The sequence below is a fragment of the Sinohyriopsis cumingii genome, chromosome 6, assembly GCF_028554795.1.
Source record: "Sinohyriopsis cumingii isolate HCF-2022 chromosome 6, ASM2855479v2, whole genome shotgun sequence".
Classification (NCBI taxonomy): Eukaryota; Metazoa; Mollusca; class Bivalvia; order Unionida; family Unionidae; genus Sinohyriopsis; species Sinohyriopsis cumingii.
This window is the reverse complement of record NC_142966.1, coordinates 115,941,469-116,229,826: the sequence shown is the minus strand read 5'-3', so window position 1 is coordinate 116,229,826 and position 288,358 is coordinate 115,941,469. Positions and strand designations below refer to the sequence as shown.

At 35.8% G+C, this 288,358-nt stretch overlaps 7 protein-coding genes across 8 annotated transcripts in view; 1 reads left to right on the top strand and 6 right to left on the bottom strand.

Moving 5' to 3' along the window:
* LOC149797796 (uncharacterized) overlaps positions 1 to 4,442 on the bottom strand; it is a 19,908-nt gene extending 15,466 nt beyond the window's left edge. The window contains exons 1-2 of the mRNA XM_089962771.1: positions 4,354 to 4,442; positions 1,814 to 2,120 (exon numbers count right to left, since the gene is read on the bottom strand). Coding sequence (XP_089818897.1) covers positions 1,814 to 2,033 — 220 coding nt within the window. The 5' untranslated portion in view covers positions 2,034 to 2,120; positions 4,354 to 4,442. The remainder of the gene's footprint in view (positions 1 to 1,813; positions 2,121 to 4,353) is intronic.
* A 29,255-nt stretch (positions 4,443 to 33,697) lies between these two features.
* LOC149797795 (uncharacterized) lies at positions 33,698 to 46,505 on the bottom strand. The gene is made up of 3 exons (XM_089962766.1): positions 46,223 to 46,505; positions 44,091 to 44,264; positions 33,698 to 34,433 (listed from the first exon to the last, which is right to left on the bottom strand). Exons 1-3 carry the CDS (start codon positions 46,446 to 46,448, stop codon positions 34,207 to 34,209), a joined length of 627 nt encoding a protein of 208 aa, XP_089818892.1. The 5' UTR covers positions 46,449 to 46,505; the 3' UTR covers positions 33,698 to 34,206.
* Positions 46,506 to 68,358: 21,853 nt separating this feature from the next.
* On the bottom strand, positions 68,359 to 74,373 carry LOC149797794 (uncharacterized). The gene is made up of 3 exons (XM_089962765.1): positions 74,108 to 74,373; positions 72,213 to 72,386; positions 68,359 to 68,787 (listed from the first exon to the last, which is right to left on the bottom strand). The coding sequence occupies exons 1-3, from the start codon at positions 74,328 to 74,330 to the stop codon at positions 68,561 to 68,563; spliced, it is 624 nt and encodes a 207-aa protein (XP_089818891.1). The 5' UTR covers positions 74,331 to 74,373; the 3' UTR covers positions 68,359 to 68,560.
* A 12,573-nt stretch (positions 74,374 to 86,946) lies between these two features.
* Positions 86,947 to 181,710, bottom strand: LOC149797793 (proton-coupled zinc antiporter SLC30A9, mitochondrial-like). Of its 2 annotated transcripts, none has more exons than XM_089962764.1 (17): positions 181,523 to 181,710; positions 174,687 to 174,844; positions 173,692 to 173,973; positions 167,197 to 167,287; positions 165,510 to 165,608; positions 156,975 to 157,057; positions 151,823 to 151,887; positions 143,599 to 143,672; positions 139,291 to 139,393; positions 137,206 to 137,261; positions 131,526 to 131,661; positions 130,181 to 130,220; positions 124,541 to 124,612; positions 117,490 to 117,700; positions 109,647 to 109,836; positions 97,773 to 97,886; positions 86,947 to 94,705 (listed from the first exon to the last, which is right to left on the bottom strand). In XM_089962764.1, the coding sequence occupies exons 2-17, from the start codon at positions 174,805 to 174,807 to the stop codon at positions 94,661 to 94,663; spliced, it is 1,782 nt and encodes a 593-aa protein (XP_089818890.1). In that variant the 5' UTR covers positions 174,808 to 174,844; positions 181,523 to 181,710; the 3' UTR covers positions 86,947 to 94,660. The 2 variants fall into 2 exon arrangements, with proteins under 2 accessions (XP_089818890.1, XP_089818889.1); XM_089962763.1 differs by having other exon boundaries at positions 181,604 to 181,710.
* Positions 181,711 to 188,732: 7,022 nt separating this feature from the next.
* On the top strand, positions 188,733 to 218,541 carry LOC149797792 (uncharacterized). Its single transcript, XM_089960805.1, has 8 exons — positions 188,733 to 188,836; positions 191,004 to 191,155; positions 192,460 to 192,766; positions 195,046 to 195,239; positions 203,280 to 203,408; positions 209,373 to 209,511; positions 215,694 to 215,878; positions 218,164 to 218,541. The coding sequence occupies exons 2-8, from the start codon at positions 191,012 to 191,014 to the stop codon at positions 218,539 to 218,541; spliced, it is 1,476 nt and encodes a 491-aa protein (XP_089816931.1). The 5' UTR covers positions 188,733 to 188,836; positions 191,004 to 191,011.
* Positions 218,542 to 229,730: 11,189 nt separating this feature from the next.
* On the bottom strand, positions 229,731 to 235,859 carry LOC149797791 (calcium-binding protein 2-like). Its single transcript, XM_089962762.1, has 4 exons — positions 235,758 to 235,859; positions 234,887 to 235,159; positions 230,535 to 230,620; positions 229,731 to 229,980 (listed from the first exon to the last, which is right to left on the bottom strand). The coding sequence occupies exons 1-4, from the start codon at positions 235,836 to 235,838 to the stop codon at positions 229,737 to 229,739; spliced, it is 684 nt and encodes a 227-aa protein (XP_089818888.1). The 5' UTR covers positions 235,839 to 235,859; the 3' UTR covers positions 229,731 to 229,736.
* A 38,793-nt stretch (positions 235,860 to 274,652) lies between these two features.
* On the bottom strand, positions 274,653 to 277,575 carry LOC149797790 (heat shock protein 70 B2-like). The gene has a single exon (XM_089962761.1). The coding sequence runs from the start codon at positions 277,231 to 277,233 to the stop codon at positions 275,353 to 275,355; it is 1,881 nt and encodes a 626-aa protein (XP_089818887.1). The 5' UTR covers positions 277,234 to 277,575; the 3' UTR covers positions 274,653 to 275,352.
* Between the last annotated feature and the right edge of the window lie 10,783 nt (positions 277,576 to 288,358).

Genomic DNA, 288,358 nt, shown 5'->3' with positions numbered 1-288,358 from the left:
TAATACAGAAAGTCTGAGAGAAGCAATTACAGGTGAATTTTCCGGAAAAGGATGTATCTGTGCAAACACGGATAGGCAGTGAAAAATCGTTTATTTGCAAGTCCATTCCAGTTGTGTGCACCCCTTGTCTCGATCATGGAGGAGCAACGTTCAAATTCGAACAACTTGATTTTGATTGGATGTGGTACACCGCATTCAATGAAATTCACTGTCCCGAATGACACAAATATCCGATCGACCCGCCAAGGTTTAGATAGGCTACCATATCGTAACCCTGGCTTGCGATGATGAGGTCGACAAGAATGGCGTTTCTTAACAGACGTAACTTGTGGAGCACTATTTTGTAATATGTTTGTAACATGATGCATATAGTAAACGATTGCAAGAAAATGGGTATAATCATATACATTATTCAAGAAATAATGTACATAGTTATAAACACCAAATCATGTATTGCAGAGATTAAAACCCCATATATATATATATATATATATATATATATATATATATATATATATATATATATATATATATATATATATATATATAAGCCCCAGTGCCGCTGTTACGTGCAAAAGGTCGTATAAGCCAAATCACCTGGATAATATTTACCCATGAAAAACACTGGCTCTAAACATCGGTGGGTGCCATTAAAATTAGATACTATCGAGGATTCAACACATTATGAGCCATGTAATTTCTCCCACAAACTGGGAAATGCGGTCAATTTCATATGTATATGAATTAATCGGATGTTGATCGGCGAAATTCGTGGGTCAACCGATTTCACTCGAAATCTGGAAAACAATATTTGATAATGTCATTGTCGTAAAACAGAAAAAGCCAACATCACGCTATGTCTGATACGGTAGGTGATCCTTATGTGATATTATTCTAGATCACTTTATTCCAAACACAAATAAATTGCATACGGAATGAAGGAAAAAGGTCAGGCATATAGTTTATGATACGTGTACAAACTGATTTAATTGCAAACTTTTCAGATCCGCTTAAAAAAGCGGGCCTACGTCTCTTCCTTCTCTCTCTAATCAATTTATTCGCCATGCGCGCGTGTTATTGTTATTAGATTTGTCACTAGCAAAATTGTGGGAATGCATGACATCACTACTTATGGAGCATTCCTTAAAACGAACGGAATTACGAGCGACTGTGGTGACTAAACTGAGAAGTGGCACCTATTAATTCTAATCTGAATATTCGAACTTCGTTTAAACCTAACATATTGACTATTTCAAAGACCGTTTAATGTCAAATAGTTTTTTTTTTAAAATAAATAAATAATTTCTTTACTCCCAGGGTTCGAACCCCGGCTGATTCATAACAAAGACGTATAAAATGACACTAGTAGCTGCCTCGCTAGGCGCTCAGCGTTAAGAGGTTAGGGTTAGGACTGGTCGGGCTGGTGTCAGGATAATGTAACTGCGGCATGATGCCTCAATGCTAGAAATCACTATAAACTGCCACACTACAGATATCGTAGCGATATGACTGAAACATGTTTAAAGCTACTTTAAAAATCCAAATCACACACACACACACACACGCACACACTTTTCTTCCAAGCTTCAGTTAGATTGGTAGAAAGGTGAAATTTATGAAAAACGGCAGCATTGGGGCTTCAAGGTGTATTTACAATGTACCTGGGTCAATCACGAATTAAAGCTTGGCACCATTTTACTCTCTCTCTCTCTCTCTCTCTCTCTCTCTCTCTCTCTCTCTCTCTCGATCGACAGACAGTCAAGTAAAATTATCGTGGTTTACAACATACTATTGTAGTTGACCGTATTCTTACCTGCTGTTATTTCCTGCCCAGACTCAGCAAATACTTGCTCCATGGTAATTGAAGTGCACACCTCTTTGACACAAGATTCCACGCTCCATAAACCAATACCTGTAAAGACTTCGCCACTGTTGATCACAAACCATCCTGGTAGTACAAATCCAACCAACTGAAATACTAAGGCTATTCCAGCGATCCCAACAGCTGCCGACACGAGTGTTTTGCTGTGCATGTCTAGAGTAGGGTCTGTCGAATGACAGGTTCTGAATTGTCTTTTCTAGATGATCTGCGCACTTAATGCTTGAATGATCCCGCCTGGCTTTTTGCACACGATACCGACAGTTTTCAATGCAAGCAGAATGTTAATTTATATGAGAAAGTACATACTGACATATATCATCCATGAACCTTATATGTCAAAATATAATTTGTATATACCATGTCTCACTTAACAATACTACATCTTTTCTTGATGCGAGAGAAAAATGAACGTTTACATGTCTCTTTCTATATACATTTTATTTCTTTAGCAGGTGAGTTATACTGATACAAATAACAGTTGGTTTGAAATGTTCTGCAATGTAGATGAATGTACGGCCTTGGTTCGTTTCTTTCTTTCTTCTTCAAGCTACTTGCATAAGATGTACGCAAACCCAGTACGATTAGTTTGAGTCCCTTAAAAAGGAATTATGGTTACGGTGTCAGCTTGTTTGTTACGTGTTTGTACCGTTCTCACGCAAATGATCCTAGCTGGCTCACCAAGCGAGTGCACTGCTGACCAATGTTAGTCGACCCTGATATGCACAATAAGGGTGAGGGGATATGATGTTCACAAAGTATCCTATACCAAAAATGCATATCAGGGTCGGCGTCTTACATTTTGTAGGACCAACGTACATGTACCGTACTGTATGTATTAGGCCTATTTCAATAACTATATAATGACTAAATTATCAATATGCAATGGCGTAGGTTAGCATAACATGTAGGGGACCATTATGTATACCGGTTCCCATTATAATCATCTACTTGAGAATAAGATGCTCTATCTCTCTCCAACCCCACACCAGCATGATATACACTATAAAATATTAAACACACACAAAAATCGTAGACAGGCCTTTGAATTTATTAAAATTGCACCTTTTCCCATGAAAATAGTCTATAAAATATAAAATATTTAAACCTCAAAGAAATCACAAAACATCTTTAGAAGTTATAAACATAGGATATTGCCATTAGTACTGACAAAAATTACACAACTAGTTTAAATGTGTCATTGATCTAAACCAGGACCGACGGTGGGGGGGGGGGGGGGCGATATATCAGGGAACAGAAACAGTATTCATTATTTTAACTTATTATATAAAAGCGAAGATTTCCTTTTTGAAACGTTTTTAACTTTATTTTTGAAAAAAAACAATGTTTAATTTCTAGTTAACGTGGTATGAAAGTAAGTGAAATCCTTACAAATGGAATTGTACATGTTCCTTATGAAAATATATGCCATGAATATATATCTGCTAAGAATATATGCAAGACTCTAGAATAAAAAGTTACATTAAATGTGGAAAGGAAACGACCAGAATGAATCTTAATCACTAAGATGATATTTATGCCACTGAGAATACTTCAAACATCTTATTGATTTAGACTAATCAAATGGACATTAGAATATGTAGTTGTATTGGAATTTGCGTTCTCACAGTAATCAGGTCCATTTACTACAGTAGTAAACGTGTACGGAACAAAACCTGTTTTGAAAGCACAATATGAATTGACCGAATCATAAAACATTGGCTGTGCTTTCGGTAAGAAAAAATATTTCGCAAAACGTAAAATTGCCCATGTTCAATGAGTGCACGTCCATTGTCAAATCTTCAGTTTCGGAGGTGCGTAGTCTTGTATCGTGTCGAGTTCTTCGATTTAGGAAGTAAGTTTTTTTTGCATGTAATCTGTTGATTGATCTCATGTTTTATGCTCAGATTGTTAGATAATATGGAGATGTATCTACTGAAACTACCAAACTAAATGAATAAACTTTTTATTACTTTAATTAACTTTCTTGACACGTGGATTTACACGCTCCTATATAGGCCGATATACAAGTGTTGTTCCAGTTGTTGCTTTCACTACATGAATCACGACGGTTTAGGCAGTCAGGAGGCTGACCGAAACCACGGTAACAACAAATCGGTCTTTATCCTCAAATTTATATTTCGAGAAGAAAAAACCTTTTGAGGTAATATGCATAAATTTCAATACTTCTACTACTACTAATAATAATAATAATAACAATAATAAACGTGAGGCTGAAGCTCTAATAAGAATTCAAACAAAAAAAAAAAAATAAAGCATAAGGATTTTGTTGAATTTATATAATTTGAAAGGAAGATTTACAATAAAACGCGAAATAACTGTTAAGAAGTTTAAAGTAAAAGATTTTCATTATACACATACATTAGAGATATATTCAATTCTGTTCTGCACGTAAAAGTGACATTTTCTCCAAAATGTAAAATGTTTAAAACATATAATACTGTTAAACTCACCATTCCGTCAGTAGTTTTCTGAATAGCTGAGTGAATGACAATTGGTATCGAAAACGAATATAGTAGTCGGATCTCTCTCTCTCTTTGCACCAATCCCTATAAACCTTTGTTTTCCTTTCGGAGCAATACATCAAGAATGTTATTTATCTATTTTGCTTGCTGTTATCTGAACAAAATTAAAGTATGGAAGATGGCAGGGACACGTACATTCTGAAGCAAACAAAGTTCTGAGTAAAAGAAGGTAATGCAGTGTGTGCAGTCCCATCACACACACCGATAGGCCATCCTAAACTCGGATAAAACAGATACGAAGAAACTTTAAATGACATTTTATTGTGATACCGTATTCTGAAGATGTGGAGTTGTGGCTACGAATCAAGGCAATATTACCTATATTTGCAGGCCAATAACTCTTAATGTCTCGGAATGGTTTTGAAAGTACTAGCTTTGACTAATGTTCAGCGAGTGGGAAATGTTTTCTTTCATACCGAAGGTACCCCTCCCCCACCCAGTAAATCATGTTCGTTTCCTTTTTAAACTACCAATGCAACAATATCTTTCAGCATCCTCTGGTCATCGCTTGAAACGGTGTGAGATCCCCATATATAACCTTATATTTATTGGCATGAAAAAGGGAAAGTCATTTATGTAACAGATTTGAGAACATCGGTTTTTCACTATCCCCTGGAGATTGCTCCCAGTGTAATAAGGTAGAAGGTAGACGCGATAAACATTACTTTGCATGACAAAAGGAACTAACTTACTCTGTAAGCGTTGATAACTAAATCTGTCCTTACCCCTATTGGGATCCGTCTCTTTGTTATTACTTGTAAACAATTCTGACATGGTATATGCGCTTTCTTGGAACGAAAAGGTATAGTCATTTATGCAGTCAGTAGGCGCCCATTGGACTCTCCCTATTTCCTCGAACTAGGTCGTGTATCATAATTTGAAAACTTTAGAACCACACTTTATTACTGCATGTACGCTTAGTTGGAATAAATAATGGAATGTACTTTTGAAGCCAGGATTAGTTTCTGGGCCTATCCTTAGTCCATGGGGCCCATCTATATAAAAAAAAAACAATATAAAGATGGTAGGCTTAGGAAGAAAAGTGCGGCACAGTGTTCCTTAGAACCTTTATTATCGACAAATATCATATTGCAATGTAATATCATTTAATACCATAATTTCGTCAGAACAAATCTATATGCAACGTTTCTCGAATTCTCCAACATGGAATCGTGTATGCAGGCATGAAGCAGGAAATACTTTACTATTTTTATAAATAAACCAAAGTGAGAATAATGAGTTACTAAAGTTAATGAATAGTTTGGCTAGTTGTGTACGTTATGAAGGGATGCATGAAACTTCCGAATGACAATGTACAACGATGTGTTCATCTTTGTTGTTGTACATTCTGCTTTCTTCATTAAAACCGTGCAATTGTCACACTATTAAAGGCACACGGGTTGATTTGATTCTCTCTTAAAAAGGTCTCTGAAAGTAAAATGTCAGATTGTTTACCCAAGGAAGTTATTACTTCTCTCCAAATATATTCGCTAAATATGAATCAGTTGCCAAATTAATTCTAATTTTCTAACGTTCATAAAGCAGTTATAAGCGTACAGTTGAAAAGTGTCGAAACCTTCTGTATATTAAGTAAATTACATGACATGTACTCTTGATTGCACCTTAAAGCGAAGTTCCTGTTTTGTAAAACCACATCCTGTAAGTATATTACGATATTTTATTTACGCCTTATTTAACCTAGTGCTTCTATTTAGGTCTACCTTATCACTCTCGTATCGTCCTGGTCATGATTAATTATAATGTAGGCCCGCGAAACGTCATCCAGCCAGCGATGCGGAGAGCGACTTTTAAGCCACGCTGTATGATGTAAAACAAAGGGATAAAACCAGGTCACGGGCCATAGGTTGCACATGCCTTGCATAATGCATATGTACATTTAAGGTCTTCAGTGTGAATGTACTAAACATTAATCGATGAAGAATCACCTTTGCGATAGATGATGCAATAGACAGATAATTCAGATGGGGACTGGATCTGTTTATTTTATGGGTTTTAGAATTTCACGAAACTGAAACCCAACCAAAATGTATTTTTACTGTTTTGAGACCAGTGATCATGTAATCTTCGAATTTTTCCCCAACGAAACAATCATTCGTGAATATCAAAGAAATGTTGGCCCCAAGAAAAGTTCCGATTCTTAAGTAGATTATCTGTCAACTATCAGTTTACCAGGGTGTACGCAATAGTAGGGCCATCTTGAACACCGTGCAACCCTCGCCGAAGCTAAGGGCATATGAGGTTCAAGACGGAGATAAAGGTCTGTACAAAAAGACCAGGATGTATGCCATTCAAGACGGTGATAAAAGTTCGTACAAAAAGTCAAGATGTATGCCATTCAAGACGGTGATAAAGGTCCGTACAAAAGGCCAGGATGTATGCCATTCAAGACGGTGACAAAGGTCCGTACAAAAGGTCAGGATGTATGCCATTCAAGACGGTCATAAAGGTTCTTACAAAAGGCCAGGATGTATGCCATTCAAGACGGCCATAAAGGTCCGTACAAAAAGTCTAGATGTATGCCATTCAAAACGGTCATAAAGGTTCGTAAAAAAGGCCAGGATGTATGCCATTCAAGAAGGTCATATAGGTTCTTACAAAGGCCAGGATGTATGCCATTCAAGACGGTCATAAAGGTCTGTACAAAAATCCAGGATGTATGCCATTCAATACGGTCATAAAGGTCCATACAAAAGGCCAAGATGTATGCTATCCAAGACGGTCATAAAGGTTCGTACAAAAGGCCAGGATGTATGCCATTCAAGACGGTCATAAAGGTTCGTACAAAAGGCCAGGATGTATGCCATTCAAGACGGTCATAAAGGTTCGTACAAAAAGGACTGGATGTATGCCATTTAAGACGGTCATAAAGGTCCGTTCAAAAAGTCAAGATGTATGCCATTCAAGACGGTGATAAGGGTCCGTACAAGAGGCCAGGATGGATGCCATTCAAGACGGCCATAAAGATCCGTATAAAAGGCCAGGATGTATGCCATTCAAGACGGTCATAAAGGTCCGTACAAAAGGCCAGGATGTATGCCATTCAAGACGGTGATAAAGATCCGTACAAAAGGTCAGGATGTATGCCATTCAAGACCGTCATAAAGGTTCGTACAAAAGGCCAGGATGTATGCCATTCAAGACGGTCATAAAGGTCCGTACAAAAGGCCAAGATGCATGCCATTCAAGACGGTCATAAAGGTCCGTACAAAAGGCCAAGATGTATGCCGTTCAAGACGGTCATAAAGGTCCGTACAAAAGGCCAAGATGCATGCCATTCAAGACGGTTATAAAGGTTCGTACAAAAAGGACTGGATGTATGCCATTTAAGACGGTCATAAAGGTCCGTACAAAAGGCCAAGATGCATACCATTCAAGACGGTCATAAAGGTTCGTACAAAAAGTCAAGATGTATGCCATTCAAGACGGTCATAAAGGTTCGTACAAAAGGTCAGGATGTATGCCATTCAAGACGGTGATAAAGGTCCGTACAAAAGGCCAAGATGTATGCCATTCAAGACGGTGATAAAGGTCCGTACAAAAGGTCAGGATGTATGCCATTCAAGACGGTCATAAAGGTTCGTACAAAAGGCCAGGATGTATGCCATTCAAGACGGCCATAAAGGTCCGTAGAAAAAGTCAAGAGGTGTGACATTCAAGACGGTCATAAAGGTTCGTACAAAAATTCAAGATGTATGCCATTCAAGACGGTGATAAAAGTTCGTACAAAAGGCCAGGATGTTTGCCATTCAAGACGGTCATAAAGGTCCGTATAAAAATCCAGGATGTATGCCATTCAAGACGGTCATAAAGGTTCGTACAAAAGGCCAGGATGTATGCCATTTAAGACGGCCATAAAGGTCCGTAGAAAAAGTCAAGAGGTGTGACATTCAAGACGGTCATAAAGGTTCGTACAAAAATTCAAGATGTATGCCATTCAAGACGGTGATAAAAGTTCGTACAAAAGGCCAAGATGTATGCCATTCAAGACGGTCATAATGGTCAGTACAAAAGGCCAGGATGTATGCTATCCAAGACGGTGATAAAGGTCCGTACAAAAGGTCAGGATGTATGCCATTCAAGACGGTCATAAAAGTTCGTACAAAAGGTCTGGATGTATGCCATTCAAGACGGTCATAAAGGTCCGTACAAAAAGTCAAGATGTATGCCATTCAAGACGGTGATAAAGGTCCGTACAAGAGGCCAGGATGGATGCCATTCAAGACGGTTATAAAGGTTCGTACAAGAGGCCAGGATGTATGCCATTCAAGACGGTCATAAAGGTTCGTACAAAATGTCTGGATGTATGCCATTCAAGACGGTCATAAAGGTCCGTACAAAAAGTCAAGATGTATGCCATTCAAGACGGTGATAAAGGTCCGTACAAGAGGCCAGGATGGATGCCATTCAAGACGGTTATAAAGGTTCGTACAAAAGGCCAGGATGTATGCCATTCAAGACGGTCATAAAGGTCCGTAAAAAAGGCCAAGATGTATGCCATTCAAGACGGTCATAATGGTCAGTACAAAAGGCCAGGATGTATGCTATCCAAGACGGTGATAAAGGTCCGTACAAAAGGCCAGGATGTATGCCATTCAAGACGGTGATAAAAGTTCGTACAAAAGGCCAAGATGTATGCCATTCAAGACGGTCATAATGGTCAGTACAAAAGGCCAGGATGTATGCTATCCAAGACGGTGATAAAGGTCCGTACAAAAGGTCAGGATGTATGCCATTCAAGACGGTCATAAAAGTTCGTACAAAAGGTCTGGATGTATGCCATTCAAGACGGTCATAAAGGTCCGTACAAAAAGTCAAGATGTATGCCATTCAAGACGGTGATAAAGGTCCGTACAAGAGGCCAGGATGGATGCCATTCAAGACGGTTATAAAGGTTCGTACAAGAGGCCAGGATGTATGCCATTCAAGACGGTCATAAAGGTTCGTACAAAATGTCTGGATGTATGCCATTCAAGACGGTCATAAAGGTCCGTACAAAAAGTCAAGATGTATGCCATTCAAGACGGTGATAAAGGTCCGTACAAGAGGCCAGGATGGATGCCATTCAAGACGGTTATAAAGGTTCGTACAAAAGGCCAGGATGTATGCCATTCAAGACGGTCATAAAGGTCCGTAAAAAAGGCCAAGATGTATGCCATTCAAGACGGTCATAATGGTCAGTACAAAAGGCCAGGATGTATGCTATCCAAGACGGTGATAAAGGTCCGTACAAAAGGCCAGGATGTATGCCATTCAAGACGGTCATAAAGGTCCGTAAAAAAGGCCAAGATGTATGCCATTCAAGACGGTCATAATGGTCAGTACAAAAGGCCAGGATGTATGCTATCCAAGACGGTGATAAAGGTCCGTACAAAAGGCCATGATGTATGCCATTCAAGACGGTCATAAAGGTCCGTACAAAAGGTCTGGATGTATGCCATTCAAGACGGTGATAAAGGTCCGTACAAGAGGCCAGGATGTATGCTATCCAAGACGGTTATAAATGTTCGTACAAAAGGTCTGGATGTATGCCATTCAAGACGGTGATAAAGGTCCGTACAAGAGGCCAGGATGGATGCCATTCAAGACGGTCATAATGGTCAGTACAAAAGGCCAGGATGTATGCTATCCAAGACGGTGATAAAGGTCCGTACAAAAGGCCAGGATGTATGCCATTCAAGACGGTCATAAAGGTCCGTACAAAAGGTCTGGATGTATGCCATTCAAGACGGTGATAAAGGTCCGTACAAGAGGCCAGGATGTATGCTATCCAAGACGGTTATAAATGTTCGTACAAAAGGTCTGGATGTATGCCATTCAAGACGGTGATAAAGGTCCGTACAAGAGGCCAGGATGTATGCCATTCAAGACGGTCATAAAGGTCCGAACAAAAAGTCAAGATGTATGCCATTCAAGACGGTGATAAAGGTCCGTACAAGAGGCCAGGATGGATGCCATTCAAGACGGTGATAAAGGTTCGTACAAAAAGTCAAGATGTATGCCATTCAAGACGGCCATAAAGGTCCGTACAAAAAGTCTAGATGTGTGCCGTTGAAGACGGTCATAAAGGTTCGTACAAAAAGTGAAGATGTATGCCATTGAAGACGGTGATACAGTTCCTACAAAAGGCCAGGATGTATGCCATTCAAGACGGTCATAAAGGTCCGTACAAAAATCCAGGATGTATGCTATTCAATACGGTCATAAATGTCTGTACAAAAGGCCAAGATGTATGCTATCCAAGACGGTGATAAAGGTCCGTACAAAAGGCCAGGATGTATGCCATTCAAGACGGTGATATAGGTCCGTAGAAGAGGCCAGGATGGATGCCATTCAAGACGGTCATAAAGGTTCGTACAAAAAAGTCAAGATGTATGCCATTCAAGACGGCCATAAAGGTCCGTACAAAAAGTCTAGATGTGTGCCATTGAAGACGGCCATAAAGGTCCATACAAAAAGTCTAGATGTGTGCCATTGAAGACGGTCAGAACATTCTGTACAGCCAGGTAAACTAACATGTAATAAACGTATTACATCATAAGCCAAACATAGACGTATTTGTTGAACACAATAATGTCTTGGTTGGAGTTTGTTTAATTTAATACTACCCTTCTTTTTTGGGGTGGGGGTGGGGGGGTGGCAATATACAATGCAGTAACACACTTCAGTATATAATTAAATCATTTGAAATATTTCGATACTAAATTATATATTTGTGTGTTAATTTGAACCAGACTTTGCAAGGGAATGTTATTTTAAATTGTTGTGTTTTGTCAGTTATGTGGTTTCCTTACACCCAGCTTGTTAGTTCCATGTTCCCATGTTCTACTTATGACCATCCTGGGCTTCTTACCCCCACCCAAATACATTATAATCAATGTGTTAGTTGTTACATCTTAATAATTCCAAGAAGTTTATTTCGGAGGTAATAAAATTATCATAATATTTTACAAGATTCTTCGACAAGATTTTGATAAATTAAAGCTATTTTGCATAAATATAAGGCCTTACATTGTTTGGACTTGGGTTAGGTTAAATTTTCAACAAACTGTTGACAAAATCTGAATAATTTATGAACTCCATTTAACCTATAATTTTTTTCCTGTATATTGATGGAACCTTTCTTCACCTGTAGACGTTGGAGATGGCATCCAAATGATGTATGGACATATTCTATATTATTATTACTATTATTATTTAGTTGTTATTATCATTATTATTGTTGTTATTATCATTATTGTAGTTATTATTATTGTATATATTATTATAATTATTGTTATTTCTATTATTATTATTATTATTTAGTTGTTATTATCATTATTGTAGTTATTATTATTATTGTATATATTATTATTTCTATTATTAGTATTATTATTAGTAGCAATAATAATAATAGCAGTAGTAGCATCATTGCGCTTTGATTGTATATGAAAGGTTGTTTATATGTGGGAACTTGTAACATATCCTAATTGATCTAATTGATTATAGTTATTACTATTAATCAGAGTAATGATAATCGGTTTTATTCAGCACAGAGTAGTTAACTGTTATACGTTATTTGGACCATTTATTATATCACACGTAGAACATTGTGTATATTGCTGAATTCTTTGCACGAGGGAGGTATACCCAGTGTATAATGTACAGTCTAAGCCTTTTTGGGTGTGGCCCTGTTTAAGGTCAGATTCCAGTTATACATATATTTGTGCCAAGAGCCGGGTAGCTAACGAGCTGAAATGTTAACACGTGGACATAAGTATAGGACTGACAGTTCTAACAATATGGAAGAATGGGAAGCAGTCTAGAAATGGTGAAGATAAAATATACTCTATATTGGTTTGGATCGCCATGATTGGTTGATAATGAAAAAGAACATCTTAGTTAAAATAATCTTCACAGAGTTTTTTCTGCTTGTAATTGAAAAAATAAAGACAATATTTTATTGATGGAATTTCAGTCCTTTTACAGAATCTACTTTGGAAGACTCATTACTGAAATTAACACCTGATTCTGTAGGTGCGGGATTGAAAATACGTGTTAAGCAAACTCAAAGTAAAATGCCGCGGGACATATTACTTTCACCACACAGAGGCTTGCATCAAGGATAGGTCGATACTGGGAAAAAAGGTTGAGCATGCGCGTTGAGAAATTTAAAACCCCAGTGCTGCCGTTACATGCAAAACGTCGTTTATGCCAAATCATCTGAATAATACTGAATCTTGAAAGATACTGGTCCAAAACATGGTCGGGTTCCATTAAAACAAGATAGCATCGACGGTTCATCACGTTATGAGCCATGTAATTCTCCCTCTAACTGAGAAACCCGGCCTTTTTCACATGTGTACAAATTAATCCGATGTTGATCGGCGACATCCGTGGGTGAACCAATTTCAGTTGAAGGCGAGAACACAAGATTTGATGACGTCAAGATTGTAAACTTAAGAAGTTAACACCGCGCAAAGTCGGATTGTCTTCAGCTTACGTTAGTCTTTCTAAAGCAATCCAGCGCCCCAGCTGATCACCATTATTCGCCCGAGACTTATTCCTATATAATGCACGCTTTTGCTTATCATATCCGCTCTTAATTCCCTCTTTAATCAATTTCTGCGCCACGTGCGAATTTTGTAGTTATTAGATTAGTCATTAACAGAATTGTTAAATGTAGAACGAACGATTTATCTGCCGATGATTGGATCATAATAAAAAGTAATATTTGGGTAAGAGGAATCATCAGAAAGCTTGTCTTGCTTTTAACAAAAAGAGGACAATGTTTTGTTAATGGAATTTTAGTTCTTTTGCAATCATGACTTTGGAACAATCATTACTGAAGAGTATCACCTGGTTCCTTAGGTGCGGAAATGAAACAACAACATGTTTCAAATGTATGCAAATAAAACATGGACATGACCTTCTCGACACAGAAGCTTCCGTGAAGGACGAGTCAATGCTGAGAAATATAGGTTTCATTACAAACATTCAGAAATGTAAAGTCACTGAATTTTTGATACCTTGGTGTTTCCATAGCTGATCATAGGACAGTGAGTCATATAAAGCGGTACAGTCAACGCTGGTCATGAAGGTTTAAAATTCTTCTTCTTCTTATCATTATTATTATTATTATAACAAATGATGAAAAAAACATTTTGTTAAACAGTTAACATGCTGAAATAAAATATACGCAGAACCGAGGAGTGTTGCTGGAAGTTTGAAACAGAATGTCCAGTGCATGAAATACAATTGTCTCATTTCTCACAGTTTTAGAACATCACTGGGGCTGATCCAGAAAAAATGTATGGGGGGGGGGGCAAGCAGTCATGGGTTCATTGGTATGAAATCCATATTGGGGGCACATTGCACCCATAATAACAATTTTAATGAGAGATTGTGGAGGCGACTTTGTGATGAGACATTGCAAAAGTGTGATATCATAAATACATGTAGAATCTTCCATACTGTTTACGGATAGATTATACTTGTGCCTTTTTCTGGGGTGGGGGTGGGGTGGAGTGTGGGTGGGTTGTGTGACAGGTATGTAGATAGAGGGATCTAAAATGTGCCTATTTTGACCTTAAATTGCACAGCAAAGCGTCTCTGTTTGTTTCACGGTTCAAAGCTTAAATCTGTCTATATATTTTCTTTTAGGGTTTGCAAACATTTGGTTTTACAATATATTACTTGACATTATACTGTAGTACTCATTTACGACAGTACACGCTAGGATGTATTACTCATTTACGACAGTACATGCTAGGATGTATTACTCATTTACGACAGTACATGCTAGGATGTATTACTCATTTACGACAGTACATGCTAGGATGTATTACTTATTTTCTACAGTACATGCTAGGATGTATTACTCATTTACGACAGTACATGCTAGGATGTATTACTCATTTACGACAGTACATGCTAGGATGTATTACTTATTTTCTACAGTACATACTAGGATGTAGTTCTAATTTTCAACAGTACACGCAAGGAAGTGTTAATTATTACCAACTGTTTTTCGGGGGATTTAACGTATACCGTCAGGTTAATATGTAAGATTAATGATTCAATTCCACCAGTACCAGTGAAAAAGACTGAAAATTGCGGTTGTCATTCAGAGTGAAATTTTCACCTGATACATATCTGCTGATTAGATTAGGCCTACAAACTGTCCCTACTCTCAAAACACTGGGGACTATTGCCATGTGCGAGTGCATGTGTTTTTATCAGTGTAAAACAGCAAAGGGTGTAAAAATATGGATCCTCATAGATAGGAATTGTTACTTTTTAATGATTGGTTTATCTTGAGCTTGTAACTGTTTAGAAAGAGTTATTCATATCCATTTCTTTTAATTTGGTAATATACGTTTCAACCGACTCGTACGCTAGCTGTATTGATAGTTTCAAATCAGCGGAAGTCCATTTTGTTGCAGCCGCAATTCCTACATTCAATAACCAGAGTGTAGGGACAGTATCAGGGTCAAAAATTCAATTAGCTAAAGTATTATTGCTAATAATTAAAGATATGGAAATATTTGTGAACTAGGTTTATCGGGCTTGTGTTGTTCTTGAAATTGATGCCATGCATGTACACCTTCCATAGTCTGTAATGGTGTGGTCAGTCTCAGAATTAACATCATTTGACGGACCCCCTAGTTCCGAATAATTAAAGGATTTTATGTATGTTTGTTTTCCCCACAATATGTATGATTATGTTGAATTGCAATTATGAAGAATTTCATTTTTAATAATTTTGATTTTAGGGTTTGTACACTTTCTTATTCTAGTGTATAGATTCTCCTCAATCCTGTCTGGTCTTGGAGTTTATTAAATACAGTGATCCTTGCCAGGGATCAGTAGTGTCCTGTGTGTGCAATGTGTATGTGCTATTTGTTTGTATGTTATCCTGTTTAGTGGTAAGGACTGGCTATATATGGATCAGATTCTAAGAGTTGTCAATTATTTATTGGTTAATTTGTAACTCGAGAAGTTCGGTTGTGACGTAGCTGTCATCTGTACCGTGCTTCCCGGTTTATAGAACCTTTTTTACTTTAATGTGTGTGCTTTGTAAGATAAAGATAGATAGAGGAAAGATTGGTAGAATTAATATGTTGTACATATGTATTTGCAATTGTATTTTTGCGTGTATGTATGTCTGCATGATGTACAATGTTTTTGATTTCGTTATGTTCTTAATTGTTCAGTGTTTGTATGTCTATTCATTGATACACAAGGATCTCAGGTATAACATTACCTAGAAATTTGCAATTAATGAATAAAATAGTTGAAGGAATTGTAAATTAAAATTCCGTATTTGCTCTTAATGTTTTCATGATTGTATTAATATATAAAGTTAATTCTTTATATTTATCTTTATCAAGAATTTTATTTGTGTAGAGTAGTTGTTTGTTATCTATTATTCCATATTTATTCTTAATTTTATCTTTTAGAGCCTGTCTTTCTGTTGAGCTTTTAGGGCATACAGTAATTAGGTGAGTTTTTGAATCTATAGATTTTCCACATAATCTACATTTTGGTAGGGTATTTATTAAGTGTCTAATAAAGGCAACTTCGCCCGTTACCAATTTGTCATGCAGGTATAGGAACAGTCTCCCTTGTACGGAGGCTGACGCTATACCTGCCCAGTTTTCCAGATGGCATTCCAGTTCAAGTCAGGTAGCGATATTCAATTTCTTGTTTATCTTGAAAGACTATTTCGTTCAGGATTTAATAAATATTGTTCTTCCTGCCCCATACTTTGGCATTGTTTCTGTAGTTGTATAACAGTTCACTAACTCTTCTACGTGATCATAGGGTCTTTAGTATTTTAATTAATTTGTTATTTTTATAGATATCATTATTAAAACGGCATAAGTAACCGTATATATAAATATGTATTGTTTCCCAAGGTAACTTGGGAGAACTACTTAATTTGCTAAACCTATTTAAAATAATTGTTTTTTGCTTAATACTTAGGTTGGGCAATGCTAGCCCTCATTTTTCTTTGGATCTGCATATGTATTTTGTCTTCAAGTAGTGGATTTTATTATTCCAAATGAAGCTCATTATTTTCAATGTTGTCGATCATGGCTTCTGTTAGTTGCACCGAATTCATTACATAATCTAACTGACTATACATGTATGTTTTAGCAACCTGTTTACGGTCCATTAAGTTGATCTTTGTGTGCGACTAGGCTTCAGTCTGCTTTTCTATTTTGATTAATACCTCACGGTAGTTCTTGTGAGGAGTTCATTCCGTATAATATCCCTAATGCTTTTACATGATCTTAATCAGGTTTGGGGGTGGACCAGGGTGGTTGCCCCTTCAGTTTCCTATTAATAAAATGTCTGTTCTGTCATGGTTAATTGCCGAACCAGAGGCTTTTCCAAATTGTTGAAATTCATGCTGTAAATGTTTGAAGGAATGTTCATCTCTGGTAAAGTTTGTAGAGTCATCTGCATGTAATATGGTTTTAAATCGTGTTTCAAATTTGGTATTTTGATTCCTTGAATGTTAGTGTGTATTGGTTGATATTTATGTTCAAGGATTCTATTGCTATCACATATAGCAGCATAGATAATGGACAGCCTTGCCCTACCGATCTTTCTATTTTTATATCATCTGTGAACGCTCCCTTGATAATTATTTTGGACATAATATTAGCATAGATGGCGTTAATCCAATTTATAATGTTTCTACCAAAACCACACCTCTCTAAGGTTTTAAAGATGAAGTCATGCCCTATTCGATAAAAAGCCGTCTCCAGATCGAATTGAAACATGACTCCCTTTTCATTTTTAATTTTTAAATATTCTATTATAGCTGATATTGATAGTGTGTTATCTAAAATGTTCCTTCCTACCCCTCCACAGCTTCGATTTATATCTATTATTAAATTTAAACAGTTCCTTTTCCTATTAGTTATTATCTTAGTCAGTATCTTTTAATCATTGTTTAATAAAGTTATCGGTCTCCAATTTTTGATTTCCTCCCTGTCCCCTTTCCCTTTATATAATAATGTATATATAATAATGTAATTATTCCTTCCCTCGTGCTTTTAGGCACTTCCCCAGTTAGTAAAATGTTGTTATAGAGTAATTCTAAAACAATCTACTAGTTCGTTCTGAAATTTAATATAGACGTCCGATGTGATTCCATCGGATACAGGAGACTTCCCTTTTTCAGACATTTTTATATATAGCTTTTATTATTTCCTCAGCGGTGATAAACATATCACATTTTTGACATTCACTTATAGGTATTTGTTTGTACGTGGTTTGCTGTAAAAAGTTGTTTATAATGCTAACATCAATATTTTGGGATTTATATATATTTGTGTAGTAGTTTTAAATGCATTCTAGTGTATCTTTTTATCCTTATGTTATTAAAACGAATTGATTCAATCATTTTAGAATTCCCTCTTTTTATTTATAGTCTTTTATACAGTTCTCTTCCCTTTTAATATAAATTCGAATGTTTTTCTGCTATAATTTTGATACCTTGGGTTAATTCGTTTTCTAATTCCTCCCACTGTGTAACAACTTTTTTTTTATCTTCATGTGTTAAAAGTTCATTCTTTGTTTTAATTTCAGAGTACTTCTTTTTAATCTATTGTTTTTGTATTGTTTTAGCTTTGCTATAATATTTTGTTATTCTCCTAATCTCATTCTTTATTATTTCCCAGTCTGTTATTATATTTCCCACATATTTTGTTTTAAAATTATTCATATGGGTGCGTATGGTATGTGCATAGTCATAATAAAAAAGGTGAGTATTATTCAACTTCCATACGCCTGAGCGACATTTTATCGTGTTTGCAATCAGTATCTCAAGTGTAACCAATATGTGGTTTGAAATCTGATCATCCAAAATTGCACACGTTTTAAGTACATCAATATAGCTATCTGAGATATAGAAAATGTCGAGCCTACTTCTATTGTTGTTTCCATACATGTACGTATATTGCCTGACATTTGTTTTACAGTATCGGTATGCATCCGTTATGTTATTGGTCTTTGTAAATAATTTAATCCATTTATGAAGCCTATTATCTGACTAAGTAAGTTCACTTTTGTCCAATTTTGTTTGTAGCCAGTTGAAATCTCCTCCTAATATAAAAGGGTATGTAACATATTGTTGGATATAATGATTTACATTCATAAAAAAATTTACTTTTGTAGGGCTTACGCTTCCAGATGGTACATATATATTAAATACATTCCACTTATTCGATTTAATATGAATTACACGACCTTGTAATTCATTTGGTGTTTTTCAGTGTTCAAAATTTAATCCCTTGGCAGAACACCGAACAATTGTAGCCACCCCGGAAAAGATTTCGGACGGGTGGTTATTGATAGTAACTAAGGCGTGTAATTCCTCCTCTAGTTTCTTCACCACATCCTCAGGCATTTTGTGCGTTTCTCGTATTAAAATTATGTCATAACTTTTTGATTGTTTTATAATTTTATCTATTTTATTTGTAATTCCATTTATGTTCATAGTTAATATATGTAGGTGTAAGCCCTCCATATTGCCTATGGACAGGTGTTTTACTTTCTTTATATATTAATTTTTAAATTTATGAAGGTCTTGTGACATATAAAAGCAATTATATTTAAAGTAATTTTGTTTGTTTAGTGGGCAGTCCTCTTGCTCTGTACTGTTCTATATTAATTTTTCTCCTGTCTCTGTTTTCGGCCAATGTGGATATGTGAGAAAGCTTGCCAGTAGCTTCTCGAGGGTCAGTGGTTCTTTCCGGGGATTTCCCGGGTTCTTCCTCCACCATTAATACTGGCCGCCATGTATAGCCTATCGTGTGCTGAAAAATGGCGTTAAACCCTACAACAACAACAACAACCTGTCTCTGTTCAGAGAAACTGCTCTTCTCTCTTGCACGTGATATTTTTGTCATTTCTCGATTCTCTGATGAATTCCGTTATGTCTGATTCTGAGGGAGTCAAAGGGTGGGGTGAGGGTTGGGGGTAATTTGGAATCCTTTACTTTACTAGAGACAGAATCGTGTTCTCTTTTTCTGGCTGTTGCTAACTCTACCTTACGTTCGTGTTCTTGTTGCTTTAATCTTTCTTCTACCTCCAAAGCTTCCAACCTTGCTTGTTTTTCTAACTCTATCGTCTCCCTCTCATCTCCCCATTTCTTTTCTATCCTTTCCTTTTCGGTCTGTTTTTCTAGTTCTATCTTTTCCTTTTCTAATTCTGTGATTTCTAATCTTGCCTGCTTTCTAACTCTACCCATCTTTCCTCCGTTTCCCTTTTTTCCCTTTCAAGTTGTTTGGTCATTTCCATCTCCTTTACCCTTTACTCTTTCATCCCTCTCCCGGGCTTGTTCTTCCCTTCCTAATTCCTTCGCTTGTTCTTCCTGAATAAATTTCCTTAAAAACTTTCTCCGTCATACCCAAGTTCTTTGCCTATGGCGACCAAGTCCTTAAGGGATGACATGATTAATAGTAATATAACAAATTTAATTTTACAAAAGAAACTAACCTTATATTCCTGATGAAGGCAACCAAGACAAAATCAATATGTATTTATACTAGACCCACAGACCTAGAACAACTAAACACCTACTTGAAGATTATCTTGTCAAGAAGGTCACACTCGAATACAAACAATAAGTGTAGACTTTCACAAAAAGATTAAAACGATTCACTTAATCCAAAGATCCCACTTCTGACACCATTGTCGCAGAATAGAAACCGAGTGGGTTTTTGGACTAAATGAATAAGACAAACACAGTGTGTGAAAGATGGAAATTTATGAAATGAATTGATAAAGAAAAATATATGGTGTAAAAATGCAATGATTCTCACACGCTCTCAGCATACGACTGACCCAATCACTTTCAGAAGGTCAAATACATGTTACTATGCAGTAGAACTAAAAATAACTAAGCTCTATTTTAAACCGGAAGGGACTTACTGTTTATGTCTTGACTTACACAATGACAGTTAAGTACTAAATTATGACAAAATAAATAATCATCTGGTCACATATTACGCAGTAACAAGCGGCGTAACCACTTAATTACTCTGCCGGAGAGACCTTAGCCTGAGATAGTCATCTCCCTTCATTTGTTTCTAACATAATGGCATATACTATAATGTTTTTTTTAAACATAATTCTTCGAAAATGCCGATCTGGTAATATTATCTGCGACATATTGTACAAATATTAAAATACTTTCCAGCTACATTCATTGATTGCAATCTTATTTCTTCACCAGTCTCTGCATTCACAGATTTCATCGCCGTCTTTGCAAATGTACAGTGTTTACCAGTACCAACAAATGTGCATGATCCTCGGTCACGATATCGTGAAGGTCCTGATAAAATGTTTGGTTATAAAAGCAGCAGCAGAGAGGTTGCGACCAAATATGAGTGTCCGACGAGTAAACGAACACACATACAAATTTGAAATCACGAACGACAAAAAAAAAGTAAACAAATGAGCTAAGGCAACTAGAGGAAATCTCAGTCGGTTAGAGCCTTTGGTTTGACGTTATTGACCATGTATTTTCATTTTTGTCGAATGAAGTTTTATTTTCAAAGAAGACTTGCTCCAAAAGTGGTCTTTTCACCATCCCTGCTGCTCAGGTACAAAAGAATAATTCGTAAGTTTTCAATTAATTCTTAAGGGATTGTTTAGTGTCACGCACTCATTTGGTGGTTTTATTAGGACAATACAGCCTTATCTTATCCGTAAAGGTCTTGGTATTTGAAATAGCGTGCCCGTATGCAATAATGATTAAATGCATGTGCATTTTCAGATTTTATGCAAATGAAGCAGAATGAATTTTGCACGCTGGTTCATATGACAAGGACGTTGTTATTCTAACTATTTTAGCTAAGCATATACTATTAGTCAGTTCAAAACTAACTGAGAGAGAGAGAGAGAGAGAAACAGACAGACAGGCAGAGACAGACAGTTAGAGACAGAGACACAGAGAGAGGCGGCACATTAATGTTAATCTTATGTGTCAGCATGGAGTTCATATTGCTTTCAGAGTGCCATGTTTCAAAATGGTGACTGTAATGTAAATTACTATTGTACCCAGAGTGTCATTTTATCCTCATGGCGCCACACTGTAATGCATATTGAATTGGAAGTTTAAATAATCAAAATTCCTTCGTTACAAGCAATACAGTTTTTGTAGCACACGTCTTTTTTCTTTCCTTTGATACATATTATGTTCTGCTATGTTGTTTGTAATTTTAATTTATTCACAGTTTAGCTAGAAACAATCACGAACATATCATTCGTATATACGAATTTTATCTGATCGTCCATCTAACCTCGATTTCAGCTATGGTTTTTACAACATAAACTGCGCACTGCTTTGATGCTTGAGTGGTTTTGGAGAGGGAAGATCTAATTACATCCAAGGAAATCATTGCATTTGGATAGATGACCATACACTTCTTACGCGAATGAACCACGAATGGAACTCTGAATCGTATGGAGACAAAACAAACGGATTCATGCTTTGTTACGCATGTCAGACCTACCTGTAAATCAGGTACATTTTTTGATTCTTTATATCAGTCATTTAATTAAGTAATAAATAGCGTGAAGATATTAAAGCTATGTCAATATCTGAAGTGCTGAATATAAATATTTTAAGATCTCCATTAGATATCAAAATATACAAGTTGATACATACACATATGCCGCAGAATGGTTAACCATTAGATTATCTAAACTGCTTCATGCCATTTCAAACGACGAATACTTTCCGGTGATGTCACAGTCAACCAAATGGCCTGTTGATTATTATAACGATTCATTCAGAAGATTCGGAGTACAAGAAACAAATTTACTAAACAGCTCAAAATGATGATTGGTAAAAACTTTCTAGATTTTCTTTTTGAACATTTGTCTTCCAGAATTTTGAGAAACGTTAATCATTCTGCCGTGTTCTACGAACGTTTTAAGCACAGAATTCAAGCACAAGTTTCAAGTGGATTCTGTAAGTCTGCGTTTCTATTGTATGGGGAATTTACTATATAATTTCGAATAGTATCAATACTCTGACCAGGTCAATGAACACGTATGCATGTTAACAAAAAATAAGTAGTTTTAAACACATGGTCCTTTTTCTTTGCTTATTTTCAAGATTTGATCAGATCAAAACAGTGTTATGAATGTGCTTTTAAACTACGTAAGTTGAAATGGGTTGAAATATATAACTCGTGAAATTGCCTATGCTAAATTTTACAAGTGCATTTGGTGTTTATATCGTGTTATTAAAGGTGTCGATATCCGGGTTGTATATGTTTGTAACGTCTACTGTTTCCCCTAATTTTCTAAACAGGCTCCCGGTGGCTTGTTCATTCTTCCATCTTGGTGGAAGTGACGTATCAGTTTGTGGTGCTTTCAGTTGGATTTCTATATGTATGGATCACTCTCTAGCGTGTCATTTTCGTCGACTGGCCATTCGGTTATTCCTGCCATTTTTGGTGTGCAGAAAGACAAGTTGATAGCCGATGTCTGTTCCATTATGCCCTCTAATTTAGTTCGGGATCCATTACTTAGTAATATCAAATTGCATTTCTTGCATTTTATTATTGTTATCTAATGGGAAGTTGCGTTGATCGAACGTTTCGTACAAGTTAACAATTATAATGTTGTTCTTGTGTGCGTACGATTTTATTGCTTGGCTTTCCAAGTCACAGAGGTGGTCTTAATTATGGTAGGTCTTGGTTCTATATTATGATTCTATTATTAACAAAAATTGCTACCCCACCACTGCCTTTGCAAATTGCTACCTCTCCCCCACGATTGCGGTGGATGAGCGATGACTCAGATGTTTGTTATTATATCCTATGCTATTAGGTATGTTGGTGACGTCGTTCAGGTGTGTTTTATGAATACTTATCATATCCGGCATGGTGTGTCTTGTGTAGTGGGTGCGTGTGTTGATTTCTGTCATTCCTTTTGTTTTATGTTTCCTTCGATTTATTTTGTGGTGGTTATAGCTGTCGTTTTCATTTTCTGTGGTTGGGTTTTGTGATTGTTGCGAGTAAGAGATCCTGCCTTGGTCGCATTTGTTGTGATGGATCCTCACTGGGATTTAGTTTCGTTTTTTAATTTTGTGGTCATTTTCCCTCTTTTCCTGAGCTATTGTTTTGCTTTGGATTCTGTTTTATTCATCTGTGTTTCTTAGCTAAATCTGTTTATTGTGGCTTGCTAATATGATTACCCATGCCATTGGTCTCATATTTTTGTGGTTGGTGTTTGTAACTAAGAGTTCATAAATTTAGATCCCTTGGAAGAGTGAGTTTGTAGCGGGCTTGGTTTAGTTCTTTTAGAGTCGGCGGTTGGTTCGTCCGTTTCTGTGCTCATGTCCACAGGTTTTTTGTTGTTGTTGCTCAGTGTTAGTAAGGATTCTGTCGTATCGAGGCTGCTGGGTGACAATATGAGTTTGCTTAAGTCAGACTCATTAAGGGTGGAGTTCATAATTTGGGCAAAAAAAGTCAATTTTCCAGTTAGCTCATTAAAGCAGGTGACTGCTTCCGAATATGATCGTCTTCGTTCTTCCGAATATGATCGTCTTAGTTCTTCCGAATATGATCGTCTTAGTTCTTCCGAATATGATCGTCTTAGTTCTTACGAATATGATTGTCTTAGTTCTTCCGAATATGATCGTCTTAGTTCTTCCGAATATGATCGTCTTAGTTATTACGAATATGATTGTCTTCGTTCTTACGAATATGATTGTCTTAGTTCTTCCGAATATGATTGTCTTCGTTCTTACGAATATGATTGTCTTAGTTCTTCCGAATATGATTGTCTTCGTTCTTCCGAATATGATCGTCTTAGTTCTTCCGAATATGATCGTCTTAGTTATTACGAATATGATTGTCTTCGTTCTTACGAATATGATCGTCTTCGTTCTTACGAATATGATTGTCTTAGTTCTTCCGAATATGATTGTCTTCGTTCTTACAAATAAGATGTCCACTTTAATTCCGTCTGGTCTTAGCTGTTGAAGCGGTTTTTTTTTCTTCTTCTGTTTTGTTTTGCTTTGCTTTTTCCCTTATCGTTTGGTTTGTTAGAGTTCATTTGTAGGTTTTGATTATGCTAATAGGATATTGGTATTTTAAGGAAAAACCAAGTGTATCTTATTTATGACCAGCATTTAGAAAAAAGACAATGTAAGCCAAACTAAGTTCATTTTAAAGCTGTGACTTCCAGTTTAGGAATCCCTAAACATTTAAGTTATGCTTATACTGAGTGGTAATTAATACCATGAGGCAAAACAGTTCATCTAAATTAATTAGGGCTAAGGCTTGGGGAAACAAGAAAAAGAAACACCTAGAAAATGTTTAATTGTAAAGTTTTAACTTTCACTTAAAATTCCCTAATCAAATGATCAATTCAGGTAACTTACCCTGTTCCAGTGGTTTCTCTCCTATCTTTTCCCACACTTTATCGTGCCTGATCCTTTACTTCTCTCCTCTGTGTGTGCATCGTTCCGTTCGACGTCCTCTCTTTGTCGGTCCGATCCCCAGCTATATTCTCTTTGATTACCCGTAATATGTCCGTCTGTACGTCTCTATACGGAAGAGGCACCTGAAGGAATGAGAGCTAGAGCAGCAACAAAAACAAGAAGCGCCCTTTACGAGATTTTTTAAAACCAAAACTGTCTGAAAAAACAAACGATGGTTAAAAATAAAAATCCTCGTTAATTTTCATCACTTAGAACATTTTAAGTTGCATTAATTATCCATATTCTATCGCACAACAATGAATATATATATATATATATATATATATATATATATATATATATATATATATATATATATATATATATATATATATATATATAATGATTTCAAGTCAGATATACCGATGGAGAATACAGAGGGGTCCATCACCGATTTGTGGGATTCTTTGTTAACCACACTGGAACGGCAATGTTGAGCCAACAAAGACAGTCGCTTGACACTTACCATTTATCACGACAGTCTCAATCCACCGTTTGGATTGAGTTTAGCAGGCCATCATAATTGACACCTTCCAAAGTCATCGACAAATTCAACACGTTCAGCAGTCCAACGACAAGTTTCACATCACTGATGGAAAAGCGACACTGTACATGGCCAAGGTTTTTCTTCCCAAAGGGACGTGACAGCGCAGAAAAGTGTTATTGGTGGACGACCTTCGCAGAACCAAACAGTCTCATCCGAATTAACAACCCTCAAGATAAGATATGTTTAGCCCGTGCCATCGTGGTGGGAAGAACGTATGCTTACAAAAACGAAACGGCAGAATGGAAAAGAGCGAAAAAAAGAAGACAATCAGAACTCGTATTACAGAAAGCTGGCCCGTCCAAAGACATACCTGTGGCATTCCTGAGATGCAAAAATTGCAAACGTCTTGATTCCACGATACACCTTGAATGTGCACCCGCAAGAAGTGCGCGGACCTCTGTTGTTTCGAGGCGATGATTTCAAAGACGGAAATACATTCACGTCTATCATCACGATGAACATTTCGATGCCATTACCAGTATCACAGGATTCCTGTGATATTTTTACTATTGTGAGAAATGTGACTATGGCTATAATAATCGAGAGCAGCACAAGCATTGTGGATCGAAATATGAGGGATGTTGTTACCTCTAAACCTTGTCTTGCTGAAGGACAAAAATGAGTGCATTGCCCAGCTTGTCAGTCCAACCTGTTACCAAGAACATCTGAAGACGCAAGCTTTACAGCGGAAAAGAGCTTGTTAACTCCTGATATTTTGTCCGACGCGTGGACAAGGCATACGTACCAGTCTTACCAAGGCGCACGTTTGTTCAGAAAAGAAACAATGTCACATTTGTCACCAAATAGTGGACTTGGAACACGAATGCTTATTTAAAAATACCAACCCTAACAGGAGCAAGAAGATGACCACAAGAATAAAAGCAATATCTTTTTCGATTTCGAATGCTTGCATGCATGCATTCACATTCCTAATTTCTGCGTAGCTCATCGAGCGTGCGAGAAGTGCATCCAAGACCTCTCTTTAGTCATTGCCCTCAGTGTAGCACGATTCCTGGAGGACGTGAAAAAATATGTTTGCTATTGCTATTATCATCCATTGAATCTGTTCATGTTAGACCTCTACGATGACCTGCATGCGTGTTCTACCTTCCCCCACCCACCCTCTCTCTCTCTCTCTCTCTCTCTCACACACACACACACACACCCACACCTGAACAAGCCGTTATAATAAGTTGTATTTACGATCAATGGGTTTTGTTTCCATTAATTTGTAATTGTCACAAATAATAAATAATTGCACACTACTTCAGCTAATCGTGGGAGAAATTTCAATGATGTGAAGAAGGCGTGTATATTGAGTAACATTTTGTTGTTTGCCTGTATTTTGCCGGTTTATCACGGAAAGAATGCTGTAACTAACATAAATATGAAAAAATATTGTTGTTTACAGATAATGAAAATATTTAACATTTTATAGTAAATTCTGATATAAGGCTTAATCTTAATACATCAATATGGACGAAATTAACGCTATGTGGTAGACCCGGATCTACTTTTGTGCACACATAGACGTCCATTCTGTGTAACTGTTTGCTTAGGTTTGGTTTTTGGTGCTTTACGGCAAAGCAACACAAATAGGGTATTTAGTTCCGACGCAGTTGGGGTAGATTGTGTTAGGTAAAAGGTAAGTTATGTTTATCGACATTTTATTCCGTTGATGTTTCTTCAAATTGTAACAATATTAACTTTTAAAAAAACATGGTGCTTCTGATGTATTGTAATGCAGTGGTGTTCACAAGAAAACGAATGTTTGCAAAAGTACGAAACAATGTACATTGTTTCTGCTGAATAAGAAATGCGTGTATTTCATTTTCTAAAGAAAACCATGAAAAATTTAGAAAAAGAGACAAAAATGTTCACGATGGTCAATAAGGAAACGAATTCTTGAACAGTAGTGATAGCGTGTGAAATACATGCTAGGCAGTGTATGCCAATATGTCTGTGCAACCTGTCCCTCTTTGTATCATTAAAATGGCAGAGCTAATGAATGCCACGCCCAGAAACATGGTTTGACTCCTAGCAGAAGACTTTTGTCTGTCTTTAACGAACCGTTTTCAATGAGACAAAAAACTTCAGTCTCCATCAGTATCCACTAACAGGTTTGAAACTGAGCCCAACTGATCGAGGCATGTTTACAAACAAGTAAAATGAATATATATATATATATATATATATATATATATAGAGAGAGAGAGAGAGAGAGAGAGAGAGAGAGAGAGAGAGAGAGAGTAAAGCAAAAAACTTTACCATTCCTTTGCATTGTTTCCCTATTCCAAACTAAGCAAATAAACTGTGTCAGCGACAGCATTTCACGTCGTGCACGCTAGTGCTTCAAGATGTAGAGAGTTCTCTCCATTTAATGGTGTGTGTCAATGTTGCTTAAAATATTTTTCAACTGTTCAGCTCTACATTGCTGCCTGATTGACGTGTGAAAGTCTAACCAGTTTTAGTTTCTTCAATAATAGTGACTGCTAACTCCCCGCTATTACAAAATACAACGTTTGAAACTTTCCGAAATCATTAGGACAGTTTTTTTTCCCCCATTTACACAGGTGATTCTCAGTCCAGTTCTAGATGCCGTCCATATTCTAGATGATTAAGTATGACCGATTCTCCAGACGTTTTTACCTGTGTTACGATGTCATTTTTAGGAATTTTTTGAATGTATGATTTTTGGAGTTGTAATTTTAATTCATATATTTTTAATAAACGTATGATTTTAAGAATTGTAATTTAAATTCATATAAGAAAGAAAAGGATTGTTAGAATTTTTGTATTAACTGATTTTACAATAAAGCCATCTGTATTACAGCTATATATTGTAAAACAAGTAGATGCTATTATTCACTGTATATTGTGGCTCGACACCAGCTTTATTATAAGATTTCATATATGTCTAATAAAACTATATCATTGCAAGCTATGATTTACGAATTTCTTGACAATGGTGTCTACAAAAGCTAGTCAGGGTCTGAGTGTACATAGAGCAAGTTTTTGACGAAACCAGGTATCACTGAAACATGAGGGTCATGCGTGATCCAAGGGTAAAGTGAAACTGGAGATTGTAAGGCATGCCCTAATATGGTAATGCCGATGTCTCGCAGAATAGAAATCACTATATATTCCATAGTCCCCCACGGCTTCGTCTAGAATTGCAACCGTACACTTAGACCTCGACTTCCTGTTTTCCAGTTCGATCCCAGTACCTCTTCGCACATATTAGCTATATAACACCTATATCGCCAGAATGACACCGCAACTTAACGAATTCTGAGTGACATATCTCTCTCTCTCTCTCTCTCTCTCTCTCTCTCTGAGTCGTTCCATCTAATTATTTGGGAATTATGACAATATCCTTATCGTTAAACATGAAACTATGATACAGTGTATTTTTTCAGCAAGATTATTTAAATACATAGCACGTGCTCCTTGCCGAACGTGCCATTCACTATATCATGAACCAGTCTTATGTTTCTAAAATCATCCATTTCATCCCTCACTTCTGCAATTTTAAATTATAAAACTTTTGGAAGTTGGAGGTAAATGGAAAATATTCGTGAAAACATCATGGTCACAATGATATAATCAAGACTGCAACGCCATTCCTCCAGAATTTTCTGTCGCGACGTTTTTAAGTACTGGGAGGGGGTAAATGCAGTGAAATCTACTGTAGAAAACACCTCTATAAATGGATATCTGGTGATGTATGACGACATTTTAATAACTTTTCCTTAAGTTCCCCCAAATATTTCGCCTTTATATTCGTGCACAATTGGTGTCCCTTATATACTGGTTTCACTGTACACTAATTATTGAGAAATGAGGTCTTTTTGATTTTTTGATACAAAAGGTTGGGTTACTACCCTAATGCATTGTCATTTGAATATTGACTTGTGTTAGTCGTCATTTTCATTCTATAATAGCTTGTATTGTTTTCACTGAATTCTGATTTTTTATTTAAATGAATTAAAGATAACAAGTTTAATAAATAAATGGTTATCACAACCTGAGCTTGAACAACTATAACACGAATAACGCCATATTAAACTTCACTGAATGTAATAATGAATAACAACAAATAGACGTGTCACGTACTATTATACAATTATATGAGGATCGCTCCGCTGTTGTGTACTCAGCTGCTTCGAGAACTCTTACAAAATCAAAGTGTATATATATATATATATATATATATATATATATATATATATATATATATATATATATATATATATATATATAATGTATTTTGCAACTTCATAATCTTTAAACATGTGTGTGTTCTGAGTTTTGTTAAAGAACACATGATATATGCTCTAACTTTCGTTTTCGGTGTAAATGGCAGAAAAGCTCGTGCAATGCAAGTTGCTCTTTTAGGGGTTTCATGCAATTTTCAAGGACAATATAGGCTGTATTTGGCGGTCAGTATAAGTGGTGGAGGATGAACCCTGGAAAAGCCTCAGTAAAAACCATCGAACCACGGGAAACTACTGGCAACTTTTTCATATATCCACATTGGCCACACCCAAGCTGGGTTTTTAGTATCATTGCAATTAATTTCTCCATAAAGTATCCAACTGATCCAAATCTTTTGCCAACTGCTCTTGCAGTTTGCCTATTAGGTGTTTGAAGATGTGGATATGTGAGAAAGCTTGCCGGTAGCTTCTCGTGGGTCGGTGGTTCTATCCGGGGTTTTCCCGGTTCTTCCTCCACCATTAATACTGGCCGCCATGTATAGCCTATCTTGTGCTGAAAAATGGCGTTAAACCCTATAACAACATAACAATAACAACAATTATTTCATACGCGCTTCATTCTATATTAGTTAACACACACAAACAAACATGCGTGTATGTGTGTGTGCTTGCAAGAAAGATATACATTCTTCTCATGTTCTTCACCATTTTTGTAGATTTTTCTTATTCCATGTATTAATGGAAAAATAAGATTGAGATTTCGTTTCGATATGACTAGAATGCAACGTGTCTTAATGATGAATCATTATATGTAAATTTACCTATAAATCAAATAACTGCAGAGAGAATCCTATATCGAAGGGCAGAGTTAACAAGCTACAGTGTAACTGGATATTAATTGTATAATACATGTATAATAGAGCCGCACACCTATTTCCCACAGGTATGTACCTCGGTTGTCATGTCGATTGACATGTATGAGTGACTAACTGGGCAATAAATGACGTTTCGCTTGATCCATTGACGTTACAGGCATTCTTCGACTTGAATCCTCGTGTAAATTTACCCAGTGCAACTTCATCATTGGCTCATTATAAACGTTCCTGATCACATGATAGTAAACAAATCATATCCAAAATAATGTATTCATATCTGTTTAATTAAATTATAATTTCATCAACGCGTATAGTCTAGTCTCGGTACTAGAATGTGGAACAATGCATATACAGCGTCGGATATACCTGACTGTACAGGTTGGTACCATAGGTAACGCAAACTTATCAACTTTGATATGAGCAAAGTTGTAATGTGCGTACAAATACCAAATACTTCTTAAGCAATAACATTCGATAAACTGACTTTCTGGCATTTCAAACATGGCACAATCACAAGGTTCCTAATAAAGCTTAAGCTTGTACAGCAGAATTACTGCTATAGTTAAAACCTTGAAATGGATTGAAAACTCTCAAAATAAGTTTCGTCATCTTTTCGAATTTCTTTTCCACACTGAATGCCTTGCAATCCCCTAAATCTGACAACCCATTAACACCCTAGATATTATATAAACATCATTTGTTCATGCAATCTGACATAGTATTCTGTACTTGTTGACTTATACTGGTAACAAGTGTAATACTACGTCAGATAAAGAAACACTTTGGTCACCAATTTCTGAATGCAAGATTCCATATACTTGCTTCGATTTTATGTAAAACATCATGTTCTTCATACTGGGCAAGGTATGTGGAAGGGAAACTCCACAATAAAACTTCAGAACAACGAATAAACTATTGAAGTGGCATCCCTCGTACAGAGCAAATGGCAGATATTAGGTGGCACTATACCAATTGATTATAGGAAATATTTACCTGACGGCTGAACACCCTCTCAGCCAGAAACCATTAACTGACTGGTGCACATATTCTCAAGGGTGAACATCGACTATATTGCGTACCGTTACAGTGTCCACTGATAGTAGAACACATTCTTGTCCAGTTTGTCAACTTCCAACTTCTGAGACAAAGGTATTGTTTAATGTGAATTCAGTGATAATGAACCGTTAATTGGGCAACGAAGGTTTCATTTCATGCATGCTGAAATACGTAACATAGGCGGGAAAAATGTTAATTTGGCCACCGTTACTAAAAATAGAGAAACCCTAACCTTTACACTATTTCGTCTGAAGTTGCTAATGAACAGAATCTGATCGACGTTGACAAAAAATGTCGTTTAAGAAAAACCAACATGTTTTTTTTTATAATATCGCTTAACACATACCAGTGTATGGTGAGTTACTCCGATGTTCGTCTTTTCTTGAAGCAAGAAAAGATAACACATTTACGTAAAAGACAGATTATAATACATTCACGTAAAGTACATTTATTGGAAATTAATAAAATAAGATGTAATTACACGTAACGGTGAAAATTAGTAGCGGAACTTCTTTCTTGGAAACGTAATAAACACGAACATTATACATATCCGAGAAAGCGTGAATATGGAAATGTTCCCAGTGTTCCCCCACCACAATCCGTCCTTTTTTGTGGTTTAGATATAGCTAGTTATGTCATGTTTCTTATTGTCCCAGTTATTCAAAAACGACTGGCAAAATGTTTGAGCATTTTTAACAGTGTAGACTGTAGAGCATTATCGCATCTGGGATCTGTGCTCAATATGGTCCTGAATTAGATCCTTCATTCTGTACGAAGTTGATATCCGAGGGTCAGGGTTTTGAATGGGTAGCAGGTCTTGCGTAGTCAGGGATATTGTTATTACATTTGGAAAAGACTATGCAAGTGCCTGTATCAACGCACCTTGTAATGGGTACGTTATTCACCCGTAAATTGGAAAGAAAAATACAAATACATACGGAGGTAGACAGAACTTATATCGTTTGTTATATTACATGATAAAATACAACGGTAGTTCTCAAAGTTGCCTACGAAGCCAACACACATAATTGCACATGAATGTATTTGTTGCGTTTGTTTATGTTTAATCCTATGGAGGCAGCAAAGGACGACTGCTTGATTGCGCATAAACAGGGGAGCGGAAGTACTATTTCGTCAAATTCAGGAATGAGTGCAGCTTGAATTCTCAACATCTTTAGCCAAGTAGAAAGATTTTCAAAATATTTAGACATAACGAGCAATGAAAAAAGAAGACCTGAAAAATATCCTTCCCGTTTAGTAGGGCCTTTCTCTGTTAATGTGTAAACATACTATATCCTTTGGGATCCTTTTCTTTTTAAATACTATATCGCACATACACATATTCTACTAAAATTATACAATAACTATTCATAATATGAATCTTTTTTTGGGGGGGGGGGGTTGATTTAAATCATTGTTGGCTATTTAATGCCAAGGATACGGGGGCTAAATACCTTTCCTAACGACATACCCAACAGTTGACCTGGGCTAATCTGGGGGATATCGAACCTGAAACCCTAGGATTACGAGTCCGACACTCTACCAACTATTTGCGGCAAACCAAAGACGATTCAGATTAGACAAAATTATATATGTATATTTATTTATATATGATTTGATAGGTATCGGATATGGTATTCAAAGATGTTTCGAAGAAACAAAATTGGATGTACGGCGCGCTGGAAAGGTAAGAAAGTAACCTACTTCTTGACCTAAAAGATGGATTTCCACGGGAATAAAAGCGAAAATACACACACACACACACACACACACACACACACACACACACAAAGGGTGACACACGTAGAACAATAAAAATGTACGTATGCACACACACACACACACACACACACACACATATATATATATATATATATATATATATATATATATATATATATATATATATATATATATATACATCCAGATACAATCAGCAGTTTTATCTATTGTTGTGAAGGAAATCACATGCCAAGGAAAAGCAATATTTCTAAGTCGCAGAAACCTAGTTTTTGGGCTAAAATGAATTCTTGTCGTGATTGAAAACAAGAAGTTGAAATCAAACGAAAGTTAGAATTTATGTTGATCCTGCTTGCAAAAGGAAAGGACAATAATTCCATTCCATTTGAACGGAATTTTACTAAGTTTAATGTAGTGATTAAAAACAAAGTATCCACCCATGATTGTCATTCATGCAATATATTTGCAGAAATCATTTCTATATGCAGAGTCGATTTTACGATATCACCTACTGTTCTCATGTTTGAATTCACTTATTGCGGAATTTTTTAATTCACATCGTTTGCTACTGTCCACGTATATAAAGGAATATAAACGAAGTAACAACTCTAAAAAAACTATATTTAAAAATAACTGTATTCTCAAAAACAAACAATATCACATTTCTTCGATACTTTTTGCTGCTAATATAATTTGTTTCACTGACATAATCGTGTTCTCTTACTATCAGCTCTTCTGTTACACGATATAAAAGAAATAGAATAGCGTCTCTTTGTCCATTATGAAAAAAAATTTGACATCGAAGATAAAAATTTCAGAATCCACTCTCTAAATTGCTGCGTTGTGGAAATGAGTGAATTGCGGCTGAGCGTCTCTTCGAAGTATAGACGGAAGTGCAAGCTCCATCCCACAGACACCGAGGGAGACAAGACAACCTACACCGAAGATGATCATCGAATAAGGTGCACCAATCATGTCTCTGACAACTGGGGATTCAGCCACTAAATCGAGGATAACAGTCGCCATACGACCAATGACAATAAATCCAAGTAGAGCTGAAAGAAATAATTGAAATTTTAGGCGATATTTGAATATAGGTCAAAAATAAATTGAAATAAAGATGGGAGAGTTATACATATTTGGTCAGAAACCATTCAAAGAGCAGATACTGCTCAGCTAACAACAATAAAGATTTTGGTTGCATCAGTTTTACTTGTTTGTTTTGATACGATTTCTGTTCTTGTTATGTTGTGTTTAAATAGAATTTATTCAGTGTTTAGATACAGAAGAATCACTAACATTTCATAAGTATATACTAAGCTAAGAGACTGATCGTGTATTTGCAACTTAAACTGAATTGTCATGTGTTTGTTTTTGCAAATTATCTATCAAGATTTTTTGAGCTACTGCGTTTTCAAACTCAAAATCCAAATATGAGCCATGGAGCTGTAATTGCACATTTTATTTTACAATCAAACCAAAAAGTTTTACAAGCACATATCATCATTAAAGTCAATTAATTGGGAAATCATAATCAGATTTGCAATATGCATGCCAGCTTCAACGTAAAACAGAATATATGCGCAGCTCTAAGCTCCAGGCTATAGGACACACGGTACTAATTATATGGAAGAACTGTGAACCAGTCTAGAAATAATAGAGTATTTACGGGTTTTGTGGTCCATAATTGGTTAATAATGAAAATTAAAATTTTAGTAAAAATATCTTTTGAGAGCTTATCCTATATGTAATGTAAACTAACATTGTTTAATTTAGTGACGTCATTCCCATAACGTCAAGTTTGAAAACTATCTCTCAATTTGCTTGATTTGTTTACTGTGTAAAACCGTCTTGGTGTATAATTTTAAAAGTTCTACTGAGTGCGGCCACCACCATCACCAATTAAAATAGAATAAAGGAACAGGAAAACAAGAGCAAAGAAATAATACCAAGAAGAGGACAATAACAAGATGGCGGACTGTTCAGATGGACGTTGCAGTGCTTATGTGCAAATCATGGATAATTCTGTTTATGAGACTCGCTCCAGGAAGAAATATACTGAACTGGAAACAGAAAATGAAAGTGATTGTACTGTACATGGGAATTGTGGTTTAAATGCTTTTTATGATGCAGATTTGGCGAGTGATGAGCCTGACAATGCAAACAAGGCAGATCTATGCTCGCAACCTCAGTACACGAGTATACAGAATGTTGACAATACATGTTTTGACAGAGATGCCCAAGATTCGAGTCACCGTTGTAACAGCCCAACATATCAAGATGTCATATCTCAGGTTCCCAATCAGGACTATATTAGAAGACTTGATCAGGAACTAGATAATCTACCCAGAGACATGTATATTGAGAAACTGCTAGAGGTTTCACACGACAGTGAAGATATTGTAACCTGGTATAGGTCAGTGTTATTTAGTAGAGCACGAGGTTTTCCTGGCTGTCCGTCTGGATATTTGGTAGTTAGAAAGAACAGAAATGGTGTAAGTAGTTTAATAAAATATGCAAGGGATTGTTATTCTTTAGCTATATTTATAAAAGGGGATCCTTGCGAGATCGATTCTATTTTTAGCAAAAAGAAATCAAACCCTAATGTACAAGCTGAACATTGTGAACATGACGATGAACATAGCTCAGGGCAAGCAGAACAAGTGATTAATTCAGCAAGACTCTCGCTAGCGGAAATCAAGAGTGATTGCTGTCATCTACAACAAACTGTTGTTTCGTTCAGAGAAGAGATTATATCTCTGAAAGCAACCCAAATCACATTGGTGACTATGAATGACCTTAATGCATTCCGTGCTGATGTAAACAATAAGGTACAGGCACAATCTCAAACAATAGAACTGCTCCGTAATGAGATTAAGTCACTGAAAACTACTCAAAGCGTGTTGATGAAAGAAAATGAAACTCTCCACACCATCACCGAGCAACTTAGAGTTAAGCTGATGAAATCTTTGAGTAAACCCATGTCTTATGTGGATGTCGTTCGCACGAATAGTCCAGCTGTAAGTAACCTATCATGTAATCCCAATGGATGTGGTGATCAACGCTCTCCATCAGTTGCTGCTCAGAACAAGATTCATGTGTCTAACTGTTCATCTCCCATCTTGATCGACTCTAACACAACTGGTTGCGATACACACTGCTGCCTATCAAGTGAATCTCAGAACAGAACTGCAGTGTCCAACTGTTTGTCTCCCGTGTCGGTTGAGGCTGACGACTCTACACCAGGTACAATGGCAGTGGAGTCACGAACCGGCGTAACGGCCCAACCAACTTTGGAAAAGAGTGGGGTCAGTGCTCTGCAAAACTCTGGTTTCAAAATGTTCGGATATAATTTCACAGACTTTCGATAGAAGACATATCGCCCCCTTCGATGGAAATATCCCACAGATTTATAAAGCCAAAGTTCATCCTGATGTGACAAATGTTGTACGCACACCCATTCGGAATCAAAATAAACTGTTAACCCACACCGAACGGCTTTCTGAACAGGGGACTTCGACTTTGACCAGGATAGAGAACGTTAGGCATCCGATTACTAGCAACAGTAATGTGAAAGGTATTGACTTGAAAACCCCTGCTAGCAAGATACCTACCGTTATTGGGGGTCAGGTAGAAAGACCTAGATTATTTGGTAAATCAGGTTTAGAAATAGGTTCAGAGAGTATTGTTGGACATGAGGATGTTGATGACAATAATGAGAATGTTGTATTTGAAGGTGTAGTTAGACGTAGAACAAAGCGCTTTTATGTGGGTGGCATTGGCGTCAAATCTACTGCTGAAGGCCTCGGTAAATTCTTGAAAGAATACGATATAGATCCGTTATCCATAACGTTTATCCACAGTAGACGTAAATGTCTATCGGCCAAGCTGACTGTATATAATTCAGACTGCAACACTGTTGAAAATGATGTAACATGGCCAAAAAATGTTTATGTAAGAAGGTGGTATGGGAATCAATCTTGGCAAGACAGGTTTAGCAATCGCGATCAGGAGGCAAATGAAGGTGCAGGATGCAATATTCCGTGACTAGGGTGACAGTTCATTGTTCATAAATTTGCCCTTATGTTCTGTCGTAAGTTAATGTGTTTTGTCATCTTTGTCATTTTAGTCCTGCTTTCACGATGCATAACTATTAATATGCCTATATTGCAAGTTAATATGAATCTTAATATACTGACCTGGAATGTTAGAGGAATTATGTCCTCTGCTCTTAGGTTTATTGCAACGCTGGATAAATATAATGTTGACGTAGCTTGCGTAACTGAACATAAACTATTACAGCACATACTTCCATTTTGCGATACTATTCGTTCTGATTATAAATGCACTGCTAAGGCAGAGGATATTTCCTCTAATAGCACGTTAATAAAATGTGGTAAAGGAGGAGTTGCAATCTTCTGCAAAGCTTCTCTCATGAGATATGCTAACTTTATAGATGAAGTTAATAGTGACAGAGTTGTTGGCATAGAATTCAAATTTCCCGATATGCAAAATGTATATATTTTTTGTGTATATATGCCGACCCTATTATATGGCATTGATTGTTACAAAGCGCAAATTGAGTTGATTCAAAATCTCTATGATCAGTACTCACAGCTGGGGTACGTGTATTTTACTGGTGATTTCAATGCAGTAGCTGAACCAGACACTTTCAGAGATTACAAAGATAGAGTATTTCATGAGTTTTTGCGATATAATAATCTAGTGAGTGCTGGACATTTAATAATATGCACTGGTTCACCCCAGCAAGAACGATGATTGATCATTTTGTGCTGTCGGATCAATGCAGAGGTAAATTACGAAGTGTGCACATTGTTTCAGATCACGAAGAGCACGTGATATCTGACCACCTCCCTATCCTTACTTCCCTTCGTACAGTGACCTGTGGGAGAGACTTCAGACAGTCTATGAAGAGAAACAACATAGCCTGGAATAAATTAAACGCTGATATCTTGAAAAACTATCAATCTGAGCTGGATCTTCGCCTGAAAACTTTAGATATAGATACTACTTCGGACAATGTTGATAGCTTTTACCGGCACATTGTTAATGCAATACAGCAGTCAAGCGACATCGCGCTTCCAAAGTCTAAATTCAATTATCATGCCAAACCATACTGGTCAAATGAACTCAAAGAAGCGCATAAACTTCAAAGACAAGCTAGGTATACTTGGATAAATGAGGGAAGACCGAGGGGTAGTCAATTTAATTCTTACAGAGAATATAAAGATAAGAAGAGAGACTTTAGAAACGTTCAAAAACTGGCTGTGGAAAAATATATGGGGGAGGTGTATGAAGAAATTGAAAAAGCACATGAATGCGATGTAAGACACTTTTGGAAAATGATCAACATTAAGAGAGGGAACAATACAAATTTTTGTCAGGAACTATCAACTGATTGAGTTTGTGTCCGTGATGATGATTCCATCGCAAATGGCTTTGCCAGATACTATGAGGACATTCACACGCCGAATTTAAACCATAGTTTTGACGGAAACTTTTATGAATTTATAGAGAGAGAATTAAATCGGGGTCTACAGGACGAAGTAAGCCATATCGAGGCCTTACAGACCAGTATCAGTTTAAACGAAGTAAGAGAAATCATTAAAGGTCTAAAGAAATCAAAAGCATCGGGCCATGATCAAATTTGCAATGAACATTTGATCTATGACAGCGACTACATCATCCAGTGTATGACAATTTTATTTACTCGGATGATTGATCAATCTTACATACCTGTAGATTGCAAAAAAGGGTTAGTAATACCACTGTACAAAGGTAACAGAAAATCAAAGAACTCCCTCGAAAGTTACAGGCCTGTTACTTTACTGCCTGTTATCTACAAAACTTTTGAGAAAATTATTCATGAACGTTTGGTAACTTGGCTCAAAGATACTAATTCTAGTATACCCAGTTCACAACAACATGGTTACCAAAAATGTTTAGGCTGCACAACAGCGAGTTTTGTGCTGTTGCAATCAGTACAATATAATGTAAACATGGGTTCACGGGTTTTTGCTGCTTTTCTTGATACAAAAAAAGGCATTTGATACCGTGTGGCACGAAGGACTGCTTTTTAAATTATTCACGTTGGGAATTACGGGTAAATCCCTTTTGATATTTTTTAACATGTATACAAATTTACAGAGTAAAGTTCTTGTAAATGGTCAATTTTCAGATTGGTTCTCAATTGGCCAAGGAGTGAGACAAGGGGGTGTTTTGTCAACCTTGATGTACACAATATTTATAAATGACTTGCTGCTACAGTTAGAAAATAGTGGATTTGGAGCAAAGATTGGATCCTTAGCTGTGGGAAATCCAACCCTAGCTGATGATATTTCACTTTTGGCTATATATCCTGGCAATCTACAAAAGCTGTTAGATATAGCATACGACTACAGTAATAAGTGGCGATTCGAGCTTAGTGTCACAAAGTCATACATTATCATTTTCGGACCCCAATACAAGAATTATATCAATATGAAATGGTATCTTGGCCCGTCATGTTTGCCGGTTACCGATTCGGCAACACACCTGGGTCACCGGATTAACTCAAAGCTGACGTCGCATGACGCAATACTCGATGCATGCAAGAAAGGGAAAAAATCTTTTCACGGTCTGTTTGGTATTGGCATTAAACCGAATGGTTTAAATCCTTTGGTTGCTGCAAATGTAATTTAAAAGGTAATTTTCCCTTCAATGTTTTATGGAAGTGAATTATGGTGTAACATTTCAAAAAGTGACCTCGCTTTATTGGATAACACTCTGAGGTATTTTGCAAACATTTACAAGGTTTTCCAATACATACAAGATCAGACATTGCCCTGGGAATGCTAGGATGGACATAGCGCAGTCCGAAATTGATAGAAGAAAATTGATGTTTTTACACAGATTGTGTTTGATGCCTAACAATGTACATACTAAACGTATGTTTGACGTTGCGTTATTTCACTTCATTTTGAGCGGATGCATGTCAAGCTGCGGGTTAATTTCAAATTTATATTAAACCTCAAAGAAGTTTGACTTGCTCGGGTATCTAACTGATTATTTACATCATTCTGAAATTCCAGATAAACATAATTGGAAAGAAATTGTAAGGTCAAAAATTGTTGGTCTTGAAAATAGCCTCTGGAGAGTTCGTATGTCTAATCAAGCAGATTTTGATAGATTCTCTTCGATACACGAATACTTACGACCTGCCTCAGTGTGGCAGTCGGCTAAAACCAGACAACACACTAAGGTATTTACATATGTAGCTAAACTATGGGCTGCTGTTCCACAAACACAGCTTGATATGTGTATTAGATGTGGGAATGTTTATATAGACTTGATACTTCATTGTTGTGTTAGTTGTCCTTATATGTTGAACTTTCGAAATTCTTTCTGGGATTTCCTTACTGATAAATTTCCCCTGAGCCTGCACATTACGTTATTTAATGCAGAAGATGAGCTGCAACTACAATATCTTTTAGGTAAAAGGTTACCATCAGGAGTAATCGACAAAGAAAACTCCAAGCTATTCGTCCTGTATGCAGCATACTTTGTCATGCAGTGTGCAGCTATCTTCTGTAAATAAGGTACTGAAACTTGCAACTTATGAGTTGACGAACACTTTGTTGATTGATATTGTGTAAGAATTTGTATTCTAATATAGAATTTTTTTATTTTTTTTTTAAATATTTATTGATTGTATTCAGATGATTTATTCTTATATCATGTAATCTTCCATGGAAGGAAATAAAGATGATGATGATGATACCAGCTTCAACGTAAAACAGAATATATGCGCAGCTCTAAGCTCCAGGCTATATGACACACGGTACTAATTATATGGAAGAACTGTGAACCAGTCTAGAAATAATAGAGTATTTACGGGTTTTGTGGTCCATAATTGGTTAATAATGAAAATTAAAATTTTAGTAAAAATATCTTTTGAGAGCTTATCCTATATGTAATGTAAAAAAAATATTGACAAATTTCTACTGATGCAATTTTAGCATTTTTACAGGCTTGACTCAGGAGTACTCAATACTGAAAGTAGCACCTGATTCGTTTGGTGCAGAATCAATAACACGTGTTTCATGCACATGTATATAAACAAAGTGCCGCGGGTCCAATGGTGTTCTCCACACATAAGCTTGCACCAAGGTTAGATGTGCATGAAGAAATATAGGTGTCATTATCAGCACCCAGAAATTTTAAGTTATTGAATTTTGAATATGAAAGTGTTTCCATATGTTTACCATTGAAGTTGAATTAGTACCGTGAGTCCTATAGGGGGTTTCAGGGTTAGTATCTCCCCATGAAAACACCAGAGGGCATCTCGATGCAACTCACTTCCGGATAGTTCATTCAATTAAGATGGCAGATGTATATCAAGAAAATGTGACAGAACACTGACATTATGCAAGCAGGATCGATATCTCACTATCTTAAAAGAAATTCTATCAATATTTGATCAATTGTTTTTACATCTTTTATTTTTTTCTCTCTAGCTTGCGCTGCTCCCAGCTTTCAAATAAATATTCTTTGCCTATTTTAGAACTTTTTATCTTTCCATTACTAACTTATGCTCTAGTTTGCATTATTTGATTGTGCGAAAGTGTATCGCTGCGTTAAAAGTTCTTGCAATTTATCTCGCTTGAGGAATAATTAAAATATTTGTATCTTTCACAGCTTCAATCACAGCAGTTAATGGAGCTTGAACGACAACGAGAAACGAATTCTAACTTCTTAAGGTTCTTTTATTATTGATTTAGAATGTTGCTTTTCTATTAATGTTTATTATATTGTTCATGAAAAAACTTGAGTTTTTTTTTTCAAAATGCACAAATGTCAACCACCCTTGAAAAGACATGCGCATGTACGAGTCATCTTGATGATTATTTTAATTGTATTTCCTTGAATGGTTGGAAATCTTAGAGTATACAGTTTGGAGAAATATCGATGTTAGACACACTATGCATGTATAGAACATTTGTGGCTCTCACCTATCTGCCTCTCTGTCTGTATGTATGTCTGTCTGCTTCCATCTAGTGCATGGGTATGTATATCCGCGAATGAATGTGTGTTCGCATACGTATATTCCATAAACATACTTCTGGTTAAAATCGAGTATAAAATGATGCTAAGATAGGGAATATTGGTTTCTTGCTGAGACGTCTCACGTCAGCATGAGCCTAAATCAAATTGCTCCGTAACAGAAGAAACACGCCAGGGTGAAAAGGCGAAAGGTCGTTTATAAAGGATAGCACGAGAAATGTTATAGTTATTAGTAAATGGTCATTTTTATACTGTTTCCGTCCTCAAAGGCATTTACTCTAATACATCACTTTTAATTTTAAACTTTATTAATTTTAAGTCGGTAGCACTCTTGACAGCTTTGATGTTTTAAACGGTTTTGGGGAGAGAAGACCTAATTACGTACAAGGAAAACGCTAACTTTGGACAGATGACCATATACTTTTCACGTAGGGAAACCAAACATTAAACCCGGGGTCGTTGGAGTGCATAGCAAGCGCGTTTTCTCTTTGCTACACATGCCCAAAATGTATTCAGTGCTACCTTTCGCTCTTTCCATTATAGAGGTGTGCGGTATTACCGGTTTGCCGGTTTACCGTAGATATTATTTTTTTACGGCGGTACATACCACGGTATTTTTTTCACTGTATTGGTACGTCGAGAGTTTCCTTCAGTAAGGAATGTACAGAAATACCCGAAGAATATTGGTACGACTTAATGATGTTAACAGAGTGTTTTCATTATTCGTGGCAAAGTAGTTTTAAATAATTATCCTTTTTTAATGTAAATGTTGTATCTATTACAAATTAATCAAAGCTACAAATATACTTATATTGATGATCCTTATTTTTATTTTGCTATATATCAGGTCAAGATATTTTTCCCGCTATTAAAGTCAACAAAAAAGTGTTTGTCCCTTGACCCAGAACATAAACTTGCTGGTCCTTAATATAATTGCGGTATACTGAGGTTATATCGTGGTACCTAGCTCTACACATCAATCCACCTGATTTCTTTAGAATTACTTCTGCGATGATATAGGAGCAAGGTCAATATTAGTCCGATAAATCACACACCCCACATCTGTGTTGATACTGATGGACGGTATGTAGGTCTGAGGACATTTCTTCATTAGAATGTGCAATTTTGCTGCATGGATATCTTTCTGGAACAAACCTGCATACATTTTGACACATTTACCGGTTTTGGTAACAGCCATTTTCTAGCGCGAAATTCAAAATGGCCACATGACAGATGGTTGTGCTGTTCCACGTGGATTTAGAGGTCACCAAACACAGGATTTACTCCGGAAATATAATGTACAGGTCACCAAAAGAATCTTTCAGCCGACGTCCATCACTATTATCGTATTCTCAGAATTTTAATAGCACTAAATGCAAAAACAAACTTCAAGGACAAACATTTAAACATTACGTTACTTTAATTATTGTAAATCCAGAGTCTTGTAAATTGCAGGGTCTTCGTAAATTTTGTTCCATTACAAGCATCTATTTCCGAGGCATAGATATTCTCTTAGCATTATATCTCATTTCGAGATATGGGAACTGAGCTGAAGTTTCTTGCTTGTAAATGTGGAGAATATGGGACTGTAACTATGCAGACTAACAAAATAGTATTAAATACACTTGTACTTGGTTGAACTGACTTACCTGACCCAATGGATACAGAAGCTCCTAAGTATGCCGACACATTGGTGCGGTTCCAGTTGTTGCTTTTCGCTACACAAATCACGAACGTTTGGGCAGTCAGGAGGCCGACCGAAAGCAAGGCACCAATGAAACTGAGAGTGGCTTCAGCCTGGTATTCCCTCCATGCCAACGAGCCTAAAATGACAAGAGGGGTTTTCCCCTCTAGGATTAAATCGGTTTTCAAAACCCCAAAAAATTATATTTCGAAAAGAAAAATCTTTTTGAGGTAATTATATAAATGTTCTAATAATAATAATAATAATAATAACTGTGAGAATGCAGCACTAATTAAAACTTAAATAAATGGTACATTTTCTTCAATTTATGACATTCGTAAGAATTTCGGACTCCTCAATGTTTGCTACAGAGAAAATTAAAGTAAAACATTTTCCTGATCATCATACATTAGGCAGATATTCCGTTACTGTCTGTACTTAAAAGTAACACTTTAACCAGAAGGTAAAATTGATTTCAAACATAAAATAATATCAAACTAATCAGCGTATCAGTCTCGTTTTCTGATTAGCTTTGACGTAAGAGTGGATGACGATTGTGTCAGAGGTATCGTGATCTAATCTCGACCAATTTTTTTCTCTCCTCCCTCAACCCGTATTTTCAGCTGTTCCAATCAACCTCGATTCTCTCCTTGGAGCTATAAATTAATACTGCTATTAGCTTTTGTTGTTTTCTGTTATCTAAACAAAATTAAATATTATAAATGCCAAAGACAGGCACGTTTTGAAGCGAAAAATGAACGTATCAATAAAATAAAATATGTGTAGCCTTATCACTCACATGCAGGAAGTCAAAAATTAGGTAACCAGAGCTATGTATAATCTGCCAATGTCAAAAACGCTGTGTCATTTAATGGTGACACCGTATTACCTGGTAAGTGTCACTATGTCACGTTTACCGCTGACATTACCGCCGGTGAATGCTATGAATGCCAGTCAACGTAATTCCTAAAAACAATTGTGACATTTACCGTCGGTAATTTTGATATATAATTTTAACAGTGTATACTGAAGATCTGTAGATATCACAATAGTACTTTTGTGAATAAAGTGGTAATGTTGGACTTTTCTTGGCAACTACTACACCAAACTATATGAACATTTGCCAAAACAGTATCACAAAATTTTGAAGAAAAATCAGTAAAAATACTTATGCACGGACAGAAAGAAAACGGGGAAAACTGTCGAATAAAGAGATAAATGGATTAAACAAAATACGACTATAGACCGCTTCATGATCGATCGCAGTGCCTCTACAAAAGAGATGATGTCATAGGGCAAAGCCAAAATATAGACAATAATGATTTTTTGACTTTTAAATCTGAGGTTCTTGTTGCTCAACGACAACTGTCACAATTGTGACGTTTATAGGCGAAGTGACAACAGTAAATGGTACGATGACGTAAGTGTCAACACGTGTCATCCGAGGATTTAAACGAATTCTCCTGCTCCAGAAATATTCAGTTTGTGTCGCTGGGTCATAAGTTGTAAACTAAGGAAATCATCACGCCAGAACTTCATGCACATTTAATGGACATTTGAAAACGAATATCATATAAATGCAACCGTATCTTTTGTTTAACTCCAGGGACTTGGCTCCAAAGGCACAGATGATAGTGGCAGAGAAAAAAAAAGAGTCAAAGATTGTCTTAACTATTTAATATTTCTCCACCGTTACATTGTTGTTTATCTTGTTCATATTCCGAAGTAAACTGATCAATTGTCCAACATACGTTGTACAGGTTTCGAAATCCTCAAAAATCAACACAGAACATCCAGACCATTTTATTATGGGGTCGATAAATATGAATTTGTTTAGCATGCATAATTTATGAAGCAATTCTTTGTTGATATTTCTATTGCATAAAGCATATAGTAGATAACTGAAAGAAAATGGGTTCGATAACCTACATTATTCAAAAAAGAGAACGTACTTGAGTATTATCACCTGGTCATGTATTGCAAAAACAGATTCAAAACATACATCAATCAGAAAAACATTATATGGGGGGGGGGTTGAAAGAACACGCAAGAAAATTATCTCGGTTTACAACATATACATATGGATTCCATCCTTACCAAACCTTTTCGATTCTGTTTCATACTCAGCCAAAAAAACTTTCTCCATTGTGGTTGACAGGCAGACTTGTCGATTGCACATTTCTACGTTCCATAAGCCAATACGTAGAGAGCCTTCGCCCACGTTCATCACAAACCATGCTGGCAGAGCAAATCCAACCACCTGAAGTACAATAACTATTCCTGCAAGCCCAGTGGCTGCCAAAACGAATACTTTTCTTGCCATGCCTTGAGTAAGATCTCTCGATTCAGGTGATCTAAATTTTATTTACTATATATTTTGCACACAGCACGTTGGGCTTTTTGTATAGACCTTTTGTATTCAAACATAGCTGTATCAAGTTTCGTTGAAACAGGAAGATTTAAATGGTCCGTTTGAGGCTTTTTGCACACGATACCAACAGTTTTCAATGCGAGTAGAATGTTAATATATATGAGAAAGTACATACTGACATATATCATCCATGAACCTTATATGTCAAATATTACTTGTATATACCATGTCTCACTTAACAATACTACATCTTTTCTTGATGCGAGAGAAAAATGAACGTTTACATGTCTCTTTCTATATACATTTTGTTTCTTTAGCAGGTGAGTTATACTGATACAAATAACAGTTGGTTTGAAATGTTCTGCAATGTAGATGAATGTACGGCCTTGGTTCGTTTTTTTTTCTTCTTCAAGCTTCTAGCATAAGATGTACGCAAACCCAGTACAATTAGTTTTAGTCCCTTAAAAAGGAATTATGGTTACGGTGTCAGCTTGTTTGTTACGTGTTTGTGCCGTTCTCACGCAAATGATCCTAGCTGGCTCACCAAGCGAGTGCACTGCTGACCAATGTTAGTTGTACAATTTAAGACCTCGACCCTGATATGCACAATAAGGGTGAGGGGATATGATGTACACAAAGTATCCTATACCAAAAATGCATATCAGGGTCAGCGTCTTACATTTTGTAGGACCAACGTACATGTACCGTACTGTATGTATTAGGCCTATTTCAATAACTATATAATGACTAAATTATCAATATGCAATGGCGTAGGTTAGCATAACATGTAGGGGACCATTATGTATACCGGTTCCCATTATAATCATCTACTTGAGAATAAGATGCTCTATCTCTCTCCAACCACACACCAGAATGATATACACTATAAAATATTAAACACACACAAAAATCGTAGACGGGTCTTTGAATTTATTAAAATTGTACCTTTTCCCATGAAAATAGTCTATAAAATATAAAATATTTAAACCTAAAAGAAATCACAAAACATCTTTAGAAGTTATAAACATAGGATATTGCCATTAGTACTGACAAAAATTACACAACTAGTTTAAATGTGTCATTGATCTAAACCAGGACCGACGGGGGGGGGGGGGGAGGGGGCGGCGATATATCAGGGAACAGAAACAGCATTCATTATTTTAACTTATTATATAAAAGCAAAGATTTCCTTTTGAAACGTTTTTAACTTTATTTAAAAAAAAATCAATGTTTAATTTCTAGTTAATGTCGTATGAAAGTAAGTGAAATCCTTACAAATGGAATTGTACATGTTCCTTATGAAAATACATGCCATGAATATATATCTGATAAGTCCAACATAGCCTGGTTTTAGATTGTTTTATGAATATGCATATTTACAAAAGTAAAAGCTATTTTCCTTCAAAACTTACAAGGATGGTCGCATATGAAATGTTAGAATATTTAATTTTATCATACTTTGCTAAGAATCTATGCAAGACTCTAGAAAACAAGTTACATTAAATGTGGAAAGGAAACGACTAGAATGAATCTTAATCACTAAGATGATATTTATGCCACTGAGAATACTTCAAACATCTTATTGATTTAGACTAATCAAATGGACATTAGAATATGTAGTTGTATTGGAATTTGCGTTCTCACAGTAATCAAGTCCATTTACTACAGTAGTAAACGTGAACGGAACAAAACCTGTTTTGAAAGCACAATATGAATTGACCGAATCATGAAACATTGACTGTGCTTTCGGTGAGAAAAAATATTTCGCAAAACGTAAAATTGTCAATGTTCAATGAGGGCACGTCCATTGTCATACCCAAGTTCTTTGCCAAAGGCGACCAAGTCCTTAAGGGATGACACAAATATAACAAATTTAATTTTACAAAAGAAACTAACCTTATATTCCTGATGATGGCAACCAAGACAAAATCAATATGTATTTAGACTAAACCCACAGGCCTAGAACAACTAAGCAAAACAAACACCTACTTGAAGATTATCTTGTCAAGAAGGTTACACTCGAATATAAACAATAAGTGTAGACTTTCACAAAAAGATTATAACGATTTACTTAATCCAAAGATCCCACTTCTGACACCATTGTCGCAGAATAGAAACCGAGTGGGTTTTTGGACTAAATGGATAACACAAACACAGTGTGTGAAAGATGGAAATTTATGAAATGAATTGATTAAAAAAAAAATATATGGTGTAAAAATACAATGATTCTCTCACGCTCTCAACATACGACTGACCCAATCACTTTCAGAAGGTCAAATACATGTTACTATGCAGGAGATCTAACAATAACTTAGCTGTATTTTAAACGGGAAGGGACTTACTGTTTATCTGTCTTGACTTACACAATGACAGTTAAGTACTAAATTATGACAAAATAAATAATCATCTGGTCACATATTACGCAGTAACAAGCGGGGTAACCACTTAATTACTCTGCCGGAGAGACCTTAGCCTGAGATAGTCATCTCCCTTCATCTGTTTGTTTCTAACATAATGGCATATACTATAATGTTTTTTTAAAATATTTTTTCGAAAATGCTGATCTGGTAATATTATCTGCGACATATTGTACAAAACGCATTGAAATATTACAATACTTTCCAGCTACATTCATTGATTGCAATCTTATTTCTTCACCAGTCTCTGCATTCACAGATTTCATCGCCGTCTTTGCAAATGTACAGTGTTTACCAGTACCAACAAATGTGCATGATCCTCGGTCACGATATCGTGAAGGTCCTGATAAAATGTTTGGTTATAAAAGCAGCAGCAGAGAGGTTGCGACCAAATATGAGTGTCCGACGGGTAAACGAACACACATACAAATTTGAAATCACAAACGACAAAGAAAAAGCAAACAAATGAGCTAAGGCAACTAGAGGAAATCTCGGTCGGTTAGAGCCTTCGGTTTGACGTTATTGACAATGTATTTTCATTTTTGTCGAATGATCTTTTATTTTCAAAGAAGACTTGCTCTAAAAGTAGTCTTTTCACCATCCCTGCTGCTCAGGTACAAAAGAATAATTCGTAAGTTTTCAATTAATTCCTAAGGGATTGTTTAGTGTCACGCACTCATTTGATGGTTTTGTTAGGACAAAACAGTCTTATCTTATCCGTAAAGGTCTTGGTATTTGAAATAGCGTGCCGGTATGCAATAATGATTAAATGCATATGTATTTTCAGATTTTATGCAAATGAAGCAGAATGAATTTTGCACGCTGGTTCATATAACAAAGACGTTGTTATTCTAACTATTTTAGCTAAGCATATAATATTAGTCAGTTCAAAACTAACTGAGAGAGAGAGAGAGAGAGACAGGCAGAGACAGACAGTTAGAGACAGAGACACAGAGAGAGGCGGCACATTAATGTTAATCTTATGTGTTAGCATGGAGTTCATATTGCTTTCAGAGTGCCATGTTTCAAAATGGTGACTGTAATGTAAACTACTATTGTACCCAGAGTGTCATTTCATCCTCATGACGCCACACTGCAATGCATATTTAATTGGAAATTATTTAAATAATCAAAATTACTTCGTTACAAGCAATACAGTTTTTGTAACACACGTCTTTTTTCTTTCCTTTGATACATATTATGTTCTGCTATGTTGTTTGTAATTTTAATTTATTCACAGTTTAGCTGGAAACAATCACGAACATATCATTCGTATTTACGAATCTTATCATCTGATCGTCCATCTAACCTCGATTTCAGCTATTGTTTTTACAACATAAACTGCGCAATGCTTTGATGCTTGAGTGGTTTTGGAGAGAGAAGATCTAATTACATCCAAGGAAATCATTGCATTTGGACAGATGACTATACACTTCTTACGCGAATGAACCACGAATGGAACTCTGAATCGTATGGAGGCAAAACAAACGGATTCATGCTTTGTACGCATGTCAGACCTACCTGTAAATCAGGTGCTTTCTTTGATTCTTTATATCAGTCATTTAATTAAGTAATAAATAGCGTGAAGATATTAAAGCTATGTCAATATCTGAAGTGCTGAATACAGATATTTTAAGTTCTCAATTAGATATCAAAATATACAAGTTAATACATACACAGATGCCGCAGAATGGTTAACCATTAGATTATCTAAACTTCTTCGTGTCATTTCAAACGACGAATACTTTCCGGTGATGTCACAGTCAACCAAATGGCCTGTTGATAATTATAACGATTCATTCAGAAGATTCGGAGTACAAGAAACAAATTTACTAAACAGCTCAAAATGATGATTAGTAAAAACTTTCTAGATTTTGTTATTGAACATTTGTCTTCCAGAATTTTGAGAAACGTCAATCATTCTGCCGTGTTCTACGAACGTTTTGAGCACAGAATTCAAGCACAAGCTTCAAGTGCATTCTGTAAGTCTGCGTTTCTACTGTATGGGGAATTTACTATATAATTTCGAATAGTATCAATACTTTGACCAGGTGAATGGATACGTATGCATGTTTACAAAAAATAAGTGGTTTTAAACACATGGTCCTTTTCTTTGCTTATTTTCAAGATTTGATCAGATCAAAACAGTGTTATGAATGTACTTTTAAACTACGTAAGTTGAAATGGGTTGAAATATGCAACTCGTGAAATTGCCCATGCTAAATTTTACAAGTGTATTTAGTGTTTATATCGTGTTATTAAAGGTGTCGATATCCTGGTTGTATATGTTTGTAACGTCTACTGTTTCCCCATATTTTCTAAACCGATTCCCGGTGGATTGTTCATTCTTCCATCTTGGTGGAAGTGACGTATCAGTTTGTGGTGCTTTCAGTTGGATTTCTATATGTATGGATCACTCTCTAGCGTGTCATTTTCGCCGACTGGCCATTCGGTTATTCCTGCCATTTTTGGTATGCAGAAAGACAAGTTGATAGCCGATGTTTGTTCCATTATGCCCTCTAATTTAGTTCGGGATCCATTATTTAGTAATATCAAATTGCATTTCTGACATTTTATTATTGTTATCAAATGGGAAGTTGCGTTGATCGAATGTTTCGTACAAGTTAACAATTATAATGTTGTTCTTGTGTGCGTACGATTTTATCGCTTGGCTTTCCAAGTCACAGAGGTGGTCTTAATTATGGTAGGTCTTGGTTCTATATTATGATTCTATTATTAACAAAAATTGCTACCCCACCACTGCCTTTGCAAATTGCTACCTCTCCCCCACGATTGCGGTGGATGAGCGATGACTCAGATGTTTGTTATTATATCCTATGCTATTAGGTATGTTGGTGACGTCGTTCAGGTGTGTTTTATGAATACATATCATATCCGGCATGGTGTGTCTTGTGTAGTGGGTGCGTGTGTTGATTTCTGTCATTCCTTTTGTTTTATGTTTCCTTCGATTTATTTTGTGGTGGTTACAGCTGTCGTTTTCATTTTCTGTGGTTGGGTTTTGTGATTGTTGCGAGTAAGAGATCCTGCCTTGGTCGCATTTGTTGTGATGGATCCTCACTGGGATTTAGTTTTGTTTTTTAATTTTGTGGTCATTTTTCCTCTTTCCTGAGCTATTTTTTTGCTTTGGATTCTGTTTCGGTCATCCGTTTTTCTTAGCTAAATCTGTTTATTGTGGCTTGCTAATATGATTACCCATGCCATTGGTCTCATATTTTTGTGGTTGGTGTTTGTAACTAAGAGCTCATAAATTTGGATCCCTTGGAAGAGTGAATTTTTAGTGGGCTTGGTTTAGTTCTTTTAGAGTCGGCGGTTGGTTCGTCCGTTTGTGTGCTCATGTCCACAGGTTTTTTGTTGTTGTTGCTCAGTGCCAGTAAGGATTCTGTCGTATCGAGGGTGCTGTATGGCAGTATGAGTTTGCTTAAGTCAGACTCATTAAGGGTGGAGTTCAGAATTGGGGCTAAAAAGTCAATTTTGCAGTTAGCTCATTAAGGCAGGTGACTGCTTCCGAATATGATTATCTTAGTTCTTACAAATATGATTGTCTTAGTTCTTACAAATATGATTGTCTTAGTTCTTACGAATATGATCGTCTTAGTTCTTCCGAATATGATTGTCTTAGTTCTTACGAATATGATCGTCTTAGTTCTTACAAATATGATTGTCTTAGTTCTTACAAATATGATTGTCTTAGTTCTTACAAATATGATTGTCTTAGTTCTTACGAATATGATCGTCTTAGTTCTTACAAATATGATTGTCTTAGTTCTTCCGAATATGATTGTCTTAGTTCTTACGAATATGATCGTCTTAGTTCTTACAAATATGATTGTCTTAGTTCTTACAAATATGATTGTCTTAGTTCTTACGAATATGATCGTCTTAGTTCTTCCGAATATGATTGTCTTAGTTCTTCCGAATATGATTGTCTTCGTTCTTACGAATAAGATGTCCAACTTAATTCCGTCTGGTCATAGCTGTTGAAACGTTTTTTTTTTTTTTTCTTCTTCTGTTTTGTTTTGTTTAGCTTTGCTTTTTCCCTTATTGCTTGGTTTGTTAGAGTTCATTTGTAGGTTTTGATTATGCTAATAGGATATTGGTACTTTAAGGAAAAACCAAGTGTATCTTATTTATGACCAGCATTTAGAAAAAAGACAATGTAAGCCAAACTAAGTTCATTTTAAAGCTGTAACTTTCAATTTAGGAATCCCTAAACATTTCAGTTATGCTTATACTGAGTGGTAATTAATACCATGAGGCAAAACAGTTCATCTAAATTGATTAGGGCTAAGGCTTGGGGAAACAAGAAAAAGAAACACCTAGAAAATGTTTAATTGTAAAGTATTAACTTTCACTTAAAATTCCCTAATCAAATGATCAATTCAGGTGACTTACCCTGTTCCAGTGGTTTCTCTCCGATATTTTCCCACATTTTATCGTTCCTGATCCTTTGCTTCTCTCCTCTGTGTGTGCGTCGTTCCGTTCGACGTCCTCTCCTCTTTGCCGGTCCGATCCCCAGCTATATTCTCTTTGATTACCCGTTATATGTCCGTCTGTACGTCTCTATACGGAAGAGGCACCTGAAGGAATGAGAGCTAGAGCAGCAACAAAAACAAGAAGCGCCCTTTACGAGATTTTTTAAAACCAAAACTGTCTGAAAAAACAAACGATGGTTAAAAATAAAAATCCTCGTTCATTGTTATCACTTAGAACATTTTAAGTTGCATTAATTATCCATATTCTACCGCAGAGCAATGAATTTATATATATATATATATATATATATATATATATATATATATATATATATATATATATATATATATATATAATGATTTCAAGTCAGAATTACCGATGGAGAATATAGAGGGGTTCATCACCGATTTGTGGGATTCTTTGTTAACCACACTGGAACGGCAATATTGAGCCAGCAAAGACAGTCACTTGACACTTTCCATTTATCACGACAGTCTCAATCCCCCGTTTGGATTGAGTTTAGCAGGCCATCATAATTGACACCTTCCAAAGTCATCGACAAATTCAACACGTTCAGCAGTCCAACGACTAGTTTCACATCACTGATGGAAAAGCGACTCTGTACATGGCCAAGGTTTTTCTTCCCAAAGGGACGTGACAGCGCAGAAAAGTGTTATTGGTGGACGACCTTCGCAGAACCAAACAGTCTCATCCGAATTAACAACCCTCAAGACAAGATATGTTTAGCCCGTGCCATCGTGGTGGGAAGAACGTATGCTTACAAAAACGAAACGGCAGAATGGAAAAGAGCGAAAAAAAGAAGACAATCAGAACTCGTGTTACAGAAAGCTGGCCCGTCCAAAGACATACCTGTGGCATTCCTGAGATGCAAAAATTGCAAACGTCTTGATTCCACGATACACCTTGAATGTGCACCCTCAAGAAGTGCGCGGACCTCTGTTGTTTCGAGGCGATGATTTCAAAGACGGAAATACATTCACGTCTATCATCACGATGAACATTTCGATGCCATTACCAGTATCACAGGATTCCTGTGAAATTTTTACTATTGTGAGAAATGTGACTATGGCTATAATAATCGAGAGCAGCACAAGCATTGTGGATCGAAATATGAGGGATGTTGTTACCTCTAAACCCTGTCTTGCTGAAGGACAAAAATGAGTGCATTGCCCAGCTTGTCAGTCCAACCTGTTACCAAGAACATCTGAAGACGCAAGCCTTACAGCGGAAAAGAGCTTGTTAACTCCTGATATTTTGCCCGACGCGTGGACAAGGCATACGTACCAATATTACCAAGGCGCACGTTTGTTCAGAAAAGAAACAATGTCACATTTGTCACCAAATAGTGGACTTGGAACACGAATGCTTATTTAAAAAATACCAACCCTAACAGGAGCAAGAAGATGACCACAAGAATAAAAGCAATATCTTTTTCGATTTCGAATGCTTGCATGCATGCATTCACATTCCTAATTTCTGCGTAGCTCATCGAGCGTGCGAGAAGTGCATCCAAGACCTCTCTTTAGTCATTGCCCTCAGTGTAGCACGATTCCTGGAGGACGTGAAAAAATATGTTTGCTATTACTATTATCATCCATTGAATTTGTTCATTTTAGACCTCTACGATGACCTGCATGCGTACTCTCCAACCCCCCCCCCCTCTCTCTCTCTCTCACACACACACACACACACAACTGAACAAGCCGTTATAATAAGTCGCATTTACGATCAATGGGTTTTGTTTCCATTCATTTGTAATTGTCACAAATAATAAATAATTGAACACCACTTCAGCTAATCGTGGGAGAGATTTCAATGATGTGAAGGAGGCGTGTATATTGAGTATCATTTTGTTGTCTGCCTGTATTTTGCCGATTTATCACGGAAAGAATGCCGTAACTAACATAAATATGAAAAAATATTATTGTTTACAGATAATGAAAATATTTAACATTTTATAGTAAATTCTGCTATGAGGCTTAATCTTAATACATCAATATGGACGAAATTAACGCTATGTGGTAGACCCGGATCTACTTTTGTGCACACATAGACGTCCATCCTGTGTAACTGTTTGCTTAGGTTTGGTTTTTGGTGCTTTACGGCAAAGCAATACAAATAGGGTATTTAGTTCCGACGCAGTTGGGGTAGATTGTGTTAGGTAAAAGGTAAGTTATGTTTATCGACATAAATATGAAGAAAAAAAATATTGTTGTTTACAGATAATGAATATAATTAACATTTTATAGTAAATTCTGCTATGAGGCTTAATCTTAATACATCAATATGGACGAAATTAACGCTATGTGGTAGACCCGGATCTACTTTTGTGCACAATGGGGTAGATTGTGTTAGGTAAAAGGTAAGTTATGTTTATCAACATTTTATTCCGTTGATGTTTCTTCAAATTGTAACAATATTAACTTTAAAAAACATGGTGCTTGTGCTGTATTGTAATGCAGTGGTGTTCACAAGAAAAGGATTGTTTGCAAAAGTACGAAACAATGTACATTGTTTCTGCTGAATAGGGAATGCGTGTATTTCGTTTTCTAAAGAAAACCATGAAAAATTTAGAAAAAGAGACAAAAATGTTCACAATAGTCAATAAGGAAACGAATTCTTGAACAGTAGTGATAGCATGTGAAATACATGCTAGGCAGTGTATGCCAATATGTATGTGCAACCTGTCCCTCTTTGTATCATTAAAACGGCAGAGCTAATGAATGCCACGCCGAGAAACATGGTTCGACTCCTAGCAGAAGACTTTTGTCTGTCTTCAACGAACCTTTTTCAGTGAGGTAAAAAACTTCAGTCTCCATCAGTATCCACTTACAGGTTTGAAACTGAGCCCAACTGATCGAGGCATGTTTACAAACAAGTAAAATGAGTATATGAAGAGAGAGAGAGAGAGAGAGAGAGCTATATGTTTTCAAGATGGCTGAAATGGTGGCCATATTTGATCGTCACCAGTTTCATTTAGGACCATCTAGTCGTCATAAAATGTTATTTCAGTGCAAACCTTTTGGGGTTATGGTCCCTCAATTATCTTCTGTTTCTATATTACAGTAATTAATGTTAAAGTCAATGCAAACAACAATAATTTATTACAGTTATGAAAGACGTTTAAGTTGAAATTTAAGGCCAAAACATTCTGTCAGATAAGATAGCAATGCATTTTGATGAGTGTCCTTATTTGAGGCATTTTTCTTTAATAAGTAGATTTAATGAGTGCATTTTATATATTTTATATTTGAAAAAGATCTGATAGCAATTTCAATCCACAAACTTGCTCTGTATTTTTCTAGACTGGTTCTTTGTTCTTCAACATAAATACCTAAATATGGCTAAATATTTAATAAGGAAAACAGGGCCACTCCTAGTTCTTGTTCAAACAAAATTTGTCTTTTATAAAATTAAAAATTATTATTCGGCACGGGCCCCCTTCCGGTCCCGGGCCTCAGGGATATATCCCCGGTTCCCAAATTCGTGTTGGCTCTGAAAGAAAACTAAGCTGACTGTACAGTTGCAATATCAAGTTCAGATGTTTATCCGTCTGCCCGTTAACTATAAAAAAAACACAAACCACAAACAAATAACATTATGTTGTTCGTGCTGTACTGTCCGTCAACAACAGTTCAGTGCTACTAAATTTAGTATAAAAAGTACTTTCAATGGTATTCATGCACTAATTTTTGAGGAACTCAATTATTGATAACATGTAACTTTACTGACAGTATAGCTTAACATGCCCTCACCACCTCCCCTTACACACAGTGAATGTTTTATGTGAATACATATGTTTGAAATATTATATAACACACAATCCATAACATTAATCTGGACACGCACACACATGCACATGCATACATGCAATCTATTTTTGCCCATATTAACTTTACAATAGAAACAGTAGTATAAATGAACGAAAAATCATCGACTATGGACTAGACTAATGAATATACAGATATAATTATATCATTTCCTTCGTGCCTATTGTTTACATATAAAAAATTATTGCAATAAGGATGATGCCAATCAAATTGAATATGAAGACACACTTATATGAGGTTGAAATAATATATCTTCCTATGACATAACAGGTTCTTGGACCTCAAAATTTCGAGTGTATGTAGATAGTACCACTTTTCTTGCTTTTTTGCGGTAGATAGTTACGTCTTGGCTGTCTTTTACATTTGAGAATTCTGGTGGCAGAAGATTTAGGTGAAATCTCTCTCTCTCTCTCTCTCTCTCTCTCTCTCTCTCTCTCTCTCTCTCTATATATATATATATATATATATATATATATATATATATATATATATATATATATTGCTTGTAGCATCCAAACAAGAACTCTCCTATTCTCTACCTCACTCGAACGTAAAAGAACATCCAGCATACGACCGCTTCGGTGGTCTAGTGGTTAGAGCGTCTGCCTCTGATGCGGGAGGTCGCGGGATCAAACCGAGCCGAGTCATACCAAAAATTTACTAACGGCTGCCTTGCATGGCGCTCAGCATTAAGACGTTACTGTTAAGACTGGTCAGCCTGGTGTCAGGATAATGGGACTGGGTGGGACATCATGCTGCATGTCTGCGGCGTGATGTCCAAGTGCTAGACATCATTACAACCTGACACACTGCAGACATGGTAGCGATGTGACTGAAAATTGTTAAAGCTACGTTAAAAATCCAACTGGATTCATTTGATCCATGGAGATATCAATTGACAATGAAACTCATTCGGTTTGTGCATGCATTCCGACCAGCAGTTTATTAGAATAGGTGTCAGGTGGAAAAGCGAGTCTACGCTTTTTACCAGAGAGGAGCTTGTCTACCTACGTAAGTTTCGAGAAAGAGTAACATAGGAGGAAGGGCATGGGTAATCAGTTGTAAAACTTAATCTATAATCCTGTCCTACCCGTGGGGGCACAGTAGACTGATCATATTTGTCGCTAAAGGGGCACTCGAATACGTTGTTGCTTTAGGGTACACAGTCATATTACCTATGATTTTAGGCTATTGAGTTTCCTTGGAATATGGCCTTATCATACCATAATTTGTGTTTGTGTTGTTTAGGAATTAATACTAGTAGTAAGCTTGTATTAGATCTGCTGTTTTATCACATATCAGATTAATAATAAATTGATTGAATGCAGCCGAGACAATATAAGGTTAGTTCGGAGAACGCTTGTTGGTGTATATTGCTAAATTGTTGTATAAGGGCGGTTACCCAATTTACAGTGTACTTGATAAGACTATGTAGTTGTGTCCCTTTTACAAACACGCGTTCGGTTGATTAGTATTCGTGCAGTTATGTATATCCTCTCCAACCGTGAGACTTTAGCTAAATACACTGGACAACAAATTTTTACAAAAGTCATGTTACTGAAATAAAATTAGTCAATTCTTATCAATTTTTATGTGCTGAACACGAATATGACAGTCAAATTGCAAAATTGGCTCTAGTTTTTTTGTAATCTGCAAGAAATTAATGTTTACATAACGAAATGCATTCCAATAGTAAAAGGTCAACTGTAATAGCCTACCTATAAAAAATCAAGTCATTGACTACATCTTAGATTTCTTCGCCTGTCTCTTGTACAGCTGTTCGGGAGCATCTCTGAGGAGTGTCCAGCAGTAGTCAGCCAGCATTGTAGTGGACCATTTTCCCTGGTATCTTTGTTCCATTGTTGCGATATCTTGATGAAAACGTTCGCCGTGTTCATCACTAACAATACCACAGTTGCTAGGAAAGAAATCCAAATGGGAATGAAGGAAGTGAATCTTTAGAGACATATTGCAGCCAAGTTTCTTATACTTCATCAACATGTCTTCTACTAGTTCCTTATAGTTTTCTGCCCTAACATTTCCGAGGAAGTTTGTAGAAACTAGGCGAAAAGCATTCCATGCTTGTTTCGCGTCACCTTCCAGCAAGTTGTTGAACCGGTCATCTTTGAAAAGCTCTCGAATCTGAGGACCCACAAAAACTCCCTCTTTAATCTTTGCTTCGCTGAGTCGAGGGAATTTTTCATGCAGGTATCGGAATGCTGGCAAAGTCCGGTCAATGGCTTTCACGAAGTTCTTCATCAAACCTAGTTTGATGTGAAGGGGTGGTAGCAAGATTTTCTGAGCCTCAACCAGAGCTGGGTGTTGGATATTCTTCTCTCCAATGGCTACATTCTGCCTGTGAGTCCATTCCTTCCTCATGTAGTGCATTTCCCTTGCTCGGCTATCCCACTCGCATAAGAAACACATGTATTTTGTATATCCTTGCTGCAGTCCCATTAAAAGGGCAACTACCTTCAAATCACCACAGAGGTGCCAGCTGTACTTGTTATACTCAATGGAATTCAGTAGCTGCCTTAAGTTATCGTATGTCTCTTTCATGTGGACAGCATACGCTACTGGAATAGATGGAAGAATGTTTCCATTGTGCAAAAGCACAGCCTTGAGACTCAGTTTCGAAGAGTCCACAAATAGTCTCCATTCTTGTGGGTCATGAGTGATTTTTAAAGCATTCATGAGGCCCTCAATATCGGAACAGAATATCAGATTACTTTCCTTTCTGAAGAAAGGCTCCAATTGCTGGTGGCGCTTTCGATATGCAGTAATTGTGACATCTTCTTCTAGAAGATTCCATTGTTGGAGTCTTGATCCTAGCAATTCTGCCTTGTTCTTTGATAAGTCCAAATCACGAATCAGGTCATTTAGTTCTTCCTGTGTTATTCTGTGTGGGGTTGATGATGCACCACAGTGAAAATCTGGATCACTGCATGCTGATGGACCAGGAGAAGAACAGGTCGACTCACCTTTGTCTTCGTCAGATGAATCAAGAGAATATTCTGCTGGAGGTTCTGGAATAGGAAGTCCCTCACCATGTGGAACTGGTCTCAATGCAGACGGAATGTTTGGGTAGACTATTCTCGACTTCTTTCGCTTCGTTATTCCGCCGGAAAGAGGAGGAACCAAGCAGAAGTAACAGTCATTTAGGTGGTTGCTTGGCTCTCTCCACACCATTGGGACTGCAAACGGCATTGATGACCTTTTGCAATTCAACCACTGTGAAAGCTGTGTTGTACATGTAGCACAGCATATATGCGGAGCCCAAGGCTTGTCTTGGTCACCAACCTTGCATCCGAAGTAAAGATGATATGTCTTCTTCACTTGAGAATTGATACTTTTCTTCTGGTTGGCAAATGTCACTTCCCCACAAATATAGCAAAAATTGTCCGCGGTATTAACACACTTTCGAGGCATTACTGTTCTTTATTGTACGTAAGTGGATAAAATAATAAGTTTTATGTAACAGTAGCTTGAACTGTCTCGCACAACGTCTAAAATATTTTAAATGCTGAACCTATCTGATTGGGCTTTATATAGTACACTGCTTACGTCAGCTTCAGCAGCCGCCTGGCATTAGTATAATAGGCCTACACATGTATAGTACACTGCTGACGTCAACTTACTTCAGCAGCCGCATGGCATTAGTATTGCATTGCATCAGAAAATGATGCAATCAACTGTGGATGATGTGAGCATGATGGTATTATGCAATGTTACATCATTATTCCGGATGTTGCTGCAGTCCTACTGGAGAAATTTACACAGTGAAACATAGAAAATGAGGTATATGAATATCTTCAAAACGAGAGCCAATACAAATTTTTCACGGTTATATTCGTGTTCGGCACACCAAAATACTACAGATTAGGGCCTTTTCAAGTCAGTAATGATTTCACTGTTGACCAGTGATACCAATATGTCTGCTCAGAAAGACATGCTTTTGAAGAGAAACAAGCTTCACTAAGACATGCCTACGAAGAGAAGAACATTTACTCATGATCATGTACCACGAAGTTTTATTCAAAATAGAGGTCACACATCTTCCTCATCTAATGTAAGATATTGTTTAGATAGTTTTTTGGGGAGGAAATTGTATGTACTGTGAAAATATAGGTATGGATTTACATGTAATAGGTAATTAGAAAACAATTTCGAGAAACTTCATACTCAGTATAACAATGGTAATTCGCCACACTGTTCCTCCAGTGATGTCATGCTACGGAAACAGCAGATGTACATGGTCTAAGGGGACTATTTTGACATGAACATTAGAAGTTAAATATCTCACTAACTGTTGATCGCATAGAGTCGAAATTTAAGACATTGTAGAAATCGACACACTGAATAATGATGAGGCAAGTGATATTGGGGTTTCAGATATACCTTTAATAATCTTTTGGCCCGTTCACTTTCTTTCGATGCAAGTTGGATGTCCGGATGCCTGTCGTTATACCTCTATTTAGAGTTGCGGTTGAAGCCTATAGAAGCTTCATCTTGTATCATTCCGCCACTTTCTTCTTTTCACGAGATTTGTACGTACAGTGAAATCAGTCGTGACCGAAACCTGACTAAACCGAACTCCTTTTTAAAAACAATGCCAATACACACATACAAGCACAGATTGATACCATTTTCAACAAATACTAATCAATATCATTTGAACTTGGATGAAGAACTTTTAAAGTTAATAGCTTTTAATATAACGACAACACTTGTGCCAATCAAACGAGATTATGTTTAATTGTCCGTATGACTATATAATACCCTGCATCGAAATATGTCTTAATCAGTTAGTTTTTGAAGTTGTTCAGTCATACTTTTACCGACTAGTAACATTTCATCCAATCATGCAAATTTATATCGCAGTACAAATACACCTCTTGAAATAAATTTAGTTTAAACACTTACGTGATGAACATAACTATAAACAATAATGTTATATTAATACAACGTAAATTAGTCAGGAATTAAGATACACATTTTACTGTAAGAAAGGGAAATGATCTAGTTACGTCTCATCTTAGATGAAATCTGAGAACCTCAGTAAACCGAGAGAAAAAAAACATAGTCAAAACCGAAACTGTTTGGGGCGGGGTTCCTTGGAGCCCGATCTTGACTGGTTTCTCCTGTTCCATTGCATATATGATTGCAGATTAAAAGTAAAGATCTTGAAACCATCTCTAAGTTTCTTCATTGGTCTAATATAGCTGTTCAAAGAACTATGCCCTTTTCCTAATTTATATGGATTTCTGTGGTTTTCTCTTTTATTTTGTTTTAACTATACATAGTTATGTTCATTGTAGATCTGCACGACTTCTAGTACAGGTTCTTACCTTAGGTATATTCTTTTGTTACAGTCTTTTTTGGTTAAAAAAAGCAATAACAAAACAACAAAAAGTAAAGCAAAAAACTTTACCAATGCAGTCATTCCTTTGCATTGTTTCCCTATTCCAAACTAAGTAAACAAACTGTGTCAGCGACAGCATTACACGTCGTGCACGCTAGTGCTTCGAGATGTAGCGAGTTCTCTCCATTTAATGGTGTGTGTCAATGCTGCTTAAAATATTTTTTTCAACGTTTCAGCTCTACACTGCTGCCTGATTGACGTGTGGAAGTCGAACCAGTTTTAGTTTCTTCAATATTAGTGATTGCTAACTCCCCACTATTACAAAATACAGCGTTTGAAACCTTCCGAAATCATTAGGACAGTTTTTTCCCCCATTTACACAGGTGATTCTCAGTCCAGTTCTAGATGCCGTCCATATTCTAGATGACTAAGTATCACCGATTCTCCAGACGTTTTTACCTGTTACGATGTCATTTTTAGGAATTTTTTGAATGTATGATTTTTGGAGTTGTAATTTTAATTCATATATTTTAATAAACGTATGATTTTAAGAATTGTAATTTAAATTCATATAAACGTATGATTTTAAGAATTGTAATTTAAATTCATATAAGAAAGAAAAGGATTGTTAGAAATTTTTTATTAACTGAGTTTACAATAAAGCCATCTGTATTACAGCTATATATTGTAAAACAAGTAGATGCTATTATTCACTGTATATTGTGGCTCTACACCAGCTTCATTATAAGACTTAATATATATCTAATAAAACTATATCCATTGCAAGCTATGATTTACGAATTCCTTGACAATGGTGTCTACAAAAGCTAGTCAGGGTCTGAGTGTACATAGAGCAGGTTTTTGACGAAATTAGGTATCACTGAAACATGAGGGTCATGCGTGATCCAAGGGTAAAGTGAAACTGGAGATTGTAAGGCATGCCCTAATATGGTAATGCCGATGTCTCGCAGAATAGAAATCACTATATATTCCATACTCTCCCACGGCTTCGTCTAGAATTGCAACCGTACACTTAGACCTCGACTTCCTGTTTTCCAGTTCGATCCCAGTACGTCTTCGCACATATTAGCTATATAACACCTATATCGCTAGAATGACACCGCAACTTAACGAATTCTGAGTGACATATCTCTCTCCCTCTCTGAGAGTCGTTCCATCTAATGAGTGGGAAATGACGAAAGAACCATCAGAAAAAGGGTTAAATTATCAATTAAGTGTTGGAAAAAGAATTATTAAAATATCCTTATCGTTAAACATGAAACTATGGTACTGTGTATTTTTTCAGCAAGATTATTTAAATACATAGCACGTGCTCCTTGCCGAACGTGCCATTCACTATATCATGAACCAGTCTTATGTTTCTAAAATCATCCATTTCATCTCTCACTTCTGCAATTTTCAGAATTATAAAACTTTTGGAAGTTGGAGGTAAATGGAAAATATTCGTGAAAACGTCATGGTCACAATGATATAATCAAGACTGCAGCGCCATTCCTCCAGAATTTTCTGTCGCGACGTTTTTAAGTCATGGGAGGGGGTAAATGCAGTGAAATCTGCTGTAGAAAACACCTCTATAAACGGATATCTGGTGATGTATGACGACATTTAATAACTTTTCCTTTAGTTCCCCAAACTATTTCGCCTCTATATTCGTGCACCATTGATGTCCCTTATATACTGGTTTCACTGTACACTAATTATTGAGAAATGAGGTCTTTTTGATTTTTTGATAGAAAAGGTTGGGTTACTAACCAAATGCATTGTCATTTGAATATTAACTTGTGTTAGTCGTCATTTTCATTCTATAATAGCTTGTATTGTTTTCACTGAATTCTGATTTTTTATTTAAATGAATTAAAGATAACAAGTTTAATAAATAAATGGTTATCACAACCTGAGCTTGAACAACTATAACATGAATAACTCCATATTAACCTTCACTGAATGTAATAATGAATAACAACAAATAGACGTGTCACTTACTATTATACAATTATATGAGGATCGCTCCGCTGTTGTGTACTCAGCTGTTTCGAGAACTCTTACAAAATCAAAGTGTGTGTGTGTGTGTGTGTGTGTGTATATATATATATATATATATATATATATATATATATATATATATATATATATATATAATGTATTTTGCAACTTTATAATCTTTAAACATGTGTGTGTTCTGAGTTTTGTTAAAGAACACATGATATATGCTCTAACTTTCGTTTTCGGTGTAAATGGCAGAAAAGCTCGTGCAATGCAAGTTGCTGTTTTGGGGGTTTCATGCAATTTTCAAGGACAATATAGGCTGTATTTGGCGGTCAGTATAAGTGGTGGAGGAAGAACCCTGGAAAAGCCTCAGTAAGAACCATCGAACCACGGGAAATTACTGGCAACTTTCTCACATATCCACATTGGCCACACCCAAGCTGGGTTTTTAGTATCATTGCAATTAATTTCTCCATAAGTATCCAACTGATCCATATATTTTGACAACTGCTCTTGCCGTTTGCCTATTAGGTGTTTGAAGATGAATGGTCTCCGGTCGCCTTAAGCCTCTTGTTATGTTATATATAACACAAAACTTGACTACGTTGTGCTACGTTTAAGGTTTCATAAAAGTGACCTTATGCGTCAATGTTTATATACTGAAACCCAGTTTATCAATTATTTCAGACGCACTACATTCTATATTTGTTAACACACACAAACATACATGCGTGTATGTGTGTGTGCTTGCAAGAAAGAAATACATTCTTCTCATGTTCTTCACCATTTTTGTAGATTTTTCTTATTCCATGTATTAATGGAAAAATAAGATTGAGATTTCGTTTCGATATGACTAGAATGCAAATATTTAACGATTATTATCTGTAAATAACTGCAGAGAGAATCCTATATCGAAGGGCAGAGTTAACAAGTTACAATGTAACTTGATATTAATCGTATAATACATGTACAATAAATAGATCTTGTTTTGCAATTATATTGTCTGTATGAGGCACACTTCTATTTCCCACAGGTATGTACCTCGGTTGTCAAGTTGATTGACATGTATGAGTGACTAACTGGTCAATAAATGACGTTTCGCTCGATCCATTGACGTTACAGGCATTCTTTGACTTGAATCCTCGTGTAAATTTACCCAAAGCAACGTCAACATTGGTTCATTATAAAAGTTCCTAATCACAGGATAGTAAACAAATTATATTCAAAATAATGTATTCATATCTGTTTAATTAAATTATAATTTCATCAACGCGTATAGTCTAGTCTTTGTACTCGAATGTGGAACAATGCATATACAGCGTCGTAATTAATTTGTTAAATTTTCAATGCCTGTAATCAGTCCAATTGTAATAATGTATCCAGTTTTCAAAAAAAACAAAAAAACAACAGTCTTACCAAGAGAAACCGTAGTAGAATTTAAAGAACTTTTTTGTAAATTCACCACCACGGTAGTTTGCAAGGGTACGCGTTCATAGTTAACTGTCTAATTGGGTAACGAAGATTTCATTTCATGCAGGTTGAAATACGCAACACAGGTGGGGAAAATATGAATTTGGCTACCGTTACTAAAAATAGAAAGACAGTAACCTTTACACAATTTCGTCCAAAGTTGCTGCTGAACAGAATCTGATCGACTTGGACCAAAAAAAATGTCGTTTAAAGAAAAAACAACCGATGTTTTAAATATGGCTTAGCACATACCAGTGTATGGTGAGTGAAACAAGAAAAGATAACACACTTACGTAAAAGACAGATTATAATACATTCACGTAAAGTACATTTATTGGAAATTTATAAAATAAGATGTAATTACAGGTAACGGAGAAAATTAGTAGCGGAACTTCTTTCTTGGAAACGTAATAAACACCAACCTTATACGCATCAGAGAAAGCGTGAATATGAAAATGTTCCCAATGTTCACCCACCCCAATCCATCGTTTCTTTGTGGTTTAGATATAGCTAATTATGTCATGTTTGTTATTGTCGCAGTTATTCAAAAACGACTGGTAATATTTTTTAGCATTTTTGAACAGTGTAGACTGTAGAGCATTATCGCATCTAAGATCTATACATACTTCGGTCATGAATTAGATCCTTCGTGCTGTACGAAGTTGATATCCGAGGGTCAGGGTTTTGAATGGGTAGCAGGTCTTGCATAGTCAGGGATATTGTTATTACATTTGGAAAAGGCTATGCAAGTGCCTGTATCAACGCACCTTATAATGGGCCCGTTAATTACCCGTAAATTGAAAAGAAAAATGCAAATACATACGAAGGTAAACATAACTTATGTCGTTTGTTATATTACATGATAAAATACAACGGAAGTTCTAAAAGTTGCCTACGAAGCCAACACACATAATTGCACAGGATTGTATTTGTTGTGTTTGTTTATGTTTAATCCTGTGGCGGTAGCAAAGGACGAATGCTTGATTGCGCATAAACAGAGGACCATGGGAGCGGAAGTACTATTTCGTCAAATCCAGGAATGAGAGTAGCTTGAATTCTCAACATCTTTAGCCAAGTAGGAAGATTTTCAACTTATTTAGACAAAACGGGCAATGAAAAGAGAAGACCCGAAAAATGCCCTTCCCGTTTAGAAGGGCCTTTCTCCGTTGATGTGTAAACATAATATATCATTTGGGATCCTTTTTTAAAAAAATAATAGATCACACATACACATATTCTGCTAAAATTATACAATAACTATTCATAAGATGAATATTGGGGGGGGGGGGTTTGATTTAAATCATTGTTGGCTATTTCATACCTTTCCTAACGACATACCCAACAGTTGACCTGGGCTGATCTGGGCTGACCTGGGGGATATCGAACCTGAAACCCTAGGATTACGAGTCCGACACTCTACCAACTATTGCGGCAGACCAAAGATGATGCAGATCAGACAAAATTTATATATATATCTGTGTGTGTGTGTGTGTGTGTGTGTGTGTGTGTGTGATTTGATAGGTTTCAAAGAAACAAAATCGGATACAAACCAACAGCACAAATATTACATTATTACACAGTGTTGAAATACGGCGCGCTGGAAAGGTAAGAAAGTAACCTACTTCTTGACCTAAAAGATGGATTTCCACGGGAACAAAAGCGAAAAATACAGACACACACACAAAGGGTGACATACGTAGAACAATAAAAATGTACGTATGCACACACACACACACACACACACACACACACACACACACACATATATATATATATATATATATATATATATATATATATATATATATATATATATATATTTCAGGTACAATTAGCAGTTTTATCCATTGTTGTGAATGAAATCACATGCCAAGGAAAAGCAGTATTTCTAAGTCGCAGAAACCTAGTTTTAGGGCTAAAATGAATTCTTATCGTAAGTGATTCAAAACAACAAGTTGAAATCAAACGAAAGTTAGAATTTATGTTGATCTTGCTTGCAAAAGGAAAGGACAATAATTCCATTCCATTTAAACGGAATTTTACTAAGTTTAATGTAGGGATTAAAAACAAAGTATCCACCCATGATTGTCATTCATGCAATATATTTGCAGAAAATCATTTCTATCTGCAGAGTCCATTTTACGATATCCTACTGTTCTCATGTTTGAATTCACTTATTGCGGAATTTTTAATTTCACGCCCTTTGATACTGTCCACGTATATAAAGCAATATAATCGAATTAACAACTCTAAAAACTATATTTAAAAATAAATATATTCTCAAAAACAAACAATATCATATTTCTTCGTTGCTTTTTGTTATAATTTATGTTTCACATACGGAATCGTGTTCTCTTACTATCAGCTCTTCTGTTATACGAAATAAAAGAAACAGAATAGCGTCTCTTTGTCCATAATGAAAAAAATGTTGACATCGAAGATTAATATTTAAGAATCCGCTCTTTAAATCACTGCATTGTGGAAATGAGTGAATTGCGGCTGAGCGTCTCTTCGAAGTATCGACGGAAGTGCAAGCTCCATCCCACAGACACCGAGGGAGACAAGACAACCTACACCGAAGATGATCATCGAATAAGGTGCACCAATCATGTCTCTGACAACTGGGGATTCAGCCACTAAATCGAGGATAACAGTCGCCATACGACCAATGACAATAAATCCAAGTAGAGCTGAAAGAAATAAGTATGGTGCCATTAAATAATTGAAGTTTTAGGCGATATTTGAATATAGGTAACAAATAAAGTGAAATAAAGATGGGAGAGTCATACATATTTGGTCAGAAACCATTCAAAGAGCAGATACTGCTCAGCTAGCAACAATAAAGATTTTGGTTGCATCAGTTTTACTTGTTTGTTTTGATACGTTTTCTGTTCTTGTTATGTTGTGTTTAAATAGAATTTATTCAGTGTTTAGATACAGAAGAATCACTAACATTTCATAAGTATATACTAAGCTAAGAGACTGATCGTGTATTTGCAACTTAAACTGAATTTTCATGTGTTCGTTTTTGGAAAGTTAGCTATCAAGATTTTTTGAGCTACCGCGTTTTCAAACTCAAATCCAAATATGAGCCATGGAGCTGTAATTGCACATTTTATTTTACAATCAAACCAAAAAGTTTTACAATCATACATCATCATTAAAGTCAATTAATTGGGGAATCATAATCAGATTTGCAATATGCATGCCAGCTTCAACGTAAAACGGAATATATGCGCAGCTCTAAGCTCCAGGCTATAGGGGGTTTCACGGTTAGTATCCCCCCATGAAAACACCAGAGGGCATCTCGATGCAATTCACTTCCGGATAGTTCAATCAATTAAGATGGCAGATGTAGATCAAGAAAATGTGACAGATCACTCTCATTGTGCAAGCAGCATCGATATCTCACTATCTTAAAAAAAATTCTATCAATATCTGATCAATTGTTTTTACATCTTTATTTTTTTTTCTCTCTAACTTGCACTGATCCCAGCTTTCAAATAAATATTCTTTGCATACTTCAGAACATTTTATCTCTCCATTACTAACTTATGCTCTAGTTTGCATTATTTGATTGTGCGAAAGTGTATTGCTGCGTTAAAAGCTCTTGCAATTTATCTCGCTTGAAGAATAATTAAAATATTTGTAATTTTTACAGATTCAATCATAGCAGTTAATGGAGGTTGAACGACAACGAGAAACGAATTCTAACTTCTTAAGGTTTTTTTATTATTGATTTAGAATGTTGCTTTTCTATTAATGTTTATTATATTGTTCACGAAAAAACTTGAGTTTTTTTCTCAAAATGCACAAATGTCAACCACGCTTGAAAAGACAGGCGCACGTACGAGTCTCCTTGATGATTATTTTAATTTTATTTCCTTGAACGGTTGGAATTCTTAGAGTATACAATTTGAAGAAATATCGATGTTAGACACACTATGCATGTATAGGACATTTGTGGCTCTCACCTATCTGCCTCTCTGTCTGTATGTATGTCTGTCTGCTTACAACTAGTGCATGGGTATGTATATCCGCGAATGAATGTGTGTTCGCATACGTATATATTCCATAAACATACTTCTGGTTAAAAACGAGTATAAAATGATACTAAGATAGGGAATATTGGTTTCTTGCTGAGACGTCTCACGTCAGCGTGAGCCTAAATCAAATTGCTCCGTAACACAAGAAACACGCCAGGGCGAAAAGGCGTAAGGTCGTTTATAAAGGATAGCACGAGAAATGTTATAGTTATTAGTAAATGGTAATTTTTATTCTGTTTCCGTCTTCAAAGGCATTTACTCTAATATATCACTTTTAATTTTAAACTTTATTAATTTTAAGTCGGTAGCACTCTTGACAGCTTTGATGTTTTAAACGGTTTTGGGGAGAGAAGACCTAATTACATACAAGGAAAACGCTAACTCTGGACAGATGACCATATACTTTTCACGTAGGGAAACCAAAAATTAAACCCGGGGTCGTTGGAGTGCATAGCAAGCGCGTTTTCTCTTTGCTACACATGCCCAAAATGTATTCAGTGCTACCTTTCGCTCTTTCCATTATAGAGGTGTGCGGTATTACCGGTTTGCCGGTTTACCGGTTTACCGTGGATATTTTTTTTACGGCGGTACATACCACGGTATTTTTTCACTGTATTGGTACGTAGAGAGTTTCCTTCAGTAAGGAATGTACAGAAATACCCGAAGAATATTGGTACGACTTAATGATGTTAACAGAGTGTTTTCATTATTCGTGGCAAAGTAGTTTTAAATAATTATCCTTTTTTAAAGTAAATGTTGTATCTATTACAAATGAATCAAAACTACAAATATACTTATATTTATGATCCTTATGTTTATTTTGCTATATATCAGATCAAGATATTTTTCCCGCTGTTAAAGTGACCCAGAACATAAACTTGCTGGTCCTTAATATAATTGCGGTATACTGAGGTTATATCGTGGTACCTAGCTCTACACATCAATCCACTTGATTTCTTTAGAATAAATTCTGCGATGATATAGGAGCAAGGTCAATATTAGTCCGATAAATCACCCCCACCCCCACCCCCCTGTTGATACTGATGGACGATATGTAAGTCTGAGGACATTCGTTCATTAGAATGTGCAATTTTGCTGCGTGGATATCTTTCTCGAACAAATCTGCGTACATTTTGACACATTTACCGGTTTTAGTAACAGCCATTTTCTAGCGCGAAATTAAAAATGGCCACATGACAGATGGTTGTGCTGTTCCACGTGGATTTACAGGTCACCAAACACAGGATTTACTCCGGAAATATAATGTACAGGTCACCAAAAGAATCTTTCAGCCGACGGTTTGCTCCACAGCCACAAGAAATACTGGTAAGTGTATTAAATGTACACCAATGTGTGCAGCCAAAATTTGCTGCAGATAATTACAGATTTTAATGAATAGATGATATAAGCCACTAACCAAAACATCAATATCATCACGGGTGAAGGGCTGATGTATCGGCCTAGGCCAATACATGGCCTGAAAAAAACTTGCAATGAACTCAAATTAGATATATAAATATGAAAATTTATACATACATGCATGCAGCAGAATGTTTGAATATTCTAGTATCTAAATTGTTTCAAGTTCTTACATTTCAAGCGACAATGACTTATCTCCGCTATGTTAAAATAAGTCAAAATGTATATTCGATAATTGAATTTTTAAAAGTTGTAGTTTTAAAAATTGTTTATTGTATTTTGTCTTGTCAAATTGACAAGTGAAAATTTGTCTTCGAAAACGTTGAGAAACGTCCATGACTATTATCGTATTCTCAGAATTTTATAAGCACTAAATGCAGGAACAAACTCCAAGGGCAAACATCTAAACATTACGTTAGTTTAGTTATTGTAAATCCAGAGTCTTGTAAATTGCAGGGTCTTCGTAAATTTTGTTCCATTACAAGTATATATTTCCGAGGCATAGATATTCTCTTAGCATTATATCTCATTTCGAGATATGGGAATTGAGCTGAAGTTTCTTGCTCGTAAATGTGGAGAATATGGGACTGCAACTATGCAGACTGACAAAATAGTATTAAATACACTTGTACTTGGTTGAACTGACTTACCTGACCCAATGGATACAGAAGCTCCTAAGTATGCCAACACATTGGTGCGGTTCCAGTTGTTGCTTTTCGCTACACAAATCACGAACGTTTGGGCAGTCAGGAGGCCGACCGAAAGCAAGGCACCAATGAAACTGAGAGTGGCTTCAGCCTGGTACTCCCTCCATGCCAACGAGCCTAAAATGACAAGAGGGGTTTTCCCCTCTAGGATTAAATCGGTTTTCAAAACCCCAAAAAATTATATTTCGAAAAGAAAAAACTTTTTGAGGTAATTATATAAATGTTCTAATAATAATAATAATAAAATAACAACAACAACAACTGTGAGATTGCAGCACTAATTAAAACTTAAATAAATGGTACATTTTCTTCAATTTATGACATTCGTAATCCCCCCACCTATATTTTCACCTGTTCCAATCAACCTCGATTCTCTCCTTGGAGCTATAAATTAATACTGCTATTAGCTTTTGTTGTTTTTTGTTATCTAAACAAAATTAAATATTATAAATGCCAAAGACAGGCACGTTTTGAAGCGAAAAATGAACGTATCAATAAAATAAAATATGCGTAGCCTTATCACTCACATGCAGGAAGTCAAAAATTAGGTAACCAGAGCTATGTATAACCTGCCAATGTCAAAAACGCTGTGTCATTTAATGGTGACACCGTATTCCCTGGTAAGTGTCACTATGTCACGTTTACCGCTGACATTACCGCCAGTGAATGCTATAAATGCCAGTCAACGTAATTCCTAAAACCAATTGTGACATTTACCGTCGGTAATTTTGATATATAATTTTAACAGTGTATACTGAAGATCTGTAGATATCACAATAGTACTTTTGTGAATAAAGTGGTAATGTTGGACTTTTCTTGGCAACTACTACACCAAACTATATGAACATTTGCCAAAACAGTATCACAAACGTTTGAAGAAAAATCGGTAAAAATACATATGCACGGACAGAAAGAAAACGGGAAAACTGTCGAATAAACAGACACATGGATTAAACAAAGTACAACTATAGACGGCTTCATGATCGATCGCAGTGCCTCTACAAAAGAGATGATGTCATAGGGCAAAGCCAAAATATAGACGATAATGATTTTTTGACTTTTAAATCTGAGGTTCTTGTTGCTCAACGACAACTGTCACAATTGTGACGTTTATAGGCGAAGTGACAACAGTAAATGGTACGATGACGTAAGTGTCAACACGTGTCATCCGAGGATTTAAACGAATTCTCCTGCTCCAGAAATATTCAGTTTGTGTCGCTGGGTCATAACTTGTAAAGTAAGGAAATCATCACGCCAGAACTTCATGCACATTTAATGGACATTCGAAAACGAATTTCAGATACATGCAACCGTATGTTTTGTTTAACCCCAGGGACTTGGCTCCAAAGGCACAGATGATAGTGGCAGAGAAGAAAAAAAAAGAGTCAAATATTGTCTTAACTATTTAATATTTCTCCACCGTTACATTGTTGTTTATCTTGTTCATATTCCGAAGTAAACTGATCAATTGTCCAACATACGTTGTACAGGTTTCGAAATCCTCAAAAATCAACACAGAACATCCAGACCATTTTATTATGGGGTCGATAAATATGAATTTGTTTAGCATGCATAATTTATGAAGCAATTCTTTGTTGATATTTCTATTGCATAAAGCATATAGTAGATAACTGAAAGAAAATGGGTTCGATCACCTACATTATTCAAGAAAGAGAACGCACTTGAGTATTATCACCTGGTCATGTATTGCAAAAGCAGATTCAAGACATATATCAATCTGAAAAACATTATATGGGAGTGGGGGGGGGGGGGGTAGAAAGAAACACGCAAGAAAATTATTTCGGTTTACAACATATACATATGGATTCCATCCTTACCCAACCCTTTCGATTCTGTTTCATACTCAGCCAAAATTTTCTCCATTGTGGTTGACAGGCACACTTGTCGATTGCACATTTCTACGTTCCATAAGCCAATATGTAGAGAGCCTTCGTCCACGTTCATCACAAACCATGCTGGCAGAGCAAATCCAACCACCTGAAGTACAATGACTATTCCAGCAAGCCCAGTGGCTGCCAAAACAAATACTTTTCTTGCCATGCCTTGAGTAAGAGCTCTCGATTCAGGTAATCTAAATTGTCTTTTCTATATATTTTGCACACAGCACTTCGGGCTTTTTGTATAGACCTTTTGTATTCAAACATAGCTGTATCAAGTGTCGTTGAAATAAGAAGATTTAAATGGTCCGTTTGAGGTATCTTGCACACGGTACCAATATTGTGCACTGTATATCGACTGTTAAAATATACGATACGGTGTGTATTGCGTATGGATAAACATCATTCATTCACCATGGATGACAAGCAATGCTTTAAAAGCCATTTACGTGGTAAATGGCATTAGATTTAAACCAACCAACACGTTTCCTCAGTCATGTATTACTTGACAATATTACATTTTTTCCACGCTGCGAAAACATATATGTCTCTCTTTGTCTTTTTAACCACTTATATAATCTATAGCGGGTGATTTCTGTTGATACGACATGAAAGATAGTTTGAAATGTTTTACGCTGTAGTTGAATGAAAGGCTGTGGTACACCTCTTCTTTTAAACTACAAATCAATAATGTCTGCTAGTTCTTGGTTGACAGTTCCAGTATAGGTTCGGTCGTCATGACGTCACTCGCTTAGCGCCCTACTTTCGGCCAGATTGTGAAGTGAAAACAATTTTTTTGTAACAGTACTGCAGCGTCATATATGTTCAATATTGCAAACCGTTCTGTTCTACCATTATTTTCTTTATTATTATTATTAATTAAGAACTACTGCAAAGTATTCTCTAAAAGCAGGTTATAAAACCATAAATATGTCTCTAGCTAATTATTTTTGTAATTTGAAAAGGTGCGGGATCGCGGTGATGTGCACGTGTCGCACACACACATATACATGACAATATCCGCCAATTAGTGTTACGACAGTTTGAAGACTATTTGCATTTTTGTTCGCATAGTGTGTAGTTTTCACTAATAAAAATGAGAAATATAAATACAAAGATCATAATATCAGCTAGTCATTTTTGTACTGTCTTAATAGAAACTTACTGTGGTGGAAATTAAAGAATGTCCTTAGAACTTGACAGCCGATCTTTGAATAATAATTTATTCAAATGGCCTAATGTAATGTGACCTGATGTTCACAACTGTCTCACACATACACCTAGAAATTTTTTTTTTAAATAAAATATTTTGTTGAATTAATTGTCTACCTTTTCGTTTAGCCTATTTTTTTCTTCTTCTAAATAACTCAGCTATATCAAATTAAAAAAAAGTAAGTTGTTATTACTTATGATCCTGAATCTATAGACCATTAACAATGTAATAATAATAATAATAATAATAATAATAATCGTTATTTGTAACACAAGCCATCAGACCAAATTACATGCATGTATACAAAATATCGAACAACAATAAAACATAACGATTCTAGGATTATTACACTGTTTCTCTCAATTTTAAAGATTTTGCTAGATAAATAACAAAATTATGTAGGATATTAATTTATTATTGATTATCTGGATAAAGTTATAAAACTTTATGATGTTGGCATTACAAATAATGTATTAATGTCGTCAACCTTTGTGTCAACTATCCAAGAAATATCTCTGCGCATTGCATTATTCAATGCCCAGTCAGTAGGACCACCGGAAAAGCGAACAGAAATAGTTAATTTTATCAACGACCAAAATGTTGACATATTTTTCTTGACAGAAACATGGCTAAAAACATCAGGCGATGAGCCCAAGTGTGCGGATCTAACACCCACTGGTTACTCCATGAAGTCGTTCCCCCGTAATTATAGCGGAGGTTGAATTGCTGTCATCACAAAGAACTCCATGATAAAACGTCTTAACTACACCACAACATTCAATTTCGACCACACATCGTTTGAATTAGTCCAAACTACACTCACACTGGAGCAAAGGTCGGTCCATTTTTTCTGCCTATACCGCCCTCCTCCTAGTAGAAAAAACAAGCTGGCTGACTCTCTCTTTTTGGAGCAGTTTCCGAATCTCATGGACTAGGGAAATTCGATAGGTGGCAACCTGATTATTCTTGGAGATTTCACCTTTCACTTTGACTGTCCCGGAAACTCAAATACATCAAAACGCTTAGATTCCATTAATGTTTTCAACCTCAAACAGTCAGTTAACCAACCCACCCATAAACATTGTCACATTTTAGACTGGATTCTTCATAGACCTATGATAACATTCTACGGTCCTCCCTGATATCCCATGACCTTGCATCAGATCACCTCTGCATTATATGCCATCTTGACGTATCAGTCCCTAACCCTCCACCTTTATCTGCTACTAAGAGAAACTTCCGTGTGATAAATAGAACCAAACTAATGCAAGACATCCAAGCTAACCTAACAACTTGCTTACCTCCTACCGCAGAACAACTCGATAACTGTCTGCGTTCATTACTTGACAAACATGCCCCAGCTACCAAGTGCAGAGTATCATTTCAAAAGTGTTCTCCATGGTATAGCAGTGTTAGGGACCAGCTTCGCACTGCTAAAAGAGACCGCCGTAAAGCTGAGAGGCTCTGGCTTTCCACCAGACTCACTATTCATAAGCAAATCTATGAAGTCGCTAAGAAGAAGGTCACAAATATAGTCCATGCTGCGAAATCAGCCCAATACAAACAAAGATCATGGAAATTTCCAGCTGCAAAGAGCTTTTCGAGATTACTAACAAGCTAATATCAAGGAACAAATCAACACCACTTCCAACTACCTTCTCTCCAGTCGACCTTCCGGACATGTTTGCAAATGTCTTCCGTGACAAAGTACAAACCATTGGAGATAAGCTTGACATCACAATTTCAATTGAATCTGTCTCTATGGACTTCGTAAGTACGATCGTGATGAAGAGTGCACAAAAGTCATGTGAACTTGATCCAGTTCCAACATCACTGCTGCTTGAGTGCTTAGATCCAGTATTGCCTTCACTAACTGATGTTATTAATACCTCTCACTCATCTGGGGAATTCCCATCATTTTTGAAAACTGCCATTGTAAAGCCTCTGCTGAAGAAACCAACACTAGACCATAACGATTTCAAGTACTACCGCCCAGTTTCTAATATTCATTTGAAAAATCTTAGAAAAGGTTGTTCTATCCCAGCTTGTATCTCATCTAAATTCAAACAGTCTTTTTAGTAATGTACAATCTGCATATCGCCCTTGCCACAGTACTGAAACTACTTTTCTAAAAGTAGTTAATGACATTCTCTCTGCGTTGGATAGCGGAAATAGTATAGTCTTCACCCTCCTTGATTTGTCTGCAGCATTTGACACAATAGACCATGATATGTTACTTCACCGACTCCAAGATGTATTTGGCATTCATGATACAGCCTTACTGTGGTTCAAGTCCTGCTTGGTCAACAGGACACAAATTGTATCTGCAAATGGAGTACACTCCAGCCCAGTTGATCTATGTTGTGGTGTTCGACTGGGGTCTGTTCTTGGACTTGTTCTCTTCATTCTGTACGCTCAGTCGCTCTCAAGTGTCATAGATCATCGTCCAGTGTCTCACCAATTGTACGTTGATAACACCCAAATATACAAATCTAGCCACCCAACTAAAGTTGATGCTACCATCCAAGGTGTAGAGAGGTGCATTTCTGATGTGAAATCATGGATGACATGTAACAAGCTGCAGATGAATGATGATAAAACTGAGGTCATTCTGATCACAACACAAAGACTTTCTCATTCACATCCTTTACCTCAAACAATAAATATCAGCAACGCCAACATTAAATTCACACAATCAGTATGAAACCCAGGTGTTATTCTGGACAGTACTCTCACATTGTACCAACATGTTATGAACATATGCAAGGCTGCATATCTTGAGCTGAGATGCATCACCTCAATTCGCAAATATCTTTCAGTTGATGCCACTAAAACACTTGTGTGTTCATTAGTACTTTCAAGACTGGACTATTGTAACTCATTTCTGTCTGGTTCATCTTAATATCTACTCCAGAAACTTGGAAATTTGTTCTCTGTGCTACATTTCACTGTCGGACTCTAGTCCAACATACCTATCTGACCTCATCCATGTGTACACACCAGCAAGATACTTAGGCTCGTCTTCTGACAATCGTATACTCATTATTTCCACTATGAAAACAGTCATATGGACAGCGTTCTTTTGCATACCAGGGCCCAGCAACGTGGAATGAATTGTCCACTGAACTTAGACACAAAGACACAGTGATCACATTCAAGAGGGCTCTCAAAACTCACTTATTTCGACTGCAAGAACAAACTTAAAGACTTAATAATGTTTCTACCTGAAATATTCTCAGCATGTTTTTTTTATTATTTTTTTAACGTTTTTTCTAATTTCATGTTGTTTGTTTTTGTAATAATATTATTATGTTTCTTATCTTATAGGTGTTGTCTAATGTTGTAAAGCGCTTAGAACTTCTAAAGATTAGGCGCTATACAAAGTCCTCATTATTATTATTATTATTAATGTACAGACGCTTTTCTCATACATGGGACGTTTGACAGCAAAGTGAAATTCATCTTCTATATCTGTACAAAAAGAGCACAATCTATCTGCACAGTGGGTATTTTATACATACCTATATTTGCCATTGTGGGAAAATCTTCCATTTTTGAACACGCATCGTAGGCTAACACTGTACAAAGATTTCAAATAATCTCTATATTAATGAAAACTCATAGTGTTTCTGATCTTATTATAAAATCGTAATCTATCCATTGAATTTGGCTCTCCATGTAGGTCTTGTTGAAAATATCTTTACAACACTGTTAATATGATGAGATATAGTTTTAAAAATAGATAAAAGGCGTTCTCACCACTGTTACGTATATTTGACTTAATTTATATTTGGTTTCATTTAATTGTTTGTAAGTTTTAAAATCATTTTATTTTTAATTTCATTCCCTGTCAAAATGATGTAGTTTTGTTTACTAGGAACTCGATATTTTTTCAGAAAACAGTTTGACCTCGACTCTTCATATTCCTAATTATCCTGCTGGTAAGTACTAAACTTTTCTAAATGTGGATTTTGGATCGTCCTCCACTGTAGATGAACAGCAAAATATGCAGATTTCAAAAGAGAAATTACTCACCTCTATCGTCTGGAAAAGGAAGCCTGAAGAATAATTCTTAGAGTTGCTATGCCTGGTATTATTATTATTGGTGTCTCTTGTAGAATCTGCTGAAATCGCTTTCTTGTGAGCGGTCAGCTGCATTAATAATGCACAGACAGTTATTCAACTTTCAAAACAACCTTAGTTGAAGCATCTTGTGTGGAGTGTGCTCCATATCCATGTATACCTGGTCAGATAAGTACACGGCTTCTTGTGGTTTTGAGTATGAAATGTGCAGATAGCGATATGTCAGTATATTAACATCATATAAACGGAAAATATAAATAAAGTTCTGAAAAAGCATGAAAATATTATAGTTCAAAATTTTCACATTCCAGTATATTTACCGTGAGTTCGGCACCGTTGTACTGAAGAGGTAAAATGTATACAAAAGCATCTGAGAATCCAGAAATAGTCGGTTTGTGTTATTTCTAGTATTATATAAACAACAGTTAAGACTGTGACAGTAAACTACTTTAGTTATAAAAAAAATAACTCTAAAACTCTAGTTATGTTTGTTTTTTAACTGAACTTTGCTTTTTATTTGCCAACAAAGACTTAGGTTTATGACAATTTTCGACCAGAGTAAATGTTAAAAAGATGTTGCTTTGATTGCTGAAACAATCATTTAGTATCCAATACATTGTGCTTTATATGGACAGAAAATAAAATGTACTACTTCCTATTTTAGCTTCAGTATCGTAAACGTCTGACTAGTAAGCAAATAGTTTTTTATATTACTCATGGAAGAGCTGGAATCAAGTATTTCGACCCGTGTTAATGAAAGAATTGTTAAGAAATAAAAAATTCTTTTAATTAATTTGAAATAACAATACTTATAGTGTTAAGAATTTCGTGACAGGCCTAGAAGAAGTAACTGCGCTTGGGTGGCCAGAAATATGGATGCACTGTGTGGCAGTGATAAATAAAGCCAAAAATTTAAAAACGGGAGAAAAATTTGCACATCTTTCATTTTTAAACTAATTTAAATTTATTAAAGAACTGGACACTTGGTTTTGCTAAATTTGAGCAAAATATCCCTTTTTCCACACTTAGTCTCTGTATTTTTGTCACCCAAACGTTGTTCCGAATGACCATTCCCATAACAGTTTTACACATGCATTTAAGTCTAAATAAGTAAAGTAATCATTATTAGCAGGTTCTTCAAAGGAACATTGCATAAGAAACATCATCGTTTATTAAAATTGTATTGAGACACACACACACACACACACACACACACACACACATTATGTTAAATATAACATACATAGTCAATAGTTCTTTGAGTGTGGGTTAAATATTAGTATCATTATCAACAAAGGTAAACATATTTATTGGGGCATGTGTAAGGATAATGCTATTCCACATGGATAAACCTGTTGTAACTAGTGTTTACTAAATTCTTTATTATAATTTTAGTAACAGATTTTATGTTTACAATTTAGAATTTTCTAGAAATGACATTTTGACCCTCGTCCTTGTTGCAATATTTTCTTAGTTTTTATATATGATGTTGTTTACTTGAGAAATTATTCATTCTAGCGACAACATTTGAACCAGAATCACTTGTATTGTATTCAATTTTAATTTTGATTGATTTATTTATTCAAGTTGTTATTAACTGGAATTACAAAGTGCTCAGTAATATTATTGAACATAGACTTTAACTTGGAACTATAGCCAGTTCGTACAAAGATATCTTGGATTATATTATAGTGATTTATGAAAAGACTGCTGGCACATCTCCACGTCACAGGCCACTACAGGCACATCAACATATTCAGAGTTGAAGCTTTTTGGAGCACCACTGGATTTATTCATTAGGATTTGTGACAAAACTATTGGACTATTTGGATTAAATTCATAATACTATAAATTCTTTTTAAATTTTTACTCAGCATTCTACGGAAAAATTATTTGATGAATTATACAAAACTTGTTGGTTTTCGCTCTTTCCTATTATCTATTATTTAGGTTAAGACCAGATTCATTATATATATATATATATATATATATATATATATATATATATATATATATATATATATATATATATATATATATATATATATTTATATATATATATATGTCACAGAATTAGGCAAAGAAATAACTTGGTTTTGCCTTTGAACTATTTGACTATTTCTCGTTGTACAACGCTATCTAGGGTGAATACGTGTTTTTTCAGGTAAGCGACTGTATTAACATGTACCTAGCCAGAAATTACTTCTGACGAAGGAACATTAATAACATGATATGCACGGGTATTTTACCCTGACTTTTGCTCACTCTCATATGGGTTCAAGTAAGATCAATTTCTAAAACCGACACTGGTCGTTTTGGATCACGTCAAGGAGTGTACGCTCTTCGTTGTTCTCCAGCCATAGGGGTAAGTGTTAAATTTACATTTTCATTTGATATGCAAAGCTTTTTCGGTTTGTAATGTCTTATCGCGTAATAATGCATTTATTACAACGCAGATTTGAACTTTGAATTACAAGTCACTATTAGAGGTTAAAGTATTATCATATATATAGAGATTATCCAGAAACTATTGTTATGACCAATTTGGTTTTATTGTAGCTGATTGTATCTGTCGCTGTGATTGTGGCCATGATTCTGATTGTGACTGTCACTGTGATTGTGACTGTGAATATGACTAGAGCTGTCTGAAGCTGTCTAAAGTTGTTTAGAGCTGTCTGGAGTTTCCAGAGTATTTAAGGCTGCGTGCTGTCGATACGTATGTATGTATGCATGTACGTAAGTCTGTGCCACGGACGTAGACGTAGCAAATTAAAAAGGGTGATGTATGCTGTCTGTACGTGTGTATACGTATGACTGTACATGTGGTGGATCCATAAAGGGTGCGAACGGCCGATAAGAGTGTGGGCCAACGCAAGGAATCTTTTGACTGTACAAGGGGTCCAGAAGCATACGTTTGGTTCAATTGTTATTCCAATTGCATTTTTATGTTCATAAGATTATTTTGAATCTTAGTTGTGTTCATAAGATTATTTTGAATCTTAGTTGTGTTCATAAGATTATTTTGAATCTTAGTTGTGTTCATAAGATTATTTTGAATCTTAAGAGTTCATATTTGAGATTATGTCAGTCTCTCTTGTAGTGTAAAATACTGTTTGAAGTGTATCTGCAGTCCATGAGGTTTCTTGGATCTGTACTTCATATTGATTTAATATTTTGGTTTATTTTCAATGTGTGAATGTTGTGTAGTGATTTGAGTCAATCGTATGTTGAGAGCGTGAGAGAATCATTGCATTTTTACATCATATATTTTTCTTTATTAATTCGTTTCATAAATTTCCATCTTTCTCACATTGTGTTTGTCTTATTCATTTAGTCCAAAAACCCACTCGGTTTCTATTCTGCGGCAATATATTATATATATATATATACACACACACATACTTGCACCGCATTGGTAAATATTGTGTTGATTACTTATTTTGAATGGCAGATTATTTTCTCTACAAATATGACATATTCTCTTAAATGATCTGAAAATATTATATCTTCATTTTGGAAGGAAATATTGAGAGAAAACAGGGTTGTTCCTTTGATACTATTAAAAGTTTGCATTATCAGGAAAAGTACCAAAAGCAAGTCTTAAGAATCACGTTACCGTAACCAATACTGTAAGACCATCCTTAATAAATAACTCGATGGACCAAAACCAGTACGAATACTGGTGACACTTTCAACAGACAACTCAAGGAGAGCTTGAAAAATGTCTTGATAATCCAAATCACATGTTGGAGGAACTCTTTATAAAACTTTAACAATGATTGTTCAATATTATTAATCTCTATAAATCGACTGAAAATGCGATTCAAGGTCTTACTAATGCAGCATTATACCTTGTCAGTTATAATGCTGATATTGATAATGATCCCTACTGACAAAATAAAACCACGTGATAAATTTGAAAAATGAAAAGCCCTGTGGAATTTATATCCTTTTTAATAAACTGATAAGGTGATCTGTATTACTAACTATTCATCACTTCCATTGCCTTTTTCAATATGACCCTTAAATCTGGATTCCCCCCTCCCCTTTAAAAAGGACATTTTTCTTTTCGTAATTTATGTTTCTCCGACAATATTAACATTAGGAATTAATTCACGCTACCTCCCAAATCCATCCAGCCATGAAAAATGAAAATAAATAAAAAATAAAACAAATAGTCTAAAACAAATCATCTATATAAATAAATAAATAAACTAAAACATAAATCATAATTGGTGCCAATGTCTTCTCCCCCAAAGAGCCAGAGAATTTTTTTACTCAGCTGAAGAATCAAGGTCCACAATGGAACACTGCCGTTCTCCCCACACCAATGTAACAGATCATTTTCCTTCCAATGATTTCAGAAATAAGGGCCTAATTCTAGTGTGCATGATCCTCTCCAAAATTTGAGTGTTTAGCTCCAATCTGCGCAAGGCTTTCCAGTAAGAGCTAGGTGTGAAGGAAGCAGAAGTCACTCTCGACAGGGATGGAGACCCGTAATCTCGCATGGTTTGTACAAACATTAAGAGTTTTTAAAGGACTTTATAAACGTTTACAAGACTGGGATTTTTTTCAAGGAAAGTGAACTTTCTCTATATATTACTTTCAGTATTGCATAAGTATGTACAAAAGTTGATGACCCCCCCACACACACACACAAAAACCACACCAAAAACAAACATCAGCACCACTAATGCAAAGAAACTCTAATCCATTTTGTGTCTTTAGAGCAAACCAATTTTATCCAATTTTACTCATTACTTAATGTTTGAAAATACCATATTTAAGAATTAAATGTTCTCTATTCAGTTTAAACCGTTTTTTTTTTTCTTCTCAGATAAATTCAAGGAGATATTGCAAAATTCATCGAGGTTTGCAACATCTTCAAGAACTTTCAAAGATAAAACCATTAGTTGTAGGAAAATAAACCCAGAAAATTCAAGGATTTTCAAGTTAGTATAACAAAGTCTCGTTTGTTTGAGCATGCTATTAGCTTTCTGGATCTGCACAGGAACGTCTATTGCTTGATCATTGACCTACATCCTGTCCCATAAGTGAGGGCATTTAAAACTATAGTTTGCAGGTTTTATCTCTTTTTTTTGTTAATCACTCTCGTTTTCAGAGCTGCTGATGTAAAATCCCATGAAAGATTGATAGGTGGAGAGACTTCTCGGTGTGCAGTGCCTAAACGTTGCTTGAAAGCAAATTGGCCAAGTCATTAAGCCCACCCTAGATGTCATATCTGTGCTGTGATTTTGATTCTGGAGGTACCAACCAAGAAAATACCAGACCAGGACAATGAGATCTGTTGATATACCCCTCTTTCTAGTCTGCAGAGGTAATTGACCACTACTTGTTAAAGACTAAGGTTGCCACTTGCATGTATTTGCTTCAATGGGCTATAAACACAGTGACCCGACTTGCTTTACAATTATTTAAAAGTTGTCCTACATTTTAAAAGCAATCTTCCAGCAAAATAAGTTCTGCCAGGAATGAAAGGTATTTACTATAGCTTTCGTTTTCAGGATATTTATATGAAGGGCCCTCTGGCCCCAAAGGCCCTGGCCTAGTACGCCTTATTCAATGACGGTAGTGGCAAGCAATTGGCTGGATATAAAAATTATATCTCTTTGATCGCAGCTATAAAGATAAACTCTCTATTGTAGCACGTAGATAATTCAAGGCTGAAGAAAAAAAGTAGCTTTGTAAAGGGTATTAATATGATTGGTATCAGCCTACTGAATCGGCATTAAAATGTTGCCCGATTATCTGATCTGTTAGATGGGCAACCGGAATAGCTTGGATTGTCAAGGTGGTGGGTAGTCATTTAGGCTTCTCAGATGGATCTTTCTTTGATGGAACAGATGGCCATTTTGAATCCCAAGTTGCAGCTACAACTGACCACCGATGAAAAGTAGCAATGGTCAGCTAGTCAGTCAGATGCTGGTGCCAGTATAGTTGCAGATAGTATAAATGGTTGTGGAAGGAGAGATTGGCAAATAAACCCCATGTATGTATAGGCCATGCTCTGGCATTCAGATGGGCTAACAAAAAGATGGAGCATGTTCTCTTGTCACAACCATGTCAGCAGTGATAAAGGAAATCCCCTGGAGCCAACATCTGCAGTGTAATTTTTTGGATCAATCATGTTATCTGAAGTTCAACCAACGAACGAGGTAGCAATATACTAAAATGTACATTATACTGTTCTACATGTATGAGTGGTCTGGAAGTGACACTTCCCAAATGCGAAGTCTGAGAAATCATGGAGGATCCATAAGGGCATCACTTACTATATTGGCAACAGACTCAGGGTTTGGATGAAGACTCAGTACTTCCATATCTGAGCAATTCAACTTTATGCATTTTTTCGTGCCTTTCAATTTGTTTCTGCAGAATTATAGGCTGTCTCTTCTAACCGTCTTGCAAAGTTTACATTAAGTACATTTAGTACGGAAAACAGCTCGAGTCGTGGAATAAACACACAATTAAATCCTACTCTGCCATATATCAATGTAATTTTGGCATGCAAACAGTAAAGATGGCATGTCTGGTGTTACAATAGTGGAGAAATTAGGATTTAGGGAGGTATACTCATACAATGTTACCAGTATCAAAGTCAAGCTATAAATTGGAAGACGTCTGGTATGTGGGTTACCAACTAGATTTGACAATGATCTAATTATATTGGAGGAGTTACTTCCCATAGGTACTATTTTAATCATCTGTGTGTGTTTGTGTATATATATATATATATATATGTGTGTGTGTGTGTGTGTGTGTGTGTGTGTGTGTGTGTGTGTGTGTAATGGGAAAGATATTTTTTCTGCTTTCCAGGAGATGTTATGTAGCGGAAGTAAATTTTAATTGATGATATAGAGAAAATTATTTTATTATGAAAGTTCATGACACTCATGGCAATGTTATTCTATACAATATATGGAGTTAGAATTGTGTGTGCATACCTAAATTATTTAATATCTTTCTGTATGATCTTGTTACAATATAAACAATACATATACTTCCACTCTAGAACAAAACAGCCTAACACATCTGCTCTCTGCTGAGGAATTATTATACAGGTAAAACCAGTTTTAACATGATTCCGCTTATAACATGATGGCAGCATGGCTCCCATTTTATAATTTAAGGTGACCTATCTTTTTAAAATCCTAAATAAATGCTCTTGGAAAAGCTGATTATTCATATCCCTAGCAGAATATAATGACCAAGAAGTTAGTTAAAACTGATGACATTGAAATTTCAATGCACATTTTCTATGGGGAAGTTTTTTAAATTTCTTTTTAATGCGATACTGCCTATATCGCAATGTTATTCTTTGGACCCCAAGCATCATGTTTAACGGGTTGTACCTGTACTTATCTACATCACATGCTGGCTTTATGAATAAAACTATCTACTGTCATCATATTTTGTCTATTGTAATTTTGTAGTGGCTGGAAATAATTAATACAGAAAAAAACAAAGTGTATATATTTAATTGAACAAAGAAAGCTGATCACAGAGTTTCCATCTTCTTGAAGAAACATTTACTGAAAGTAGTGATTGCATGTATCTATTAAGGCAGAACAGTGCATAGTACAAAAACATTAAAACCAGCTATTGCAAATTAATGACTTCAATCTCTTCAGCTACATTGTAAAATTAAGAATCATATGTGCTCCAGCAGTGACACTCCAACCAATATTGCTATGCATGTACAACAGTGTCAACCAAAATATCCCATTATGGAGCAGAAGTATGGGGCTACAGCTGCATTAAATTCAACAAGAGTCCCTAGCAGGAACTGATGCTCTACTGACCAAAAAGAATTGTCATTTATCCAAGTGCAGAACATGTCTTCTGTTCTTTTATTCTTTTGAACTGCTGAGTATTGAAACCATATCAAGAAATTCCAACATAACAAACTTTGTAACATATGTTCATATTTTATGTATGAATTTACAATATGTCTGCAAGTGCAGTACACATTCTTGTCAGAGCCTTTTGAACTTGTACCAGAACTGTGGATAGAAAATCAATAGGCTAGTCACAGGCAATATAAAGATATACACACATGCTTAATTTTGTTAAATATATAATAAAATAGTTAAAAAGCCAATGAACTTATGTAAGTGGCATTGTTCAAGGCACTCATTAGATAAATCCACAAATAGGGTTTTGCGTTTGTTAAAAATCCATATCTACATATTAGTGTTACTATGCTCACAAACCAGTAAAGCTGAAAACTGGAGCCAAAACCTCTGACCTTAAAATGAATGTTAAAACCAGTACAGCTGAACACTTCAGTCAAGACCTTTGACCTTGAAATGAATATTATCATGTCAACTATCAACTTGTTCACTGGAATGCAAGTAAATGCAAAGTCTGGTCAAAATCACTTGTGTATAGACAGGTCACTGTGTTCATAGCCCACTGAAGCAAATACATGCAAGTGGCAACCTTTGACTTCAACCTATGAACAATTAGGTCTAATTTTTAAAATACCTTGACAATGCATAGATGTGTTAGTGGTCAGCTCTGTATTATTTTCATTCAGAACCAATTAAAAATTGCAAGAAGTGTTTTAGTGAAAATGCAATGTTAATGCCATTATTCATTCCAAATAAGTTGTCACAGCAAAGTTTTAAAGATTGCCCCAGGGTTAAGAGATGCTGCCAGGATTTTATATTAAGTGGGGATTGTCACCGAAACATTGGGGTGGGGGAGGGAAACCATAAAGATTTGAAAAGGGGTGGGATGGGGATGGGAGAGAAATAATCGGAATTCATCATTTAACTCATTCAGCTCCAGCACCGTTTTCAGTATCTCTGCTGATATGCCTCAGAAGCACAAAGCTGTCTCTAGCTTTTCTCTTGTAAATATTTAGCAGGATTCACAAGTGCCCTTTTGTACTAACCTACATCTGCATACCAGGTATTTTGATAATCCTTCCTTGTTAACTGTTTGTATAGGTTCTTATTTTATAGGTCCATCTTGACAGTTAAATAAAAACTATATACTGCACAGTGTACATTTTTATATGAGCAACTTTTCAATTGTGCCAATTTTTGCATGGTTCATACTGGCACAAACCCTGGCAGCATCTCTGCATTTTGGAGTCCCATAAACACCATTTTCAGAACCAGCTACATATTGCTATAATAGTTTTAGAGGGAACTCTATGTCGAGAAGACCTTTCATTCAGTTCAAGCAGCCATATAAACATTTTAATGGACTGCCACCAAAGCAGCCATTTTGGAGGTCAGATTAGCTTTATTTTAATATTGGATCAGTTATATATTGCATGTAAGATGTGTTCTGTTTATTGTTTCAGTTGGTACGGACATTAATTTAGGATATGTAGCTGTTAAGAGAACTTTTCACATTCTGAAAGGTCACACTGACATCAGTTTCATTTTATGACTAGATACATACTATTTTAAAGTGTTTTTGTGAAAACCCCATTCTGATATGACCATTATGTGAAGAGTAGTGATAACAAAGATTTTCAAGGTGGTAACCACTGAATGTCTATAAGCCCATTACCTAACGAAAAGCACCCATAACAAAATATTTAAATGCCTACCAATCTGTGGCCATATTGTAGGTCTAAAGTGGCACTATTTTCATTTTGGAACAGGTACATATCGCAAGAAATCTTTTAGCTAAAACACCATGTTGCTATGAATAGCAATTTAGGATCAGCAGCAATAATAAGGTTTTCAAGATGGCTAGAATGAAACTGAAGGTCTGATTAACACTACTGTCCTTTAGGACCAACTAGAAGTTAAAAAATGTTGTACTTAAGTCCAAGGGTAAACATCATTCATGACCAACTAGACATCAACAGAACTCTTTTAGCTAAAACTCATGTCAATATGATCATCCATTCTGGATGAATATCGATAACAATATTTTCAAGATGGCTACCATGGTGGACATGTTGCATGTCAGATCAGCAGAATGTTCATTTAGGACCAACTATATATCATAATAAGTATTTAAGTGTCAGATCGGCACCATTATCATTAGGACTGAACATTACAAAAGGTCTGTTAGTGAAAACTCGATGTTGATATGACCATCTGTTAAGAAGGAATATGGAATAGTGATTAAGATTTTTATGATGGCAACCATGGTGAATATGTTGTATATCAGACTGACACCATTTTTTATGTAGGATTAACTATCTATATATCGTACTAAGTCTTTTAGTGAAAACCCAATTGTCAACATGACCACCTGTTACAGAGGAATAGCAATAAAATGATTTTCAAGATGGTCACAGTGGTGGCCACACTGGACTCATACTGGCACAATTTTCATTTAATGCCAATAAACTTCATACAGAACCTTTACATGAAGGTATCATATTGATATTACTATCGGCACAGGGGGATTTGTGATAACAAGATTTCAATATGGCCACCATGGCTGACATCCTGGATGTCAGATCAGCATGATTTTCTAACAAGACCTTCAATGGAAATTCACCCAGTATTTTAGATTTAGTGATAACAAATATCTGGTAACTGATGGATGACAAACAGACAACAGACTGGCAGCAAACAACAGGGCATTGCATAAACTCTTCTGGTCTATTACCAGTTGAGCTACAAAGGATAAATCATAGCCAAATCATCTTAAGACTTACTGAAGATAGCATTTATTATTGGTGTCTTGGCTCGATTAGGGTTCTACTGCTTTTATTTAGATATCCTACTAAAATATACAAGACCATCTAAAACTAAAACTAGTCATGCATAAATTGAAGATCAGTCTTTGGAGCTTACAATCAAGAATCTGTCAATGTCATGTACAAATCATGTTTTGCACTGCTAAAGTATAAAATGCACAGCTTGCTATACAAGTGCTTGGCGAAATTAAGTGAGCAGGATAAAAATAAATTGCAATTTATTCATAAAAGTGTCCACTAATCAACCTTTCCCAAATATCACTAAGAAGCAAGAGGCCCAAGTGTGCCCGATAATGATTACCTGGCATACATAGTGTATACATTGTTGTTGTAATGTGTTTAATGCCATTTTTTCAGCACATGATAGGCTACATATGGCTGCCTTTTTTGGCAGAGGTAGAACCTGGGAAAACACTGCAGTGAAACTCTTACCCATGGGAAGCTACTAGCAAGCCTTCTCACATACCCATGTTGACCAAACCTGAGACTCAAACCAAAATGGACAAAGGTGAGATGCCAGTGATCCGTAAAGGTGAGCACCTAAGACCACACTGAAACCAGAATCTCCCATTAGTATAAAAGGCAAATATAGTAATAAGGTATGTGCTTTGGGTTGAAAGTGGATATACGATAATTTCCAGTTATTTGGTCAAATATGACATTGTTTAATTGTGTTTCTACTCAGTGCAATTTCAGCTGAACTAGATGGTGGATTTAAATCTTTTGTACGAATGTGAAAAGTGTTCATGTTTTGATTTGATCTATGACATTTGGAAACCATACTATTGCTATGGGTGCCTGCCGAAAAACAATTTTGAGACAGCATGTCCTAACAAACGTTCTTAAGTTAGATTATGTATTGTTCATTAGTACTAGAAAAAGTCAAGAAAAGGTTCTCACCCCGTTGCTGAGGAAGCTATACCACTGCTAATGGAGCCACCCTAAACATTCTTTTGACCAAGCATTTCCTCTGGTAATTCATATAGTTGCTAAGGAAGTCACACTGTTGGTAGGAAAATAATCCTTGATAATTTGGATAAGGCATGTCTCAAAAAACACTACCACTAAGTCTGACTGAAACTGGATCAGCCACACTATTGCTAGTGGAGCCACCCAAAATAATTTTGATTGAGCATTTCCTAAAATTCATTTAAACCAATATTCAACCAACGAATATATTAAATAAGACCTATTTTCTGTCCCCTCTCCAATTGTCTTCCATTCCAAGTAAGTTGAAAAAGGTTTTCTAACTGGTTGCTAAGGAACCCACTCCTCTGCTAGGACAGCCACATCAGAAACAATTTTCATACAATCATTCCTACCAAGTTTGATCATAATTGGCTGCCATTCAGAGTTGAAAATAAGTTTTCAATATGAAAGCCACTCTCCAAATAACATAAAATATGCCCTAAAAATCACACCTTGTTTCATCAAAATGGCTTAATCTTTCTACAAAGAAATTTATAACAGGTTTTGTGGCTGGTTGTTAAGGAACCCACATCACTGCTTGTGAAGCAATCCAAGAAACAATTCTGATTTATATATCCTAAGAAACACTACAACTATAAATTTAAAAATATGAACTGGTTCAGCCATTTTAGAAAGTTGAAAAATAATTTTCCAGCTGGTTACTAAGGGAACCACAATGTTTCATGGATAGTCATTTTGTAAACTATTTTTTTATACAAAATGTCCTAACTACCATTCCTAGCAACTCTGATCACAACTGGATGAACCATTCTAAAGAAGATCAAAATTAGGTTGTCCAACTAGTTGCTATGGAAGCCACAATGCTTCTAGTGGAGACACACTTTACACAAATTAGATAAAGTATGTTCTAACAAACATTTATACTAGATTTGATCAAAACAGAAAACATTATAAGTAAGTTGAAAATAGGTTATCCCATATGGCTGCTCTGAAAGATACAAAGTTGCTGGAAGAATGATCTCAAATACAAGATCAATAAAACATATTCTAAGAACCACTTTTGCCAAGTTTGTTTGAAACTGGCCCAGCTCCTCCAGGTTGAGTTCCCCAGAAATTTTGTAATAGAGAATGTACTGAGCAACAATCCTATCAACATAGCTGCCAACCCCCGAATAAAAAAATACTGACTTCTTGTGACAAAAATACTGATTTTCAGGAACAAATACTGATTTTTAAAATTTTAATGTATATGGAACTATTTACAACATATACAACCATCAGTAAAGTAGGACAGTGCTTTACATAATTATTTAATGTCAAATATGCATGTGTTGTACCATATTCCATTCGGGTGCCCATTTAGAAGGTGCATGAGTGCAACACACTCAGACACATACTTTTTATAATAGCCTTTTCCACACCTTATTTTTTTCCAATCATTATCAATTTGAATGTATCAACTTTCACTGATGATCTCAATTCTGTGTGATTTTCTTATTTAACTGTTTTCATTCTAGCATATGAGTAATCCTTTGCGATTTTAATGTCTGGAAAATGTGTACGAAATAAATCACCAGCAACACTAGTAACCGAAAGAGGAAGGTTAATTTCCAAAAGAAATTTAATAAACTGAATTTCGATCAAATTACATCAAGGTTCTCTCTGGTATTTATATACATCGTAAGTTCAGGCTGAGTTGTGTATGATGAAGCAGCAAGCTGATGTTTATTAGCTTTATCGTACTCTTTATTTCATAGGCGCCATGATTAGAAGTTGAATATTATGAAAATGAGATACAGTGACAGCGGTAACTGTTTATGCGAAATCCAATATGGCATAATGAACCAATCATATTGTAGAACTGAATTCCTATATACATGCGATATATTTCTTTCAGAATGGAACCGAGTGCCCGTTCTAAACTGGAAATTGCAAGGAACTTTTCTAATATTTTTTTAAAAATAAAAAACGTATATTTTGCAAAAAAAACATACACCCGTATTCAGGTCCAAAATACGGGACAAATACGGAAAAAAAACGGGACAGTTGGCAGCTATGTATCAAGGTTAATTAAGACAGGCTTAGGTCATGTGGAGAGGAAGCTCAAAATAGGTTTTCTATTTTGGTTGCTACAAAGCCACAACAATGCAAGAGAGCAAAATTTTGGCACATAATGTCCTTAGAAACATATCTAAAATGTTTTACCCAAATTGGAAAAACAATGTTTGAGAAAAAGTTGAAAACAGCAATGCTGACACACAGTAGACATGGGGGCATACAGTAAGCACAGCTGGGCTATGATCAGGTAAGCTAAAAATTATACATATCTGGTCTCCTGAAAACAAATTTTTCTATTCTCTAATTATTACTCTTTTATCAAGAAAATGTTCATACAATAAACCTTTGTTTCCTTCTGGATTAGTTGTAACCACCTAAAAATTGAAATGGGCAGAAAAAAGGACAGGTATCCCACTGAAAGACTATGACTATTGCGTAAAGATTTTGTAAAAGATGAAGTATATTTCTTTTGATCCATACTGTCCTCCCTGCATATATAACTCAAATTTCTACATCTTAATTATAGATTGTTTGCAGGGCTATAAATACCTGCAAAAATAACAATCTCAATGAGCAAGAATGCCATTTTTTGCATGTCATTTGCCTTTGCTTTTCTGACTATTTTATTTGTACACTGTTTATTCAGATGATTTTTACAATAAAGAATTTATCTTATTCCCTGACCATTTATCTATCTTTGCATATAAAATACCTTTCCATTTGTATTACTCTGGTTGGTTAAAAAATATTAATGAACTAAAATATACGCTTGTGGATCACAAATGGCCCAATAACATTTACTGAAAACTAATATGGATGGGTAACACTGTATACTCCTACATTTTGTGGTGGGACATAAAACAGACGATAAAGAAGTTAGTGCGCAACAGTCTGACTTCTACATGTTTATTCTCTTTGTTTTGGCTCTTCTCTCAAGGCAATTAAATACAAGTTGTTAGTGGGAAGCTTATAAAATACCCTACTCCTGTGACACAAGTCATAAAAATAACGAATGAACAAAACCCCTGCAATGTAGGTTAATGTGACAATTTTGGTGCATCACATTGCAACTTAGGTGGAAACAGGTGACATGGTTTTAGACTTATAATCTGGACATGATCCTAAGAATTCTGAATTTAAATGCTTGTAACCTAGTCCATAGCAACCCAAATTGTTGAGTTTTATCCCAAAATACAGCCAAGCTCAATGTTTGGTCCCTTTAGATTATCAGAGTTGGAGTTATAATGTATAAACGAAGAATGGACAAAGTCAATTACATATATGTAATGCCACCTGCTTCTAGATAAAACTGTGTAAATTTTAATTTTAAATAAATGAAAAAATATAAAAGAAAGGAAAAAGTTTAGTCAAGCTCCAGTGTAGCTTCATTATATACACAAAATACATACAACAAAAATAGGCATTAAAGTAAGATAAATAATGGTTCATTTTGTCGTCTATTGCATTATCTTGTACATGCTGAGTTAGTATAGCTCATGAGATTAATATATCACAAGGCTTCAAGGTCAACATGCCTCAATTCTGGATACTTCTCCTGAAAAAGAAGGTAAGAAATTTAATCAGAAAAAGAATATATATATATATATATATATATATATATATATATATATATATATATATATATATATATATATATTGATGGGAACCAAATTTCCAGAGTAATATATCATTATGTGGAAACCTATACATACATGCTTTGTTCAGAGTGAAGGGAAAAAAAGTTTGATATGAATACTTCCAGACAATGAGGCTGAGGTGTATTCATATGCCTTATCAAATAAATTCCTTCCCACAATTCAGAACAAAACAATGCATTTTCATAGTTTTAAATTCCACTCTTTTCTCCTTTCCTGATAAGTTTTGATGGATGGTGTGAATAAAAATCAAAACAAATCAGGATTTATTTAAATTCAATTGGGAAAACTAAGAATATTGATATAAAGACAGCAGAATTAAAAACTTGTGCAAGAAATCACATTCTGGGGGGCAATAAAGAACTATGACCAAAACATTTTCATTGAATGCCACATCAGCTATCATGTAAGATTCCTTAGTATGTAATAAAACATGCAAAAATATGCAACTGTCCATCCCTAGCTCAGTGTTTACTCCTGCTTCTTTAGTTGCCTACACCTCAATGGACCAACCTTCCGATCATTTTGTGACAAATGATGTAACATCATTAGGCCAAAGGGACCTTTGAAATACATTACAACAATAAAAGTAATAACAGGAGGAAACAGAATGATATTGGACACTATCTATCTAATAATAAAAGTAAACTGATATTGGATACTATCTAATGATACTTGGAAACTGAATGATTTTGAACACTATCTAATAATAAAAGGAAACTGAACAAAATTGGACACTAATAATAAAAGGAAACTGAATGATACTGAACACTATCTAATAATACATGGAAACTGAATGATATTGGACACTTACTAATAATACATGGAAACTGAATGATATTGGACACTATCTAATAATACTTGGAAATGATGATATTGGACACTATCTAATAATACATGGAAACTGAATGATATTGGACACTAATAACAAAAGGAAACTGAATGATACTGGACACTATCTAATAATACATGGAGACTGAATGATATTGGACACTATCTAATAATATAAGGAAACTGAATGATATTGGATACTATCAAATAAAAAATGTAAACTGAATGGTATCAAACACTATCTATCACAGCAAACTCTTTAAAGTATAGCTAGTTCTGCTGTTTTTAAAATCTATGATGGGATAACTTGCATTCATAAATGAAATCAGTAAATCTTGACATGCCACAAACTGATTATGACTTACATAACCTAACATTTGAACATTTCAACAAGCTGGATTATGTTGTCAGAAAACATATGTACTCTATCTGCCAAAACTTGATATCACGTTAATTTAACTTACTTTACCAGAAAGTCTGAGAAATTTCATTCTAAAGATAAAGGAAGAATTAATATGTATAGTTCCTTGCTTTGGATCAAACAAGGCTAAGGTCTTGATGAAATAAACCTATTCACCTAATTTTATAGAAATTATGAGAAAAGCAAAGTCTCTAGGTGTAAAAAGGTAACAAGTTCTGCCAACCATGAGGTATACAATATCTTGATTATGTGCTGGTCTCACTTATTACAGAACCTGAGACAATAATACTATAAGCTCATGAATATACATATAATACTGTAAGCTCATGAATATACATATAATACTGTAAGCTCATGAATATACATATAATACTGTAAGCTCATGAATATACATATAATACTATAAGCTCATGAATATACATATAATACTATAAGCTCATGAATATACATATAATACTATAAGCTCATGAATATACATATAATACTGTAAGCTCATGAATATACATATAATACTATAAGCTCATGAATATACATATAATACTATAAGCTCATGAATATACATATAATACTATAAGCTCATGAATATACATATAATACTGTAAGCTCATGAATATACATATAATACTATAAGCTCATGAATATACATAGATCTTACACAAGACTTAAGTCATTCAACATCTAGGATCACAAATGAGTAATGATTTAATATTAAATTTATGAAACTCATTGAATAATGTCCAGCTTTTGCTTGCCAAGGCTGGATATTATTTAATTCATTTAAAAAAAAATTGGTATTAAATCATTTCCCATTCAGAACTGCTTTATGTTAATGATGTGATCTTGTATCTGATTTACTGAACTTCTCAAGATTCTATATTTCTGACCACATTTTCATCAGATTTGTTGGATGGATGAGTGGTCTTATTTTAACAATTCTGCAGTTTTGGAAACTTGGAAATCTGATTGATCCAGAATTCTATAAATGTAATGTCACTTCCCCTTTGCATTACTGTCAAGTATCCAAAACAAGAAATCAAAGATAGACATTTAGTACCAAGGCATCCTCTGTTAACCAATCCAAATAGCAGCTATTGGGACAAGAATAACTAGGATCCGAGTTGCTGTCACTCGTTGCATGGAGTAGGTGGTTGCTTCAGGCAGTACATGAGAGCCCAAGTTGCAGTCACTGTTTATGGTGATCTATGTATATGGTAGTTACAAGTAGTACACAAGGGTCTTTGTTGCAGTAACTGGTCACACTGAGTGGATGCTTGTTATATGTAGTACACAAGGGCCTGTGCTGCAGTCACTGGTCACACTGAGTGGATGCTTGTTATATGTAGTACACAAGGGCCTGTGTTGCAGTCACTGGTCACACTGAGTGGATGCTTGTTATATGTAGTACACAAGGGCCTGTGCTGCAGTCACTGGTTACACTAAGCAGATGCTTGTAATATGTAGTACACAAGGGCCTGTGTTGCAGTCACTTAGTCACACTAAGCACATGGTTGTTATATGTAGTACACAAGGGCCTGTGTTGCAGTCACTGGTCACACTAAGCAGGTGGTTGTTATAAGTTATGCAGACTTATTAGCTAGCTTAAACATTTTCCTTGCTTTCTTTATACCTTACTTTATTATTATTATTATTAATTCTTTTACAAATAAATTGGGGGAGTAAACTAACATTATATACCATGTATGTATAAACACTACCTTGAGACTCTGTTCGATTCTGTCAATCTCTGCACCCATAAGATCAATCAAAGCTTCCCCATGTTTCAAAAGAAACTTGTCCAAGTCTTCCTGTGTCTTTAGATTCTGTATCTCCTGAAAATAATAAAATCCAAGTATCTTTGGAGGGGTGATGTGGTATATTACATAATATCATCTAAATGATATAACTTCCAGATTTTTTCTTTTCTTTACCTTATCTCTCAATAAAAAATTCAAAACATTCACACAATTGTTTTTAGAGAAAACATTTTACAGTTGCCTTGAGAGACATTTTCCTCTTGAGATTTATTCTTTTTAGTCTAGAAGCACTACAACTAGTTGCTCCCCCCACCCCCTCATCGGGATGCAGAATAAGCCTAATGCTTCCACCTGTGTGTTTAGTACTCATTTATGAAAGCAAAGTTAAAACTCTGCAGATCATGGACATTTTACATAAAGAACAAAATTTTACCAAATGTTTGAAGGATTTTACCCATTTGTGCTTTTATCTTTGATCTGTATGCACATCATGTAGTTTTTGCAGATAGCTTTGACTTTCATCTTTTGTCTCATGGGGCATATTTTTGTTAGAGGAGTCTGTCTTTTGGCAAGGTACTTGCCTTTCATAATTCTTGCTACTAAGCTTTTACACAGCACTAACAAGTCAAGACTGTGCTAATAATGACACACTATGAGTAGCCATGAAACAGTCAGGGAAGGTAATCAAATTAAGGTCTAATTTGTTAATACAGATGGTTCAAAACTGGAGTCATCTTCACTAACATAATATAGCAAGTTTCTCTTCAACATTAAGTAAAATACTATATTTGAAACATACAACTTTTTATTGTAAAAAGAGAATAGACAGAACACCAGTTCCTTTGGCAAAACTGAGATCAATCAAGCTAAAAATTAACTTAAAACAACACTATTCTCAAGACACAAATAGTAGATATTTTACATTTCATCCACAGCATCCAGTCAAATTTGTAAATCTCTCCATACTTAAAATAACTGTCTTGTTCTGTGTCTGAATTTCTTGAAACTGTCAAAACTAAAGAAATCTTTTGTTTACCTTTGCCTTTATACAAGAGTTACTGCTTTGTATAGATACAAACACTTGTTCAATATTCATTAGGAAATCTTCATTTGGTTTGAATCACTCAAAATGCTGTATCCTAAATTAGGTATATTTTCTAGCAAGTTTGAAGAAAACATGATCTTTAGTAAATCTTTCAAAGAAATCACAAAGAAACCTTCCTTGACACCATTACATATGCCCACAATGTGTAATCTTTATAAACAGCGAACAATTTGCACTGCTGCATGCTAAATGCTCATGGAATACTATTGTCTCTGAATGGTTTATATGGTTAACTGTCAAAGAGGCAATTAAAAGTCAATGGCTGTCTGAGATAAACAGCCACCACTCCACTGATTATTTAAGTGACTGACGATATCTAAGGTGATTTTGTGCTTGCTATTACTTTGAGCACTGCTGTGGGAAAGTCCATGTGGCTAATTTACATAGGGAAAGTATATGACATGGAAAACCCAATTTGTTTAAAGCTTGCTAAATCAGAGATACATGATGAAGAAACAAAAGTTTAACATCACTCTTTGTTGCCTAGAACGAAAATGTTTAAGCTATCTATATTAAAGGGTATTGGCAAGTCTATGATTAAAGGTAATGTTCCTTTGAAGTTGGATTTAACTAAATACATACAATGGAACACATCATTATCTCAGTAGTTTAAATGGTGAAGCTAGCAGCATGAAGTCTGATTCATTTTTTTAGGTCAAATTGTCAAAATGTAGCTGTGATTCAGGAACGGTCGAGTCAACTGTGGAGCGAGCAAAGCCCAGCAAAACTGAATTACTGAAGTCTTGGTTGATGGATTTTGATTTTGTGAAGTTCAGCTGCAAGGATGAGCTTTGTACACTTTTCACAAACATTATTAACAATAGTCATTCTGGAGTAAAAGACATCCATCAACATAGCACTACCACCTTGTATCAGGGCTGATACATTTTGAACAATAGTACCATCAAATTTTAAATGAGTAAAAATATGAATAGTAATGACACCTGCATCACAATGAACTAGTGAGTGCAGCAAAGTCAGCACCAACAAGTTGATATTGTATTCCAGTCAAGTTGACTTTGCAGACAAAAACCTTTTTGTACTATGTTTTACTGAATGTTTGTGTAGTTCTTTATTATGTCAGTGTGCACAGATTTTAATTTCCAGTCATTTTCTACAAGTTAATATGAGAAGATAACTTATTCTCAATCCTGCTTTCTGGGGTCAAACACACTGATCCCCCTTCCCCAACCTTTGACCTCTAAACTCATTTTGAGTCTTGAAAGCCTTTCAACGCTATCAGAAAGGATGGTAGGTATGATGATCCATAGAGGAGGCCAAAATATGCCCCTCTTGCAGATCATCCACAAAGGCAATCTAAGCACACCTCTCTCTTGATAAGTCATATACATGGGGGTCTAAAAACATAGACGAGGGTCTCCAAAAACTATGAATGTGATGCCATCCATGCTGGACATCAAGAAAGCAACAGTTTTAAAGTGAGGGGACCTAACCTAAAGTTGTTTAATTATATCACTTACATTATATATATATATATATATATATATATATATATATATATATATATATATATATATATGTATGTGTGTGTGTGTGTGTGTGTGTGTTGTGATGTGATTTGGATTTTTAACTTAGCTTTAACAATTTTTCAGTCGTATCGCTATGATGTCTGCAATGTGGCAGTCTATAGTGATGTCTAGCACTGGGGAATTGTGCCGCAGACATGTAGCATGATCTCCCACTCAGTCACATTATCCTGATACCAGGCCAACCAGACCTAACACTAACCTCTTAATACTAAGCGCCAAGCGAGGCAGCTGTTAGTACCATTTTTGTAAGTCTTTGGTATAACTCGGTCAGGGGTCAAACCCACGACCTCCTGCATCCGAGGCGGACACTCTAACCACTAGGCCACTGGAGCGGTTATATATATATATATATATATATATATATATATATATATATATATATATGTTTTCAACTGATCAATTAAAATAATTTAACCTGACACAAAACCATGACTGCTAGCTCATGTGCAAGTAGAATTTGTATGCCTTTTATCTTTCTTTTATTGATCAACTTTTTGTTTGATAATGTTACTGAGAATTTTCTTTAGAAAGAAAATTGAACAAAATATATGACTTCTTATTAAACAATGAGAATTTCATTATGTTGATTCAAATTTCCAAGAACTAACCATAGTTTTTGATGATAAAACAAGTGAATCTTGATCTATCAAAGTTTCACCTGCTAGTTGTAATAATATTTTTCTTTATTTCCAATAAACTGGGCCTAATTTCTTTTGATATTTTCCTGTAAAACAAACCTGATCCATGTCCAACCCTTCGTTATAAGTGGGTCTGCAAGTCATCGGGCATGAATTATTGAGTGAGTGGAGCATCAAGTTTGGTAAATCTGTCCATTCAGCAATTTATGAGAAGAGTTGAGGACAGACAGAATGCAGAATTACAATATTCCCAGTTTTAAGCACTGGACAAACCTTACAGACTCCAACCAGGTATTTTACCAGGTCTTCAAAAATAACAAATTGTGAAAACTATGCATGATTAAGTTAAATTGTCTTAGATACCACAGAAAAGAATACACATAACTAGGATAGGAAGTACTTTATTTTGTTCAAGTTTTTGAACACTAATAAAAAAAAAAGCAATATCTTAAGTAAAAATGGCAAATCTGCATATCTTTAAGAGTTGGGTAACGAATTTTAAAAAATCATTATTAGCCTATTTGTCTTTATAGATATAAGAAAAGCAGCCATATATATATTAGAGCCATGCTGTGTGTGCTTTCCACAAGAACGGCCATGTTAGTTTGCCAATTTCCGCGGTATGGGTCATTAATAATTACTAAAATCTACAGAACAAATGCATTCAGATTTCATCACTGTCCAAGATAAAGAAATGAAATAAGTAAGATTTATGAATGAATTAAGATTCTGAAGAAATTGGAAACAGAAACATGAGTCCCTTGAGGGGACTGACTATATATTTACCAAAAATAATTGTCAAGAATCCAAGATAAAACCATTTCTTCTTATTAACTACGGAATGCTGAAGAACCACCAACCCATGTGAAGCAAGTAGAAAGCTTGTTCGCATATCCATGCTGGCTGAGCCTGAGAACTGAACCCATGTGTTACCTGTAAAGGTAAATGCCTTTAACCACTCGGCCACACAAGGCCTGCATTCAGGTGAGAAAATGATATTATGATTTTAAAGATGGCGATCATAGCAAGACATAAACTCAGCACCATTTTCATTGAGGACCAGCCAGACATTATAAGATGTCCTCTGGTGAAAACACCATGTTGATATGACACCTGTTTAGTGATAATTTTTCGAGATGAGCATTAAAGTTACCATATTGGATGTGCAAGTGGCAACATTTTCATTTGGGTCTAATTAGACCTTATTGTGAATGTGTGTGCATGTAAAGTTTCATGGCAATCCTCCAAGTGGTTCAGGAGAAATTGCGATATCAAACTTGCATAAAAGTACAACATACAAGACACTATCCCATAAGACAAATACATGTATGATGGTCAATCAAACCTAGATACATGTGTTGTACACAAACTTAGGAAGGCTTATTAGTACATGCTCATTGTTGCTCTGTTAACTTTACACTGTCAGAATCATTCAGTGTTGTTTCTATACTACACTGCTTTATACTGAATGACATGTGCCTAAAAATACTATTAGGAACTACTTTGTAAACAAACTTTGTACACTCGTGAAGTAGACACTCTAAGTTTTGGTTGATAGATTTGTTTGTGAAGGAACTAAACAACCTGTTTCATCCATTTGAATGTAGAGATGATAAAGTTAACTATGTGGACAAATTCACTGAGTAACAAACAAAACTTTCAAACAATGAAACAGATAAACATGATATTTAACAGATAAATGTGATATTTACAATGTCAACAACAAAAGTGAGAGCAGTAACTGAAAATACCATTTTGATCAATGAAACAGTTACAGTGTGACCCCCCTATAGCATGCTACATTATAACATGAATTCGGATATAACACGTTTGTGGTGTGGCTCCTGAAATTTCATGTATTTTTCTCATACATGAAAAACAAAATCTTTCTTAACAGTATGAAAAAAGTAAAAAGATTTTTTATCATTTTGGGAAAAAATCGCGTATGAATATAACAAGATGATGATGTCATGGCTCCTGAAATTTTATATGTATTTTTCTCATACATAAAAAAGTAGTTTTTCTTCTTAAAAATATGACATTGTCCGCTGTTTAAACTTTTATATACAACCATTGGTTTGGAGTGGAGAAATTCAGAGGCCCCATGAAAGGAAGCTGCAAACTGGATATAAAATGTGCTGAAATTTATCTATTGTTACATAAACAAATTCTTTGTCCATATTGACAATCCTTCTAAACAGTGCACTATTATATCATAATCTGCTTATCTTGACATGTAGCATGAGTACAGTATGTTGTGAGATTGCCCCTTTTTTGTTGTTGACATTTCTGGTGATGGAGATCAACTGGACAAGGTATTATCTCGTAATCTATCTTTCATCAGATTTTCGGTCACTTGCTAGTAATTAACATATTTACAAAGACTGATATTTGTACGTGGATGGTAAGTAAAATTCCTCTTCTTTTCACTCAGAATTAAGTCATTCAGAACACTCACATTTTCTGTAATAATCCCTGTCATCAGACCAGAACACCTGTGTCTCTATCGCCTGTTGACCATTGTTAAATTTCTTACGCAAGCATGGAAGGCAGCATCAAGCTGCTACCACAAATGTAAAATAAAAAATATTATTAAAAAAAAACCATCTTACTTATTGGTTTATTTAATAGGCAGGCAGGTACAGTACATAGACTAGTCTAAATGATGGCTAGTTCCTTTTTAAAAATGTACCCAGATAAAATAGTTTGCTGAAATTTCAAAGGAAACAGATTACCTTTGAAGCACCGACTGTTATTTTTTAAAAATCAGTCTCAATCATGCAATACAATTATTTGATGTTGCCATCACAATAAGAAATAGGCATTTGTTCGGTTCTCCAAAGCTGGCTTTTAGCGGTGACTTAAACAACATATGCACCCTTCATCAAAGAAAGCCAACTACAATCTTCAATAAAAACAAAGAACTTTTCTTCAAAGAAAGTCAATACCAAACTTAAATATTGTGCCATGACAGTTTCCTTTTTGCTGGGAAAAAGTTTATGCCTACAAACGCTGCCAACGGTGGCTTAAAATGCAAACTAACCTTTACCGACTTGGGATGTACTGAAATGTAAATATGCTTCGTCATTTTTTACGTGACTGTGTCATGTTTTTCCACTGAATTCAGACCAATATGACCTGTGACAAAATTATTGAATATTTTAAATGTGTGTGTGCGTATTATTGATGGAATCACTTGTATTGGGGATTCATTGTATATGATGAGATTCGAGGGTGAGTACATGGTGCTTATACTCTATTCATGTTATACATTAGACATGTATATATAAACAGTATTAAAGTATATGTACCAATTTGTGGTTCTCTAAATAAAGCAAACTATTATATATGCCTTAAGTTCTCTGTTTTAGATACAAGTGTATTTCTCATTTAATATCAATTTAAGATGGTAACTGTGCCAATGAAAAACGTGTTTTACCGCCCACATTTATTACCTACCCACCCCACCCCACCCGCAGTTTTTTGGGGTACATGCATAATTTTCTTCAGCTAACTGACCTGGTTGCTTATAACATAGTTCGGTCTGTAACACAGTCGGGTTCTATGGCTCCCAACTACCATGTTATAGCGGGGCTCACACTGTATTTAGGAGAAATATTTGTACAAACTTTTTACAAACAAAATGGTTCAGACTATGACCAGTGCTCTCTAGGGTCTATAAAAATAGCATAGAAAAGAACATTGAGGCCAAGGGCTATTGTACATCTGCCAGAGATATACCATTTTGCAAGTCAGTCAAAACACCAAATTTGAGAAAAAAAATACAATTGAAGGTTTTGGTAAGAAACTAAGAGCATCAGAGCCAATAAGCCAAGATGAAGAAAAACTATTATATCAGCTGGCTTGATGGACTGTCATACAACAGCTGTTTTGCAATTTTCCCAATTAAACTATTTTGATACAATGTTAGGATAGCAATACAAGACATTCATTCTAAAAGACAATTCATAGCTGGGGTCCCTTCAAAAGCGAGATGCAAGTGACAGGGCATAAACATGTTTTCTATGGCTGATAATAAGAATGGCAATAAATATAGTTACATTTATACATCCTGAATTTCTTCAAAATGTACTTTATTAGTTCTGCAAATCCAAAACACATTACCCATGTCATGGAAAACCGGATACACACCAAAATTGTACTGTAGTTTTGACTATATTTCCAACTGAAATCTTATTCTCCTTATTGCACTGATTTGACCCAATATATCCAGTCCATCATAAGCAGAAAAGCAGACCAACTGAAAATGTTTTTTTTCTTTCAATGTGCATTCATTCAAAATGTAACTTTAAATTTCAATGCAGTATTACTCAGAAAATATTTGTTCATATTTTTCCATACAAATGCAGTAACCTATAAATATCACAACTAAACTCAGCATGGAGTCAGAATATGTTACGGTTCTAAAATAAACATGAACTATTGTCACTTTCTTATTTTCTATTTTATTCTTTGTTTTCTAAGGTCACTTGCTGATCAAATAAAGAACTTGGTTACTTAGTCCCAGGATAATAACTATCCCTAGTCTACATACATGACACTGGCAACAAAGTTTGTTTGCTTTGTTTCAAATTGCTTTGAATTTATCAATCCATACTGACTCTTTAACATATCTAATGAGATCAAATATGAGACTGTGGCTGCTAATAACAACAGAGATATTGCTGTGTTCTCTTAACAAAAACCATGCTGTTCACACCTAATTAACAGATTTAAATGCTAGACCTGAACACTCTGCTAGTTTGGAAGGTAAAATAAAATCAGCACAATAATGAATCATCTGAAATCTGATTTATATTATTGTGCACAAACTGTCATGAACTTATTTCATTCACATGACTGGCTTCACTTTTCGACGGAAACACTATCTTGAACTTGTTTCATCCAAATGAAGGGCTTCACATTCAGAAAAAAACAATATCTTGAACTTGTTTCATCCCCATGATGGGCTTCACTTTTGGACAGAAACAATATCATGAGGTAGCCTGCACAAAATGGTGATCAAAGAAAAATTATCCATGTGGTTACTCTTTATGGCAACTGGGACAGATGATTTTAAGTTCTTCTAATTATTGAAAATGTTATAATTATATTACATATTTCTTGCTGAGAAAGTGCAAGTATTTTCTAAGATATATAGGTAACTTTTTCATGATGGGCTGAAACAAATTTTGTCTGTTTAATTACCAACAGAAAGGCTCATATAACTGCTTATAATTTTACCCAAAAGTAATATATCTACTAACTTTATATTTTTTTATGTGTATTTATTGGTAAATAAACAATGATGCATGCAAAGTATCTTCTCAGATATATAGGTACCTTTTTCATGATAGATTGATGCAAATTTTGTCCCTTTTTAATTACCAACAAACAATTGCTGATAAATTGCCTGAAAGTAATACATGTAATATCTGGTTATGTTCTTTTATGTATATTTACTTGTAAATAAACAATGATGCAAGTTTAAGTAACTACTGGAAATCACTGAGAATTTTGCTTAAAAACAAGACACCAACTCCTCTTAAATTGTGTCTGAAAATATAAGTTCAAGAAATAAAATGCTATCTGAAAAATATATTATTTTGACAATTAATTGTTAGTGTCCAAAGACAAATAGGTTCAAAAACATTCAGAAAATATGGCAGTGGTGCAATATGCTGTAAAATTATTTTGATCAATTCCTGAAATTCAGCACACACATTGAAACAACCATAAACTGGACAATGACAGGACCAAAACACTTTGATGTTTGAAAGACATGCCCCTGTGTAGTTACAATTTAGTAGTATTAAAATGGTTTTACTGGGACAAAAAGGATGGCCTGTCAGCAGAGGAGACCAAATCATAGGTAAGTTTGTGTGCAGAGGAGACCTGGTTACAAAGGGACCTGTCTGCAAGGAATACTGGATTATGGAAGGTCATGTTGGCTGAGAAGACTGGGTTACAAATGAACCAGATAATAGAGGGGCCTGTCTGCAGATTAGATTGGATTACAGACGGGTCTGTTTGCCAGAGACCAAGTTACATAGAATGACAGGGTTTCATCTAGGATTTGGTACACATGGGTATCTGCCACCAATAGATCTTTAAAAAGGGGGGGGGCCAACATAATGGTGGGCCTCCAATATGATGTAAAAACTAAAACTTAAATACATTCAAACAGAGCAGTAGCAAGTGTAAGAGTATTATAAATATCACATGTTCTCTATATTACTGTATAACACTTAATGCATATCATGTGTTCTGTATAACACTTAATGCATATCATGTGTTCTGTATATGACTGTATTAACATCAAATAGATATCATTTGTTCCAAATATTAGTGTATAAAATAAAATACATATCATGTGTTCTGTATATTTTTGTATAACACTTAATGCATATCATGTGTTCTGTATATTACTGTATAACACTTAATGCATATCATGTGTTCTGTATATTACTGTATAACACTTAATGCATATCATGTGTTCTGTATACTACTGTATAGCACTTAATGCATATCATGTGTTCTGTATATTACTGTATGACACAATCTTATATCTTACATATAAAGTCAAAGTAGTTTTGGGGGTTGTCATATGATGACTGCCATACATGTAGTTTTAACATTTTTACTTAGTTTTAGATCCTGAATCTCCTGTTTAAAAGTTCAATGTATCTGTTAGAGGATGATGTCCTAAAATTAGTATTTCCAAGTGTGAAGGAATATACTTTGCTAGTTTTTACACACTAACAGCAAGCAAATCATCTCTTTTTTTCTTCATTTGTTTAAAGCCATGGTAGATTTTCTCCCTGTATCAACTGAAGGAACTTTTTCCCCTTAAAATTGGATGGACCCTCAGTTTCAGCACCACCATCTTTAGGCACATCATCACTAGCATTGTCTGATACATGATTAGCCTGAGGATTTGTATGTTCATTGTCACTGTGCATATTGACAGAAACGCTTGCACTCAGGCTGTTATTATCACTGACAATCTCGTGACCATGGCCAAAGGTCAAATGTATAAGCAAAAGTGCTGCAGAATGACTCAGCTTTGTTTCATAATGAGACAATCCATGTATGAACAGAATCCATCGAGGAGTTTAGAAAAAAAATATGTTAAGACTGACAATGACCCCAAAGTCATATGAGCAGCTACTGTATACCACAGAATGAACTGTCATTGCTTTATAAAAATTCATCATCAATAAGAACAGAATCTACTGAGGTCTTTTGGAAATATAAGTCAATGAAAACTGTAACCCAAAATTAACATAACTGTTGACACTGATATGACAACCACCACTAACACCAGCAGCAAAGTAATTGCAAAGTCTTTCCCATTTATGTTCTCGAATAAATCAAAAGTAGTCATCAGGTGATGTCACACACAATGCCATTTGGACAACCCTGTCAGTATTCATCAGGTGATGTCACATACAATGCCATTTGGACAACCCTTTCAGTATTCATCAGGTGATGTCACACACAATGCTGTTTGGACAACCCTGTCAGTAGTCATCAGGTGATGTCACACACAATGCCATTTGGACAACCCTGTCAGTAGTCATCAGGTGATGTCACATACAATGCCATTTGAACAACCCTGTCAGGATTCATAAATGTTTATGTGAAAAAATAATTATAGGAGAATTCATGTACAATTCAAGGACATAAGCCAGATTATCAAGGAGTAACATAAATCATAATATAAGCCAAAATGCTGCTAAAATAAGTAAAGTTTAAAAAATAAAAAAAATAAAAGTACTTGAAAGCAAGCTGTATTTTCTGCTAATTCAATGGAACTACAAACCATAACAATATTACTAGTATTGCAATTCAAACTGACATGGTGTAAAACTAATCTTGCATGGAAAGTAGCAAACTTTGTTAGCACTTAAGTCATGTTTTCAAAACCAATTTCTGTTCTCTATTCCTTCCTTTCAAGCCATGTTTAATGAAAGCAACAAGAACACTGTTTATAGTGATGGCTTATGATCAATCAGTTGCTTTGTTTTACCTGCTTACCCTTTTACAAATTACTGATTAACATGAAGTATACCCTTAATAAAGTAAACAGAATGAACACCTAGAATGCATATGTATAAGGAAGACCACTTGCATGCAATTAGCATATGACAAGCTCATTTGCTGGCCACTAAAAGCTTTGAACTCCAATTTTTTCCACAAAATATGAATAAAGCAAAAACAGTGCATTAACATATGGTTCAAATATTTTAATTTGCTATCATTTTCACAAAATTCAAGTATACTCAAGGACACAGTCAAAATCTGGTCATAATTCAAGGACATGAAAAAGGATTTTAAGACATAAGCACCTTCAAGGATGTTCAAGGTACATAAAAACCCTGCCTGTCGTTTTGTGTTTATCATTCCTTGTTAAACTTTATTTATTTTAAACTTAATTCATTTATTCATATGTGCTGGAGCTGGGGATCAAATGTATGACCTTGAGGTCCCTAGTTAGTGTGTTTCCAATGCACTTGTGTGACCAATGATTATTCCTTACCTTTAACATTTGTTCTTTATCTTGTAATTCTAAGTAGACACGAGTCAATTCCTTTCCATCAAAATCAATCTCAGCCTTGAATCTAATTTCTCCTCCCATCTCTGTAGCTTTGACATCATGCAGTGACCTGATAATACGGTCTGACTCCAAATGTTGCCTTATATCTACTAGCTGCTCAATGGGAATGGACCTACAAAGAAATAGTATCAATATTTAGGTTTAAGAATACATGAATTCCAAAGGATGCTACATTATACTTTGTCCAACAATATACAATGCAACTACAGAAAATGTCCTCACTGAAAAAGTAATGTCTCATTTCCCTCCTCTCTAGCTTTTGCACAAGAAACCATGTTAAAAGCAAAGAATAACCAAATCAATAAAATAAAATAAATTTACAGGTCACAGTAACCACTTTTAAGGTTGGGAATGTTTCATTCACCAATAAACATCTACACATGGCAAGAAATTGCATGACCCTGCATTAACAGGTTCACAGGAAACTGACTGAAACACAAAACATAAGCAAAATGAAGGATAAAATATAGAACACAGTGACCAATTTTTGATTGATGAGTACTCTACTCACCAGGATAACTGAACTCAAAAGCTTGCATGGTCCTGTATCCAACAGTGCACAAGATTTGACTTTAACACACAAAATTAATAAATGCCATTGAGATTGAAATATGTGTGATTCTGACTTAAATTTCATGGAAGGGTATGCACTCACCAAGTGGAATCCACATACAAAGTTCTATGACACTAGAGACAAAAGTGCAAGAGTGACTGACCTCAATGTAAAATTTGACCACAGAATAACTAATGAACAGATAAGGCAGTGACGAACACAATACTATTTTTCATATGCTTGGAAGGCTGCATGTGAAGCAATGCATCTTTTCCATATGTTTAAAAGCCACATGTCACACAATACATCCTTTCCATATGCTTGGCAGGCTGCATGTAATACAATACTTCCTTTCCATATGCTTGGCAGGCTGCATGTAACACAATACATCCTTTCCATATGCTTGGCAGGCTGCATGTAATACAATACTTCCTTTCCATATGCTTGGCAGGCTGCATGTAATACAATACATCCTTTCCATATGCTTGGAAGGCCGCATGTGACACAATACTTCCTTTCCATATGCTTGGCAGGCTGCATGTGACACAATACATCCTTTCCGTATCTTTGGTAGGCTGCATGTAAAACAATACTCTTTTCATTTGCTTGGCAGGCTGCATGTAACACAATACATCCTTTCCATATGCTTGGCAGGCTGCATGTAACACAATACATCCTTTCCATTGCTTGGCAGACTGCATGTAACACAATACATCCTTTCCATATGCTTGGAAGGTCCGCATGTGACACAATACTTCCTTTCCATATGCTTGGCAAGCTGCATGTGACACAATACATCCTTTCCGTATCTTTGGTAGGCTGCATGTAAAACAATACTCTTTTCATTTGCTTGGCAGGCTGCATGTAAAACAATACATCCTTTCCATATGCTTGGCAGGCTGCATGTAAGACAATACATCCTTTCCATATGCTTGGCAGGCTGCATGTAACACAATACATCCTTTCCATATGCTTGGCAGGCTGCATGTAACACAATACATCCTTTCCATATGCTTGGCAGGCTGCATGTAACACAATACATCCTTTTCATATGCTTGGCAGGCTGCATGTAAAACAATACTCTTTTCCATATGCTTGGCAGGCTGCATGTAAAACAATACTCTTTTCCATATGCTTGGCAGGCTGCATGTAAGACAATACATCCTTGCCATATGCATGGCGAATAAACAAACCTAAATTAGTTACAAGAGCAGGATAAGGAGGTTTCTATGATGTGCTGTATATACTCAATCAGGTAAAACTGCAAACTGCATAATGTGACAGAAGATCTGGGTCTATGCAGTTTGTTGGGATAATCAGAAGAGAAAACAACATTACTAGCTAAATAGGGCTTATTTCAAAGGAAAGAGAGGGTTTTTCACATCAAGTGATTACTAAGCTTGCACAGGTATGTGAGGTCTGTTCCATTTATACATACATGATACCCAGGGAAGGCATTTAAAAAATATATATGCCAGGGTACTCTGATTTCACACAGTTCATATTAAATTGATAAAAAACTTCTAAATTGCATCTATGGGTGAGTATCCCACATTAAAAGTGCCTTTGCTGGAACAGCCCTAACTGACCAATCAGCTGCCTATTTACAAGAATGTTCACCTTCGCAGTTGCAGAAAAAAACCAGCATACTTAAGCCGAATCATGACAAGCCACGGGTGATAAACTGTTATAATCCTTTATCACCAATGGTTGCCAGTGCTTAGATTTCATAAATTTTCATCAGCAGGCATATACAAAATTACATCATCAATAAAAAAATGTAACAATCTGCTACTCATCAATGAAAATGCCTGTTTTATTGATCAGTAAATGACAGTTTGGAAGATAAACTTTAATTGGCTCATTCAGAAAGCATGAAAGGTCACAATTACTCACACTTGCAGTGATTGGTTAATTAAGTTTGTGCATATTCATGAAAGAAATCTCCACATAGGTTGCTGCAGGTGATAAAGGAGCATACTGGATTATCACCGATGGTATGCGACGATGACTTAATTCTACTTTTATATCCCAACCCCATTTTTAATACCAATGTCTGTGGATATAACAACAAATTACAATACTATCTGAAAAGTCATACTCGAGAAAAGTCAAGGATGATGAATAAACCTAGGCAAAGTTTTAAATCTGATATTATTTCTTCATAAGCATTATTATAAGATGGACAAAGTTACAATGAAGTTTATGATTTGCAAAAAAAGTAAATATTCTTGCAGCTATTTAAGGTTGAAATAATATGACCTTGCTAATGAGTTTAATGCTTATTTTGAATCTTTGGACATCATATCTCGTCTGTCAATCAATTCTGACATTATGCAAAACTAAAATTAAATGTTTTACAGCTAACCTGACTGACGTACAATCAAGGTGACTGCAAGTTTCTCTAAGTACCTTACACAGAATCAATTTCAATATGGTCATGGCTTGATAAAGTGTGTTATTCATCATATAATACCTATATTATTAAACTAATAAAACAATTGCAAATCTTGACATTTTACACTATAACAACACATCATGACACCTTGTAATGCAATGTAATAATGTCTCAGACATGTGAATGTACTGTATATACTTGCTTATAAGTCAAGTCAAACTACAAACTGCACAGACTCAGATCAGATGTTACATAATGCAGTGGCAGATCTGACCCAACATAGTTAGATAAGAGTCATCAGTAGAACAAACAACATCAACCCTGGTCTGCTGGCACACTATATGATGACAGATCAGGGTTTATGCACTTGTATTCAACTCACATGCAAGTAAACATATTGCAGACCTACCTGTTTGTCTTGATATCTCAGGCCTAAGGTAACATTGTCAACATATGTGGATATTGCGATAAATGTTGGGGCAAGTGAAATTTGTCAACCAGATCATGACCTGTTATCAGTGAGTAGGATTTACATTTAAATAAACAATGTCAAGTTTTATTCAGTGAAGACAACCAATAGGAAATACACTTGTATATTGACAACTTACATTTGTGTTACCTTTGCGCAATAAAATCCATAATGATCTCAGGGCAGTTCCATTAAAACATACACGGACCCCACGGAAGGCACTTTTAAAGTAAGGTACTCACCAATAGATGCAATTTAGAATTTTCTTGTCATTTTAATATAAACTCTATGAAACTAAGCTACTCTGGCATATATTTGTTAAAATCTGCCTTCCCTGGGTACCACGGATGTTTAAATGGAACAGCCCTAAGTACACGTAAATAAATCCATGAATTTATTATAGTTACCATTTTAGAAAATTCATGTTTGGGTCACATAATATTAGGAAACATATGTATGAAAAATGGTAGTCCTCGTTTGATCCATATTCCATTGTCAACCAACATGTGTGACTAGACAATTCATTAGGATATTCATTGTGCCAGTGGCACATGCCTGTATAGATGTTATTTACATGCTAATTGGTCTAGAATTTTTAATCTGACTGAGCCAACAGACATAATTATATTCCGGATCAGGCTATTCATATTGAAACGACAACCTGTCTGCAAGTTCTGAATTGTCTCCAAAAGTAAAAAAGTCTTCAGCACAGTGTAAGCATAAATAAAAGTTACTTTCCTTGCTGAAAAGGAAACTTTCACAGCAAAATAAACATATTCCAATCACCAATCACTTTGGAAAATGCAATAACAGTTCAGATTTCATTGCTTTTCAAGTTTGGTGATGACTTATTTGATGAAGAGTGCATTCATTTTTATTTAAAGACTGTAGCTCGCTTGCTTTGATGAAGAGTGTGTTAGCTTTTATTAAAGACTAGCTGGCTTGCTTTGATGAGGAGTGTGTTAGTTTTTATTATAGATTGTTGCTGGCTTGCTCTGATGAAGAGTGTGTAAGTTTTTATTAAAGACTATCTGGCTTGCTTTAATGAAGTGTGTATTAATTTTTATTATAGATCACTGCTGGCTTGCTCTAATGAAGAGTGTATTAGTTTTTATTATAAATTGTAGCTGACTTGCTTTGATGAAGAGTGTGTTAGTTTTTATTAAAGACTAGCTGGTTTGCTTTAATCAAGAGTGTTTTAGTTTTTATTATAGACTAGCTAGCTTGCTTTAATGAAGAGTACATTAGTTTTTATTACAGACTGTAGCTGGAATGCTTTAATGAAGAGTGTGTTAGTTTTTATTATAGATTGTAGCTGGCTTGCTTTGATGAAGAGTGTGTTCGTTTTTATTAAAGATTAGCTGGCTTGCTTTGATGAAGAGTGTGTTAGTTTTTATTATAGATTATAGCTGGCTTGCTTTGATGAAGAGGGTGTTAGTTTTGATTAATGACTGTAGCTGGCTTGCTTTGATGAAGAGTGTGTTAATTTTTATTAAAGACTAGCTGGCTTGCTTTGATGAGGAGTTTGTTAGTTTTTATTAAAGTCTAGCTCGCTTGCTTTAATCAAGAGTGTGTTAGTTTTTATTAAAGATTAGCTGGCTTGCTTTGATTGTTGTTGTTGTTGTTGTTGTAGGGTTTAACGCCATTTTTCAGCACACGATAGGCTATACATGGCATCCAGTATTATTGGTGGAGGAAGAACCCGGAAAAACTCAGGAAAGAACCACTGACCCACGAGAAGCTACTGGCAAGCTTTCTCACATACCCATACTGGCTGAATCCGAGACTTGAACCTACGCAGACAGAGGTGAGATGGCAGTGATCCGTAACGGAAAGCGCTTTAGACCACTCGGCCACTCGGGGCCCCAGCTTGCTTTGATGAAGAGTGTGTTAGTTTTTATTATAGATTGTAACTGGCTTGCTTTGATGAAGAGTGTGTTAGTTTTTATTAAAGACTAGCTGGCTTGCTTTAATGAAGAGTGTATTAGTTTTTATTATAAATTGTAGCTGGCTTGCTTTGATGAAGAGTGTGTTAGTTTTCATTATAGATTGTAGCTGGCTTGCTTTGATGAATAGTGTGTTAGTTTTTATTAAAGACTAGCTGGCTTGCTTTAATGAAGAGTGTATTAGTTTTTATTATAGATTATAGCTGGCTTGCTTTGATAAAGAGGGTGTTAGTTTTTATTACAGACTAGCTGGCTTGCTTTGATGAAGAGTGTGTTAGTTTTTATTATAGATTGTAGCTGGCTTGCTTTACTGAAGAGTATTAGTTTTTATTATAGATTGTAGCTGGCTTGCTTTGATGAAGAGTGTGTTAGTTTTTATTATAGATTGTAGCTGACTTGCTTTGATGAATAGTGTGTAAGTTTTTATTAAAGACTAGCTGGCTTGCTTTAATGAAGAGTGTATTAGTTTTTATTACAGATTGTAGCTGGCTTGCTTTGATGAAGAGTGTGTTAGTTTTTATTATAGATTGTAGCTGGCTTGCTTTGATGAATAGTGTGTTCATTTTTATTAAAGACTGCAGCTGGCTAGCTTTGATGAAGAGTGTGTTAGTTTTTATTAAAGACTGCAGCTGGCTTGCTTTGATGAAGAGTGTGTTAGTTTTTATTATAGATTGTAGCTGGCTTGCTTTGATGAATAGTGTGTAAGTTTTTATTAAAGACTAGCTGGCATGCTTTGATGAATAGTGTGTTAGTTTTTATTAAAGACTAGCTGACTTGCTTTAATGAAGAGTGTATTAGTTTTTATTATAAATTGTAGCTGGCTTGCTTTGATGAAGAGTGTGTTAGTTTTCATTATAGATTGTAGCTGGCTTGCTTTGATGAATAGTGTGTAAGTTTTTATTAAAGACTAGCTGGCATGCTTTAATGAAGAGTGTATTAGTTTTTATTACAGATTGTAGCTGGCTTGCTTTGATGAAGAGTGTGTTAGTTTTTATTAAAGACTGCAGCTGGCTAGCTTTGATGAAGAGTGTGTTAGTTTTTATTAAAGACTGCAGCTGGCTTGCTTTGATGAAGAGTGTGTTAGATTTTATTATAGAATGTAGCTGGCTTGATTTGATGAAGACATGCATTATTGTTACAGAAGTCACTATGAAAGGCCAACATGGATGACCAAACAAATGCTGTTTGTTAATGCTAATGCAACAACAACATCAAATAACTAGAAAAAAGTATGGGTCAGAACTCATAACTTGTTGACATAAATGATTAGAAAACAAACAATTTAAGATGGGACCTAGGGCTTCTGTTGACAATATATTTATTTTTTATCTCGATGTTGACATAAGCATGACAAATTGGTAGAAACAATAGGCCATGTGCCCCGAGACATTCCGTTTTCATTGATATAGGCAGTTTGTCAACATAATCTTGTCAATATAAGTAGGTAGCATTGTATTCCAAATCCATTCCACAACATACCAGTATAAAGTTTTAACTGGAAAGCTCCAGTGGTCTAAGTGGTTAGAATGTCCACTTCACATGCTGGCAGTTATAGGTTTGAATCCCAGCCTAGTCATATTAAAGACTTTAAAAAATAGTACAAGTCGCTGTGTTGCTAGGTGATCAGCATTAACGTGACTGGGTGGGAGATGAAGCCACATGTCTGCAGCATGATGCCGCAGTGCTAGACATCATTATAAACTGCAACACTGCAGATATCTTAGTGATATAACTAAAATTATTAAAACTATGTTAAAAATTCAAATCACACATACACACAGTTTTAACTTTATAATCATATACAACTGTAGTACACATCTCATATTTATGCCCAAATCAAGTGAAACTTATGAAATTTCAATAACTTAAATCCTTAGTTTGCAAAGGCTTAAATAAAACAGAAATCATCCAATTTGCTTCAAATTTCATTTGATAGGAGTATTCGTGTAAGAATCTGTCCTCATCATTATTATTATTAATTATTAGACAGAGACAGATTAAAGTCTGAATCATCTGCAATACTGTGTAAATAATACAAACCTTCTGTTATTCAAAAGTACATTTAAAAATAGATTTGGTTTGGTTAGGTTGTGTTTAGTGTTAACTAGCACAGCAACACAAATAGGTTATTTAGATCAGTGGCATATGAAGTAAAGTGCATTGCCAAAAGGACACTCCACTTACCAGCGCTGATCTGATGGAAGGATTTGAACCATCACTCTTTTGGCCTTGAGTCTGGCAAGCTAACCACTCAGCCACCATGGCTCCAAAATGAATTACAATCTACCGGATTTAAAACTTCTTTAGAATTTATCCGACACATGTAAAATTTCTCATGCAAATTATAACTTTGGAATAAAAATTTAAAGACATGAAAAATTCTTGAAATAAATACACACTTTCCCATCAAAACTGTTGTATTGGTGTTAATGATAAAGGCAGCGATTCCTCCCAACAATCCACCTATCAACAGTGATCCAACAGAGTCGGCAAAAGGATTTTGTGTCAGATACGAAATTGTCATGCAGCTTGTGGCTATCACAACTCCAAGAACTCCTGCCACATCCTCCAGAAGGACGACATTGACATTTGGATCTACACCCCGACTCACTGTAAATATGAAAATATAGTTGTAAATACCAATCCTAATAGTTCTGTCGGCAACTATGCCTCACCTTATAACCATTTAATTATGTATATTATATACAATTATTTTTTCAGCAAGTTTATTCACACTGATTCACATTGATGGTTCTTCTTATTTTGGTGAGACAGGTACAAAAAGTAAAAATTAATATAACTGAAACTGGCAAACCTCAGAGATAAAGGATATTTGACTTTCAAAAACATAAACATGGTAACTTAGAATTAAAGATGACGATGATGCCACTTGCTGAAGCTGCTGGAAAAGTGAAAGAAGTACTCATGTCTATCAAACATTAGGTGAGACCCCCCCGCCATTTGGTTAACTTAGCTTGAAAATCCACTCATTGGCTTGATCTGATGAGAACTGGATAAGCAATAAGTCTAATAGGCTTACACATATACAATAAATTACTCATTGTGTGGTCTCACACCCAGTAGGTCAAATGGCAATTTAAAGTATTTTGAAACTTGGCAAACTCCATCATTAAGACTCCAGACCTAAAATATTTGGAGCAATCAGATGGTTAGATTTATTACTTATGAGTAACAGTTTCAAGTCCATCTGATTGGTTGTTATGGGTTTAATGCCAATTTTCAGCATATTTCAGTATATTTGCTGGAGGAAGGACCCTGGACAATCTAGGGATGAGCCACCAACCCATGAGAAGCTACTGGCAAGCTTTCTCACATACCCATGCTTGCCAAGCTCAAGATTCAAACCAATGTGGACAGAGGTGAGATGTCAGTGATCTGTAAAGGAGAGTGCCTTAGACAACTTGGCCACCCAGGGTCCCAGTTTCAAGTCTGGCATAAAATTATTACTTTAGTTTAAACCATATTTATTTGAGAAACTTTGTCAAATATAATTACAAACATAATGATCTGGGGGATTCAGTAGAAAGCTTATTAGCACTGTCTCCCCAACTGTAACAAGAAAGAAAATATAACATCAGGGAATTCAATGTTGGTACCAATGGTTTTACAGAACATATGCATACACTTACATACAAAGCACAACAATGAATAAGAACTTTTAACTGTGATTCAGATGGTTGTGAGTTCAGTCAATTAAGTAAATCTCTTGGTCATCTTAATATAATGTTGCACAGCTAAAAATATATTTTGTGTTGTTTTCTAGTTAACACAGGGTTGCCAAATAATAATGTTTCAATCATAAGAGCAAGAAGGAGTTTGTAAAGAATTTTATCTCTAATATATGAATATTTGGAACAGTCTAGAAGAAAGTGTTTTGCATTCTCAATTATTATTTTATTATTAATTATTATTTTACATGCCAAGTAAAATTTTATGACCAAGATGACTGGCTACAAAATATGCAGGTACATTTTTTTTATCTTTATTCTTGTAAAAATAAATCAAAAGGCACGAGGAACATGTTAAGCAACTGACAGAAAGTGTGGGCTTTTCTCTCAACTACAGTGGAACCCCACTATAACGCGATGATCGGGGTCCATAAAATCGGATCGCGTTAAAAGCGGGGTCGCGTTAATGCGGGGTTTTACAATATTTAACTTTTTTTCCGAGAACATATACGTGTATACATGTACAATGATCAAAAGTCGGCTTATCATCAGATGAATATTAACTGGAATGCATTAATTAAGATATATTCAAAATAATCGATGGCTAATATATTTATAGGTTATTACTGTGCATTAAAAACATTTACTAATTTTTATTTGTTTGAACGATAATACAGATTGACCGATAATACCAGACTATCGCTATATCATGAAAAGTGTATCAACACCGTATGCTACTGTGCCGTCGTGGCATGCAGTTCATCCATAATGGATGTAATTTCATTGAAAATCGTACAGATTTAAAATATTCAATAATTTTGTAATAGTCTGAATTCGTCGTGTAAAATATAGGATGAACAAAATATTGAAACCATTTACTTGCCGTCTGATATCGTACGGTCATTGCATGCAGCTATTCCCGGGTCTACATACGATGTCTGTACAAATTTCATACCGCTAAAATTTTATCATATGCGACAACTGCAAGAATAATTAACAATCAACGCATGATTTCAGTGTGCAAATAACTTTTATTTCAGATTTTGTGAACATCAAAAGAAACGTGAAAACTGCTAAATTAATCGTTGCGCAAAGTGCAAAGTCAGTGTGGTTCCAAATTTAAATTTCATCATTTCTTGAAAAATATATCCAATGATGTTTGCTTCTTTGCCGCGAACTGTTGGGTTCTAGCAAAGTCAAGAATGTTTCTTAATTGAAGGACTTTGACGCTGTCAACATCTTGTGTTTCCAGCCACCTTAAACTTGCTTCTAAATGTACTACTGCTTCAGACACTTTTGGTGGGGGAGTTGGGGTGCCATCGTCATCGTTATCATTATCGTCACTGGTTTCAGGTTCTGATTGTGCAGCTTCATTCTTCCTGCTGACATTTGTAACAATTTCGTCATCTGATATGTGTTCGTATATAGGGTAGATGTCATCTACTGAATACCAGTTAAGGATATCATGATGACTGTGTTCGTATTTTTTGAGTGCTTCTTCTGCTAAACGTACGTCGTCTTCAGTGAATCCTGTAAATTCAAGCTCATCGTCACTAACATTTTGTGTCGAGGGCGTAAAAGCTGGCCCAAGACCCTTTATCCAGCATCGTTCAATGCAGCGTGCAGTGATAGCATCCCAGGCTTTACCTCCAAGGTGACATACTTCTTTTAAGTTGAGTAATGCCAATGATGTGTTGACGGATGCGTTATTATCTGCTACCATTCCCTTTATCATTTCACGGCGATAATTTTGTTTAAATACGGAAATTATGCCTTGGTCAAGTGGCTGGATTTCTGACATAGTGTTTTTCGGGAGGTACGAAACTTTGATCTTGCCATCACTGCTGACAAGATTTTCCGCTGGGGGGTGGGCAGGGCAATTATCCAGCAGGAGGAGAGCTTTTTCCTCCAGCTTGAGTTTTCGTAAATGAGCCCGAACATCTGGAACGAATGTTTTGTGAAACCAGTCGTCAAATATGGAGCTATTCATCCAAGCATTCTTGCTGTTAGTGTACTGAAATGAAGTGCCTTCATATTTACATGATGAAAACATCTGGGAGCTTTCGATTTTCCAATCATCAGAGGTCTGACTTTGTGGCTGCCAGACTTGTTAACACAAAATAAGAGAGTCACTCTGTCCTTCCTCTTCTTGAAACCTTCTCGTTTGTGACTGTCAGTCTTGGTTGCAAGGGTGCGATCGGGTAACATTTTATAACATAAACCAGTCTCATCGCAGTTGTAAACTTGGTCGGCTGTGTAGCAACCGTCCTCCAGCAACTTTTTAAGCCCAATCGGGTAGGAATTGGCAGCCTCTTTGTCAGCGGAGCGGATTTCCCCAGACACAAGAACTTGGCTGATAGTGTGCCTTTTCTTGAATCTGTCTAGCCAGCCATTACTCGCCTTAAATTTGGAATCATCTCCATTGATATGGCGATCAAATTTCTCTGCTTGGGCTTTCAGAATTGGGCCAGAAATTGGAACACCTTCTGAGCGAGCTTGTACAAACCATTGGTACAAAGCTGAATCTAGGACATTGTCATTAGCTAACTTAACCCTTTTACGCTGTAAACCAGTTTCCTCTTCAAGAATGTTGGGTAGACTACGGAGCTTTCCTTCATCTGTTTTCCACCCTCGCAAAGTGGACTTGCTGATTCCTAGATCTCTGGCAAGCTGAGTTTGTTGTTTGCCCTTCTTTAGTTGATCTAGGGCATACAGTTTCTCTTTAGCAGAAAACGACTTGCGTTTTTGAACTTGCTTTTCCATAACAGTAAAATATTTTTTTATATAAGCAAACAACGTACACAGATAAAGCTCGATAACTAAGTAATGAAGGCCTGCAATGGTTACGAATCACTTTTTATATAAAACAAAATTAAGCTGAACGGATGTACAATTTCATACCCTTTTAATTTACAGATAATAAAGTGGATATTATTTACTTTCAACTGTTTGTTGTTTGATCACAGCACAGCAAACATGTTGGCGGCTTTCGTCCTTTGATGTTTATTAAATTGTGCGACTCTTGTATCAACCACAGCTTTGTCTGCTGCTTGGCTGTGATTGCAGTTAAATAAGAAGCCCATGTCGGCTATTGTTTGAGCAACGACTGTATACAGATTTCATGGAAGACAATCACAAAGACGATTTACTGGCTTTACTCATGGATCCGTAATAAGTAACACTTCCGATAATGTTTACTTCGGCTTAACAATTCAAAAACCTAATGAAACCAGTTTTCTCTTCTAGAGTAGAATACGGAGCTTCACCACAATCTGTTCAAATTGATAAATTTCAGAAGCCAAGCGTTGTACACACTATTTCTCGTACGTTATATATATCGTATTATTTTAGAATTCATACACGATCACTTCTCCAAAATCACTTAAAGAACCTGGATAAATTGTTAAGTTCCGATCGTTTATTATTAAAAGTCATACGCGAATTCTTCCACCAAATTATAATAAACGTTTTACACACTATTTCTCGTACGTTAAACAAATATTTTCACGGTCCGATAAAAATACACGTAAATGAATTTCAAATTTCAAGAACCATGCCACGATCATATTATTTTAAAAGTCACAACTAATCTCATGCCCAAAATGAAGTTAATTTCTTGTTTTGTTTTTTTTTACTTTTCTCCAAATTTTTTTTCTCCATGTGTGAATGAATATACGAAATTTCGGGAGCCATGCTACGACCGCGTTATATCCGAATTCGCGTTATGGCGGGGCGCGTTATAGCAGGGTTCCACTGTATGTAGGCATCACAGTAACTGAAATTGCCACTATCATACTGGAAATATGCTTGCTAAAAGGTTATTATCTGCAGCATAGGTACATGTCACTTGGCCAATTAACCTGAGAGGAACGAACAATTACATAGGTCACTTCTATAATGCCTCCAGCAGTCAATAAACACATTAATTTTCATGCACAAGGAAGTTCAGATTGAAGTGATCTTGACACCCAAATACTGGCCTATTTTCCAATTAGTTTTTGTCATTAATTACCCTCATTAGCACTACATATGACGCCTCACAAGAATATCAAGTAGAATGAAGTCTACTCATCTAATTCCTACACTTGTACACATGTACAATATATAATTAATTTGTGGAAGGTTGTTGTTGTTGTTGTTGTAGGGTTGAACGCCATTTTTCAGTACACGATAGGCCATACATTGCGGCCAGTATTAATGGTGGAGAACCCTGGAAAACCCTGGAAAGAACCACCGACCCATGAGAAGCTACTGGCAAGCTTTCTCATATACCCACATTAGCCGAACCTGAGACTCAATTTGTGGAAGGTAATCTATCAATGTACAGTCATTAATAAGCAAACGTTTACCATGGGCTAAGTATACATATTCCTACTTTCAACTGCACTCATTAGGAAAAACCTGAGTAGGCTAGAATATATATAATATAGAATAATCCATACAGCCATAACCAGAAATACTTAACCCATACAAGTATATTCAAAAAAATGAAGGTCACAGTGACCTTTGGTTGTAAGGGTGTAGTAACAAGAGAGATGCATCCAATCTTCAAGTTTCATGATCAAAAAAATAAACAGGACCCAATAAATTAACTTTAAGCCAAATTTCAAGAAAATTACTCATGCATGAAATATAGATCACAGAGATCTCTATTTTCAAGAAGGATGTGGAACTTACTAAGCAAGGACTTAACCCAAAAAAGTATAATTATGATTAAAAACAGGTCACAATGGGCTTCTTTTGTTGTAATGACATGGTAGTAATAGAGGTGCATTTCATTAGTAGTTTTATGATTCTAACATAAAAAGGGAATAAGAAATTTACATAAACACAAAATTTAACTCAATTCAGACAAGCACAAAATAAGGACCATCCTGAAATGAAGGAGTAGAGCTCATAAAAATGCATCCATTTTCAAAGTTTCATTAATAAATATTATAGTATGCACACAGCATACATAAAAACAATGTAGTCATGAGCTAAATGTAAAATTTTAATATAGCCTGTAAAATGTGAATGTAAATCACTGTCACTTTTTTCTATGAATGTGTTATCAAGTGAGACATATATAATCAAGCATGAACAGTAAATGTACAAAATTTTTAAAACGTTAGTGAAGAATGAAATATGGGCCAAACTGACCTACTTTTCAGATGACAGTGTAGTACTACCCATCATTTTATATAACTATCACCAAGTTTTATGATTCCAGGTATAATAGTATTATACAAAATCTACATGGTCATGAGCTAATGAACAAAACATAAGTTAGTAAAACATGAAATGTAGGTCTTCTGTTGTAAGGCTGTGGTACTAGAGTACAAGTCATAAAGGTCATGTAAGCATTCAGTACCTACTATTTCAGTAATGGGTTAATTCTTAAAAATTTGATTACAGATATTTTTAAATGGTGATTGTTCACTTTATTTCAATCCTCATGCATCCATATTCCTTGGAAAGTCATTATATACATACTCCCAGAAATACAAATGGCAAATTCAATGTTAAAGTATAAGGTCTGATCCAACACAAAACAAACTGAATGTCACAATCAAAGCCGCATTATGGAAAATAAGTCATACTACCACTGTCAACATTAGACCTGACATCCTCTTTCCTTTTAAAAGTCCATAACAATCAATTTCAGCTGGCAATTTTTTGACGACAATTAAGGATTATTTAATGTGGAAAAAATGTACTGCCAATATGCACTACAGCTAGACAAACTAAATGTACACTAACTCAATGGCGGTATACCTACCATATTCTCTAAATGTCATTTTATGTTCTTTACTACTCTGGATCATCTGCTTGAGAGCTATGACTAGAGATGCTGAAAAAGATTTTGATGTATAAATGTACAGAACATGGCCATGAATATTAATTTTCCATTTCCAAACAATCTGAAACACTTCCCAATACGATGTGATTATATCTGCCTAGTCATAATCAGAAATATATATATATATATAACAACCTATGCAAAATTTCTAATTCTGTAGGAGACGCACATTTTATGATGTATAATTAGTTTTACTGAATCACTCCTTTTAGGAAGGCATTTTTAAATAAATATCCTTAAATTTCTAACCAGTTATATCACCTAAAGTTACCTTTATTGCATAGTTTGTACAATTAATCAATTAAAGAATAAACTTGATATTCCCCATTCTTTTTCAGGTCTAGTACTCTTGGATACACTAGAGATATTACCTATTTGCTGTCCAGACAGTACTCTATGATAAACTACTGGTATTACAGAACATTTTTATTTCTGGTGAAATGAGCTGAATCAATTTGCTATCTGAATATTAGTAGTCTACATCTGATTAAAACAGTCTTCTTTCTGACATCAGAATGAAATATTTACAAACGAGTCTGGCAAGTTTTAAAAATATTAGTAGTCTACATCTGATTCTTTCTGACATCAGAATGAAATATTTACAAACGAGTCTGGCAAGTTTTAAAAATATTAGTAGTCTACATCTGATTCTTTCTGACATCAGAATGAAATATTTACAAACGAGTCTGGCAAGTTTTAAAAATAAGAATCAAAACTTACACCAGTACTTTATTTTTTTAAAGATTTTTTAAATTCAGTAAAACAGGTGGTTTATATTGCAGAAAACATGAAAGAATTACAAAACTATATAAGATCAGGCTTGTGTTCATGAAAGCTACCATTTCTGTTGAAGGCTACATCAGCCAATCAAATACAGAAAATGGACAGCATGAGACATAAAAGCTAGTATTTTGTATTAGCTGATGAGCATGAGCTCCTTGGATGCTGTACAATTACATACCAACTAAAAAACAAGACTACATATATAACAAGCTACAGGACTGATCAAAGGTCCAAATATGAATTCTTATTTCCTAAATAGTTCTATCAATTCTAATACATCCACTGTAATCCTAATAAATTCCAGAGGTATTCTGAATGATAATAATAATGTATTTATGTCTCAACAGTACAGAAGAAGTCAATGTTTTAAATCCAAATAGCTCTAAGTGAATTCATGGTATAATCCAAAATAATCCAAACAGTCTTTAAGTGAATTCATGGTAAAATCCTAAACAAAAAACTTCTTTGAATATTATGGAAAATAGCCAAAAGTCCTTTGAATAAACTCACAATAATACAGTTCAACTTCATCGCTTGTGCAGAAAGATATATTAAGCTAACAACGCAGTATGTAATACACCATTTCTAGAATGTGATTCCAGACTTTCAGTGAATCATCCACATATTTTGTAATAACTCATTTACACTCAAAATGCTGTTCCAGTTCAAAGCAGTCAGAAACTGTTCTCCTTGGATCATGTCATGTTTACTACATCGTTCCAGAACAATGACCTTGGAATTATAAACAAAATAATGCACAGATATACATGTACTCATTTTAAGAGACTCAGTACAAAAAACCCATTAAAAGGATCTTAGAATTAAAATGTCACTAACTAAATGACTCTTATAACCTATTTTTATATAAAAAAATACATGATATTGATATACATAACACTGTCAAGTTTATTATCATATTATGACAATGATTACTACTGTTACCATTTGACCATTCAGAAAACTACTTATATACACCATGATATGACCGTCAAAAAAAATAGAACCAGCAGTTCATCAATTATAACCAGCATTCACCATGTACATTACAGTATTTCTAAATACAGTCCTCCCTCAATAAATGGATACGTTGTATAAGGCAGGTGTGTCACTGATACCATTACATGACTTAACTGTAATAATATATATTATTTATCTCAGTACAACAGGCCTCACCTAAAAGGCAGTCTTTTTCTGGATCCCACAAATAGCATTACGAGTGAGTACTGTACATTACAATCATCAGACAGCTCAGTAATATGTACTTAAAGGTTGCAAATAGAGAGGTAAGTCAGATCCTTCATGCATGCCATACTGGCTAAAGTCTACAGCTCTCACCCGAACAGCTCCAGAATTAGCTATTCACTGACAAACATTACACATATGAACCGATACAATTATTTCTAACTTTTATAAGTAATCAAGTAAGATAAACCAGATTTTCAGCACTTGTCTAATCAATACAGTCTCACAGTCTCCTGATCAGTAAAATACAGAAAGAATAACACTATACTGAAATTAAAACGTTATTGTTGTAGAGTTTAATGCCATTTTTCAGCACAACAAAGGCTATGCATGGCAGCCAGTATAAGTGGTGGAGGACGAACCCTGGAAAACCCCAGAAAGAACTACCAACCCACGAGAAACTACTGTCAGGCTTGTTCATGTACCCACATGATCTCAGCCTGATACTTGAACCCCTGCAGACAGAGGTGAGATGGCAGTGATCCAGAACGGTGAGTGCTTTTGACCTCTCTGCCACTGGAGGCGCCCTTAAAATTAAGATTTGTGTTTATAAAACCACAGACCAGAAAGGCTGATATCCAAAATGTTCAAGAAATGTGTCAAAATAAAAAAAATCCTCTAATGGCTCACACATCTATGAAGACTGTCTATATAGAAGTTCAATTAAGCCAAGCAAGTTTATCTATCTCGAATGACTTTTGCTAAATTGTTTTAATAGGTTTTTGGCCCCAAAAGTTCATTAAAAAGGTGTGTACATTTTTTAAAAATCACTATAATGGCTTGAAAATGAAATTGTCATCCATCTATGAATATGCTGACTAACTTTCATTAGTGTATCTCAAGCACCTTTTGCTAAATCACGACAGAAGATTTTGCCAACACTGAAAAGTTCCAAAAAGTAAAAAGGTGTAAAATTCAAAAAGTAATGTAATGGACTAAAAATCTAATTCAGTAATCTACTTATAAAAATGATAAAGTGTGAAAATTTGCAAAACTTAAGTTTTAGCTTTTGTGATGATGTGTGAAGTACCGAGAAATAAACAAGAATATCAGAAAAAATTTGAGCAAAGCAAAAGAAAATTGGACTGGACAAAAGTGCACAGAAATGGAGAACAGTCTGATAAAGAATAACAGCAAAAAGGCATTCCAAATTGTGAAAGACCTCACCAGACAGAAACAACCAAGAGTCAGTACCATTCAAGACAAAAATGGAAAATGCCTCACAGAAGTGAGTGACATTGCAGAAAGATGGACTGCGTATTGCAAAGAAACTCTACAACCATCAGTCCACAGGAGACCCAGAGGTGCTTGAAGTTCCAAACTCCTCAAATGATGATGACTTCCCCATTCTCAAAGAAGAGGTGGAGTCAGCAATAAGAGTACTGAAGAATGGGAAGGCAGCTGGAGTAGACAACATCCCAGCTGAACTTATCAAGAATGGGGGAGAATCAGTGAAAGAGCTACTAACAAAAATCTGCAACAAGATCTGGCAAACAGGTGAATGGCCAACACAATGGACCCAGTCACTGATTATAACACTTCCCAAAAGAGGCAATCTCCAGCTGTGCCAAAATTACAGAACTATCAGTTTGATCAGCCATGCTAGTAAGGTAATGCTGAAGATCATCTTGAACAGACTGAAACCACAAGCAGAAGAAATAATCGCTGAAGAACAGGCTGAGTTCCAGAGTGGAAGAAGCACAACAGAACAAATATTCAATCTCAGGATTCTGTGTGAAAAGTACTCGCAACACCAACAAGACATCTATCATGTGTTCATAGATTTCAAAAAGGCCTTTGACAGAGTGTGGCATGAGGCATTGTGGGCCACAGTGAAGAAGTATAACATGGGTCAAAAGTTAACCAATACCATCAAGCAGCTGTATGCCAAGGCTACCAGTGCAGTAATTGCCCAAGGTGCTGTGGGGGACTGGTTCCAGAAAACAGTGGGAGTGCATCAAGGCTGTCTCCTGTCAACCACGCTTTTCAACATCTACTTAGAGCGCATCATGCGTGAAGCCCTGGAAAAACACTGTGGGACAGTCAGCATTGGAGGGCGTAACATCACCAACCTCTGCTTTGCAGACGACATTGATGGGCTGGCAGGCAGTGAAGACGAGCTAGCCACCTTAGTGAAGAACCTGGATGAAACATCTTACAGACTTGACATGGAGATAAGCGCTGAGAAGACAAAACTGATGACAAATAGTGGCAAACAAATCTCAGCCAAGATTAAAGTCAGAGGACATGAACTGGAAACAGTGAGCCAGTTCAAATATCTTGGTTCCATAATCACTGAAGAGGGATCAAGAGCAGAAATTTTGTCAAGAGCAGCACAAACAATGGCAGGTATGTCAAAGCTAAGACCCATCTGGAGAGACAAGAATATCTGTCTGAAAACTAAAATCAGACTATTGCGAGCTCTAGTCATCTCAGTCTTTTTGTACTCATGTGAGGCATGGACCCTGACAGCAGAATTACAACGAAGAATCCAGTCACTTGAAATGAGATGCTACAGAACCATCCTTGGCATCTCTTACATGGACCACATCACAAATGAAGAAGTGCATATCACCATCAGGCGCGAAGTAGGCCAATATGAGGACCTCCTCACCACCGTCAAAAAGAGAAAGCTGAAATGGTATGGCCATGTCACTAGAGCCAACAGTCTATCCACAACAGTCCTACAGGGCAGCATCCAGGGTGGCAGAAATAGAGGTAGACAGAGAAAAAAGTGGACTGACAACATCACAGAATGGACCAGGAAAAGTTTTGCGGAGACACAGGCATTGGCACATCAGCGAGACAAGTGGAGGGAACTGGTCAGATGTTCAGCAGCACAGTGCCTCAACGACCACACTAGGTCATGAGACTGATGATGATGATGATGATGCTAACACGGATTCATGATGGACTAACCAACATCATTAGTGTAGACAAACATACTAACACAGACAGCACCCAAAATCATTAACACCACTGTGCATTTCTTCCACATTTGTTGACTCTTTATTTAGCCATTTACTGTTCATTTTCCGTCTGTTCATCATTCCATTTGCATATTAAAGGAGTAAATAAATGTTTCAGGGTCTGCAGACAGGCATTATTTGTAAACATCCAAAATGCTTTCTGGGTGGGATTCTGTCTGCTAACTGCAGTAAAATTATATCACATACTTTTTTTAGATGGCATCATTTACTGATTTTTCTATTTTAACTAATGATTGCCACATTCAATGATAAACTGGGATTATTTGCATGAGTCTCTTTGGCAAGTCACATGTGCAGCTTTTCACACAGCTACTCCAACTGAAGGAGGATTTCATTAATTTTGTGGGTTGAAAAATCAGACATCCAAAGACGGAACTGAATGCTTGGTGGAAGTAAAAAAAATACATACTTCGCCATTTTGATAGAGGCATATTAGATATATTTGTGAATTAATATTTATAAAACATTTTCAAGTGTAATTCATGTATAAGTAATTTAAAGAGACATACCCCTTATCTAGATTACTGATTTACAGCAAACTTACCTCCCTCTGTCACAAGAGCAATGCCAAGGGAAGTAACTGCCTGAAAAATTAAAAGATTTATATCCACACAGAGTATTCTCAACTAGCTTCACTCATTTTGGGTAAAAATATTACAAGTAAAATAACACACCTGAAAAAAATATATATTTTAAATAGTTCAAAACTTAGTTTATTCATTAAAATATTAATATTTGCAACAGAATATCTTCAATGTCTCCCCACCCCCCAGGTGTCCCAGGGGATCATAATGCAAAAGCCATCACATTCATGGTTTGTACAGTCCCAGAAAATTGATTTCAAAGGCTTCTGGGAATTTAAGAGGTCTTCCAAAGTACTTCTTCTTACAGAAATGGAACTTTTTCCTATGTTACATTATCATTGCAAAGGAGATGAACAGAATACAAAATTAATTAGTGTACTCCTACTACAGCAAAGAGATACAACACCATTTGGGTAACAACCCATTTTGTGTGTCATCTCATCCACCCAGTTTTAGTCCATTTCATTCATTTAATTATTAATTTTAGAAAAATATGTTGATAACAGAAATTTAGAATTAAAAAGGTGGTATATTTTATTCAGCTTTGGACATTTTATATTTTCTTCACTTAATTCAATAAGTTTTCAGGAAATAATAAAGTTTTTCAACAAAGTCAGGAATATTTTAAGGAACAGGCCAACTTTTTCAAAATTCAATGACATTTCAAGGCAACCCTTTTAATTAAAAAAGTTTTCAATGTTATATAAACCATGGCCAATACTAGGTCTTTCAGTAACTAAACCAAGTTTTTTCATCACTCTTTTCTGATCAGAAATAATAAGAAAATAATCAATCATGCAAGTTGATGTATGACTTTAAAGTCCTACCCTCAGTATCACAACCGCTCCAGTGGCCTAGTGGTTAGAGTGTCCACCTCGGAAACGGTAGGTTGTTGGTTCGATCCCCGAAGGAGTCATACCAAAGACTTACAAAAATGGTACTAACAGCTGCCTCGCTATGTGCTCAGCATTAAGAAGTTAATGTTAGGACTGGTCGGCCTGGTGTGAGGATAATGTGACTGGATGGGACATCATGCTACATGTCTGCGGCATAATGCCCCAGTGCTATACATCACTATAAACTGCCACACTGCAGACATCGTAGTGATATGACTGTAAAATTGTTAAAGCTACGTTAAAAATCCTAATCACACACACACCCTCAGTATCACAACATGAGGGCAGAAACTATGCATAACCTTGTTGCTACTAAAATAATTCAGACTTTATAATGAGTTTCCTTTCCCAAACCTAGTTTCTACTCACAAATTCTGACTTTCCAATGGTCCAAGGTCAAAATGCTTACCCAAATATTGAAATGGAAGAGTTCTGGGTGAAGAAGACCTTGAATTCCATGGTACACAGACACACCTGTTCCTAAAAAGAATATGCCCACACCACTGGCTAGCGATGTGATATGCTTCAGACTTTTGTAACCATATCTGGAAAACAGAATAAATAACTATATTAAGCAATAATCTAAAGCATTGCTGTACAAGAGGTTGTAATCTTGGATAGTCATATGAACATAACCTACTTTTATGTATCAAATTTTAATGTAAAATATTTATTTTGTGGGGAAAAATTGTTTTATGACTAAAAGTAACTGACAATCAAATAGGTAAAAATTTGTATGCAAATATTACAAGGTTTTGAAACTGTCAAATTTTATGAAGGTAAAATAAATTGATTTTTTTTGTTGTTCTTAAATCACAATGTTTTACAAATTATTAGCTAGATCATGGCAATGAAATGGAAGCTAAAATAATTCATGTAAATTTTCACACATGAAAAAATAATTATTTTTTTAGGAGTACAAATAACAATATGTAAAAAACGTAATTAATATTTTGTAGTATTCACCATGTAAAAAACTAAATGGATTGGACTTAACATAGACCTAAATGACCTACGATACTTGCTGACCTAACTGTACTAGCATAAAAATAAACTAGTACAATTATTGTCTGATCTTGCTCACACCTGCCAGTATTACTTTTGAAAGTATGTTTAGGAATGCTAATTAGTAAATCATAAATGAATAATAATAAGTAAGAAACCTCTGGAATGCAGACAGATAATTCCTCCATTTAACTAGTTCTACATGTGATTAAAATGGCTAGTTATGTGCACCTTGTATTCTTATAAAAACATTAATTTCATGTACTTAATTAAAACAAAGGATAAAAGAACTCAAGCATGCTTCTATTGTTATTAGTTAATGTGTGAGACAGACAGGGAGATATATATGAAACAATAACAAGTCAATATGTAAGACTGTAAACTCTGAGAGGTTTAAAAAAAGTATGTCAATAACATTACAATTCTAATGCAATGAATTTCTTAGATATTAAATATCAAAAAATTCCTATAGAGAAATGCATGTTCAAGAGTTCTAGAATGTCCAGCATATATCTCCTAGGTCATGGCCCTCAAACATTCCACCATCACAATTGGCAGTGGGACTTTCTAATGGAACTCATCATTCTTAATACAATGGATCACCTAGCTATAAAGTGTATTTGAAAGTCCAATCACTCTGAAGCTGTCACATAATTTTTCTTCTTTAACTCTCCACTGGCTTGAGAAAAAAAAATCATTTATTTGCTGCTTTGAAGGAGCTGCAATTCTGAAAGGGCCACAATTCTGTACTGCCTCTGAGCCAACCTTGGTGTTACAATTCTGAAGGGGGTACAATTCTCTACCGTATCCTAGCTCACCTTCCAGGCCGTGATGATTTTTGGATGTCTGGTCATTTATGTAAGTTGACCATTTTCACTACTGCAGTCCCCTGAATGACTTCTTCAGATACAAGTATATCTGCTGTGGACTGCTGCCATTGTTTTCCTCCATTTTTCATCAAGTTTTTCCACTGCATCAGTCACACGACCATGGAACAAATCTGAAACCAGTGGAGAAGGTGAGCATGTCAGCTTTCTGCACTTCATCAGTATAAGCCAACAAGAGGTGTCCATCCATCCATCCTAGCTTTCTGCACTTCATTAGTATAAGCCAACAAGAGGTGTCCATCCATCCAAGCTTTCTTCACTTCATCAGTATAAGCCAACAATAGGTGTCCATCCATCCTAGCTTTCTGCACTTCATCAGTATAAGCCAACAAGAGGTGTCCATCCATCCTAGCTTTCTGCACTTCATCAGTGTAAGCCAACAAGAGGTGTTCATCCATCCAAGCTTTCTGTTGCACCTTCCCAACGACTCCCTTTGGGACCTTAGCATTCTTTAAGTATCTTTTTCCCTAAAATGATGATCATGGGTGGTAATAAATCACCAAAAACCAGGCATGTCAATACACGTTAAATGGTACTTGTCACTACCAGTACTTATAACCAGCATGTACCTTGTTCCAACCTTATTCACATGTATGTACCAAGTCAAAATACGCTGGTGTTTTGTCCATTATTTCCAAATAAACGTTTTTCACATTTCTTCTCCCACATGATCCTCATAAATGTTGTATAATTGTTTGGCTTATGAGCATAATTCCTTTTCTCTTGAAACAAGAGTCCCTCCAAAGAATGGATGCTCTACTGTCCAAGAATTTTTAGGAAACCAAGTTAACATGATTAATACTTTTTAATTTTTGAGTATCGAAACCAATTTTGATATACTCAAGTGATAACAAGATTTTCAAATTGCCCACTGTGGCAGCTCTACTAAAAGTTGTTTTATGTTTAACACCATTTTTCAGCACATGATAGGCTATAAATGGTGGCCAGTGTATCTGGTGGAGGAAGAACCTAGGATAATCCTGGTTAAGATGCACTGACCCATGGGAAGCTATTCACATTAGATCTCAGATCAGCACCATTTTTGTTTAAGACTAGCTAGACAGAAGTAAAAGCCTGTCTTATGGCAGAAAATCCCATGCCAATATGACCATCCATTCAGGTGTAGTGATGATTATCAAGATGGCCATCACAATACCCATTCTGGATGCAAGATTGACATTATTTTCATTTAGGATCAACCAGACAGTATAAAAAGTCTTTTGGTAAAAATCCCCATGTCAATATCAATATGGGTGTCCAGTCAGGGTGAGTAGCGATAACAACATTTTCAAGATGATCATAGTGGCCATTTTGAATGTCAGATTGGCACAATTTTCACACAATTTTCATTTACGACAACATAATGAAAAATCTAAAGGTGAAATCTTCATGTTGATATGACCATCCTTTCAAAGGGAAGTAGCAATAACATTTTCAAGATGGCTGCTGCAGTAGCCATACCAACCAGATCAGCATAATTTTCATTTAGGATCAACTAAACATCATAGCAAGTCTTCTGGTGAAAACCCATATGACGATGACTTTTCATTTAGAAGAAATGGTGATAAAAGGATTTAAAGATGGCTGCTATGGCCACCATATTGGATGTCAGATCATTACCATTTTCATAGGACCATCTAGGCATTATAAGGAATAGCAGTAACAAGATTTTCAAGATGGCTGTACGGTGGCCATTTCTGAGGCCAGGTCTGCATCATCTTCAATGAGAACCAACTAGACATTATAACAAGCCTTTATAGTGAAAACCTCAAGTCTATATACATTTCCATTTCGGAGTTGCCATGGTGGTCATACCTGAGGTCAGATAGGCATCATGTCCAATGAGGACCAACTAGACCATTCTTTTAATAAAACCCCACATTGATATGGCTTTCCAATTAGAAGTAATGAAAACAGATATTCACGATAGCTGCTGTGGCAACCACACTGGATGTAAAGTCTGCACCATTTTCATTTAGGACAACTAGATACATTAAGAATTTTTTTTGTGAAACCCCAAAACAATTTGACCATCCATTTACAATCAGCAACTGGAAGATTTTCAATAGTGACTATATTGTTGATCATATTGGGACCATTATCATTTAGGACCAACTAGATATCATTATAAGTCCTCTAGTGAAAACTCCATGTACATAAAACGATCCACTGAGGGGAAATAGAAATAACAAGATTTTTTTCAAGATGGCTGCTATGACAACCATATTAGGTGTCAGATTTGCAGCATTTAAATTTAAGACCAGCATGGCTTCATAAGCAGTCATTTAGTTAAAGTGCCATACATAATTATATGACCAACCATTCAAAATGTGTAGAAATAACATGCTTTTCAGGATTAGCTGTTGAGGCCATGTTGACTGACTCAGTGGAATAATTTTCATTCAGAACTAGCTAAACCCTGGAATGAAAATATGTGCAAAGTTTCATGGCAATCCTCTAACTAGAAGAGTAGCAATATAAAATTTGTGCTAATGGACAGACAACAAATAACAGTCTATCCCATAAGCTTTTCTTCTACAAGACCAGTCTCTTGAGTCCTGAAACTTTGGATTTCCTTCTACAGTTGTGGCATAATTCTGTAACATCTCAAATGTTACAGGCATCTGCATCTCACTGTCATCAAGTGAACTTGTAAAGAAATGATTCATTTTTTCAGCACAGTATGCATCATTGTCTCTTTAAATGTGACTTTCATCAATTACAGGAACAGGCAATTTAGGTTCTTCACTTCATCTCATGTACTTGTATCTTGGTGATTCAGTGCATTTAGGTTGTGGGGAACAAAAGTATGTCCCTTCCGTAAGGGTTTGAAAAAAAATTCAATGAAGACATCAAGCAAAACCAGTACAAGCACGGATTTCTTCTGTACAAAAATCAATTTCACAGAGACAAAGACTTTTGTGTTTATAGCAGAAAATGACATGGCTGTACAATAACATATTGTTTTAACTTTAGCATATACTAATATATCATTGTATTGAATAAGAAAATATCAGATGGCTACCAATCTCCATTATGAAATGTTTTGTGACAATGACCAACTTAAGAGTACTTAATAGTGATATTGTTAATGGATGATGTGCTGTAAAAGCCCCTGAACAGTAGTCAATATTGCAATGGCAAGAAAAGATCACATGCATCAATTGTTATATGTTCTTGCTGATAGAGTTAACAAAGGAAGATGGATAAAAAAAACATGGGAAATTCTCAATTAACACAAAACTATTAACTTTTGAAAATGAGATGATCAAACTTCTTCACAAGCATAAATGGTGATTATTTCATTTATTTCTTAACCTCCTCTTTCATTATTCAGTGCCTACATTAAATATGTACCCAAGGTTAACAAATATTTATATTTTTCATAAAAGATTTGATCAAATATGTAATTAGCAAACAATATATTCATGATGTGATATATTCAAATCATACACTGGAATTTTTTTAAAGCTGTCTGAGACACAAACAGCTCCTCTACATTCATATACTGAATATTAAAATACAAGGTTAAAAGAAAATTTAAAAAATGTATAAATGACAAAACAATTTCTTAACTGTATATATTTTTATTCTCATATATTTCCAAACAATTACTGCAACATTTTTTATCCTATTTGTACAATCTTATAACTGAACATTTTAAACAAGAATTGAAATGATTTGACCAAAAAAAAATGAAGTCTGATGTACAAACAATATGATAAATTAATTATGATTTGTATGGGTAGATGGTGTATGAAAACTGCAAAGAAATGGATGAAACTCTTAAATTAGATTTCAGTAAATCCTATGTTTGTAGTGTAAGTGCCTGGTTAATATGTTTGCAGTGTAAGTGCCTGTTTCCTGTTTGTAGTGTAAGTGCCTATTTCCTATGTTTATTGTGCAAGTGCCTATTTCCTATGTTTGTAGTGCAAATGCCTGTTTCCTGTCTGTAGTGTAAGTGTCTGTTTCCTATGTCTGTAGTATAAGTGCCTGTTTCCTATGTTTGTAGTGCGAGTGCCTACGTCCTATGTCTGTAGTGTAAATTCATATTTCCAATGTTTGCAGTATAAATGCCTATTTCCTGTTTGTAGTGTTAAGTGCCTATTTCCTATCTTTGTAGTGCAAGTAACTATTTCCTATGTTTGTAATGCAAATGCCTATTTTCTGTTTAGTGTAATTGCCTAATATACTTACGGATGATACTGATCTGGCTTTTTTGCTGAATGGTAAAGACCAATGGCAAGGATGACCTAGAACAACATAAATACATAAGTCTCACAATGGTTTTGTAGAACACAATGTCTTGTTTGAGAATGGAGTTGTGGTGATGCAGTGCCCTGTTTATGCAGGCAAGACATAAAGATTTAGTTTGTGTATGGCTGGGTACATTAGATACATTATATCAAAGTACTGTGACTGATGCAGAAGGTATAGACCTTCAAAACCTTTAATTTAACAGAAAATGTACACTGAAATCATTGTCATCACCACTACTACCAGCAGAAAAATATTTACATCTCATGATTCACTACTGAGACAAAAATATGATAAAATACATTTCTAGTGTCACAAAGTTCTTTCCTATTCAGTACATTTTAAGCATGTTGTTATTGTTGGGTTTAACACCATTTTTCAGAACAAGATAGGCTATATATGGCGGCCAGTATTAATGGTGGAGGAAGAACCCGGGAAACCCCTGGAAAGAACCACCAACCCACAAGAAGCTACTAGCAAGCTTTCTCACATAACCACATTAGCCGAATCCGAGACTCATGCAGACAGAGGTGAGATGGCAGTGATCTGTTATGATGAGCGCTTTAGACCACTCAGCCACTTGGGGCCCCCCATTTTAAGCATGAAAAGTTTTACAAGCTGCTGATGGGCAAAATGTATACTGCATGCTGATATGTTGTCAGTGGTATATGCAAATAATTAATTTCTCCCCCTTTGTTGCTGTGCTACAAAGTAAATCTTCAACCAGGAGTTCTGAACTTTATCTTTGCTGGGCTTTACTTGCTTTGCTTATAGCTCATTGCTTCCTGAATTGCCTTCAAAAATTATTCACACTTGAATGCTTTTCCAACAACCAAAATAATCTTGATCTGACTTCACAAGCTTGCCAATAATGTTTAACACAGATGGCTTAAACATTCTCATTCAAGGTAATGATATGTAATAATTTTTGTTCTTCAACATGCATTTAGCATCTCTTTGATTTACCTATAACTAAAGATGAATAGGTTGTTTCACTTTCTGAATTGTACCTATGCTAATCAGCACAATGGGGTCACCCACAGCAGCCTTTAAAGTACTAGCTACTGTCAGCCAATTAAGTAATATGTGAATGGTGGTTGTTTATACCTGACCTCTTTGTCTTTTAATTGCTGCTATTTAATCTGCCCCAAGGATAGTTTTACATCAGCTCCAGACAGGACTGTTTATCATTTATACATGCTACATGTTATGGGTAAATACTGAAGCGGTGGTTGTGGGTTGTGTTGTTTTTTTGAAGATTACTGAAAATCATGTTTTTCAGAACAAGACTATGTCAGGGGTTTTGGGAGTTTACAAGATCATGTTTTAAGCATGACACATCATGTGATGGCAGGTATGAAAACTGTTTTCTTCACAATGACCCAAAAACATCTCCAAATCCTTTCAACCACTAGGAATCATCTTACATGTTTGATGTCTGTAAGTGGTCTGACAACATTTCTGATATTATAACTGTACATTTGTTGTGTTTTTATAGATATCACTTTTCAGTTTGGCCAACATAAACAAGCCCTATTGTTTCTTAGAGGACCACTGTAGTATTGAAATCTGTGATATGTAACAATCTGACAATCCAGGAAAAGTGTTACTTCAATAAAACAGAATTCAATATATTCTGTGGAAAGTGAAAAACAATTTTTTTTTAGCACAGTAAATACTGGTTACCTGAATATCCAATTTTGCTTTGGGAGACTTAAGACTGGTTTCAATAATCATCAGTTAACTTATATATATATATATATATATATATATATATATATATATATATATATATATATATATATATATATGAAACAGTTGGGACACAAAGTGTTGGTTCACCCCCACCACCCACCAATAGAGGCCATAGTATATAATGGTAAATCAGACAAATGTAAGAATGTAAGATCAGGCCTGGCTGAAATCAAGGAACCTTTCACCCCTATGAGTTATAATAGGCTATGTCCATGCTCTGCAATCATACTCTATATGTAATGTTGGTAATCAAACACCTTTGGCAATTACCTGATTGAACGTATCTGCACAAGAGTGGATGAATTCAGCAAACAGACTGTCAGACCCTGTGTAGTGCCATCCAACAAGTTTTACCAAGCAATTAATTAAATTCCTAGAAAAATAGAAATGTACATAGATGAATTTTCACTCTTAGTGAAAACTAGTTCTTATTACTGAATAAGGCACCACATCACTACCATGCTAGGTACAAGTTTAACATATTTATAAAATTGACTTTTAAAGAAAAATATTTGATTTACATCTAATAATTGCATAAACTTAAACTACTGGTGGAAAAAGAGAGCTCTGCATTGTGGTATTTTTCTAGTAGTTGTAAATTTTCAAGCTTATGTCCAGCATGAAAGACTTTGGATATTAAAGTGAAAATACAAATACATTTATTTTGAAGCTGCACACCAAATTTTACAGGCAACAGCCAATCATGCACTGAGATATTCTGTAACAATTTTGTGCTACAATAATTTAATACTTGTCAACAACATTATGTAAATGAAACCAAGTTACAAATTCTATTGATAACTTTGGGCATTTCCTTATTAACAATGTAATGCTGAATAAAGCAAAAATGCATGTATACTGGATGGACAGAAATATAGGAATCTATCAACTTAAAAGATAGTGTAAATGCAAAAATTAAAGCAATCAAAAATAAATATTTATATATCTTACAAATTGACTAAATTTATAATAATAATAATAATAATAATAATAATAATTTCTATACAAAAGTTTAAAATTTTCTTTAAAATTGGCATATATATATATATATATATATATATATATATATATATATATATATATATATATATATATATATATATATATATATATCTTGCACAATTGTTTTGCTAGTCCTTTAAGAAATGTACATGGAATTTCATCTATTAATAAATATTATACTTGAATGCAAGTACAAACATTTCAACTTATTCTCTCCCTTTCTCTATGATGGAACTTGTATGGTCATACTAAAGTCAAACTATTACTTCAAATACAAAGGGACTGTATCACAGTACTTGAAATACTAGAGGATTGTTACCACAGTGCCTTGATTTGTTAAGGAAATTTCAAATTACATGTATAACTAGGCTTAAAAAAAGATTACTGACTACACCAACACTAGATCAATCTGGACAACTTGAACGGAAAACACAAGGTCATTTAAAAAGTTACAATGTCACTTTCATTGGCTTTGCAACTGCCCTAATGGGCAGAAAAATGTTTTGCATGGTAATCAGCAAGCTTGACTGGCAGGGTATGTCAGTCTAAAGCAAAAGAGTGAAATGTATCTAAGCAGCAACATACTACATATATCAGTTCAATGTTCTAGCTCTGAATGCCATGGGTCTACTAGTGCTGTACATATTAAGAAGGACTTTGCTTATCTTAATAAAATGACCAAAAAAACAAAATGGAAAGGCATAAAAAAAAGCATTAAATATAGCAAGAGTTCTGTGCAAAATCATGTTTCACTTGAAAACTGTGCTGAGCTGTACTCGTTCTGTATATATAAATATTTTAAAAACCATATTAAGTATAATACAAAATCTCCAAACAAATACTTAACCAAGTAACCTACCAGAATTGAAAACAGCTTATCAATATGTCTTGGTACCTACTTGTACCAGGTAAGAAAACATCAGTATAAATGAAGAATGAATGGAATTCTTCATATTCATATAGCATTTGTATTTACTTGCAAGTCCAAATGCAAACTGCACAGACCCAGATCAGCTGTTGCATAATGCACCAGCAGACCTGGGTCTGAGCAGTTTGTGAGGGGTAAACATTTGAACAAACAACATGGATCCTGATCTTCCACATATTATTCAATGGCAGATCAGGGTCTATGTTGTTTGCAGTTGGGATCAACTATAAGCAAGTGTGTATGGTATGTAAGATATGAGCAATTTAGCCGTGAAATCACAGTTTTGAATCAGATACAAGACAAATGTTTCCAAGTGTTATAATATTGGGTCTGACGAGACCTTGCCAAGTGTCTGAATCAAAATTCTGATTTTGAAGAATGAATTTTCCTGTTGTTCTTATCCAACCCAATGATGAGTGATGGAAAACTTTTCTGCCAATACTGGCTAAAAAAGCATCAGTTGCAAACAAAATGGCACCCAAATGCAACTGATAAAGCAGACAAAGAACAAAATATCCATTAAAAGTTAGAAAACATTGTGAAGGACCATGTCATACTGTGAGTTTATGTATTGATGTGGGTATCAATTCTAGTGGTTTTGTAAAAAGAAATTAAATTTTTGCAAGCACTTGGATTCAATGATTCAAAAAGGAGTCATATTTTTCTAAGTATTCATAGATTTGGAAAGAAGTAATATTATTTGCATACACAGATCATATTTTTTAAGCACTTAGATTCAATGATTCAAAAAAGAATCATATTCTTTGCATGGACAGATTTATATTTTTGTAAGCACTTAGATTCATAGATTCAAAAAGGAGCTGTATTTTTTGCATTGACAGATCTATAATTTTTTAAGTATTCATAGATTTGGAAAGAAATAATATTATTTGCATAGACAGATATATATTTTTTAAGATTTTTAAGCACTTAGATTCAATGATTCAAAATGATTCAAAAAGTAATCATATTTTGTGCATGAACAGATTTATATTTTTGTAAGCACTTTGATTCATAGATTCAAAAAGGAGTAATTCTTCGCACTGACAGATCTATATTTTTGTAAGCATCTAGATTCACAGATGGGGCCTGAGTGGCCGAGTGGTCTAAAGCGCTCTCTGTTACAGATCACTGCCATCTCACCTGTCTGCGTTGGTTCAAGTCTTGGATTCGGCCAATGTTGGTATGTGAGAAAGCTTGCCAGTAGCTTCTCATAGGTGGTGGTTCTTTCCGGGGTTTTCCCCGGTTCTTCCTCCACCATTAATACTGGCCGCCATGTATAGCCTATCATGTGCTGAAAATGGTGCTAAACCCCACAACAACAACAACAACAGATTCACTAATAGAGAAAGGAGTCATATTCTTCACAAGGACAGATCTATATTTTTGTAAGTACTTAGATTCACAGATTTGGAAAGAAGTCAGTCATTTCACTGTAGATCTATATTTTTTTAAGCACTAAGATTACTTGTTGAGTTCAAATGCAAACTGCACAGAAGCAGATCAGCTGTTGCATAATGCACCAGCAGATCTGGAAAGGAGTCATATTCCTCCCATACAAAAATAATATTTTTTAGGTTTATAAATTTGTGATTCGTAGCAAACACAAAGTCCACAAAAATGTATACCCACTGAAAAGAAATTCAAAATACTTTATCTGCCTATAAAATATCAGAGTAAACATTCAGAGGTTATTAAAAAGTTGAACTGCATATACATATGTTAATTAATAAATAAAAGAGCAGACAATTAAGACCTGGTATACTTCATCACACCAATCACTAAACAGTATGGTGATGTGCCTATCAAATACTATTCTGACATCATGTCATTAATAGGACATCTATGTGATTGCATTTATTTTGAAACGGGTGTTTTGAATAAAATGATCATACACTGTTACGACTCTATGGTCTTCAACTTTTAACAGAAATGAGCAAACACAAAAAATGTTTAGTAAAATTCAAGAAATAGTTTATTTCCCAAGAAAAAAATGTGAAAATTTAAAAGGAACTTAAAGCATTGTAAATCAAATCAAAAACATACCTAACAGTTCTAAAACAAGTCCAAAAGTATTCAGCGTTCCAAAAATGAATTCCAGCAGAGTTCTGAATGAATTCCAATTTCAAATGTGCTAATGTACCAATAGCCTGGAATAATTTGATGTACTAACAATCCTGATGTTTTACAATGGTAAAATCCAGAATGTCAGTGAATAAATTCACAGTAAGTCCAAAGTAGTATTATAGTCCGAAATGTATCAATGAACTGTTGATAATGCCAATGAACAATTTAAATAAAAGATTCCTCTCAAATTAAATCTGAACTGAAGCTAAACATAGGAATAAATTTTTCTCATGTAAACAATCCTTAATATAAAAACCTAAGACACAAGAAGAGGATCAGGAAGAATGCATTCTTAATTGAAATTTCCATCAAACTGAAGAAAAAAATAATTAGTTTCTATACAACTTTAGGGTCAGAATCAAGGTTATATCTAGAACTCAAAACCAAGTGAACATATTTACAAAAAATTACATTAGTCATGTAGGCCCAAATTTTTAAACTCAATTATTGGCGAAGGTCAAACATACAACTTAAATATACATAACAACATACAGAGATGAGGGAAAAATAAACTAACATACCCAAAAATTGCTGATAGCACAACTTTTCCTGATCCAAGTTGTAAAAATTGCCTGAAGTTGTTGCTTGGTGGTGGCTGAAAAGAAGAAAAACTCAGGAAATATTAAATCAATATTAGCTGTTGGAAAACAAGTGTTCCATAGAACATGGTTTTGCCAGACACAACAACACTTTCAGCTGAATACTGTGTTGTTGTTTGTTTTAATGGCACTTGAAAAAAATTATTGGCTATATCATAAGAGGAAAATGGAGTTCAGTGCTTTTCTCATGGACTCAACAAAGCAGCTGACAGTCTGTATTGGGAAGGTATACAATGTTTGCAACTTGGATTACAAGTCTGATGCTCAATCAACTGATCTACCACAGCTCCCAGAACTCTGACACAGATGTATATAAAATTTTAACACACTTTAACACTGCCATCAGAAAACTGATACATATATCTTACCATTCACAGGTAAGAAAAACAGTTACCCTGTCCCACAAAAACTTTAAAAGTTATCAGCTCAATGTAAATGCTAGAATAGGATTAATAATGAACCTTTCTTCTCTGAATAATTTGTTTATTCAGAACTCAGTACATTTACCTTTGGGAGACTAACTCATATGTAATTCTCTTTAAACAAGGATGTTCAGTGCTCTATAAATCCTACAAGTTTCTACTCTTCTGAAATCATTTTTTAAAAATCTGCTTGCTGTTGCTGGGAATCTTTTGTCTACTGTACTATAGGCAGACAATTGGACACAAAATTTGCATGTCATCAGAAAAACTTTAATTCTTCAGGGATCACCAACAACTTAACCTGGCTTGATGGGGAAGGGGAAAAATCTGTAACATGAAATGTTATGGGAGAGGGACATCCAGCCCATGGGTCAGAACATTTAGGCAGGAATGAGGCTGTACCAAGGGTGGAATTCCTTACCTCACACCAATGTATCTGATCGATTAATTTTTTTCTCTCTCATTTCTCACTAAGAAAGAGTTGTGGAAAAGAAAAGATGGTATGATTAGTAACAATGTAGCCTATTAATAAGTATAATAACATTGTCAAAGACATCACTGCATGTACTCATGTGTGACTGGCCTGTCTCACATGAATTGTCACATGGTAAGCTCTCTCTCACATAAAGAGACAAGGTTATTCTGCATTAAACGTTACAATCCATGCTTGTTCACAAAATGTAGGCTTCCAAGAGGAAAGATAATAATAAACTACACAAAGCAACTGCAACTGTAAACTGATAGGAAATGTTTATTGTCAGAGACCCTGAAACATTCAAACACCCCAAGAATGTACCTCATTAGTTTGTATTTTAGCTAAGATCTCACTGTTTATTATTTTATTTTATTAGTATTTACCACTGATGCACTTTCTAAGCATTGATATTTAAGCTAGAATATCAATTATCATTATCTCAGTTTACTATTCATGCATTCTGTCAGTATTTGGGGGTGCCAAGTGGCCTAGTGGTCTAAAGCACTCGCCGATCCAGATCACTGACATCTCATTTCTGTCTGTCTCGGTTAATATCTCAGGCTCGGTTAATGCGGATACATGAGAAAGTTTGCCAGTAGCTTCTCATGTGTCAGTGGTTCTTTCCGGGGTTTTCTAGGGTTCATCCTCCACCAGTTATACTGGCTGCCATGTATATCCTATCTTGTACTGAAAAATGGTGTTAAACCGTACAACAACTGTCAGTATTTGCCTTTTAGTACAATCTGGCCTTGTTTTAGCAGAAGAATTTACTTTTTATATCTACTTAAAAATCAAGGTTTTTTTTTATATAAAATTCAATTTATGCAGAGGTGGTGGTCATCATGTAAGCATGACATACAAACATCTGATAAATCTATGTGTAAAATTGGAAAACTAAAAATGTTTGCAGTACATACAAAATAAATATTATTTCATTTTCAAGCCACTATTCCCATCCTGTAATACATTTATAGTATGCATAGTGTTTCTCCATTTCATTATGGTATTAATTAGATAATACTTGTATCTACATTAATTTGGATTTTTATAATTTGAAAATATCAAATTAAATATTTCTCACCAAAAAGTGAAGTTTCTATTAGTGTTGTTTACTCTGTGTGTTTACTAGGAAGTATACTGCTTCATTGTCATGCAAATCTATATATTTTGTTTGCTGTACAAAATAATTTTTACATAACGAAATAAAAGCTTTGACTTAATTTGTATTTACCTTTTTCATAAGCCAGATCCAATTCATAAATGATATTTCCTAAGTTATCTGCCAGTGTACATGGATCAATAAGCCTTTATCTTGTAAATGCACCACCCACTCTGTTTTCCCAGCTGACAACTCCTCCAACAGAGCCCCAAGTACAGTCCTATGTTCAGTTGATTATGGATCTGGTGGTTCTTCTTTTGAGCAATTTCATACTCTCTGTGCATCTGACCTTAATCCCTAAGCTTGAAGAGACAGCATCTTCTATTGTTTTCACAACTGACAATCTTTTGATCAAGTCACAATTTAATATTTGTTCAGTGGAAAGAAGAGTCCTGTATTCAATCTTGAAAATGCAGCACCTGCCTTTTTTGCAATCATTTGAACATGCCATTAATTTGATACCTCATTGGTGCCATGCAGAATCCTATATTCAGTTCTCTGTTAGTGCATATTTTAACTTCTGTGATCAAGCGTAACAGCTGACACATGTTCAGTTACAGTGATATTTTAATGAGATTTCACAGAGCCAGTCTGACTTCTCTTTTTTTCCAGAGTACAAATCTGACCACAATTTGAAGTTTACAGATGGATTTGATTTGCAAATTACATTCTGACTTACAGTGTACACAAAAGACTTTGTTTTTATTTCATTTTTTAATGACAGCTTAGTGGATCTTTCAAACAGCAATTGTTCACTTGATTTTTAAGCAAATCAATATAAGATCTTCAGTCTCAACGTCAAGGGTCAATTTATAAGTGATGGGGCTTATATGTGAGTATATAAAGTAAGTCTACTCTGATTTATATATTTAAGTCCATATTTAAATTAAGTTGTGTTAGTGACATTGAGGCCTGGCCTGTAATGTTTATTATCTCATCGTTTTCTGCAAGTGTTTTCTTGTCAACAGTCATTTATATATGCATTACAAACACCTTTGCATTTACGTCTAAAACGAATCTGATTTTTCAAGTAAAATATGTTTATTTAATTTTACTTCCCCAATTGTAATACATTAGGAATTAGGAGTATGACAACTACATCACAAATCTCAAGATTTTTTTTTTGCAACAAAATTTCTAAAAGTCACCTGCCAACCTAGGTGGGAGTCAAAGTTATCTCCTTTTGGATAGTGATTGGTGCTAAACTAATGAAGCTGTTTTGCATGCATTGTCAGGTTTTACATATAACGGTGTGGAAGCTGGGATGAGTGTGCCCATATTATGATTGGGAAAATATTGGCAAGGAAACATTCTGCTTCTTCAAATATGTTGCCCAATCATAACACATTAAGAGAATAGGTAAGGGATGGAAAGAGTAACATCCCCTTACTTCTAAGAAGGCTCAATTTTCTGATAAAATAAAGTATGAGAAGCAACTTCAAACCTTGTAAAAGGTACAAGTTAGTATTAACATCTCAATATTCACAGATGCTGCTTGTGGAGATAAACACCCCTACTCTTCACGAATCCACTGCGGAAGCCAAGTGGTCACACTAACTACTGAATGAACCAACAAGGAAGCCTAGACTGTTCTTCAAGGTACAAGCAGATTAAATTGGAGTCCTTTGGAATGAAAGCTCTCTGAGAAAGTCATCTCTGACTTCCATCCCACTGCCTGGATAATGTCAGTGAACAGTTATGCTTGAATGCTGTGCTGGCGGTATTTTATTAAACTCATCTGTCAATAATGCACAAGAAATTCACTTGGTCTTGGGTTAGTTCTTCATAATATGCAGAACAAATAAACCCAAGGTATCTATAATGAATGAGCCTGAGTTGAGAAACTGACCGTTTCTTCTTCAATGGAAGAGGTTAACAAGATCTCCGTCTTCTTACTGGCTAAGTTCACTTTAGTTTTTCACTTCACAGCCCCTAAAGGCTTCTGTAGATGCTTTTGGAGGAAAGTTTCCCACAAGAAGTCTGCTTGTCCATGAATGGGAGCCAGTTCTTCTCAATGAAAGCAGGATCTGTCATAAGTGAAACATGGATTCTAAACTCCATACCCAAGTGGGTAACATGTCGAAATGGTAAAATAACAGATCTGTTCTTGTTAAAAGGAATCCAAGGTGAAGAATAAGTGAAACAAAGATTTCATATTCTGATCTAGAATATAACCCAACTTATTATTTTGCAGAATGTTATCCACGTAGGTGGAAGTCAGTCATGGCTCTGAAGTGTGACTGGACTCTGTCCACATTTTTCATGAAGGCCCAGGTACTGGTTTTGACTGAAAGGAAGTTCCCTGAATTCAAAATCTCACTCATGAATGGTACTGAGAACTAATCTTGGTGTTTCCATTGTGAACCATGGTACCCAAACGAAAAGGTCAAGAGAGCTTAGATCTATGACTGGCCATGCATGCCATTGGGTTTTGACACCAAGAACCATCTGGAACAAAATCCTGATTCAATTAGCCCCGGAAACCAAGTCAAGTATGGTTCCTACCAATGCAACATTTCAAAGCCGTTGCTGCCCTTTGAAGCTATTGATGAGTGAGGCTTGGATGTATCCAGGCTGCTGAAATATAGCCATGTATACCAAGTGAGCAAGAATCTAACTGCATCAATATTCTAAAGAAGTTGTTATGTGTTTAGAAACAACTTCCATTCTATATGAACTGATACAATTTTTCAACATTCCCTGGCATGTAATGTTTCTGTCAATAGCTGGGACTGTTGTATGAATCGCAGGCATAAGGATAGTAAATGAGTGACTCAACAAGGCTGTGGTAGCTGTTTCAATGTTGGCTGGTCTTTCATGGCCAGTAGATTGATGGATGCAATAATGCGTGCAATACCAATGTCATCTTAGTTAGAGGTGGGCAAAACTCAGATTAAGAAAGGATGATAACTTGTGTGTGTGTGTGTGTGTGTGTGTGAGTCATTAAATGCAGAGGAATGGGATGATGCAGGTACCTGGTGCAGTGCATGTGATGAAGCTGATGACACCAGCCAAGAAGGACAGTAAACTATACTGGATGTTCAGGCATACTGGGATACTGTATTCTCCATACAATCACTGAGCAAATCATAAATGATCTGGAAATATTATAGTACAACTGCTGGGACTCTATCATTATCATAGCCCATGATATTGCAAGTACCAGTGCATGAATTGCTGAAGGTATGAGAATGTCACCAGGAATCAAGGACACGATCGTCACTGTAGCCAGTGGGTTGTGATGCAACCAGGGGCAGTGCTGAATCTATGTCCCATGCATGAATGATCAACAGCCCAAGAATGGTACTGGGCATCCAGGACTGGTTCATCAATGCAGCTGGTGCAGGATTGTGATGCAGAGGGGGCCAAGGCTAAAAGTGGTTTAGCTTACATGACTAACCAATGGTCAAACATGCTATCTGGCATACAGAACTGTATTGTTGCCAAAGCAGGCGCTATGCTGGTAAGCCATGATGGAGCTGAGGATGGTACCAGAGGTTTGGACATGAGTCCATAATGGCACTGGGAAGTTTGTTATTGTGGCCTTCAATGTCAGCAACAATTTCATCATACTGGGATGAGGTATAATCCAATGTTTGTCCTGTTGGAAGAGGCTATTTGCTCTTCAATGCTATGGCTGGTTCATGAAGCCATGACAGGTTGTGATGCAGCTTGGACTGGTCCGAGAGCTGTCCATCAAGCAATCAGTATTCATATCATCAGGTTGATACTCAAGATTGATACAGACTTTGTGAAGAAATAAATTCGAGGACATTCCCAAGACATTTAACAACTTTCCAAGGAGAATTTTCACCCAAACAGTTGCTGTTTTTAAAGAAACTGTTGTACTTGTAACCTTTAACTATGCAAATTAAATCAATATTGTAACAGCTGCCAAAACAGACATAAAATATTTTATCTGCACTTAGTGGGATGCATCTTTCCCAAATCTAATGTGAATATCCATTTAGTTTTCATGGAAATAGTTTTCATACCTTCAGCATAACAAATGAACCTGAAACTGATTACTTAAAATGATTTGCTAAGCTAAATACACTCATATTTGCTGCTTTTCCGTCACAACCTGGTAAGTGACCTTTGCAAGCCAAAAGCTTGTGGACCTGTGATCCAAGTTATATAAGAAGCTTTTACTGATATCAAGCAAGAAATGATATTAGCACCAATTTTGGCACATTATGATTCAAATAGATTTGCATATGCATCTTTGTTTGGACTAGGCAGTAGCACTGTTTATGCCATAACTTTTATTTTTTATGATTAATCATTCATTATCTATGGTTATATAGCGATTAGGTTTCCCTTTTCAAAGTTTTTGCTAACATTTCTTAAAGGTACTCCCCATTACAGATCACTCATATCTCGTCACTTTCCATGTGGATTTGAGCTTTGGGTCAACAGTTATGTGAGAAAGCTTGCCACTAGTGTGGTTCTTCCTAGGCTATTCCTCCACAAAATATACTCGATGCCATATATAGCCTATCATGTGCTCAAAAATGCCATTTAACCCACAAAATCAAACCTCTGTGTTCTTTTTGTTTGTTCATCGCTTGTTACCTTTCATTTTCACTTCATTCATCATTCAGTTTGCATTTTAAAGGGATACATAAATTATTCAGGGTCGGTATCACATATATCTCATGATATGTAATGATTTTAATCTATTGTCAACCAAATCATCTCTTGTAATCAGGCTCAGTCAACCAGTCTTATGTCACTTGTTTAGGCTCGAATAAATAGTAACACAAGAAAGAGTGAAAACAACAAGCTTTTAAAAATATACAATAATTTATTTCCCTGGAAAAATTCTGTAAAAATGAAAAAAATAAGAATTTACGGTTTTATAGAATCAAATCCAAAAATAATCCAAGAATAATCCAAGAAGAAAATGTTATTAGTCCTAATAACAAAATCTTCTACTGATTTCATGTTCAAATTCTGACGAAGAATCCAAGATGGAAGACAATGACATTAGCTGCAATCTGTAGTGTTGAAGTCTATAGTTCCTGGTAGAAACAAGAATTGCCACTCTGGTTTCTGATAGCTGAATACATTTTTATAAAAAACTGTCCTTGTTCCACAATATTACATGAGCACATGTATTTTCCAGAAAAATAACAGAATTAATCCTTTTGAATCAAAGTAATTTGAAATAATTCCAAACCAAGTAATCTGAAATAACTCCAAACAGTAAAACATACAACTAACAGTTTAACAGCCCAGCTTCTACTGAGATTAATTCTCCAAAACATGGGTTATATGGTCTTTCTAAAACGTAAACAAGGGGTCATGTGATCATCTTCTGGAAGGTTATAGAAGCAAGTACTTGTTACAGATCACGTTTACCCAGTGTGACCCTGACGAAAATCGACAATCATTTTAAAATAAAATAGAACTTGTTTACGATGGTTGCTACAAATTTTGAAATAAGGTCTGGATTTAGATCAACACCTGGTGTTTATAAACTAACAGTTAAGGTCAAACTATTTTCTGAAAAAGTATCATCTCTAGTGAATACATTTACATTACAATATCATGTAATGAAAAATAAAAAATTTAAAACTGACAAACAATTAAATTGAAATAAGAGCCATTTAGAACTATGATATAGACAGAGTATTGCCTGTAATATAGTAATACAATATGTATCACAGTGAAGAGGCTGTAACAATGCATATTGCAATAGACATCTTGTGTTTTTGTCTAAATGGACAAGTTGTGATAAATCTGGCTGCATTGTCACATTTCATTACAATATTAGAACTTAACTGTACTCTCTAAACACTAGAGTGAGTCATACTTCATTGCCATAGCTAACATTATCATTCATAAAATGATATGCTGAGTCACCATAAAAGGACCTATATCCCAATACATATGACTGTAGTGTTGCAATGCTGCTACATTAAACAAGGTAGATATTTGAAAGAAAGCAGTCTATTCATTCATAGCTGGCATAATGAAAAAAGAAACTGGATGAAGAATCTGATAGCTATGGATTCAGTATAGAAAATTTAGTAAATTAAGTGAGTATTTCTTGCTGCTAAATATGTCCAATGGACAAATTTGTACCTCTGCTTGATAATTAACATACGTGGACTTCACAACTTTTCCATCGGGTCCCATCATTGGTAAATCTAAAGAAAAAGAAAATGCAAAATTTATGTTGCCAAGAAGTTTCAAATTAAAAATTAAATGCACATCATTCCTAAACCATACAGGCATAACTTCTGTAAGGAATCTGAAAAACAGAGTAGCACATTAAAACAAATCTCTATATTTGAAACTGGAGCTAATTTTTCATCCTTAACCAAGCAGTCTGTGTATTTTTTAATGGAGAAAAATTGTCAAAACTTATTCATATATACACTGTATAGCAAAACTGGTTGGTACATATACTGTATGGCAAACTGACTGACACATACCATATATGTTGGGACACCATATTTGTGTGGGTGTGTGATTAGGATTTTTTAACATAGCTTTAACAGTTTTTTAGTCATATCATTGCAAATCCAAACTGCCAAAGTTTGTTTTCAGTAATAAAAATACTAAGTTATTTGCCTATCAAAATGGAAGTCAGACAAGAGTTATCTCACCTTGGATTGAATAGATGATGCCAAATCCTATACATCCATCAGTTAATAATTGAGTGGATATGCACGTTGTCAAATTTTACAAATGTAACTACAGGGAGAATGGAACTGCATGTCTGTCTTATGATTTGATAATTATTATCAAAGAAACATATTTGACTCCAAAACTGATTTCTTTTTTAAATATGATACCAGATAAAAATACATAAAATAATGATAAGATGTAGAGTGAGCTTATCTTACACTGGACAAGGCCCAACCTCATCTCCGCTAATTTAAAGCAGCCTCAAATCTTGCAAATATGCCTAAATACAACTTTTAGGAAAAATGTGCCTTCAAACAAAACTAGTGGAAGCTGTGTGACCAAGTCATTGCAAAGCTGCTGAATGCCCCAGGAATATAACCTGTTGTGCTGATGCAGTAGTTCCCACTTGGTAAAACTTAATCCTTTGCAATGAAAGGTCTCTGAGGTAAAAGCTACAGAAAGCAATCTCTGCCTTCCATCCCACAGTTTGGATGATACAAGTTTGGGAACAATTATGCCCAAATACTATGCAGTGGCAACTGCCCTAGTTGTATGGGTTGATATGTGCAAGAAACTCATCTGGTCTTGTGTTGGGATATTTTTCAAGCAGAGGGAATGACACCATTGCACCCAGGGAGATAGAACTTGATCTGAAATATTGTCCTTTCCTTCCATTAGTGGTGGAAAAAAATAAGATCAGTCACTTTTTCACTCACACAGATCACTTTATGTGCCTCTTCAAAGCTATGACTGTGTCCTGTAGGTGTCCTCGACGTGAAGAATTCGACAAGGAAAGAGGTTTCACAACAAATCACTGATTACCCACAAGCTTGTTCTCAGCAATGAATGAAGGTGTTGACTCAAGTGAAATTTACCCATCCCAATGGAACTGCAATAGTTTGGTGGATTAAGCTTGTATCTTGATGATTCTGCCTGCTGTGGCTAGAACATCATGGAAACAGATTTCGTTCAAGAGGTCAGTCAAAAAGGTTCTAGACATGGGTTGAAAAGGTGCCTTATTCAGCCGTGTCATAACCCATGGATGATTCCGTTTCAGACTTAGGATCAAAGGGTTTGCCAGAATGTCACAGATGCCTTTGTTCTGGCCTACTCTTATGTTACGTGTTTAGGTTTGAATGAACAATAACAAACAAAAGAGTGAAAACAACAAGCTTTTTGAAAAATTTTATAATTTATTTCCCTGGAAAAATTCTGTAAAAATGAAAAAATATGAACTTATGGTTTTATAGAATCAAATCCAAAAATAATCCAAGAATAATCCACAAATAAAATTTTAGTAGTCCTAATAATAAAATGTTCTACTGATTTCAAGTTTGAATCCCAGCAAAGAACCCAAGATGGAAAACGATGATGTATGGCAAAATCTGTAGTGTTGAATTCTACAGTTCCTTGTAGAAACAAGAATTATCGCTCCGGTTTTGGAAATTTAAATAAATTTCTTATAAGAACTGTCTTTGACTAAGAATCACACATGAGCACATGTATTTTCCAGGAATAACAATTAATCCTTTTGAATCCAAGTAATTTGAAATAACTCCAATCCAAGTAATTTGAAATAACTCCAAACAGCACAACATGCAACTTCCTGTGTAACAGCCCAGCTTCAATTGAGAATAATTCTCCAAAACATCAGTTATATCATCTTCTAAACGTAAACAAGGGGTCACGTTATCAAGTTCTAGAAGCTTATAGAAATTAAGTACTAATTAAAGATCACATCTACCCAGTGTGGCCCTGACAAAAACCAATCATTTTACTCTAAGAAATAAAAAAAAATTGTTTACATCTTAAACATGCAGTCCCATCATGACCTCAACAACAACCAATCATTTTAAAATAAAAATAGAACTTGTTTACGTGGTCGCTACAAATTTTGAATCAAGGTCAGGATTTAGATCAACACCTGGTGTTTATAAAACAAACAGTCAAGGTCAAACTTATCTGAAAAAAGTATCATCTCTAGTGAATAAATTTACATTACAATATCATGTAATGAAAATTTAAAAAAATGTAAAACTGACAAACAATTAAACTGAAATAAATATATTTTAAATCAGATATAATTAAATCAACTACATTCTCCATTTCAAGATGATGGAACATTCCTGAGATTGTGGAATGGTAGGTTTTCTTTTATAGTGATGGAAGTTAACTTCTCTTCAAAGTGCAAAAGGAGAAAGTTGTTTGTGGTATCAAGACTTTTTTAAATGGAGTAATGTATTTCTGCTTATGCCATGGGAAGAAAGCTCTCCATTTCTCTTAATAAGTTCTGAAAGCAGTGGTCCATCTTGTCCTATTCAATTCTGTCCACCATTTGTTTTGAGAATTGTTTTCCCAAAGTCTTGCTGATACGATGGTTCAAGATGAAACAACATTTATGTTTGCTGGAGTAGGTGAAGACAAAACATTTTATTGGGAATTTCTACTGTTAAGTTGAACTGACTGTTTATCCATCACTTGGTGTATGTTCCAGTTCAAGGAAAGAGCATTCTGGATCTGGGACTGGAAAGACAAAGGTGGTTAGCTTTGCTTTCCACAATTTCTAATACAGACCTAAAATTGGCTTACCCCTGCAGAGACAGATTTGTCTGCATATCTAGGGGTGAACAGACTATTCAGTTTGAATTGTCTGCATATCTAGGGGTGAACAGACTATTCAGTTTGAAGTAGCTGATTCCACTGGAACAGTAAGTTAGTTAAGGCTCTGAGTCTACCCAACATGTGGTGGACTTAAGTATGGATTTGTCAATGACATTGTTATTTGAGAAAATTCCAAACCAGATGGTTGTGGTCTGCATCTGGTCACCACTTGCCTTCAAATGTTATTTACCACAGCAGGGTTGACAGACCGGATAAGAACACCCTTTTCAAACAGTGTCTCCTGCCATTATTGAAACGCATTCACTATGGCTTTCATCAACAAAATACTGATATATGATGAATACTCCTGAAGGAGACGCACTTCACTCACTTCTTGAAATGATGGCAGGAGGAATGCATCACAGCATGTCATGCCAGCATCTGTGCAGATCATAATTCCTGGAGCTAAATCTACAATGGAATATCTACAATAAACCAGGTGAGGCTCTCCCACTGCTGGATGGGACCTCATGTATCCTAAAACTGGGATCACTTGATACAGTAGGCCAAATTTCAATCACCCCTAGGATGAAAGAATCATTCACACTGGTCTCATAAGTATATATCCCAAGATGACAAGTTCCAATGTCACAATCAGAAACCTAATTGGTAAAGAAATTGCTGGACTAAACTGGGATGGAGAGAATACAGATGCTGTCACGATGATTTTCAAGGCATAATCTTCAGGAGAAAGACCATGATCACAAGCATTTTAAATTCCATATCCAAAAGGTACAATGTCTGAGATGGGATGTTATTGGATTTTTTTTACAAGAAATCCAAGGTGGCACAAAAGTGAAACAAAGGATGTCTTGTCCTGATGCTTTTGTTGAATCTCATTCAGGTAGCTGGGAGTCAAGAACATAGAGGTGGCTCTAAAGTGCTACATGACTTTGTCCATAATTCTTGTGAAGACCCAGGTAATATTCCCTGAATTGGTACATCGTATCCTAGAATGCAAACCTCCAGAACTTCCATAGACAATGGACTGGAATATGGAGGTTAGCATCTTGAAGACCTAAACTGATTACAAAATCTCCTTTCTGAACCCATAACGCAGTCTTGGTGCCTCCATTCTGAACCTTTAGTGCCTGCATAAAAAAGATGAAAGTGCTTAGGTCTATGACTTGGCCTGTTTTGTGAGAAGATTGCCCTTTTGGTAGCATGTTGCTGAACTTCCTCTGCATGACCATGGAAGAGAAGGTTGGAAGACAGTGGCTGTAATTTAAACGCATGTGTGCATGTGTGTGTGTGTGTGTGTATGCAATCTGGATTTTTAATGTTGCTTCTATAATTTTTCAGTCATATTGCTATGATGTCTGCAGTGTGGCAGTTTATAGTGATGTCTAGCATTGAGGCATCATGCCACAGACATGTAGCATCATGTCCCTCCCAACCACATTATACTGACACCAAGCTGACCAGTCCTAACACTAACCATTTAATGCTGAATGCCAAGCAAGGTAGCTACTAATACCATTTTTGTAAGTATCTGGTCTGACTCGGCTGGTGTTCGAACCCATGACCTTCCGTATCCTTGGTGGAAGCTCTAACCATTTAGGCCACCATAGGGGTCTAATTTAAGTGTATCGCTTCATTTATTATTATTGGGTAACATATATGAAAAGAAAAGTGTACCATTTTACAGATGACTACCTTATGATGGGGTACATCACAAAGTGATGTAATAATTGGTATGCTGCCTACAATGAAATGGTTATGTTTCATATGAAATTAGATAATAACTATTTATTTTCTGACAAGACATTTAAAACTAGAATTTCATAAATAAAATTTAAAGGATCCATGACCATATCTTGCTGTATGATGGAACATTATAATGAGTGAGGTATCACTACATACATGTGAGTAAAAAATATAAAGTTTCAGTGGGAAAAAAGACTCCATTATTTAAAGAAAGACTATAAGCAAAATTTCTTACCTTCAGTGTACTTTTTTATGTTATCACTAATCAATCGTCTTTGTTCCTTGACTTTCTCAAGACTACCCCATACTTCAATGGCCCTGAAAAGTTTTGGGAAAATATATTAAGTGTCTCAGTTTACTTATCTCATAGGGGAATTTCAATTCAAGACTCTTAAGTATTTTTGGAAGGCATTAAGCTTTATGCAAAACTGAGGGGAATTTATGGTTACACGTTTGTTAATGATGAGTCAAAAAATATCATAAAATATATATATAACTTTTTAAACATTTCACTATTAAAAAATATACAATTCCCAATACACGTATTAGACATGCACATTTTCCAAAATTCTGAAAATCACACAACTCTTACATACAATGGTTTCCCCATATACAGTATATAAAATTTTACCTGTGTATTAATTTCACACATTTGCACAGCATTTCTCTGTACCTATGACACTTATTAGAATCTTGATAATCTTGAGGATTCGCCTTTCCATTACAGTCTTAAATACATCAAGTGGACATAAAAAGTCTTTTTGGTGTCTCATATTTGGTCGTGAAAAAAATAAATTCAAAACTAGGAACATTGAAAATCACATAAACTATTACAATAAACTACAAATTTTTCAATGTCTCAAATCTGGCAAATATCAAAGACAATTTAAAACATTTATTCTTATTTTGCCAGATACTGAAACTACTATTAAAAAATTACTTTAAATGAAATATTTTAAACCTGTCTCATGTAAAACTCGTGTATGCAAGCACCAGTAGGGCATGGCCAAGTCTGGACAGCATCAACTGATGGGTCATAGTTACCTTAATCTTTCAACTCCCATAGCTATAGGTTCTTTACTTATAGCAAACCAAACCCCCGTAGCTACATGTTCCTTACTTATAGCAAACCTTTGCAATTTTGTTAGAAGATTGTGAAGAGAACCAACCCTCTCTATATTGGGTCATTGTAATTCTTACCTTTAAACTATTCAACAACTGGATGTGAGAACTGTTTATTTCTGATGACCTGTTTAATATGATGCAGATGTTCAGGTTCAGTAGCTCTGGATGGGATGAGTAGGAGATGGAAATTCACGATTTGTCAGAGAATTTCCATTGTGAGACCAAGGAGGTTGTTGATTCAATATTTTGCTGATTTGAGTGGTGCAATGAGAAAGAGATGACACTTTGCTTCTCTTGCTTTTTGTATAACCTTTGAAATCAGAGGTGTTGGAGGGAAAGCATATGTGTCCAGGCTGTTCCAGTCTATGGATAATACACTGACAGCCCAGGCTTTGTTATCTAGGGCAGGTGAGACAAAGGTTGAGAGCTTGGTATTCCACCTTATCACAAACAGGTCCACTAATGGCCAGTCCCATTGGGTGCATATCTGAGTGAAGACCAAGGGACAGAGAGATGATTCCATCTGTGTTTAATTATCTTATTGTTCCAGATAAAAAAATCTACTATTACATTAGGGCATCTAGGAATATGGCGAACTTGAATGTGGATTTGTTTTTGACAATGACATTTTAGAAAGTAACACACCAGTATGCAAAGGTCTGGGGACTTGGTTCTACTTTGCTGTTTGTGATAAGTCATCACCATAGAGTTGTCAGGTAGAATAAGGTCTCCCTTTCCAGTTAAAAATTCATGCTATTAGTGAAAGCCTTTCAAAATGGCCTTTACCTCAAAAATATTGATATGACTGTGACCTCTGGGGGTTGTACTTGTTGAGGTATACTCACTATGTGCCAAGCTTGGTCACTCAAAGTCTGCAGATGGTACCTCATATTTATGCAAATGAGGAAAGGTAGGTCCTATGGGCAAACTTTTGACCTCCATTGGGCTATAAGATTCATATGTAATTGGGCACATATAAAGGCGACCTCGGATTATGAGGTCTGCTGCTGCGTTGAGCAACCCTAGAAGGCAAAGAAATTCCTGTGCAGAGAGATAATCCCTCAAGAGTGATGAAGCCACCATGGTCCTTATTTTCTATGCCCATTACTTTGGGAGACATACTCTGTTTACCTGTGTGTTGAATTCCATACCTAGATGAACAAATTTTTGAGATGGTACTTGGTCAGATTTGTCCTTGTTAATGAGGAAACCCAGATTTGTAATCAGTATGACAGGGCTATCGTACTTTGTTTTAATAAAAAAATCTCTTGATATTTTTACAGGACGTCATCCAGGCCAGGTAACATGTTTCCACCTTGGAGGTGAAGTGGTCCAAACATGAGCCACAGTACAGTTCATCAGATGCATGAAGACCCAGGAACCAATGTTGAGTCCGAATGGGAGTGCTCAAAGTTGATAAAATGTCATTGTAGGCAAAAAGCAGAAACTTTCTGGAAGCCTTGTGATATGGGACATGAAGGTATTCATCTTTTAAGTCCATGCTGATTGTGAAGTCTCCCTCTTGAAAAGCTTTCAAATTCACAGTGATGTTTCCATCGAGAATCAAGGAACATGAATAAATTGATTGAGAACCCTTAGGTTGATAACAGGGTGCAGAGTGCTGTTTGTCCTTGGGACCAAGAAAAGTCTGGAATAAATTCCCAAGGAATTTGTATCTTACACTATTTCTACTGCCCTTTTCTGGAGTAGGTTGTTTATTTCTTGCTGCAAGGTGGTGTATTTGAATAGGTGTGTTGGAATGTTTGTAGCTGATGGGACTCTCGACTGAGGAGGCATACTGAAACTGGTGCAAAATCCTTTGGAAACCACTTGTCGAGTCTAGTGATTGCCATTGTAAATCTTGTCCCATTTGGCAGCAATGAAATGAAGCCTTCCTCCAACCGGAATCTGTAACAAGGGAGGTGAGGAGACAATGTCATTATTTGAGAGATGGCAGTGGTGGTGTAGAGAAGCTTTTACGTAATCAATTGCTATGTCTCATCTTTTGTCCACTGTGGTTCGCAAGAAATGTGTTTCATTTTAGGTGAGAAACTATGATAAGACAACTTGCCAGGGGTTTGTGTTTGAGTTATGTCCCTTGGTTTATTTTGTTTATTTCCCCAAATGTCCCTGCACTGATGTTGCAGGTGAGGGGCAGGAAAATTTGGCTACTTTGTATACTTGATTGATCTGGCCATTAAAAAGTAGGTTAGAGGACGACAGCTTTGACCATACCTTTGCCTTATGATGATGATCATTAATGAAAGTGGAGGAGGAAAGCAGTGCACCTTATTCCACCAGCTGCAATGACAGCACTGGCTAAGGTATGCTGAGAAGATCTGTTCAAGACCAACACCATTCTGGAGACTGACTCAATAATAAAAGCCAGCAATTATCAATTACAAAACCTGACATCTGATGATCACACAGCATTAAGAATAATTGGCTTACTTACCTCTTTGAATGGATTAAAGTTTGGACCTCTATCAGCATGTTGGAAAACATGTGGCCACTCATAAGATGTAAATTTTAAATATCCTTGAGGGGTATTTTTGGACACAAACTCATCTGTGCCATGGGATTCTTGCCATAAAAAGTAGGTGGCCACTGGTCAGAGGGTCACTTAACAAGAGTGACCACTGTAGTGAATGCTTCGTTTTAACTAATTACAACTAGTTTTATTCCTCTCCTCTAAAAAAAAAAAAACTTTATGCTGTCACTGCTGCCTAGGCTGAATCGGTCTGTTTGGAGGGAGGCTGATGGCCTCAGGAAACTCTTTCAAAAGAAGCTAATGTACTTAGCCTTACAGTAGCAGTCTTCCTACTGGCAGAATGTTGAATCACTTCTTGAGCCATTACTATATGGCTCAATGAGAAAATTCCCTTCATTTAGTGCAACTAGAATCAATGGTGAAAGTACTCTGACTGCAAACTGCTACTCTCTTAACATCTGCCAGTGAAGAATGATTAAGATATGCCCAGGAAGTTGCAATAGGTCAGACTTTGTGGCCTTTAATTCTCAGAAGGAAAGATCACTCTCAGTGAGTGTCTGGTCAGTTTTCTTGATAGTGAGGGCAATCCACCTGGAAATGGTGGATGTCAAAATCTCAGCAGAGCCCTTAATAGGCAGGAAAAGGTGCTCCCGCCTCTTCCTTCTCCCTTTTGAAATGGCCCAACAGAAAACAATAAAGACCTAGCTGGTTAGAGTAGCATTATCATGATCATCCCAAGCACTAATACAACTGAGACTGGGAATCTCAAAAGAGAGTGGAGCTAATGAAGGAAGCTGGTTCTCTGCCAGAAACACTGGTTTGATTAGGGGAAACCAATTCATAATTACTGCTGAACCATAAACAAACAACCTTATTTTACAGACATGGCAAGAAGTTTATTCCTTCTCCTCAAAGACATTACCCACAGAGAACTTAAGCATATTAGGCAGAGATGCCGTACAGCCTCTAATGGTGGAGACTGAACATTTCTCTCTTTGACAACAAAAGGAAGAAAGTATGCCACTGTGTTCAACGAGGAGCACAAACAGCTAAGATCAATGCATTTCCTACTGCAACAGTCACATAAGATTCTCCATTTTGCATTGTATACCTCAGAAGTGGACTGCCTCCTAGCCTGGAAAATTCAGTTGCAACTTTGTTCGAAAACTGGTGCAGGCAAATTGCTTGCTTGAGATGGGCCAAGCATGACAGTGGAGAATCTGTGGGATGCAGTATAGAAGAGATCCCAAGAGCTATGACAGCAGGTCAGTCCTCTGAGATCAACTCTAGAGTTTCTCTACCAACAAGCTGAATCCACCCCAGCTTAAAGGCATCAGCTGTCTAGGTCTCCTGATCTGGGACTGGAGAGACAAAGAAGAGAAGATTAATGTTCAGCCTAATCGTAAACAAGTTCACAATAGTCCTCCCCACAGCCACAACAAAGATGGACCGATGCTGAGATGATTCAATGAGAACCACCCTGCCTCCCTCTGGACAGACTGTCCACCAGAATATTCTTCTTGCCTGGTATATAGTGAATGTGTTGAGTGATCCCCTCCAAGACTGTCTGATTAACTCCAAGACTGCTTAAGGAGGTTTCAAACCTCCAGGCAAAGAGATGATGCATTTGTACCTCCTTGTTGTCTGTATCTCAAAAGGTATGGTTGGCCGGATGGCTAGCTAAGAAGTGATTTGAAGGAATGTGTGCAAAAATAGACATGTTGACTCAACAGATCCCTGGATGACTCGGACTGGGGGCATACAGAATTGAAGGATGGCAATATGGATAATCAAAATCCAACAAATGCCCCATGCACCCAGGCTTATAGGCCTGAAGGCCATGCTCTGACATGCATGGGGAAATAGACCCACTGGGTTGCCAACATAAGGGAGGAAAATCCCCCTTTAACTCCAAGCCTCAAATGGAGGTTGCATCACTCTCCTTCGATCTAGACTTGAACTTTCTCTACAAGATTCTCACAACACCATGGACCAAATTCCTTCTGACTACTTTGTGTATACTCTTTAGTCAGAAGTTGTTGAACACTTTGTGATGCACCTAGTATGCATGTTTGTTGACTTTGTTTAATCTCAAATGAAAAGAACGACACAGTATCGGAAATAAAAACTGTAATAAGCTTTCACATATAACAGTAACAAAGATGGAAGAACACTTGTGCAAGAGAGACACATATGCATGTCCTTGTCAACTTAAAAAAGATTTGCACTTAGTGCATTTCATCATCACTATTTGAAGGAATGATGAAAAATATAAAATAACATCTCAAAGTGTTCAAATATTAAAATGACCACACCTGTTATTTAAACTAGGATAAATATATGCAGTGTGTACAAATAAACAACCAGCAACAAACACCAATGAACAGTGTTGAAGCACAAGGTATATAACTGTAAAAAAAATCTGCATGAATACTGATCTGGATGAATGAGTTGAAATCATGAAGATATTCATGATTTCAAAGGCTTCATGGCATTATACTGATAAGATCTTGGCTAAAGATTAAAACCCGTGAACATCCAATTGATGGATAGTCACCCAGCAACAGTAAGGGGAGGTAATGGGTATGAGTCTCTTCGCTTTGTCTATATGGTGTACGGATGTCAAAGACAAATTCTACAGTCTCTTCAAAAGGACAGGATTCAGGAGGTTGCAGAGTTTATTTCTTAATGTTAATGTTGTCAGGGAATGTATTCAAAAGAGAAAAGCATGAAGCCTGACAAAAAGGAGGGAAAAGTATGATTACTTGAAAGCTGCTAAAGGTCTTGAACTAATGCTTGTGCCAAGACCATTTTTCTTTCTTCTGTCAGTGACCCTGGCCTTTGACAGTTTGGGCACGCAAACTATATATTTATTCATTACACAAATATCTAGAACTGAAGCTCTTGTGCAAAGTCTAAAATAGGTAAATGCACAGATGAACAGAAAGACATTTGTAGTATGTTGTTCTGTGCCTTCTTAATATGGGTGGGTAGGATACAAATTATAAAATATTTCACTTGATATTCTAATAACTTACAGGGCAATTAAATATAAAGACTATAACATTTCAACTGTTCAATCTATAAAAGCCTCAGTTAGGAGAAGTTAAGTAAAATATTCATTTAAAAGCTTATAATATCTAAATATTTTAATACTGTGTTTACAAAAGGATGACCTGTTGGAAATACTAAATATTAAATATGACTCAGCAAACTTAAAAATTCTGAAATCTTTTCAAAAAATGTCAGTTACTGTATAAGTCTACTGTGCTATTGGTAGACAGTCAGTTACTGTATAAGTTTACTGTACTATTGGTAGACAGTCAGTTACTGTATAAGTCTACTGTGCTATTGGTAGACAGTCAGTTACTGTATAAGTCTACTGTGCTATTGGTAGAAAGTCAGTTACTGTATAAGTTTACTGTACTATTGGTAGACAGTCAGTTACTGTATAAGTCTACTGTGCTATTGGTAGACAGTCAGTTACTGTATAAGTCTACTGTGCTATTGGTAGACAGTCAGTTACTGTATAAGTCTACTGTGCTATTGGTAGACAGTCAGTTACTGTATAAGTCTACTGTGCTATTGGTAGACAGTCAGTTACTGTATAAGTCTACTGTGCTATTGGTAGACAGTCAGTTACTGTATAAGTCTACTGTACTATTGGTAGACAGTCAGTTACTGTATAAGTCTACTGTGCTATTGGTAGACAGTCAGTTACTGTATAAGTCTACTGTGCTATTGGTAGACAGTCAGTTACTGTATAAGTTTACTGTACTATTGGTAGACAGTCAGTTACTGTATAAGTCTACTGTGCTATTGGTAGACAGTCAGTTACTGTATAAGTCTACTGTGCTATTGGTAGACAGTCAGTTACTGTGTAAGTCTACTGTGCCATTGGTAGACAGTCAGTTACTGTACTAAATAACACAGCTGCCGACCCCCAAGTACAAAAATACTGATTGCTTATGACAAAAAACTGAATATCAGGAACAAATACTGATTTTTAAATCTTTTCTGCAAATATAGCTATGTAAAACATCTACAACCATCAGTAAAGTAGGACAGTAGCTAATTTAATCATTTATTGTCAAAGTTGCATGTGTTGCACTCTTGCACCTTCTGAATGGGTACCCTGTTCCATTCGGGTGCCCATTCAGAATGTGCAAGAGTGAAACACACACTCAGAGGCTGTTTCTAAGAGTCATTTCACACCTTGTTTTTTTCTCTCAATCATTACTGATTCCAATGTACCATCTTTCATTGATGATCTGAATTCTGTATGATTTTTTTACTGAACTGTTTTTGTTTTAGCACAGGAATAATCATCTGTGATTTTACTGCCTGGAAAATGTGTGCAAAATAAATTGCCAGCAAGACAACTGAAAGAGGAAGGTCCATTTCTTAAAGAAATTTAGTAAACTGAACATCAATAGAATTACATCAAGGTTCTCTCTGGTATTTATAAATGTCATAAGTTCAGGATGAGTTATTGATAATGAAGCAGCAAGTTGATGTTTATTAGCTTTTTCGTGCAGTTTTATGTCATGGGCACCTCCATGCCCAATAGCAAAATCACATTTACACAATTTGAAAATATAAAGTTTTCTCCTTTACTAGATGGTTTTGCAAATCGAAACATGATGGTATAATTGTCATTCCAGTTGTTTTTTCTTTGCTGGAGAAAATTATGAATCTTTCTTCTTTCCTTTCTGACATGACTAGAAAATGAATATTATGAAGATGAGGTATAGTGATAGTGGGATACTGCATTGTGCAATCCAATATACCGGTAGTGGTTAACAACTCATTTTCAAATTAACCAAATATATTTCAGAACCCTATATGCCTATATATATGCGATGCATTTTTCTCAGAATGGAACTGGGTAGTCTGTTCTAAATGGAAAATTGCAAGGAAATATTTAATTATATTTTTTTTATGAAAAAAATGGATTATTAACAAGAAAAATTTACACTCTTATTCAGGTTCAAAATATGAGACAAATACAGGATAAAGGGGACAATTGACAGCTATGATAATATGGTAGCTATAAAGACAATTTCCTCATATGTTTGAAATCACTGATACTGAATGACCCATAGAACGTGCAATAAAAAAGTGAAGAAAAAATAAAATACATAATGTACTCACTTGGCTTCAACATCTCTAACTCGGTAAACCAAAATCTTTTCTTTCTGAACAGAATCATATGGATTTCTCCTAAAGAAAGCAGGCAACACTGCTAGATCACTAGAAATGGAAGTGAAAAATCATAGTACAATAAGTTTCTTATATGTAATTTAGAGGAAAATTTAAATAATTTTGATATACATGATACCTAAGCATATAATGTAAAGTTAATGCTACTCACAGGATACCAGTTTTTGTTACGTCACAAGCAGTCTTCAAATCTTGAGATATTTAGCACTTTAAAAATAATTATAAATAAGAGCATAAATCAGATATTACACTTCAGAACTCAATAACAACAGAACTATTAAACAGCTGAATCCAGAGTCGAAAAATATTTATTGGCAATGCCTTAAGAGCCATGGAAATGAAACTGCCATCGAGGTAATATGAACAAGTACACAGCAGTATTCAACTCCTTACAATTATCTTCCTAAAAAATATTGTGTGTAATGCTTAATTTTTTACATTTTTAGAAGTTCATTTTTAATTGGCAACATATAGCCATTACTGTACTAATGTGCTATTTAAATGCTTATACATAAATATATATCAAATTCCATTATCCTGTACATTACATCTTAAACATGAATTCAAGAAAATCCTAATTTGAAAATAAAGTTTATCATTGTAATGTACTTGGTCTATTTTTCTGACTAAAGTTTATATTTAGTTTGCTACAAATCATTCTTGATATATGAACACAATAGTAATTTAAGCAGAAAGAGTGAATTATGAACACTATTAATTTACTGAGAAGGAATTATGAACACACTAGTAATTAAACCAAAAATAGTGAAGTTATGAACACTCTAGTAACTCAACCAGAATGAGTCAATTATGAACACACTAGCAATTGAACCAGAATGAGTCAATCATGAATGCATGGGCAATTGAACCAGAATGAGTCAATTATGAACACACTAGTGACTGAACCAGAATAAGTCAATTATGAACACACTAGTAATTAAACCAGAAAAAGTGAATTATGGACACACTAGTAATTGAACCAGAAAAAAACATTTCTTTTTTCAACAGGACTCCACTAAGTATAGGTCAAACTCCAACAGAGTTGAGTCAATATTCAGTTTACTACAAAATGTAACTAATGCCAACTCTTGACATATGTATTAACACACTAGCCACTGAATCAAAATAGCAGATGTAAATACAGACAAATTTCTTTTGCACTCAGAATCAACCAAGCCACTCTACAGACCAGGAATAACTTAATAGTTCAATGATCAAAAGTAGAAGAAAGTCAAATTAAATATACTTGTCTTGTTGACATGCATAACACAAATATAAACTTGAAATTACCTAAGTACACTCTTGAACAGGCATGAATTTAAACTGACCCTTATTTTATTTAGCACTTCCAGGCTCAAAACTTTTATAACAATCAAGTTTGTCTGGAATCCAGATTATTATAATATAAAGTAAAAGTCTCATTTCTTTATTTCCTGATAATGATTATAATATTTTACCTGGCCAGCAAATATTTCACACTGTCTCAAACTAGTGGAACTTTTAATCCCTGCACTAATTATATTTCATTCCAGGTATTAGTGGATGTTACAGTATGCATGGAATTCCACTAGCACACAACAACAAATATGCACACTCAAATACACATCTGAAAACCAACCTTGGTGCAAGCATATATTCATACAATGCTCTCTCGTCATTAATATACACATTTTCTTTGTACTGGATATCCAGAGGTGCCTTCTTTTTGACTGAAATTTTTTTAAAAAAACACAAATTAATATACAATTCCATGCAAAGATGAAAACTTTAGCCTTAACTAGTGGGAGTAAGTCTGATGTAGAAAATAATTAACGTGACAATGACCTCTTAGAATTTCATGAAGGTATTCTCTGATCATCTTAATATGGGAAATTCTTAAACAAACTAGTCACTCTAATCCAGATAACATCATCAGTGGGCAACAGTAACTGAATGAAAATATAACCAATTTCAATAACTCTTGCTTAGAAGAGACTTCAAATACATGCTATTTAGGATTCATTGGACAAATTAAGTTCAGGATTAAAATTAAGTTTCTTCTTCTTCTAAGTTTGGAGCAATACAAATGATTTTTTTCATCCCATTCTAAACTGTATCAGAATGTTTGACTGGACAATTTTAATGACTTGTAGATCTAAAGTGCAAGATATATCCTGCCATGTAGCTATCATAAAATGTCATAATCATTACAATTTTCAAATACTTTAAAATATCAACGGGATAAAGTCACAAGTATTTGATGTCATCTTGATGGCACGTAGCAACCCTATGGTCTACCATGGAAAGCACTTAGTACAAGTCTAAATTCAGTAGCTTTAGAACAAATTTTAATGTGAAACTGAAATTGTTAACTTTAATCTTCCCTCAGGCCTTGTTACTGGTCATAGATAATTAGTTTCCTTGTAAAATATATTTGTAATTATGCTGTGGAAAAAAATTAAAACAAAAAGCAAGAGCCCCTTGAAGGGACACATGCTCTATTTGGCAAAAGAATTTCCTGGAATTCAAGATAAGACCACCGTTTCCTTTTAAGTGCTGAGTGTTGAAACCATCTCTAATATACTTCACTGATAACATGATTTTCGAAATAGCTGCTGTGGTGGATATACTGGATGTCAGATTGGTACCATTTTCATTTATGACAAAACACACATCATTAGAAGTATTTTGGTCTAAGACCCATTTCTGATCATCCATTCAATGTGAGTAGTAGCAACATGATTTATCTGACAGCTGTCATGGCAGCCATAATGGATGTATGACTGATGCCATTTTCAATCTAGACCAGCTAAGTATCACAAGAAGTCTACTGCTGAAAACCTCATGTTGATATAGCCATCTATTCTTGTATAGAGATTATAAAATATTTTCATGGTGGATATACTGAAGGTTAGTCATTTAGAACCACATAGACACCGTCAGAACTCTTCTGATGAAAACATTATGTAAAAATGACTTTATGAGGAGTATCTAAAACATTTTCATGATGGCCACATACTATGATCAGATCAGCAAAGTTTAAATTTAAGATCAACAAAACGTTAAAAGAAGTCTTTTAGTAAACCCCATGCTTGTATGGCCATTCAATCAGGAAAAGTATTGATAACAAGATTTTTAAGCTGGCCATTGTGGCAGGTAGATTAAATCCCAGATCAGCACCTTTTTCAATTAAGACCAAGAAGATATCATAAAAATAAGTTTTTTGGTAAAAAAAACCCATGCCAATATGACTTTTTGTCCAGGTGGAGAAGCAATAAATAGATTTTCTAGATGTCTCATGTGGTGGCCATACTGGACATCATATGGGTATCATTTTCTTTAGGACCAAGTGGATATCATAAGAAGTTTTCTATTGAAAACCTCATGCTGATACAACCATCCATTCAGGAGAAGTAGCAACATCAAGATTTTCAAGATGGCTGCTATGTGACACCCACACTCAATGTCAGAAAGGCACCGTGTTCAACTAAGACCAACCTGACATCATAAGAAATCTTTTGGTGAAAACCCAATGTCAATATAACTTTCTGTTCAGGAGTTGTGATAAGATTTTTAATATGGCTGCCTTAGTGGCCATATTGAACTTCAGATCACTACCATTTTTTTAAGGATCAACTAGATATTACAAGGAGTCTTTTAGTGAAAACCCTATGTTGATATTACTATCCATAAATGGCCATTCAACAATAACAAGATTTCAAGATGGCCACTGTGGTGCCCATTTAGACCCACATCAGCACCATTTTCAGTTAGGACTAACTCAACATCAGAAGTCTTTTATTGAAAACTATGCTGATATGACCATCCATTCAGGAGGAGTAGCAATAACAAGAATTTTCAAATGGTTACCATGGCAGCCATATGAACATCAGGTCAGTACCATTTTCATTTAGGACCAACTAAACATGAAAAGTCCTTTGGTGCAAAGCCCATGTTAATACAACCATCTATTCAGGAGGAGTACAGTATTTTCGCGTATATAAGACGCATCTTATATTAAATTTTACTTACCCTAAGTGTGTCTTATATTCGTGGGCGTCTTATCTAATTATTTTTTTACACAAATCTATTCATCTTCATCTTCACCGTTATCAGTTTCGGCTTTAAATCCATCGAAACTTTCATCGAATTCACTCTCGTCGCCGAATACCTCCATAGCCGCTGATAATCGATCCTCATTGGCGTCAGTGGTATCGGATGCAGCCGATTCGTCGTCCGAAGAACTGATATCGGCGGCCGGTTCTGCAATTATCCGATACTTTCTGAAGCCATTGACGATTGTTGTTGTTTTCACTTTCTCCAATGCCCGGAGAACCCAATTACACACCTCTACGTACGTTGCACGACGTTGTCGACCAGCTGGCGTGAAGGTGTGCAGCTCTGTTGCCATGCTCCTTGGCAAACTTGATGACGTCTAATTTAAAATCAGCCGTATATGATTTTCGCTTTGTCATCGTGAAAATTTTATAAATTTTATAAATGCTCAAGAGGTTGAACACTTATTTATTTATAACAAGAGACTGATCCCACGTATACCCTATATACCGGAATATACCGGTATATACTAACCCAAGCCGCTGAAGCCTAGGCCTAGCGCCTACAGGAAGATAAGATCAAACGATAACCATTGCGGCCCTGCCTCAAACAATTCTTTGAACTCCAGCCAAAACGGTCAATAAAGCCTTGTTTACATCAGGTGAGTGATCGAAACATTGGAGATAGTTGCGTTTATGACAAAGGAAAGTACCGGTAGCCACTTTTATGCACGTGGTTTGAATACGGATTTTTACCGGTACATATTTGAACAAAACAACACACACAATTATTCAAAGGATTTGATTAAACTTTATTGGAACAATAATGTCATAGTAGTTAACAAAATAATATTAGATAAGATCAATACCGTAAGTAACTTATAAGTTATTTTAAAAAATCAATGCTATGTCATATGGAGTCAATATAGGGTTTGCTCAGTTCGGCAGATCGCGAAGCCGAGAGCATCTTATATTCATGGGCGTCTTATTTAAAATATTTTTTACACAAATCGCCAAACCCCGCATCTTATATATGGGTGCGTCTTATAATTGGGTGTGTCTAATATACGCAAAAATACGGTAGTGATGACAAGATGTTCATGATGGCTGTCATGGTGGCCATAATGGTCGTCCGATTTGCATCATTTCAACTATTTCATTGGCATCGTAAGACCAACTAACATCATAAGGAGACTTTAGTGAAAACCCATGTTGATATGACCATCCATTAAAATGGAGTAGCAAGAACAAGATTTTCATGATAGCCACTCTGGTCTTAACTCATTCGGCCCCAGAGGTTCTTGTCGTTTTTGCCTGAAATGTGCGTAGGAAAGACATTTGGGGGGCTATTTCTGAATATATCGGCTTTCAACAGATTTTCCATGAGGCTAATGCCTAGTTGTATTAGAAACATCATTTTTCATTGGTTATTTTGCTTGCACATGAGCAGAAGGGTAAAAGCTGGAAGTTTTTTTTTTTTTTTTTTTTTGTTTAATGGACCCATCATTTTCGTATGGAGACCGCAATTTATTCCAAATGCCCACCTTATCCTAGCCTTTGCAAAGGTTCACCTGTCTGTGTGCAGTTAAGACCGGTATGCCTTAGATCTGAGGCCAAAAGGTCTACAATCCAGACACAAAATCGCATTCTGATCTCGAGTGAATTTTGGGTGGAAACAAAACGGGTCCAAAAAATGGGGTTTTTCTCTCTGAATTTTGTAGTGAAACTAGAACTTCCAGATTATTTAATATCATTTTAGAGCTATATCTGTCTGCTTTTTTTAATACCACCCACGTTGGTGTATCTTAAATGACCTTAATGCTGCAGAGCTTGGAAGGAGGGTACAGCCTCATCATGCCTACAGACGGGATCAGGGCCGAATCGGTTAATCAAGTTTATGAAAATTTCTTAGAAATTGTCAAAGAATGGCTCTTTTTGTAACTTATGTGCAATACTGATGCACAAATGGTGAAATAAATAAGTAATATTCAGATTTGGTGATGTCACCAAAATTATCCCATTAACTCATTCGGCCCCAGGTTTTTGTCGTTTTTGCCTGAAATGTGTGTAGGAAAGACATTTGGGGGGCTATTTCTGAACACATCGTAATACATCGGCTTTCAACAGATTTTCCATGAGACTAACGCCTAGTTGTATTAGAAACATCATTTTCCATTGGTTATTTTGCTTGCGCATGAGCAGAAGGGTAAAAATTGGAGTTCTTTTTTATGTTTTTTGCTTATTGGACCAATCATTTTTGTATGGAAACCGCAATTTATTCCAAATGCCCACCTTATCCTAGTTTTTGCAAAGGTTCAACTGTCTGTGAGCAATTAAGACCAGTATTCCTTAGATCTGAGGCCAAAAGGTCTACAATCCAGACACAAAATCGCATTCCGATCTCGAGCGAATTTTGGGTGGAAAAAAAATGGGTCCAAAAAATGAGGTTTTTCTCTCTGTATTTTGTAGTGCATCTAGAACTTCCAGATTATTTGATATCATTTTAGAGCTATATCTGTCTGCTTTTTTTTAATACCACCCACATTGGTGTATCTTAAATGACCTTGATGCTGCAGAGCTTGGAAGGAGGGTACAGCCTCATCACGCCTACCGACAGGATCGGGGCCGAATCGGTTAATCAAAAACTCAATGGACACCTTTGATCGCTGCATTGCTTATGATACCTAAAAGCAACCACACTTGGCTTAAGCCCTCCAGATTACAACAATGAGGTAAACAATTAACAGTTTACTGTGTACACAATTTAGGCTTAGTCAGATTAATCAGCAAGGCATCACTGCACTGCAATTAGCGTTTTGTTAGATCATGTGAAAAGAAGAATATGGGGGGGGGGGTGAATTTCAATTTTTTATGACATATTTGCCAATTTTCAAAAGCAGAAGATTTCAACAAAAAAACAGTATGTATGGTAGATGGCCTTAAAAGCAGCATTGCTGTCCTACAACCAGTACAATCACATCTGTGTTAAAGCTAAGCAAGCATTAATTATATATAATTGCTGTCCTACAACCAGTACAATCACATCTGTGTTAAAGCTAAGTAAGCATTAATTATATATAATTGCTGTCCTACAACCAGTACAATCACATCTGTGTTAAAGCTAAGTAAGCATTAATTATATATAATTGCTGTCCTACAACCAGTACAATCACATCTGTGTTAAAGCTAAGTAAGCATTAATTATATATAATTGCTTAGTACAAAATTATTAAAGACTTCAATAGATATACGGTAAACAAATGATCTTCATAAAGTTGAGTGGCAAACATGGGGATAAATATTAACAATTTATTAGTCTTTCCACAACTTGAAAATAAAACTCTACATTTTGTCATCACAAAGTTTTCTCATGCAAAATATTTTGTGTGTGCTTCAACAAGGCTGATGGACACTTCACTAAAGGAGGGGCCTGACCTGAAATTAGAGGTGTTGAGCTACCATATTTTTCAGCGCTTATCATATCCACAAAGCATTTATGCTAAGACTCTATTTATCACATTTAGTCTCATATGACAGGCAGTTTGGGAATGAAAATCATTCTATGCAGCCTTTTCTTAATATAGTTTTCAACAATAGCTATTACTGATGGGAGATAAGTATCTTTAGGTTTTCCATTGTTTCTATGGAAACCACACCACTGCTTGAGTCATCCTGGACACACAACTCTGATAAGGCCTGACCAAAGAAATAGTTATACAAAGTTTGATCAAAATTAGCAATGCTAGACAGAAGAAGAAGTTCAAAATATGGTTTTCAACTAGTTCCCAAAAAAGTCCCCTCATTCCTATGGGAACCCTCTTGACCACAAGTTTGATGGAGTACATGTTAAAAAACATTCCTACCAAGTCTGAATAAAATTGGATTGGCTGTTCTGGAAATTTAAAGTTGTTGAAAATGGGTTTATGCAGAAGGCCAGTCACCCACACCCACCATTCTGCTAACTCTAGTCGCAGGGAAAAAGACCGAATGAACCGTGCATATTGCCACTAGTAGGCTCAGGACGATACTGATGCCATCAGATTTTATAACACAACATTCCCATATACAACTTAACATACCTTTCACTATCTTTTGTTTCTCTGGACCAGCGATGGGTCCTGGGCTGACAGTAGCTGGAGAAGGGCTGGTAGGGGATGGACCAGGGCTGATAGTGGATGGTCCAGTTGATGAAGGTTCCTGACTTCTGGTAGGTTTATCCGTTCCCCCTCCATCTGGTGGTGGGGCTGCGAATGTGCTAAATTGATTCAACAGAAATAAACAGCTACTAACAGTCTGTCTGCATTGATGTATTGGTATCTGGAGGAATCCATCCAAAACACGAGGTTGAAGTTGACTGCATGCTAAAAAAGTGGAGAGTTCTTTTGTTGAACTTGCTCTTTTTCATAAGAAAATACGTACATAAAAGGTAAATGTACAAGATTTTTGTATTTTTAGTAATGGCAGCCATATCTGATGGTCAATTTAAAAAAAATCATAAAATTAAACTTAATTCAGGGTGTCAGGCCTGCTAATTTTCAAAGAACTTTCTCAGTAAGGCAGTTAACATTTTTCGTCAAGTTAAACCATATTTCATGAAGGTATAATAAATTATCGTGCATTATAATCAATATCGAAAACATGCAAGCAATGGCTACATTATGTTCAAATAAAAAGTTCATAAAGTACACTTTAGCCTTAATGGCCTCCAGTTCTGTTTTAGAAACAGAAGCTGCATAACCATAGATGTCAGTTACTTCATACTAGATCTCTCATTTGGACATATCCCAACTTCCCATAGTTTCTTTTAAAAATAAAAGCCAAAAATTGGAACACTAGTTATTCTCTATCCATCCCTGTGAAACATCAAACCAAACAAGATCTCCCTCCCAGTGTTAACATCAACAAAGTTTAATCTTATTGCTGATAAACAAAGGCATAAATGAATAGAAAATTACACTATATATAATGCATAACTGCTTATATAAACACCTTTATGCAAATAATTAACTGAAATTATTGACTCTTTTGGTAACAATGACCATGAAGGTTGGAACATTGTAATTTCAGGCCAAACCTGTTCTGCAAGTACAATGTAGCAGCTTTGTCTTGTTCAGAATTGGCTTTAATGCCAGTAAGGATGTCTTCAACTGATTATGTAACAGTAGATGAGCCTCCAAACTCAGTGTTCGCCACATCACTCACAAGAATGGACAGAAATTTGAAGGCAAATTCCTGAAAGAAAACAGGAATTCACTAACTAGTAATATTCATAAATAATAATAATGAGGACTTTGTATAGCGCCTAATCTTTCGAAGCTCTAAGCGCTTTACAACATTAAACACCTATAAGATAAAAAACATACAATAATATTACTACAAAAACAAACAACAAGAAATTAGATGAAAAAAACATTAAAAACTAAAAAACATGCTGAGAATATTTCAAGTAGGAAACATTATTAGGTTTTTAAGTTTGTTCTTGCAGTCAAAATAAGTGAGTTTTGAGAGCCCTCTTGAATTTGATCACTGTGTCTGTGTCTAAGTTCAGTGGGCAATTCATTCCACATTGCTGGGCCTTGGTATGCAAAAGAATGCTGTCCATATGACTTTGTTTTCATAGTGGGAATAATGAGTATATGATTGTCAGAAGAGGAGCGTAAGTATCTTGCTGGTGTGTACACATGGGTGAGATCGGATAGGTATGTTGGACTAGAGTCCAACAGTGAAACGTAGCACAGAGAACAAATTTTGTGTTTGATTCTGGATCAAATGGATAGCCACTGTAGGGTACAGAGCAGTGGGGAGGTGTGCTCTGATCATGGTACTCTAAGTATGATCCGAGCAGCTGTGTTTTGAACTTTTTGAAGTTTCTGGAGTAGATATTGAGATGAACCAGACAGAATTGAGTTACAATAGTCCAGTCTTGAAAGTACTAATGAACACACAAGTGTTTTAGTGGCATCAACTGAAAGATATTTGCGAACTGAGCTGATGCGTCTCAGCTCAAGATATGCAGCCTTGCATATGTTCATAACATGTTGGTGCAATGTGAGAGTACTGTCCAGAGTAACACCTAGGTTTCATACTGATTGTGTGAATTTAATGTTGGCATTGTTGATATTTATTGTTTGAGGTAAAGGATGTGAATGAGAAAGTCTTTGTGTTGTGATTAGAATGGCCTCAGCTTTATCATCATTCATCTGCAGCTTGTTACATGTCATCCATGATTTCACATCAGAAATGCACCTCTCTACACCTTGAATGGCAGCATCAACTTCAGTTGGGTGGCTAGATTTGTATATTTGGGTGTCATCAACGTACAATTGGTGAGACACTGGATGATGATCAATGACACTTGAGAGCGGCTGAGTGTACAAAATAAAGAGAACAGGTCCAAGAGCAAACCCCTGTGGAACACCACAACATAGATCAATTGGGCTGGAGTGTATTCCATTTGCAGATACAATTTGTGTCCTGTTGACCAAGTAGGACTTGAACCACAGTAAGGCTGTATCATGAATGCCAAATACATGCTGGAGACGGTGAAGCAATATGACATGGTCTATTGTGTCAAATGCTGCAGACAAATCAAGGAGGGTGAGGACTGTAATCCTTCCGCTATCAAACGCAGAGAAAATGTCATTAACTACTTTTAGAAGAGTAGTTTCAGTACTGTGGCAAGGGCGATATGCAGATTGTACATTGCTAAAAAGACTGTTTGAATTTAGATGAGATACAGGCTGGAATAGAACAACCTTTTCTAAGATTTTTGATATGAATGGGAGATTAGAAACTGGGCGGTAGTTCTTTAAATCATTATAGTCTAGTGTTGGTTTCTTCAGCAGAGGCTTTACAATGGCAGTTTTGAAAAAATTGTGGGAATTCCCCGGATGAGAGAGAGGTATTAATAACATCAGTTAGTGAAGGAAATACTGGATCTAAACACTCAAGCAGCAGTGATGTTGGAATTGGATCAAGTTCACATGACTTTGGTGCACTCTTCATCAGGATTGTACATACAAAATCCATAGAGACAAGTTCAAATGCTGCTAATGATTGCCGCTCAAATTCTGTATCCCAACTGTATGGTGACGAGTCAATTGAAATTGTGGTGTCAAGCTTATCTCTAATGGTTTGTACTTTGTCACAGAAGAAATATGCAAACATGTCCGGAAGGACGACTGGAGAGAAGGTAGTTCGAAGTGGTGTTGATTTGTTCCTTGACATTAGCTTGTTAGTAATCTCGAAGAGCTCTTTGCAGCTGGAACTTTCCATGTAGTGGGCTGATTTCGCTGCATGGACTATATTTGTGACATTCTTCTTAGAGACTTCATAGATTTGCTTATGAATAGTGAGTCTTGTGGAAAGCCAAAGCCTCTCAGCTTTACGGCGGTCTCTTTTAGCAGTGTGAAGCTGGTCCCTAACACTGCTATACCATGGAGAGCACTTTTGAATTGATACTCTGCACTTGGTAGCTGGGGCATGTTTGTCAAGCAATGAACACAGACAGTTATCTAGTTGTTCTGCAGTAGGAGGTAAGCAAGTTGTTAGGTTAACTTGGATGTCATGCATTAGTTTGGTTCTATTTATCATACGGAGGTTTCTCTTAGTAGCAGATAAAGGTAGAGGGTTAGGGATTGATACATCAAGATAGCATATAATGCAGAGGTGATCTGATGCAAGGTCATGGGATCATGGGACAACAGATGCTTTTAAAAATAAAAGGTTTATTAGATAAATTTCTATTTCAAGCTGGTCAAATTTGCCTTAGAAAGTCCACTGCTGACATGGAACTTTTAACAGGCATTATGTAGCCATGAAGGTATGGAAGGCTATGAAGGTGAACCGGAACACTGAAGCCAACAGAAAGCTTTTGGATTTATGCTTATTTGCCTGTGGAAAAGACATAAGAAACATATATATATATATATACTAAATCCTATTGGAAATTCTTAGTTTTGCTTCCTATATGAGCTTATATATATATATATATATATATATATATATAATTTTTGTATTAAATGTATGAAGATGGTTGATATGACAGATTTTTACATGAAAGTAGACTCTGATTACAGTAGTATCTCTAATAATTAAAGTATGGACATTTTTATCAATCAAACCCATATTTGTACATCAAACCAGATGGGGACAAAACAAAATGGTGCATAAGGAGTAATTTCCATTTGATCATTGTATGCTTGACATAAAACTGCTATTGATTCTTTCTGTGGTGTCTTTCAATCTCTTCCTCTCTCAGATGGTTCAGACATACTTTTACCATCATATATCCACAAAGAGAGAAAGAGAGATGTATATCAAAGGACATAAAACTAACAGGCTGCAATTTACCAAAATACACCCCGCAAACAAAGAAGCCTTTAGTTATTTAAATCAGTTTAAATACTCCATTTAAAAAGTTGTAAAAGCTGATAAGCTCCAGTTACTGAAGAAGACGTGGTGAAACCACTGTTTGATTAAGAAACACATGGCACCTGAAGTGAAACAGTAATGCTGCTTGGTTGAGAAACACATGGCTTCTGACAATGAAGGCAGAGTTAACTACTGCCAGGTTAAGAAACACATGTCCACTGCCAATGAAAGACAGGTGACCACTGATTACATGATGTTCAGATTGAAATTTGCCAGGGTGGAGGGAATTACAATGGCCATTGTGACTAAGTGACCACTAAACTCAGGTGACATTAGGACAGGATTGACTATCTATCTATCTCTCTATGTATATATATATATATATATATATATATATATATATATATATATATATATATATATATGCTGTATCAATGATATACCATGAGATGTATACATTTTTCATTAAAAGGAAACAAGGTTTGCAGAGTTTACTTTTGATATATCATTGATACAGCATACATACTATACATATATTTTATTTAAATCACATACAATTACACATATTTGCCCTTTGAATGGCAACTGTGTTTTGCCCGAGTGAATGAGCTCCTCATATCTCTGCGAGTGTGTCCACAACAAAATGTAGTTCTATGCCTTTTCTTGTTGTTCATAAACACATTTGCAAATTGATAGTTTGCTTGTTTTCTTTTTAAGTTTCTATTTTTATTCACATTAAGTCAATATAAGACACACTTATGATTTAAACATGACATATTGCTTTTATGAAGAAAGTAGAGCACTCAAACACAATAGCTTCTAGTACACATACTGGTGTATGAAAATTAGTGTGGGAAAAAAAATAAGCAAAATAGCAAACTAACAAGAGGTAATTAAAATATTTTAATACATTTTCAGTTGATCTAAGTCATTATTCTGCTCTAATTAACATTACTACTGACCTTAAAATTCTCTCTCTCGCTCTCCTTTTCCTTTGGACTTAACTACCATTTATAGTCCAGAGACATCATCACATGACACAAGCAAAAATCCCCAATGCTTATATTTTCATGGGTTTTCGCTCATATCTTGCTATGATGATCTAGAGAGGGTAGACACCGTTTGGACATTTTCATATTTAATTTATAATAATAGATTTTAGAATATTATAAGTTTAAGAAACAACAACAATAAAGCATTAAATACATTACAGTATGTGTGCATTGTAACTGGCAAATTTAACTTTACAGTACAGACAGGCTATTGCAACTATGTATCATTGATATTATGAACACTAGATAGATCCCAAGGAAAGTTTAAACAAACAGTTAAAACAAACCATTTGGGTATTTGGTACAAGTTTAGTTTTAAGGTTTTCAACCAACCCAAATTTTTCTCTCTATCTTTCTGCGTATGTTGCCCCTAATGCTTGATAGGGGAGAGGGGAACGGAAAAAAGAAAGGATTGCGATAAAATTGTGTACCATATTAAATTCATTTAGAAAACATGGACTATTAATAATTTTTATCCTTATTTTCATGCGCATTAATGATTAATGAGTGGAAATTCATCACTGATCTATAGGCCCGCAGATGAAAGAATGTTTACATATTCGTACTTTTGCGCCATGGGGGGTTCATAATTTAATATATCAGTAGTATTAGTATATCAATTTGCTTTATACCAACACTTTAAATGCCATAATGATTAGCATTGGGATAGTGTGTGTGTGTGCAGCATGCATTAAAAATAACGTTTGAATTAAATGTTGATATAATGCACTTTGATAACCACATCCTCTGAGTAGTCTATCAAATAAAGATAGATAGATAGAGAGATAGACAGACAGACAGACAAACAGATAGATAGATAGATAGATAGATAGATAGATAGAAACATAGATTCCAATAAGTTTCAGATAAGAGATGTATGTTCATATAATCTTCTGTATCATTGGTGTCTGATACGTTGTTCAAAATAACTCATGTAGTGTGCACATATACCATTATAATGATGCTGGTTCTTGAATGTTACTTAAATGTTAAATATTTTTTAAATTCTTCTTTCTCCCACCACAGATTTTCACTTATTTTTTTCTTTGCTAATGGAAAGAGATAGAGAGAGAAAATGGAAAGTAGATGAGATTTTGATGAGATAGTATTATGCATTTTATTCATTTAGAAAATATCGATTAAACAGACACCACTCTGGTGGCCTAGTAGTTAGAGCGTCCGCCTCGGAAGCAGGAGGTCATGGGTTTGAACCTTGGCTGAGTTATACCAAAGACTTACAAATATGGTACTAACAGTTGCCTCGCTTAGCGCTCAGCATTAAAGGTTAGTGTTAGGACTGGTTGGCCTGGTGTCAGGATAAAGTGACTGGGTGGGACATCATGCTACATGTCTGCGGCATGATGCCCCAGTGCTACACATTACTATAAACTGCCACACTGCAGGCATTGCAGAGTTGTGACTGAAACATTGTTAAAGCTACATTAAAAATCCTAATCACATACACTTAATTAAACAGTGAATATGAATAGGTTTCTTGTCTCATATTGTAATAATGAATAAAATACTACAAATTCATTACTGGGTCTACGGAATATAAGGCAAGAATCTACTGTTATATCAGCATACCTATTTTCATATGCCAATAGCAAATCAAAATTTGATACACTGCACTCAGATGATGTGGTTATCAAATTGCATTATATCAACATTAATTTGTTCTTTTTAATGCATGCTGCACACACACACACACACACACAATCTATCACTGTGCTAATCAATTAATGTTTTCAATCCTAAAGCCTGCTGATCCTGCAACACACACACACACACACACACACACACACACACACACATACATACATACATACACAGGGTTCATACAGAATTCTGAATTATAAATTCAAAGACTTTTCCAACATTTTCAAAGACCACATAGATTTCCTAGACCTATTTTCACCAAAATTTTGTATACATGTTATATGAGAAAACAATGAATGCAAAATTCTACAATACTGTTTAATGATGAAATGAAACTGAACGGTTCATCAAAAGAAAGAAATCAGGAAAACTCGACTACATCCAAATCTAACAATCCTGGACAATTTTATTTGTGATTATGGAAAGAAATTAAAATGTTTGGGTTTATTTCAATTTTCAAAGGTTTTTAAAGATCTCAAGGTAATTTGCTCGATCTTCCCAGACTTGCAAGGCCTTCAAAATGCTTACTCAATTTTCCGAAACTGTCAAAGACCTTCAAAGACCATATGAACCCTGTACTACAACTGCGTTTCGGTGTATCCACTGCGTTCCGATATTAATATGCACCCGCCAAATTTAACAAAATGTTTTTAAAATAATTATAAGTATTTTAAAAATCTCTAACGAATATCACTCAGATTATGTTGCAATACAGAATCATATTTATGTGATTAAACGGGGTAACATTGTATGAATACTATTTTAATGGAGAAAAACAAAAACCATGACAACTTCTCACCATCCTTGTGAGAAAAGCGAAGCGTACCGAATGAACTAATTTCCAAATTTCGATGATTACTGATTTCCATAAAGGCATACAAGTTTATCATTCACTTATTGTCTATACCTTAGCACATAATTAAAATCTGCTGATAATAATAAGAACAGACGAGACCCAACAACTTTAACTGATGCCGGTTGATGAAACAGTTCCGAACACTTTTCACGTTCTGACAATCCAATTATAAAAACGAAGTGCGGTTCCGTTCTCATAAACAATCTGACCTGAAAATAACAATACAAAAGTACCGCCACCGTTAATAATAATAATAATAATAATAATGAGCAAAACAAGCAAAGGAAACATAAAAGAATCAAACGCGTTATGGACAATAAGACAAGGTTCATAAAAGTACTATAAACTCACTATCGGGCTACGACAACACTAAAGATAAAATAGAAATGAACATGGCACTAGTGTAGAGAAACTGACAAATACAGTTTTTTTTATACAAGATAAATAGTGATACAAAGCTCCATTATATTAATTTAAAAAAAAAAATATTTTCGAAACATTTCAAGACATTAACTTGAAAGAAAGCAACAAAGACGATAAAAAGAGAAAATTACTATGTTTAGAAGTTTGAGCGGGATAACAAAATGATCATGTATTGAAGAATAGAATGAAGGAGAATATGGGTGTAAATTCGTGATTTCAAACATTAAAGAGTGCATACACCAATATTTGAGAAGAAATGCAGACTTGCAGATTACTTACAATGATGATAGCGTTAAAATATGCAGCAGCAGCCCTAAATATCGTTAAACCAGGGCAGTACAAGGAAGGAAGGAAAAAATGTACATGCATATATTTGTATTCTTAAATATGTTTACAGTACAATTTGTAGATATCGAAAATTTAACACGACCAAGTTCAAGCGGTTAGACAAATACAGATATGTAATTTATGGAAAACAAAGCTCGATTTAAAACAACATCAATATAGTCGCTAAATGAAAAGTGGTTGTATTCTACTGTAGAAATGGTAAAATTTAACATAAAACTGAAATCCTTTATGAGAGAGAGAGAGAGAGAGAGAGAGAGAGAGAGAGAGAAAGTATGTATGTATACAGGTATTGACAGACTATTGCAACTTAGTATCATTGGCGTTCTAATTGAACGCTTATACCTAACTGTTAGAAAGACCCATGTTCTTGTAGGTTACTTAATGTGTTACGAGTCTATGCTCTTTAAATAAGTAACAGAAAAGGGGGAAAGACAACAAGCTTTTAAAAATTTAACAAATAATTTATTTCCCGAGAATACAAAGTAAAAATTAAGAAAAAGAACTTATGGTGTTTCGAATTAAATCCCACAATAATCCACGAATTACAGACACAAGGAATAATTTAAAGTCATGAATAAAATTCAGTAGAGGTCCTGAATAAATCCGAAAACTTAAGGCGATGGTGTTTCTGTCATAGCTCCTAGAGTGTTGATGTGTCAACAGTCTTTTTGTTGAATCACATTATTATGATTCCATGTCTGAATATACTATAAATTCCAGTGAATGTTTTTATCCAAGAATTTTATCAGAGCCCTTTTATATTTACAGAGAAATAAATCACTTACGTTCAACTAGACACAATACAATATACAATTTCAGGGTACTAGATCTTAAAGCAACAGATAAAATCCTCTCAGTTACATTATATCTAGTTCTCAGCTTGACCTCAGGTCAAAATTGGCATTTTCTATATATAAAAAAATTACCTAATGGAAAATAACCGTTGAGAATGATCCTGATGTTTACAAAACAATAACCTGGATAATGTATAATTCACTTAATAAATTCCAAAACCTAGACACCAAAAATATATTTACTTCTGTCCCGTTTGCTCAGCCACAGTTAGTAAGCCGTGCATAAACAAAGATATTATAACAATCCATACTTTGATGTCTGAACATAGCCGCAGGCTAGAGTTAATCACTTTCGCAAGGTTACCGTGACCAGAGGGAAGATCCGGCATCTTGAATCGGCACAGGCGTTAGATCGAGCGACTTCCCACTTATGTGTTACAGCTTTTTCCAAAGATCAGAGGAACACGCGAGGAACGGGGCGTGTTCTAAATCCTTCTCACGTGGACAGACAGCGAGAAGGACATTGTCCGCCGCTAAGTTTGATTGGATCGGGTTAAAGCGACATCCAATCGGAATTGAGACGGAGGGTGTGATAATAATTTCGATCCGAATTATAACTTCTAACTAGCAAGCGAAAATTTAGTCTCGCATAGGAAGATTGCTGAGCAATATAGGGTTACTCCGAGAAAGCCACTCGTAATTTGGCAGTAAAACTTAGAGAGGAGATTCTAAGAAAAGACAAAGCTTGGAAGAGGTCAGTAAGCTATTTGCTCGATTTTTGCAGAATATTACGGCATTGTAATTGTAGTTATGTGTAGTATGTACACGTAGTCAATAGGATCGTTTAGTAGTAGAGTTATCTTTGTAGTCTTTAATTTACCTGTGTATTTGAGAAATGAGTTTGAGTATTATGTAGAGAATTATGTAGATTGTTAGCTTGTGGTCAGAATTAATTTTGTAATTCGCTAATAGGTTACTTAGTAGTAAACTAGTGCATTTATTCATGTGATATGTTAGATTTTACACATGCTTGAATTGTGAATTTGGAAAACGGTTGAAGTGTGTAAGATAAGTTAATATTGGATGTGTGGATATATCAGAGCGTGGATATTTTAATATTTCTGTACTTTGTATGAGTTGTAATGTAAAGAAATGCGTCTATTTTCTTTGATATTGTTTAGTATAATGGGATTGTGAATATGTATTGATGTGACGCAATATATTGATATATGTATGAGAAGTAACTGATACGGTTCTTTTATTACGACGTTATTTTACCATAGAGGAACGTATGAGTATTTCGATGTGAATGAATGCGTGACCGAAGAAATTGACTAGCCATTATCTCATGATAGGCTGGGTGTAGTGTGAGATGAGAGGAATTAGGAAAATATTGTACCGTCCTTGTCTTTTCACATGAAACTTTTTTGGTGGACAAAACTTCCGGTTCAGTGAGTCCCGAGTCTCTACGAGGGGAGACGGAAGTAAGACTATCAGAGCAGTCGGAGTCGACAAGTCTAGTCGGTATACAGGAGGAGGAAAAGGAGTCAAGGAGGAGAAGGTGGAAAAGGAGGGGGAGTATAGAGATGTCGAAGAAAAAAATGAATTTGGAGAAAGTCGGGAGGAAGTGGAGAAGGAATTGGAGGAATAGGACAGAAGAATACCCAGATGAGCAGAATACATGGACAGGTGGAAAGCTATCTCACACTAATAACCAAATGATGCAATAGACTATCACAGGTTCGAGCGGAAAGAGAGTACTTGGGAAATTTTAATCATTTGACTATTGAATTGTCATTAAATTGTTATAAGCTGAATTTCGCATTTTTGTATCTTCAATCATTTCACCGTCGGCAGAAAGGATTTCGATTTGATTCTGCGCCATGTTTAAAATTCATGTAGAAGACGGAATTATTATTGCTATCGTTATTTTACTACAACGCTAAAGATTAATCAGTGGAAATTTATCACATTTTTTTAGAATCTATAAACGATACCATATTGGTGTATATCACATACATTTAAAATAGGATGGCTTTTAAAGTGTTGGTATAAAGCAATTTGATATACCAATAATATTGGTATATCAAAATTGTGATCCACCCATGGTGCATTATTACGCATAAATACATCTTGTTTCAACAGTAAAATACATATTAAACAGTATGTTAACGCTTCTATATTATCGAAGAAAAACAAAATTTCTCAAACGACAAAAGAATCCTCGTCCAACTGAACTTGTTTGACTTGGAAAATGTTAACATGAACATTAAAGATCCAAAACCCAACGTTTAAAGAAAGAACAAATTCGTATAAGATACAAAAAGATGCATAACAATAAAACCTGATGAAGTTCAAGCAAAACCATATGACGGAGATCCTCTAACTTTTTAAGTAATAAAAAGTCGAATGAAACAGAAGAAGAAGAAGAAAAAAAAAAAAAAAACAGCAACAACTAAACGCTGCTCTCACAGTTGCGAACAACATTCGTTTGAAGAAGTTTAAAATCATACATGGATATTGGAGGAGTTGCAAAATTAATCCTTGCAATTTCACTTGGTTCACAATCAACTATTTGATGACACATGAATTATTACCTGGCAATTAAGGCAATAATTGCCAGTGAAATCAACAATGAAATTAACAGCGATGAACTTATTTCAGTAATCAAGAAGTAAAAGAGACACACAAGCAGTCAAATAATTACTGAGATAAACAAATAAAAGCGCATATATATATATATATATATATATATATATATATATATATATATATATATATATATATATATATATATATATATATGTAAATCCCGAAAACCAAGATGTAGGAGATTGAATGACGGTGGCAGTAGTGTATTAACGGGTGGAGTGGGGCGGAGGGGCGGTTGCCTCGAGCGCTAGAGGTCTTCAGGCACCAAAACTGCGGGCGCCAAAGTTTTTGGAAGCCAAAACCCCGTTGGGCCTTCATAGTTGCCAGTTCGGTTCTTTGAATTTATCCAATGCAGCTGCTCCGCATAAAATAGCATTTATCGCTAGAAAAATAATATAAAAATGGCAGATCTTAATGGAAGCTATTTTTCACTCGGCAGCGCGACTATGAAAACATATATCTTTTTTTTCTAAACATTTTTCCAGCACAGCTGATAACAGAAATGTTAATATGAAAGTAGCATTACTGAGAACATATTTTATTCTTTGGTATTACAATATTTCAGATAAACTAAAAACTATCTTCTATCACAAATACGACACAGATGAAACAATGATAATTTATTTACAAAAATCTGGTGCCTTTCATAACCATACCATGAATAAAGCGAAAGACCGAATGACTGAGAAAACATTAATAGTAAGGTTAATTTTCTTGATTTTGTTTAAATCTCTGGTTATTTAGATGCATTACTGTCTTTCCAAACTTGGCAGAATAATGTGTTATCGTCACAGGTATTCACACAATATTTTGTAATCTGCTGTAAGCTGACGCCGAAAAGGACACAGTGTTCATACATATGTCAGATGTTGATGTAGTGTGGAAGCTTTATTTCCGTTCCATCTAAAAGCGTTTTAATAACTAGAAGTTTATAGGCTAAAGTAGTTTATTTTATCCATATAAAGAGAAGTATATAATTGTTTATACAAAGCTTGACTAAGATTGTCCCATATAATTATGGCTGGAATCAGTATTGTAAAAAAAGTGTTTTATTTATAAATACAACAATATACCATTATATTGTAGGAGCATATCATAATCGAAACAATCACACATTACAGTATTATATAAGAATCAGGATATAAAAATATTAAAAAAACTGCAGAGTTGAGTTACTTAAGCTTCATTGAAAGAAAAACCAGGCTTGGTGACTCATTTAAAAACATTTTGCATTATAGATATCGACTTATCACACATGCCATATGTACCGATATATCTAAAAGCGGGAAAGAAAGGTAAAAGCCGAGAAACCAACTTAATGATCTATACCAGTCTAACGTAAAGACTAATCAAGTAAAATATAAAATACAAGTACATATTCATCGTGCGAAGAACTACTGTTCATTGCTTACAAATTTCTCATAGGTTTTGGCAACCGGTCATGTTCTTGAACAGCATAGTAAATGGCATGTACTAACTTTACTTTGCAAACTTGAGAAGCCCATAAAAGTCTTTTACTATTTTCGCTTAATAATAATAACATGGCAACACTGATACTTATATATCTCTTCACAAGCAGAAAGCGTTCCACAAAGAGTTAAAAACCTTATTCCATCACATCTTTATACCACGTACACCTGAGCAATATAAAACGGGAACAAATCTAAATATAGCAATTCCAAAGTTCAGTGCAAATGTATTTATTACAATGTGCAGCTTATTTGCCTCGTTTGAAGAAAAACAGTTAGCCCTGTGTGAAACAAATTATGTTGAATGCGCGTGAAAGGTATAACTATGTTCTATGGCAGCGACGATCCTTTGAAACCGAATAAATTATATGACATTCACACCTGTGTGGGTTCCTTATTTGGTTAGAACAATTAGGATTGGATAAAGTATTATGAATTATCGATAAGAAAGCCGAGTTCATGTAATAAACAATATTGGTATTGATCCTATACAGTTTCCGTTAAACGGCAAGAAGTTTAGAATGCCTTCGGATTTCCGATCCTTTTGTATCTTTGTGCAATTCCAGATGATTTCAGATTAAACATAACACTAGCAAAAGTGACTGAGGGTGGGAACTAGGACTTGCGCAATTAGTTAACGACAAGGACAGAAAATCTCCTCCTAGATGATATTTAACTTTACATATGCCGACCGTTTTCCATTTAATTAGCTTAAGAGTGATCTCATCATGCTTAATGGCTCAAAGCAAAGAGAACCATAAGTCTAAGTACTACCAGAATCGAAGAGACAGAGGCTACGGTCCATCTTGGTATAAGCGGGAAAGCCTATCCGAAAACAGGCATCAATGATAAACAACATAAAAATGGAACGTATCAGAATATATATCAACAATATACTTGTCTTCGGAAGTTGAAAATCTTACTGGTGGTTTGTCGTTGTTGTTGTTGGGTTTAACGCCATTTTTTCAGCACAAGATAGGCTAGACATTACGGCCAGTATAACTGACAGAGGAAGAACCCTGGAAAACCCCCGGGAAGAACCATGGACCCATGACAAGCTACTGGTAAGATTTCCCACGTACCCACGTTACTGATAGTTCGTAATAATTGTTCAGCACTGTTGATGTGTATGGTAATATGCACTGGAATTGAAATAATACAATCTGTATTCATCACAGTGAATTCATATGTAAGAAAAAAAAGAAGAAGAAAAATAAAAATAAAAGACTCCACCCGAACAACAATAAATAAAAATCAAATAAAAATAAATAATAATAAAAAAATTGGAATTAAGCGTCCATAATTAGAAGATTTCCGTATTTTAGTTTCAAATGCGAGTTAGTTTCATTTTTAAGTCGTTTATGTACATTACAAATCCAACCAGCAAATACAAAAATAAAAAAGTTTCTAAGTGCAACAAGAAGGATAACCAAGTTATAACATAACTGTCTGGCAGCATGTCAATAAAAAGCAATATCCAATGTTTTTGAGAAACGTATACATTTAAGTTTGTTAATGCTATATAGGTTTCACCTTTCGGTATTCCCCAACGAATGCTACGGTTGACTCCGGAATATTTCTTTTTTATCCGACTTTAGGTAATTCATCTCAGGTTTGTGCAGGTGTCCGGATGCGTATTAGCTTACTAGATTTGTCGAGTAATTTTAAACTTGACGAGATCATTATAGTATAAAAGCTTAGTGATAGTTTTTCTTTTCTCTCGGATGTGTTCACAAAGACTTACAAAAATGATACTAACAGCTGCCTCACTTGGCGCTCAGCATTAAGAGATTAGTGTTAGGACTGGTCGGCCTGGTGTCAGGATAATCATAATGTGACTGGGTGGGACACGATGCCCCAGTGCTAGACATCACTATAAACTGCCACATTGCAGACATCGTAGTGATATGACTGAAAAATTGTAAAAGCTACGTTAAAAATCCAAATCACACACACACATACACGAACACTCGGATGTGTTCACTTGTAGCACAAATCTTAGAACATGAATGCAAACTTCTGTATATCCAGATTTACATACATTACAGTAATTGTAACAAATGTCGCATACAGTACATATGCTGGACATCTTGACATTCATATTGTAGTGCTTCAATCATTACTGGTTCTGAAGTACTGCACTGTAGGTTGCGACTTGTCTCTCATCAGAGGTTTCCTCGGTGTTATTTTACATAACAAACCACACATTGTCAACATCCAAACTATTCAGAGCAGAGATGTAATATTATAAAAGTCAGCTTACCCATAATCCTACAACATAAAACACATCACCTGATACTTTTGTTCTGGGGGGTGATAGCACTAAAACAAAAACAAAATGTCCTATGTTTTATATTGTAGGACTAGCTTGCCCAGAGCAAGTTAGAAAAACTATCGTTTGGGAAATCTGAGCTTGCCTCAAACTTATTTTCAAGCACGAGTAAAAAAGATAATCAAATATGGGTTATTTTAAGGAAGTCACTTTTTTTTGTTGCTTGGATAAAATCATAGCATTAGCAGACTTATTTCATGAGCTACATCAACAATAATGAAAGCTAAAGCATTAGCAAATACTCTTGTTTGTTTTTTATATGCCCCAACCCATTTTAAAAATGAAAAGCAGCAACGATATAAAAAATACACTAATCTTGGTCATTTCATTGATTTATAATTTATAACCTTAATGGTACCAAAGGGACCCTAACACTGTCAAATTATTGGCATTTCAATGCAGACAGAAGCCCCTGATGTAAACAAGCAAACACTGTTTGTTGTCCATTTCTGGTTTCTAGGATAGTTTATTTCAATAACAGCTGTGTTATCTGCATCTGATATTTACACTGGTGTTTTTATTTCAAAAAGGAAAAATGGAAGAAAGAAATAAGAAGAACTCTTGTATATTTGTGTTCAAAGACATCTAAATAAAAAATTAATGTAATTACTGAGATAATGAAAAATGGTCAACTATGTCACATCTGTTGCTTGTAAACACAGACTGGCAAAAGCATATAATGATCGTATTGATAAAGAAACTCCCATATTCAAAATGCCAGCAAGTTAAGTGTTTAAGATCCTGTGGGAACGGTCAGGTTAGAAATGATTAATCAATGAATGAAATGAATAAGTTTTGTGCATTGTTTATATCCTTCGTGTCTTCTGTTTTTAAACTCAGTAGGTGGGGTACAAACAAATGTGATGGTACCTATAGACTGTTTGTAATGATTTATTTATAGACTGTTTTTAATGATTTATTTAAGAGATTTTTTCCCCCCTACTTAGCAAAGTTATATTGTGTATGATGGGTTGTGGTCAGTTTTAACTGTAAAAAGATGATTAACTTGAAACTTTGCCGGAGGTAAGAACAGCGTCCAACAACAGTAGCTGTTTAAAATTACCTTTAACTTGGTACCTTTCACATGACTTGTATGCAAAATCTTAGTAAGTCAAAAATATAAGACATTTTTCCAAGCTGCAGCATTTTTCTGGCATGAAGTTAGTAAGAAAGTAGTATTAAAGGAAGAAAGTAGTATAAAAAGAAGAAAGTTTAAGAGTTAAAACATTTTTATTGCTATGCATGTATTTTTTTTCAATGCTGTCAACTCATAAAATTAAATTGTTGTCCTAATTAATATTTGGCTAATATGTTTCTGCTATAAATGAAGAAGCCAACAATTATAAATAATACATTTTTGCGTATTATCATTCACACACCTTAACATTAATTAAAAGTTTATGAAAACTAAAGCTATATATTTTAAATTTCAGGAAAGGAAATGATGTCACCTATTGAGTTGATATTTAGACAGTTTTCTAGAAATGGGAAGTTCAGTCAGCAGCATTTATCACACTTTATTAGAAGATGTTCAACAGTGAAATTGAATTCAGAAGATGTGAATCAAAATTCTTCAAAAGCTACGGTAATGTGAAGTTGGTAAAACCTAGTAGCAAATGAATGTGTGTGTGTGTGTTTTATCATTCCTTGTGATGTTATGGAAAATTAAATATATTTGGGTGAATTTTTATGCTTGTGTAAAGTAATGTGTCTGAGATGGAAGAAATATTTGGTAATATTTTAATTGAATTGAATTGGAATATAGATCCAGCAGATTTTTAATGACGAATAAGTCCCAAGATCAGGAAAATAACCTGGTTAAAGTTACATACATTTGTTTCTTTTCTTTTCCTATAATGGAATATGCACAAAACGTTGTTGTTGTTGTTGTAGGGTTTAACACCATTTTTTCAGCACACGATAGGCTATACATGGCGGCCAGTATTAATGGTGGAGGAATAACCTGGGAAAACCCCAGGAAAGAACCACCGACCCTCGAGAAGCTACTGGCAAGCTTTCTCACATATCCACATTGGCTGAATCCGAGACTCGAACCCATGCAGACAGAGGTGAGATGGCAGTGATCCGTAACCGGGAGCGCTTTAGACCACTTGGCCACTCTGGGCCCCACAAAACATTGTAAGATTATGGCTAATTGTACCTCTGCTGCCACTGTTTTCAAACTGCTAATGATCCAATACTATATTTCTTCAATTAGTTGTGCATTTGCAGGTAATATATGTGACTACAAATTTTGTTATGATGGAATAAACTAGTGAACATGTAGAAGAAATTAACTGAACAATCATGATACTCACACTTATGTAGTATAAATCAAATAAAACCTGAAATTTTGAAACCTATGTGTAATACTTGCAGGTAATTTAAAAGAACATATGTCTCAAATTAAGTCCTTTGAAAATACAGAAGGGGACTCAAGGGAAATGAAGTTTTTATAAAAGTGCTTTAAGTGAGTTTACCACAGAATTGTTTCTTTTTGTACAAAGCGTTAGATAACAAAATATCCACATTTTAAATTTATTTATGTTGAGGAACCACTGCTTGACATTTTTAAATGCTGCCATTAATGATTGGTTTTAAAAGTTTTTTCTTTGCTACAATTGAGCTTACTTCAAAGACTACCTGTATCAAGCAATAATCTGTTTTGAACAATGACCTTTTCATAAAAACAAACCTTATTAGTGAAGCTATTACCTCACTTATGCAGCAACAATTTTCCCCAAGAAGTGACTGTTTTAGACAGGTATGACTGTAATTCAATAAAAGGCAGCAAGAAAGTGGTTGTTGAAGACAGTTATTTGCTTACTGCAAATGATTTTGATTAATAGCATATTTTAACTTTTTTGTGTTTTTCATGGCATGTTTTAGATCAAGAGACTTGAATCAAAAGGGCTTCCAATCGTGCATCATCATGGCTATGTCTGTGATTTACCAGTAAATCATCATTTTCCAATGAAGAAATTCCATGGTGTTATGCACCACCTAAAGGTAGACAATGTGATCTCTATGCGACAGGTTTTGGAACCAGAGCGTATAAACATAAAATATGCTCAAACTGTACATACAGTAGAGTATACAGAGAAATTTTTCACCGGCCACACAAGTAGAGAGGAACAGAAAGTCACTGGTTTTGACTGGAGTGAGGGACTTGTTAGTAGGGTCCGCTATGAAACAGGTAATAATTGGTGGTATGTGATAATATTGAATAACCATGCTATTAACCATGCAGTACAAATATCACAGTATAATTTATTATATAAACATAACACAGTATTGACAATTTTCCACCATTATTTTGTCCATGAATGAATGTAAATACATTATGAATTGTATTTGTTTTGATTGAATAAGAGAATGATCCTCTTACACATCAACAAAATCTTACTGGGTGCTTGATGTCATATTCCATTGCATCAGGTATAAACACTCATTTCCAGGCAATCCATCAACTAATATTTAATTACAAAACTTTATTAAATTTACACTTAAAAAATAATAATTCTTGTTATCAGGATTGAGTATATTATTTGATTGGGATATCAAGAGCATAAATGGCTCCCAAAGTAGTTTTCTTTTACAGGTGAGTTAGAAACTGAATGATTAATTATTGTGATTGATTTATTGTAATGATTATTGATGGAGTTAAGAAAAGGAGAAAACATTACAAATTTCTTCTATGCACAAAGAAATAACACTTTGGAGAAATATTTTTAAAGAATATGTTAACTCTCATCTAAGCAGAGAAGCTGCTCAATTGACAAAGTAGCAACTAATTTTAAACATCAGAAAAAAGTTTCTTTTTTGTTGGTTTTAATGGCACTTTTAACATATTATTGGCTATATGATTCTGAGTAAGTTGGAGCCAAGTGTCTTTCCTAAGGACAGTCATCAGAGGTGGCTTGTTTGGATATTGAACCCATGACCCTTGTATCACAAGTCTGACACTCTAAGAACTGAGCTACTGTAGGTCCTAGAAAAGAAAATGAATGAAATTTACTGTACAACCAAGTATGCATATTATTTATTTTTAAATATGCTATATATGACCTGAAAATAAAAAAGAAATAGTAATGAATGGAAACAATTCCTTAAATTTGACTTATTGGTATTTATGTAAATCAAAGAAACAAAAATTAAAATTGAGAAGGAAAGAAAATTTAAATTATTGTATAAATAGCAGCAAAGTTTTCAGGTAAAATGTTCTTGTTTGAATGACTTGGTTTAAAACAACCATGGGATGAACTGGATTTGGTATGAACCATCCCATTACACATTCCTTGTATGTCTTCAAGCTTAGGATCTTAGCACATCATCAGTTAACACAATAAACATTAATAAGCCATGAAAAGGATTTAATTGTTTTATTAAATGTCTGTTACACATACTTTATTAAATGTCTGTTACACATACTTTATTAAATGTCTGGTACATACACTTTATTAAATGTCTGATACATATACTTTATTAAATGTCTGGTAGATATACTTTATTAAATGTCTGGTACACATACTTTATTAAATGTCTGATACATATACTTTATTAAATGTCTGGTACATATACTTTATTAAATGTCTGGTACATATACTTTATTAAATGTCTGGTACATATACTTTATTAAATGTCTGGTACATATACTTTATTAAATGTCTAGACTGGTACATATACTTTATTAAATGTCTGGTACATATACTTTATTAAATGTCTGGTAGATATACTTTATTAAATGTGTGGTACACATACTTTATTAAATGTCTGGTACATATACTTTATTAAATGTCTGGTAGATACACTTTATTAAATGTGTGGTACATATACTTTATTAAATGTCTGGTACATATACTTTATTAAATGTCTGGTAGATATACTTTATTAAATGTCTGGTACATATATTTTATTAAATGTCTGGTATATATACTTTGATAGTGACCAGCAGGAATTTACTGTTCCAACAAGTTGTTGAGGATTGGGAGTTTCACTGTTCCATTGGAAAAGTCAACCGGTCTCAGAAAAATTAACTGATCTTACATTAGTGCATTCAGATGTAATTTTTAGCCTTGGAATAAACAAGTTTTGACATTGCAGTGTATTTGAAGAAATTATTGTTTCAGAACCACTTCAGGAATTTCAAAAATCTTATTCTGAAAGTACTGATCATTATTATACATAGGTTAAAATTTTTACATGTACGAGTCCCACGATTACAATTTTAGTGGAGCTTTTCTTCTTTTGCAGAAGAGAAAATCAACTTAAATGTCTGTTTATTATAAAATATCACTGATCAAAAATGAAATTCTACAGAGTTTCACAAATTTTCTAGGTTGGTACTTCTAAATTATTAGTTAAAAATAGTAAAGACAAAATCTACAAAGGAGAATCAGATACAGATGCATTTAAAAACTAATAATTATCCAGTGTATTTCACAGGGGGTATTTTGTGTGTTGTGTATTTGACAGGGGGTACGTTGTTGGCAGCTCATGCAGCCTTAGAGCGTGGGATGGCTTGCAGTACTGGTGGTGGAACTCATCATGCATTTCCTACTCATGGCTCTGGGTATTGTCTTTTAAATGACCTGGCCATTACCGCTGCTGTACTTCTGAAAGAAGGAGCTGTTCAGAAAGTTTTGATTGTAGATCTGGATGTACATCAGGTGAGTCAGAGGATCATCCTTTTGGGATCATGTTCATGGCATTACTCTGAGTGTTTCATCTGAGCTAGGGAACTAATCGTACATTATGTTGGGATGTAAATCACAAAACTTTTAGCACATAAAATGTACCCAAAGTTTTGCAGAGTTTTTCCCACAGTTAAGAATAGGATGCCAGATGGAATAGATTATATTCATCTTTGGGTTAAACTGTGTGTTCCTAATATGCAGACTAAACTAAATTTGTAAACATTTAATGATGCATATACGTATTTTGATGTACAGTATTGTTTGTGTGATTTACATAATTATCCATGTGATTTACAGTATTATTTATGTCATGTACAGCATTTATTTCTGATGTACAGATATGTTCATATTGGCATGGGGTTTTCATAGAAGTCTTTTAATGGTTTTCGTAATGCGTCTGATGTCAATCATAATTCATAATGCACTTGATGTCAATCTTATATCCAATATGGCTGCCACAGTCAGATAATGATGCCAATTCCACGAAGAACGATGCAATTTTTTTTGTTGAACATGAAATTACTAGAGTCATACCAATTTATAAAATATATACTTAATCAACTGATACTTAAAGAATCAATTTAAATTTTTTAGTTTCTAAAAACTTTATCAGAAATTGACAGTTGAAAAAATTCCAAACTTAGATTGAATCAACCCTTATAGATGTAATTGAAAGTACATGAATATTTGTCTTCACACCATAGTCTTCATCTCTACAAACACCATAGTGTTTATCTATACAAACACCATAGTGTTTATCTCTACAAACACCATAGTGTTTATCTATACAAATACTATAGTGTTCCTCAATACAGACACCATCATATTCAGCCATACAAACCAGTGGTCACTAATGTTACAGATGAGTAACCTCACATTTTTATTTAGGGGAAACTAAATGTCAATCTTTTGGACTTTGTCAGTTTTTGGTGAAGTTTTAAAAGCTAAAAATTTAAATTGTGTGTTCTAGTGGCACTTGATCAACTATTTATACCTCTTCATGATTACAATATTGTAATCTATTAGTTAGAATTAACTATAATGTCAAGTTTCTGCCATGCTTAGGAGTTATAACCTGACATCAATTTGCTGTTCAGGATTTCTGTTGTGGATAACTGATGTGGTCTCCGTACTTGTATTATGCTAGTCACCACTATACCCCTTTTTATTGTGTATTTAATAAGAAGAATGTGTGATCTTGAATTTTTGCCAATTTGATGCATTTTAATGCCCATTTAGTATTTATTTTATTGACCATTAGTGGCATTGTACATTTTCCCGTACTTTTCTGTGTGATGACCCTTTCTTGGTGAAAGACCCATTAGTGACATGGTACATTTTCCTGTACTTTTCTGTGTGATGACCCTTTATTGGTGACAGACATTCAGCCAAGAATAGTGCAGGAAAGTGTACACTAACCTGTCAATGTTAAGTGGTTTTGGATTTGTTATGTCTATCTATATTACATATATTATTTTTATAGAAGTGTATTTTTTATTTAAGTCATTTGTTTAATGACAGTATTGTTATGATTTGTATTCTGACCCCATAGAGGTCATGTTGCATGGTAGTGCAGTGTATAAAAATTCAGTTGATTTCCAAGGTCATTTATTTTTCATTGAAATTGTGGAGCAGAAACCATTTATTATAACAGAAATACTGGATTGTTGTGAAATTATTCAAGAACTTGGATATTTATTTAATTTCATTAGATTACCTTGAAGTTAAATTTTTTGGACATTATGTTTTTTCAGTAGTGCTAGCGCATAAGCACATTAGAACCATCCTTTGGAATACTTTTGGATTGTTTCCAGATTACTGTGAAATTGATAGTACATTTAGGAATTTAAAAAAAAATCTTTCATTTTGTTTGACTTTATATTTTAGAGAAATAAATTTGTATTTTTCTCCTTATATAGAATGCAAAATATAAAGCTTTTAAAGATTTCACCAATGATCTGCTTTAATTCCAGGTTCTTTTGGCATTGTACCATGTAAAGCTTTATTGGGATATTATTTCCCTATCAGGTATTTTGATGACTCACCAGTCTTCCAGGGAGAAAGTTTAAAAAAGAATCTAATTCTGTAGGATATTGTATGACAGTCATCATCATGAAATTAAAGCAAGACCTGAATCTTCAATTTAAGTTGTTCTTGTTGTTGTGGGGTTTAACGCCATTTTTCAGCACACGATAGGCTATGCATGGCGGCTAGTATTATGGTGGAAGAAGAACCCGGGAAAGCCCCAGGAAGAACCACTGACCCACGAGAAGCTACTTGCAAGCTTTTCTCACATACCTCAATTTAAGTCACTTAAAAAAATAATTGTCTACAGTTAATTATACAATGTTAAAATATGACTTATTTATGGTCCATATATACAGTGACATACATCTATGTTAAAATATGACTTATTTATGGTCCATATATACAGTGACATACATATGTACAGTGACATACATCTATGTTAAAATATGACTTATTTATGGTCCATATATACAGTGACATACATCTGTGTTAAAATATGACTTATTTATGGTCCATATATACAGTGACATACATATGTACAGTGACATACATCTATGTTAAAATATGACTTATTTATGGTCCATATATACAGTGACATACATATATATAGTGACATACATCTATGTTAAAATATGACTTATTTATGGTCCATATATACAGTGACATACATATATACAGTGACATACATCTATGTTAAAATATGACTTATTTATGGTCCATGTATACAGTGACATTCATATATACAGTGACATACATATACAGTGACATACATCTATGTTAAAATATGACTTATTTATGGTCCATGTATACAGTGACATACATATGTACAGTGACATACATCTATGTTAAAATATGACTTATTTATGGTCCATGTATACAGTGACATACATATATACAGTGACATACATATATACAGTGACATACATCTGTGTTAAAATATGACTTATTTATGGTCCATATATACAGTGACATACATCTGTGTTAAAATATGACTTATTTATGGTCCATGTATACAGTGACATACATCTATGTTAAAATATGACTTATTTATGGTCCATATATACAGTGACATACATCTATGTTAAAATATGACTTATTTATGGTCCATATATACAGTGACATACATCTGTGTTAAAATATGACTTATTTATGGTCCATATATACAGTGACATACATCTGTGTCAAAATATGACTTATTTATGGTCCACATATACAGTGACATACATCTATGTTAAAATATGACTTATTTATGGTCCATATATACAGTGACATACATCTGTGTTAAAATATGACTTATTTATGTTCCATGTATACAGTGACATACATCTGTGTTAAAATATGACTTATTTATTGTCCATATATACAGTGACATACATCTGTGTTAAAATATGACTTATTTATGTTCCATGTATACAGTGACATACATCTGTGTTAAAATATGACTTATTTATGGTCCATGTATACAGTGACATACATGTATACAGTGACATACATATATACAGTGACATACATCTATGTTAAAATATGACTTATTTATGGTCCATGTATACAGTGACATACATGTATACAGTGACATAAATATATACAGTGACATACATCTATGTTAAAATATGACTTATTTATGGTCCATATATACAGTGACATACATCTATGTTAAAATATGACTTATTTATGGTCAATGTATACAGTGACATACATCTGTGTTAAAATATGACTTATTTATGGTCCACATATACAGTGACATACATCTATGTTAAAATATGACTTATTTATGGTCCATATATACAGTGACATACATCTGTGTTAAAATATGACTTATTTATGTTCCATGTATACAGTGACATACATCTGTGTTAAAATATGACTTATTTATGGTCCATATATACAGTGACATACATCTATGTTAAAATATGACTTATTTATGGTCAATGTATACAGTGACATACATCTGTGTTAAAGTATGACTTATTTATGGTCCATATATACAGTGACATACATATATACAGTGACATACATCTCTGTTAAAATATGACTTATTTATGGTCCATATATACAGTGACATACATATATACCATGACATACATATATATAGTGACATACATCTGTGTCAAAATGTGACTTATTTATGCTCCATATATACAGTGACACACATCTGTGTCAAAATGTGACTTATTTATGCTCCATATATACAGTGACATACATCTGTGTCAAAATGTGACTTATTTATGATACAGTGGGACCGCGTTATAACACGGTAGTTGGGAGCCATAGAATTCGACTGTGTTATGAACCGAACCGTGTTATATGCAAACAACTCAGTTAGCTGAAGAAAATGTACCCCCCCCTTAAAAAAAAATAAAAAAATTGGTGGGGGGGTAATACATGCGGGCAGTAAAATACGTGCTTCGTCGGCACAGTTGCTATCTTGAATTAATGCATATTAAATGAGAAATACACCTGTAGTGAAAAGAGAGAAGACATCATACTTTATTTAGACAACCTTGAATTGGTACATATACGTGAATACTGTTTATATATAAATGTCTAATGTATAGCATGATCAGAGTATCAACGCAGTGTACTCACCTGCGAACCTCATCATATACATTGAATCCACAATACAAGTGATTCCATCGAAAATATGCATACACATCTTTAAAATATTCATTAATTTTGTAACAGGTCATATTGGTCTGAATTCAGTGTAAAAACATAGCACAATCACGTAATGAATGACGAAGCACATTTACTTTGAAGTACGTTCGAAGTCGGTAAAAGTTAGTTTGCGTTTTAAGCCGCCGTTGGCATAAACTTTTTCCCTACGAAAAGGAAACTTTCACAGCACAGTTAAAGTGTTCCAGTCATGTTGGAAAATGCAAAAATCCATCAGATTCCATCACTTTTATTTAAGTTTGGTACTGACTTCCTTTGAAGAAAACTTCTTTGCTGTTATTGAAAGATTGTAGTTGGCTTTCTTTGATGAAGGCTGCATGCGCTTTTGAAGTCGCTGCTAAAGAACAGCTTTGGAGAACCAAACGAATGCCCATTTCTTATTGTGGCGGCGGTCGGTGGTTCTTTCCGGGGTTTTCCCGGGTTATTCCTCCACCATTAATGCTGGCCGCCATGTATAGCCTATCGTGTGCTGAAAAATGGCGTTAAACCCCACAACAACAACAACAACAACAATATTGTGGCGGCAACATCAAATAATTGTATTGTATGAGTGAGGTGGTTTTTTTTCTCCATTTGCTGAGTACGTTTTCATAACAGATGGTGCTTCAAAAGTAATCTGTTTCCCTTGAAATGTTTAGCAAACTGTTTTATCTGGATACATTTTTAAAAGAATTGGCCTTCGTTTAGACTATTCTAGTTACTGTCCCTCCATGCCTACTGAATAAACCAATAAGAATTTTTAATTTTTTTTTAAACATTTGTGGTAGCAGCGTGATGCTGCCTTCTATGCATGCGTCTGAAAATTAAGAAAGGGTCAACAGAAGATAGAGACACAAGTGTTCTGACGACACGGATTATTACAGAAAACGTGAGCGTTCTGAAGGATTTAATTCTGAGAGAAAAGAAGGGGAATTTTACTTACCATCCACACACAAATGCTTCTTTGTAAATATATTAATTACTAGCGAGCGGCCGAAAATCCGATGAAAGACAGATTACGAGAGAATGCCTCGTCCTGTTAATCTCCATTACCAGAAATGTCAACAACAAAAAAGCGGATATTTCACAACATACAGAACTCGTGCTAGATGTCAGGATAAGCGGATTATGATATAACAATGCACTGTTTAGATGGTTTGTCAGTATAGACAAAGAATTTGTTTATAAAACAATAGATAAATTTCAGTGCATTTTATATCCAGTTTGCGGCTTCCTTTCATGGGGCCTCTGAATTTCTGCACTCCAAACCAATGGTTGTATATAAATGTTTAAACAGCCAACAATGTCGCCAACAAATGAATAAAGCCACATGGTATGTTTTGCAGCCAATAAGGAAAAACAATCCAAGTTTGAGACATTGGCGAAGACCTACGCGATGCCAGAATAAACTTTTTATGCGGTTTTTTCTTCTTACTTTTAAGAAGAAAGAAAAAGTACTTTTTCGTGTACGAGAAAAATACATATAAAATTTCAGGAGCCAAGCTACGATCATCTTGCATTTTTTATTCATACGTGATCTCTATCCCAAAATGATAAGCAACTTTTTATGTTTTTTTTCGTACTTTTTAAGAATTTTTTTTTTTGAACAAGACAAATACATGTATATAAAATTTTGGAAGCCACGCCACGACCGCGTTATATACGAATTTGCATTATAACGGAGTGCGTTATAGCAGAGTCCCACTGTATACAGTGACATACATATATACAGTGACATACATCTATGTCAAAATGTGATTTCTTTATGACCCATATATACAGTGACATACATCTGTGTTAAAATATGACTTTTTTATTGTCCATATATACAGTGACATACATCTGTGTTAAAATGTGACTTATTTATGGTCCATGTATACAGTGACATAAATATATACAGTGACATACATCTATGTTAAAATATGACTTATTTATTGTCCATATATACAGTGACATACATCTGTGTTAAAATGTGACTTATTTATGGTCCATGTATACAGTGACATAAATATATACAGTGACATACATCTATGTTAAAATATGACTTATTTATTGTCCATATATACAGTGACATACATCTGTGTTAAAATGTGACTTATTTATGGTCCATATATACAGTGACATACATCTGTGTTAAAATATGACTTATTTATGGTCCATGTATACAGTGACATACATATATACAGTGACATACATATATACAGTGACATACATCTATGTTAAAATATGATTTATGGTCCATGTATACAGTGACATACATATATAGTGACATATATACAGTGACATACATCTATGTTAAAATGTGTGAGCTGTGATAATTCATTTGGTAGAGTATCACACTTTTAATCCAAGGACTGTGGGTTTCATACCTGCCTGGTCCATTCCAGGTCAGTGCCTTGGTGTGTCATTGGAAAAGATAATTAGCTTCCATTTCCTTGGCATGATATAGTTGATATTGTCATTAAAAGTAAGAAAAGCAATTAAACTGTATATGTATTTTAAACATTAAAAACATGTTTTTTGTAAAATTATGGAGACATATACCATGAATAATCACTTATAACTGCAAACTGGACAGACCCAGATATGCTGTCACATTATGCAATGGCAGACCCAGATATGCTGTCACATTATGCAATGGCAGACCCAGATATGCTGTCACATTATGCAATGGCAGACCCAGATATGCTGTCACATTATGCAATGACAGACCCAGATATGCTGTCACATTATGCAATGGCAGACCCAGATATGCTGTCACATTATACAATGGCAGACCTTGATCTGCTGGCACATTATACAACAGCTAATCAGGGTTTATGTTGTTTATAGTTTGACTTGACTTATAAGCAAGTATATACAGGATACAGCTATTGAATGTCTCTTTCATTGTTAAGAAAAAATTGTGTGTGACAGATCAAAAGTAATTTTTTAATTCATTCACTAATTCTGAAAATGAAAATGAATCAGAGATTAGGATACAATACATGTTATTGTATATTTTTTGTGATCAGCTAAAACATATACATCCTCATTAATTCTTCAAAATGTATTGATTTAAAAAAAAACACGGTGGAAGCAATGCTTCAACATTGGAAACCTTAATAATAAACCCAAACTATGGTGTAAGTAATTTTCTTTTTATACCTTTTTTAAATGCTGTCAGTAGTGGTATGCTTCAATACAATTTGAATAATCAAAGTTTGTTATTAAAAGAAAAATTTGTAAATTGATATAAGATCATGTTTGTTCAAGTACTCAAGAGTATGCAATGTCTCAAAATATCACTATCATCTGATTGAATTATAACTTTAGTTTTATTTTTCAATGCAGGGAGATGGCACAGCATATATCTTCAGGAATGACCAAAGAGTTTTCACTTTCTCAATGCACTGTGAAAAGAATTTTCCAACAAGGAAGCAGAAAAGTGACCTTGATATTCCCCTGGAAGACAGAATGCAAGTAATGATAGTTGAATATGAGTTCACAGAAATATCATATAAATTAAGGCAAATCACAGAAATATCATATAAATTAAGGCAAATCACAGAAATATCATATAAATTAAGGCAAATCGGATAGTTTTGTACACAACCTCGGTAATTTTATTCTCCATCAACAAAAGAATAGATGTTGACTTGAGGACAAATTTAATGAAATGTTTCCATAATAAATTGAAGCTTTTCTTTTGGTGGTTGAGTGCAGAAAAAGACTATTAGATAAACGTATTAATCTGCCATGTTTTGCTCCATTTTGATCTGTTAAAGTTACAGATTTGGTTGCAGATTACATACACACTTTCAGGGCCACCTTTATTTAACAAGTGTGGAAATGGGCCTATACTAGGACAGTATTTTTGACACATCTGATAGATTGCTGTTGAAGACAGACTGCACTTTTATTTCAAATGGAGCCCAGGTGGCCAAGTGGTCAGAGGCACTCACCTTTACAGATCACTAACATATCGTCTCTGTCTGCATGGGTTCGAGTCTCGATTTAGCCAGTAGCTCTCCATGGCTTGGTGGTTTTTTCCAGTGTTTTCTAAGGTTCTTCCTCCACAAAATATACTCTTCACCATGTATAGGAAATTTTGTGTTGGAAAATGGCATGGAACCAACCCAAACAATTACATTTCAAACAACACAGTTTGTCCACATTGCATACTCAGTCTAAATTATATATGATGGAAAACAGTTACTTTTAAAGCACATACAAAGGAATTTTTTTTGTCCATCAGATTGACATGTACAGTACATGTAGTCATCTGAGAGCAATGATTGACTTTTTCAGTATATGTAGTGATCACAGAGCTATGATTTACATGTATGATACATGTAGTCATTATAGAGTAATGATTGACATTTACAACATAATGTAGTCATCTTAGGGCTATGATTTACATGTATGGTACATGTAGTCATTATAGAGTAATGATTGACATTTACAACACAATGCAGTCATCTTAGGGCTATGATTTACATGTATGGTACATGTAGTCATTATAGAGTAATGATTGACATTTACAACACAATGTAGACATCTTAGGGCTATGATTTACATGTATGGTACATGTAGTCATTATCAAACTGGGCATGTACAGCATATGCAGTCATTGCAGAAATATGATTGACATGTACAGCACATTTCATCATAAAGCTATGATTAGTAATAAGAAATGAATAAACATAGTTATAAAAAAAAAGGCTTAGAAAGAAAATAAATATCTTAGTCATTGTTGCACTCAGTATTTCCTCATGAACAGAGATCTCCATATACAGACCCAGATCTTTTATGGCATAGTGCTGTATTGCTCTGGTAGATCAAGGTCTTTTGTTTGGTCTACTGGTTTGTTGCTATTTGCAGTTTGGTGCATAAATGTGTTTTTAATAATTAATGCCATTTTATAGGTTAGCACCAGAATTACCACTTTTCATGCATTGTAGAAAGGTCAGATGTCACAGGAAAATATCTGCAGTTTAAAAAGAGAATTTTGGAAATTACACACTAAAATACAACACTTCTGTAATGAGACTAAATTACATTAATGTTTTAAGTCTTGTAGTTACAGGCCCGGAGAGCTTATGAGATGGTCTACTTCCTGACAATAGATATACATTGTTTGTCCATTAACATAAATTTGTTATCATCACTCTTCCTAAGCCACTAAGCCATGTTGTCCAAAGAGAAAATGGTGCTGCTTATACATCCAGTATGGTTACCACAGTGGCCATCTTGAAAAATCTTGTTAGTATTTAATTCTTCTGAATGGGAGGTCATTTTGACATTGGTTTTCACGGGAACATTTCCTATGATGTCTAACTGAGTTTAAATGAAAATGAAATGCTTCTGATCTGATCTCATGTCTAATATGACCATCATGGCAGTCATATTGAAATTATTGTTACTCTTTTTGAATCGAAAGTCATATTGAAATTTGGTTTTAACTTAACGAGTTCTTATGATGGCTAGTTCATTCTAGATGGAAAGGGGCCTCCAGTGTTTGAGTGGTTTAAGATGCTCGTCTTTGAGTCTCAGTTCCACCAACATGGCTATGTGAGAAAGCTTACCAGTAGCTTCCCATTGATCACTGGTTTTAATCAGGGTCTTCCCATTGATCAGTGGTTTTAATCAGGGTCTTCCCATTGATCAGTGGTTTTAACCAGGGTCTTCCCATTGATCAGTGGTTTTAATCAGGGTCTTCCCATTGATCAGTGGTTTTAACCAGGGTCTTCCCAAGTTCTTTCCCAACAAAATATGTTGACTACCACAAATAGTCATTATATCCCACAAAAGTGAAAAGAAACTGAATTGAAAACGATGTCCAATATTAAAAATCTAGTTATCACTTCTTCTGAATGAATGAAAGGTCATATTGGCATGAGATTTGGTCCTAAATGAAAATGGTTCTGCTTGGATATCCAGTATGTACTGTAGCCATCTTGAAAATCTTATTATTGTTACTCCTTGTGAATGGATGGTCATATCTACATGGGTTTTACAACAAATTACTTTTTATGATGATGTTTGGTTGGCCATAAATGTAAACCTTGTCAGTCTGGTATTGAGTTTGGCTTCCAAAGCAGCCATCTTGAAAATCTTGTTATTGCTACTCCTCCTGACTTAGGATTTATACTAGAAGACTTCTTTTGATGTCTAGTTGGTCCTAAATTAATATACTCTGCTTAGAAATCCTGTATGACCTTCACAGCGGCCATTTTGAAAATCTTGGTTTTTTTTTGCTATGCCTTCTGAATGGATGGGCATATCAACATGGGGTTTTCACTGAAGGTCTTCTTATAATGTTTAGTTGGTTCTAAATAAAAATGGTGCTTAACTAACATCTGATATGGCCACTGTGGTGTGGTAACTTTTCAGTGGAAAAGGATGTCAAGAAGACTCCTTCTGTGATCTGTTTTAGGAACTCTTGCTATGTTTATTATAAATTTGAATAAAATAAAGTCATCGCATGGAAGAAATGGAAGTTTTTCTTGGATGATTTCTCAGGATAGGGATATTGCTCCTGTTACTGTATGAAATGCTGTTGATAGATCTGTAGTGAAGAGAAGTGTTATAATTGTTCTTTAAAGTCTAAAATAACAAACCTGTCTGTAAACTACACTTAAGTTAGGGACCAACACATGTGTTGTTTATAAGCATGCTTCCTTTATATAGAAGTATAGAATTATGTGAAATTTAATGGTAGGGAATCAAGAACATTGTCTTTAAGGTGTGCATGATAGGTTATATTGAAGATATAAAAAGTAACAAAAAGGACACATAAACATTTTCCTTGAAGACCATGTGTCCTATATATAGAGATAAAATGATATGAAAAATTACAGAAAGACCAGTGAATATTGTCATTAAGGAACATGTATCCCTTGTATGTAGCTGACAACTTAGGTAGGTTTCACTGTACAGGACAAAATTACCTGTAACACTTTGTTGCCACTCATTTATGTGGTTGTCTATATACACCGCTCCCTCGATAACTCGCGCCTGGATAACTCGCGACCCCGCTTATAACGCGGTGTCTGTCTTGGCTCCCAATTTTTTCCAGAGAAAATGTATTTAAAATATCTTTAAAATATGCTGAACATGAAAAAATTACAATAAGAATTGATAAATTAAACCTTGATGCATTGCTCGTTTTATCATCGAAAATGGTGATTAATGCCCGTAAAAATATAATCCATATTTTGAAATTTGCAAGTTCTAAAGAAGAATTAATTTCAGAGATCTCGAAAACGCTTAATTACGCATATTTAGACGCCAATTTTTGATCTGGGACGCAGAAAAACACTGTTACGCATGTAATAGGTGCGCGGGAAAATTCAAAGATTTGCCGGTCCTGTTTCAGCCACATGCTTTGTGGGAAAATGTGTTGATAGTTAACTGTGCTGATATTTACATTGACAGAATTGAGTGACTGAAAGACTCTTTGATGTACTGTTGCCATTTTATAAGAGTACATTAAAAAAAAAAAAGAACATGATGCAACAGCTAGGTGGCTAGTTCAGAGGCTTTGACTAGCGGCCGAGTGAGAAAATGTACTGATATTTAGTGATTGAATTCAGAGGCAGAAAGACCCAGTTTTAAAATCCTAGCGAGACCTCTGTTTAAAGATATCATATATTATGTAAGTTTTTATGATAAATAGTTGTCAGTATACTGTAAATAAACAGTCTGGTGAAATAGCGATCAATGAAAACTTCTGGTAAATGCTAACAGGTGGCAACAGAGAATGAAATAAACACCAGTTAAACGTCTGCCTGTGTGAAAGTCACGTTCTAATCCTTTAATTCCGTTTCAGTGTAAACATTATAATTACAACATATTCTGTTCATTGAAAACATGAAAAGAGTCAATCGACCGTCACATCGAAACCCGTGAGTACTTCTGTGAGAACTTAATCACATGTACATGTCGGCTTTGTTTTGATCAACAACTTGGGGAAGTGTTTGTTGCATAAAAAAAAAAATCAAGAGACCTCGGGTGCTGGATTAAGGGTCTTGGAGCTGCCTTTGACGTAAAGCAAAACAGTAACAGAGACAACGACGATGATAATGACTTCAAATGTTTCAGTGAAACTGATGTCATTAATGCCGAGGCTGTTTGGGAGAAATTCATACAGACTCATGGTCCTGAGATGGGCGTTTCTCTTGATGATATGGAGGAGTGGATTTGTGCTGACATTGATTGCCCCACAGCCGAATACATGTCAGATGAAACTATAATTATTTCTATAGCGAACAAATTTGCAGCAGAAGACAATTCTAACTGGAGTAACACAAGTGTTGAAAGTGATGCAGACGCAGATGTTGCACCCCCCACCCCTCTGCATAGGAAGCAATCAAATATTTTGATACTGCCATAAGGTGGCTGGAGACCCAAAATGTTGACTAAGTATTAACTTGTTCTAATTTACGTTGTTTTAAATTTGTAGACCAATTAAATATGTTAGTACTGATTAACCTTGTTTTTGTTTTTTTGTTTTCCATTTTACTTCTATCGCATTCAAAGCTATCTATCGTTCGATCGACACTGTTTCTCGAAAAGAGTCGATCTTTTGTATATAAAAAAACATCTAATTTGGATCAAACAATAAAACTAGAAGGTATCCAATTCAACATAAAAATTAGTGACATAGTACACAATGTGTGAAGTGGTACACATGTTAAGCAAATGGAAACCACGTGGAATAATGTTTTCAATGATCGCCTCAATATACTGTAATTTATCCTGAAATTAATGTTGTCCTATGAGGAAATAATAAAGTACACCGTTATGAAGAAATATTTATTAACAGCTAATCTCAGAACGATTATAAAGTGAGTATTCAACAGTATAATGTGCCTACCCCCCCACCCGTTATTTCTCCGTTATGTCGTCAATCACTTTATTGGTTTTGGGCTTATTTTATAGGTCCCTCAATAACTCGCGCCTCACTTATAGTGCGGTCGATGTTTCTGGACCCCTGTGTGCGCGAGTTATCGAGGGAGTGGTGTATTATGTTTTGTCACATAATCACAATTCTAGCGCACATTTCAAAGTTAAGTTTGACAAACAAGCATGAACAAAGGCATGAAGATGTAGAGAATCTTAAAGAAAGTTTTCATTAGATATAAAAAAAATTAAAAAATGAGTTTAGTAAATGGCTTCCATAAATTTTGTACAGCGAGATAGTGCTAAATATAATTCATTGTGCTTATTAAGTTTCATGCACATGGAAGACATGTGAGATTTGCAGAAAAGACTTTGTGTTTTGCTGCATGACCTTGCACAGTGAAACAAAAAGTAATGTTACATTGTTAATAAATGTGAACATCAAGTGATAGTTCCCCCCACCCTTGACTCTGAGTTCCTAGTTTGCATAGAAAAACTGTTTTTTGCTTAAATATCATCCATTTTCTTCATGCTTTTCAGGACAGAGAGTACCTAGATCATCTCCACGCCCACCTGCCCAAGATTTTAAATGAATTTCACCCTGACCTTGTCCTTTATGATGCAGGAGTTGACCCACATGTTGATGATGAACTTGGGAGACTTAGTTTAACAGATAAAGGTATGGTAAATTCCCCATAATCTTGAGCATGAATAATTTAAAAATTTAGAGAGAAAACTGATTCTGTAGAAATATTTTTAGGATGAAAACTATGATGTTAGATAGATTTATACATTTAATGGATCAATATTGTATGTTGCAGATATGTTGCTCTAAATATAGTAAAACCTCTTTTAGGCATCCACTTTTTGGAAGTGAAATCTGGTGACCTAAGATTGGTAGTTGCTTAATCGAGGATTGTTTCTGCAATAACTAGGTGTAAGGTTTCTTAAAAATGCAGTTGTTGAAGGTTGGTTTGATCATATTAGTCATGGGACACTCTGTCCCTCTGTCCTCTGATTTGGGTGAAAGAATCTCTGAGAAACAAAACAAATTACTACCATTTTTTACTTGCAGTCTCTGTGACATTGAACTTTGACCTATAAAGTAGTTTTGAACGTTGACCTATAAAGTAGTTTTGAACTTTGACCTATAAAGTAGTTTTGAACTTTGACCTATAAAGTAGTTTTCTGGGGGAAATTTCTGCTTTCAATCTTTGATCTTCACCTTTGATCTTTTTACATCAAAATGTTTGGAAACTTTGGTGCAGATATGTGGTATACAAGTCAAGGAATTGTGTGGATCTTATTTTCCTTCTTTCAGTCCATGTGAGATTGACACTTTGACCTTTTGAGCCTGAAATCAATAAGTTTATTTCATGTACCAAATACAAGATACTTAAGTTTCCTAATGGTAAATTTTGGAAAACTCTAGTTATTAAATGAAATAGGAAACATACAAAACTTGTTTGGTATATATTGCCTATGAATACATCATATACATAAACTCTTGTTGTAATACAGTTTCTTATATGGAACATAAATTAATACAATTTTTTATGTGACATAAACATTTGTTTTAATAAAATTTCATTCCAAGTTTCATGAAGATATTTCAGATAGCTCAAAAATGTGCACTGTCAAGAGTGGGAACATGGTTGACCACCATTTAAAGAAAAATGGTGATAATTCCTAAAGTGTTGATAAGAACCTATTATTTTATAAGCCACATTTACATGATGATTGTCATTTACATGATGATTTTCATGCCACATTTACATGATGATTGTCATTTACATGATGATTGTCATGCCTCATTTACATGATAATTGTCATGCCACATTTACATGATGATTGTCATGTCTCATTTACATGATGATTGTCATGCCACATTTACATGATGATTGTCATGCCACATTTACATGATGATTTTCATGCAACATTTACATGATGATTGTCAAGCCACATTTACATGATGATTTTCATGCCACATTTACATCATGATTGTCATGCCACATTTACATGATGATTGTCTTGCCACATTTATGATTGTCATGCCACATTTACATGAGGATTATCATGCCACATTTACATGATTGTCATGCCACATTTACATGAGGATTATCATGCCACATTTACATGATGATGGTCATGCCACATTTACATGATGATTTTCATGCAACATTTACATGATGATGGTTATGCCACATTTACATGATGATTTTCATGCCACATTTACATGATGATTGTCAAGCCACATTTACATGATGATTGTCATGCCACATTTACATGATGATTTTCATGCCACATTTACATCATGATTGTCATGCCACATTTACATGATGATTGTCAAGCCACATTTACATGATGATTGTCATGCCACATTTACATGATGATTGTCATGCCACATTTACATGATTGTCATGCCACATTTACATGAGGATTATCATGCCACATTTACATGATGATGGTCATGCCACATTTACATGATGATTTTCATGCAACATTTACATGATGATTGTCATGCCACATTTACATGATGATTTTCATGCCACATTTACATGATGATTGTCATGCCACATTTACATGATGATTGTCATGCCACATTTACATGATTGTCATGCCACATTTACATGAGGATTATCATGCCACATTTACATGATGATTGTCATGCAACATTTACATGATGATTGTCAAGCCACATTTACATGATGATGGTCATGCCACATTTACATGATGATTTTCATGCAACATTTACATGATGATTGTCAAGCCACATTTACATGATGATTTTCATGCCACATTTACATGATGATTGTCATGCCACATTTACATGATGATTGTCTTGCCACATTTATATGATTGTCATGCCACATTTACGTGATGATTGTCATGCCACATTTACATGATTGTCATGCCACATTTACATGATGATTTTCATGCCACATTTACATGATGATTTTCATGCCACATTTACATGATGATTGTCAAGCCACATTTACATGATGATTGTCTTGCCACATTTATGATTGTCATGCCACATTTACATGAGGATTATCATGCCACATTTACATGATTGTCATGCCACATTTACATGAGGATTATCATGCCACATTTACATGATGATGGTCATGCCACATTTACATGATGATTTTCATGCAACATTTACATGATGATGGTTATGCCACATTTACATGATGATTTTCATGCCACATTTACATGATGATTGTCAAGCCACATTTACATGATGATTGTCATGCCACATTTACATGATGATTTTCATGCCACATTTACATCATGATTGTCATGCCACATTTACATGATGATTGTCAAGCCACATTTACATGATGATTGTCATGCCACATTTACATGATGATTGTCATGCCACATTTACATGATTGTCATGCCACATTTACATGAGGATTATCATGCCACATTTACATGATGATGGTCAAGCCACATTTACATGATGATTTTCATGCAACATTTACATGATGATTGTCATGCCACATTTACATGATGATTTTCATGCCACATTTACATGATGATTGTCATGCCACATTTACATGATGATTGTCATGCCACATTTACATGATTGTCATGCCACATTTACATGAGGATTATCATGCCACATTTACATGATGATTGTCATGCAACATTTACATGATGATTGTCAAGCCACATTTACATGATGATGGTCATGCCACATTTACATGATGATTTTCATGCAACATTTACATGATGATTGTCAAGCCACATTTACATGATGATTTTCATGCCACATTTACATGATGATTGTCATGCCACATTTACATGATGATTGTCTTGCCACATTTATATGATTGTCATGCCACATTTACGTGATGATTGTCATGCCACATTTACATGATGATTTTCATGCAACATTTACATGATGATTGTCATGCCACATTTACATGATGATTTTCATGCCACATTTACATGATGATTGTCAAGCCACATTTACATGATGATTGTCAAGCCACTTTTACATGATGATTGTTATGCCACATTTACATGATTGTCATGCCACATTTACATGATGATTGTCATGCCACATTTACATGATGATTGTCAAGCCACATTTACATGATTGTCATGCCACATTTACATGATGATTGTCATGCCACATTTACATGATGATTGTCAAGCTACATTTACATGATGATTGTCATGCCACATTTACATGATGATTGTCATGCCAAATTTACATGATGATTGTCATGCCACATTTACATGATGATTGTCATGCCACATTTACATGATGATTGTCAAGCCACATTTACATGATGATTGTCATGCCACATTTACATGATGATTTTCATGATACAGTAGCATACTGAGTTTTATAAAGACCTTTAGAACAGTTAATGTGTGTAAAAGACAATTTTCAAACATGGAGAGATAATTCAGAAAGTAATAATCTGAACAAAAACACAAATATGTCCTGATGCACAGGCATTTAACTTATGTTATATCAGATGGTTTGAAAGACTTTAGCTCTCTAGGGTGTGACATAAACATCTTTTATATCCCAACCTCTACAAAGGCAGTAATCCTCATGTCCATTGGTCCTGTCGTCCAGTTCCCAATCTGATTAGTGCAACTTGATTCTGCAATGTTGGATGAATTGCTATTTTATGGTCATTGTCTGAAGGCATACATGTTGATACATGTTGACAAATCACATTGCTCCCACAATTTTTGTTTGAGTTCTTGCCCCTTTTTGCCTTGCAGCTTAATGCAGTGTATGACACAATCATGTTAGCATAACTAGACCTGTGGAGTTCAATGGATTGCCAAGAAAGTTTGTAATTATTGTGATTATCACCTGAATGTGAGCATATCGAGAAATCACTTTGCTATTTCAGGTTTTGCCCACTTTTGTGGGAACCATGACAGAGAAGTCACTTTTCTGATGGTGGATGCAACTAGGACTACAACAGTTTATAAGATTTTGGTTTTAAGTTTTTCCTTTGCATATATTTCCTAAAGTTGTTGCTAGATTCTCATATTTTCTGAAGTCACTTGTTCTGATCAAGTGGCTGTTGAATTTGTTTTTGGGTACTTACTCCCACTTGGCAGCTTAAGCTGCATTAGTGGATAATGTAATAATATTAGACTTTGGAAAAAACAAACATTATTGGGGTGTTTTATGCATCTTCATTTCAAGATGCACATCTGTTGCAAATTGAGTGGTTATATATAAAAAGATATTGAAATTAGAGTTGGGACATAATTTGTCAAGCAAGTTTGAATAAAATTTGGAAGGATGCCTGGTGCATGGTGTTGTTTATGGTGTGTGTGTGTGTGTGTGATACTTTAATCCCAAGATAATATCTTACTGTAAATTGGTTTCACTACAGTAAAACCTGTTATGAGAGACCACCAATCCTGCCAACAAAAAGCAGTCTCTCAAGACAGGTGGTCTCTCATAGCAGGTTTGTACAAAAAGACGTTTCCAAGGTCCAATTTCAGAATAATTTCAAGAAAAATAACCACAATCACTGTACATGTATTCTATTCTTTATTAATAGTTCTTGCTAAAATATTGTGTGCATTCATATAAAACCAAAATTATATGGCAATACAGATATACTTCTATTATTAAACATGATTTGAAAATCACATATTTTAGCAGATGAAATCGTTTCTGAATTACTCTTTTTCCTTTATAACAACCTAAATTTGTTTTACCAACATTTAAACTGCTTTATTGCGAGTGGTCTGCTCTTTTTCACTCCTTTCAGTTACATTAGTTATGTTATCCAGCTTTAAGATTTGTCTCTTTTTAATTGGAGGTTCATCCATAGCTGTTAAGGTTCTAGGTGTTAAAATTATTAGTGCTCAGTTGTAATATTGAACACAAAGATGGTTTTGACTGGACTGTTGGAAAATATGAAAAATCAATACATGTGCATTGCTTATCTAACAATTAATAAAAGGAAACAATTATATCATCCAGAAACAGAACCATTTACTCAGAGAAAAAAGTCAACGGCTTCATTCATAGATGACATACAGGGATTAACTCTATAAGCAAAGTGTGTAACCCGGTCACTCCAACTTGAATAGATGACAGCTTTGTGATTGGGGTGTAATCACTTCACATGGGGGGGGGGATACAACAAACATCACAAGTCTTGAACACTATCAATCAAATCTCGCAAACGATTTCCTCTTGCTGGTTTAATAGACAATAACCTTATTCACCCCTGGCAATATGGATTAACTCAAAAGACAAACAATATGCGTCAACTTTGGCACTACAATGGCAATTTATGACATGTCCATTAGCCTGGTTTACGTACTGTAGTATCTTTTCACCAGTAGCAACAATCCTTTCTTTTAAATATTCCTTTAATGTTTTTTCATTATCAAAATAGTCGTTGTTACAATTGATTACAAATAGGTCAGTGGTGTCTGTCTGTTCTTGTGATATGGCCATTGATAGGGTTGTTTGGTCCTACAGTATAAGGCCGGGAAGCAGGCCAAGTGCGGGAATATTAGTCTGGTTCCCTGCTTTTTATGCTTCCTGTGCTGCTTTCCTGTATATGAAGAGTGGATAACATTGCAGGGAGCATATGAAGCAGGGAACCAGACTAGGAAATAATCTACATATTATACTTTTATCTGGTTTATGACAGAAAAAATAAAACACTATAAGCATAACTAAAAAAATTTCAGAGCGTTTATATAATAAAATCAATCCGTGCTTGACAGTTTTGGTTGGAAATGACAGGTCGTTCATAGCAGATGTTGCTCATAGCAGTTTTTACTGCTGTAGTGTATCGACTATTCCTTTTCATTGTTTGATTTGCCTGTAATTGAATATATTTATTTCAGGCTTATTTGACAGAGATTATTATGTGATAGATACAGTGGTATCCAATGGCTGTCCTATCGCCACAGTGATAGGAGGAGGCTACTCTAGAGATATCAAGACTTTATCAGTCAGACACACAATCGTCCATAGGGCTGCAACAAAGGTAATCCATCAGACACTATTTCTTTCTGCTCACAAACATGTTGTATATTTTGATGAAAAGCTAAGTTTCATAATTGTCCTTGTGATTTCACTATTTGTTAAATCATTTTTTAAGTTCAGAAAAGTAGGGAAATTTTCTGTAAATAGTCTTGAAACAAGATTTCATGAGTTTTTGTGTTCAGGAAGTGATTTATAGAAGATTTGGCCATTCAACATGTGACTGAAAATCTGAAATAAAATGGAGAAAAGTGGCATTCAAAAAGAATAATTATTTAAAGAATTTGTTGCTTTTAGAAATAAGATTGTATGCCATATGAATAATATCTCAGCTGATAAAATCCATAGTCCAACATCCTGGACAATTCAAATTTGATTTTGGGAAATTAAAATTTTCCAAGTTGCTTGGTCATGACAGGTTCTTTCATTATATTTTAATCCAGGGAAGTGCGCATTTTTCATGATGCATTTAATCACTTTATCAACCTTTATCTGGCCTTTTGTGCCTTCCTTCCTGTATGCTGAAAGCTTGAATCTGCCTCAGAGTCTATTCATTCCCATCTTGTGAAATATCACACCTATTGTAAGTGATCATTAATAACTGTTGCATGTGCATTTGTTCATTTTACCACTTGACAGTATACTTGGCTAAGTGACTGAATTATTGGCTGATCAAAAGACTTCTGACAAAACAAATCTGGTTTGAATAGTTACTGCTGTTTTAAATTGCCTTGTTATATTGTGTTTACTCAATCCAGATATAAATGAGAGGATAACCTATAGATTTTAGTCAGTTCAGTTAAGTGAGTCAGTGCAATTTAAACAAGTCAAGTGAGTCAATGCAATTTAAATGAGTCAAGTGAGCCAATGCAATTTAAGTAATGAAAGGCACTAATCTGACAAGAGGGACAGTTTCCTTTGTAAACTGATTAAATTACAGTAAAGAGTCTATAACCTGTAATTGATCGTGCAAAGGATCAACTGTCTACATTTAATATAATGTTTGAAATGAAAAAACGTGCAAAGGAAGGACCTGTCTTTGTTTATAGTTAAATGACAAAATGTACACTAAGATTACTTTAGAAGTACTAATTATTTGAGGAAGTGGATAACATAAATTTTCTACATTATTTTCACTTGGAAGATAATAAGGAAGTTTCACATGAAAGTGGAGTGATAAAACTTATATAAGGCAGCCATCAAGTCATTGGTAATTATTTCACTAAACTCAAGGCAACCAGAAATAATGATAAAACTAAGAGACAGAAACATTTTCAGTCAAATTGGGCTGATATTTACCTATGACTTGAATTCAGTGACTCAGAAAGAAAGATGTGTGTCGTTACTACAAACAATATCCTAAACTGACACAGGTTGAAAATTTACCGAATATGTATTTGTCAATTGAACAGACATATTTAGTGTTGAACCTTTTAACTCTCATTGCAGTGCTGGACTGCACAAGGCCTGTTGCAGCACAGTACATACATGACATTAGTCAGCATTTGTCAAAGAAAGCCCTAAATTAGAATTCCTGACACTCTTACAGAAAACATTATTTTAAAACTAATGTATTCATCTTCTATTCAAGCAGTTTGTACCCTTCTACCAATTTTAAAAACTAAAATCATCAAGGATATAAAAAATGCAAAAAACTCATTCATCACTTTATAATTTCTAATCTAATTGTTGCCAGGGGATCTCTAACACTGTTATCTTGTTCATGTTTCAAACCAAATGGGAGTTTCTTTACTAACATGATTGCCATATTTGAGTTGATATGTTTTTTCTTCTTCAGACAACAGATAAATTCACTGTCTTCAATAAGCTCTTAATAATTCCATTAATTTACATAACTTTGCGAGTTACATCCCTTTTGAGCATATTTATGTAAGAGTTAAATACTTTTTATTTTGCTTAGAAATCTTTTAGAAATATTAAAACTCTACATTGCAAATATTGGATGTAGATGACACAGTATTTGCTGAGCAGTGAGTAGTCAGTTTGTTTACATCAATACCTCTGTTTGGTTTGAAATGCAAACAAGGTAGCAATGTTAGGGTCCTCCTGGTGAAAATTGGGTTTGAAATTATAAATTGATGTATGAGATGACTAAATTTTGTGAAATATTTATGTCCTAGCTATTTTTTGCTTCTAAAATCACTAGGAGGATACAAATAAATGATTATGATTAATGAGTAGAAGTAAATGATATAAATGAAGATGAAATGAATAGACTTGTCTTTAACATAGCCACCACCTAGCCTGTTAAAGGACACCACTTTCTGATATAGAAATATAGTGGAAAGAAGAACTGGTTTGAAGTTTCAGGTCTTCAACACAGATACAACTATCATCAACTGCCTTAGTGCTGGTCAAGGTGGCAGATATATAAATGTTAACCCAGACAAAGCTACCACTGCCTTAGCACTGGTCCAGGTGGCATATATGTACATATCAACCCAAACACAGTTACCTACTGCTGACTTGGTGCTGATCCAGGTGGCATATATGTACATACCAACCCAGACACAGTTACCTACTGCTGACTTGGTGCTGGTCCAGGTGGCATATATGTACATACCAACCCAAACACAGTTACCTACTGCTGACTTGGTGCTGATCCAGGTGGCATATATGTACATATCAACCCAGACACAGTTACCTACTTCTGACTTAGTTCTGGTCCAGGTGGCTGTAACAAGATAACTGGGTGGGATTTCCGGATTCACAACATAACACTTTTGACGATAATATAAATACAATATTTAATAATGAATGACTTGAATGGGCAATTAATTATGAAGATGTGCGTGTATATGGTCCAAATATTGGATTAATTAACATAAGAACTGACAGACTTAATAATGAAAAATACAAATAAATTACTTAACAAAATACAAAGACCAGGGTGAATGGTTCACAGTGATTTCACAATGAAAAGATGGATATAGTTTATTCAGCTAGTAAACAATGTAGAATTTTACTCATGTAGTAAAATGAATTCACTCGGATAGTGAAATTATGCAAACAAAAAGGTACAGATATACAAATTGCCTTTACAGTCCTGAAAGATACAATGGGTTTTACGAACCCCAAAAATAGCCAACAGCTAAAAGATTTTATGTAAGGAGATAAACTCCGTCATCAGCGCACTTTATTTCAACTCCATGGCTGCTACAGTTCAGTGTCACAGCTGCTACTGTTAATTCCTGTGGTTGGCTTTACAGCTTGCATCACGTCGACCCCGATCACTCAGATAACTTTGAATGCTCAGGTCACTCTAGCCACTCTGGACACACCAGACATTCTGGACACTCCAGACACCCCAGACACTTTGGACACTCCAGACACACTGGACACCCCAGACACTCTGGACAGCTGAAAATATATCCAGTACCATGTACTATACATGACACAAGCATATAAGGTAAAACGTAATGACATTATGCACGGTGAGTTATACAGATTACATTATCTGCACAATAATTACAAAACAACAGGTTCAGAAGTAAACCTAACCCTGCTTGATGAGAATCCTACTGTACTAAACATTTCTTAAAAATGTAGCTTTATATTGCTAATATAAATCCCTTGCTAAGTCACAAACAAGAATAGAAATATAATGTGTAAACCACAGCTACATAGCAAACATACAAAAATAAATGTGGTAGTACGATAGTTATATCTTGTATACAAGAAATTAATAAACTTACATACCTCTACAGCTGAAGATATGCAAGTCCTTATATTAGACCTCTGACTGACAAGACTATCCATAATGTAAAGAGTTTTATGGTGAGGTATTTATACACAGATATCGTCTGTGCACTGAAGGCATTCGGTTCTTCCCATCGAGAGCACTTCACATGTGTGGCATAGGATGAACCGAACTCACTGTTTCGAAATACAACACAATATACATAAATCACCCTCAGGTATCATTGTACACAAAAAATGAAACCTAAAATATTAGTAAATAAAAGAATTTGTACAGTTCCGTGACAGTGGTATATATGTACATATCAACCCAGACACAGTTTCCTACTACTGACTTAGTCCAGATACAAGGCATGTGCATAGACCTTTAAAATCTAGCTTTGTTTTGAAATAGCCAGACTTTTAAGTTTTACATGTATTTCCTAAGTTCTTTATGTGAATTAAAGTGCATACATCTCATCAGACTGAAGTGAGTGAAATTTTGGGACATGTACATTTTTGAAACCTTTTTTCCAGGACAATTGGATGAATTAAATTGTGATCAGCTCTGAATATGCATTTAAATTTTTTTTTAAAATCAAGGGTTTCAATAATAGATTCAACTGCACGCACTCATGCTTTGGAGACAAAAATTTTTATCATTCTTTTGCAGCATATCAGATTATGATACAACAACAAAAAGCTTTTAATGCCAACAGATTCTTTTGCCAACTTTAAGATCTAAAATATGCTTGGGCTTTATTTTTGCATCAGAATCATTGCTAGTAAAGTTATGTCATGAAATTATTTCTCATTTTGGGGTCATTGCTGGCATGACACTGGCACACTTATGCACTTTATTTTAACATTTTGTACCTAAAATGTGACCAGACGTGTGGATAATTATTATTTTTTGAAAAGAAAACAATGCACCAAAGCAAACAAATATTTTATCAATGTTTGAAAGCTGTGGAAAGTTGATTTCAAAGGCTGGACATAACACTTTATAGAAGCCAAATTCTTGTCTTGCTATTTTGAGATAAATATACTTTTTCACAAATAACAAATTCAAGAGCAGTTAAAAGGGATCATTGTTGGCCAACAATAGTCAATTTTTAAAATATTTTTCTTGAATATGTTTGTCAAAATAGTTGGCATAATTGATCTTCAAGATTTCACTTCTAAATTATGGTAGATATAAAACAGAGTTCCTTTGTTAATCAGATGTAATGCATGTGTGTCATTTAAACGCCATCCAACCAACCTACCAAAGAACCATTTTTATTTTCAGGTTTGGACAAGCATATGATGTTAAAGTGAGTAACATGAGCCAAAGAACTTTATTAGATTGCATGCCATTGGTGTTCATTTTTGGGCATGCACACTTAAGAAACAGGAATTATCATTTTTGAAAACTATGTAATTTGATTCATTTTTTGTCTTGTACTGTCTTTTTGTTTCCCTCTGCCTGAAGAATTCTGATTGCCTCCAGTTATTTGTATTCTTGATGTGAATAGGCAAGGAGCTGCTTTTCATTCTAGACCAATCAGAATGGTTTGTTATGATCTGTATTTCATTCTAACCAATCATAATGGTTTGTTATGATCTGTATCTCATTCTAGACCAATCATAATGGTTTGTTATGATCTGTATTTCATTCTAGACCAATCATAATGGTTTGTTATGATCTGTATCTCATTCTAGGCCAATCATAATGGTTTGTTATGATCTGTATCTCATCATTCTAGACCAATCATAATGGTTTGTTATGATCTGTATCTCATTCTAGACCAGTCATAATGGTTTGTTATGATCTGTATCTCATTCTAGACCAATCATAATGGTTTGTTATGATTTGTATCTCATCATTCTAGACCAATCATAATGGTTTGTTATGATCTGTATCTCATCATTCTAGACCAATCATAATGATTTGTTATGATTTGTATCTCATTCTAGACCAATCATAATGGTTTGTTATGATCTGTATCTCATCATTCTAGACCAATCATAATGGTTTGTTATGATCTGTATCTCATTCTAGACCAATCATCATTAGTTATTATGATCTGCTTACCTTATGAAAGTTATGTATTGCAGTTTCTGGGGTTTTGTTCTAGGCACATGAATATTTCTTTGCATAAGTGATACATTTGATGTGATGTAATTTATGATACTTGTCACATTCTATTTTGTGTTTATTTATCACAAGAGTTACATTTAATTTTATTCTGCAGTAAAATAACAGACTTTCATCTTTTTTAAGGTACAGTATCCCCCTGGAGGAGCTGTTTGAAATTATATGAAAAAGCAGAATTGATTTTTTGTATTTTTACAAAGGTTTCTTTTTTCTGCCCAAATACATTCTGAACATTTCACATGTGGTTCAGCATAATATTATCCTGTAATAAAAATCATGCAATGAATGGGCTTCTGTCTTTCCAATCTGATTAAAATCAGATCTCCACAGGCCTACATGTAGATCTGATGGGCAAGAAAAAGAAGTAACGTTCTTTTGACCTTCTGGTTCACCAATCAAATCACAACTTTCAAATTTCTGAAAGTGCAGACCTGGCAACCCATACAATTTTGCCGTAAGTCATATGGAAATTACCCTTAAAATATAGATTTATGGAATAAATGCACATGTTATGGAAATATGATTGTGGTAAAATCATGATACTGGCTTGTTTGTGTTTGATTTGGATCTGGGTTTGATATTAGATTCACTGGAATTGGTCAGGGAACCAGACTAACTGTACTTGAGTACCTCAAACATTTTAAACTGCATGTATTTTTTGATGCAAAATGTATGCATGATCAAGCTAGTTTTAAAAAAAAATGGCATCCAAAAAACAAGTGCTCAGGGCAAAAGGGACAATAAACATTTAAAAAAGTTTTAATAGTACAGAAGAATAAAACGGAATAATCAGATTCTTTGGGGAAAAAAGCAGGAAGGGCAATAATTATGTTTAGTGGCAATAAATGTTGATTTGAGTATGTCACATGGTGGGAAAGAAGACTGCCACAGGATTGTTTTTAAAAAAAAGAAAAAAAGATCACATCAAGTTGAGAGATATTAAGAAGCCATCAGTGGGGTTTGTGACACAGTACTGGAGGTAATTAAGGATAAATTAAAGTATACAAACCTTTGAGTTGAACATGACATTTACCATTGGTACATCAGTCTTGAATCACATGTCTGGACTTGACAATTGCAGTACATTATATTTTGTTACACCTTACTAATAGCTGGCCCAACTTACGGAAAAAAAATTGACTGCCTTAACTGGGAAGGTCTTGTTAGTGTTGGCAGGTCTGAAAGTGACACACATTCAGTACATGTAATTAATAACAACAACTCTCCCTAACATGAATTTGCAATTCATTATTTGATACTAAAAAAAAGTGGACTGTGAAGATATGATTGTAATCAGATTGCTGGTTTTCCACTTTATTTGAAATAATAGAGAAATTGATACTCTACATACAGGTTTAATTTTTCTGTATGGGATGCTGTTGAATCTTGATATTATTAACCATTTTGATTTGATTATTATTCATGTATTTTATTTCCTATATTGGTAAAGGTTAGTGCAAAATATTTGGTAAAATAAATTTACAAATTAATTTTTACATTTTTCCGACTTTGCTTTTGTTTCTTCTTTACAGGTCAGGATATTTTTCCCAGATGTCATTGCCCTCCCTGGCCTTTTAATTGCCGGCAGGGACAATCACATTGCCTAATTTAACATTTACATAACACCATTGTTGAGTGTGAAGATATTTTTCTCAGCTGGCATTGCCTTCCATGGTCTTTTCATTGCCAGCTGGGCTCAGTCAGCTTGCCAGTAAAAGGTAGCATTTTTATAGTTCAGGTTCAGTTTTAACTATGCATATGTATTTTTCCCCACATCACTTGATAATCATTTTGTGTTTGCCATTCAATATCTTACCATTTATTAGAATATCATAGTTCTTCAGCATAGAACATTGTACAAATAATTGCCTTCTTGATGGGCCTTCTTGATGGGCATGCATCAGTTTATCTGGTCTGTATGATACCTTGATTATGGCAATCTATCCCTTCATTAATTTATGAGAATAAACATTAAAATAACATATTTTCTACGAAAAAGTTGATGGACGTACTATATTTAATGATTCTTCAATTATTGTTTAATTATATATATTTTTAAAAGTTGCAGTATTTTACAAACACACACACACACACACACGTTTGTTTATATCCATCTAATAATTGCCTGTTTGACTATCTATTACTGTATCATGCTATATCCAAACTCAAACGATTTTTTATCATGGAAAGGCCTTTTATTGACCAGACATTTTCTGTAGTAACAAGTTGTATATATTGTATTCACAATTCATCTTGTGTAGTAACAAGTTGTATATATTGTATTCACAATTCATCTTGTGTAGTAACAAGTTGTATATATTGTATTCACAATTCATCTTGTGTAGTAACAATTTGTATATATTGTATTCACAATTCATCTTGTATAGTAACAAGTTGTATATATTGTATTCACAATTCATCTTGTGTTGTATCAAGTTGTATATATTGTATTCATAATTCATCTTGTGTAGTAACAAGTTGTATATATTGTATTCACAATTCATCATGTGTTGTAACAAGTTGTATATATTGTATTCATAATTCATCTTGTGTAGTAACAAGTTGTATATATTGTATTCACAATTCATCTTGTGTTGTAACAAGTTGTATATATTGTATTCACAATTCATCTTGTGTTGTAACAAGTTGTTTATATTGTATTCATAATTCATCTTGTGTAGTAACAAGTTGTATATATTGTATTCACAATTCATCTTGTGTTGTAACAAGTTGTATATATGGTATTCACAATTCATCTTGTGTTGTAACAAGTTGTATATATTGCAACATCTCAGCTTTTTTGTTTATTCATTTCTCTCATGGTTAAATTAAAAAAGATAAAGATAAGTATGAAAAACATAATACAATAAGAAAAAAAGCAACAAAGTAAAATAAACTTGCAGACACTTTTAGCAGGTACTGTATTCAACGTCAAAATCACTGCAATACTGTTAGTTTTCCATCATCCTTTTCCTTCCATTCTGTAACTTTAAAACTCTTTGAGATTAGGATATTCTTGCATACCAACAACTGAAGGTGTGTAGTGTGCCACATTTGGAGTGCTATCTTCACGGTCAAGGTCAGGGCTAAATAATTTACATTTTCCAGCCCACTTTCCCTTCCACTTTAAAACCATTTAAGACTATAAATGAAACTTTACAGGCTTTTACATCATCATGTGCTGCATACAACATTTGGGGTCATGTCATCAATGCCAAAGGTCATCACTTAATATTTTAAAATTTCTAAGACCATTCTGCTCCACGAGTCTGAGATAGTAATAAATAAAACTTTGTATACTTGTGCATCATCACTAGAAGATGCGTCATGTGACACAGTTGGTTCCTATCTTTGGGGACAAGTCCATCAGTATTTGAATTTTCCAGCACATATTCCTTTCAACTCTTTAATTTTAGAGACATCTGACTTTGTATATTTATAAATCATAATTAGAAGATGTTTCAAGTTCATCATTTGGATTCTGTCTTGAAGGTCAAGGTTATGACTCAATACTTCCACATTTTGCCTTATCTTCTATTCCAAGTTAACATTTTTGAACATCCTAAGATTAGGAGATGAAACTGGTGTACATGTTTAGAATATGTGCTGTGAACCATCTTGATGTTCCTATCTTCAAGGTCGAAGTCACAGGTCCATATTTTATGTCAGACACATTTGTCATTATGATTTTTAATTTAAAAGCTGTTTACAACATGAATGAAGCTTGAGATACTTGATACATGAAGATGTGTTATGTTGCATGTTTGAGGTCTTATCTTCAAGGTCAAGGTTACAGGGCACTATCTGTAGGGGTTTTCTGTTTTTTATTTCTGCTTTAAATATGCTTGATGTACAAAGATGAAACACTTATGCTTCTCACCTTCATGACATCTTGTGTGTCATACTCAAGGTGTTATCTTCAAGATGGAGGCCACTTATCAATTCTTTTACGTCTTTTTTTTGCACTTTTTCTTTGTTCTTTGAGGGTGATACAACATGCTTACTTTCCATGTCTGTCCAGAAACTTTACAGCTCTGTCTTAAAGGTCAGTTATTATTGTGAACTTTTGACCTCACCATGGTAAATGGGGGACAGAATTTTCACTGAATTTGCTTGTTTTTCCAATTGTATTATACTCACAAATATTTAAAGAAAAAAAAAAAGAGTCCCTTGAAAACAAAAATAACCCACTAGCCCAAATATATTTCATAGGTAAACATGAGAATATTACTTCTTCCATTTAGTCATTCTTTTTAGATGCTTAGTGCTGAAACCTTGAGAAGTTCTTGATAAACTCATTGAATTAGTTTTTAAAATATTTTCTTTCATGCATATGTTTGAGTTAATATACTTACAATGCAAGTGTGGTGCAGAAATCCTGTCATGGTATTTGATGTTGAACACAGTGTGATAAATACAGAATAAATTCATCTCAGATGCAAAACATGGTTAAACTCCATAATTACTATCAGTCTGAATTGTTCTTTTCACAAATCTTATTTGTACAACAGTCCAAGTTATGATCATTTTGTGGCACTGATTTGCCATAATCTTCAGATAAATTCATGAACAAGTGTGATTAAAAAATTCAAACTTGATTTTACTGCATATGCATTCCTGTGCACAATTATAGATAAAAACCCAAGTCATGACCTTTAACCATGAAATGCCTAATTAGTGCAAGAATCCATTTTTTTCTTTCTTAAAAAGCCCCCATGTCAGCATGGGTATGGCCATCCATTCAGCAGGGTGAAGCTGGAAAAACATGATTTCAAGATGGCCACTGTAGCCAAGTTAGAGGTAAGATGGGCATTATTTATATTTGGGGCTACTTTTTATGACCGTTGTTGTTGTTATTATTATTATTATTATTATATATCCCATGTCAGTATGGCCATCAATTCAGGAGGATAGCGATTGCATGATATTTTTATAAGTAAACTTCTAGAAAGTTTCTGAATTTTAATGGTTAGTTTCCATAATATAAGGCATGATTTTAATTGCCTACATAACGATATATATTTATGTTATTAACTTTTTATTAACTTTATATTATCAACGTTTTTTATAAGTCATGTGAGCATAATTTTAGTTGAAGACCGTTATATATTTGAATGTGTGTTAGTGAAGATTTTATGTTAATACTGCTATTCATTATTGATTTTCAAGATTGCCACAATGTTGGCCATTTTGGAGGTGAGAGGAACTACATATTTTTAACAGTGTTTCAAGGAAAATCCCAAGTCAGTGTATGGAGTATCAATAAGGATTTCAAGATGGTCACCTTGGTGGCCATATTGAATGTTTGAGGGGCACCATTCATTTACTAGGAGGCACTAGATGTCGGAATGAAAATCTTAAGCTTCATGACTTTATGCTGAATTGTTCAGCAATGGCAAACATTTGCTAACGGATGGTGGAAGGGTGACAAATGCAGGGCCCATCACATGATCTCATCTTGTCTCCTACCAGTTGATCTAAAACTAATTTCTTGACACTATGGCAGTTATTGACTTCACAAAATAATAAATATTGAATAAAAGGCAAAATATTTAGACATTATTCACTCAAACAATTAACTTTTAAGTTTTTAAAAAATAGGTATCATTTTAGGCTCACATTGGATATGAAATCAGGATGATACACATTTGAAGATCAAAAGTTTACATTTTACCAATGAACTCAAGGAATCTTGAGGGATAACTTATTACATCTTTTGAATAATTTCAGAATAATTATCTCCATGTGGTCCATAAATTAAATGGATGCCATGTCTTGCAAAATCTTAATGGGCATAGAAAGAACCTACAATATTTAAAATTCTAAAATAACATTTGCGCATGTGCCTATGCCAGTTTCTTTTTTGTATTTTGGGGTTTTTTTTGTTTGCATTATCACATGAAAAGGTTTTAACCAGTTAATAATATAAATATTTAGCATTATGTAGGCAATTCAAATCATGCCTTGCATTATTGTGGAAAGTAACTCCGAAAATTCTGAAACTTTCTAGAAGTTTACTTATTACTTATACTAAATACATTAACTGACAAGTTTTTACAATTGTGTGGAATTTAAAATGAAATGCATTGGCAGATTGCTGACAGATGGATAACTGATTGATTGTAATTATAAATACCACTAAGAACACTTGAGAAATAATCCTGATGTTCAACCAAAAGCTTATTTTGTTAAATTTTTTTTTCTGAGCTGATATTAATGCTGAACATGTTCTTTCTCTGTGGCACTCAGTACATGCAAAACTACCATAATTGCATGAAAACGCCATTTAAACAAACTGAAGTATATGGTATTGTTTCAGTATCTTATTTTTTTTTAAAAACATTTTGCTGATCTTGACATTGTTAGTTCAAAACATCCTGGCTTCCTTTGACTGGAACCTATTGTGTATAATATATTCATGTTGATGTTGATGCATCTTGACATCTAATTTAGGTACATTGATCCTGCATATAGTCTGAGTGCTCTCTATGGATCCTGTTGTTATCTTGTTGTTCTCTATGGATCCTATTGTTATCTTGTTGTTCTCTATGGATCCAATTGTTATCTTGTTGTTCTCTATGGATCCTATTGTTATGTTGTTGTTCTCTATGGATCCTATTGTTAGCTTGTTGTTCTCTATGGATCCTATTGTTAGCTTGTTGTTCTCTATGGATCCTATTGTTATCTTGTTGAAGAAGTCTCACACATTAGAATACTCTTAAACAAGAACAAAGCAAGAAATCTCACAGAACAATTGTGTGCCATCTAGTAACATACAAGAATGATTGGTTTCTGCTCTTTTTTTTAATTAAAATTATTATTCCCCATACATAGGTAGCAGTGGATTGGGGATCCATCCCACTGACTACCTCATAGTTTATCATATTAAGTGCACATTATTTTACAGGGAATAGTGGTTAACACTAGTACGAACTATTATATTACAATTATAAATTCATTAAAAATGTAATATTTGCTGCAAGAGAGAGAGATAAAAAAGAAGGTATATTTATTGTATCCATGTCTACATGTACACATATATGCATACGAACAACTATGACAGCTATGTACACATACACATACATGGAGTTTCTGCTCTTCATAAAACACATGTTTGTTGAAATGGATGTAATTTTATGCAATAAACTATTTAACACTGATGAAACTAAACTTTAACAAATGTAAACCTTCATCATACAAAGGAAAGAATGCTTCTCAAGAAATTGTCTGGTGGTTTGCACCACCAGCCAGTTTTCAACCATGGGTAAAAAGGAGTGTCAAAGCTTTATATAACACTGAAAGAAACAAAAATGGAAATAAAAAGCTTCATTCAGTGTTTTCTCTCAATGATCGTACATGGACATCATACAATATAAATACCGATTGTGGCTGATAGTATTGATACATTAGAATAATGGGGTATTTCCCAACATTTCAGAATAAATAAAAGTCAAGAAACAAGATTAAGACTGCATACATGATTGACTGGATATGCAGTTCTAGTAACTCTGTGTAATTATGGTTAATATTATTAGAGAGCAAAAGTGGAGGAAAATCTGTAGACACAAGCATTATAATTATCACAGTCTTCGCCCTTTATATTCTAACTGGCATTATCACTGAATTTTTATCAGATTTATATTCTTGACTTATAAGAGATAATGCAAAAATAAGAAATTATTTTCAATAACAGGTCCATCCCAGCAATGATTGAAATTTGTATTCTTGCTGTATTTATGTAGGTAGGTAGGCAGGCATGCATGCATGCATGCATGGATGGATGGATGTATGTGTGTATGTATGTATGTATGTATGTATGTTTGTAGATACAGCTAGAAAAAAGATCAACTCTTTTTCCTGCAGTCTTTGCGTACTTTAGGATGCATTATGTCAAGGTTATTTAAACAAATCTGTCATTTACATTTTGAAATTGAATCATAAATACTATAATGTACTATTTTTTTATATCAACAGAACAAATTAAGTCAAAATTTGGATCATTTTTGCTTCACATGAAATGATTATCATTTTTTCTCACACATAAAGTTGTACATAATTTTCACCGTCATTGTAAATCATATCCTATCGAGGATCTCCGACTGCTGTTAGGTGAACTGTTACGTGACACAATCGGAGATAGATATTTAGGACCTTCATCCACCTTCAGCCGTGATGTCACAGGCTCAATATGGGCATTTCTAAATGTTCTCGAATATCTGGTGTAGTGTGCTTCCTCACCAATACGAAGTGAGTTTCTGGCTTGGTCACGTGATATTTTCTTAATTTTCTTATCTCCCTCCAGGAATTCTCTAAATAAAAATGTACACAATTAGATTATTTAACCAAAACTGACCTTCAGAGCATCGTGATACTGTAGTCAAATAATGACATAATTGTACTAGTCCTAATTTTTATTGAATCCATTTGCTGAAATGGGTGTTAGTGTTTTTAGGTGTCTTAATAAAAACATTTTAAAAAAGACATGAACACACTTGATCATAACTCTGATGATGATGAAACATTACATGAAATATGATCTTATCTAAAGTTATAGTCTTATTTTAGCATGATTAACCTTAAGTAATTTGATGTCCTAAAAGTGTCGTGATTGACTCCATTCATAACTGCATTTATTTGAAGAACATTGGGCAGTTTATACATTTTATTTTGTCATTCTCTTCAGGACAAGCATTTAGAATTCCCCCAAGTCTTCTATGTTTATTTTCCTCCTATTTATTTATTTTCATTGTCGTAGGTGGATTCCAGATACTTCATTACATCATTTTTGATGACTTCTCTGTACTCTTTGTAACATACAGTATTTGATGTTAACGATCAAACTATTTTATCATACATTACCCACCCAAGGTCAATGGTCCCATCTTTATCCTTGTCCATGAATTTCATGATGCGGTCAATCACCATCTGTGTAACAGGTATGCCAGCCTCCTGAAAGGAAAAGGCATATTTTACCTCCCAAAATTTGTATGTGCACTCAAATGAATCCACAGTATCTTCTCATGCTTAAGTTGAACACATAAACTTTACATTAACTACCGTAATAATAAATTTTAAAAAGTATAAAATGGGAAGATTCTGAAATATTTTTGTTTTAAATTTCTATTTGTACCTAGCTACTCTGAATTGCACAGTTGCTGTTGCTGTGGTTATTGTTAATAATACAAAGTTATCACCTAGAAACTCGTATATTACAAGACTGCTCTAGTGGCCTAATGGTTAGAGTGTTCACATCGGAGGTTGCAGGTTTGAACCCCAGCCAAGTCATACCAAAGATTTACATAAATGCTACTAACAGCTGCCTCACTAGGTACTCAGAATTAAGAGGCTTGTGCTAGGACTGGTTGGCCTGGTTTCAGGTTAATGTGACTGGGTGGAACATCATGCTACATGTCTGCAGCATGATGCCCCAGTGCTAGACTCACTATAAACTGCCACACTGTAGACATCATAGCAATATGACTGAAAAATTGTTAAAGCTACATTAAAAATCCAAATCACACACACACACACATTACACTGTATGTGTAATACTTAATTGAACTAGTTGCTCTCAGCAATTGTCAACCCAAATAAAACATGAGCGTTATCACCAGTGAGATGTGCCAGTGCCAGTGTAACATTTCTGGAAGAGAAAGGAATATAGTTTATTTTTACCTCGGAGTACTTTGATGAAGCCAACATCATACAGCCCTGAGATAATTAAAATTTGACCTGTATCTTGGATATCTTGTTAGCCATAACCTGAACACTGGTACAGAAGCTCAGAATTAACTAGGATTAATATAGTGATAACAAATTTAGTAATCAGATTTTTCCTTAAAATTGTTCAACTATGATGTCATTGCAAAGGCAGATGAATCATTCAATGCAGTAACAAAGTAATCAAATATATAGAGACAACAAAAAATGTTAGTAGTGTGTGTAAAGCAATACATAGAACAAGATATAACTGTATTAAAGAGATGACAAATACAGTATGTGCATGCTTAACATTCTATCTTTTTCCTCTGTCCATGTGGGTTTCAGTCTTGACCAATGTAGGTATGTGAGGAAGATTGTTAGTAGCTTTCAATGGGTCAGTGATGCTCCTTGGGGTTTCCTGGGCACTTCCTGCACTAAATATACAGGCTGCCATGTATGGTCTATCAATGTGCTAAATTGCATAAAAAATTATAAAAGGTCATAATCACTGCCTTTTTCATTGCAAATTTTGATAAATCCATTTACAGTTGATCATCAGTCATTTTTGCATTTTAGACTGTAGCATATATGGTGAGAATTTTGGCATATGAGGTGGTGAATTTGTATTATTAACAGTCGATCAAGTCTCAGCAACATAGTAGCTGTGTGTAAATCAATACTTACAAGTAATTATCACATTATACTGTACATGCTATGAACTTTCTTGGCACAGAAGAAAACCCACAACTGTTTACAATACATTAACATCATTTGTACAGTCCATAATACATGTATCTTCATATAAGGATGCTTTTTGTCAACATTAGTCAAATTCTGTTAAGCATTTTTTACATTGTATTGAATATTTTTTGAGATGTTGTCGCTGTATAGTTTTACTATAATATGTAATGGTACATATATTTAACGACAAATAGTTTCTTTTGTGGAAACTTTAAAGGCCTTCATGCCACAATGCTTTCTCTCAAATTTGGTCTAATTCTGTTAAGTAGTTTCTTGAGAATCACTCATAAGACCATTCTGCATTAAGTAGTGCTAGTCATATTGAATGCAAAAACTGCATCACTTGTACAAATGTAAAAGGACTTCAAGAAACTTTCTTTTAAATTTGGTCAAATTCTCATTTGTGATTTTAGAAAACATTTTTTTAAATTATTATTTTTATTTTTTAATGACAGTGGCAATATTTGATGATGGATCTGCATCCATTGCCCAAATTTGAAAGGTATTTTTGCCAGAAAGCTCTTTGTAATTTTTTTTACAGATTTTGCTTTGCTGATATTGAGAAAAAATCTTTGTAAGGTTATTTAATTTGAGTAATAATGGTAGTTTTTACGAAGTTGGACTGATACAAGTTGGAACAGCATTCATGCCAGAATACCAAGCTGTCAAATTTAATTGAATTATTTTAGTAGTAGAGGGTGCTACTTTAGGGCTGCCTCCCACATTAGGTGCCCTCACGTTGAAAGGTATGTTTTATAGCAGTATAAAATGAGGAGATAGGAGTTTTGTAAACCTGTAAATTAAATAATGAGTGGGAGACCAGTGTTGAATGGGTCGAAGGTTTATAAGGCCAGATAGGAAATTAGCATGCAAAAATTAATGGCTGAAAGTTTATAGAGACAAAATAATCAAAAGTTTATGGGGACAAATTAAACAATTCACACGAGGTCCCATTTTTAAAGGCATATTTTTAATGTGTAGCATAAGGTGACAGTTTGCCCGCGAACTGAAATGTCATATTGCGACATGTTTTACATGAGTTTCACATTAGGAGTCTGTCTTTGTTTGCATCCGAAATTATCTACATTATCTTCCATTACCATTCTATTACCCACTTATAAAGTTAAAATCTACCCTATTTTACATTCATCCTCATAATTGTTACATATCAGTACCCATTCATCTACTGCGTACCACCTAGTTGTCTAATATCCCCACTGAGCCACTATCCACAACCAGTTATCTGTTATGAAAAAGAAGCTATCTATCAATGCCTAGTGATCTACTACCCAGAGCCCATTTATCTATCAATGCCTAGTGATCTACTACCCAGAGCCCATTTATTTAACTATCAATGCCTAGTGATCTACTACCCAGAACCCATTTATTTAACTATCAATGCATAGTGATCTACTACCCAGAGCCCATTTATCTATCAATGCCTAGTGATCTACTACCCAGAGCCCATTTATTTAACTATCAATGCCTAGTGATCTGCTACCCAGAACCCATTTATTTAACTATCAATGCCTAGTGATCTACTACCCAGAGCCCATTTATTTAACTGTCAATGCCTAGTGATCTACTACCTAGAGCCCATTTATTTAACTATCAATGCATAGTGATCTACTAGCCAGAGCCCATTTATCTACTATGATCCAACAAGCAGTTATATATCATCAGCACCCAAACAAAAATACTATACTCAGAGATACTATCCATTAACCAGTTATAAACTATCCACCAACTAGTTATCTATTATATATGAACCAATTATCTACTATCAGCATCCAGTTATCAATGATTCAGTAATGAACCATCCACGGATCTACTATCAACACCAAGTTATTTACTATCCACCAACCTGTTATCTACTGTCATCCTACAAAATATATATTATCCATGAATCAGTGATCCCTTAACAAAAATATGTTCATATCCCCACTACTCAATGATCCCTCTTCTAAATAAAAGTAAACAAAATCAACCTTCGTTATCCATCTTATACATAAAGTTAAAAAATCTTTTTCTATCAATAATGTCTTTAACTTCCTATTTGAAAAATACCACCCCACTATATTTACGAGTTATTATAAAGGTTATGTTTAGAATTAGGGCTGTTAGTTTTACTTAGAAGGGATTTGTATGATTTGTGGTCTGTTGAGTAAGGTTTACTCTATTGGGTTGCAGTGGAGTTATTGATGGTATTTTTGTTTTATGAAATAGGAGGGTATAATAGGCATACTATAAAGGGAGATCACTAAAAACCTTATATATGAGGTTAGATGTTTCTTTTTTATTTTATGTAAATGAGGGATGATAGAGTGGAACGGGGGTAGGTACGTTATTTTTATTTAGTAAGAATATATAACCGATTTATGGATAGTAAATACTAGGTTGGTGGATTGTCTGGTAGATAGCAGACAGTTGAGTGCTGAGTAGTAGATAAATGGATGGGTATAGTGGCTAATTGTTTAGTGGATAGTAGGTAACTGGTTGATGGATATAATATAATTGGGTGTTGGGCAGTAGATAACTTGTTGTGGATAGTATATATCTGGTTGGTAGATAGAAGCCCAATATGGTAGTTTCTTTGGAATTTGATAATACATGATTCGGTGCTGCAAAGTAGATAAATGGGCTCTGGATAGTAGATCACTGGGCGTTGATAATATATAATTTGTTTTTAATAGTAGAGAATTGATTAGCGGATAGTAGAAAAAAGGAAGTCGCAATAATGAAACCACGCAGAAATATCCACATATATGGTACCTTAAATAATAGATACAATTCATCTCGTGTCAGGCAGTCATTGTTGTCCTTGTTGATTTTGTGGAAAAAGTCCTGTGCCCTGTTCTTTTCCTTCAAGAGGTACAGGAGACGAAGAGGTTCAATGTTGTATGCGTTCCGTGTAGTAACATCCTTCAATAGTTCGTTTCTATTTTTGCCAGAAACTGGCAAAGACATTTCGTACGTAACTTGGAAATGGCGCTCACTCTGAATAGACTTGAGTATTCCGTCGAAATCTCGATCAACAACAATGCCCTGTGGTGGGAAAAATGTTGAAGCAGTTTTACTGTACACGTTTATAAAGACAAACTAACTGGTGGTCGCGAAATAAATCATATAAAGAAGATAAACAATGGATTTGAAGGACATACGTACATACATACATACATACATACATACATACATACATACATACATATGCATCTTTTTACACAAATATTATTCACGGTTTATCATCGTTTACTTCGTTTTTTGATTTACGTTGGGACACTATTTGTCATCTACTAATAATGTATACAGATCCCAAATGTTAAACACTGCCGTGTGCGTTATGAACGTATGTGAACTGTAAATAAACTTTCGCGTATTACAAATTAGATTACATAAGGGATCAACTTTAGGGTAGCTATTACACCATCGAAGTTTAAACTATGAGCAAAAATGTTCTTTTTGACTATCACATATTTGGTCACAATTCATAACAGCAGCTAACTTGAAATGTAGACTGTACCTAGACGAGCTATACACCTGAACGTTACATTAATTTTGTCTTTTCACATTGAACTTCGACTTTCTAGGCATATTCTTACATGGTAGCTCTTTGAAACGTAATTGTCAAGTTTATTGTACAAACCTCCATGATCAGCTGTTCCAATGCCATCGTTGGCGACTTTTTGATTCCTTCGAGTAGAATAGAAACAAATGGAGGCGTCATGGGATTTCTGCTGAGCTGTATTAATATTATTATTATTATTACTTCATGGTCTTAAAAAGCTGATAGGAAAGTGAGAAGCAACAAACTTTGTAAAGTTCAACAAATAATTTATTCCCTAGAATACAAAGTGAAAATATGAAAATAACTTATGGTATTGCGAATTAATTCCCAAATAACCATACAAATACTAACACATGTCATAATGAATAAAGGTCTGGAAAAACTTAAGTGGTATTTTGACTAATTTCCAATGCTGAAGTTGTTGATATGCCTAAAGTGTCCGGGAGTCTTGAATGTACTAATGTAACGATGGACTGAATTGTAATGATGTGCCAAGCGTTTTGATGAATAACAGTAATATAATCCAAGGTTTCCATGTTTGAATTCACTCTCATTCCAAGTTAATGTCTCTTTCCAAGAATATTATTGAACACTCTGTATTGCCAAAGAAGAATGATTTGAATTAAATCATTTCAGCCCAAATCAAACCACGAACACAACAAATGATTCTGTCTCAAAACTCGTTGTATCATTAATAAATAGTTTTCCCAGTAAACAGTTTTATAAAACCCTCTACCTGACCTAGGTCACAATTAACATTTTCTAAAAAGAAAACTACTAATTAATAGAAACTTCCATCCTAGAAGATTATGCTACTTAAATTATAATAATATGGTAAACACGACGTCATTGACTTGGCGTAAGATAAATATCTTTACTTCTGTTGATAATGGTCGTTATATTGTAATAACTTTGGAGTATGCGCATTTGGTTATTGTGCCCGTTTTAAGGAATTCTTAGATTTTTGTGATTACTTATCTGATTATTGGAATTCGGTGAAGTAGAGATATTCGTATGCCCGAAATAATTAGCCAGTTACTAGGAACAAACGTCACGGAGTAAAGTGTTAGTGAGTTTCCATGATGCCATGGTTCACTAGTAGTGAATTCAGGTCCAAACGGAAATAGTGTCCATTTAATAATAAAGTCCCTACTAAAATCTGGTGGTGTACATTTGTTGTGTGACTGCAATGACAGGTAAATTACACAATGAAATCGATAAGAAGGGACTCGGCAGATACCGTTTATGTCGCCATGGTGGCAAATGTAGTGCAGTTATACAGGCGAAATGTGCCTGGAAACCATGGGTTGACTTGCCTAGGGTGGCGTAGTTAAAATAGTTCCCTGTGTTAAGGGACAGTTGCATAGTTTATACGGCGAGAATTGCTGGCGGTACGGAAAAGTAGCGAAGAGAGGCCGTGCGGTTGGTGGATATTGGGCAGGTTGTGAGATCTGTGGTCTTGCCTTGATTAGAGTAAAATTTATGATTAGAATGAACACGTCGGGCTTTCTAATTTACAACTGAAGTTGCATGGAAGTCTTTGGAAATTTGGGGTAAACTTATGACTTCTAGCGAGAATGACACCGGGGTTTTGACATCGCTCGGCCAAGTAAAGACCCCTGGCTTGTAACAATATCAAACCCACAATCATATAGAAAGATGTCAGATGCATTCCATTTTCAGTTTCTTTTTTTAGTGGCAATAGATAGAAAAGATTTCAGATGCATTCCATTTTCAGGTTGTTTTTTTTAGTGGCAATAGATGGAACAGAATTGAAATTAAAGCCTGACCATAATTATTTGATAAATTGAACTAACATTATAACAGAGATCACAACAGCCCATTTTACACTCGAGACATTTTGCTATTCCGAGTCCATGCATGCAAGTTTGTTCTCAATAGGGATACTGAAATAAGAGCTGCATCCCGAGAAAAGAATGGAGACGGATTGACTGAGAAAGTAAATCCTATATCCTAGTTATCAATATAGGAAAACTACTAAGTAATTACATGCAGAATTTTTAAGGTCTTGTTGTGAGTGAGTCCCCGCATCAGTTCGAGGACAGCCGGTGGATGTATACGGTTGGAAGAGAGATCTAAATCTTCCAGCACTATGTTCCGAGCCAAAGCATCGGCTATTGCTACGCATCCTTCAAAGGCAAAGCCATTCCAAGACAAATTGATCCTTTTCAAACTGCGGTTTTTCTGTAAAAGTGGATTTGAGATAAATCAAAATTCTTGTTCAATCTCATGTATTTCTTTCGATGAAAACGTATGGAAAATATTTTTCAACATTTCATCTATCGAGAAACATTTAAAAATATTTATATTTATTTATTTATCTACCAGGAAAATTGACGATGTCAACTATTCAAATAGTTAATTTAGGTGGGTGTGTTGATGCTCATTTTCATTTTGTTACGTTTTAGATGAGCAAAGAAGCATAAACGATTACTTCAACATACGAAAACAAGAAATCTGTCAGTAAACTCTACACAAAAATCTGCTAAATAATATGTTTTCAAATAAAATAACATTTCTGTTTCGTAGTCGACCAGCACACACACACCTGCCCACACATATGTATGTATACAGGCCAATGAGAACATTAATTTCAACCTGTTAACACTAGAACTGAGAAACAGAGAGAGCATGAAATAACTGGAAAAAGAGGAAAATTATAACAAACAAACATTACAAGTTTGAAGCTTAATAAACACTTTCTCCCTTCTAAAGTGACACAACATGATTGAAAAGAACTGCATCCAATTTTTGTCATATTGCAAGATATCAATTTTATATGAGAAAACAAAATAATCTTTGATCTGGCCTCTAATCCCCTGGCGAGTCCGACGGCTCCTTGTTGTCTCAGATGATTCCAGGAGAGCTCCAACTCTTCAAGTGTATCATTCATTCCTGAAGAAAATGTAAAATACATGCTTTTTGTCACTATGTCTATCAGTCTAATTCAAATGCATGCTTGCTGTCACTGATTGGAACTGTCTAATTAAAATCGAGATCGCAGACATAACGGAGAATGGATAAAATTGCATGTTCTGGTAACCTTTGGAATTGTGTCCGATGATATAATTTTTAATAGCGTATCAGATAAAGCATTCCATTTCGTGTTAAGGAAAGTGGTCCTTGGTAACGATATATTCGAATGATGTTTGTAATTTTCAGCATTATGGAAACGCCGCAGAATAGCCGGCAAGTAAGCGCCGAGTTGTTTGGTGATTACTGCATCATTTTGTATATTATCCGTACGCGACTAGCTTGGCAGACACGTATGTATTTTGAGAGTATAGCAAAATAGTTGCAAACATTTGGCCCCTTTGCTTTGTTGTAACGACTTGCTAAAATCTATCCATCTAATATATGTCTGGCATGTAATTTTTAAATTTTAACGAAATAGAATTCTTCGTGAATATGTGTTAACGTGTGCTTTTGCAAAACGTACAATTTTCTTTTTCATACTCACTGGAACATTCCTATTGCCAAATTGTTTTTTCTTATATGCATAGGATTTGCACGTTGTCAAGCGCTTCAGTTTCGGAGTTAAGTATATTTCTGCAAGTAGTCTTCAATCCCTTATTGCCTAACGATCGGAATATAGCTGACAGAAATGGCAGAGCGATATTCAAATCGATTGCCTAAGTGAAGCTGGTCGGTTTTTAAAAGCACTGTTACGTTCGTAGTTGGGTCGTAAGCTGAATTTTGATTCTTCATTGAAAAGGTTAACATAACATGGCATCGTATCGTTGTCTTTCAGATCTATTTATCGATAAAAATAGATCTTGATTTTAATCAGATTACTGATCACGTCGAAAGCTCTTTCAGAAAGGTTAACGGTAGTCTACAACTATATATATATATATATATATATATATATATATATATATATATATATATATATATATATATATATATATATATATATATTTAACACACCTTGTAAATGTGATTAGTTTGTTACAGATACATATAAGGTATTATCTACCTATAGCTCTTCCAATATTTCTTCCCGCTGCTTCTCTGAACTGGTTATGATTCAAATATAGGCATTTTAAAGTTTTATTCTTCTGTAAAAAATATGAAAAGAATCAAGATAAATACTCAGAGAAAAGAAACATGAGAAATACGCAGCCTATGTAATTTCAAAATATGTAAGAAATACGTTCAGGCATGTATATCAGAAGATCCTGAAACAATTGAAAATAAGTTGTCAGAAACAAACAAATTAAAGAATCAATTAATAGATAAAACGAACAAAGTAAACCTCATGTGTGTATTCATAGTACACATGTTTGTTTGTTTGATTGAAAACAGCGTAATGGCTAACATTCTTCTTATCTCTCTAGCTTCATCACAGTTTGACACAAGTGGATGTTAGTGGTCACCAGAGAGAGGTTTTGGTGTTTCATTCGGATTTTCTGGTTATTTATTCTTCGACACTATAAGTCAATTAGTGAAGCTGTGATGAGTATTTATATTTTTTTGGTATAAACGTTAGTACTAGTTAGGTATTAAAAATATACCAGATGAATTCAGTCTCAAATAAGGTTAATAATGAAAGAAATTAAAAACGTACCGTGATTATCTCGGTAAGAACCATTCCATCACTGTCTGTGAACTTGTTACCTATAATGGGAGGGATAATCTAGGAGTAAGACGGGGAAAATAATGTTACCTTGACGAAAACTAATACTTCTGTACGTTTCACTGAGATAAACATTAGCAGCGAGTTAAAAGTCTACATACAAGAATGTGTATTGATCTAGAATGGTCATTTAAACGTATTAAGACATTCTCACTTTTATTTATTCTCTCTCTCTCTCTCTCTCTCTCTGACCTAATCATTGATTTTTTAATATTCTGTAAACAACTAATACATAACTAATATTTTCTCAGGGAGCATCGGTTTAATACTGGGATCATTCTTAATAGAAGTCAACGTTTATCTTGGCCTGAAGCAAGAACATCGTGTTTACTTTATATTTATAATTTTAGAAACATACATTTCAAGTGCGCTGGATCCAGCAAGGGATCACGTGTGTCAGGGATTGATTAAGATAAATGCAATAAACTGACAACGAAAAGTGCGAAACTAGTATCTATGTAGCATGAGCGCTTTCGACTCTTAATAAGTCTTTTACTAAAAAGGCAAATACAAAACATAGACAAGACAAACAAATAAAACAGAAAAATGGTTATGTTTGCGAAACTTTACATGGTTGTTTGTACAGAAATTGAACCTTTTAACTCTATTATGTGTCAACTAGCCTGTCTCAGCCTGCCGCCAATACTGGAAAACACCCGCATTGACCTAGAAACCGATGAGCCATAGCATCTGTCATTCTATGCAAACCTATGCAAGCGCAGGCCATATCCCGGACACTTCATTGCCATAGTAGTCATCGGCCATCAAGCAAACACAGAGAACCATTTAAAAGAAAACGTGTTGGCTGCAAAAGACAACTCCATATGTGCACGGCTGTCCCTCTAGTGTTCTCTGGGTGTTAGTTGTCAGTGTATTGCATATATTCATATAATGTTAATTGTGACGTGAGGTCAGGTAGAGGATCTTATTACTGGATAAAGTTGTTTATTCGTGCTTTAAATTCTGGGCAAATTCAATTGTATTATTGTTGTATCCAGTACATCATTCGGGCTGGAATTTATTTATTCAAGTTAATTAAGTCAAGTGGGTCTTCCCTGAAGTACAAAGTGCTCAAATATAACATTCTTGGAGATAGAGATCTGGGTTCATACTGAAATTCAAATAAGGTTATATTCTTACTTATCATTGTGATTCAACATAGACTATTGACATATCACTACGACGCAGGCCACCATATGTACATCAACACATACAGCTTTGGGTTTAATTTAGAATTTACCACTAACGTTTGGTGAGCACTATTAACCTTTAAGACTTGTGTTGGAACTTATTATATGATTATTTTAGGATTTATTTCGCAATACCAAAAGTTCTTTTTAGATTTTTCACTTTGTATTCTAGGGGAATAAATTACTTGTTGCATTAAACAAAATTTGTTGCTTCTCAAACTTTTCTATTACTTATTTTACGATCATAGAGTCGTAATATATATATATATATATATATATATATATATATATATATATATATATATATATATATATATATATATATATATATATATATATATATATATATATATAGTTAGTTAGTTAGTTAGTTAGTTATATTTTAAAACTATATTAGCTATATATATAGTTAGTTATATTTTAAAACTGTTTATTAGTTCTTTTTAAAAAAATTTTATTACATTGGATGCTGTGGACAATTGAACAATGTATCGAGTGGCTGATCATTTCCAAAATTAGTGACATTTTTGTAAACAACCTTTTTAAATAACTTGTTCTCAGAGTGAGGATCATTATCTTAAGCTGAGTGAAGAAAGATCATATACTAGTAACAGAAAACTGGGGGCTCGTCTTTGGGATAGAGATGTCTCTAAATTATTTAGGAAAACTTTATTTTTGAAATTAAAATTCACCTTGCTTTGAAATTTCCTCAGTTTCAGGAATTATTTAACATTTTAGAAATCTTTAGTAAAACCAACAAGCTTTTGCTATGTCATCTAAAGTGAACTTTTGTTTCAAATTCAACCAAAGAACAGTTAGACTCCCTGAATGAAAGATGAATTACTACAGCTTGCTAAAACGTATGATCTTTCTAAAGCAAAGCCTTCTTAATGAAGCAGGAAGTAAAAAATATTTTGGTCCAATATTTGGTGGAAAATAATTTTTGTGATAAAAGGGCTTTGGTTTTTATTAGTCCGTCTCTATTTGTCTGTATCTTACAAGTAATGGAAAGAAAATTAAACTACAAGAATGAAACTAAGTTAAAAAGCTCAAGCATCAGGAAAGGCGATTGCTGCTACAGAATAAGATAAAAGAAAAACAAATGTAAATGCAATTGTAGAATGAGGAAAGAGAGAAGATAATGCTATATCAAATGCAGAGATGAAGGGAAAATGAAGAAAGTAAATTTCAATAAATTAAAAGAATTAGAGCGAACAAATAAACTGCAGGATCCCACTTTACATACAAACTCAAGTTTTGATGTTATTAAGAATATTAGATTAGTACCCCCTTTTCGAGAAAATGAAGAAGATAAATATTTTTTTCATTTTGAAGACATTTGCTGAAAATTTGAAATGGGCAAGAGAAAATTGGATTATGTTTATTACAAAGTGCACTTTTTGGCAAAGCTTGTGGCATCTACACTTCCCTTGCTCAAGAGCAAAGTGTTGATTATGACTTGGTTGAAGAAAGGGGCATGAGCTGGTACCTGAGGGCTATCGACAAAAGTTTAGAAACTATACAAAGGACACTGGACAAACCCATGTCGAATTTTCAAGAGAATAATAGCAGTTATTTGATAGGTGATGCTAAGCGAGAAATTTGGCCAAGATTACGAAAATCTCAGACAACTCATATTAGCTAAAGAGTTAAAGAACTGCGTCCATAATGAAGTTAAGACGTATCTTGATGATCATAAGGTAGAAACTTAAGAAAATGCTGCTTGTACAGCTGACGAGTATTCCTTAGCTCACAAAGTTTCTTTTGTCAGTAAGTCTTCCACTCAGCAATCTTCTGGCCAAAAAAGGTCCAGTCTAAAACGATCACTTCCAAATTTCAAACTGGTAAAACTTTTAGAAATCAGGTTTCTGATGAGACGTCCTTATTTCTTCCTATGTGTGCCTATTGTAAAAATTAAGGGCGCGTTATTTCGGATTGCTACAAGTTAAAAAATTATCAACATATTCATGACAGACCGATTCCAAATTCTCTTATTTCTAAGAGGTCAAGGTCGCAGTCATATATATTGAAAAGATCCCTAATAAACCTTCAATTGACATAGGACCTTCTCTGAGTCTTATCATCAGCTAATTTGCTTTTTTCTGAGAAGTCTTCTTCTGACGAGAGTGATCTTATTCAAGGAGTGGAGTGCGGCTTTTTTTAATGGTCCTCTAAATTGTGTATATTTGTCAATCAACTTAGTCTCAGGACTCGTGACAGACGGAAGAGTGACGTCTTTACCAAATTGAGGGTATTAATTTATTACTAGACAATGTCCTAGCTGGAGATATGGTTGTGGTTAATTCATTTTAACTGACAAGCTTTGTTTGGATCATACAGTCGATATTATTGATAAAGAAATCCCTGTTTTATACCCAGTTTGTGAAGTTACTAGAGCTAAGGCAAAAAGTGCTTGAGAATGACATTAATCAGGAAAGTATTCCTTTAACTGACACATGTATTGGTCAGGCGCTTGATGAGGTCACTATTGCTCCTTATTTGGATCAATCAAAAGTTACTGAGTACAGTGTTCCTCTTTTAACTCATTATTCTAATCAAAGTTATAAACTATAATCACTTGTAATTGAACAGGAAAAAAGATCTCGAGATCTCTTTTCTGTTTCAGAGGGCTGTTAGTGAAAGTGAAGCAACCGAAGTACCTGTTTGTTATCTTGTTAAAACAGGGTCGTTATCAGAAAATGGAGACCACCTGAAGTACATGCTGGTGATGAGTGGTCGATGAACTATCAAATTGTAGTTTTTACTCAGTTTGTCCTTCCCAAAATCTGTCCAATCTGATCAAGGGTTAAATGTTATGTATGGAATTTTCCAGCAAGTTATGCATGGCATCCAGCAATTTGTCAAAGTGAAATTAAAATACGATTAAAACTACAATGGAGAGAACTTTCCAGTCTGATGATATAGTTCTGTCTCTTTTGCTCATTCTTCAAACTCTTCTTCAGATTAGGTACTATGGGCCTTACAAGGCTAAAAAGAACTGAGTGCGTTGAATTACCATAATAGTACTACTGGGATGTAAATACATTAAAGGAGTACCGGCATATTGATAGAGATAGCCAGGTTAATCATGCAATTAATTTAGTTGCAATTGTTCCACACAATGTGCTGATTTATGGGATGGAATGTAATCGGACTTTAGTGATTTTTGGGGTAAACAATCTTCGGAATTCAGAAATTATGAATAATCTGGACCAAAAACCTTCCCATCTGCAGCAACAAGAAAAAAAAACGAACTAACACAACTGTTACTTGAATATGAGCACTTGTTTCCAGATCTTACTACAAGAACAAATAAAATCTATAATGTCGTTGAAATTGTATATTCCATACCATTGAAACAGCGTCCATACAAGATGCACCCTCTCAAACAGGAATGTTTGAAAAAAGAAAGTCAGTATTTACTGGAGAATGATTTCATAGAAGCGAGAAGATGTTATTGGAGTTTACATTGTATAATTGTTATGTAAATTTTTATGACATGTATATTTGACTAATAGTAAAAATAAAGCTTTAATGTATAAATCCTTCTTTTTAGTTTTGAGGGGAAGTGTTACGTATATTTAATTTGCATTCTTTGATAGTGTTTTAAAATTCTTTTATTTCATTAAATGCTGTGGGTAAAGAAACATTGTGTCTAGTGGCTGATCTTGTCCAAAATCAGTGGCAGTTTTGGTAAACGACATTTTTCTTTCTTTTTCTCAGAGCGAGGATCATTATCTTAAGCTGAGTCAAAGACATTGCATTTTTTTTAGCTAGACTAAACGATTAGTGTCATATGTTTTATTGTGATTTTGGTGAGGGACTTTCGAATTATAACTAAGATCTTTCTAGAACAATGTACTTTTGATCCTTAATTCGAGTTATCTTTTAACGTCTTAGTTTAAAATATAAAGCTTGTTGTTTTGAAAATTAGTCTTTCGTGCCTTAGGATCTAGCATAATATTTGTGTACAGTTCATTTGGGCTGGAATTTATTTCTTCAGATTAATCAGTTGAATTGATTTTTCTCTGATAATACAGTGTTCATAAAATAATAAGATTAAAAATAAGAGACATTCACTGGGATTTGTAATGAATTCAAACCTGGAATCATATTACTGTAAGTCAACAAAAGACTGTTGGTACAACGCGATGGTACAGGCCACCACATATATATCAACACTTTCAACGTTGGATTTAATTTAGATTTCCACGAAAGTTTATTCAGAACTTTTATTATTAGGACTTCACTCTTTAATTCTAGGACTATTTTGGGATCTAATTCGCAATATCCCGTAAGTTAAAATTTTCGATTTTGTATTATAGGGAAATAAATTATTTGTTGAATTTTTACAAAGCTTATTGCTTTTCACTCTTTTCTTTTACTTATTTTAAGAGCATAGACTTGTAACTATATATAGCAGCGCCCTAACCGACTTGACCATGACGTTATCCATAAATAAGTATTGCAAATCGTCGATGGAAAGGGCTCGAGGCGCACGAGAACTCACTGGCTAGGAAAAAAGGAATTTAACATTCATCCACAGACAAATAACCTACTGGATTAATTTTTTTATTATATAAATGCAAGATATATCCATGGAATTATAATTACATGTATATAGGCTTTTCCAATACGTTTTGAAATGGTGCGGCCATATTTATATCACGTGACATTGAGCCAATTACGATACTGAGAGAGAGAGAGAGAGAGAGAGAGAAAGAGAGAGAGACTAATTCGTGCGTAAAAAAGAACAGTATTAGAAGATACACGTTTCGCTGATACTATAATACATTTAGCGGAAGAGCAAAAACAGTCTCAGCTATTTAATTTCGTACCGAATATTTTATCGCGAATGCGCGTGCGTGTCTGAAGAATAAAATATGTGTGAAATTGTAGTTATCGAGGAAAAAAACCTTTTTATATGAATATTACGAATCGTTTCAAGAATGTTCACTCTCATAATTGCTTTGAAAGCAAAAACGTGCTTACAGGTATGGGAATATCTGTGGAATTAAAACTGTACCTGAGAGATTAAGGACCTTGATAACATTGTCGACACAGAAATACCTGGTCAGCAGATGAATTGGAGCACCTTTCAAGCTGCTCTCAGCCAAATGCTTTGATGTATGAAAATAAAGACAGGACAAATAATAATATTCTTTCCAGCATTCTTACATATTTTAAAGAAATTAAAATTCAGTGCTTGCCTCAGAATATTTTTAAAAAACATGTCACTCGAACTTGGCACAAAACGCTCTTGAAATCAATATCGGTAAAAGAATTTACCTCAGGAAATTAATATTTAAGTTGATATAGGTATACATTCGGATAAATATTGTAAACAAATTACACACACATACATCTCTCTCTCTTTGTCTGTCTCTGTCTGTCTGTCTGTCTCTCTCTCTCTCTATATATATATATGATTTTTGTTGTTTCTACGTTTTTCTACGTTTGTTGATTTTACGTTTATGAGAGAGAGAGAGAGAGAGAGAGAGAGAGAGAGAGAGAGAGAGAGCATTACCAGTTCTGAAAACCTCGGATTTATCGTTAAAAGCTTCGTTACTAACACTGTTTCTTTCTGGCCCATGTCATTTCCTGATATATCTAGGAATGTGCTTGTATCTTCCAACTGGGTCACCAAAAAAAAAAATACAAATTATTATAATTCGTTATTGTTACACGCAGCGGGACTCTCTGCCGAGCGATTCAAACAATTGCATGAGTTTGGTTGTAAGTTTCTTGTTTTACCCTATTTTCAAAGTCTCCAGGAAACAGTGGTTATCGACAGCAATAATCCATAACGCGCCAAGATTACACATAAGTTTCCCTTAATCTATCAATGACCACAAACATCACAACCTCACATTTACATAGCTTCTCCTAGGTAGGATTCCATAGCGTAACATTAGTACCTACCACCATGAAGTACAAAACACAAATCAAACAACCAATGTAGGGAACTATTTTCTGACTGCATCAGAACAACTCTGATCTATATTTCACACTTCACAGCGACAATAAAAGGCTTTTCAAAATAAAGGAATCACTCCTTCCCAATTATTACAGGGCACAAAAGTACTAGTTCACGTCAGGGCACAATCAGTCAACACCTCTAAATTAAGATACTTGACTCATGCCCACTGGAAACATTTTATTATTTACCCCATCCCAAGCAGCAAATCACGTATACCTTTATACGAAGCTAATCCGTGCTATCATTAGATCTCCTGAATACATTATGACGTCTGTTCCTAGAAATTCGCTAATTACTCGGGTTGAGAAGTATGCTTATAAATACGAACAAATAACATTATCATACAGGTTAGAGTATTGTACTCTACGGATATTCGAACCTAGGTCCGCGGATACACGAAACCCATCGTCTTGCCGGGAAGTACCGACACCTATACCATCTCGATCATGCACATATCCCCAAAAAGAGATGTGACACAGTCAGTGGTATTGGCATCCGTGTTTAAGAGACACCCCCACATCATATACACTCGTTCCGTATACCACCAACATAAATGTATGTATGTATGTATGTATGTATGTATGTATGTATGTATGTATGTATTTTCATCCAGCCTTGTCTTGCATACCTGGTGCAAAGGTCAACATAACCACTGAACCAGATGTAAATAATCTAACTAATTTTACTTTGTCCATTTTGGGTCCACTTGTGAATGCATTATTTCTGTATATGTAATCTTCAGAACGTGTAGAACCTTCAAGGCTTTATGAATTGTCAGTAACCTTTAAGCTTACTGCGAACTTCTTAAAGACAATTTAGTAGAATCTTTTAAAATAAAATTTAGATCCTACGTCGGAGATAAGGCCTTCAAACTGGTAACTTCTTTGTAATAAATTTTGTTTTTCTAAAGGTGCGATTTAACCAAAATTGAATGTTAAAACGTTCTGCACTTTGATACAACTAATTCATTAAGAAACTATATGTTTAACATATTCACTACCCAAGGTAACGATATGAGTAGTGAATGAGGTGAGATTAGCGACAATGGGAATTAGCATTAAAAACACCCCCTGGGTAAGATTAGCGACAATGAAAATTTAACATTAACCACCCTGGGTAAGATTAGCGACAATGGAAATTTAACATGGGCAAAAAACCCTGGGTAAGATTAGCGAAAATGGAATTTAACATTGGAGAAAGGAAAAAAAAGGAAATATCCATTCTAGGGACAAAGGCATTCGAACAATGGAAAAAAAATATCGATTCTAGGGACAAAGGCAATTGAACATGGGGAATAGAGTTTGGGTCTGTCTAGGGACAAGGGGAATTGAACATGGGAATAGAGTTTGGGTTTGTCTAGGGACAAGGGGAATTGAACATGTTAGAAAAAAAAAAAAAACTACTTTAGGGACAAGGGGAATTAAACATGGGATTTTTAAAAAAAAAAATTTTTAAAAAAGGGGTAGGCAATGGAAAGTCAGTCTCTTTTCGAGAAATGTGGGTGGCCCTGAAAAGGGCCTTTGGTTTTATGTTAATATTAACATAGACGGCATCTGTCACATCTTCTTCTTCTTAAACTCCTTCTAACTGCAGGTCCATACACAAGTACCCTCTTGAGGCATCCTTGTCTTTCTATGTAAACTCTTCTCATCCATAGACTAGTATCTGTCCTATCGACAACAGTCCACTTGGATCGGACATACATGGGTATGTCCGTCCTGAACATCATTGTTGACACAAGGGTGGAAGATTGAACGTCGGTCCACATCTTGAGGCTCCGAGAACAGGTGAGTGATTGCGCTGAACTGCGCTTATTTATAGGGAGAGGAAGGAATGAAACGGATTGAGTTCATTGACCAATCCAAACACGCGTGACAAAATTCAGTCAGCCCGCATCCAATCCGAAGAGAGCAGTCTGTGACGTCACGTGGTCTATATAGATTCGCTAGCGCCTGTGTGCAGTCAATCGATGCGAGACAGTGATTCAACATGACGGAAACTCAGAAAACGATTCATTGGGGTGCACCAGCAGTGGAGACCGCCCAAGGGAACCCGGACTTACTTTCAGAAGAGGTACATTGGGATTTTGTGGATTTCTTCCCTCGCAAGAATTTGTTCCGGAACCTTCGTCTCATTCTTCATTACCGCAAGTGGAGAATTTTAGACAGAGACAGAAAGAAGAATTGGAGAAATTTATGCAACGACAAAAGAAAGCGGAACAAGCTTTTCTCCTACAGCAACAGCAACAGCAACAAGAAGAGGTAAGAAAAAAACAAGAAGAAGAAGAAGTAGCAGCAAAGAAACAAGAGGGTGAAAATCAAACGGCCACGGTACTGTTGGACATTTTAGCGGAGTTAAGAAGTCTGAAACAAATGTATCAGACTTCTTTATCACGACCGAAGAGAATACGACCTTCCCGAGCTAAACACGCCAACCCTGTGACTAAGCCTATCGTACCACCCTTAGTGATTTCAACCCAATCATCATCATCAGAAGTAGGCCTCGGCCGTGGCAAAGGCTTAAGACAGTTAAAGTTGATTGCTTAAACTCACCCCTACACCAAAAAAAGGCCCTTTTCAGGGCCACCCACTTCTCTCGAAAAGAGATAGCCTTTCAATTTGCCAATAACTCAAAAATCAACAAAAAAAAACATTTTACCCTTATAGTACGTGTCTGTGTATGAGTGCGTGAGTGTAGCTTCTTATTTAAAATCAAAACTCAAAGACACTTACCTTGTATAATTAATGTATTCTTTTCTCCATAGTTACAATCCAATTCACAATTCACAACAGAACACTTTATAAAGTTCATACACTTCTTCTGTTTCTTTTTTTTACTCTCTCTTTTTTTCAATTTCTTCACCGTCACAGTCTTTTCCTCCTCTTCCTCCTCACTTTCTTCCCTTCTTCTTTTCTTCTCCTGTTTCTTTTTCTTCACCTGGCTGCTTTCTTCCTCTGAAGAATCTCTCTCTTCTTCTGAAGAATCCCTCTTTTCTTCTGACTCCTCTTGTTTCTTTTTTGGGCAATCTGGAGACCAATGTCCTTTTTCTTGACAATAATAACAGGTATCTTGACTTTTGTCTTTTCTAGCCCCTGTTTTTTTTTCTTTTTTGACGGTCTGGACACTCTGAAGACCAATGCCCTTTCTTCTGACAGATATAGCAAGTATCTTGACTTTTATCTCGAAAGGAAGGAGAGTAGTCCGTCGGCTGGTCTGAAGAGAATTTTCTAATGACCCCTCGCAAAGCTCTGATGAAACGTTCCATCTGGGTAGTCTCTTCCATCGTTGTGCTCGGTTTGAGAGTGAAATGAATAGTGAAAGGACAAGACACACACCCTTTTATATACGCTGGTTTGCCATGACTATAAATTAGTCTATGGTGTTTAAACTTGAGTCATTTGACGTTTTGCACTCAAGATGAAACGATCCTATTCATTCGAGAAGAAACAAGAAGAAAGTAAGAGGCAGAAACGTGATCTATCGCCTCGTACCAGAGCTGAAGTCTTGGCACAAATTCATGCCAGTGATTTTGAAGAGGACATGAGTGAACCAGAATCCGAACCCTCTAAACAAAGTTCACCACCCTTAGTCAACCCTGAAAAGTACTATTCCATTCGAGAGACGGAAAAGCGCTCCTCTAGAAAATTTAGAACCACGGCTTACACCTACACAGTGAATTTTAAAGATTTCAAGGCTGACGTACCATTGGAGAAAGCAGAAGGGTTTATCACCGAGATGTGGGATTCTTTGCTCACCTCACTCAAGCGACAATGTCAACCCAAAGAAGACGATCGCTTGACACTATCCATAGATCACGACAGCTTGAAATCCCCTGTTTGGATCGAGTTTAGCAGACCCGCAGAACTAACCCCTTCCAAAGTCATGGACAAGATTCAACACGTACAACAATCTAATGACCAGTTTGACATCACCGATGGTAAAGCCACACTGAAAATGGCCCACGTCTCTCCTCCTCAAGGGACCGGACAACGCAATAAGGTGTTATTGGTGAACGACCTTCGCAACACCAAAAAGAGTCTCGTCCAAATTCACAATTCTCAAGACCAGATGTGTTTAGCCCGAGCCATCGTTGTGGGACGAACCTATGCCAACAAGAACGACACGGTAGAATGGAAAAGAGCCTGGAAAACTATTCAACGATCCGACCGAGCCAAACAACAAAACGAAGCAGAACTCCTGTTACAACAAGCCGGACTGTCCAAAGACACACCCTGTGGCATTCCTGAGATGCAGAAATTGCAAGATGTCCTAGCTCCACTCTACACCTTGAAAGTGCACCCTCAAGAAATGCGCGGACCTCTGTTGTTTCGAGGGAAAGACTTTAAGGACGGAAAATACATTCATGTCTATTATCATGATGACCATTTCGATATCACTGGATTCCTGGGATACAGTTATTACTGTGAGAAATGTGACTATGGCTATAACGATCGAGAGCAACACAAACATTGCGGATGGAAATGCCCAGGACGTTTGGCCTCTCCACCCTGTCTGAGCGAAGGACAAGAAAGAGTACATTGTCCTGCTTGTCTGCGCACGTTTGTCAGCCCTGCCTGTTACCAACAACATCTGAACACGCAAGGTTCACAGCAGAAATGTGCTTGTCAACTGCTGAGATTGTGCCCTACGTGTGGACAAGGCCTACGTACCAACAGTACCAAGACACACGTATGTTCGGGAAAAAAAAGGTCACATTTGTCACCACATCGTGGACTTGCAACACGAATGCTACGTGCAAAAATATCAGCCCCCCACCAGAGAAAGAGGACGGTCACAAGATGAAAGGCAATTTCATCTTTTTCGATTTCGAATGCATGCAAGAGACTGGCATTCACATTCCTAATTTCTGCGTGGCTCATCGAGCGTGCGAGAAGTGCATTCAAGAACCTATCTTCAGTCATTGCCCTCACTGCAGCAAGATTCCCGGAGGGCGTGACAAAATCTTTCGAGGACCGAACACGTTAGCCGATTTTGCCCAATGGGTCTTAGACCCCATCGACAAGACGTGGAGCCAAGAGGACATCGAACGTTACGGAGATTGGCATCGTCATGCCACAGTGATGGCTCACAATTTCTCCGGATACGATGGACCGTTTCTTCTCAGATACTATACGGAACAAGGCACCGAACGTCCTAAAGTCACTTTGAACGGAGCCAAAATCATTTTCATGCAAGTGGGACAAGTGCAGTTTAAAGATTCGTTGAGCTATTTGGCCATGCCTTTGAGTCGAATACCTAAAACGTTTGGAATGACAGAAATAGCTAAAGGGTACTTTCCACACTTTTTCAATACGGAAGCCAATCAACACGCCGTTCTACCTCATTTGCCTGAGGCTCACTATTACGACCCCGACAACATGCGTACCGAACAACGAGAAGCTTTCTACGCTTGGTACCAGACTCACGCCTCCGACCCTTTCGACTTTCAGGAAGAAATGCTAAAGTATTGTCGTTCCGACGTGGACATTTTACGGCGTTGCTGTGGAAAATTTCGAGAACTGTTCATGGAACACGGAGGGGTCGATCCTTTGAAAGAAGCTTGCACCATTGCCAAAGCGTGTTCCTTAGTGTATCGACAACGATTCATGCCTGAAAACACCGTGGTTGTCATCAGTCCTCAAACGACCCACTATGTCAAACGTCAATACTCAGTCAAAGCCCTACGCTGGTTACATTACTTGTGCGACAAGGAAGACAAATGGATTCAGCATGCCCGCAACGGAGGAGGCGAAAAGACCATCGGAACGCATTCGGTCGATGGCTGGGACTTAGAAAACCCCAAGATCGTGTACGAGTTTAACGGTTGCTTATTTCACGGATGTCCCGTCTGTTACTCTGATCGTAGCACTAAAAATCAGTTTTTACAACGAACCATGGAAGACTTGTACCAGGCCACTTGTCAGCGACGCCTAAAGTTAGAACAGCAAGGATACCAAGTGGTGGAAATGTGGGAACACGAGTACGATCACCGTATGAAAACCGATCCCGAGTTTAAACGTGCCGTGGAAAGTTACAAGCTGATGGACCCCCTAAACCCGAGGGATAGTTTGTACGGAGGAAGGACCAATGCCACCTGTTTGCTGTACCAAGCCGGCGAAGAGAAAGGAGAAGAAATCAAATACTTGGACGTGTGTTCGCTCTATCCTTACGTGTGCAAATATTGTCGCTTTCCTGCAGGGCACCCACAATTGTTCACGGAACACATCGACCTGAAAAACATTCGACAATACGAAGGCTTGATCAAGTGTAAAGTTTTGACTCGCACGAAGCTATACCATTGCGTCTTACCTCACCATTGCCAAGGCAAACTGATGTTTCCTTTGTGCCGTACTTGTGCCGAAACGTGCAACCAAGACCAACCTTGTCAGCACACCCAGGAAGAACGGGCCTTGACGGGAACCTGGGTCAGCGTAGAATTGTTCAAAGCTCTGGACATGGGATACCAACTGTTAGAAGTGTACGAAATTTGCCACTTTCCCAAGACACAACAATACCACAAGGGTGACCCCAGTCAGAAAAGCATTTTCGCCGACTACGTGGATGCCTTTTTGAAACTGAAGCAAGAAGCTAGTGGCTATCCTTCCTGGTGTCACACTTCCGAAGACGAAAAGACATTCAAAGAGAAATACTATGAACAAGAAGGCATCTCTTTAGACCACATCGAGAAAAACGAAGGCAGGCGGTCGTTTGCCAAAGTGATGTTAAATTGCTTGTGGGGTAGAATGGCACAACGACCGTGTTTACCCAAGACGGAATATTTGACAGAACCTTCCCGCTACTTTCAGATGATTCACGACAAAACCAAATACATGAAACACGTGGACGTCGTTCGCGAGGATTTAATCTTGGTCAATTACGAAGAAGATCTGGACTTTGTACAAGGCGACCCTTTTGGAAATGTCATCATTGCGGCTTACGTGACAGCTCATGCTCGCTTAAAATTGTACGAAGCTTTAGAACTGTTAGGGGAACGCGTCCTGTACTTTGACACGGACAGTTGCATTTACATCCATCACCCGAGTCAACAGCACCCTGACATCGAAGGAGACCGTTTAGGAGCCTGGACAGACGAACATCCCGACGACAAGATTCTAAGTTTCGTCAGTGGTGGTCCCAAAAAGTACGGCTACGAATACCGGGACCCACAAGGAGAAGTGCACACGACGTGTAAAGTGAAAGGATTGACTCTGAATTATCGTACCAGTCGTGTGGTGAACTTTGGGGTATTGAAAGAAGCCTTGCAATCGGGAGAGGATGGAAACTTTAAAGTGACCACCTATCAACCCAACAAGATTGTACGTTTACCCACTCACCACATCGTCAGTCGACCCTTGGAAAAAGTCTATCAAATCGTGTACCAGAAGCGAGTGCGACTTTCCAATCATTTCACCTTACCGTATGGACACGTCGGTATTGGTCTGTATATAAAAAGGAACCCTAGGCAAGATCGATAGTTCATTGTGACTACCAAGACCGAGCGAACAAGATGAATACTTTCAGAGAAACACAAAACAAGTTTAGACAGGCACAATTCAAGTGTGGGGCTTCTGAAGTGGAATGCGATTGTGAGCCTTGCGACTTCTCAACCTGTGTTAGTGACGGTGCCAGAAGAACCCGTCACCCAGGACAGGACTGTCGTGGACAGGCCTGAAAGACCCTTTCGGGAGGACACTTGTGTGACCTTACCCCCTATAGAACTGGTCAGAACATTACCCAAAACATGTTGTACAGACACTTGTGTTTATTCCACGTTGATGGTTATCATGTGCCTTTTATCCTTGTACTTAAGCCTTTGGCTTTTATGTATTTTTTTGTCTTTCGTATTCATGTTTAAAACATTCAATAAACGTGTTCTGAAAAAAAGTATATAAACTCTTGTCTTGTTTGTTTTCGTGTCACAAGTGACATTCCAGACACTATGGCTACCTCTGCTGTCTCTGCTCCCTCCTCCTCTACTGTCAAAGTCATCGACGAACACTTAGATCGTGCCAGTTGGGAGGCTTTGTATCTTCGCCATCCCTTTAACATGCTCATTGCAGGACCTAGCGGTTCAGGCAAAACCGAATTCGTCAAACGTTTGATCGAACATAAACATCATTTGATCGATCGGCCACCTCAACGGATCGTGTGGTGTTACAAAGAGTGGCAATCGGCGTACAGCCTCTTGTGAGAAAGTCAAGGCGATTCCATCGTGTTTGTGGAAGGCATTCCTAAAGAAGACGACGGCATCATCTCTGACTCCCGTCAAACCCATTTGGTCATTTTTGACGACATGTTAGGAGAAGACGAAGAAGAAATTAAACTGTGGTTCACGCGCAAAGGGCATCACCGTAATGCCAGTGTCGTTTACATCACCCAAAATTTGTTTCAACAAAGTAAAGCCCATCACACCATCAGTCTCAATGCGCATTACGTGGTCTTGTTTAAAAGCCCTCGAGATAAATCGCAAGTGCAAGTCTTAGCCAAACAGTTAGGGACACCTTGGCTGACTCAGGCGTACGACGATGCCACTCAAACTCCACACGCCTATTTACTCGTCGATTTGAAACCTACGACCCCCGAGGATTTGCGATTTCGTACCCACTTGTTTCACCACTGGTGCCAAGACGGAGGGCCTGTCCTGTACACGTCTCCGTCCTCGACTTAATTTCACTCCACAAAAAAAATCTATAAAAACCTCAGACCCTTTTCGTCTGTCTCACACACATTTTGAACATGACGTCCCTTCAGTCGCATCTTCCCGTCAAATTGATTCGTGCCTTGTATGGCATCAGTCGAGAAAAAAATCCACAAACACGAGCTCGTGTCTTAGAAGCTAGTCTCAAAGAAGTCTTACGATGGTTCACGGTGACGGCACGTCAATTACTCCAAGGAATCATTCAGATTCCTCATCAAACCAAACGCTTTTTTGATCGAAACAAAGTCGCTTTGACCCAACTGGCCGCTCCCCGCATCGACACTCAAACCAAAAAACAAATCATTTTGAAACCTGGAGGGAGCGGTACTCTAGGAGGGGTCATCATTCGCTCTCTCTTAAGATGGGATCCTAGTGCCCCCAAACTTCTCCCCAAGAAAAAAGTCAAACGAAGCTCCAAGAAGAAGAAAAAGACCAGGTCCCCAAGGAGAACTTCTCCAGTGGCGGGACCCTCCTCTTACCAGACGCCACCCCGGAAAAAGAAAAGAAGCCCCCAGAAAAAGAAAAGTCCACAGAAGAAAACTAGTCGCAAGAGAGGCATTTCGGCCAGGACGCAACTTTACACTCGCAAACCACGACCTGCCACGGCGGTGACTGCGTCTCCGGCAGCCTCAAGTTCATCCACTTCTCCGTTGATGACACCAAGAACTGAAGAGTACTTGGAGACGTTGATCACACCAAGAACATCTCCGTTGATGACCCCAAGAAGAACTTCCCCAGTGGCAGGACCCTCCAATTTAGTGGCAGTGGCTGCTGCTCACAAAGTACCTTCTCCCAAAATCAAAGTCCAAGAAAGATCGGGCATGTTACAAAGTTTACTGGATTTGTCCAAGCAAGAACTGGCTCGATTTAGTCCGTTACGTACCCCTGCACGACTTGTCATGCCTGTCCTCAAACTGATATGACGTAAAGACAATCAGTGGCGACGCGTTCCAGTATAAAAAAGGTCTGTGACCAAGTAGGGGCATCAGTGTTTTTGGTGCTGAAGACTCAAAGATGTCACCCTCCAGAAAACATCCCACTTCTAAACAGCCCCAAGGAAAGAAAAGAAAAGGTCTGCCTCCTCGTTTAGTTAAATATGGGGACATGTTATCTGTCCTGTCCAAAGCTTCTCCACCCCTACGAAAAAAACTCATTCAATCAGCCTCCAAAGAGGTCATCGATACCGTGTGCGAATGCTGTTTGAACGTCTTGAAAGGCACGATCCCTTTGTCCAAACACCAGAAACAATGCTTAGGCAAACATCGTCACGTTCTTCGTCAAATGGTTCAAAAGAAAATTCCCCTTCGTCAATAGAAGAAGATGTTGGTCCAACGTGGAGGCATTTTACCCCTCTTGTTAGGTCCCTTACTGAAAGGAGTCTTGGGAACCATGTTGGGAAGACTGGTGGGAGCAAGATAAAAAGGCCCTCGGAAGTCCCAAGATCTCAGAATTGCCCCTGACAACCCCATGGAAGGACGAAAACTAGCTTTAGTGCCTTACAAACGATGGATGGAATACCATCGTTGGCAAGAACAACGCACCCCGCATTTACCTCCCAGTCCCCATTTGAGCGAAATGTCCCAGTTACAGCACGAATTGCAGTCCTTGATGGATCGCCAAGATTTGTCCGAAACAGAAAAATCGCAAAAGTACGGTCAACTCTTGCAACGACTGCAACTCTTTCACCAGAAAGCTTTAGACGAAACAGCTCTACCCACTCTGAAAGATTTTAAGACCTTGATGAAAAGTCCAGCACCATCACCAGTACCAGTACCAGTACCAGTACCAGTGACCAAGACAGAAAAAGGAGAAGAAGAAGAAGAAGGGTTTCAAACTCCACCAGAAAAAGTACGCATGTTAACAACACCACCTACCTCCAGAATTGGATGGATTAAAAAGATGATGGCCACCCCTTCTTCATCACAAGCGAAAAAGAAAGTGAAGACGGAAGTGAAGACAAAAGTGAAACAAGAACCGATATCCCCTGTTCACACATCCTCCTCCTCCTCGACACCTATTGCCGGTCGCACACGCAAAGCATTGCAATCCAAGAAAATGCCCCAAGAGAAAAAGAGTAGCATCCTTCAAGAGTGGGTGTCTTATTAACACACAAACAAACACAAAAAATGGAAAAAGTGTTAGCCAGCATTTACTACGATCCCTCCCATCCTGCAGGTTACGCAGGAGTTCAAAAATTGTATCGTGCTGCCAAAATGCGACTGAAAAGTCTCCGTTTACCTCAAGTGCAACGATGGTTACAAGAACAAGCTACCTACACTTTACACAAACCCATTCGACGCAAGTTTGCCAGAAGTCGCACCCGAGTGGAAGGCATCGATCATCAATGGCAAGCCGATTTAACCGATGTCTCTCATTTGGCCAGCTACAATCGTGGCTACAAATATTTGTTTTGTGTCATCGACGTCTTTTCCAAATTTGCCTGGGTCGTACCCTTGACTTCCAAATCGAGCAGCGAGTTAGTGCGAGCCCTGCAACGAGTGTTGAAACAAAGTGGTCGTCACCCTCTTCGATGGCAAACGGACAAAGGCACCGAATTTCTGAACCAAGCTTTCCAAAAAGAATTAAAGAAACGTGACATTCACTTTTTTACCACCAAGAATCCCGAAACCAAAGCCAGCATCGTGGAACGTTTTCAACGCACTTTGAAAGAACGCATGTGGAAATATTTTACGCCTCACCACACTCTGAAGTACATCGACATCTTACCGCACCTGGTGCAAGCGTACAACCAATCTTACCATCGAAGCATCGGACGTGCCCCGCAAGAAGTGACTCCCGACTACGAAGTGTTGGTGTTTGAGCGCCTGTTTGGTACGTCCCCGACGAGGGCTGTCCCCAAGAAAAGTGGAGAGTTGGCCGTAGGAGATTGGGTGCGCATTGGCAAAACAAAACACACTTTCGACAAAGGTTACTTACCTAACTGGACCACCGAATTGTTTCGTGTCACTGGACGAGTGCATGGCCGTCATCCTGCCGTCTATAAATTGGAAGACATGAACGGAGAAGTGCTCAAAGGAACGTTTTATTTGCCCGAGTTACAACGTGTCACCAAAAAAGAAGACGACGTGTACGACATCGAAAGCATTCTCGAACGCAGAACCCGTAAAGTGGGCAAACGACGTGTCAAAGAAGTCAAAGTACGTTGGAAAGGATATCCACCCAGTTTTGATTCTTGGATCGACGCTTCGCAAGTCATCGACTATAAAAAGAAGTGACCATCATGCCCTTTCACACAGACGCAGCTACGTCGACCACTCCTTCACCTAGTTCTTCTGTGCAAGATTTACAAAAACAACCTTTGTGGGTGTGGTGTGGAGAACGTGTGCCTAAAACGCAAATCGTCTTTTTCTGCCAAATCTTCGTGGTGTATTGTGTCATCGGGGCAGCCATTGCCAATTTGAGTTTGCAACAAGGAGACAAACAATTGTGGACCATTTTATTGAGCAGTTGCATCGGTTACCCGCTTCCCAATCCCTCCCTGAAATTCTCCTCGATCAGAAACCACGGAAACCTTGTGTCCAGTGCCAGTGCCAGTCACCACTCCAACCACAACCAGAACCCCATTTTGGGCGGAGACACGCCTCTGACGTCCAGTAACCCCTCGGACAGCCACAGAACTCTGGAATTATGAGTCACCAAAACCAATTTTACTTAACCTTACCCAGTGACAGTTCCATGGAGGTGTTTCCCCACAACACGTTGTGCTGTTACACGGCCAAATTACCTCAGGCCATCCCATGAGATCACGAAGCCCATTGGGAAGTGGCTTTGGTAGAAATGATTCACCCAACACAAATCAAAAACATCACTGAAACTCAAAACACTTTTGACGTCGAAATTCTGGACCCAACAGTGCAGCAAACCATGACGACCACTTGTCAACATAAATCACTTCCCAAGACCCCAATACTCCACAGCAGTGACATTTCTCCTCCTTTTTACGTTTATCACTTTAAAATTAACTCAGGCCATTATTTTAGTGGTCAACATCTGGTGGAGGCCATCGCTGACAAATTCTATGCAGCATTTGACAAAGTTCTGACCAAACTAAATAAACGTGTCACCATGGAGTACCACAAACAGTCTCACTGTCTACTCATCAGATTTGAAAGTGAGGATAGAAGTATACGTATGAAATTTTGCCCAGAATTGTATGACATTTTGGGTGGAGACCTCAATTTGGTCACGGTTAAGCAGACCAAAAAAATTCACATAGCAAATATTGACAACAACGGGCATTTTGCGAGGTATTTTCATTTCCCGGTAGAACTGAACCAGGGACTGAATTTGATGTTTGTGTACTCCGATGTGGTGGAGTACAACGTGGTGGGACACACCTCTGTGCCGTTACTGCGTGTCATTCCTTTCAAAGTAAATTCTGCCACAGCCACTGACGAGGAAGGTGGAAACACTTACCACGTTCACCGCGAATTTGTACATCCTTACTATTTGCCTGTCAGCAAGTCGTATTTGGACACGGTCAACATTGCTATAAAAGGAGATTTGGGACAAAATATTCCATTCACCAAAGGAAAAGTCACGGTGAAACTCCATTTTCGAAAACGGTTCTCTCACGATTCGTAAGTCATGTATCCAGTGTACCGAGGGGTTGCTCGACAGCGAGGACACGGTTTAGGAGATATGTTAAAATCGGCCTTTCGTTCGGTGGCCCCGGTGTTGAAACCGATGGTGACACGCGGATTGCACGCCTTGAAAGATGCGGCACTGACGCAAGGCAAAGAATTTCTCCAAAATGTCATCATCGACAAACAAAACCCTAAAGATGCTTTCATGAGGGCAGGCAAAAATGTCTTGCTGCAAATGGGTAAAGACCTTTTGGGCCAACGAGACACACCTATAAATGCCCTGCACGCTACCGAGTCAGGCATTCAACAAGGACAAGGCAGAAAGAGACGACGAAGAAAACACCTTTTCACCAGACTTCACACTTCTAAAATTAGAAAGGCAAAGAAAAGAAGAACCGTTCGAGACTTAGACGTTTTCGATTATTGAGACACAGCAACAAAAAAAAATGATGCACCGAGAGTCATCCGCCTGTTCCAAGTCGGAACTGGATCTGTTTGCCATGCCGCCCACCATGATGACCATGCAAGAATCCCAATGGGTGGAATTTCATCCCGTCTCCTCACTGACCGATTCCGCTCCCATCGAGTTTGAAATCAAGGGACAGCTCGAAGATTACATCGATCTGAACAGCAGTTACTTGTACTTGAAAGTCAAAGTTCTAGATAAGGATGGTAATGGAGTAGAAGACAGTGAGAATATAGCTCCCGTCAACAATTTCATGCATTCCTTGTTCAGCTCAGTGGACTTGTACTTGAATAACAAACTGGTCAGCAGCAGCATGGATACTTACCCTTATCGTGCCTACCTGGAAAATCTCTTGACGTACGGAATAGATGCCAAGAATACTCATCTCAATGCATGTGTGCTATGGGAACCTGACGAAGCGGGCAAGTTCGACAAAATAGATGGAAGCAATGACGGCTTTGAGGAAAGAGAAAAAAAAATCTTAAATAAGAACAGTTTAGAACTGATGGATCGTTTGCATTTGGACATGTGGTTGCAAGAGAAATATTTGCTGAACGCGGTAAATGTTCGCTTGAGACTGAATCGCAGCAGTGCCGCTTTCCATTTGTTGGCTGATAATGCTGCTGGCAATCCCAAAAGTCAAATCGAGGACGTCAAACTCTACGTACGACGCGTGGAAGTGTTACCCAAAGTGGGAAACGACATCAGTCAAACGTTGAGTAGAACGACCGCCAAATATCCCATACGTCGCGTGGAAGTGAAAACGTTCACTATTCCCGCTAGCCACCATTCCATGATCGAAGATCATCTGTTTCAAGGACAGTTACCCAAGCGTTTAATCCTTGGTATGGTCGAGAATGAAGCCTTCAACGGAGCCTTCAAAAAAAATCCTTTCAACTTTCATCACTTCGACGTGAAGAAAATCGAAGTCAGTCGCGATGGCAAGACCTTGTGTACCCGGCCCTTTGAGCCTAAGTTTACCCAGAACAATTACTTGAGATCGTACTTGTCCCTGTACGAAGCCACCGGACAGTTAGGAACCAACACCAGTCACGGTATTACGTACGAAGATTACGCAGGAGGCTATGCTTTGTGGGCTTTGGATTTCACTCCAGACCAAGACAGCGACGAGGGACATTTTCACCCTATAAAATCTGGCCAGATTCGTGTGGAACTTCAGTTTGCAAAAGAACTGCCAGCAACAGTGAACGTCATCCTGTATGCAGAATTCGATAATACCATAGAAATCAACAGTTTGAGAGAAGTCATTCTAGACTATTAGAAGCTATGGAAGACTGTTCTCCCTCTTTACCTAGTGTAGAAGCTTTGAAGATGGAATGTGAGGAGACCGTGGAAGGAGAATCCCAACACAAAGACGAAAAGGACATCGTGATCAAGTCGAGATGTCCAGAACAAGAACAGCAATTGGTCTCCTACTGTGCTACATACCTGGCAGACACAATTACGATATGGATGAAGCATGATTACTATGGATGTCAAAACATCAGTCAAGAAGAAAAATTTAACGAATATCTGGACGAAGCTTGGAGTCTGTTTAAAAAAGACGTGTTACGTTGGTGGTATAAAGACTTGCGTGAACATTTCTGTCCTCCATTAACGACTCGAGACATCCATTACATCAAAGCCCTCTTTGACAAATTCAAAGAGAAAGTCGAGATCGAAATTGATCACTTATTATCAGCAAAAGAACATTTAGTGACTTATTTTGATCGTGATTTTTCTAGAAACGATGAGAAAGTAAATCGTTGATTTTGTGACTAGTATGCTTATTTTGTTGTCTTCAGCTAGGAAACGTAGTGTCCATCCATAACTCAATGACTTGCAACAGTGGAAATCACAATTTCGTTCACAACGTTGCCAACCCTGTTTAAAGTAGAGTGTAAATTGAAAAAAATCTTTGTCATTTGACAAAAATGTTTGATGTTATATTGTTGGATTATTGTTAAAAAATGTTAGAGTTGTTGGTTAATGTTAAGTGATTTTGAATAAAAAATGTTGTGTTTTGAAAAAAATGCCTTTGTCTTTTGTTTGGCTATAAGAATGTTGATTCATGCTCTTTGACTTCTTACTATCCCTCTCATGACACTCATTGAACGTTGCGGCTCGAAAACCGTGGAGGGATGTTTTCCTTCACGTCCGCGCTTTGACTTTAAGAACCGGGGGGAGTTTCCAGTCTAACCATCCATTGTCGACTCATCCTCCTACGAAGATGTGCTCCAAACTAGCTAAGCTAAACGAAGCCTACGTGAATTTGCATAGGGTCAGACACAGTCTGATACCGAAGCCAGAAGAGATAGAGAATGTGAGAATGCTAAAAGTCACTGAAGACCTGATAGAAGAGCTCTTCAGAGAAGAAGTGAACAGGGAGAAAGAAGAATGGACAGAGAAGTACAGACTTCAGAGACAGCAGCAACAGCAACAACAACAGCAACAGCAGCAGCAACAGCAGCAGGAACCTGAACCTGAGAGAGGCTTTGTCGATTGTCGTATCGACACCAAAGAGTTCTTCTTCTCTTTCCGAAGAAGCAGACCTATCGTCAGAAAGTCTATCCTCAGAGGACGTCGCATTCTTAGAAACTAAAAGATTGCCATAGCAAACAAAAAAAACCCCAAGAAAACCAGCCCTTTTCAGGGCTACCCCAATACTCTAGAAAAAAAATAACAATCGATTTGCCAATGTGTGTAGGTAGAGTAGTGTGAATATAAACACTAACTCTTTTTTTATAGTGAGAGGGTATGTGTTTGTGTATAGGATTGTGTGTTTGTAAGTGCTCACGTACGTTTGTGTGGATAGCAGATTAAGATCATGTTTTTGGCTGTTTGAGGTGTGGGGAGAGTAGATTTGGGGTTTGATTGCTTTGCGTATGTGGAAAGTATATTGAAGTGATTAATGAAAATTTTTTTAGAATAGTAATGGGTAGTATAAAAAAAAGTGAGTGTTTCTTTTAGGTCCGCGCGTTGTTTTGGTCATGATCTAGGTAGATTAATTTTGTTTTAAGGGGATGTTTTCCATCACGTCCGCGCTTTCAGTATAAATTGAAACTCGCTCGGCAGTCTAGCTACCCTTGTTGATTGATCAACACCACCAGAATGAACACCAGAATTGTAAAGCTTCTAGAACTCCAGATGCACCTGGAATATGCCAGGCGCCTGTTGAATGAACTGGCCGCGGAGGCCATTGTCGAAGAGGGAAGGATGAGAGAGGAGGAGGAAAGAAGAAAAAAAGAAGAGGAGGAAAAGGAGAGAGGAAATTTCAGAATCCCAGAGACAGAAAATTGGGATTCTGAAGCCACATATCCCGCCTCTGCTCTCCGCCAAAAAAGAGTGAAAAGAGACTGGGGAAGAAGATGTGTGTATGGCGCCAGGCCAGGAAGGTGCCAGCATTAGATAGGTGCATCTGGAGTTAAAAACAGCCCTTTTCAGGGCTACCCCAATCTCTAGAAAAGAAATAACAATCGATTTGCCAATGTGTGTATGTAGAGTAGTGTGAATATAAACACTGACTCTTTTTTTCCTAGTGTGAGGGTATGTGTTTGTGTTTGTGTGTTTGTGTTTGTGTGTTTGTGTTTGTAAGTGCTCACATACGTTTGTGTGAATAGTAGATTATGGATTTGTTTATTGTTTCTTAGCGTATGTGGAGAGTATAGTTTGGGTTTTATAACCTTTCACGTACGATTGTGTGGATAGTAGATTATGGATTTTGTTTTAATGATTTGCGTGTGTAAATAGTAGATTTGGGGTTTGTTTATTGTTTCTTAGCGTATGTGGAGAGTATAGTTTGGGTTTTGTAACCGATCACGTACGATTGTGTGGATAGTAGATTTGGGGTTAGTTTATTGCTGATTCACTTATGTGAATAGTATATTATATGAAATGAGAAAAGTAGGGGGATGTTTTCCTTCACGTCCGCGCGTTGTTTGGTCATGATCTAGGTAAGATCAATTTTGTTTTAAGGGGATGTTTTCCATCACGTCCGCGCTTTAACTTTAAAGCTAACAGTGTTAGCCATTAGAACCCATTCCACGGAATAAAGACAAAGAAAATGGTGGTAGCAACAGCGTTACTGAATCATTTGATAGGCATTTATTATTGGATAGTAGATGTTTCGTTTGTCATGGAAAAGATAGAGAAAGAATTCAAATTAGAAAAGTGTCTCGACTGTTTTAATAATTTGAAGGAAGCAAAGGAGATAGTAACAGGAATGATGGAAGAAGAGGAAAAGAGACTGAGAGGATTGATTGACCCGCCTTATGTAAGAGTGGGAAGTTTAAAGGAAGCACTTGAAAATGTCATCGAAGTCAGGTGCTTCTTAGAAAAGATATTGAATTGGACGGAGTGGCGATACGTAAAATGGGGGTTGGACCAGCTGACAAAAACGGAAGAAGTAATGAGGAAAGTGATGACGGAAGAGGTAAAGAACATCAAAGAAAAGTGGACTAAGGAAAGAAAAGAAGAAGAAAATAGAAAGAAAAAGGAAGAACTAGAGAAACTAAACGCTAACTGGATGAAAATCCAACAGAAGTTCCGAGCCATGGGTCACCCGGACTGGATACCGGAAACAGAAAAGAAGAAGAAAGGAATGATGGAAAAAATAAGAGGATGGCTACAGAAGTGGAGGAAATAAAAGAAGAAGATGATGATGAAACCAAACGCCCTTTTCAGGGCCACCCACATTTCTCGAAAAGAGACTGACTTTCCATTGCCTACCCCTTTTTAAATTTTTTTTAAAAAAAAAATCCCATGTTCAATTCCCCTTGTCCTTAAAGTAGTTTTTTTTTCTAACATGTTCAATTCCCCTTGTCCCTAGACAAACCCAAACTCTATTCCCATGTTCAATTCCCCTTGTCCCTAGACAGACCCAAACTCTATTCCCCATGTTCAATTGCCTTTGTCCCTAGAATCGATATTTTTTTTTCCATTGTTCGAATGCCTTTGTCCCTAGAATGGATATTTCCTTTTTTTTTCTTTCTCCAATGTTAAATTCCATTGTCGCTAATCTTACCCAGGGTTTTTTGCCCATGTTAAATTTCCATTGTCGCTAATCTTACCCAGGGTGGTTAATGTTAAATTTCCATTATCGCTAATCTTACCCAGGGGGTGTTTTTAATGCTAATTCCCATTGTCGCTAATCTCACCCCATTCACTACTGATATGTTAACCCTATATACAGATACCTTGGCTAGCGAAGATGTATGGTTAAAGGATGCTACGTTACGAGATAGCAAAACAATGTTTGCTAAAGTATGAATTTAGAGACAAACGTAAAGTTCAGACCACTTAAGTGAAATAAGGACACTAACCACTGTTGTACATATATAGTTGAGGGGGTGTAAGGGTGGGGCAGCGACTCAAATCTTTTCATACAACCCAGTTTAACTTACCGCTAGAGCTTTGCAAGTCGCCCGAATGTCTGACGATGACAAGGAAAGATTCCGCAATATAGTTTTATCTTTACCAAACTGTTGTAAAACTACACGCAATGGTAAAATGTGCAATTTTTTGCAAGATTTTCTGTAGCTCTTTACTTGAGGTAGTGATTCAAATGACTCTTGCTTTCGATGTTTTGGTCCTTGTTCTGAAAAATAAAAATGTTCCAAAATAAAAGCGAGAATAAATAAGTTAGCACAAATATTTTTCAAGGTAAAGATTATGTTCAAATCTAATGAGCATTAGTTGGTAATTAATCACACAAAATCATTGTTGCCAATACGCAGAATGTACTATATTTAATTCTTTTGAAAATGTATCACGGAGTTATGACGTGTATTGTAAAGATGCTTCTTAAAGTGAACGCGTGAAACCATTGTTTCTCAGTATCAGATAAAAAATTTAAACAAGAAACTATTTCCTGAATTTTAAACTTGTTGAATTTAATGTCACATGGTGATATCGTTAGTAAGTTTATAAATAAAAACAAGTTGAAAGTCTGCGTTCATTTATAATGGACGAATGGGAAATACTAATTTCTATATTTCATATTATTAATAAACCCAACAATGACATCACTGATGTGCACAATTCATCTCTCTCTCTCTCTCTCTCTCTGACCTTTTCTCTTGAAATGATCCGCAAACACTGCACATTGGGTGATATCTTGTTTTTCTGAATCTCCAAATGTCTCAGGTCCGTCTTGTGTTTTCAATAACCTTGTTTGTTCATCCACTCTCTGCAACCATGTCTCTATTTCCCGTTGTCGAAGTTTAGAAAGTTCACGGTACTCTTGCTCAGGTCCTAAAGCCGACAGAATCGGCACTGTAATCTCCATAAGCGTTTACTCTCCGTCTGCACGTCTTAAAACTAAGGGATCTCCATCAACTTTGAGACGAGATAGCTAAAATTATTCATGATTATATTAGTTATATTTTCATCCCAATTTATTATTTTCCCATGAATAGACTATGAGCCCAGTGTTTAGAGGAAGAGTGAGCTTACAAAGAGGCACTTGGAACGTATCAAGTCAAGAAATAATCTCTTTTCAAAGTTTTGCCATTTTGTAGAGAAATTGTACGAAATGGGTTCCTTTTGATAGAGCGTTACTGAGTTTCCGTCCTTGTGGAATTATTGTTAAATTTGACATTATCAGCTGAAGAAATAAACCCTCGTAGCTGCACATCCTGATTGCATTATTCGTATTATCAGCTGACATTTAATTCTAGAATAGTTTCTAGATTTAAAAAAAAAAAGATTTCTAATTTAAATACTTTAAATGAAGTTTGTAGAATATTCCAAAACGAATGCCCGGCTAGTGATCCAAGGAGAAAGAGATATGTCTATTTAAATCCGATACAGTATTCTCAAGTTTAAAGGTCATCAACTCAAGAGGTGCAAAACAATGTACTGACGAATATTGCCGAATAAAAAAAACGTTTGGAAAATTAACCCATATACTCGTATCCAAAATAGATAATTTTAAGAAATAGCTTCAGCAGAATGATCAGGCAGTTTTATCCAGTCGGTACAGTGATCAAGTCAGTGTTATCCAGTTGGTGCAATGATCAAGGAAGTGTTATTCAGTCGGTGCAGTAAAGGAAACGATTGCCTTCGTTCTCAATATGGAAAGTTGTAAATAAGTCTATTCTATATAGTTGCTCGATATGATATTTCCACAACAATAACAAAATACACCTCTGTCTGAACGACCACTGCAGTGAATGATCACACAGTACTCATTAAATCTCATTCTGAACGACTACTGTACTGCAATCGAAGATCGCATAGTACTCAATGCAGCTTTATTTGAGCGACCACTACTGTCAATGATCACAGAGTACTCGATGTATCTTTATTTGCGCGACCACAGTACTCATTACACCTTTATCTGAGCGACAGTGGCGTCACTAGGGTTGGTGTCACCCAGTGCAGTAACTCATGGTGTCCACCCAGGTAACTCCTGGTGTCACCCCCATGGACCTCCTTCCGTAACAGACCATATATAATTCTTAATAAAATTTTTTATGTCACCCCCTCTGATGGTGTCACCCGGTGCTGTCCGCATCCCCCTAGTGACGCAACTGCTGAGCGACCACTACAGTCAGTGATCACACAGTACTCATTTCACCTTTATTCGATTGACCATTGCAGTCAGTGATCACATAGTACTCATTTCACCTCTATTCGATTGACCATTGCTATCAGTGATTACAGAGTACTCATTACACCTTTATCGGATCGACCACTTTAGTACGTGATTAGAGTACTTATCATAACTCTGAGCAACCATTACAGTAACTGATAAGAGTACTCATTAAATCTCTTCTCTGAGCGACCATTGCTGTCAATGATTGCACAATACTTATTACACCTTTATCTTAGCGACCACTGTTGTCAATGGTCATATAGTTCTCATTACACTTATATCTCAGCGCCCACTGTAGCAAGTGATCGCAGATTACTCATTACAAATTTAAATTTGTCGTGCAGACATGTTTAGTGAGAAATTTAAGAAATGAGCAAATAATGGTCAAAATATTTTGTATTTGAAACGCATATCAACCGCGGGGTTGTTGTTTATGTGTTTTAGAATTCCCTTATTTAAAGAAAATGCAAAGGCATTCAACAATTCTTTAATATTGTTGTATTTGTTAAAGTTAAAATATAACAAATCCATGTCACACATTGAAAAAAGTATCATATGCTTGATTAAAAATGTAAATTCTTTGCGGCCACCACACCATATTAGTAAATATTATTTTATTTTTCAGGCATTTACAATGATAAATTATTGGAACAAATAAGTTAGCACTGTACAAATATGAAACTGATTAAATTAAATCTCTTTACCTGATTTTTTGGTGTCATTGATGCAGCCTATTACGTGTTGGAAAGAAAAGTCGATACAGTACACGTTATGTTGCCATTCGTTTATAACCAATCCAATATTCTAAAAGGCACAAAGGCAAAAGTAGCACTTTTGTTTGCCAGTTCTATCCTTATTGATTTATGCTGTCCAGTTATATTTGCTATCGATCAGTACGAGTCCAGAGTTATGTACTCTAATATCAGTACAAGCGGTCGTGCCCTTTAAATGACCACACTCCATCACTTGATGCGTTGCATCAAAAACTTGTTCCCATTCTGGGTTTAAGACTGATTCTCAAAAGTGATTAATCCTGAAACTTGCTCGATGATGCGTCCTAGCGTGAACCGTGTTGTGCAGATTGAACGTGAAAAAAGCCAACGATTCAGAAAATGAAAAGTGCAAATGAAAAAAGAAACTTGATCTAAAGAGTTGTATATGTTCTGCAATTTCTTCTGGAATTCTCTATTCATTATATGGCTAAAGAGATAATATTAAAAGCGAATTCTAGGGCATAATTAATTCGGTCTATCACTTCCAAGTGCAGTAATCTCAGTTGAATGAAGATGGATGGCATATTATAATTTACAGCATTGTATAATAAAACAGATACAAGTAGTCTGTGGCACTCTTGGTAGTCCAATGTCAATTCCTAAGTCTCTTTGCATATTGGCGGATGAGTATATTGGCAGGCAACATTGACACTAAGCAAGACTGATATGACGGCAATCAGACTGTTTCTATAGCTCGGCTACCAGTCCCTCTCATGAATATCATGAAGAGGTCGAGAGGGGGTTAGGTGCCTTGGTAGGGTAAGAAGGTTATTTGACATGTTGGCATTTCTCGCGGGGTTCAAAATAGTCTTTTATCTTGCCTTACATTTCTGATCAATACTAGTTTTACTTTGTTGTTAACCGAGAGAGAAAACATTGAGGTGGTGCACGTGTGGGTATTGAATGCAAATGGAGCATTGGATGTTCCAGTTACGTCAGTTAAAACCGATTTATTTCCTTTCATAGACAAAGTTTAAAAAATGAACGAATGTCATTGGACCATTTCATCACTTCTCTTTTGCTAATTTATGTAAAAACACTACCAACCCAACCAAACTACATTACACTACACCCACCCCCATTGGTTTTGCTTGTGGGTGAGGTGAACAAGCCATATTTGAATGAATATACATGTATCCCCTTTTTAGGACCCTATGGGGACCCCAAAACGGTATACGATTTATTAAGGTGGCCTGTATCAGAGGTTTATTTTGTATATGAACTGCTTTACTTTAATCAAATTGTAAGGCGAATCTACAGACAGTGGAAATGCTACAGAGGGTTCTAATTAGGAAAGTATATATATATATATATATATATATATATATATATATATATATATATATATATATATATATATAGTGGAGCCTCGTCAATCCGGACTCCGTTTATCCGGAAACCTCGCTATCCGGACATAATTCAACGGGAACGGAATTCCTAAACGTTAATCTGCTCCGTTAATCAAGAAATCCGCGTTCCGGATCCGGAAATCAAAATCAGGGACCAAAGTGTAAAATTACATTAAAACTTGTCTCGATAATCCGGAAATAATCTGTCCAAAAATAAGAAAATTCGAAAAATCGTATGTGAAAATACAATCAGAAGAATAATACATAAAACACAGTAATGAAGCCCTTGAGAAACTATGGCCACTATCAATAACTAAGTAGCGTGACCATATTGTAAGCAGTGATTGTATAAACAATGTCTGTTTTCGCTAGTCGCCGACGGGGGTGTTAATAATTAAATAAACACACTGGGATCAAATCGTCCACGCTTTTTGACGTATTTTGAGCAGACGTCAGCAAATTTCACCAGTGATGACATAAAACACAATAGCGAAGCCCTTGACAAACTATAGCCACTATCAGTAATCATTGCAGATTTGTTGTTATTGTTGTTGTTATAGTGTTTAACGCCATTTTTCAGCACAAGATAGGCTATACATGGAGGCCAGTATTAATGGTGGAGGAAGAACCGGGAAAACCCCGGAAAGAACCACCGACCCACGAGAAGCTACCGGCAAGCTTTCTCTCATATCCACATTTGCCTAGCCTTGGACTCGAACCCACGCAGACAGAGGTGAGATGGCAGTGATCCGTGACGAACAGCGCTTTAGACCACTCGGCCACTCGGGGCCCCATCATTGCAGATAGATCCGCCAAAGAGTCCAGGCAAACAAAGGTTACAGACTTCAGGAAATTGACATAATAAATGTATGTACAGTACATACATGTACATGAACATAGTGTGATGTGTTCGATGTGTTAATTGTCTGAACTTCTATTTACTGTATATGTACGTACAAGTACATGTTATAATAATGTGAAATAAACACAAATTAATAGATGTATTCATTAATTTATTTCAACCATTATTGAATATACAGTACATTACATTTAAAGCTAGCATATACATGTACATATATACGGTGTGATGATATCGTAAAATAAAAAATGTGCATGATTCAATTATCCGGAAAACTCGTTAATCCGGACATATTCCTTGGGAACGAATGTGTCCGGATTAACGAGGCTCCACTGTATATATATATATATATATATATATATATATATATATATATATATATATATATATATATATATATATACATATATACATATATATATATATATATATATATATATATATATATATATATATATATATATATATATATATATATATATATATATATATATATATATATATATATATATATATCTGAGAGAGATCATGTACAGTGATGTTACATTTTAATTGATTACTTGGATTTACGTCGCGTGCGCCCAAAAGGGCATATGCGACGGATGATGTTACATGTGCAATCCAGACACGTTTAAACTAGACATCAAACACTGTCATTTACTGATATCTTCTCAATAATTACGTAAGCCCTAATTTTTGACGAAGGCTTTAGTTGAAGGAATACTGGTCTATAACTACAGCTCATATTACAACCAGCCTAATTTTACAGACACACACAGGAAATTATCTTCAGTTGGATTTCTTCCATTTTTTCTTATGTACTTGTAGAATCAGGTCCCGTACAGTCTCATTATCTCCACACAAGATCGATCAGTCCTAACACTAACTCTTAATGGCGAGCGCCAAGAGAGGCAGCTGCTAGTACCATTTTTGTAAGTCTTTGGTATGACTCATCCGAGGTTCGAACCCGCGACCTCCGAGGCGGACGCTCTAACCACTTAGGCCACCTTAGCGGTCTGGTAGTTTTAAATATTTTCCTACAGTTTTGTAAGGGATGATAGGTTGATCGATCATAGTTTCTTACGTGTTATAATAAAGAAGTAAACAAACATTGAAAAAATACTTAAGTTTTTAAGATTTTCTTTATTCAATGAATGGAGAAAAGTTTAAAAAATTGTCATATATATATATATATATATATATATATATATATATATATATATATATATATATATATATATATGTTAGAGAGAGAGAGAGAGAGAGAGAGAGAGAGACAGACAGACAGACACAGAGACAGAGGAATCTAAGTTTAGGGATTTAAGACCTTAGTTTAGGGTTGAGAGGAGACAGGACAATTGAGAGATGGACTATGAGATGGAAGGACGGATAGAGATTAAAAAGTATGGCGACCTTTTTAAAAAAAAAAAGAAAACGTAGGGATGCAAAACATTGTTACAGTGGAAATTCAAGCTGATTCATGGAACTGTATCCTGCAATAATCGTCATCTGACAATATCTGGCATTGCTGTTTTGTTCAGTAGCTAAACAATGAACGATTTTGTGTGCCTCCCAAATACCAGGAGGCAAATGAAATTACCTATACTGCAGTGTAGGTGGGAATGCCTTAGTGGTCTTAAATATATACATTCTGTTGGAATATTTCTTTAAAAATCTACAATATAATCATTATCCATGACGAATCAAAATCACTGAATTGTATTAACCCCAGTTAGCAAAACACGTTTTCTTCAAACACATACATGTGTCAATTGCAATTCCAGAGTGCACGTGTACTATTTACAAGCATACAAGCGAAATTCTCCTCCTACAACATGAATTAGTGCTTGTGCTCACAACACATCCGTGAGTCAGTAATAAAATTCTTGAGGTATGTGGGAATTCGTTTAAACATTTTTTTTTCTTTCTTCTTGAATTAACTCCTTTGGATTAAAAGAAAGTTTTAGCAATCTCGCTAGGAACATTGCAGTTTGTCAATGAAATATGACAGGTAATTGGAAATGGTCTTTATAAATAAACGTATTCGAATGTATACGTACTAATTCACTCACGTTTACCTTAAACTAATATGAAGTGAACAATATATGGCGCTTACGCAATGCTTCGAAGAAGAGGTAATTTATAGTTTCCTTTCCAGAGAGAGAGAGAGAGAGAGTCCTCGCACACAGTAATTAGCCATACGCAAGTTCTCACTGCCACTGATATTTTTTAAATATGTCTGTAGAAATGAAAACGGTTAGATTTAAATGATTCCTACATTCAAATAATTAGCGCTTCCAACATTTGTTTCCTTACGTTATTGCTTATTTAAAATCAAACTAATATTATATACAGTGAAACTTGTCTCAGTCGACATCTACATATAGACGACGCATGCAATTTTAAAGTTGACCTACTAATAGTGCCTTTCATGCAAGACACCAGCTTATAAATAACAAAGCCGTGTTCTTCTCTTAGTATCTTTTGTAGGTAAGTTTCATGGTATTTTTCGATGATATTTATAAACTCAACAAAATAAGAATAATTACATTTCAGTCGCACTCATATATGTAAAATGATACATCTCGGAATAAATTTGTCGTTTCTATTAAGACTATTGAAATTTAAACTGTAAAGTGATACATCTCGGAATAAATTTGTTGTTTATTATAAGACTATTGGAATTTAAAATATAAAAGGAGACTTACCCGAGTTCACTTAAAATGATACATTTAATTTTGATGGAATGGATAAGACGTGCTTTCAACATAAAAACATGACCAAATAAGCAATATTTTGTTTTGAATTGAAGCTTTAATAAATAATAGTTTGAGCCACAATTAGACAAGAGTTAATGAATCTTTTAACAGAAATCTAAACCTTCGGTGTTCATACGTTATGAGTGTGATCACTTGAATACGAGTGAACTTGAGAATCAGCATATTTGCAAATGCTGTACAACTTTGGTTCATTCCAAATTATATAGGCTACACGTTTTGTTATTTCTGGAGAAATGATAGCCGAAGACCAGTTTAATTTGCATACAAAATGAAGGATGCAAATATGCAAAACTGTTTTGTCTGGAAAAGGCTGAGTCAAACGAAGCAAAGTTTGCACGACTTACCAGTTGGATATTTTGTTTTTATGAGCACTCACATATAAATTATTTTCTCTAAATAAACAGAGTTCGTCAAATGCATATCATTTTGTTGAGTCCTGAGAAAGAATACATAGTTGTTGTTCATAAATCAGCTGACGTATGTTTTTTTCCATACATAAAGCAGAAGCTGTATGAGCTCTTACGAATATCCACATCCCAAATATTGGCGCTAAGATCTGATCCATTGTCATCTATACGCACATCTTCAAGTATATCATAAAGCACTACTAATACACACAGTATATTTTCGTTACTTCAATCGTTTGTATCAGCTATGTTATGTTTTTATTTTAGGAAAAAATGTTATATTTTACCAACTAACTAATTTTTCAATTTAATCAACTTCTTCCACTTTTGGACCCTGGGCTCCTTGCCCCTGTCTCTGGCCGCCCCCATGCAGCTTAGCCATGATTGGAGAACATGTTGACTGAAGGTCTTTCATTTTGTGATCGAACTCCTCCTTCTCCGCCAAGGTATTTGATTCTAGCCATTGCAAAACTTCATTACACTTTCCATTTACCGTATCTTTGTCGCCTTTCGTAAGCTTGTCGCCGGCTTCGTTCACCGCTTGTCTTACGCTGTATATGTAGTTCTCTAATTGGTTGCGTGATTGCACGCGGTCTCTTTGTGTTTCGTCCTCTTCTCTATACTTCTCTGCATCATTAAGCATCCGATCAATCTCCGCTTTAGACAGACGACCTTTGTCGTTTGTAATAGTAATTTTGTTTCTCTTTCCCGTGCTCTTATCTTCGGCTGACACATTCATAATGCCGTTGGCGTCTATGTCAAAGGTAACTTCAATTTGGGGCACTCCACGGGGAGCTGGGGGAATACCAACAAGTTCGAAACGACCCAGGAGGTTGTTATCTTTAGTCATGGCCCTCTCTCCTTCATACACTTGAATCGTGACCCCTGACTGGTTGTCACTGTAAGTGGTGAAGGTTTTTGAAAATTTGCACGGGATTCGGCTGTTTCTCTCAATCAGCTTCGTCATGACGCCTCCAGCTGTTTCGATTCCCAGTGACAGCGGGGTCACATCAACTAAAAGGAGGTCTTTGATAGCCTCATTCTTGTCTCCAGTCAGAATTGCGGCCTGAACAGCTGCACCATAAGCTACAGCCTCGTCTGGGTTGATCGACTTATTCAATTCTTTTCCATTCATAAACTCTTGGAGCAACTTTTGAATCTTAGGAATTCTAGTCGAGCCACCTACCAACACGATATCGTGAATTTTAGACTTTTCCAGTTTGGCGTCATTCAAGGCGCGTTCAACTGGCTCTAAAGTTCCACGAAACAGGTCGAAACACAGCTCATCGAATCGTGCACGAGTAATTTTCGTGTAAAAATCTATACCTTCGAAAAGAGAGTCAATTTCTATACTTGCCTCAGTGCTGCTTGACAAAGTTCGTTTAGCTCGTTCACAAGCCGTACGAAGTCGACGAATCGCTCTCAAATTTTTGCTCATGTCTTTTCGATGTTTTCTCTCGAATTCTTTTATGAAATGATCGACCATTCTATTATCAAAGTCTTCTCCACCTAAATGTGTGTCCCCGGATGTAGCCCGAACCTCAAACATTGACCCTTCGTCGATTGTAAGAATAGACACGTCAAATGTACCTCCACCTAGATCGTAAATCAAAATATTTTTCTCACCTTTGAGGCTTTTGTCGAGACCGTACGCCAAAGCTGCTGCCGTAGGCTCGTTAATAATTCTGAGAACATTTAGTCCAGCAATGGTACCAGCATCCTTTGTTGCCTGGCGCTGAGAATCATTGAAATAGGCTGGAACCGTGACAACGGCGTCGGTTATTTTCCTTCCCAGATATGCTTCGGCCGTTTCTTTCATTTTGGTCAAAACCATAGAGCTAATCTCTTCTGGGGAGAACACTTTAGTTTCTCCTTTAAATTCAACTTGCACCATTGGTTTACCGCCCTTGTTTATAACAGTAAATGGCCAATGTTTCATATCGCTCTGTACGGAAGGATCGTCGAATTTCCTTCCTATCAATCTTTTGGCGTCGAAAACCGTATTGTTAGGATTCATCGCCACTTGGTTTTTCGCTGCATCGCCTATGAGGCGTTCGGTGTCTGTAAACGCTACGTAACTTGGCGTAGTGCGGTTTCCCTGGTCATTGGCAATGATTTCGACTTTGCCATTCTGGAAAACTCCGACACAGGAATATGTTGTTCCCAAGTCGATTCCAATCGCAGGCATTTTCAATCTATACTTTTGTTCCTGGAATTACCGTTCGCTGTAATGTTCTTTTAAAATACACCGTAAAGGCTTTTTTGTTGTGGGATGATTTAGAGAGTCAAGATAGTAACTTCTTGAAAAATCGGGAGGCACGCAGTCGTTTGCTATAAGAGAAGGAACTCTAAACGTTTCTCACCCTAGGACTCCGTCACTTGCAATGGCTGATGATATACTACAAGTATTCGCCTTCTGGCAACATAGTCATATACACGTTCTATCGCTTTCTATTTTCATTATTCTTCTTTAAAGTGCAACACTGGAGGTTGGCAGCTTTCCAAGCATTGCTGTTGTAACTGTATCGTCTGCTTGCGGAATCCATGATGATATCAGTCGAGAGGCATGTTGCTGACGTCACCTAAATTCAGTCTCACCTTTCCCCTCTCGGGCTCGACACCAGCTGGAATAGAACCAGTGGATGAAAAGTGTACGATCACGATGCTTACGCACCCCTCCTCTGTAATAATGCAGAATAAAACAGAATAAGTTGCGAGAGAGAGAGAGAGAGAGAGAGAGAGGTTGTTCTTTTCGTTTCTATGTGAATAATAATAATAATAATAATAATAATAATAATAATAATAATAATAAAACAATCATAAAAAAGACAATCCCTGATAATGTGATGTGATGTGATTTGGAATTTTAACGTAGCTTTAACACTTTTTCAGTCATATCGCTACGATGCCTGCAACGTGGCAGCTTATAGTGATATCTAGCACTGGGGCATCATGCCGCAGACATGTAGCATGATGTCCCACCCAGTCACATTATCATGACACCAGGCCGACCAGTCCTAACACTAACCTCTTAATGCTGAGTACCAAGCGAGGCAGCTGTTAATGTCGTTTTTGTAAGTCTTTGGTATGACGCGGAGGGGATCGAACCCACGACATCCCGCATCCGAAGCGGACACTCTAACCACTAGGCCATCGGTAATGATGCTAATCACTGTGGGATTGGGGTTCTGTGCACTTTTATATGCTTTTTGTGCGTGTATTAATTTCGTTTGTTTTTTGGGGGTGGTGTAGTGAGTTGGCGTGATACAGTTGTGGGCGGTAAATTTAAAAGGTGGTTATGTCTTATTTTTTATTTTATTTTTTTATACATATTTTTGAGGAACATTTTTTTAAAAATTTTCCATTTGATCCAGGATGGAGAAATAAATTATGTTAGTGTAGTGGAAATATACATATTGATAAAGTCACACACTTAACAGCAAAGCTATTATACAGTGGTACATACAAACCCTCCCCAACACCCACCCACCCCCACCCCCACCCACCCGCACGCACGCACGCATAGACACACACACACACACACACACACATGATGACATCATCCGAGCAAAGAAAGGTGCGAGTTTTTTGTGCTCTCCTTGTATATGCATAGTACATTAACTCTAGAATGTTTGAGATTTAAAATTCTTTTTCTGGACGTTTTGAAGGAATGTAAGCTTTCTGTTTGTATATTTGGTGGTTTTCTGCTTTATTGTAATGAAATAAACCAGACATGTTGTTATTTAATGTAACGTTATTAGAAATATTTTTAAAAAAAACCCAACTAATATCATCAAACTCAATACAAAATTCGGGAACAACTATATCCAAAGACATGTCATGGCGAAAGAAAAAAAACACATTAATAATTTTACACCAATCCAAATAACATACTAATATTTATCAAGGCCAACATCACAAAGAACAATTCTGTGCATAGCAATTTCTGGTCTCTGACGAGCCTGTGTTCTATCAAAATATGATAGTACCCACCCCCACCTATCCCATCAAAAAGGTATCGTAACCATATCCTTTAAAGACTTTTACGACTTTAAATATATCATAATTGAACTTGAGCTTTTTTTCTTCTTCTTTCTTATCTTGCAAAAAATGTTTTTAATAAGACCAGAGTGTCATACCTTAAAATCTGCACCATCCCCACCCCCATTGAATTGAGACGCCCGAAGCAGCTCTATTATCTGCCAAATGGGATATCTGCCATTGCTAGCTTAGATGTAATCTTACTGGTGTGCTTGTAGTTGCTAAAGTATATTTTACAGCTGTATGTTGAATCGTTTACATTCTATGGATATATTTCTTTTTCCTCGTATCCCCGATTGTGCCAGATACACTCTAGGACAGGCTTTACATATATTATATACGTTGTTTCCTTTATCTTTACTTTGTTCTTTGTGATATTGGCTTTCATAAATATTAGTATTATTTGCATTAATTGTAATATTATTAATGTGCTCCCCCCCAGACATGTCTTTGGAAATAGTTGTTCCCGAATTTTGTATTGACTTTGATGATATTAGTTTTACAGAATATTTCTAATAACATGACATTAACTAACCACATTTCTGTTTTTTGTTTGTTTGTTTGTCTATATCAGTTTGAAAACGATTACAATCTGTGTTGTAGAAAACAGAAAGCTGTATGATCCTATCAATAGCCAATAGTTGAATACTACTGCTATTTAAAGTGGGCGTAATATTTAAGTGCATCAGAAAGAGACAACGTCTTGAAAATCAGTACTGTAGGACTCCATATTATACTGGATATATTTCAGAAGAATCGCCATCAAGGACTTCGTGTTGAGATTGCCCTGTCAGGAAGGCCTTGATCTAGTTGATGACTTTAGAACGGATTATGTTATGTACAACTTAAACAGTAGTTTCTGGTGGTCAACTTTGCCAACGGCCTTCCTGAAGCCCATTACAATGACGGCCAACTTTGCCAACGGCCTTACTGATGTCCATTACAATGACAGCAAACTTTGTCAACGGACTTACTGAAGTCCATTACATTGATGGCCAGCTTTGCCAACGGCCTTGCTGAAGTCCATTACAATGACGGCAAACTTTGCCAATGGCCTTACTGAAGTCCATTACAATGACAGCAAACTTTGTCAACGGCCTTACTGAGGTAAATTACACTGACGGACAACTTTGTCAACGGCCTTAATGAAGTCCATTACAATGACGGCCAACTTTGCCAACGGCCTTACTGATGTCCATTACAATGACAGCAAACTTTGTCAACGGACTTACTTAAGTCCATTACAATGACGGACAACTTTGCCAACCGCCTTCCTGAAACCCATTACAATGAGGGCCAACTTTGCCAACGGCATTACTGATGTCCATTACATTGACAGCAAACTTTGTCAACGGACTTACTGAAGTCCATTACATTGACGGCCAACTTTGTCAACGGCCTTGTTGAAGTCCATTACAATGACGGCAAACTTTGCCAATGGCCTTACTGAAGTCCATTACAATGACAGCAAACTTTGTCAACGGCCTTACTGAGGTAAATTACACTGACGGCCAACTTTGTCAACGGCCTTACTGAAGTCCATTACAATGACGGCCAACTTTGCCAACGGCCTTACCTAAGTCCGTTACAACGAAGTCAGTTGTATCCACTGACTTTGTCAACTACCTTACTGATGTCCATTACATTGACATCAATGTTACCCCATAGTTTCGGGCATCATGAAATTCTTGTTTGATCTGAATTAGTTAGGTTTCTTTCTAAATCCAGGCTGGCTGTGGCACAACATATTAAGCTTGTCAAGATGTCATAATGCTAGACACCAGACTGTGTGTCACGATCACGTAGAATAAACAAGTTACTAAAATATACCTGTTATTTTCTGGTTCGATTTTCGAACTTTTGTTGCGATAATAAAAAAGATTGTTACTTGAACAAGTATTTAAAGTATTATTCTCAGTCATAGGCAAGTCACATAGAATTGGAATGTATCGACAGGCATATGGTTTCAGATACTGAAGTACTGTCTATGCTATAATCTGGAGCTGAAATATGGCACTGTTGTAGTACGCCGAATCTGGAATAGTTGCAATGTGTCTTAAATCTATTATTATTATAATGTCTGATATCTGGTAGTATTGTAATGTGTCTGATATCTGGCACTGTTGTAGTATGCCGAATCTGGAATAGTTGCAATGTGTCTTAAATCTATTATTGTTGTAATGTCTGATATCTGGTATTATTGTAATGTGTCTGATACCTGGTATTGTTGTAATGTATCTGATATCTGGCATTGTTGTAATGTGTTTGATATCTGGTACGTATCTCAAACCTTGTACTATTGTTATGTTTCTGAAATCTGATACTGTTTGTTGTGTTTGATTTCTGGATTTGTTTTAATGCGTCTGAAATCTGAAACTCTTGTTATGTGTCTGAAATTTGGTACTGTTTAATGTGTTTGATATCTGGTATTGTTGTAATTTGTGTGAAATTTGGTATTTTTGTAATGTGTCTGATATTTGGTCTTGGTAGTTTTGATTTCGATTTCAAAGATAATTGGATACACCTTTAGTGGTGCTAGCAATAATATCGGTGGTTTGGTGCAGCCTCTCTTGTGCATGTTCTCATGGAACGAATTTTCGACAGCGAGCAGCGATCAGCGAGTCGTAGGGGGCAGCCGATCTTCTGCAGGAGCCTGAAGAGTCCGCTCCGACTGACCAGGTCAAACGCCTTCGTCAGGTCTATGAAGGCGATGTAGAGGTGCATCTGCTGTTCGCGAAACTTCTCCTGCAACTGGCGTAATGAGAAGATCATGTCTACAGTTGACCGGCCGGCTCAGAAGCCACACTGGGACTCTGGGTAGACGCGGGAGGTTAGGGTCTGCCCGCGTGCCCAGGCCACACGGTCGAAAGCAATTCCGCCGATGCTAGGGAGGGAGATGCCCGGGTAGTTGTTGCAGTCGCTACGGTCTCCATGTTTCTTGTACAAAGTGACGATGTTGGTGTCACGTATGTCATGTGGGTTATGTCCGTGCTCCTAGCAGAGGCAAAGGAGTACGTGCAGGGGCTGCATCAGTGTTGATTTCTCGATCTTGAGGACTTCATGCGGAATGGCTTCGCTTCCAAAAGCATTCCCATAGGTGAGGCAATCGATGGCTTTTCCGAGCTCTTCCAGGGTAGGAGGTGTGTCTAGTTCCTCCACGACTGACATGTCTGGGACGGCGTCCAGGGCGGTGTCGGTGACGATTTATTTGGTTGCATTCAGCTCGAGATAGTGTTCAATCCAACTCCTAGCTGTTTTCCATGGTCTGTGATGACTTCGCCCGTCTTGGACTTGAGGGGGTGGTCTTGGAGGTGAGGGTCTGTCGCCTTTTTTATACTCCTGCCTCTTTCATCCCCGGTTTCGGCAGCTGTCTGTATACTGTTGAAGAGGTTCAGGCAGTGTGTGTTGCCTCAGAGGCCGCCGGTCTGCTGAGCGTTGTTACTGGCAGTCCTGAGCGCTTGTAGTGTACTAGGGCTAGGTGCAGATTTGTATGCCAGGAGGGCTTTCCTCTTCGCCCCAGTCACGGGCTCCATCTTCTCCAGTTGGCCTCATACCAGTCGGCATTTTTTGCGCTCCTTTTGCCGTAGGCAATGATGGCTGAATTGTACACTACGTCACAGATCACATGATGTCGATGGTGTCATCAGGAGTCTCTTTGATGAGAGCTTATTGCAGTTTGCTGGTGAACTTCTGTGTTTTCTCTGTGTTGCTTGCACAGCAGGTGTTGATGCGTGGGCGACCCTTCTTCTTGGCGTGGTGCAGCCTCTTTGGTATTATTCGCACTTTGCTGGCCACGAGGGAATGGTCCGTGTCGCAGTCGGCACTGTTGTAGCTGCGGGTGAGGAGGACACTGGCTAGTCCCGCAAGCCTGGTGATGACAAGGTCTAGCTGGTGCCAGAGGCGGAAACGTGGGTGTCTACATGACACCTGGTGGATCTCCTTGCATTTGAAGAAGGTGTTGGTCACATATAGGCTGTGGGAGCAGCACATCTACAGCAGTCGCTGACCATTCTCGTTGATCTTGTCCCTTTCGTCAGAGCCGAGACAGGTGGACGAAGCCTCGTGTGCAGCTCCCATTCTAGCATTGAAGTCAGTAGTGAATAGGGACACTCTAGGGACTAGGGGACTTCCATGTTAAAAAGGGTATGTCCACTCTGGGGACTATGTAAAATTGAACATAGGAGAAAAAAATATCCACTCTGGGGACAAGGGGAATTGAATATGGGAATAGAGTTTGGGCCTGTCTAGGGACAAGGGGAATGGAACATAGGAATACTGTGTGGGCCTATCTAGGGACAAGGGGAAATGGAACAGGGTCGGGACCCTATTTTAATACGGTCCCGACCTGATGGGTCTATGGAAAGGGAACAGACAACAAATTGAAACAGGGAGGGGGTCTCTATTTTTTTTAAATAAAAAAATAAAAAAATGAGCTAGGCAATTGAAAGTCAAGACCTTTTCGAGACCTATGAGTGGCCCTGAAAAGGGCCTTTGGTTTCATCATCATCTTCTTCTTTTATTTCCTCCACTGCTTCCACCAAGTTCTCACTTTTGCCAGTATTCTTTCTTCTTCTTCTCCTTCTCTGGCATCCAGTCTGGATGACCTATTGCTCGGAATTTCTCCTGTATTATGATCAAATTGCTGTTGAGTTTGTCAAAGGCCTCTTTTTTCTTTAAGTTTTCCTTATCCTTTCGTTCTTTATTCCACTTATCTTTGATCTTCTTTACTTCTTCCTCCCTTACTTTTCTCATAAGTTCTTCCGATTTCTTAAGCTGGTCCAGGCCGTTTTTGACAAAGGACCACTCTGTCCATTCCATTACGTCTTCCAAAAAGCACCTTACTTCTATTATATTATCCATGGCTTCCTTTAAGTGACCAATCTTTACACACTCTGGATCTATAAAGCCTCTTAGTCTTTTTACTTCTTCTTCTATCATCTCTTTCACCAGATCCATAGCTAATTTCAGGTTGGTCATTTGCCTTCTGACAAAATCCCGGGTAACTTCATGCTTCCATTCTCGTTCAATTCTTTCCACTACATAAGCTCCATCCACCATCCAATACCAAATGTCCTTCAACTGGTTAAACAATTTTGTTACAGCTACCATCTTGCTTGTCTTTATTCCGTAGAATGGTTCGAACATCAAACCTTGTGGGTTCTTATAGTTAAAGCGCGGACGTGAAGGAAAACATCCCTTACTTTTCTCACTTCATATTATCTACTATCCACATACGTGAAGCAGCAATAAACAAACCCCAAATCTACTATCTACACGCGCAAAGCATTAAAATGAAACCCTAATCTACTATCCACACAAACCAACTTAAGCTCTTACATAACCCAATAATCTACTATCCACACAAACGTACGTGAGCGCTTACAAACACACACACACACACACACACACACACACACACACACACACAATTTTATAAAAAGTGTCAGTGTTTCTATTCACACTACTCTACATACACACATCGGCAAATCGATTACTATTTCTTTTCTAGAGTATTGGGTAGCCCTGAAAAGGGCTGTTTGTTTTTGAACTCCAGTGACACCTGGTTAATGATGGCACCTTCCAGGTCTGGCACCACACACACATCTTCTTCCCCAGTCTCCTTTTACTTTTTTTCTTGGGAGTGCAGAGGCGGGATGATTGGCTTCAGCACCCCAAACCTCTGTCTCTGGAATTTTATACAACAACCTCTCTCCTATTTTCTTTTCCTCCTCTTCCCTCTGTCTTCTCTCCTCCTCTTCTTTCTTTATCCTTGCCTCTTCTACGATGGCCTCTGCAGCCAGCTCATTCACTATACACCTGGCATATTCCAGGTGTACATGAAGTTCAAGCAGTTTTGCTAGTCTGGTGTTCATTCTCTTGATCAATCGACAAGGGTAGCTAGACTGCCGAGCGATTTTCAATTTATAGTAAAAGCGCGGACGTGAAGGAAAACATCCCATAAAACAAAATTTATATTACCTAGATCATGACCAAACAACGCGCGGACCTAAAAGAAACACTCACTCAATTTTTTTTACTACCCATTACTATTTTAAAAATTTTCATTAAAAATAATATACTATCCACATACGCGGAGCAGCAATAAACAAACCCCAAATCTACTATTCCCACACGTCAAACATAAAAAAACATTATCTACCATCCACACAAACGTACGTGAATGCTTACAAACACAAACACATACAATCACACCAGAAAAGAGTCAGTGTTTATATTCACACTACTCTACATACACACATTGGCAAATCGATTGTTATTTCTTTTCCAGAGATTTGGGTAGCCCTGAAAAGGGCTGTTTTTTTTTTTTGCTTGCGTGAAGTTGAAGCTAGAGCGATCTTTTAGTTTCTAAGAATGCGACGTCCTCTAACGATAGACTATCTGACGATAGGTCTGCTTCTTCGGAAAGAGAAGAAGAACTCTTTGGTATCGATACGACAATCGACAAAGCCTCTGTCAGGTTCAGGTTGCTGCAACTGTTGTTGCTGTTGCTGCTCTCTCTGCTGTTTCTGAAGTCTGTACTTTTCTGTCCATTCTTCTTTCTCCCTGTTCATTTCTTCTCTGAAGAGCTCTTCTATCTCGTCTTCAGTGACTTTTAACATTCTCACATTCTCTATCTCTTCTGGCTTCGGTATCAGACTGTATCTGACCCTATGCAAATTCATGTAGGCTTCGTTTAGCTTAGCTAGTTTGGAGCACATCTTCGTAGGAGGATGAGTCGACAATGGATGGTTAGACTGGAGACTACCCCCTGTTTTAAAGTCAAAGCGCGGACATGAAGGAAAACATCCCTACACGGTTTTCGAGCCAGAACGTTCAATGAGTGTCATGAGAGAGATAGAGAGAAGTCAAAACGCATGAATCAAAATTCTTATAGTCAAACAAACCACAAAGGCAATCTTTTCAAAACACAACATTTTTTATTCAAAATCACTTAACACTAACAAACAACTCTAACATTTTTAACAATAATCCAACAATATAACATCAAACATTTTTTTCAAATACCAAACATTTTTTTTTCAACTCACACGTTATTTTGGACAGGGCTGACAACGTTGTGAATGAAATTGTGATTTCCACTGTTGGAAGTCATTAGGCCATTGATGGACACTACGTTTCCTAGTTTGAGAAAAAAGATAAACATACTGGTCACAAAACCATCGATCTACTTTCACATCGTTTCTAAATGTTCTAAGGAATAGCCCAGGCTGCGATGATGCAGAAAATACACGCAATATTGTCCACACACCAAGGGATCTCTGCCTTGTAATTTCACATTATTGAATCGGGTGGTCTGAGCATTTCTTCTCATAAAGTCAATGATATCGTCTTCCAAAGGAGGCAATCCATACGAATCGAAATATTCCACACATCCTTCTTGAGGAAAGTAAACGGCTACCCAGTGGGTCCCTGGGAGATGACTGTCGTCCGTGTTGATCACATAAGCTAGATGGTCTTGAGGTTTACGATGAGGGAGTTCATCTTTAGCACAGACGACAGGATTCCAAGAAGCAGTGTACGAACTGTGGTTCAAAAGGTAATAAAGTTCCCAGGTATCCATTTATTTGTGTGTTTTTTTTTTCTTTTTCTTCTTCACAGGTAATAATAAGTGATCAATTCGATCCTGACTTTTTGCTTGAAAATGTCTGACAAATAACCGTTTCTTCTCTTCGTCTCCCCACTCTGATTCAGGAGAGCTTCGATGCGATGGATCTCTTGAGTGGTTAATGGTGGACAAGAATGTTCACGCAAGTCTTTATACCACTGGTGCCACACGACTTCGTCCGAGATGAGACTCCAAGCTTCGTCCAGATACTCGTCCAATTTTTCTTCTTGACTCAGCATCAGACATTTATCCTGTTGAATTTGACTGGGATGATCGTTTTGACATCCATAGCAATCTTTCTTGATCATTTCCGTCATTTTTTCGACCAAGTGTTTGGCAAAACAGGAGACTAAATGGGCTTCTTGTTCTGGCCATCTTGACTTCATCATGATAACTTCTTCGTCTTTGTCTTTGGATTCTTCTTCCACGGTCTCCTCACATTTCATGTCCAAAGTTTCTCCACTATGTAAAGAGGGATAACAGTCTTCCATGGCTTCTAATAATCTAGAATGACTTCTCTTAAACTGTTGATTTATATGGTATTGTCAAATTCTGCATACAGGAGGACGTTCACTGTGTCAGGTAGAGGATTAGTAAACTGAAGTTCCACACGAATCTGGCCGGATTTTATAGGGTGGAAATGTCCCTCATCGCTGCCTTGGTCTGGAGTGAAATCAAACGCCCACAAACCGTAGCCTCCTGTATAATCCTCGTACGATATGCTGTGACTGGTGTTGGTTCCTAACTGTCCGGTGGCTTCGTACAGGGACAAGTACGACCTCAAGTAATTCCTGTCACCAAACTTAGGCTCAAACGGTCGGTTACACAGTGTCTTGCCATCGCGACTGACTTCGATCTTGGCTACGTTGTAATGATGAAACAGGAAAGGATTTTCGTTGTGGACTCCGTTGAAGGCTGAATTCTTGACGATACCAAGGATCAAACGCTTGGGTAACTGACCTTGGAACAGATGATCTTCGATCATGGATCACTGTCCAGCAGGAATGGTGAACGTTTTTACTTCCACGCGTCATATGGGATACTTGGCGGTCGTTCTGCTCAACGCTTGACTGATGTCGTTTCCCACTTTGGGTAACACTTCCACGCGTCGCACGTAGAGCCTGGCTTCTTGAATAATGGTTTTGTACCCGTTAGCATGGGCCAACAAATGGAAAGTGGTACTGCTACGATTCAGTCTCAGGCGAATATCCACTCCGTTCAGTAAATACTTTTCTTGTAATCACATGTCCAAATGCAAACGATCCATCAGTTCTAAACTACGTCCTTGCAGAATTTTATTTCTACGTGTGTTAAACCCCACATTGTGAGGATCGTCATCTGCTGTGAGGGCTGTATCGTTAAACGTGTTATCACCCGCTGTGTCAGGTTTCCATACCACGCAAGCATCCAAATGAGTATTCTTGGCTTCTTTTCCGTACGTCAAGAGATTTTCCAGGTAGGCACGATACGGGTAAGTATCCATACTGCTGCTGACCAGTTTGTTATTCAAGTACAAGTCCACTTCGCTGAACAAGGAATGCATGACATTGTTGACGGGCGCTACCCTATCATTGGCTCCAGGATTGGTGTTGTCCGTTTTGGTCACTTTGACTTTCAAATACAGGTAACTACTATTCAGATCGAT

What these genes read in the sequence shown, in the direction of transcription:
- LOC149797795 (XM_089962766.1), bottom strand. Translation starts at nt 46,448, where the DNA reads ATGGCAAGAAAAGTATTCGTTTTGGCAGCCACTGGGCTTGCAGGAATA. An exon ending in AACAGAATCGAAAAGGTTTG is followed by an intron (nt 44,265 to 46,222) that starts GTAAGGATGGAA and finishes TTGTCATTTTAG; the next exon opens with GCTCGTTGGCATGGAGGGAA. An exon ending in TTCTGTATCCATTGGGTCAG is followed by an intron (nt 34,434 to 44,090) that starts GTAAGTCAGTTC and finishes TATTTCTTTCAG; the next exon opens with CTCTACTTGGATTTATTGTC.
- LOC149797794 (XM_089962765.1), bottom strand. Translation starts at nt 74,330, where the DNA reads ATGGCAAGAAAAGTATTTGTTTTGGCAGCCACTGGGCTTGCTGGAATA. An exon ending in AACAGAATCGAAAGGGTTGG is followed by an intron (nt 72,387 to 74,107) that starts GTAAGGATGGAA and finishes TTGTCATTTTAG; the next exon opens with GCTCGTTGGCATGGAGGGAG. An exon ending in TTCTGTATCCATTGGGTCAG is followed by an intron (nt 68,788 to 72,212) that starts GTAAGTCAGTTC and finishes TATTTCTTTCAG; the next exon opens with CTCTACTTGGATTTATTGTC.
- LOC149797793 (XM_089962764.1), bottom strand. Translation starts at nt 174,807, where the DNA reads ATGTGGCGAACACTGAGTTTGGAGGCTCATCTACTGTTACATAATCAG. An exon ending in CATAAAAAAGTACACTGAAG is followed by an intron (nt 151,888 to 156,974) that starts GTAAGAAATTTT and finishes CTTTTTCTTTAG; the next exon opens with ATTTACCAATGATGGGACCC. An exon ending in GTGCTATCAGCAATTTTTGG is followed by an intron (nt 139,394 to 143,598) that starts GTATGTTAGTTT and finishes CTATTTTTCTAG; the next exon opens with GAATTTAATTAATTGCTTGG.
- LOC149797792 (XM_089960805.1), top strand. Translation starts at nt 191,012, where the DNA reads ATGATGTCACCTATTGAGTTGATATTTAGACAGTTTTCTAGAAATGGG. An exon ending in AAAATTCTTCAAAAGCTACG is followed by an intron (nt 191,156 to 192,459) that starts GTAATGTGAAGT and finishes GGCATGTTTTAG; the next exon opens with ATCAAGAGACTTGAATCAAA. An exon ending in ACTTAGTTTAACAGATAAAG is followed by an intron (nt 209,512 to 215,693) that starts GTATGGTAAATT and finishes TATTTATTTCAG; the next exon opens with GCTTATTTGACAGAGATTAT.
- LOC149797791 (XM_089962762.1), bottom strand. Translation starts at nt 235,838, where the DNA reads ATGACGCCTCCATTTGTTTCTATTCTACTCGAAGGAATCAAAAAGTCG. An exon ending in TGGAACAGCTGATCATGGAG is followed by an intron (nt 235,160 to 235,757) that starts GTTTGTACAATA and finishes TTCCCACCACAG; the next exon opens with GGCATTGTTGTTGATCGAGA. An exon ending in AATTGTATCTATTATTTAAG is followed by an intron (nt 230,621 to 234,886) that starts GTACCATATATG and finishes TTTTCCTTTCAG; the next exon opens with GAGGCTGGCATACCTGTTAC.
- LOC149797790 (XM_089962761.1), bottom strand. Translation starts at nt 277,233, where the DNA reads ATGCCTGCGATTGGAATCGACTTGGGAACAACATATTCCTGTGTCGGA.